Raw genomic sequence first — 250,767 nt, 5'->3', positions numbered from 1 at the left:
GGCGAGGAATTAACAAGTTCGTCGCCCAAAGTGACTTTGGGCGACGAACTTGTTAATTCCTCGCCTAAAGTCACTTTGGGCGACGAATTTATTTTCGTCGCCCAAAGTCGTTGACTTTAGGGCACCGTTTTATCCCGCCATAATTTCAGACTTTGGGCGACGCACTGTTCGTCGCTTAAAGCTATATTTCGTCGCCCAAAGTTGAATTTTTTTATGAACCATAGTCGTTCATACGTTCGAGCTCCAATACCAAACTTCTAGATCTCCAATTGACCTAATATTTTAGAGGAATGATCTTTGAGTGACAAACTAATAAATGAACGGTTCAGATCGTTAAAAACACAATCGACATATAAAGTTCTACATATAAATCAGTGATTTTTGCATTTGAAGACTAAAATTATATCAACTCTTTCGTTAAAACCTTGTAGCTTCAATAATTGTGAAATAATTGTGAAGACCACAACGTGATTATCACAATCAGAGCCATTCTTCATATATGTTCACACTCAAAGATCAACCCTGGAAAAAATCGGCTCAATCGGAGTTCATCTACCCGTTCGATTATTATTATAAGAATCAAGATCGTTCTTACATCCTAAATGCTAAACCTAACTTCTACATCTCCAATTGAGTTAATTTTTTGCATGGATGATCTTTGAGTGAGGCACTAAGGAATGATCGGTTCGGATCGTTAAAAACACAATACAAAAGTGATCTTCTACATACAAATACACTTAAAAAGTATAATTATATTAACTTTTGGGTAGAAATTTTGGTGATTCAACAATTTGTGAAGACTACAATGTGATTTTAACGATCGGAACCGTTCATTCTATTCGTTTATACTGGAAGATCATCCCTGCAAAAAATCGGCTAAATCGGAATTCATCTCATACTTCGATTCGTATTACAAAATTTACAATCGTTCATAAGTTCAACCACCGTTACCTAACTTCTACATCTCCGATTGAGCTAATTTTTTGCATAGATGATCCTTAAGTGAGGCACTAAGGAATGATCGGTTCGGATCGTTAAAAACACAATACAAAAGTGATCTTCTACATACAAATACACTTAAAGAGTATAATTATATTAACTTTTGGGTAGAAATTTTGGTGATTCAACAATTTGTGAAGACTACAATGTGATTTTAACGATCGGAACCGTTCATTCTATTCGTTTATACTGGAAGATCATCCCTGCAAAAAATCGGCTAAATCGGAATTCATCTCATACTTCGATTCGTATTACAAAATTTACAATCGTTCATAAGTTCAACCACCGTTACCTAACTTCTACATCTCTGATTGAGCTAATTTTTTGCATAGATGATCCTTAAGTGAGGCACTAAGGAATGATCGGTTCGGATCGTTAAAAACACAATACAAAAGTGATCTTCTACATACAAATACACTTGAAGAGTATAATTATATTAACTTTTGGGTAGAAATTTTGGTGATTCAACAATTTGTGAAGACTACAATGTGATTTTAACGATCGGAACCGTTCATTCTATTCGTTTATACTGGAAGATCATCCCTGCAAAAAATCGGCTAAATCGGAATTCATCTTATACTTCGATTCGTATTAGAAAATTTACAATCGTTCATAAGTTCAACCACCGTTACCTAACTTCTACATCTCCGATTGAGCTAATTTTTTGCATGGATGATCCTTAAGTGGGGAATTAAAAAATGAATGGTTATGATCTTTGGAAATACAATCGTATAGTATGCTATTACATATATAAAATTGTAAACAAAAAAATATTCTTACTTTGGGCGAGGAACTACAAATTTCGTCGCCCAAAGTGATCTTGGCGAGGAACCTAAAATTTCGTCGCCCAAACTAACTTTGGGCGACGAATTGTGAGATTCCTCGCCCAAACCATTATTACAAAACAGGATGATCCTTTGGGTGACGAACATATTCCTCGCCCAAACTATGTATGGGCGACGAACATAATTTCGTCACCCAAAGTGTCTTTGGGCGACGAAATGTATATTCCTCGCCCAAACATAGTTTGGGCGAGGAAATTTTTTGTCACCCAAAGTAAGTTTGGGCGACAAATTTTCGTGTTCCTCGCCCAAAGGCACTTTGGGCGACGAACATATATATTCCTCGCCCAATGTATTTCCCAATTAAGTGTTTGTTGTTAATGTTTAGGCGACGAAATGGGTTCGTCGCCCAAAGTTACCTTGGGCGAGGAACTTGTGGTTCGTCGCCCAAAGTAACTTTGGGCGACGAACATGTTCGTCGCCCAAACCTTTATGATTTTGAGCGACAAATTTTCTTGTTCGTCGCCCTAAATTTCTTTGGGCGACGAATATATGTTCGTCGCCCAAAGTTTGGTCGCCCAAATATATTTTTCTTGTAGTGATAGGAGACTGGTTATAGTGTGAACACCACACTGTATGCAATCCATATTTAGTAGCTCAAAATCTGTACTATAGAGATGAAAAAGGTAAACTCATTAAATGTGGTGTCTGTACGTAGCATTTCCCCACATACAGACCATGATCGATCATCAAGCTAGTAAACAAAAGGCCTCCAACAATCACTTATTAGAGCTTAATTAATTAGCCATCCCATGATATATGTACTTTTGCATATACTGTTTATATGGGGTCAAAGGAAGCTAGCCCAACTGTACAAGTACACACTAGTACATGTACAGCATGCGCGATGCCAAGTACTTAATTAATTAAATGCCTCCTTTTAATTAAAATCCAGAAGAATTCAATTCTCTCTCTCTCTCTCTCTCTCTCTCTCTCTCTCTCTGCCCTAGCTAGCAGTGTAGAAATCCAATAAAGATGATATTTTATACAGCTGTAGTTATTTTGGCATGTCAATTAGCAGAGCATGCAGAGAAGTAGTGTATAGTACTACTGTACTGTATTTTGTAGCTGAGCTTAGCTAATATATAGCTAGCTAGGGTGTGCCTGCTGCGTGGTGAAGCTTGCACAGTTTCATTGTCGCAACAAATTAAAATCCGTACTGATAGAGTGTGTAAGTAAATATATAAGCCATAGATCCACTGGTTTCCATGCCTGTGAGTCTGTGACACCTCTAGGCATATATGTTGCAGAGAAGACATGAAGGTAAATTAATTAATATCCATTTCTTGTTTGCTTATGCACCCCCACTGCCACGTGTACTATTCACTTATACCCTTAAAATGGTATACATTTCTAGCCTCTTCTTGCCTTCATTTCCAGGTTCCATAGCTACCCACTACTCCTACCATATATGCATCAAACACCCAAAATATCATATAAACACCTCTTTCTTTCTTATTATATGATCTCTTAATTTCTTTTCCTACCTTATGTTTTTTTTTTTTTCTCTTTTAATTTTTCCAGTTTTCTGAAATCGTTGATTTCAAAAAATTAGTACATGCAATTGTTGAGAAAAACTATAAAATCAGAATCATACAAAACACGCAATATTTACATTAGTTTGTCTAATTTGCTACATAAATTCAAATATAAAAAGTTTGGATAATATTTTATATTTGTGACACTATTAAACCATTTTAGTTTAGTTTTCATATAACATAAGAGAATAGTCATAACTATTGCAGCCCATGACTCGAATGATGTTGTGAAATTGTGTCCCTAATATGTAATGACCCACGCCCCCCAGACACCAAGCTGAAGATACAGTAAATATTTTGACGAGTTATTTATACTTACATTCCTGAAGTTTATTGTCTTTTCATATACATTTTTTGGGGTTTCAAAAATTATACAATCATTTCATGAAGTTTTAAAAATGTTTCACATAATTACCTACAGTGAGACGAAAAATGATGAGAATGTATGCAAAAAAGCATGCTAAGGGGTGTAATGGCCTGATAAGATTACTCAATATGTAAAGTTCAACCTCAATACAAATATTTTCTTTTTTGTTTGTTTATTATTTTCTTTTGCAGGGGTTATGTGTAACAATTTTGAAATTTCAGAGGGTATATATGTAATTTTTAAAATCTTAAGAAGTGTATGTGAAAAGACGATAAATCTCATAAAATGAAATTGTAAATAACTCATATTTTGACAGTGCATGCTCTTTTCAAATTGTGTCCCTAGCTAATGACCCACGTCCCTTCAATAGTTCAAACAGTCACTTAATTCGATTTGTTGGCCAGCCATTATACCTTTGCCTCCACAGTCCAAGATTATTGTATTGTAGATATACACATGGGCTACCATTGTTCCTCCTCTTGCTGGCTAAAATTCAAACTCGACCAAATTCCCTGCCCAACATCCAAAGAGGTTTGCATGTGGGGTTTGGAGGATTAATGCTTTCCTTGTCTGTCCCTTCACAAAACATTCATAGCAAAAAGGCCAACCAATCCCCATAAATACATTACAACACCTTTTCCCAATTAACGTTTCAAAATCCTACAGATTTTGACTCACAACAAAACATGTGCCAACCTCCATCAAAAGATGACTTGATGAGGTTAGTTTTGATTTGGCTTGTTTCTCACCACTTTGGACTCCTACAAGAACAAGACTGTCAAGACCCATATGGACCATTCATCAAAGGAAGCAAAATACCCATCACTCACATGCACCACCAAGTCTCATGTCAGTTAAGGACATTGAAATTGTGTCTACAGAACAGAAAAACAAAAATGCAGTGTACTTGCTGATATTAGATTGATTTACTTTTAGATTTTGGGACCCAATTATGGGCACATCTGCTCAAAGTTTCTTGAACAGTAATTGTACATAGAATGATAGAAGTCAAAAAATAATTATAATTCATTGGTATGGCACCACAAACTTTTGAAACAGAAAGACTTGATTGGTCCCAAGAAATTACAAAAGCAAAATTCCCCGGAGAGGCACCATCATTTATAATTTTCTGTATCAATAAATCATTTGTATACTTATTTTGAAAGCCAGTAGATAATAAGAAACAAGGTACAAGCTGCAATGACTGCAGACAGAATAAGTGTGTCTCTTGATCGCCGCCTTCTAATCGAACCTGCAAAAAGTGAATAGAAAATGAATATAAAGTCGCATCAGAAAATGAAAACAAAAATCAATATAGATTGATCGTTTCATAAAGTACCAAGTAGGCCACGGATAATAGGGAACTTGTCACTGAGAACCTTCACTTTCCCTTGAACATCTCCAAACATCGCTCTTTGAGAGCCCAAGACTGCCCTTGTTGTTTGAGCCTGACTAATCACCTCATCTATCTGCACAGATATGAACATATGGATCAAAGAAGATTTTACTATGACTTAAAATAAACTAAATTTCCCAAAATCAACTTTTAAATGGGGCATAATCTGTGTCCAATATTTACCAAATTGAAATATTTAAATCAGAGTGCAATGAACCAGCACATTATGGAGTGCTGCAAGTATTTTGAGCTGTGTGGCTTTGATGCAAGTATCACACCAAACCTGGGGAAGCTTAAAGCATATTTTTACAGAACTTGGTGCATATATATCATCTTTGCATTTTTTCTTACAAGGGAATCAAGGGATACGGCCTGGGCTCAAACCCAGGATCAATCCTGGGAAGTAAAGTGGAATAACCATAGGGACCATTGCAATTTTCTATATTGATCCATAGCATGGATGTGTGTGTGTGTGTGTGTGTGTGAGAGAGAGAGAGAGAGAGAGAGAGAGAGAGAGAGAGAGAGAGCTTGCATTTCAATGCATCTATTCACATATAATTATGGCCAACACATGAATAATTACATGTGTATAGTTTTACCCTTTCTTTATTCAAACAGTTTTACCTCTATAATAAATGTATGACCTAACACGAGTTATATTAAAACCAAACTTCCACCTCCTTAAGTGTATTAAGAGGACCTACAGCAGTTGATAACTAGTCAGAATATCATAATTCCTAAAACGAAATTAGTTGGATGAGAAAGTTCATCTAATTGACTACTGAACCATGGGGTCTGTTTTTCTTGTGGCCTGAAACCATGTGGTCTAATATGTAATACTTCATTCAAGTTATTACAGAACTAATCCAGTAAATGGCTACAATCACAGATGCCTCCTCTTTGTAAGCTTCAAAGCATCTAACAGTGATTGTTCTCTACGACTTCGAATCTTTGATATACAATTATTTGGAAGTGGAAACCAATTGAGCATATAAAGAGCTGGAAAAAGGTTAGGGAAAGTTCTATTTTGCTTTATATGTACGTGAAACAATCAATTCCAAAGTTCTAAAAGGTGCAACCCTAGCACACACAACTCCAATCATGAAAGGGAAAAAAATCAACATAAATCAAATCCTAAAGCTGCAAGCCCCAGAACTCCAATCATGAACTAACTTTAGTAAAATGCAGGGAGGTGGGCAACTACGTACAAATATAGGGAACATAAAAAATAAAATAAAAAAGGCACAAGAAGATATTCCACATAGTTCAAATATATTCTACTCCTAATCCCATATATATTCCACACCAAATAAGAAGGTACTGCTTAAAAAACAACAAATCACTCACAATACAGAACCACCCACCCAAAAGTGCAAAACACTTTGCCACCTATGTCAGAATCACTCAGCTCAGACCAAATAAAACTAAAATTAGGTGTTGAAGGATTGTTGAACTACCTTACTAGTACATAAATCATATGCTGAGCCACAGCCAGTGAAGCTGTTTACTATTCCAACTACTGGGGCCAAATTGCTCCACCTAGTCCCATATCCACTACCTGAGGAATTGATCTTCCTTCATATGATTTATCCATCTTTTCTTTTTATATTTTGAAAAGTCATGATTTAACCATCTTAAACACATTTTCTCATCATTCTAAACCTGTACTACCTTTCACTCCTAACTGGTGAACTTGTTTTATTAGTGACTTTTGTACTGCCCCTCAAACACTTCAACATCCACATTTGTTACTTTAAATTAAAGTAGAATTTGTGTGAAGCTGTAAAGTCTCTTGTGTACTAAGGACCTAAAAATGCAACCAGTCTTCAGAATGGTTTGGGAGGACTTATGGGATGGAAGAGAGTTAACCCCCATTGTGTAGCCCATAGACCTGAATAAGCCTCCAATGAACCCAAATATAAAAAAAGAAAGAAAGAAAGAAAATGTTCCGTGAAAAATGCAAAATGAGAAATTTCTGGTCCATCACCTGACATGTGATGATAACCCAATAGCACTAAAACTTACATGAGATACACTTCCATGGATGGCAGCTCTCTCCCGTAGTATCTGCATTCTTGGTGACATACTCCCAGATGCCTGCATGAAGACAGGTAAAACAAGCCTGGTTTTAGAAAGAAGAGCATACAAAATTCAAGACACAAGAAGAACAAGAAAAACAATTATAATGAATTATGTAATTACATGGTAATTCAGAGTGTGAACCATGCTCACCTTGTACTCACTGATATCATCCCTGACTGAAGTCAGAAGCTCCGCATGTTCCTTCATGGAATTTATGTTCCCCTTGATTCGTCTAAACTCCTAAAGAGACATGCACCATTTGCACAATGAAAAAAATTTCAATCATCATTTATTTTTTAAAGTGGAAAACGCTTATTACAGTGGTCAATAGATTAAAGTGTACATAGTAAGCATTCTTGGAAAATCTTAACAGTAAAATGCAACAGCCTATTCTAAGAAAAACCATTAGAACCTGACCTGATAATATACATATAGTTAAGAAAGCAAAACAAAACACATAAGATAGCTCGTATTCTGCTATAAATAAAAAATGTTATATACGCTTCTTAAACAACTCAGCATCTTTTACAAGTAGTGGGAGACAGAAAGCTGCTTTGAGTTGCATCTTAGTCATGGGGGGAGAGGGGAGGGGGCACGATTCTCTTGAGCATCAAATCTTCATTACTGTGCTTTCTAGACCACAAGATTATTGTCCCACAATGGTAGCAAAAATGACTTCATACATTAATGCCACATGCCCTAGAAAAAGGAATCCAATTGTGATGAGAAAATCCAGAAAAAGCAGGTTATTCAATCCTCAACTCCTCATCAAGACTGCCAATTTATCAAACCTAGTTTAGCTTAAAGTTAAACTTAAGAGTTAATACTCAATCAAAGCCCAACCCTCAAGAACATTACCTTTGAGCCAGAATTCCATATATATGACATCATTATGCTTGTATATCTAGCATCAGTTCACCGCAAACCCCTCCCCCACCCTTTCCAAACCCCATAAATCAGATGGGTTAGTGGTCTGATGTGTACAATGAGAATTTCACTCATAGTTGCAAATGGAGCCAGCTCAACTCACAGACTACTTACCCAGTCCAAAAATAAGATTTGCTTTAGATGTCTATAATTGGGTCTGGGTGAAGCTTAAGACTAGATTTCACACCTATGATAATATTTAGGACAAGCCTAAGATACCTGTGGCTGTACCAAAAACATGGATTGAGAAGGGATGCTTTAATGAAGCACCTTGCTCCAATTAAAATGATATTGGTAGAGGAGTTACACTATCCATGTCAAATCAGATTCAGGATGGAAACTCCAACCCATCTCTGCATCAAGTAGCATATCAATCCACCAGTTCACAGGTTATATTATTTTTCTTTTTTAATAATCAAATATGAAGCTCCTGTAAGGTTGGGGACCATAGATGATATCATTTTAGAATATGGTGATAGTTAACACTAGTCTTTTCAGTTTTCTGATCTTCTGTGCTTAAGGAGTTGAGTGAGTTTGGAACTTTGGACATATATACTTATTCCCATCTTGATCAAATTCGTGTAGTATAATATAACAATTGTAAACTATGTATGAACTATGTAAATCTGACTATAAGATGCAACAGAAGAAAAAAAGTACAATGAAATGGTAGAAATTCAAAAATTAAAAGAAAGGTAAACCTGGGTAAACTCATGAAGTATGTCTCTATGCCTTGCTAGCTTCTGAGTCACAGAAGTAGCTGGTGTTGCAGATGCAGCACAACGACTCATTGCATCATTTATATCCAATAGCTTCTCAAGCAAAGATTGGATTTCCATTTCCATGGACTTCCATGACCTGCTTGAAGCAACAGGTGGTGACCCAGATTCCACATAACCTGATTTCAAAAAGGATATTATCATAAAGGTAGACAGCCTGATCAATCTATTAAGCATTTAATGTTGAATTAGTCCTGTGGTAATAAGTAGGAGTTTCAACAAAAAACATTTAAAGATAGTGCCATATTATTTAGTAGAAGCTAAAAATTACAACATTGGAAGGCAACTCTAAGCGAAGAGGGTGTCTTGGTTTTGGCATCTGCCTGTATCATGCAGCAGTTACTTTCACATCATGCAATAACCAGGAAATTCAATTCTTTACTCGAGTATTAGTTTATTTACTTTTTCACAACCAGAATATTAGAGAGAGAGAGAGAGAGAATCTTTGAGAAAGATCTTATTTAACAAAACAGAAATTGTGAGCTCAGTAACAGAAATTAACACAATGCCAGAGATGGAAACTGCAACCTACATAAAAGGTTAACAATTCTTCGTATCAACCAACTAATACAATGCCTCTTACATATTAAAAAGAAAATAGATAACTATTTCTATTTGGTATTAAAAACCCCATTTGTCATATGATTAATTTATCGTCAACAACTATACTAAGAAACAGCATTAGCAACAAAAATACAACGCAATTTTAATTCTCAGAGTAAACAAAATCAAACAAATAAATGTGAAACTTCAAATAAAATCACAAAATCGTCTCAAAAGAATACAAATAGCAAAAGAGTTGAAACTAATCCTACATGAAAAATGGTCACCAAAAACCTCACCCTCTAAAATAATAAAATCTATAACAAAAGATCTCAGCTTGATGAAAAAGGAAACTAAATATCTTTCACTCTATCACTAAACCTCAAAATTAAGGAATTGATCACACTATTTTATCTCTTCTGCACAATAGCAAATAAAATTCATACAGTTTCCTCCCTTTCCTCCAAAATTTAGCAACTGGGTCACCCCCAATTTCTCCTCCTAGCACAATAAACAAGATTCACATCAACTCCACCTCTTCCTCATAAATTTTCATATGGAACCACAATTCACCAAACCTATCACAACCCACCAATCCTAGACCTACAACTTCCATAACTAGAATGCAATGCACAAAACACATTATCAAAGAAACCCAAAACATAGAATTAAGCAATTAAGCACTTTCATTGAAAAAACTAATAATTGTACTTGGAAAAAATTAAGGAAAAAAAATGAACCTCCTTGTGTGAACCTAGCACCGAGCTTAGCATACGAAGAGAGCTTCACATCAAGATCTCCCTCGATCTTCCGAGCCTCTCTCCTCAGCTCCTCCCACCCGGACTCCTGCAACTCCAGATTCGAATCCGTCATTTGGATCTCTCTCAATTTCGGATCCCTGGACCCGACCCTTTTAGCCTTTTTCTCTTCTGTGAGTGTTTCTGGATCCAACTGTGGGTATTGTTGCTTCAGTTATTTACAGTTAAAAACATTTTTTCAGATTTTGAGTTTAAATTCTCAGCGTGGGCTTTGTTCTTCTTCACTCTGCTTTGCAATTCTCCTTCTTTTTCTTACCAGAGAGATGAAGGGTCAGGATCGGATCCGGGTCGTCTATGTTGTCGACTCAGCAGTGGGCCCCACTACAGTGATGATATGGGGTCCGCGGTCTATGGATTGGGGAAACGTGGTAGTTGGTCAACGGTTGGTTTTGGTACCAACGTTAATGGGCTGAACGTTGGGCTAGTTTAACCATGGGCTGATTCGTAGTTTCTCTTGGGCCTCAAAATGAATTGGGCTTGAGAAGTGAAGTTCAAGGAGAGTTTGGGTTTGGTACGAGTACCACTCAGCCCAAACCAACATGCTGGATGACCTTCTTCCTTAGACCATAAAAAAGAACTCAATTTTTTCCTTTTTCATGTCTCATGTTATGATAAAGTAATATTCTTCTGTCAGATGATCTGATTATTTATATTATCTATATTGTCAAATTATCAATCATGAATATTGAGGATCTCAAATCATATCTAAATATGTGATTCTACTTAAGCAAGGGTAAGGACACTAAGAAAATGAATTAGGAATAAAATAGGTTAAAAATTCGATTCTCTCTGGTATTACTAAAAAAATTAATGATTATTTGATCTAGTTTTAGCAGTTAGTCTCCTCTTTATCGAGAATAGGTCACGAGTTTAAATCTTATGAATACCAATTATTGATAACCAAAAAACATATTAAAAACTATTCATGTGAAACGGGTATGTAATAGACTAGTAATATATGCATTTTCTTAAGTTATGTTCAGATTTGGGGTTGGAGGGCTTCTAGTATGAGTTGGTGGGCCAACTTAATTTTTCTAGTATAAATTACACGATAGAAACATGTCAAGACAAAAATTTCTCGGCCTAAGCAACTTCCTAGGACTTGTTTTTTTTTTTTTTTTCCTTTTCTTTGACTAGGACAAAAAAAGTACAACTCCAAGATTGAAATTGTACCTTTGTCCAATTTAGTGGAATTATCTAGGCCTAGTGGCTCATTCACAAAGAGCAATTCAATGTATTGGAGTTTGTGATTAAGCAAATATCATTACGCATTACATCAATCTATATATCAAAGCTAGGATAAGATCATGTGGAGTTGAAAAGTCTATATCTTGACAAAACGTACACCAGGGACTAATGAGTCTTCTAGAGAGAGCTTGACAATAATCAAATCTCTGAAGGCCAAAAAGCCAAAACTAGCTCGTTCATTGAATTCAATCGTACGCTATGGAATAAAATAATAGCATCATATATGTGCCAAAACAGACTTGGATTAAAGAATTGTCTTAGTATATATATATATATAGTCTCTCTAATCTCAAAATATGATACATATATGCAGAAGAGCACGTAGGCTTTAGGAACTTTCCCACGAGATCTTTGCATGATTAAATTTAAAGGGAGACAGCAGGTCAGCAGCTGTTGTCTATCATATCGAGAGAAATGTCTTTTCTTTGTATTTCATCTCTTCTTTCGTTTATTTCGTAAGTAACTAGTATCTTGATCGGAACTGTTTATTTTTAAAATTTATTTTTGTAAAAAAAAATTAATTAAATTAAAAATTATTTAGTTATTTAATAGTTATTAAATAAATAAATTATTTTTATAACAATTAGTTTATTATTTATTTATTTTATATCAGTTAACTGATTAAATGGTTTTCAATTTATTAATTTATTTGCAATAATAAATTTTAAAACATTAAAAATAAATAAATAATTTTGATCATAACACTACATTGTAAAATAAAATAACAAGAAACATAAAATAAAAGACAATTAGCATTCCCTAATATCAATATATGTTACACAAAATCATAGAAAAAGATACGTCAAGTGAATTTGTTAACGGGTTAAGAGAGTCTTGTATGGGCATGCCCCATCCAAGATTTAGTCCTTGTTAACTACACCAAAAAACGACAAGTGAACTTTTGAGATCCATGATTTCTTTATATATTAATAAGATAGGCAACCTGCAAAATTGCAAATTGTATAATTTTGCATTCAACTTAGACTAAGATTTATCTGCTATATACAAAATTAGTTGTCTAACTTGTCTTGTCTAGCTCATACACACTAGAGTGACTAGACACAGAAAATTGGTGCAGCAGTTTGTCCTTCATAGAATTATTGGTGCAGCAGTTTGTCCTTCATAGAATTAATTACTATAAATAAATGATATTGTAAGTAATAGGAAACATAGGGCCGGCCATGGCAGGCCTCAAAAGTACTGTCCGTACAAACATCGACAACAAAACAGACTCCATATAACAACCTATTATTCTATTATAAGAAAGAGTGACAAAGTGAAAAAGTGGCAAGTGCTTTCGTTGTTAAGAACAAGAAGCATTCGTATCTTGATACATGTATTAAACCTATTCGGAGTTATTAGAGCGGATCCATTTTTGGGGAATATAATTCGAAGTAATAACAAGAATATATCATATTCCTTTTGTTTTTTTTTTTTTAATTCCAGTTATTTCTCTTCATAAACAAATTACTTTAAAGTCTTTAAGAAAAAAAAAAAAAAAAAAAGTAGTAGGATGTGATCCATCGATCCACCGATTTGGAGGTCTATAGGTCTCAAGCCACCCATGGTGGTCTGGTGAGGGGTTAGAAAAAGAAAAAAAGAAGAAAAGAGAGAAAGGGAGGGAATCAGAAAGAGAAAGAGAGGAAGGTCGCCGAAGACACTGTCGGTGGATGTAGGGTGGGTTGGTTAGCTGGGTCGGGTGGAGGTGGAGGTGGAGGTGGGGATGGGTGGGTGTTGAGTTTTTGACTCTCATTAAGGGTAAAAAAGGAAAATTGTAAAACAATTTGAAGAGGGTAGTCAAGAAAGTAGTTTTTTTTTTTTCTCTGAAGTCAATAAAGTAATTTAAATAGGGTTTTTTTTAACATTTTACCCACCTGAACTTTGGGTTCAATTTTACTTCACCACCTAAAAAAAAAAGTGTCAATTTACCACTTGAATTAAAAATTTGTTACAATATACCACCTCTAGCTAATTTTGTTTAAACTTTTGGTAAAAATAAGAGTATTTTAGTCTTTTTCAAGTTTCTTTTGTTTTAAAAATTGGTTTTTTTTACACTTTACCTGTTTTGACACAATAAAAAACTGACTTGAAAAAACCAAAACACCTTTATTTTTTACAAAAATTTAGGCAAAATGAGCCAGAGGTGATACATTGCAACAAATTTTTAATTTAGGTGATAAATTGACACAATTTTTTTGTAGATAGTGAAGTGAGATTGAGCTCAAAATTTAGGTAAGTAAAGTGTAATAAAGCCTTTAGATAGATCTGAATAAAAGCACTTCAATAAGAGTATCTACATTCATTAATTTCCTAAACCTTCCTCCAAATTTAAATTTGAAAAAAAATGATATAAAACAGAACTCCAACCATTCCCTAAAATCTCCCCAAATTTGAGATTTCCTTAAAATTTTCTCCAAATCAATTTAAATGGATGGGGCTCCTGATCAAACTTTCCATAAACCTCCAATAGTCAAATTTTAGACTAGATTCTCAAAAAATATATATATATAGAGGAAAAATTTCAACTTTAGCATTAAAGAGTCTTTCTCCAAATCTAACTTATTCTCAAATTGAAGAAAAAATATAGAAAAATGACTGGAGATGCTCCTATAGTTTTGCCACTGATGATCATAAGATATTACATACTGAAATTTGATCATCTAATTATGCTCCTATAGTTTTGTCTTGTCCCGATTAGTTTTTTGACATATATCTTTTTTTTTTTTTTTTTTTTTTTTTGAGGAAGGATCAAACTTAAGTGCAGAGTGGGCAATTTTACAACCGTTCCAATTGGACTACCCAACAACTACATATATCAAATTGGTTTGTCATAGACAAATTGTAATATTTCTTTTTGGCTTATTCGTGCAAATCAATACCTCTTGAAAGTATCTTTCATTCTCACTTTGCCCCTTTAAATTTTAATCTTTTCACTTTGTCCTCCAAACTTTACAAACTCTATATTTCGTTAAGTCTGTCAACTGCTCCGTTAAAAAATCCGACGTGTTGCTAACGTGGATAAGCAACACGTTAGTTTTTTTTTACGGAATCATTGACGAACTTGACGGAATATGACTTATTAAAAGAGTTTGTAAAATTCGGGGGACAAAATGAGAATGAAAATTAATTTTAAAGGACATTTGTGCTAATAAACCTTTCTTTTTTGACAAAAAAGGATAATGTTTTTGATCGATCAAAAAACGTCCCAAACAGAAAACAGTGCAAAAAAGTAAGAATGATCGATAGGCTTTCAAATTGTATAATCTTTTACATTCAATAATTTCAATTCCATCTGCTAACAAATTGTCTTCTCCAATCTCTATCATACATATTAGACATAGATAGAGAACAATAGCGACAACAAAACAATTGCGTCTGCAGTTAGAACCCTACTTTGTCTTTCATACAATTAACAACTTAATTAATATTATGACGAGGTAATACGTACCAAACCGGCCGGGCGTGCACCCTGCATGGCAGGCGCAAAATATAAATATTGTAGGTACAAACCCATAATAAAGACACCAAAACAAATCGATAGGGACACCCTATTAAACAAATTTAGTTTTACGGTATATATTACTCGAGTTTATTTTATATATAGAAAAAATTTAAGTAAATTACTCTAAAATCTATTTTATCGTCTTTAATGATAAACAAATTCATCTAAAAGTTAGAATGATAAATAGATTTATTTTGTACAAATAAAGCCTACATTATGTTTTGTTTCATATTTTTTGCGCCGAGCAGTCAGTGATTGTTTTTTTTAATGGGCAAATTGCCACTGTCACACAGTGACCATCATTGCCATTGTCTGACAGTGTCAATTTATAAGGTATTTGTGCAATATAAATAACTACTGTCATACAGTAATAATGATTGTCACTGTCAGACAGTGACATTTTCGAGTGAAACTGTCTAGCGCTCGGCTCATTAAAGTAGATCGGTTTGTCACTGTGTTTTTTTAGGTAGGCCAGCCGATCAAGATATTTTTCATTTTAGACTTTAGAAAAAAAAAACCTAAAAAATTTATCTTTCACAGTTGTATATAAAGGTTATATAAGGTTTTTTTACCCAAAAAAAAAAGGTTATATTAGGTTTTACTCTTATATACACGTTATATACATGTTCAAGTTTATTTTAAAAAATTTCCCAAAAATAAATTAAAGTTGACAATAACTTGGAACTAAATTCCTCTAGAAGGCAGGTTAGCTGACCCAGCTTAAAGACGAAACCAAAATTTAAAACCCAAAGTCATGACCCATGCAGATTCTATGTAAATATTTTATTTTTTCAATTTTTTTATTCAGTAATGTTACACTTATCATATTTTTGTACCATAATTTCATATTATTTTACATGGCATTCATATATTGAACACTAAAAATTAAAAAATAAAATCTAAAAAAGAAAAAGGAAATACTCTTCCAGTAAAATAATGACACATCAGGTAAAATACAAATATGAGAGAAAAAATGTGGGATAACTAACATTATTGTTTTTTATTTCCTTTTAGAAAGGGACGGGTGGAAGGGGCATATCTACTCAGCTGGGGACCTTTCGCCCTTTCGGTTTCGGGTGGGTTTTTCTATTTTCTAACGGCCCGGCCCACCGCTCCATCAAAGCCACCCACCCTTTCAGGCGTCTTGTTTCTAACAAGTGGCAAGGCGGGGCCCGCCCTCTTCTGAAGAAGTCAAATCAGTAAACGTGATGGCGGGTCTCGTTGAATTTGAGAAGGCAAAGCAGCACACGTTGTATACGATAAGGTACACTTACGTACGGTACGTTCTGACAAGGTCAGCTTCGTGCTTTGCGTCGTACGTCTAGACTACTTCCAACGACATATTTCGCAATACAGTGAAAAAATGTTTTTGGAAATTGGGATTACCTTACGAAAGAATTCTATAAAATGAGTTACCATTATAATAAGTTAATATTTTATTTTTCTTCAATGTAATTAAAAATTCTTCTTTTTTATTTGTTAAACTGTATTTTTTTGTTCTTTATCTTAAATCTTAAAACACATTAGGTCATTGTACGTTTAATTTTCTTTTTCTTTTATAAATGTTTTTAATTTCCTCCATATAATGTCATTATAATTTTATGACAATTCTAAATTTTATCAGTTAATTCCATAAAATTTACATTTTAATTCGAGCAATTGGTCTACACCAATTATTATAGACACCAAAATTTTTGAATCAAAACTTGTGTTTTTTTAGAGTAGAAAGAAGTTATGTTAAAACTATTTATTTGTTCATAAATGAAGTCCTTTAAATTTTATTTTTCAGCACTATTGGAAATTTTAAATTTGAATTCTAAATAATGTGATAATATTTGATACACCTATATTTGGTTCTACTTTGAGCTCATTTATTTACCACAAATAGAATACTGAAACATACACTGCCACATCATTTTGTGTCTATATTTGAAATACCAATTCAAAATCCTTAGCATTACTCTTATTTATTTTGACAACAAATCATTTATCGCATCATTTGGTTACTAAAATACGAGAAAAGTTTTAATATCAATTGTTATTTAATACATTAACTACTTGTACCAAAGAACAGATTTACTACTACATCATGTCTTCAGACTTCAATTAATGTGAGAAAACTCTCTAGCTCTACAATTTGATAGGAATTTGTTGTTTTCCCCTCTTAAGTGGTCCAAATTAAGGGTTGTAGTAGTTCTGTTTATTAATATAATATGTGACTTTTTTATAAGAAAAAAAAATCTCTTTATAATAAGTGTGCATAATTTGTATGTTGTTGTATTATAATTGGTAAAATTTTCATATAATAAGTGTATATATTCATTATTTTTATTTTATTACACAACCCGGTAGGAATCCTATTGAGAGAGATAACTTTACAATTATAAACAACGGTGATATGTAAATTTTTCACCATTGAGAGATTTTTTTTTTTTTGGCCATGCACCAAAGAGATTTATTTAAGTATGTGGTTGCATTGATGTTGCTGAATTTATTGGTGGGTGAATTTATTGGTAGAAAATGAAAACACCTGATGGACCATAATGGTGGGATACAGCATAATAAATTGAGGAGGAGCCCTCAGTCGACCTCTACCCCAAGGTACTCTAAACTCTAACAAAGACTCAGACAGTAAGACTAGCTTTAGGTCTTTGTCCTTTTCCTAGAGGGTACCATTTTCCCGAGGTGCACTACGTGTCCAATCCAACACTTCTCGATACCAACGTGTTCAATTGGGAGTTGGGATTTTGTTCTTATCTAAATTGAACGCTGTATACAGACCCTTGCTTACGTTTTTGGTAATATACTAATATTAGGTTATGACCCTTCCCTAGGTTGACTCGTATACACAGGTATATATAAACAAATATGTAATCTAGGTATAGTTAGCAAATGAGCGATGCTAAGCAAATTCTCATTAGCGCATCATTAGGGAGAGTTGCAAATAAGCAAGTTAAATGTGTACTTTACTAATCTATATGCCATTTTGTTATCCTTAACTATGTTTTATTACTCAAATAAATTCAATATGTTTGTTTTCAAAGCCTATATGTAGACAAAATAAAGGGTCGATGAGTTTAACTAATTAAATATTGGGGTGAGCTTCAAATACAACTTACTTTTTCATTGGCAAAATACAAATGTCGGTGCCTTGGTTCAAATTGCTACATAATATTAATGTTGCTACTTCCCTTGAATGAGGTTGTATCCCACGTGGCTTCTCAAAATAACTTTTAACATGTTGTTTGCTACTTTCGTTGCAGGTGCTCTAGCTTACTAATACTAATGATTATTATTTGACATTATAAACTTATACAAATTTGTATATCATAGCAGTGTTTCATTGTTTTATATGTTGATAATAAACAAAATATAAGCTAATTAATTTATACCAAGTATAATATAAACACATGTACATCATTTAAAATTTGATAAACAAATTTATGATCCTTAAAATTATTCTTAACTAATTTGATTATATGACAATTAATGTATTCTTGTTACGTTAATTAATAAATCAATTGTCACATCATATAGTCAATTAATATATTTTTAAATGACAAGTAAATTTCATCCTTTACATTGCTTGACTTTCAATTCGAACCTATATATATACCTCAAATCAAAAGGCCAAAAAAAGAGTAATTTTTAAAATCTTAAAAATTGTTGTCTCTCTAACATTACTCATGATTCTTAGTTAATATGTTACATAGTCTCAATCTAGATCCTCTCCTTGTTGAACTATTTTTGGTTTTTAATACAAGCAATTCATTAAAAATTCAAAAAAATATAAAGTAAGCGATTTTAAAGTCTATTTTACACCCAATGTTTAAAAAGTCCACTTAATAGTTAATGATAAATAAACACTTATTTTAAAAAAAGAATGCACTCAAATTGATCAACAAAGAAATGAGGCACTAAATGCACATGAGACGTTGTACAATGCTATTCGATGATAACTTTTCAACGATGAATATGACAAGAGTTGATGTGACTCCATAAGGATAATTTTTTTAATTTTATAAATTTTTGTCATATTATGTAAAAAAATGACGTACTATAATTATCATGCTTATGCTTTTTTATAATTATTGTTGCACAATAAATATAGCAATTGCTCAACATTGCCCACATTGTAAAACACGAAAAAAAATTGCAGCGGGCGCTAGTCTATTTGCCTAGCTCGTTTTTCCATTAGTATAGGTTGAATTATCACCGATTTTTTGAAATTTGATTGAATTATCATTGTATATTTCATTTTGAGGTTTAAAAAAATAAACCAAAAAAATATCATTCTATTCTAAACAAAATGATAACCCTTAATAAATCATTAGGATTTCAAATTCAAAATAATTACTCAAGACAAACACAAGATTCCACGGCGTTGTATGAAAAAATGAAAACAAAAAAGATTCCATGTAAGACATGGCATTCACCAAGTGTGGAACCGTCCTTTTTACACGCACATATTCTAATCACAATCTCCGTGCAGCTTTCGCCGCATCCTCTTCTCATAATCTCATCTTGACCCTTCTTTAGTCTGACTTCTGACTTCCTTCTCATCTATTTAAAAACGACTCTGTCTTCCTACATTCGCGTACCGACCGTTTCCAAACACACCTCCACCACTTGCTCTCCTCTTTCCTCCAATTTTGACTTAGAAAAAAAAAAAATTTGGGTTCTCTCCCTATATATATAATCCCTCTACTCATCTCCCAAAGACTCTTATTCACCACCCAACACCACCACCACCACCACCCAAGACCACCACTTCAACCACCACCACCACCACCAAAAACTACCACTACCATAAACCACTACCATAAACCACCACTTCAACCCACAGCTCAAGAGTTGAAGACCCAAGAGCATTACAGCAATAATAGCATTTGGGTATTTCTTCTTTTTGATGAAATACCATTACTGTCCACCTTGGAGTACAAATCTTGAACATGTGCAACATACCCACTTCTCTCTCTGAAGTCTGCCTCACCCTCTTCCGTCTCATCATGTCCGAGGCAGATCCTTGGCCATTTTCTTGAACCACCACCAAACCCACAGCTCAAATCTCTAACAAAACCCTCCAAACCCATCTGCCAATTTTCTCAAAAAATGAGAAAGATGCGGGGATTCAAGCTCGGAAAACGCCTTTTCCGGGTCACCAGATGGTTCTTTTCCCGGAAAACCCGGACCCGAGCCGGGTACTACCGGCTCAACCCGCCATCCTCCCCAGCATGCAAGTACACCCCCATCACAAAGCTACTCACCTGGGGTCGCCGGCTGACGAGTGGAGCAAAATCCCTGTGCTGCAGCAAATCCGGGTCGGGTTACGTGCAAGTGGGTCAGGACCCGATTCTGAACAAACCCGTGACCGTGCCAAAGGGACACCTGGCGGTCTACGTGGGCCAAAACGACGGCGACTTTCACCGGGTCTTGGTGCCCGTGATGTACTTCAACCACCCCCTTTTCGGGCAGCTACTGAGAGAGGCGGAGCAAGAATACGGGTTTCAACACCAGGGTGGGATCACCATACCGTGTCCGATCTCGGACTTTGAGAACGTCCAGACCCGGATCGCCGCCGGGTCGGGTCACCCACGCAGGCTGACCTGGAAGCGCCACTCATAAGGTGGAAAATGTCAAAATGATGATGACGATAAAAATTCCGATTGATAGCGATGTCTACAAATTTTTGTTTAGTTTTAGTGGTCTCACTTTTTTTTCATTTTACTTTACCTTTTTTTTTTTTTTGTCTTTTTGATACATGGTGTAATAGCTTTTTAGATGTATATAATATCAGAAGAATTTATGCATGATTTTTCTCCTGTTTTTTCTTTTTTTGCTAGTGATGCTTTTCTTGTGGTTGATAATGATGAGGAGGTAGATAATGACAGTGATAATTTTGGTTTCGGATGTGAATGCTTGTAATAGATGAGGTTGGCAACTTGGCAAAGACTTTGTGTGGGCTTTTTTTTTTTTTTTTTCTTTTCTTTTTTGGGTTTTCATTGGAGGGATTATAATTTGATTTGATTGTTGGCTTTATTAATAGAAACGTAAGTGGGTAGGAGAGTGAGATGGTGATTGATAGATCGATTTCTTTGGAAATGTATTGCTCATTGTCAATTGTTATTGATTTCAGGAATTGAGTGTGCAATGAAAGATTTTAATTTGGGTAGATTGGTTGAAAGTCATGAATTATCAACTTCCATAGTCCTGTGTGACTAGGACGAATTCGATTCAAACTCATCTGAATTCAACTTCCATAGTCCGGTAGATTAGTTGAAAGTCATGGATTATCAACTTCCGAAATTCAATTCGAATCATCTTACTTTAAGTTTGAAAGAGTACTTGAACATATAAGTTAAGAAATTACTGGCCTAATCAAAATCAGGTTTGAGTTTAGGTTGGGTTAGAATTTGGTGCTTTTTCATTAGCTTGATTGGCAAATGCTAGAGAATCCAATCTTTCCTAAAAAAAGATTTTCTCTTCTTTTTGTTGTTGCCCTTTTAAGATTTTCAATGTCCTACTCATGGTGGTGGTGGCAATACTAGTGGAGAATCTGAGGTTAGATCAATTGATGTAGGCATCTTGCCACCTCCATAACTCCACCATAAATTGGACCTTTATTCCTCTGCTATATGGTCAATGCATTTATACTTTGCTAGCCTTTTAATATTATCAATTTCCTGTGCCACATAAATAAAGGTCCCAAGAGGGCTAGTTGAATTTTAATGTTGATCTGAATCCCATTTATTGTGCATGAGTGACTGATGGAGAATTTGCTGGAGGAATGGCATGGTGCATGGTCTCTGTACGTGGGTTTGTTGTGGTGGTGTGATTGCGGTATATGACTCTAATTAAGCTCCATTGAATATTGGTGTGAGATTTAGGCTATGTTTGGAGCAAATAGGGGAAAGAAAGTGGAGGAGAGGTTGTGAAAGGAAAATAGAATAATAGCTAGTTTTGTCTCTTTTTGTTTGGAAAGAGAGAATATATATATGGAATGAAAATTAATGGAATCAATTAATGTAAGGAAAAATTGTTCAACATGCAAATTTACAAAGAATTAATTACTGTAGAATACATGACAAACATTTTATTTAACCTCTACTACATCTATTGTTCAAATTTAACAATAAGGAGACTTTTGTAAGTATTTGTCACATAGCGGATGGTCATACCATTCATGTTCAATCCATTCACGTGCCATGTTGCCTTGTTGTCTTTGGGTGGAAAATTTATTAGCTGCCTTTGACTTCAAACATACAATAGTTAATAATTTAATAATAAAGAATGTTGAATTAATGTCTTTCTCTCCCTCATTTCTGAAATTTATCTTCTCTTTCATCACTCTCTTTCTCTCTCCCCAAGCACTATCTCTGTGTTCTCTCTTGCTCTCCCTTGCTGCAACTTTCTTCAACGTCGTGTGTGTGCATCCGCCCATGGATGGCGACGAGAGGAGCACCCCTGAGTTCCTCTCTTTTCCCTCTTCATCCCTGTGAGCTCGGAACACCCAGCAACCCCCAGACTCGATCGGAGCCCTGATGTTGACTCTGATCCCAGCCTTGTTGCAACGTTGCCGAAGAACAAGCCAAGTTCCTCACTATAACAACGCCTAAAAAGTTATTGGGGAAGCCAACTCCACCCTCGTGCCTTCTTTATCAATAGTAGGTTCTTGATTATTTTTGTTTAGTTCAGTTTCTGAAACTGCAAGTGAATTGAAACTGCATAAACTGCAAGTGAACTGAAACTGCAGAAACTGTAAATGAACTGAAACTGCAGTTTATTGGAGTTGTAAACTTACAGTTGCAGTTACTAACTGCAAGTGAAACTGCAGTTTATTGGAGTTGCGGACTTGCAGTTTCAGTTTCCGTTCTTTTGGTGATGCGTTGATGCTGATATTTTGGAAGGTGTCTGCATGCTATGTTTTTGTTATGTCTATTTTTTTCAAAACAATGTGCGAGGTAGATGGGGTTTTTGTGGCGCAAGGATCTAGTGGTGGTGTGGTGTCTGCAAATGAAGAATGAGTTTGTGGTAGTTGGCTCGCAAAGGAAGAATGAAGTTTTAGGTGGTTTTGATTAATAAAATTAAATGCCAAAACCTGTATATTAACGGACTCAATTTACAATGTTGCACTTGTAATTTAATGATTTAATAAAGGGCAACAGGTTATTTTAAGTGAATTCATATCTTATTAAATGCTGGTTGGAGACATTTATTTATTTAAATATAGGTCTACTTTCAATCTTATTTACTGTAGAATAAATACTGGTATATTATTTAGTAAATAGATGAGATTGTTATGAGGGATGATTGTCTTTTGAATTTGATTGTCATTGTTGTCATAATAAAGTTTATCTTTTTAAATATATGAAAATTTAATTCAAACGTGACGATATTTGATATTTTAAACTTCGTAATATGTAGATGATCCAAGTTTGATAATCCGATTATCAACAAATAGAAAATTTAATGCCCATATATGTAAATATGTAATTGGATTTGCAAGCTCACCAGTCCTTCCTAGCTCGTGATTTTCTTTTGACAAGATAAAATCATTGCTATATATATATATATAAATATAATGCGTTACAAATTACCTACCTCCAAAAATTATGGATGATTTGTTTTCGCAACATCTCTGCAATGCTATTTACATGGCCAACATTATCCGACAACCTATAACTCTCCTTGCTCGTTCTCTAACAAAACTGTCGCAAGCTTGATTAGAAATCAACCACAAAAGAAAACGGCAAAATAACCCGAAAACCAAAAAACGGTTATATTAGTTAAAATGGAAATAGTAGTACTTTTAACATATCATAATCCCTAAGAGAAAGAGACAGAGACAAAGACAAGGCAAAAGAAAATATTGATCAATGCCTACATTGCAGAGATCATCCACTTCATTTAGGAGGCAAGGCTCTTCTGGTCGCATTTGGGAGGATAGGCTTCAAATACTCGACCACAAACCCGAGCCGGAGGTGGTCTTTTCCGGTGGCAGAACGAGTGTTGAAGATGAAGGGTTTCATCCAAATCTTCACCAGAAATTTCATCAAGAGAAACATAAGGGTTTTGGTCCTTCACTCTCCCAATCACATTCATTTTCGCCTTCTAGGCATGAACACAAGGTGGTGCAAAGGTGCTCTCTTTCTAGCTTCTTTGGGCGATGTATGGGTCCTCCTCCTACTGCAACCTAATTACTAGCTGCCAATAAATCTTACTTTCATATGTACCTTATGATCATCATCATGGTGCAATTCGATCTTTAGCTTTTATCTCTTTCATTCTTCTTTCTAGCTATTATATGTTTCCAATTGCATTTATATGTATGTGATATCAAATTTTCAAATGCATTTATTTCTACATGACAATTGCATAATGAGTTACTGGCACAATTTATATTAATGGAAATTACTGATAATTTGAGATAAATGATTCCAAAAAGGTTTTGTTATTCAACTTCCAAAACAACCTATCAAAATAACCTTTGTCAAAAATCATTAGATTTTTTTTTTGCAATTTTCTTTTTATTTGGAGTGAAAATGTGAAGTTTCATTGACAAGAGAAGGTTACAAAATCCAGTCCAGAAACAAAATCTAGATGCATTAGCTTCTCTTAGCATCCTTTATATTCACAATGACAATATATACATATGAAACAATTTGATTCTGCTTTGAATTTCGTTAAACCAAAGTATTGGTTATTAGGAATCAAGTTTATACTATTTATAAGCCAATCTAGCACCTCCAACTAATAAGACAAGCCACCAGCATGCTACATGCATATAAGGTTTACAAGCTTGATCCGAAGCAAGTTAACACAAAAAAACCGAATAACTCAATCAAGTTGGATTGCCTATCATGGGTTGGTTTGTGCAATTAAATGACCAAACCTAAACGAAAGTCGATATAACTTATGTATTCTCATGTTTATTTTGTCTATGTCTATGGACTCGTTTGACACTGCTTTTCGGAGAGAGGTAAAATCACTTCTAAATGAGTAAAAGCACTTATGTGTGAAAAAAATATTGTTTGGCAAAATATTTAAAAGTGCTTTGAGTCCATTAAAAAAGCACTTGGAGTGGTTTTGGTGAAACCCTTTTTTCCTAGAAGTGCTGCCACTCAAAAACACGGAAAGCACTCGGGATGTTTTAATGACAATTTTGAACTTCCTATATTGTCCTTATTTTTAATTCTAAAGGCCCAAATAACCCTTATATTATCTTAAACAGCAAATACTAGTCTCTCGTTTCTCGTTTCTCTCCGAGTTTATTGCCACCGACGTCGAAACAGCTCTGAAAAATGGGAGTTTGATGTATTTCGTCAGGGCAAAAATTAATGATGAGAAAGTCCTTTGGTCGTTTCGGTTTTCTGCCTAATTTATTCGATTGTTTTCCAGTTCGTTCAAATATCTTTACAGTTCAAATTCACCTTTAATTGAAGTCCGGGTAACCAAACCCAAAATCTTTGGGGTTATCCACTCCCAAAAGACAATTTGCTCATGCGTAAGATGTGATTTCAGCTTTAATTTCATCTCAGTGTTCAATATTTGAAGCTAAGCTTGAAATATGAGTGCAGAGTTTGCGTGATCGGCCTCTGTAGTTTATCGATCCAACATTGATATGATGAGGTGATTTGGGCAATAGGTCATTTGGGTATAATATATAGTTTCTGCATATGCAGACTGGAAGGCCAATTTGCAAATGCCTTCTTAGCTTTTGTGCTTCTGATCTAAACAATTCATGCATTATTTTAATAAAAAAGTTGTGTTATGACTTATGCATCAGCTCTTTTTTTCCTATTTGATTTTGCATCTGCCTTCTAATATGCTTTATAAATATATGTATGATTTTAAGTAGCATCTTACGTTTGTATCTTAAAATTTTTTGTTTCATACATTGTCTATTTTTTTTTATTGAAATATTTTCTAGTGTTCAATTTCTATTTCTTAAACATTTTATTATGTAGATAATAAAAGGTTAATAAACTAAAAAAAAAAAAAACTTTTTCTTTAAGTAGCCAAATGCCGTCAAAAGTACTTATCTATAGCGTAAAAGTACTTTTATGTTGACAACCAAACGAAAAATGCTTCCATGTAAAAGCGCTACTAATAAGAAGTGCTATTGATAAAAGCGCTTCTTAAGAAGCACTGTGAAACGGGCCCTATATTTCCTACTTAATAAAGTTTATGTCTACTTTTAAAAAGAAATAAAAAAAGTATAACAAAAATAAATTTGAAGGAACAACACTAATGTAATGAGGAAACAACAATCATCCTAATTTTGTTTTTGACACCGGTGATGACATACTTGCACTCACTAATTTTTACATAATTATTCAGATATTATAGTTTTCTTCCTATATGTATTAATTAAAACAAAAAAAATTAGTATACTCCAATATCCCAAATGAAATAAGTGAAATATGTGATGCATAATTAACATGTTGCTGGACAATAACAAACCATTTGATTATATAGGAACAGTTCATAATTTGATACAAATTCTAATTCACATGAGGTATTATTGAAAAAAATGGGTAATAGATGTGTTGAAATTCAGTCATTAGGGGGATAAGAGTCAATGCAAAACATGTCCAAGTACTAAATTGCGTGCAAAGTAGCGATTGTTTCTGCATTTATTTTCGGTGATTCATTAATTAAAGTTTTCTTTTTTCTTTCAATTAATGATCAAAGCTGAAAAGTTTGTCATAATAAAGATTTGTGCTTTCTGTTTATATTCCAGTCAATTGAAGAATTTGGCGAAAAGTACGAAGGCAATCAAGGCAACAATGCCAACAAAGAACAAACTAGAAAAAAGAAGACCCTATTTGGCATGTTTTTGATACGTGCATTATGGGGCAACTTTAGATGTAAAAGCATATGTAACTATATAACAAGTAATTCAAGTTCATCATGTAAAAATATTATCTTGAAAAGATAATAGCATTAGCAAGAAATTTATGAGTAACTTTAACAACTTGGAATGATCATCTAATGATCAACGCACTACATGGCCTGCATGGATGAAAAAGGAGAGCTACCAGATTGAATTCAATGGTTGAATAAGTGGATGAATGAAAGAATTTACAGGGCTTCAGTTAACTACCTCCAAATCCTAAACAAAAATAAATGGATAACCATGATAGTATAGGACTCTTAATCTGTAGTAAAGGTCAAAATAAGACGATTTAAACAACATAAAAGGAAAAAATAAATAAATTATTGAAATAGGTCTGTGTTGCTCATATTCTATAGGTGTAAATGTGTCTATCCTGCCATAGCAATAGAAGTCATTGTTTGGATTTGGCATCCTCCAATTCTTCCCTGACTTTGTGGGATGTGGAAAACATCAAAGCACGCATGTTGGCAATCTCTACCAGTGAATCGAGTGCAGTTTCAAATGAGAGTTGGGCAGCCCGTAGCTTTGGGGAGACCAAAGCACCGAACACCGCCAGTGATTTAGACCGCTCCTTGTGAACTTGATGTTGATGATCAGCTTCTGCTTCAGCTATAACTGGAGGTGGAACTCCATCCTTATCCTTTCGTTGTCGTATTTGTGGTCTCACAGCTTGAGGTGAAGCACCATTGTCATTGTCAGAGGATGCCCATTTGTGCAATATAAAACGATGAGTTTGTCCTACTCCTGCTCCTGGATTGGATTGCTGGGTTACTTGCACAATTGTAGAGGCAGAGTGGGATTTCAGGTCCAACACAGCACTGCTAATGCGTGATGCACCCATCGAATGTCGAGCACTCGCTAATTGCAGCCATCCCTGTTTGTATGTTTGTGTTATTCTTATTTCTTGTTAGTGTTACATTATAACTAAAACGAACACAGTTAAAAGTACCATACAATCTAATTTAATTTTACCTGCCTAAGTGTCCAAGATAATGAATCCAATAGGGTTAAATACCCATCCATCGAATCCAGAAACTGCAACGCATTATCATTGAATCTAGGAATTGCAATGCCATCTCTTCCTTCTTCTTTGTCTTCTTTTTCTTCTTTTTCTTCCTTTTCTTCTTTATCTTCTTTTGCTTCTTCTTGTTCGTGTTCTTTCTCTTTCAAGCTCTGTGATTTAAGATCTTCTTGTGCTTCCATTGAGAATTCAAGACTGAGAATTTCAGATTCAGCAGCTCTGCACATTTAGGTCTTTTTAGTCAGAGAGGTATTACTAAATATAATTCATCACTGTGCTTCATTTCTTCTTCTTTTTTTCCCCCCCTAATAATACCTTTCCAGTTAAAGGACAAAGCAAACTAAGGAACACGAAAAACCACAGACTAAACAGAAAAGAAACTGAAAAAGCCAACGAGTGCTGCAAAACACACACACACACATTAAGCAGCAATGAAATAAACAAGACAATTTATGCATTCTGAAACCACATTGACAACTTGTTGGAAACAGATCATAATATCAGACAAAACAAGGCAGGGTCTTGTAACAAGAAACACTGAATAGAAGTAAATAATATTTTCTGTACATGGTAATCCACACATAACAAGAGCTAAATTCTTCCACATATATAACAAGGCTGGGGTGAGCTAAATAAAACCTTCACAACAGTTCATTTGGGGGACCTATAATCTCCTTTCTTCTTTCAACTACAGTCAAAAGGCATTCAGATGCTTCTATATGCACCCCAATGACCATGAATTTCTTAGAGAATAACATTAAAAGTATTATAGTGAATAAAGGAATAGAAACCCAAAATCTGAAAACGCTCAGAAGACAAAACCAATGCTTAAAGTCTGTGTCTCCTACCCAAAATTGAAAATTTGTTAGAACATAACATAGGGAATCAATAAGCTCAAGCAGATAGAACCCAAGGAAAAACTACATAAAATGCACACAGAAGCAAATTAACAAACACATCCAAGACATGCCCAATAAAGGCCGGTTTACACGGATTGTTTTCTTCACCAATTTCTTTAAATTAAGAAAGAAAATAATTACCCAGTAAACCAACCAATTCATCTTAATAGAAATTGGAAAAGAAAAGACATTCATGTATCCGGTGTTAACATGGAAACAAGATATCCAAATCTGAACCAATTCATATCATCCAAACAGTAAAAAAAGACAAAAAAAACTGATTTAAAAATGTAAAAAATGAATTGGGTTGCTGACCTGAGGAGAGGTGGAGCCACAGAGGAGAGACGATGGGTGAGTGTGGGCTGGGCTACGTGAGCTTTCGCGTGTCAGGGTGAAGGGTGAAAAAGATCCAGTCTTACAGAGATGGTGAGTTTGGGAGGGACAGAATGAGGACGGGGACAAACTTGTAACTTTGTAACAAGACTACAAGACTGATAGTAGTCCGACCAAAAAATAATTAAAAGTCTATTTTCTAGACCAAAAAAAAAAAAAAACGAAGCATAATATATAAAATACGGTTCAAACTTATGTTTAACATTTTATATAACAAGGCTCTAAAACGTTTTAGAAGAAAACACATCCAACAAATAAATAATAGCCTAAAATTTCTTTTAAAGTATAAATAAAATAATTTTGATAAAAATAACGTGTCACTATCTTGTTTCACGAAAACCACTTACCCAATTCATTAATTTTTGTGTTTTAATTGTGATTTCACCAATAATTTCATATGTATTCATGTCGTAAATAATTTTGTCAGGTCTACTATTTTGCCTTGGTGTCTATATACTATATAGTATTCACTAACTTGAAAAAATATGTTTACTATTCTGCTTTGGCCATACTTGGAATGGTTCATTTCTTTTTGTTATGATATATTATTCTTGTAAAAACGCTGAGTACTTGGTCGTATTTGTGATTGTCGCTGTTATTTTTTTTTTTGTTCAACAAAAGAAATTACATTTAATAGTATTCACATTAATTTTTTAATACTCATATCACAAAGGCAAGTAAGAGACAAGTAGCAATGAGGTCTTTTAGACATTGGATGAGAACACTGCTAAGTGCTAACTGATTTCCAATTGACATCAATTACAGGATGTACTATTCCATGTTGCAATAAATACCAACAAAGTAATTTAAAATTGGTAAGACTTTTGAATTCAACTGGCTTCTTCAAGGCTCCAAATTAACTTTTTAATCTTGGGTGACTTGATTCTCTATGTGTATCCATTTGACATCATTAATTTCTTGGAGGCAACGGAGGAAGTTTTGCTCAACTGATTTAAGCATGTTCCCTGTTGAAATATCAGAAATGGAGAACTAGATTTGATCAGCCACAAAACATTTGCTCAGCACATGCATACACAAAACATATCTCATGGCCACTTGACATTATCTTGCCTTTCAAGCCATTAAAATGTGTCCAAATGTTCAATGTGGTCACCAAGAAAAACCGATATCTAAATTTAACATCAGATTCAACATTTGCTTTGCATATCCAAGTGGTTTGTGGGCTCATCCAAAACCAAAGGCCTCCTGCTTGCTGAGTCCCTCTTGGTCCGGATGAAGGCGAAGAAGGTACTGAACCAGGTTCTCCTCCATTGTCAAGAGGTCCACAAAGTGCTGTGAATATTACCTATCCTCAATTTCTGACTCCTCCCCACTTCACCCTTTGTAGGAGCCAAATCACCAGCAACAAGGTTGAGCAGAGTGGACTTCCCAGCTCCATTTGGTCCAACAATGGCCACACGAGTCCCCATATCATTACTCACATCAACATCAGAAAGATTGAAATCTTCCCTGTTTGTATAACTCAAGCTCACTCCGATTAGTTGCAAGAGTGGAGGTGTAACTTGTAAGCTCAGTAGGCTCAGGAAACTTTGGACCCTATTTGGCATATTTGTGCATTCATTATGGGTGTTTGTTTAGATGTAAATGCATGTAAACTAGAAGGAATTAATTCAATTTCATTATGTAAAATGTAATTCTATTTAAAACTCCAAATTTAATTAAGTCCACCAATTTTTTTAGTAGGATGAGCCTTTTAATTTTTAATTTTTAATTTTTAATTTTTTGAAATTTCAAAATATCTATAGGAAAAAGAACCACCTGGTCATGGCATTTACAAAGGCAACTGGTAGTCTGATGCAATACAAAGGATATAAAGCCATCTTAACTCTCAAGGGCATGACCATTGACCAGTATCAAAAGCTGTCTGCATGCTCATCTTTACGACCATCTATTCTAGGACAAAGTGGAATTCTTAGGCAGATGCTATTACTATGAACAAACACACCGGTAGGCCCATGAACAACAAATGCGAATGGCCGGGCCTTTTTCTTAATAGCAAAGGGTCCACATGAGAATTCAAGAAACGACCAAAAAGCATCTAATCTCTCACTCTCACAGTCTCACACCCCATCACCACCACCACCACCAAGCCACAAAACAAAAACAAAACAAACTAAGCAAAGTGATACCGCATTGAAAAAACAGGAGAAACAGAACAAAAAAAAAATGGTCATGAGCAGCCTTCAGTTACACTCTACCCACAAAACAATCTTAGCCCTGAGAATCTCTTCTCTTTTCTTTGTCTTTTGTTCACTAATTAGTAGCCATGGCTACCCAATCAAAGCCCATATCTTCATCTATGCAGGCTGCTCTCAAGAAAAGTACCAACCAAACTCACCCTTTGAAGCCAACCTCAACACCTTCCTCACATCAGTTGTCAGCTCATCAGCTCAAGTCTCTTACAACAGCTTTGCTCTTGGAAATGGAACCTCATCATCCACAACCCCAGAAGGCACTATTTATGGTCTCTACCAGTGCAGAGGAGACCTGAAGCCTTTTGACTGCTCAAAATGCATAGAGAGCGCTGTGAACCAAATCTCTCTGGTCTGTCCCTACTCTTATGGGGCCTCCCTGCAGCTGCAGGGTTGCCTTATAAGATATGAGCATGTTGATTTCTTGGGAAGGCTTGATACAGGTCTGAGGTACAAGAAATGCAGTAAGAGTGTGAATGAGGATGTTGAGTTCTTTAGGCGCAGAGATGATGTGCTTGCTGACTTGCAAGGGACCAGTGGTTTCAGGGTCAGTAGCTCTGGTTTGGTTGAAGGGTTTGCGCAGTGTTTGGGGGATTTGAGCCCAAACGACTGCTCTGCTTGCATTGCTGATGCTGTGGGGAAGTTGAAGAGTTTGTGTGGGTCTGCAGCTGCGGTTGATGTGTTCTTGGGGCAGTGTTATGCCAGGTACTGGGCCTCTGGCTACTATGATGTCTCAGGTTAGCAATTCATACTCATCTTAATTTCGTCTGCTCTCAAAAATTTTCTAATGCAGAACGAGAATGTCTCATACTAGTAATAGTAAAAGAAGAACTATAGTGTATTAATTAACACAAAGCAAAAACTTATTTTTTGGGTCTACTAGTACTTTATCATAAATGAAGGCCATTCATTTTGTCATAGAAAGAAAGAATTCTTCTCTAATAATGTCTTTAAGTAAAGATTTGTTGTTTAATTAATTGTTAAATCAGATATAAATGGTTGAGATGTCTATGGAAATCTCTTTCTTGTTTAAAACTATTAAAAGATAACTTTGTTACCTATATTTGCAAAAGTAAGATCGATAGTTCTAGGGGAGACAAATTCTGTTCAATTAAAATAACATATTGACCACTTTAATTCTTGAAAGAGAAAAGAGTAAAATTCATTAAACCCAAGGTCAATAAAGTAAAGACCAAAGCATTGAGGGGTAGTAGTACTTTAGCTTCTTGCTTTTAAGAACCTCCATTCTTTGAGAAATTCTACAGTACTTAAGAATATTTTTCTTTTGATCAAAAAGAATATTTCCCTATTCCTTTTGTTAGTCATGCTTGGTTACTTGGCTAATATTGTTTGATGGATTGATCAAAAGGTGTTGCTCAATTATTTAGTATTCAAGTAGGTGAAGTCCATTGATTCCACACTCCATTGTTTCAAAATGTTGGCGCAATGTTATATTCGAATAAGTGCATTAATGATTCCCCTTAAAGCTCATATCCATTTTGTAAGATAGAAGAAGGTAAACTATAGAGATCGATTGTATTTACCTCTATACCTCTATATTCAATGTTAAAGTTCGAATTCCCTCATTCTCTTTGGTTTTGTAATGAAAACAAAATATCAGAAAAAAGATGATTTGAATTCAGAACCTTAAATGTAGAAATAAATGCTCTTAACCACTAAAATTACAAGCCTCCACAAGAAAAAAGTAAGCTTTATTCTGGAAACAGGCATGCAACTTTTTAGCAAACATATATGAGAGAGATCTTTGATCATTTAGTCGTCATTAACCATGAAAATTCTTAACTACCACAATCAAAATTCAGTGGTTAACATTCAAATTTGGTTGAATGAAATAACAGTGACTGTAAACTTCTCATCACAATAGATATACTTGTTCCTAATTTGAAAACTTTTGATTATATTAACAAAAAGAAAAGATAAGAAATAAAAAAAGTACTAGCTAGCTAGCTTGGAATTAAGCACTCTTATATGGTGGTGATGGCAACCTTGCATAGTCTCCCATCAAATCTTTGTGTATCATGCAGATCATATATATAGTACTAATTCCCCTCACTTTTGCTTTTTGTGTTTGTATAGATTCCTCTAACGAAGACGAAGTGGGAAAGACAGTGGCCATTATTGTTGGGGTAGTAGCAGGTCTAGCCATTCTTATTGTTCTTCTCTCAGTTTGCAGAAAAACCATGGGTATCCTCCCTCCACTCCTAGTAATTACATTATATATGTATATATCCAATAATGTTCTTTTGTCAAGATATGTGGTATGTTACTCACCAAACTGTCAATTTGATATTATAAATTAACATGCGAGAGTTCACATAATTAATTATTTAGATTGACAGTTCAATAAAGTAACATTTCAGACTATCTGACAACATAACATTTTTCTATTACATCATGAATCTGTTATTGATGAAATGATAATATTAATCGTGTATACAGGTTAAAGGGATGGAGAGATCTCTTTGGTTTCTTTAAAGATATGGAGGATAGTAATCATGATGGAATTAACGTTGGCTTTAATATTCTTTGTGGAAGCTCTGCTTTCTACTTTTTGTCTATTTTAATACCATATGGGTTTTGCACAAAAGAAGGTGGTGGTGTTATCCTCTAGCATAAAGTGGCACTCTAATCTCCATCAACTTCAAAAGGGCTGCTGATTCTCCCTTACCTTCTTGCTGTCCATTAAAACCCCTCCTTTTTATCAATTTATTTTAGTTTAGGCACTTTTATTTGCTAAACCCATCTCTTTGCTTTTCCTTTTTGTGGCCTAAGTTATCTATATATATGTCTCTTCATGTATCCTTTTCTTTCTTTTTTTTTTTTCTTTTTTTTTTCTTTTTTGACAAACCACATATATAGTCAAGACTCATGTTAGGACTTCCAATTAGTGGTTTACTTTTTGCCCCCCAAACAATGTTTTACTTGTTAGTGTTTTCCTTTTGGGGTGCCTCAGCATCTATTCCAACCTCGTTTAGCAAGAACAACAAATTTATGCTCGTAATGTCTACTACCAGCGACGAATGAGATATAAAAGTTTCACAGGCCATAATTAAAAACTAATAACTTGCTCAGACATAATCTGTGTGTTATAAAAATGAGTTGAATCGGTTAAACATGAAGTTACTAGTGTGAGAAAAAATTTAGATGTTTTTTTTTTCTCAGTTTTTTAGCCATAATTATCCATGTCTATTAGTTGACAAAGTGTATCCTCTTGTAGTAGGCACTACCTTTTCTTCAGTAGTAATAGAAATAATAATTTCTCTAAATTGAAATGTAAGTTACAGAATGTGAGGGAGCGTTATATTGCGGAATGTGAATGAGAGCACTCACATTTCGCATGCTTTCCTTCACTTCTCTTGAAAAACCCAACCCAATTTTATTCTTATTTGGCAGGCCCGTATAGACATGGCTTACAGAGCCGCTAAAAGGCCAATTGACAGTTAATGGGCTTTTATTCAAAATAAAAGAAAGCTCTCTATTTGCATTCAAAGAGTAGTCTCACATCGTATGCTCACAAGGAAGCTTTCATTTAACTTCTTAAATAAATGCACATAGAAGATTCAGTCATCGAATATGCAACGTGAACAAGTCATCGGAGGTGAGGAGGTGAGGAGGTGGCTAGCTGGCGGTGCTGCCGGCAGGGGGAGAGAGAAGGAAAGAAGGCACCGTCGTAGGCGAGCTGGCTAGTTGGCCCGGCGGCAGTGCCGCTGGTGGTGCAGAGAGAAGGAGAGACAGAGGTGGAAAGGAGAGAAGGGGAGAAGGGGAGAAGGAGCAAATGTGAAAAAAAATTTGAATTTTGGTATGTATATGAAGGTATAATTGTCCTTTCACAAGGAAAAGGGTTATAAAAGTTTGTTTTGGGAGAGGAGGGTTATAAATGTTTTTTGGGCATTAAAAAGGGTTATTTGATCAATTTTCCCTAAAATTTTGCTCTATGTTTCATACTCAATATTTTATTCTTTAATTTTTTTTTTTTGTTGAAACATAGTGTATATATTGAAAATTTGAAACTCAAAGAGGTTACAGATCTTTTCACAAAAAAAAAGAGGTTACAAATCAGCCTGAAAATGAGACTACAATTATGATGGAACCTCACCAACTGAAGACATACATTTAGAGCACGATAGCGCAAATTGAGCCACATTGTGAGCAACAAAATTATAAGAATAATGAACATAGACACACCTAGCTGTTGAAAACAAAGCCCAAACCCCCCTTCGTTTCTTCTATTAGGAGGTGACATCCGACTCCAAAATGACAGAATCATGCCCCGCATCCAACACACAATTGTTTTAGCCACTCAAGTGGATTAAGAAAACAAATTCATGCACTTCAACGTATTCGTTTATAAGAAATTCTCATATAATATGCTCCCAAATTCATGCCAAAGATTATAGAAGATGTAATTGAATATGATCTTCTTAAATATGAGCATCTAATAAAAAAATAAAAAAATAAGGATTAATTACCTAATTCTAATAATTTTTTAGAATACCAGCACCATAATCAAAATAATTATTCAACTAGGTCAAATAGGGTTCTTTTCCTATACTCTCTGAAAATTTGGCCAATGTTGCTTGCTTTCCTTTATATCAGCCTTCTTGTTCTGATTCTAGTACCATAAACATCCCGTACAAATTTTTTATTATAGCCTAAAAACTAGTTTCCTCCTATTCCAGTGTTTTAGTTTCATGATTTACTTTCTGTTTTTTTAAATGTGTACTGGCGATTCTTAGTTGATTTCTATCTTATTTCTAGAAAGTAATATATCTACTTACATATATTTCTTTCCTATTCTATTTCAGTGTTGGAGTGAGAACCCTAGATATCAGTTAGTTCTATCAATATTATAAGGAGTATCATTCCTACAATTTATTTTTTTTCCTGCCTAGCTTTTTCATGGCCTTGTTAGGAAAATGAAGTTGAAGTTGAGGATATAAATTTCTTCAATGAGAGCAGTAATATGATATTATATCTTTGTTGGCTTGGACTTTATCTTTTGATGAATGATCGACGGATATAGTTCATGAAATGGTTAAATGAATTAGTGAGGAGTGTGTTGAGTGTGTTTGATTGTTTGAAGTTATTATGGCAGGAACATCGTCCAAAATCCATACGAATTTAGTTACATTAAGAAAGGGAAATACTTGGTTGGTGTTCAAACCAAATGACCCAAAATCGTTTCATGAAGCTTCCTCTTTCTGACAGCATTAAATTTCTTCAGTGATGCTTCTCATAGTTTCTTTTAATTTCTTCCAATATCTTAAGTAGATAGCTTATTCATATCAACTTGATAAAATTTTCTTTACATTGATAGTGTTTTTTGAAAGCACTTACATTGGTAATTTTTATGGTAGCTCATTGAGACACAAATTTATATTTGATTATCATAAGTTAGAAAAATAAGTTTATTATGACCAACTTATCATGTAAAAGTTATTACCGATCACTCTTTGTTCTTTACAAAATCACATTTAAAGTGTTCAAAAATATTGCACAATTTTGTGGACTTATTAATTAGCACATATAATTGATATGACATAGTTCACATCCAAATTTATTTGTTCATCTTTATTAATTATATACATCTATTTTGTAACACACTTTTAATAGTTTTATTTAAAAAAATAATATTTTTAGATTTTAAAAAAATTTCACCAAATTTCGTAAGAGCAACCTATAAAAACATATATAATATTAATATTGATTATATGCTTAAAGATAAGTAGAAAAATTTATTGAGCCAATTGACCCCCCTTTAGCCTAACTCATATGAATCTATTGCAATTATAAAATTTCACATTGGGGTGTAGCCCAGTTGAAAGGACCAATGAATTACTCCCCCTGCACCAATATGTCACGTTTATTAAATTCATATACATTTTTTGAATGGATAGAAGAGACCTCAAAATGATCAATCTGAGATTAAACAAATCTTTCCAAATTTGTACTATATTTATCAACTTCATTGTTAATATATCATAATGGCTAGTATGAGGAACAAAATATAAAGGACAAGTGAGGGACAACACATCCAAGGGTTGGATTTGAACCCTCACTTGTGGATATGTTGTCCCTCACTTGTCCCTCATAGTAGCTGAACTAGTCAACATATTCTAAAAACAAAAAATCTTCAATATCATTAACAATCAAATAAGGCTATAGGGGTCGGCTGAAGCCACTGCCCCTAGGGCCCCACCATGTCTTTGCCATTGCCTCCCTTAACCTTACCCTCACTAGCCAAAATTTGGACTAAGAGGGGGCGCCTCTCCCAAAACCTGCTCTTAGAGCCAGGCATGTCGTTGGTGTTACGAGAGGGGGTCACTGGAGAAATCGCCAGCTGGCCTTGAGGTGGACGGGTTGCATGAGAGTATATTGGGGGTAGAATGATCATATAGCAAAAGTTTGGGAGCCAAAACTTTTGCTAATTGAGAGGTAAAATAGTCATGTCACACTTTTCTAATAATGGGCTTTCACTGACTTTCACTATGACACACAATTACCCATTTTTGTTTTCTAATAAGCCCAACCGCACAGCTATGACTATATGTTTTTACAACTTACTTCATTATTTTGAATGCACAATTGTTTTTCTTCAGATATTCACAACAATAAAAATCATTTTTACATAATTAGAATTACTTTCACAAACAAAAAATTAAGAGAATTAACTTGTTCTTAAGGTAATTAATCATCAAGTATCTCCAACAAGAGTAAACATTTTTTTATAAAATGAGCAAAACAGATCAGCTTTTACCATTGAAAAAAAATATATAATTATTCACTTGGATTAACACATGCTACACAATAAACTATTTCATATTTTATGCCAAAAATAATTATTTAGAAAATATATGTCATACTATATTAACAAAAATAATAGAAAAATCAAAAAGAAAAATCAATTAATTAGAGGTGGGGGGGGGCCTGTGTCCCCCCTATGTGGCTCCGCTAGTTATGCTTCCAAAGGCCTCATACCATTATTACCAACTGCCTGAAGGAAAGAACACAAGAAAATGAAAAATTATTATGTTAGTTTTTTTTTTTTTTTTTTTTTTTTTTTTTTTTTTTGTGGCAAAGAAAATCAAAACATAAGCCACAATTAAACTACCTTAGATATTGCTGCCAAAGCAGAAAAAGCTGCATCACTTACAGCATGAATTTGATCATTGAGGCACTAGAAAACAACATGTAACAACAATTATTAAATTGACCAATCACAACATGGTAAAATAAGAAAACAACAATTATTAGATTGGATGAACAATCTCTTCAAAAACTGACCAATCTAAATTCCAAAATCATTCAAACCCCTCAAAAGAACAATCCAAATCACATTCAGAACAGAATTTCAACCCTCATGCTCAAAATCGACAACTTCATAATCTTGTTTCTGTTGTGTCATATATGGCAGCATTGAGCACATAAAAATCACATGACAAAAAAATTACAAATAGAAATTAAAAAAAAAAAAAAAAAAAACTCAGCATAAAAAGCAAGTGAAAAACAAAAACATATCAGATATTTAGGCAAGGATGCACTGACCTCCATAAAGATAGGAACATAATCCTTGTGTAACTTTAGAAAAACAGCGTGGTTACTTGTTTCAATACAAAAAGTCACCCAGTCCAAAGTTGATGAACGCACAAGAGGTACTTCATGTTTTACTGCTCTCCTAACATCTGCAATAAAAAGCATTCACAAAGCTTTAACCACAACCACTGCCTACTGATAGTAAGGTACAAATCATAACAGAAAGAGTTTATGTCCACACATGAACAAAAAATTCAGACAATAATCAATATCAAGAAGCTAAATGAAACAGGCAATACAAAATAAAAAATAAAAAACTACTCAGTGAAATGATGCATAAGTTACTGGGTAAAATATAAAACCTGCCTTCCGACAATGACGACAAGATTTAAGCAACCAACTGTATGCATTACTTGAAGAGTTTGAGTAAGCACCTCAATTCATAGTTGGCTTTTTCCGATGTTCTAGAATACGCTTCTCATTCTCATTTGGCTCTTTAAATCTTTCCTATAAAAATATAACAAAAAATAGTCAAACAATGAACTGTAGAACTTCTAGTAGGCAGGGTAGATAATATACTTTTAAAACATACTAAACTAAGCACACAGTGAAAATAAATTATATTACAGTTGAAAAATTGAGATTTTAAAATTTGTCATACAATTCTCAGAAACAAATTATATTAGTATATGCTCCTTCCTTTCCTACAGAAAAAGTAAACAAACTTACTAGTAAACCTGGCAATAGAAAACGTGACCTCCCAGAAAAATGAGCTCTTAAACCCTTGGCAAGATTTCCAATAGCTTGGACCGCTTCAAGGGCAGCAGTTATGCTCCCATTTCTAACTTGCTGCGGGAAAAAGATATTACATTGCATTGACAAAGGACAAAGTTGAGGTTGGAAGATGAAATAGTTGATTAAACAAAACAAAACATAAATAAATACCATCTTTAAAATCTGACAGATTTCTTCAAAGTCACCAGGGGCTATTCTTTTAGTTGAAGCCAACTCAGTAAGCTTGGAAACAGCCAACCTTCTGTCTGGCCACGATTCAGATTTCTAGAACACAGTGGCAACATTAACAGCAATAAGCAGCATGCAAGACAACATATATAACTCAAACGGCTATATACAACCGGATAGGGAGATAACACTGATCACTAGTTCCCAGAATCCAGACTTCTTGAGAGGAGTCAATATATCAACAGGATCAACGAGCTCATAATCATCTATCTCCTGAGGAGCTGAAAATCAAGATACACTCAGAATAAGTATGAGAAAATGTGTAAAAATAAAAATAAATAATGGCACCGCAATGTCTAAAGGCCTAACATGTAAATTTCCTTTCTCCCACCACAGCAAAGATCTACTGAAATATCATTTTCCAAAAAGAAAAAGCGTAAAATCTCAACAGTCAATCACATACCATCAGCTGTAGATTCCTTAGAAGGACCATGCCCAACAACTTCAGAAACAGTTTCCCTTTCTAGTTCCTTGTCTTGTTCGGATCTAATAAATAGAAACAAAACAAATTTAAGATATAGCCACAGAGATGTGTGCTGACTTCAGTTTTTAACACATTTAACAACGGGGATTCACCTGATTTTGCGAGATGGCCTGGCCGTCCCTGTAACATTGGCAAGCTCAGCCTCCAACTCTTCTTTCTTCAAGGAAAAAGAGGAAAACAAAATTATTATTTTTCCCATAATAGTGTAAAAGATTTACACGCAACATACAAAAATACTTATCATACCATTGTATCTGTAATCTTTACAAACAAGATTGATTTTACATGGTCTTTTCCTATCCAACGGCAAAGCTCAAGAACAAGTCTTTTGGAAGATGCTAGAACATCTTTATCCTGATGGTCAAATAGTTCAGGAAGCATCTCCAGAATCCTTTTTGAAGTAACAATGGTTGCGCCAAATTCACTATTACAGCAGGTAATAACATATACCAGTTAAATAAAGCATGGAAAAAAAATTGTCAAATAGCTACACAAAAGAAATCTGTATGGGAAAACCTTAAGGCCTGAGACATAACATCAATTGCAGGGATAACAGCTTTGGAAACTTGGGCTTTTATGGCCATCTCCATGGAATCCTACAATAAACCACAACTTATGTAAGGGTCCAAGAAAATTCTTGATCAAATCACAGCAAAGCAAAATATGATTATCCTTCACTGTTTAGCTACACAACCTCCATACATGTCTATCTTCGAGTTCCTTCACCCTTACCCCACATGTTTTCATTTGCTCTAGACACTAAAGAAACAACCGACTGATTCCAGTATATAGATGCCTGACTTGATTTTCCGAACACCGGCTCCAACCCAATACGACTCTTTCACTCTCTCTCTCTCTTCCTTTCTCCAAATAATAATGTTACTACGACTACTAATACTACATTATATCAGCACTCACTTGCAATGATGCAATCTCTCATAGTATATGAAACATGAGACTTAAACTAGCAATGCAGCATGTTACTATTCAAACAAACCAAAAGGCATAACATACCAAAAATGCATCCACTTCACCGAGTTCAACCCAAAGCTTAAGGGCTCGCTGAGCCTTCTTCTTTGGGATACCAGTGAGGCATTTCGCCACAATGGTATTGCAGATTTCACTGGCAAATCTCCCGGCATCGGTGGCATCGGCGGCTCCTAAATAAGCAATGAGTGCATCAAGCGCACTGTCTCGCACCGTGACCTTGCCATCCATCAGAAAAATACTAAACAATGGACCTACCAAAACAACCAAACAAAAAAATTGCAAGCAACCAAAATGCGAAGCTAAATCATTCATGCAGAATTGGAAACTGAATGTGCACTCGTACCAAATCGACGAAGACGATGGTCTTTGGGATCGGTGATGGAGTTGCAAAGGGCGGCCAACTCGATGTTGGCCTCTATCCTCACCTTTCGGCTCTTGTGGAAAAGCCGATCAACCCACGCTTTCTTCGCCTCCGCTTCCGACATTTTACAAGAAAATCCCAAAATCTTGAGAAGAGAGAGAGATTTTAACGAGGAGTGTTGGGCAAGAAAGAGAGAGCGACTCAGCACTTCAGTGTTCACAAGATCACAACAGATACTACTATAAAGCCCGCACATCAAATAAATTATGGGCTGGATCTACTTTATAGCGATTTGGGCTTTGCTTGTGCTTTAGGGACTCAAGTCCAGCGGGTTGGAGGTCAAAGCTAAGCCCAACCCGTAAAAGATTTTTGAATTCGGTTTGGGTTATCGGGTTGAACCCACAAACTTTACTTGCCAATCTAATTTTTTTTGCTTTTTATCAATTCCATACATCCTCCCACGAAGAAAAAACAGATGTCAGTGGAGCAAGTGGTCATTGGCAACATATATACGAAAAAAAACAGTAAAATCTTATAAAATCTAAATCAATTATATTATTGTTATTAACCATCAGCGTCTATGAGATTTGAATTCAATACTTAATTCGAAAAACGATACACCACGTGTCTCTACTAAACTAAATGATCATTAACACATTCAACTCTAACTTTGTAGAAGAAAATTATGAATTCAAATTTCATAGACGTCAATTATTAATAATAATAATAATAATAATAAAAGTTGAGTTGAATCAATTTAAGGTGTGCACATACTATCTCTCAACAGTGTGTCAACATACAATGCATATGAAGGTGTAAAGGCTTGACGATAATTAATATTTAGGCAATTGACAACTGTTAATTGTGGTAAGGTGGTACATTGTGATTGGTCAAATTATTTATGATATTGGTTACGATCGAATTAGTTATGATCAATTTATAACTCCTCCAATTAAGGTAATCATTAAAGCATTTCCAATCATTTTCGATACATCTTTTGTAGACTGCGGGGCATGTGGTCGGATTCGGAGTCGATCAGTCGGGTGATGATGGTGGGGGGGTGGGACAGGTGTCGGCATCGGAGGAGAGGTCATGGAAGCTAATGGAGGAGGAAGAAGAAGACATTGGGGATGGGGAGGTGAGTGGTGGGTTTGGTCATAGCTGGGTGGTGGTGGTGGTGGTGTGGGTTTGGGTTTGGGTATATGGCATTGTGTGTGTTTTTGCAGGTTTGGCTTCTTTGCAGCAGAGGAGAGGAAGAGTGAGAGAGTGAAAGGGTTATGAAAGTAACAATTTCAAAGTGGGGTTATGAAAGTGGGTCATATAGTTCAATTTTCCAATTATTAAGGACTTGTGTTGTCTAAATGATCTAGCTGGCCATAGAAATCCTCCCTAGTCCCTAGGCTCTTCCAACTCCCTCTCTTCCTGTCCCAACGCCAATTCTGCACTTCTATTGTGATTTTTTGTTTGGCCATTTGCACTTCTATTGTGATTGTCAGCTCCTAGCTAGTGTAAAAAAATGGTAACTAATCAACCATATGGCTACACTTTGTACCCTGTAATCATGTAAGTTAATATTTGTTCGTCATTGCAAATGTTGACAATGTGGACTTCAGTTAAAAAAACAGGTTTGGCACTATAGCTTAATTTTAGGCATTTCCATGTTTAAAAATTTCTACTTTTTATGCATGCCAGTGTGCATTCGTAAGCATTTCCCTGTAGTATTCTCTTAAGTATAATTAGAAATGTAAGAACTGTTAGATAACATTAGTTATATTTGTAACTCCTATTGTAAATAGGTTACGTGAGCCTTAGGCCTTTGGGCTTTACTTGTATGTGTATAAATACTATTATGTTTAATGAGAAGATCATCAAATTCCACAAAACTCACATGGTATCAGAGCCCTAGTTTTTTTTTTTTTTTTTTTTCGCCCCCCCTTCCTCCTGCGGCACCCTAGGTTCTCTCCACCATGTCGACCGCTGCTCCCGCTCCTTCCTCTCTACCTAGTCCGAACGTGGCTCACTTCTTTCGCCTCACCGACTCGAATTATCTTTTATAGGTGAGTCTTATGCGCCCTTTTCACCTATGTGACAAGTTAGCCTGAATGTTTGCTTTCTGTTGATTTCTGATTAATTTGGGTCAGTAAATACACAAATTTGTTGTAGTGCGTTCTGGTGATACCACATTGGTTGTACTATGTCCAGTTCAATTCAAATTTTTTCTTTTTACCCTCTTCCCTTGCTCAAGGACAAACACAGATTTATCATATTGTGTGCTTCCAGACAAACCTCTACATGTTTAAGTAACTTGTCAATGAAAGAAGATTGATATGCTTTTGGTTTGTCCTTGTGCAGTTAACACTTAACATGGCAATCCAATCTAGGGCAACGTCCAAGACAATCAGTGCCTTAAGGTGGTGAGACTTTCTGGGTTCGTTGGGTCTGTTATCGATACCGAGCTTGCCATGTACTTGATCAAGAATGCCATTGTGCTTGAAAAGATTATCTTTGATCTTGAAAAGAATATTACAGTCGAGGAAGAATTGGGGCCATTGTGCCTTGAGGGGGAGAAATGTTGTCTCCCTACTATTCCAAACTACATTGTGCAGACTGTGCATCTTCATTGCTAGGGGATTCGCTTCCTACTTAGCTTTCCCAAACAAACATTTGGGGAAACATTTTTTCTTTGAATTGTTTTTAGAACAATAAAATACTGCTCTCACCTGAAGCTAACTACATTAGAAATTTCAACTTCATTTTCTAAACAAGGCCATGAAGAGGGCAGGAAAAAAAAAATGAAAAAAGATGTCATACATCTAGCAGAGGGCCAAGACCTTGGCAATGATCCAATAAAACCAAAAAAAAAAAAAAAAAGACTCCGTATGAATAGAAAGCCAACTGTAACTGCAGCTAGGCAAACCCGAAAGGAAAGGAGATCAATTAACCAGAGCAAGGAAACACCAACTGCACCAGCAATCTGAAACGAATAATTAGCAAAGCCAAAACAGAACACCAACTGCAACGGCAAAACTAAATCCCAACACTGCTGCAAGTCCAATCCAACTTCATAAAAGTTGGGACTTGCTCAAGCCTCTCATGGTATATATTAAGAAACAATTGACCAAAATAATAAGAGAAACAAACAATTAAGTCCGCAGCAAATAAATAAGAAGCAATTCACAGTGCTCCCTGTCTATGATACACACAATTGACAAAAATAAATAATAAAAACAAACAATTAAGTCAGCAGCAAATTGAATTGCACTGCTGAACTAGCTGCTAGTTCCTCCAGGACCTCCACAAAATGGGCAGATCATGGGACGTGGGCAGGATGCTGTGGTAGTCTAGGAACTGGTGTCGGCCACCATGGGAGCACAAATGGAAAGATCGTAAAGAAGTGATCTACGGCACGAATTTTACTCTCTCCTGCGGCAGCTAACTTTGACCACTCCCTTGTACGAATGTTGCACTTGATAAAATCTCCTTGAATATGTAGATACAAGATATCCTCATTGCTCAGGTCAAAACCTAATAGCTCAACTATGAATTTATGATCAACATCATAATCCAGAAGCATATTTTCGTCCAGTGAATATGTCCTCATCTCTTTCACACAAAATTTGCCAGCTCCATGGACGACCATATTTTCATCATCATGATCTTGTAATTCTTCTTTCAACTCCCAAACAAATAGAGTGAACAATCCGTGTGAGATTTTGTAGTCACACATCCGCACACAACCACCGCACACACCAAGACAAAAAATTAAGAAATCTTCTTTTTCTGTAGTTACAGCTAGGTCATCAACAATACGACATTTATAAAAATCAAGAACATCATCACCATTACTACTAATAGTACTACTAGTGTTGTGAATCATCATGAACGGATCCAACCCAATCATTCGGCCATGCAGATCAGCTGACCAATACAACATTCCATTGTAAGCAAAGCTTTGGTGAAGCATAGGACCATCAATCCTGTATGAGGATGATACAAATGACTCTCTCCATTCACCAGTCTCAAAAGAAAACAACTGCACGCGTACCACACGTAATTGGTTGGAACAACACTCATAAAATTGATCGTGAGCAACAATTCTCAAAACCATGCACCTAAAGTCAGAATTAACCTGGACCACATTATACAATCCCTTTCGATCATCGTAGGGACCACAGTAGGGATGATTGCAAATGAGTCCCACTTTTACTGAATCTTCCCATTGAGTAGGGGGTGGGGGCGGAAGAGCAACCCATTGCATGGTGTACGGATTGCAGATGTAGTAATCACGTTTTGAGTCCTTGCTTCGACAACACAAAACTAAGTCATTATACGTGGCTACCACAACGGGCTCTTCTTTCAAACCATGGAAACTCATGAGTCTTTTGAACAGTGGAGACAAAATTCCAGGAAGGATTTCCTCCCCTCTGCTGGTTATCAGAGTGCGTATTATCGGCATCTGCTTATCCATTTGGAAACGCACAAAGCGGCCAATGAAATAAGGATTGGAGATGAGAGTGCACCAACTCTTGTTCACAAGCTTACATTGAAAAGCTGATTTGTTGCAAGGAAGTCGACAAAGGATTTCAACCAATAGAAAGTCAGGGAGATCATCAATGTTGATAGTATTCATCAATGCTGATGATGTTTTAGATTTTTTTAAGTGATGAATATGATCAGAGGACGGTGCTTCAAGGGACAACTTGGATCTACTCCTTTTTTTTGGTGCAGTATCACCTCTCATCGCAGCATATGCTTCAAGTGATGACTTGGATGTACTCCTTTTTTTGGTAGCAGTATCACCTCTCATGACGGCAGATGTTTTTAATCTTGTTAAGTGATCATGAATAAGATCAGAGGACGGTGCTTCAAGGGACAACTTGGATCTACTCCTTCGTTTGGTAGCAGTATCACCTCTCATGACAGCAGATGTTTTTGATCTTGTTAAGTGACCATGATCAGAGGACGGTGCTTCAAGGGACAACTTGGATCTACTCCTTTGTTTGGTAGCAGTATCACCTCTCATGACAGCAGATGTTTTTGATCTTGTTAAGTGACCATGATCAGAGGACGGTGCTTCAAGGGACGCCTTGGATCTACTCCTTTTTTTGGTAGCAGTATCACCTCTCATAGTGGCAGAAACGTGGACAGAACTAACTTATATCTAGGCTTCTTTCTCTCTAAACAAAGAACAGAAGATACGTAAGTCTACATATATATATATATATATAGAAAAATATGAAACTAGCAGACTGAAATAGGAAACCTACTTGAAGTAGGAAACTATTTACTAGGCTAGAATCAGAAAATTTATAGGATGTTTATCGTACCTGGAATCAAGCAACATTGGCCAAATTTTCAGAGAAAGTCTTATATTTTCAACAAATTTAGCAGAAAATAGGAAGCACTCAACCGATCCCAACTCATACATAACAAAAACAACCTGAGCAATCCATGAATACAAAAAAAAAAATGGCGACTACCTCAAAAATCCAGATAGAACGGAAGCAACATTGGTCAAATTCTCACACAGAAAGTTCCAATTTTTCAACAAACTTGGTTGAAAGTTCCAATTTTTCAACAAACTTAGCAGAAAGTTTCAATTTTTCAACAAATTTAACAGAAAGTTCCAATATTTTTCAACAAACTTAGCAGAAAATATGAAGCATCAATCCGATCCCAATTCATACATAACAAAATCAACCTGAAAAACAGAGTGACAAACCCACAAACAGTAGAGGAAGAAGACGGCAAGAACTAGAAGAACCGATTTGACGACTACGATCTTTTATGGGACTGTGCGATCCAGGTGAGAGAATTTGAAGGATTAATATTCCGATCTCTCTCAGCTGAAACCCTAGCCTCTCGTGCGATACCTAACTTTTCTCTCGTCGGATTCGATTTCCGGCTACGGTGGTCATCTCCGGCCACTCATCGCCGGCAAAAGTCATTTTCAGGTCTCACTCCTCTCTCTCTATCTCTGTCTCTCTCTCAATCTGAAGGGTGAAATTGACATGGTTTTGGATGGGAGAGAGATGGGTTTGGGCAGCGACATTGACTTCTTCTTCTTGTAGCTTTTGTTTAATTCTCTCTGATACATCTATTCTTCCATTGCTGCTATATGATTCATCTTCTCACTCTCAGTTTCGGGGCTTTAGTTGTGAGCTAGTACAGCTACGAAACTCTCAATCTGTTACTGCTGCTAATCATGGAATTTGGTTCTGAGTTTTTAATATATGTGTTTGTTTGAGTTTTTTTGTTGCATATTACTAAGATTCTGTATTTTTTATTGAGATAAACCTGATTTGCTTGAGGTTTATATATTTTTTTTATGTAAGTTTTCATGTATATAGCTTGTTTATTTGAAATTAGTCTAATTTAATTGTTTATGGGCTAGTTTAAATAAGTGGTGTATATTTGATTAATTAGCTTTAATGCATATGCGTATTGTATGGCTGGGGAGTTGTGGATCATTTTCATGACTGGGAAGTGGGAAAAAAGAAAGTGTGGTTCTGGAGAATTGAGTTTAAGTACTGAGATGGAGGAAAAATCTGACTTTACTACTGAGATAGGATTCAAAGAATTTAATAGCTTTAAATTGAGATGATTTATTGTACAATATAAAGTCTAAATTCATAATTAGCTCAAATCCACAAATTCATTTTCTTTTATGAAATAAGTAGAAGCATATGTTTAGGACATAGTAACTGCAGCAATATATATAGGGTGCTACTATTTGCACACCCTTTTTTTTCTTTTTGCACACCCTTTCACTCTTTTTTTCTCCTACACACCCCACACATTCATCTCAAATTCAAAATCTCTCAACACACACCTAACCCATTACCAAAATACCCTCATTTCATTACACACCCACACACCCCCATTTTTCTCTTTCTCACTCTCTCTCCTTCCCTCTCTCTCTTTCTCTGTCAACACACAACCGCGCACCACCAGCTTCCCCACCACCCTGCTCGCAGCAGCACCACCGGACCTTCCTCGCGCGCAGCATCCTCGCAGCACTACCACCGCGCGCAGTACCACCTTGCTCGCACCACCACCGCGCGCAGCACCAACCCCGCGCGCAGCACCACCTTCCTCGCACCACCACCGCGCGCAGCACCACCTTCTGCACCTTTCTCTCTCTCCTCCCTGCTGCTCTGCCCGACAGCTTTGCCCAACTCATTTCTCTCTCTCCTTCGCGCCCGACAACTCTGCCCAGCTTGCACGACCATGCTGCAGTGCCAGCCAAGAGGATGAGCTTCGCAGGCCGTTCGGCAGTCATCCGTCGAAACCAGCGGGTTCGTTCGGCAGCCATCCGTCGAATCCGGTGGGTTCGTTCGGCAGTCATCTGCCAAAGCCGTTAGTTTCGTTCGGTGGCTGTCTACCGAACCAATCGCAGCAACAGAGAAAAGGAGGGAAGAGAGAAGGGAGGGAGAGAGAGAGAGAGAGAGAGAGAGAGAGAGAGAGAGAGAGAGAGGGAGGAGCCGAGGAGGAGTTGCCGGGCTGGTTGTGGTGGCTGTTTTGGGGGTGCTGTGGTGATGGTGCATGCGGAGAGAGAGGAAGATGGTGGTTAGTGGTGGCTCGGGTGGTACTGCGCGCGGTGGTGGTGCGAGAAAGATGGTGATCGGGCGAGTGGAGAGGAGAAAGGGAGGTGCCGAGGAGGGCTGCCGGGCTTGGAAGGAAAAAAAAAAACAGAGGAGGGGTCTGAACGAGAGAAAAAAAAAAAGAGGGAAACAGGGAGGGGAGGGGCTGTTTAGTCCTCTTTTTTTTGGGGTATTTTTTTTTTCAATAGAAGTGTGCAAAAAGAAAAAAAAGGGTGTGCAAATAGCAGCACCCTATATATATTATGCCTTTATACATTTTTATTGTAATTTGACTTGGTCCAGTCATCTTTTATTGGTGCGCTTAGAAAGACTGAAAATGTTTTTTTATTTTCCTTTGCTTTTGTTTAGAGAAGCTATAAAACATGTCTGTCTAGCATGTTGAACTGGATGCAGTTTATGTCTCATTGGTGTTAGCTTTTAGAATAGCCCCTACACTTAGACAAACACAACATTATCGTTGGTCAACTCCATTTTCTGCTTCTTTTTTGTTGTTGGCTGAAGTTTCTCTCTCTCTCTCTCTCTCTCTCTCTCTCTCTCTCTCTCTCAACTCTCATGCATCAATTTTAGGATTAAAGTGAAATGGAGTTAACATAATTGAGTGAACATAAAATTGTAGCTTAGTTAACATAAATGAGTGAAATGGAGTTAACTCTCTGTCCCATTCTTTTGCTGCACAACAAGAAAGCAAGCTAAGCTTAATTAAGAGTTCAATTATTTAGGATATTTTGTAATAGCTGACCATTTTATAGTAGATTTTGGATATTTTATTGTAATGATCGATTGAATATTTCTTTGTATTGGCTATGAAGATATTTAATTATGTACAACAATTAAGGAACAATTTTTACTGCTATATATGAGTTGGTTGCTTGTAGTTGCTAGCTAGCTACTTGCAAGAACATATATTCACTACAAATTGAATATTAAGGTTGGGGCTTTCCACTACAAATCGAATTAAAATTGTAGAAGTGCTTGTGACTGATTTTGATGTATCTATAGTTGATCTTTTTCTTGCTTCAGATACTGCAGGAGATAAAATGGAGTATGTATTGCAACTTATCTGATGAAGAATGAGTTGCATATTTGAGTAGTATTTGAATGACTAGATTGGTGGATACTAATTTTGGTACTATTATTTTGGTATGGTGGCTAAACTCATTGCATGACCAATGTGTTGAATATTTGAGTAGTATATATTTGAATTACTATATTTGGTAGATATTAATTTTGGTACATTATTATTTTGGAAAAATGTTAGCAAAAGGACTATAACTATACCTCTATTTTCAGTTGAGAATCTCGTTTTCACTTTGCTTCAATTAAGGACTATTATTTTTCAAGTGTTTCAATCAAGGATATTCCGTCAATTCTGTCAAAACTTCCTTTAAAATTGATCACGTGAGGGTCACGTGACCAATTTATAAGGGCAAAATAGTCTTTTCTCATAAAAAAATAAAACTAAATAAATTTAAACAAATTTAAAAACAAAAAAGAAATTCCCTCCATCTCCCACCTTCGCCACCCCCTGCACCATGTCCCCGCCCCCTCCTCCCCCTATACCATCGTCATCCCTCCCCCCTCCCTCACCCGTCCCAGCCCTGGCCCCATCCAGCTCAACCACCCCAACCCAGCCCCGGCCCCGTCACAAAACCCAGTCAAACCAGCCCGGAGTAGCGAGTACTCCACACGTCTCCAGTTCCGAGTGCTGGAGCTCTCGGTCGGAGTCTCCCTGGACCGATTGCCGTCGTCCAAGGCCCAGGAGGAGCTGGCGGTCTCCAACTCCCTCATGGCCGCATTCAAGCGGTCGCAGGTGAACCAGCGTAGGCACCCGGAGAGCTTCCACTTGCAGTAGATTTACAACCAGCAACAAACAGTGTTGCTTTTGAAGGTCGAGCTCAAGAACTTCATTTTGTCGATTTTGGACGACCCGATTGTGAGTCGGATCTTCGGGGAAGCCGGGTTTCAGAGCCGTGATATAAAGTTCGCGGTTGTTCACCCCTTGGTGACGCAAGCATCGGCTCGGTTTCCACGGACCCGATGCCTGCCCATTTTCTTGTGCAATTTAACGAATTCGGACCCTGCTCGTCCGGGTTTCAGCTTCCCCTTTTCTGGATTCGAAGATAGGGACGAGAATTGTAGACAAATCGGCGACGTTTTGTCCAGAAAGAGCGTTGAAAAAGGGATTTCCGAGTTTGTTGTCAATGGTGGAAGTGAAAAGAAGATGGGTATCAAGCTTAAGGAGGTGGGTCACATGGTTGAGCATTGCTCTGGAGCTGGTGTTATTGTCAACTTGGGTGAATTGAAGGCTTTAGTGGGTGAGGGTGTGGTGGACGGGGCTAGGGCTGGGTTTGACTGGGTTTTGCGACGGGGCCGGGGTTGGGTTGGGGTGGTGGAGCTGGATGGGGCCAGGGCTGGGACGGGTGGGGGAAGGGGAGGGATGGCGATGGTATAGGGGGAGGAGGGGGCGGGGACATGGTGCAGGGGGTGGCGAAGGTGGGAGATGGAGGGAATTTCTTTTTTGTTTTTAAATTTGTTTAAATTTATTTAGTTTTATTTTTTTATGAGAAAAGACTATTTTGCCCTTATAAATTGGTCACGTGACCCTCACGTGATCAATTTTAACGGAAGTTTTGACAGAATTGACGGAATATCCTTGATTGAAGCACTTAAAAAATAATAGTCCTTAATTGAAGCAAAGTAAAAACGGGATCCTCAACTGAAAATAGGGGTATAGTTATAGTCCTTTTGCTAACATTTTCCCTTATTATTTTGCTATGGTGATGAACTTTTTGTATTGAAAAAAATAATTTCCTTTGAAGTTGAGAAAAAAAAATTGTTATTTTATTTTATATATTATTATTTTGTTAAATTTTATTATTCAAAAATGTGAAAAGAAAAATTGGTTACTTTTTTAAAAAACAAGACTAAAATAGCATTACTTAGCTAATCTTGTGTTTTAGTTTTGTGCACCACCAAACATGGCATTGTATTAGATTTATTCTTTCTAATCCAATGCAATCCAAGGATGAGTATCTTTTCCAATCCAATTATGTGCGCCAAACGTGGCCTTTATTTTTTTCACTTTTCGAAATTTCTTATTGGTTTTCTCACCAACTAAACAGGTACAAAAGACTGAATCAATGAAATGAAAATTCGAGCTCACCCTCAATTGCTCAGATGGATCTCTTTGAATCCAATCGTTTCTCAGATGGATCACCATTCGGAAAAGAAGAGATTGCCGAGATGAGAGATCGTCGAGAGAGGAAGAGATCACCGAGAGGAGATCGTCGAGAGAGAAAAGAGATTGTCGACTGTTGAGAGAGGAAGAGATCGACAAGTTGAACCAACAAACCTATTAGTTGACAAAGTGTATCCTCTTGTAATAGGCACTACCTTTTCTTCAGTAGTAATAGAAATAATAATTTCTCTAGAGCGAAACGTAAGTTACGGAATGTGAGGGAGCGTTACATTGCGAAATGTTTCTTCAGTGAGTGTTCGCAAGGCACTCACATTTCGCAAGAATGTTTTCTGTCACTTTTCTTGAGAAACCCAACCCAATTTTATTCCTAATAGGCAGGCCCGTATAGACATGGCTTACAGAGCCGCTAAAGGGTCCAATTGACAGTTAATGTACTTTTATTCAAAAATAAAAGAAAGCCCTCTATTTGCATTCAAAGAGTAGTCTCACATCTTATTCTCACAAGGAAGCTTTCATTGAACTTCTTAAATAAATGCACACAAAGAAGATTCAGTCATCGAATATGCAGTGTGAACAAGTATATGTATATATACTTGTCATCATGAAGTCATCTGAGTTTGCAACTTATTCAAACAGTTTGACAAATCGTATTAGTATGGGTTGATAATATATATATATATATCTTCTGTAATATTTAATTAATTTAATTAAACTTATCTTGCTGAACAAGATTTTCAAATTATGAGTTCTTATTAGCAATTCACAAAGAATGACGATTGACGATAAATGAACGCCGACCATTTAATTATTTTCATTTTTTTTTTTCTGGGCAACAAGATTTTTTTTGTTTGTTTAATGATAAACTAATTAATTTTTCTTGGGTCTTGCTTTGTTTCATCTGAAAGAATGTTTTCTAACAAGTACAAATTCTTTTATAGAAACTTGCATAATGAAAAATTATGCTATTATAAAATTGTTTTTGAAAACTGAATGGCATGTATATAATTTTATTTTTTTTTCTTACAAACTTAATTACATAGAAAACGACAAACGATTGCATGCCTAATTATGTTTTAAGCAACAATCAATTAATTTTTCTTCCAATAAATTAAAAACTAGTCAATTAATTACAAGCCAGAGGTGAAAGGCACATTAGTGGCTGGCAACCAAGAATCACCCGCAATGAAGTTACCAACAGTGAATTTGGAAGCCTCGGAGGCACTGGTAATGACATGGTAACCTTCCCATGTAACCCTATTTGCAGTGGATGAACCAGGTCCTGTGTTTGAATACTCACCATAATACAAAGTCTTCAAAGCAAAGTCACCACTCCATTCCAACCAACCAGCCGGGTTAATTAAGCTATCAAGGTAGGTCTTCATAAACACTGTTCGAGAATACTCCTTCCATGGCCTTCCTAAGTATGTTTTAGTTGAACTTTTATAATCCGAATCGGCTGTGACCTTAGAATTGTGAATGGAAATTCCTGTGTTCTGGTTCGGGTCAGACCGGCCCTGGGCCGTGACAGTAGTGGTAGGGTGATAGCGGACATAAATGTTACAATTTTGGAGAACCACTGCAGCATTGCCAAAAATAAAGTCTACAGTTCCATGGATGTCACACTCCCTATAGAATTGCCTGTCAGAGTGCACATAGAGGGTGTCTTGATACCCCTCAAACCCACATTTGTAAAACACAGATAAGTCTGAACCGGACCGGAGTGCCACAGCTTGATTGTTTGATGAACCGGCAGTGTTTTGGAACGTGATGTCTTGGCCAATAAACCCATCTCCAACCACAGCTGAAATGAATCAAACAAATCAAAATTATCCTCATTTTTAGTTGTATAATCTGATACATATATACCGTATCAAATAGATTGAACGATTCATAAAGAATATTGAACCCATCAAAATTTAAGTATTCAAAATATATTTGTTAATATATGTGTCCAAACTCCAAACTATAAAATTTTCCTCCATAGCTAGAGTTCGGTTGTATAAGTTGACAATCAACAACATTAATTATATATGTCACATGTACTTTGAGGCATTAATTGCTCATGACTTTCTAAATCTTTGACTAATATGCAAACAAAGGAAAAGAAAAAATCTTTTCTAGCACAAATGTATCTATAAATCAATGGATACCAGACCCACAAACAATTTTGCTAAAATTTTTTTTTGTTTTGTTTTGTTTTTGTTTTTGACAACTGCTAAAGTTAAATATGATATCGTGGCCAACTTGAGGACCACAAATTTTAGTTAGGACCAATAATAGTAGGTATTACGATAATTAATTATTAACCTCCATAAAGCTTTGTTGTCCACTTTAATAGAAAGAGGCTTTTTATATTAATTAATATATCTTACAACATGACGACTTTGATGGTAATGCATATGAAATTTGTATAACAATTCCACATAAGTTATCTCAGCCTTCTAAATCAATATGTATACAATAGTTTTCAATTTATAAAAATTAATATTTGTAGCAAAATCCATTTTTCATAACAAGAATTAGTTAATCTAGCAGCACACAATTTCTCAGAGTAGGCCAGCTCTGAGAACCCTAACTAGTAGTAGTTAATTCCCTGTTTTAAAATTATTTAACGAATATTGGCTACCTTTGGAGCCAAACTACACCACCCAATTAAGTTTGTTTAGTAGATAAAGACAGTTTGGTTCCATCAAATACATGTCGAAACAACAGTTAAAATTAACAGTGGAAATTAAAGTGGTGATGATCTTGTCATTATCCGGATGACATTGAAGGTCATTTTCTTCACCAGTGAAAGTCAAGAGATTACCTCTAGTCCATAAACTCATTGGCTAAGGAACCCAAGCTAAGCATGTCAAATGCTACCTTTTTTTAATTTATCATCAGTAATTTTTAATATTAAAACACCAACTCTTATTAAAATTTTTAATACAACCTTATGTGAAACAAATTAAACATAACAATTTAATTCTTATTATAAATAAATAAGTTTCAGACTATGCTCATTTATATATACATTTGAACAAATGAGATACTTTAGCAGGGATATCTTTGCTTAATTAAATGCATCATTCTGGATTTATGTTTTAAAGTTAATTGAATTGGGAGGCAAGTTTAAATTAATTATGCAGATATATATGAAAACAATATAGAAATTGAAAATATATATATATATACATATATTTTATCAAGGAAAAAAAGCATATACATATATATATATATAAGAGAGATATATAAATAATTAGCCACATTTAATATTATTCTCTTAAACTAGAACATAAATAATTGTTTGTAGTGTTGAGAAATCATATTTGTAGGTACAATACCATCAACTTATCATTTTGTGTATGATATGTTCAATTGAGGAGTGATCCACTTATTGAAGCGAGACTCATATAAGCGAGTCAATTTCACACAGTTGGGTCCTACTTCTATTTGAAAGATGATGTTTATGCAACATATATATAATTTCATGAGGAGCTAATTTATAACTTACCAACTGTAGCTGAATTAAAGGTTGTAGAACCCCCTCCAACACTTTTGCTTCCTGTGATAATAGTCTTCCCTATACCATCTCCCACCAACATAATATTTTTCAACTTTATCTCAACATTTTCCTTGTATGTTCCTCCCTTCACATATATCACATACCTCCCACTGCCTGTTCGCTTGGACGACACTGCGTTTATTGCCTCCTTTATGGTCTTGTAAGCCCCAGACCCATCTTGGGCCACCACAAGATCAGCCTTAGGAGAAGAGGACTGCAAGAGCTTCCTATCTCCGGGCCTGACCCAACTTGGGAACCCATCTTTGTAAGGCTGCTGAGAGTTGTTATATGGTGCTTTGTTAATGGCCAAAGCGTTGCTAATCAAATTAGAAACATTGTTTAACATCAAAGGCAAGAGAAACTCCGAAACCCCAAGCTCCACAAGCCCTTCTTTGCATGTCTCAAGGTTTGTGAGGGCTGTGCTGAGCCATGTTTGTGTGTCATCTTGGGTGTACTTGGTGCTAGGGTTCATGGTTTTGTTGAGCTTTTGGATTGTGTAGTCATAGAGTTCAAGGCAATCAGCCCATGCAACCTTTTCATGATCATTATGAAAATTTGAGCCAAGTGAAAATAATTTAGTTTGAGCAAGCATGGTACGGTCTAGGGCTAATTGGGTTGATATCTTGAAGAATTGGGACTTCTCTTTGATGGGGATTTGATTTGGGTTGTGGCTTAGAAGATCCTCACATGGGTTTGGGTTTGGGGTTTGGCTACACCATGTTTTGACATCATTAAGAGAGTAACCAAATATGCTTGGAAAGAGACAAAAGACTAAAGAAAGTGTTAAATAAAATCGAAGTGCCATTTTCACTAATGGCTTGTTTTAGGAGATGTGGATAAAATGGGCTATTGGCCGGGATAGCGCGCTGGCTAGTGATTATGAGTTTGTAACTTTGTATGGTGTTCATATATGGCCTAACTTGGGTTCTTTATATAGAAGCAATGGGGTTATTGATATAAGCATGGTTGCAAGACATGCACACACAACTTTCATATTGTTTTTCTTTTCCATACTTAGATATTTAATTCCTTACATGTTTGTTTATGTCATGATAGAATTTGAATGATGAATTAATATTATAATATTAATGTAAGAATTGGTAAGGTATATGATATTGGGTAGTATCATGACATGTTATAAGGGCACAATATAGATAGCTAATGCCGAATGTAGTTGGGGACAACACTAATTTGTGTGATATATATATATATATATGTGGGAATAAAATCTAAAGAATTAAAGTCTTAATTACCGACCTCAAATTGCTCGATCATCTCATTCATTTTCTTTTAATTATCACACCCACTATTTAGAGCGATAGCGGTACCTCATGAGAGTGGTGGCACTGGCCTGTGAGAGTATATATATATTTCTCGTCGAAAATGTAAAATTTTATTTATATTTCAAAATATAATATTTTGGATATTTTTATTCACAAATTGGATATTCTAATTTTTATATAGTAATATATTAAACTCCGTAAAAACGTTACTCAAATTTTAATTAATTTCTTATCTTAATTATTAAAATATTTATAGCACCCATGAGGCCATGATTCATGCAATATTGCCAATAATGAGGAAATGAGGGTGAAATCTCATGGGCTGAGTTTTAAATCTAACGACAAGTTCAACAGGAAAAAGCTGGCCTGTCTATGTAGCCAATTAATTCTTTACTGCTTATTTGGGAGGGGTAAGAGTGTAAGACACATTTTATGTCCCCAGATGTACCACTTTTTCCTTATTAATATTTTTTTTTTTGGTACCAAAGGTCATTAAAAATTAAAAAAAGAAATTAAGAAGAAAACACTTCTTTTTAAGACTTTGATTGACAAAGATTGAGCATCGACCAAAGCATGCCGTTTCAGATTAGGTGTAGGCAGCGTCTCACAGTTTTGATTGGATTAGTTATCTGTGGGTCGTATTAGATGGATATGAAATTATTCATATTCTTTTCAGACAGTTAAAAATTAATTAATTAAGTGGCCAAAATTTTTTTTTTTAATTAATTAATTAATTAAGCAAATGACCATTACATGCCTCACGTATTCATAGTACTTGTATGTGGAAAAGTCCTCTTTACATTTTTTTACTTCTTGCTATATATTCAACTTTTGTCAAATAATACGAGTACTTCAAGTCTGGGAATTATGTCTGTCTGCTATCAGCGGCAAACTACTCTCGTTAAGGAAAAATTATAGGATATAACCGATATACCGTTACGTAGTATAATTAATTCAATGTGTAAGGGTATTACTGCATGATGTGTTTATATTAGTAGGATATAGTATTAATAACATCCACTTATGTTATAACAAATAGACTTGTTATACCACGTGTCAATATAGTGGTTATAGAGAATAATTTTTCCTCATTGAGTTTCACGAGAACTTTGTAGTTTTAGTGGTTAAAAATAAATAAGTGAATTGATGACTCAAATTTGCCTTTAAGAGTTGTATTTAATATAATATGAAGCACGCGTATAAAAATATAAATATCATTAATTCCTTCAAGAGTTGTATTATTATCCGTTACATAAAAGTTTTATTTTTCATCGACATATATAGACAATAGGAGCTCCATAACGAAGTTCATATATATGTATTATATATAATTGACATATGTATATTATATTATATATATTTCACCTCGTATTTGACTGCATGTGAACTTGAAGATGAAAGAATGTCAGCATTAATGATGGCTTAGTTAAGTCAAAATTTCTTGAGAAATTTTAATTAATAACCCCTTTAAATATTTCATAAACTATTTTGATCCCCTAAGAGTTAATTACACTTACACTCCTTAAGGTTTATCATCTTTTTACATATACTACATGTGGTTTCAAAAATTACACACACACCCTGAGGTTTCAAAACTATTGCATATAACCTCCTACAAGAGAAAAAAATAAATAAACAAAAAAGAAAATATTTGTATTGAGGTTAGACCTTACACCTTGAGTAATTTTATTAGGCCATTTCACCCCTTAGTATGTATTTTTGCATAATTTCTCATCATTTTTCGTCTTGCTATAGGGAGTTATATGCAACAGTTTTGAAACTTTAGGGGGTGTATGTGTAATTGTTGAAACTCCAGGGGGTGTATGTGAAAAGACGATAAACCTCAGAAGGTGTAAGTGTAATTAACTCATCCCCTAGCCCCAAATTTTACTTTTATGACACTTTTACATTTTTTTCAGACCAAAATACCCTTATACAAATATCATGTGGCAACCAAACAGTCCACATGTTGACCATATGGTGAGTCAAGTTACTGTAGCAGCCAAACCTTCCTCCATCTTCTTCTTGCAGCAACCATGGAGAGCGACCTCTATCATCGACCAACGCTTATCATCTATTTTCTCTATCTCTCTCCCCTTCTCTCTTAAATCAAATTTGGAAAAAGAAAAAAAAATTAGAAAACCTAGATTTGAGTTTTTCTCTAAATGGGTTGAGATGGAAGGGGAGAGAAAGAGAGAAAGAGAAACAAAGATGAGATGTTGGTAAGGGAAGTGGAGGATGGTGGTGGGCACTGGCCAGCGACCCATCATCTTCTCTCCCAACCTAAATATGAAAAAAACAAAAAACAAAATTTAAAAACCCAGATCTGGTGGAATGTGCTATAGCCAAATCTGGTGGAATTTGTGGTCGCCACATGGTGGAATGTACTATAGCCATGTGGCGACTACAAATTCAACCATATATGAAAATTTTATGGGTTTTGATGGGTCTGATCTCTCAAAGAATCAACCATTTTATGAGTTTTTTTTGTGGGTTTTGCTAGACGACGTGACTTTTTTTCATTGGATTTTGTTGGGTTTGCTACTGCATCTGCTGAATTTGTTGCATCTACTAGGTTTACTGCATCTGTTGGGTTTACTACAGCGGCTAGGGATGAGGGCGCCAACAGCTAGGCCGGTGAGTGGCGCGGCGACAATGGGGCAGTGGTTGGCTGGGGAGGGAGGGAGGGAGGGAGGGGAGGGGCAGTGGTTGGCTGGGAAGGGAGGGGATGAGCAGTGGTTAGCTGGCGAAGAAAAAAAAGGTTTTATATGGAGAGTATTATGAATATTTCATAGAGAAAAGGGTCATAAAAATAAAATTTGGAGCTATAGGGAATCAAAATAGTTTAGGGAGTATTAAAATGGGTTATTGAATAAAATTTCTCAAACTTCTTTACCATTTTCCTTGGATAAGTAATAATTATAGTTAGTGGCCAAAAAAAAAAAGTAATAATTATAGTTAAAACATGATTATAGACCTGCAAATATTTCAATTGGCTAGGTTGACGTACCGTTTCTATACTGGATAACCCTAGGTTCTAGAACATAGCTAGAGGATAACTCTAATATATATAGAGGGCTGTTATTTGCACACCCTCTTTTTTCTTTTTGCACACCCTCTTTTTTCTTATTAAAAAAAAATAGAACAAAAAAAAAAAAGACTATACAGCCCCCTTCTTTTCCCTCTCTTTTTTCTCTCGTTCACACCTCTTTCCCTTGTTTTTTTTTTCTTCTTCTTCTTCTCCAACCCTCCCTCAGCCACCCCCTCACCCGACCCACCCCTCCCTCCCTCCCCTTCCGGCCTCCCCCCTCCACCCAACCCACCTAGCCCCTCAGCCCTTGCACCACCAAATCAGCCCCTGCACCGACCCCCCCAGCCCCTGCACCACCAAAACAGCCACCACCACCACCTTCTTCTTCTCCCTACCTAAGCCAAAACAGCCACCACCACTACCACATTCTTCTCTCTCTCTCTCTCTCTCTTCTCGCCCAAGCAAATAGCCAAAAAAAAAAAAGGGTGGCAGGTGGTTCGGCAGACCAATGCCGAACCCGTCGGTTTCGTTCGACAGGTAACCGCCGAACAAACCTGGTTCGTTCGGTGGGTACCTGCCGAACGAAACTGACGGGTTCGGCACTGGTCTGCCGAACCTGCAATTTTTTTTTTTTTTTTTGTTTTAAGTTGGTGTTGCGGGGGAGGATGAGGTGCTGCGAGGAGGAGAGAGAAATACGAGGGTCGGTGCTGCGGGGAAGAGAGAGAGAGATGGAGGTGGTCGGGTGAGGGAAGGAGAGTGGGAGGGAGGTGGTCGGTGAGGGAGGGGAAGGGAGGGAGGTTGTCGGAGTGGGTGAGGGAGGGGGAGGGGCTGGGATGGCAGAGGCTGAGGAAGGGGCTGGGCTGGTTTCAACATTTTTTTTTTTATTCTTTGTTTTTTTTTTGGGTGGGGTGTGTAGTGTTTGGATTAGGTGGGTGTGTAGTGAGAAATTTTGGTGAAATTAATGAGGTTGGAGTATTTTGGTAATGGGAGGGGTGTATAAAAGAGAAATTTTAAATTTTAGAAGATGGTAGGAGGTGTGTAAGAGAAAAATGTGTGCAAAAAGAAAAAAAAGGGTGTACAAATAAGGCCTCTCTATATATAATGTAGGGGCCTACCTGATCAGAATTATTACTTTTATTTTTGGGGTCCTATATATATCAATCTGCCATTGTTTATATATGTAGTACACAATTATAATATGTAGGTTATGTTTCCACGCAACTGCAAGCCTATAACTACAAATTAAGCAGGCGGATATATATAAGTTTAATTGGGTGTTTTTAGTGCATGCATGGACCAAGTACTCAAGGCTCATCTTGGTCTTGTTGAACACAAGTTGGTCATTGATATATATATATAAGGTGCTAGTCATGCATGATATATACATGAGGATATATTTTTCCATTTTCTCAGTAATCTAATTAATTAAATTGTTTAATAAATAACATTACATACTAATGTTATTTTAATTTTCCAATTAATTAATATTTGGTTCGGTTTTGTTGGACTTGGGCAAACAATTCCTTAAATGCAATTAAGTATATATTAAAAGCATTGAATACCATGGAGAAGAAATTAATTGCCAATACATTCATATTTCATAATGTCGAGGCATGACATGCACCTAGCTAGCTATGCCATATACGAATTGATTTTAGCGATTTAGTCAAAATATGCAAAGTCGTAATTCATTAATGTGCTATATATCTAGCTAGCTATTAACACAAGCAATAGTTTCGATATTTGGAATCTGAATCTTCTACCTGATTAGGATTATCGGACTATTCATTAGACAAATAATCTTAATTATTTAAGAGAATTTCGTAGTTAAAATTGCTCTAGATCTTTAACTTCGCTTTTCTTAACATTGAAACCGCGAGGAAACAGAGTTCCATTTCAAACACAAATACTTCTCGTTCATTTTTGTGATTATTGGGAAGAAAATGAGATTAAACAAGTGTGATTTATTAACAAAATTTTAAATTAAAAAAAGTAGGCCATCAACTTGAAAGTCAAGTACTTCCGCCCTTAAGAAAAGACTTGAAGATCAAGTGTGTCTTTGTTTATGGTTATTAGTTTCATAGAGCGACAAACAAAGAAAAGGATTTAAATTAACGTAATCATTTGTTTAATTTAAACATAATTAAGCATTTCCAAATAGGAACTGTGCTTCGTTAAAGAAGAATTGTTTTGGCTGCCGTGGAAAACTAACACCATTGACTACATGATATGATCTAATTAATTTGAAGATGATCACATTCATATCTTAAAAAGGGAATTATTGTATTGCGCGCAAGCTATAATTCTCTAATAGCAATTGTATTCGTGTCTATCCAGTTAGTGTACTTGGTCTGTTGAATACCTTATATATCTACACTTGTATAATAAGATATTATTCCTAGCTATTTAATTGGTAATAATAGTCATTTTCTGGAAAAATGTCATCAATTTTTTTTATTTCAACTTGACCACAAACTTAATGTCATTTTTCCATGAAATAAGAATTAATGTCCTTTTCTTATATATGATGACGTGATTTCAATGAAAATAAAAAAATTAAAAGGAAAACTTGACTGCCCTACTATGTGGTATAATCGGAATCATACATTTGGTTTTATTTGTTACGTGTTCAGAATTAATGGTTCCAATTTCTATGAGTATTGCTTGAGAGGAGGACAATTCCATATTATATATAATCATCATCCCTAATAGCCACTATACATATAACGAATTGACACATGAAAATAGCCTAGCATAAGGCTACAAATTGTCAAGCACAAGAGGTAAATAACTAGCTAGAAATGCTTTTTTGTTGGGCAGTTGTCAATCTGATATATTATGTGAAAAGTGAAAATTTCTACAATACTAGCTTGCAACATGTTCTTATGCACTCGCATAAATATGGTTCTTCACAGATTCAGATGGTGTAATATATCCACCACTATTGTGCTTATATATGCATTATGTTGAATTAAGAATTCATTTAATCAATACTTGACAAAAACAAATTATATGAGCCAGTTTTGTACGTATAACCCCTCTCATAATATATGTATGCCAATTCCATCATTCCAAACCAATCAACCATATAGCAACATTGGCTCCCACATACATGTTCTTAGAGAAGATTAATTACCGCTTGTTAATTAGTAAAGTAATATATATGCCTAGCTTAAAAGGACGCTATTATTGAAAGATTATTACATATATGATTGAGAGAGAGATCGATCATCGTCATCACTGCCATCATATATCGAGGTCGACGTTTGACATGCTTCAAAGTCTAGAGACATGCGCATATATGATTGCTTTTGATCATTCAAAACTAGGGCCCCTCACCGGCCCATAATGGGTGGGTAGCAAAAAAAATTAGGTCCCAAACAATGGAATGTAAGATCGATCACCAATAACTTTGTTGACTTTGACTATAAAAAATCACAATGAGACATAATTTTATGGTTGATTTAATCCTTGTGATGAAGTTTCTTCCTTCACACGTTTGTTTGGACAGATCATAGAACTAATTAATTTTTTATAGGCCTTACGATCATAAATAAATTGAATGACCTGTGATATATACAGAGACATACAGTCCAATATTCCTGTTGGGATTAAATATTAAATATAGAGTGATTTGGATTTTAATCCGTTTGATTTATATTTTATAGAGTCTAACACCATCAATATTTTTTTAATAAATAAAACCCAAATTTAAAAACCTAGTCCACATAGGATATCAATTAGACATCAGAGTCCCATTATTTACCAATTGTGCTATTTTCCAATTTTACGTTTCGGTATGTACTATAGTTTTACCTCTCAATCAGATTCCATAAATTTAGGGATTCATTTATTAGTGTCTGAAAGTAAACCTCTTTCTATGGCGTTATTAATTAACAGAACATTTACTCTGTGTCTTAAAAGTCTTATTAAGAATGATAATTAGGTGCCTTGATTATTTTCGTTTGGGCATTACAAACGGATAGTGTAGGTGATTTGGGAAGTTCAACGTTACTGCATGTCTACCACAAACTTGATGCACCATAATCACAATTGAATATTCAAATTCACAGGAGCACCAAAAAAGTAATATATCTCAGGTATGCAGCACCATAATCATTGGTTTGTGATACCTTGCTTTGAATCAACTATAATGTTTGGTGTGGTTTTCATAAACTTCATGACAACAATTACAAGACTTACAGTCCTTATTATATTCATCTGTTTATGTGTTTTTAATAATTATTTTATTTCTGGTTCTTTGTATTTTTGTTGGCCCCTAGCTAGTAGTTGTTCGAGGTTTAATTTGCCTAAATTGATATGTATGATTTTTAAAACTTTTGATTTAGGACCCATTAGCTATCCTTTAGTCCTTAGTACCTACAGCAGTCGTGTTGAGGCTAGGTTTATTCACTTTTTGAGTTTGTTAAATATTTGACTTCATCAATCACTTTTGGCTATATATATATATATTTAGAACCTACAATTTGTTTAGTTCTTTATTTCAAATTATTTTAGGTTCCTTATTTTAAATTTGGGTGTAGGTGCTTTTATAAATTAAGTAGATGTATGTGCTTTTATCAAGTGGATGCATGTAGGTGCTTTGACATTGTAGGTTCCTAGCTTATTTCAAATTTGGTTGTAGGTGCTTTGTTAGAAAATCAGTGTAGGTTCTTTATATATTTCAAATTTGGTTTAATTATAAAATTGGATGATATATATAAAAACCTAAAACAATCAAATATGGAAAGGCCAATGAGAAGGGATTTGGAGGAAACAAAACAAGAGAACTTCATGCTTGAAATCAGTCCAACGCATCCAAGGAATTGAATAACGAGCAGTAAAGGACCCAAAATTGATGAAGCAAAACAGCCATTACAAAAAAGTTAAAGTCAAACACTATATAACACTGCCAAACATGATGAAAGGGCAAAAAAGTCATTAATAAAATCTTAAATTTGTAAAATGCTGACTGGAAAATTTAAATATGGAAAATGGATGAGTTAGCGGCTAGTCAAAGGGGTTAATCCTTGAGCAAAAAAAGACATGGGTTTTTTTTTTGGCCAAAAAAGACATGGGTTTAAGTTAGAAAATAATAAGTTTGGAATTTTGGAATTATCTATTAAATATATGATTCCCACTGTACAGGATTCATCATTGGTGATAGGAAGAAACCTGGAATTTTAAATGGTCTGGACTGGACTGGAATTATAGGACATATTTTGAGGTTTAAAATAGGTTAGCTAGGCTAAACGAAAAAAAGAAAATTAAGGTTGGGCTGCGCTACAGGCCTACAGCTACAGCCCATATAGCCCCCAAAATAGTTCCATCACTAATTAGTGATGGAGAGGCACATAGTCGATAGTTGATTAGCCCTTCAAAGTTCGAACTCCTCTACTCCTCTTTCATTTCTCAATTGAATAAAATTCGAATAATGAGTTTGAGTCCTTTAGCTCAAGTTGTGAAAGAGACTGGAAAAACGAGACACAATTATAATAGGTCAATACTTTTTGATTTATGAGTCCAAGACATTTTGAATTATATGAAATTTCACACATAACATGCAAAAGGTACGTGTAGGGGTTTTATCTTAAACGAGGATCTTGATGTTTCTAGTAATGGACCCTATCCACTTAATTATACAATGTAGATTACTGTGTTATTTTTCTGATGTGAATAGCATTTCACATCCATATATATATATGCATGTTTTGAACATCAAGCACCGAGCAACACAATTCTAGTTTCTAACAATAATTAAATATACCAATATTCGCCTAAAATAAAATTATCCCAAGGCCTATTACAAGCCAATTTCTTTTTTGATCTGCCAACTGTTTACTATATTATTTTTTCTGTGTGCCAATTACTTTTATGTTGGTTTAAACTATGCATGGAAATGCATAGAAGCTAGGTTGCCTTTTATTAATTTGCATACGACAAGTGTTAATCATGTATACAGAAACTTGTACAAATATCTATTATATATTAATTTACATATATACAGAAACATGATGATGTTCAAGCGGTATCCAAAATGGAGATGAGCTAGAAACGGCGATGGAGCCTCTAGTAATTGCCAATTAATGTTCACACTCGGACAGCGTGTATTCATAATTATACATAGAAGAAAACAAGCCATGCAAGCTAGCATAGGTTGCATGCAAGTAGATACAAACAAATATTATGTATTCATAATTAGAGCGTTACTTTTGGTGGTAGTAATGGCACGTACCTCTTCTCTTAGCTTGCCAAATCAACCACTACTCACTTGTTTCCTTAACACGTTGTTTCAGCTCTCCTCTCTCTCCAACACGAGTCAAAATTTCCCAAGAGGATGATCGATCAATATCTCAACCAGGAGATTGACCAAAACCCGAATCTATATATGATTGAAGGTATGGTTTTTGTATAGTACGTGATTGTAGCACAAGGAAAATGCCAGTACCCGATCTCTCGGTAATCATTTATGCCTGTGTGAATGATGATGGTTAATATAAATCGTAAAAGTAAATAGAGGCTGAAGTCATTTTCTTTTTATTAATAAATAAGAAAATGATAATCAAACTCTAAGTTTAGAGATAGAACACTCTACCACGTGGTACGACGCTATGACATTACATACGCTAAACTATAAACGCCCACATGATATATGCATATTTGTGATGATTGTCTAATTTGCTTCACATGCAATCAAATGAGAAATATATTAATAAAGGTATATAGCAATTATATATTTCACTTTCACATTTTATAGAAAAGTTAGACCTATCCTAATTAATCTTGAAATTTCACATGTGACTAAGCTAGCTAGACTATATATACTTGTCTTTATGAAATCGGCTTACAACGAAAGGATGACTAATAATTTATATATCCACAACTAAAATCCCATATATATCTAGTCCTAGCATGCACACGAAACATATATTGCTTGATTATTTTCATGATAATTAACTCATAAATTAATTATAACTAGCTGGGTTCAAGTTTTATTAGCTAGGGAAAAAAATCAATTAAGAACAATCACGCATAAAACGATTTTGAAATAAGAAAGTACCTTTTCTAAATTTTCAAGCTTGCAAGCCTCTCTATTTTCACAAGTGTCGCCAAATAAGCACCGTTTCATTTCTCTTCATGAGATCACCACCTCAATCCTCACATTGCATATATAGATGAAGTACCGTAACTCACTTCACAAACTCCACCTCAGCCCATGACACTTGGCCACAATTGTCCATGTGTTGCCTTCCTCACCCCTCTATAAATTAACACATAACCATCCGGTGGTGCAACACATATGCATTAAGCTCAAGAATAATATTATTATATTATTAAGCAAAAATGTCATCCACTTGTGTCACCACCACCACCATCTTCCTCCTTCTATTAGCCATGGCTGCCTCCACCTCTTGCCTCCAAAATCCAAACCCAATTCAGCTTGCCCTAGACAGTGTTCTTCAGGCCACAAATTGGGTCCAAACCTCCATGGAACTACATAGGTTGGGCAGTACTAGTACTGAATTATCTTCTAATGATTCAAATCATGCTAGTGTGGCTCTCACAGACTGCGCCAAACTGTATGATGAGAGTGTGCCCAGACTCAATGTATTGCTATCCAGTGAAAATTATACCCATGAGGACGCCCGGACGTGGCTCAGTGGCGTGCTTGCCAACCATAGGAGCTGCTTGGATGGCTTGGAGGAGAAGGGGGTTGTTAAGACTGAACACCCTCATGTGGTGGCACAAAATTTGACCCTGGTGCTTGGTGAAGCTCTTGCTTTGTATGGGAATAAGGGCGTCAACAAGGGAATGAGTAAGTAGCAAACATATATGATTAACTAGCTATATCTTGGACTACAAATGGGATTATATATGTATAATTTACTTTATTCTATTTCTAAAATTGATTTGACTTATCAAATTTAATTTGTTTATTTTTTGGAGAGTGTTATTTGTTGAGAGAAATATCCTATATAAAAAATGTGAGGCCTTGCATAATGACTTATAAGGGTTTGAGCTACTCATTCCATTGTCAATTGATTTTGAAATGTATACCTAGATTTCTTCATGATATCAGAACAGACTATTCACGTGTTTTGTTAAATAGCCACACGTGTTCCCACATCACCCAATATGAATTGTCCATGTATTAGGCTTGAGTACGTGACGCCACACGTGTCCTCCACATGTTGAGAGAGATCTTATATCGAAAATGTGAGGCCGCATAGTGGCTTATAAGGGTTTGAGCTACTTCTTCTAATTGATTTTGGGATAAATGCCTAAATTTTTTTTATTATTCACGTTCTTTGTATATTAATTTAAAAAATTCAGTATATTAATTTCAACAATTAGTATACGCGCAAATAGGACTCTCTTATCTTTTTACTTGGAAACTGTGGCACTATATATAGCTAACTTGAAAATGGAATAATTAATTAAGCTTAGCATGCATATATCTTTTTCATGTTCTTATTAAATATCGCGTTTTTCAATATCCTAATATCCTATAATAGTTGTTCAATGCATGTCATGTACGTATTAGAGAAATGATGAAATATTGCACCTCTTTATTTCTTTTCAAAGACTAGCAAAGAACACAAATCCAATCAACATGTTTATTACACCTCTTTATGTCCTGTTCTATTGATCAACATGTCAAATCATTAGGATTTGGATTTTAATTATGAAATGTTTCAAATTACCGTAGATCGATGCTCACAAATCTAATCATATCTGTAATTCGTTGCCACGTGAAATATCATTATATAAGATATATCCATATCAAGAAATTCTTGCGTTACTAAAAACTCACAAATACAAGATGGCCAGGTTAACATTGTTATTTATGTTGATTTTTGTCTTAATATCCAAAAATCTAAAAATTCCTTTATATTATACATATAAATTTATTCTTAGTTAACAATTTCAGTCGGGCTCAATTCACAAAGCTAAAATTGAAGAGCAAGTTGGGGTGGTCCATCACAGACTTCAAATGTTGTATGATAGGGTGGCTTAGACCTAGGCACCTGGCCATGTCCAAGTGACTCAACCCTCTGCAACCCTCTTGGTTTTTGAGCCACTAAATAGGGTGCTTTTATTATTATATTTCAGGACTGTTAAATTTTTTTAATACCAATTTATGATGTTGTAGGAGTAGAACCAAGGCCAAGGGGACAACAATCCAACCCCAAGCAAATTAATGGAGGGATGTTAGTGTCATGGAGTCCAGCAACCTCTAGGGCTGACTTTGTGGTGGCCAAAGATGGTTCAGGCACTCACACAACAATTAATGATGCATTGGCTGTACTTGCTAAAATGGGTCACAGTCGACCCCGAAGAGTTATAATCTATGTGAAAGCTGGTGTGTACTGTGAGAAGGTGGATATTCGTGACAATATGAAGAATTTGATGTTTGTTGGTGATGGCATGGACAAAACTATAGTCACCGGTAGCTGCAACGTCCCCGACGGTGCTACCACCTTGCGCTCAGCCACATTTGGTAAGTTTATTAGTCAGAAATCAACAAAATCTTTTGTTTATATATGTTTTGACCGATTAATTACAATTTGCATCATCCAAGTTTTCAAAGCTATACAATGTACACCTTAAAATTAGATTTGTGTTTCAATTTAATTATATCATTCGTTAGTTTGACTATGTTAGACTGTAATCATTATTTACTTATATGAAAAATATAGAACCCACATTTTTTCTTACACGGCATGTAATGAGGAGTTCATCCTTATTCACAATTTTTTGTTAATGATGTTTTTAGAAAATTAAATACTCATTTCTCACCCAAATTTTCCATACATGCCATTGATTTCACATGGCACATACCCCCAACAGAAACCAGGGTGAATGCATTAGTTGCCCCATTAGAAAATTTAAGTCTCATAATTTACGAATGTCTCTCAACAATCAGTCATGCACAATCAAACTAATAGAGAGTGAAAATTGAAAATAGTCTTAATATTAGGGTCGGGTCTACATTGTGTTGAATGTTATGAAACGAAATAAAAATTGACCCAAATTTAGAGAGTATGTGTAAAGTATAATTAACTCTTATAATATTATATTTGTGTTTAAAATAACGTTTAGGAATTGTTATGTCCAAAATAACCTCGTTTGTGGTCCAAAATGATATGTACCTAATTTGGACATAAACCAATATCCACAAAAGAAGAGTAGTCTCTTTTTTGCTGTAAATGATACCGAAGTTTTTCTCCTATGAATTTGGGAGATAAGATGCATAGAATTGAACTAGCAATTTTTAATGGAACTTTGCCTTTATTAGACACACAAAATTAATTACAAAATTAAGAAAAATTAACTGGATCGAGTTCGATCAAGTAGTGAATGTACAGTGTACTAAATAGAAACACTAGAATGAAAAGTGAAAATACCGAAAATATATATGTCTATGAATATCTCAGTTAGAAATCTGGCATTCACAGGTGTCTCCGGCGATGGCTTCTGGGCAAGGGACATGACGTTCGAGAACACAGCCGGACCCCAAAAGCACCAGGCGGTGGCGCTGCGGGTCAGCTCCGACCTCTCAGTCTTCTACCGCTACAGCATCAAAGCCTACCAAGACACCCTCTACGTCCACTCCCTCCGCCAGTTCTACCGCGACTGCCACGTGTACGGCACCGTCGACTTCATCTTCGGGGACGCCTCCGCCGTGTTCCAGAACTGCGACATCTTCATCCGGCGGCCCATGAGCCACCAGGCCAACATGATCACGGCGCAGGGCCGCGACCATGCAGAGGAGAACACGGGGATAGCAATCCACGGGTGCCGGGTCAGACCGGCACCCGAGTTTGCGGGGGTAAAAGGGTCTTTTAGAAGTTACTTGGGGAGGCCGTGGAAGAAGTATTCGAGGACGGTGGTTATGAAGACGGAGTTGGACGGGTTGGTGGACCCAGAAGGGTGGACGGAGTGGAGCGGGAGCTTTGCGCTTTCGACGTTGTTTTATGGGGAGTATATGAATGTGGGGGTGGGGGCTGCGACGGAGAGGAGGGTGAGGTGGCCGGGGTTTCATGTGCTGAGCGCGGAGAAGGTTGGGTCTTTTACGGTGGGTCGTTTTATTCAAGGGGAGGGTTGGATTTCAGAGACTGGTGTGCCGTTTTGGCCTGGAGCATGAATCAGGATTGTGTAGGAGGAGCTAGCTTTCTCACTATGTGATTTGATGTTACAAAATATTGGTAATAATAGATGGCTACAATATGATCGAATATTGGACGCGACTAATTGTAAGAAAATTTGTGTACCTTTATTATCAACGCTCGATCAATAAACTTACAAGTCAATTACAACCGAAATATGGTATTGGTAGTCATATCATTTCTTATGAATAAAATGGCATGGCACTATTTGCACTTGGCAACAAAAAAAAAAAAATTATTTGTACTCCAACAAACTGACAAAGAGTGTAAAAGAGGAGTGGGAATAAGGTTTCCAGCTCAAAGGTCCACGTTGAATGTGAATTTTTCTAAACGTTTTAAAACAAACACCTTTTGTTGTTTTGATTAGTTTTGAAGATTGTGAAGTTGTTATAAGTTGTATGTAGATTTTAGTTTTCTATAATTTTAGTAACTGTGATACAATTGGTTGACTATTCTACATTCACCTAACTATAATTGGGTGAAGGTCAATCTTTCTTTTGAAATTTTTGTAAATTGTTTATGATTTAATTATTGAATATATAAGATTTCACTTTTGTTTTTTTTATCTTTTTTTATATTTGTAAGGCAGAGAATGATCGTTGAAATTTATACAAGTTGCTTCTTTTTCTTAGTTATAATTGTGATCGAGTGAGTCCACTAATAGCCCTCGAACTAGTAAAAAGCCTTTCATTATATTTTTCTTTGTTGAATTTGAAAAAACAATTCTCATGTTTGACACGTTTCTAGATCCTATATTCCTATGAATGCACAATTCTTTGCTTGCAAGTTATAACTTATAACTTATAACTATTTATTTCCTCTTATAAACGTAAAAGAAAAAACTATATATGTGGCTGTAATAATACATGATATTAAAGTCAGATAGAAAAACTACAATATCAGCCAAGCCGCCAAGGAGAAGTAGAAGATTTGACCAAAAACTACAACACCAATTTCCGTTTTTTCTTTTTTCCGAAATAAAAAGTAAAAGAAAAAGTAATAAACGTATAAATTCCGAAATCTCCAACTTATTTCCCTCTCAACTCAAAAACCCCAGCCCCTTCCCAAGACACAGTCCTTCTCTCTCAGTTGAGTCTGACACTGATTATCCAAGCAATTGACCTCTTCGGCAATCACATAAGAACTCAATCTTCAAGTTATTGCTGTAAACATCGAATGTGATTATGGCCGGTGGTTCAGATGTCGCCGAACCAGCTAGTAGCCTATTGTGTGCTCGGTGTGCCAAACCTGCTCATCTTCAGTATGTAAATTTTCCACTTTCAATATTTCAATTTTAGTCAGTCACTTTTATACTCTGCTAATTGCCCTTTTGAAAAAATAAAAAATTTCTGTACTTTTTATCTGGGTTCTAAGACTTATAGCAAATTGTGCTCGGAAAAAGTGAATATGTGGTTTACAATATTGGGAAATTTTTTTTTGGGGTGGAGACTCCCCATTTCAGTTAATAAAGAATAAAAAAGTTTTGATCTTGACATAGTTGGCTGTTCAAGAGTTAAAAGATGTGGGGTACTAATTTTTTTGAATTAACTTTGATTATTATTTGCAGGTGTCCCAAATGTGTGGAACTGAAGCTTCCTCGTGAAGCTGCTGCTTTCTGGTTTGTAACAACTTCCTTCTTTGTATTACTACTAATTTCTATTGCCATACAATTTTAGCCATCCTATTTCTATTGCCATACTTCTTTCAAGTGTTTAACTTCATTCAATGATTTATTCGTTTCTTTTATTGGTGAAAATTGGCATTTATTAACAGCACTCAGGATTGTTTCAAGGCTTCATGGAGCTCCCATAAATCAGTGCATCAAAAGGCCAAGCCAGCCGATGGGATGGGTACTCCGGGTGGTGAAGGTTGGCTATATTGCTTGAAGAAAGGACAGGCTCGAACTCCAAAGATTCCCTATTTTGATTGGACTGGGTACATTTCTCTTGTTTTGTCTGTCTTTTCTTTCATGTTAATTGTTGTTAGATATTGTGCTTGGTGGTTCTGTTGCTTGGCATTATTTGTTTTATAATTGGAAATTTATGTATCATGGCTTTTTTATCGGATAGGTTATTGCTAGCTGATAATAATTGATGGAACAACTATATGAATATGTGACAAGTATTGATCAGTTTCCCGAGTTTTAACACATTTCAATGTCTTATACATGTGTATTTCAATGTCTTGTACATCTGTATTTCTGGGCTAGTTGTCAGAAACACATGACAATGTGAAATGGATAGATGGGAAGCACGGAGGTCTGTGATAGAAAATCTGAAATTCAGAGGCGGTTTTAACTATAATTTTCCGGATCTCTTTTGAAGCATGAATTACCCTTTTTATGTTACTTGTTGAAACTGTTATTGATTCTTCTATTGTGCAGGACACTGAGGCCGTATCCTATATCTAGTAAGCTTGTGGTACCTGCTCACATTGAACTGCCTGATTGGGCAGCTGATGTAAGTTAGAATCCTTTCAATGTATTTCTGATGTCCACTTTCAGTAGATACAGGGCTACATCTTTTGCTGATTTAAATGAAAGTTGAATGCTCCATTTTGTTGTTATTTCTACTTGCCATTATAGTTTTGACCTTTTTTCCTCTAAAAAAAAAATTCAGGGAATCCCAAAAATTGAGCCCAATAGTGATCTGCAGCAAGTTGTTGAGGTAAGCGCATACTTGAAAACCTCATAATTCATATTTGAGTATAGATTGACATGATACCAAGTTGGACTTTATCCTTTCTAGATTTTATTTTTCCTTTCTACTATATTCTTTTTTCTTATTTTCTAATTATCATGATATATTCATGTTGAAGATCAAGACTCCAGAACAAATTGAGAGAATGCGAGAAACCTGTCTAGTAAGTTCCAATTGCCTTTTTTTTTTTTTTTTTTCTTTTTTCTCTCCCTTCATTTTGTTCTCATGAACCAGTGTTATCTTGTTATGTCATTTTCTTTATAACTTGCTGCCATATTGTTTCACTTTATCGTTGTATGCCTTTAACAATGCAAAAATGGTTAATGGTATGCTCTATAGTCTATACTGGTTTACTCTTTCAAGAAGAATTTTATCTGTTCAAAGTATTTAATAATCTTGCTATTACAGGGAACTTTGTGTTCTTAAATTTTTTCCCGTCATCTTTTGGATGGAAGGGTTTTCTGTTGGTAAAACTGAAATATTTCATTGTAAAAGAATGTTAATAACTTTTAAAAAGAGGTGGAATAATGAAGATTAACAATGACCAACAAAGAAGACAAGACTGAAGCAATATATACTCTTTTTCATTGCACAGACATCCATTTTACTGTCCTTGTTTCAGTTTGTTTGAGGTGTCTCTGCGGTTGTTTATGTTTTTTAGATGGAAACATTTCAATGTTTTTTTCCCTGAATGTTTACTGATATTCTGATGTTCTTGTCATAATTGTATTGTCAGATTGCAAGAAAGGTTTTGGATGCAGCTGCTTGTGTAATACGACCTGGTATCACAACTGATGAAATTGATCAGGTGGTCCATGATGCTACTATTGCTGCTGGTATAGAATGAGCCTTCCACTTTGCTTAACATGCTAACAAATATGTTTCCTTGTTTATTGTTGTAGCTGTTCAAACTTTATACGCTTTAACCAGACCTCACTAATGTGGCAATTTTATATTTTTGTTTCAATTTTTGTTTTGTATTTTTTTATATTTATTTATATAGTGGCCATGTTTTATGCATACATGGCTGTAAGCTTATGATGTGCATGTTTATCATTGTCCAAAATAGATAATGGTTGGTGTGATGATGTTTGGCTTTTAACTCACTGCAGGTGGATATCCATCATCTCTCAATTATCACTTTTTCCCCAAGTCTTGCTGCACGTAGGTACTTTTTTGTGTACATTTTCTATGAGTTTTCTTGAGATTGTATGGTATTGATCAAGTATTTGTGCTCTGCTTTGTCTCTTCATTTCAGGTCAGTCAATGAAGTAATTTGCCATGGGATTCCTGATGCCAGGTTTGTGTTGTACCTATTTATTTGAAATTTTTTTCTTTGATGTTTGGCTTTTGTGTTTCATCTCTCTGTCTCTCTCTGAGATACTGTTTGCATAGTTTGGCATTTTTTAAAAGATTATAATTGTGAGCCCCTTAGTTTTAGCAGCATTGCAACCTCTTTTATGTTGCATCTAAATGAAACTTTTGCTGCAGGAAATTAGAGGATGGCGATATTGTCAATGTTGATGTGACTGTGTATTATAAAGGTGTCCATGGTAATAAGTGTTCTACACATTTAACATGTAGTTCAAATTCTGAACCAGTTCTATGCTTGACCAACCGTTAACTCATAATGCAGGTGATCTCAATGAAACATACTTTGTGGGAAATGTTGATGAAGAGTCTCGAAAGCTAGTTCAATGTACTTATGAGTGTTTGGAGAAAGCAATATCTATTGGTATGTGTACAATGTATAATATAGGTTTGACCCTGATTAGGAGACTGTACTCTAGTATAATTTCAATTGTCTGGGGACTTAAAGCATAAAAGGAAAAAAATTATTCTTGATTGGTTTTTTGTCAAGTGCAGTAAAACCTGGGATGCGATTTCGTGAAGTCGGTGAAGTCATTAATCGGCATGCTACAATGTCAGGATTATCTGTGGTAAATTTGCAACTTGAGTCTAGAATGGTGCAGCACTTTAAATTTTAAGGAATGAGACAGACTTTAGTAATTTTGTATTGCACCAACAGGTGAAATCATATTGCGGTCATGGTATTGGGGAGCTCTTTCATTGTGCACCAAATATTCCCCATTATGCAAGTACGCTCAATTAAGAAGCTTCTATATATATGAATCATATAATTTCTGGCTTGCCCTTTTAATGCATTGCATGCCTTCACCCAAGCAGGAAATAAAGCAGTTGGTGTGATGAAAGCTGGACAGACTTTTACAATTGAACCAATGATCAATGCAGGTATTTCTTAAAAGTTTGTTTTATGAGCATATGAGTGAACAGTTTCTTCATTTGCTAGCTACATCTTTATAAAATAAAATAAACATCAATAGGCGTTTGGCGTGACCGGATGTGGCCTGATGGATGGACACTTGTTACAGCAGATGGCAAGTGCAGTGCTCAGTTTGAGCACACACTTCTGGTAACTGCAGTTCCTTTAATTATGTTTTATGCCTTACATGTTTTCAACTTCTGTAACTGTCATTGCATTTAGTGTTCAAATTCCCTGGAATGAACTGTGTTTATTGAATTTAACATTTCTTCTTCTGCTCCTGGAAACTGTTTGTGAGATTTGCCCTCTGGGTTTTGAGTCAGCTTAAGCATTAAAGAACATGAATAAATCTTCTAATTCAATGTAATAAAGATGGATAGAGCAGCATGCCAACACACACGCACAATACTCCTCCATAGTAACACATGAATAGTATTTGGTGTCTGTGCTGAATGCATCTTGTTTTCCTAAATATGTAGGTGACAGAGACTGGAGTTGAAGTTCTTACAGCACGGTTGCCTTCATCACCCAATGTGTTCCCATGGCTCAATGCATAATCACTGAATCATGGTTTAATGAAAGCGGTAAACTGACATTAGGGTTGCCATTCATGGTAATCATACATCTGTAACAGAAAAATTAAAAAAAATAAGAACTTGTATGAAATAGTCAATTTTGTTGCCTCCTTTGTTGGGTGAGGTATGTGTTTGTAACTTATTGGGTGATAATTAGTCAATTTTGAGTTTTGGTTTAAGGCATGATTATTCGTTAGATTGATTCAGAAGAGCGACTTGAATTATTGTTAAACCCTGTGATCAATTTAGTAGAAACTATTGTCTATGACAGACAAACTTCGATGCCAAACAGCTTTTTAACAGAATTCTGAGATGAATCGCCATTTGACTATGAATTCTACTTATTTCTTTCTTGGTCTTTTCGAATCCCATAAATCACCCATGACCACTCCATGGATAATATCTAATCGAATCCTATCTGGATAATATCTAATATTTTTTTGGAAAGAATTTGGTAACTAGGGCATGCAATCATGAAAATAAGAGATCCCCATTCCTATATAATTGCCGCGAAAGGATAGATTCACATTTCTAGCAATAGGTTATATCTGAGCTACCTTCAATGCAGGTACAATGACTCTGTCACATCTCCTGTACTGTTGAACCCAAAGCATGTCAGTAGATAGCATATTCTCTCTGGACCTTCCATTCTGGTCTTCACTTTCTACCACTTGAAGATACTCTAACAATGCTGTGAGCGATGCCTTCCTCAAAAAATCTTGCAACCCACCAATAGAGATAACTAACCCAGATAGCACTGATCTGCTAAAACAGCCAAATTGAAGCAATTGTACAAAACGAGGATATGAAAATGTTGGTACCTACAAGCAAGTACAGGATGGGCTCTCAGTCAAAGAACTTCAATTACTTACCAACACTACTATAGAAGTGATGATAATGCTCTCTTGTCAGATATCTCGCATGTTATGTGGCCATATTGTTAATTTGGACCACACATTTCAACAAGAATCCACCTAATCAATGGTCCAGATTTACAATCTGGCAACATAACTTGGCGAAAAAATTCTCATAGAATTGGCATGTGTATACTTACCGCCCACTTTAAATCAGCTTCATTAGGAACTATTTCTTCCAACTTTTTCCTGTGCGGTATATGTGGGACATAAGCTATCTTGTTGTACAAAATCCTCTGCAGAACCTTTGCAGCTGCTTCTCTCAGTCTATCCATCTTCTCCACAGCTTGCTTACATATTCCCCCAACGATACTGGTAGCAAGATTTGCATCAAACAGTGAATGCAACTGGTCACTGTCATCACTATTCTGTGACTCCAGTGCAGAATCAACTTGACCTGATGTTCCAGCGAGACCAACAGAATATCTCTTGCATAGAATATATGTACATCTCTCAAGGCCATCCATAGCAGCCTCACGCACCCAAGAACCCACATCACCTCTGTTATCAACAGAATAGTCATCCAGAGCTCTCAATAAAGTCATCATTATTTCGCCCTTGATGAGAAGAAACAAAGGCATGTCATCCTCCACGGAATGGATACCAGAATATTCTTGCTTCCGAGTTAATGCTTCACAAACTGACACAAGTCCTTTGACAGCATTGACTCGTGCTTCGGCATCTCTATTATCAGGGTTATCCTGCACATGGGAATTATCCAATTAGGAGATCATCATTGATATTCTTCCCCGAAATAGAAGAAACACGATGAGATTTAAAACTTATTTTGCACCTCAATTGCACAAGAGCTACAAAGCTTCAGAAGCACATCCTTCCACCTATTGGCAAAAAGTTCACATGGCAAAACACCTATTGCCAATGCTGATCCTCTTCTTACAGCCACATTTGGATCAGTCAAGAGTGCCAGGTACTTTGATGTTATATCACCAGTACCTCCAACATCTGCAGCAACTAAATATGCTTGCACAAAGTTCTTCAGAGCTTTAACCGCAGCTTCCTGCATATAGTATTGAAAAATTGATTCACCAATTCAGACATCACAAAGAAATTAAATAAGAAAATAGCTAGAATACCTCACATTAAGACATAACCACCTGAATTTGAGAATTAGGATGCCTCAAATTCTCATTAAGAGTATCAAGCAAACTGCGTTTAATCTTTTCTGGTAATGACACAGAAGATATAGATATACATTCGATGAAGCGGGAAACAGCTACACGCATAATTTCTCCACCTTTTCCACGATAAAGGCGCGCGCGCTTTCTCAATAGCCGGTACAACACCAGAAACACGCTTTTGTTTATCTGTAAAGAACAAGTTTAAACAAATTGTAATGGTTTATGCAATCAAAATATCAATCCCCCAAAACCAGCCCCCACAAAAAAAAAAACCCTGTACTAGTTACCTTCTTTGAATTGGAAACCCAAGAAAAATAAAATATATTTTACTTTGATAAAAAGCAAAGAATGGGATTTCAAACTGGATAAGAAAACACTTAGGGGAAAAGGCGTATAAACACTAACAACCTAAGGCATCAAGTTTAGACTACTCTTTGTGAGCTTTTATAAGGGTTAGAGTACCAACCAGCGGAAGGAACATAATGACATTGATGTAGTGCTAAAACAAGTTCCCCAGCCGCCAGTGTCGCTCCATGTCGCATGCACAAATCAGATGAGAGAGTACAAGGAATTATTTTCTCCAAAGCATAGTTTGCAAAATATTCAGGATCATATTTAACAAGAGCAGAAAGGGCCTCGGCAGCAAGTTTTCTCAAGCCTTTATCCTGATGACATCAACATTGAGTAACTACATATCTCTAAATAGCCAGAATATTAAACTTGGGATAACATGCTACAGTAACAAAAATATTGATGGTGAATAATGAAATCCATAGGAATGTGGGCAAAAACATATCATAACCTCTGTCCTACTCAAAGTAAATTGTGATGGTGAATAATGAAATCCATAGGAATGTGGGCAAAAACATATCATAACCTCTGTCCTACTCAAAGTAAATTGTGTATATCGACAGACTTTATTGGTCTACCAACCATTTTCGGTTTTTTTTCCTTTCTTGTTTTTGGTCACAACTAGTCACTCTTTACAGGTCCTTGGAATCAGTACTCACAGACGTTTATTTTGCATGAATTATTCAGTACAGAACACACCACTAGTAGAAAACTAAAATAACAACAAAAAGAGAAAGCTTTGAGAGCCAACTCACTATTGAGTTAACAACTGTTCTGCCAAAAACAATCATCCGCCGAACGTTTCCTGGTTGTTCGGTGGCTGTCTGCCGAACGAAGCTAACCGTTTCGGCGGACCAGTTCCGAATGGCTGTGACAGGGAGGTGTGCTGCGGGGGAAGAAAGAGAAAGAGAGAGGGAGGAGGGTGGTGCGGGGAGGGTGCGGGAGGGAAAGAGGTGGTCGGGTGAGGGGGGGAGGGGCTGGGTGGGTCGGGTGAAACGGGGGGAGGGAGTGAGGTGGTGCTGCTGCATGCGGGGAGGAGAGAGAGGGATCGAGGAGGGTGGCCGGTGCTGCATGCGGGGAGGAGAGAGAAGGATGAGGGTGGTGCTGCATGCGGGGAGGATAGAGAGGGAGGGGGAGAAAGGGAAGTAGTCTGGTGATGGGGGAGGGGCTGGGTGGGTCCGGTGAAAGGGGGGAGAGAGGGAGGTGGTCCGGTGAGGGAGGGGGAGGGAGGAAGGTGTGGGTCGGGTAGAGGTGGTGTGGTGTGTGTGTGTGTTTTTTTTGTCTAAGTTGATAGGTGTGTAAAGGCTGTCCTTTAATGTGTTTTTCTTTTATATTAATTAAGAAATTTCATAAATTAAATTATAAGGGTGTAAAATAAAAAAAAGAGTGTGCAAATAAAGCTCTTTAAATATATGATTCCCACCGTACATGATTCATCATCGGTGATTGGAAGAAATCTGGAATTTTAAATGGTCTGGACTGGACTGGAATACTGGATGTACATATATAGGAGATATTTTGAGGTTGAAAATAGACTAGCTAGGCAGCCTAGGCTAAACGAAAAAAAGAAAATAAATTAGTTAGGTTGGGCTACTCTACAGGCCTACAGCTACAGCCCATATAGCCCCCAAAATTAGTGATGAAGAGGCACATAGTTGATAGTTGATTAGCCCTTCAAACTCCTCTACTCCTCTTTCATTTCCCAATTGAATAAAATTCGAATAATGAGTTTGAGTCCTTTAGCTCAAGTTGTAAAAGAGACTGGAAAAACGAGACACAATTATAATAGGTCAAGAGTCTCAAGACTATGTACTTTTTTCTTTTTGATTTATGAGTCCAAGACATTTTGAATTATATGAAATTTGACACATAACATGCAAAAGGTGTAGGGGTTTTATCTTAAACGAGGATCTTGATGTTTCTAGTAATGGACCCTATCCACTTAATTATACAATGTAGATTACTGTGTTATTTTTCTGACTGATGTGAATTGCATTTCACATCCATATATATATATATGCATGTTTTGTACATCAAGCACCGAGCAACACAATTCTAACAATAATTAAATATACCAATATTCGCCTAAAATAAAATTATCCCAAGGCCCATTACAAGCCAATTTCTTTTTTGATCTGCCAACTGTTTACTATATTATCTGTGCCCCAACTTTTATGTTGGTTTAAACTATGCATGGAAATGCATAGAAGCTAGGTTGCCTTTTATTAATTTGCATACGACAAGTGTTAATCATGTATACAGAAACTTGTACAAATATCTATTATATATTAATTTACATATATACAGAAACATGATGATGTTCAAGCTTTATCCAAAATGGAGATGAGAAACGGCTATGGAGCCTCTAGTAATTGCCAATTAATGTTCACACTCGGACAGCGTGTATTCATAATTATACATAGAAGAAAACAAGCCATGCAAGCTAGCATAGGTTGCATGCAAGTAGATACAAACAAATATTATGTATTCATAATTAACTAGAGCGTTACTTTTGGTGGTAGTAATGGCACGTACCTCTTCTCTTAGCTTGCCAAATCAACCACTACTCACTTGTTTCCTTAACACGTTGTTTCAGCTCTGCTCACTCTCCAACACAAGTCAAAATTTCCCAAGAGGATGATCGATCAATATCTCAAGAAAGAGATTGACCACAAGTCATATATATGTATATATGATTGAACGTATATATGGTTTTTGTATAGTGATTGTAGCACAAGGAAAATGCCAGTACTCCATCTCTCGGTAATCATTTATGCCTGTGTGAATGATGATGGTTAATATAAATCGTAACAGTAAATAGAGGCTGAAATCATTTTCTTTTTATTAATAAAAAAGAAAATGAAAATCAAACTCTAAGTTTAGAGATAGAACACCCTACTACGCTATGACATTACATACGCTAAACTATATATAAACGCCCACATAATATATGCATATGCGTGATGATTGTCTAATTTGCTTCACATGCAATCAAATGAGAAATATATTAATAAAGGTATACTATAGCAATTATATATTTCACTTTCCCATTTTCATAGAAAAGTTAGTTCTATCCTAATTAATTAATCTTGAAATTTCACATGTGACTATAAGTAAGCTAGACTATACTTGTCTTTATGAAATCGTCTTACAACGAAAGGATGACTAAGAATTTATATACCCTCAACTAAAATCCCATATCTAGTCCTAGCATGCACACAAAACATATATTGCTTGATTATTTTCATGATAATTAACTCACAAATTAATTATAACTAGCTGGGTTCAAGTTTTATTAGCTAGTGAAAAAAATCAATTAAGAACAATCACGCATAAAACGATTTTGAAATAAGAAAGTACCTTTTCTAAATTTTCAAGCTTGCAAGCCTCTCCATTTTCACAAGTGTCGCCAAATAAGCACCGTTTCATTTCTCTTCATGAGATCACCACCTGAATCCTCACATTGCATATATAGATGATCGAAGTACCGTAACTCACTTCCCAAACTCCACCTCAGCCCATGACACTTGGCCACAATTGTCCATGTGTTGCCTTCCTCATCCCTCTATAAATTAACACAACCATCCGGTGGTGCAACACATATGCATTAAGCTCAAGAATAATATTATTATAATATAAAGCAAAAATGTCATCCACTTGTGTCACCACCACCACCATCTTCCTCCTTCTATTAGCCATGGCTGCCTCCACCTCTTACCTCCAAAATCCAAACCCAATTCAGCTTGCCCTAGACAGTGTTCTTCAGGCCAAAAATTGGGTCCAAACCTCCATGGAACTACATAGGTTGGGCAGTACTAGTACTGAATTATCTTCTAATGATTCAAATTATGCTAGTGTGGCTCTCACAGACTGCGCCAAACTGTATGATGAGAGTGTGCTGAGGCTCAATGTATTGCTGTCCGGTGAAAATTATACCCGTGAGGACGCCCGGACGTGGCTCAGTGGCGTGCTTGCCAACCATAGGAGCTGCTTGGATGGCTTGGAGGAGAAGGGGGTTGTTAAGACTGAACACCTTCATGTGGTGGCACAAAATTTGACCCTGGTGCTTGGTGAAGCTCTTGCTTTGTATAGGAATAAGGGCGTCAACAAGGGAATGAGTAAGTAGCAAACATATATGATTAACTAGCTATATCTTGGACTACAAATGGGATTATATATGTATAATTTATTTTATTCTATTTCTAAAATTGATTTGAATTATCAAATTTAATTTGCTTATTTTTTGGAGAGTGTTATTTGTTGAGAGAAATATCCTATATCGAAAATGTGAGGTCTTGCACAGTAGTTTATAAGGGTTTGAGCTACTCCTTCTATTGTCAATTGGTTTTGAAATGTATACCTAGATTTCTTCATAATATCATAGCAGACTATTCACGTGTTTTGTCAAATATTCACACGTGTTCCTATATCATCCAATATGAATTGTCCACATATTAGACTAGAGTGACACCACACGTGCCCCCTACGTGTTGAGAGAAAGATCTTATATCGAAAATGTGAGGCCACATAGTGACTTATAAGAATTTGGGCTACTTCTTCTATAATTGATTTTAGAATGAATGCCTAATTTTTTTTATTATTCGCGTTCTTTGTATATTAATTTAAAAAATTCAGTATATTAATTTCAACAATTAGTATACGCGCAAATAGCACTCTCTTATCTTTTTACTTGGAAACTGTGGCACTATAGCTAACTTGAAAATGGAATAATTAATTAAGCTTAGCATGCATATATCTTTTTCATGTTCTTATTAAATATCGCGTATTTCAATATCCTATAATAGTTGTTCAATGCATGTCATGTACGTATTAGAGAAATGATGAAATATTGCACCTCTTTATTTCTTTTCAAAGACTAGAAAAGAACACAAATCCAATCAACATGTTTATTACACCTCTTTATGTCATGTTCTATTGATCAACATGTCAAATCATTAAGATTTGAATTTTAATTATGAAATGTTTTAAATTATCCGTAAATCGATTTTTACAAATCTAATCATATATAGAATTCGTTACCACGTGAAATATCATTATATAAGATATATTCATATCAAGAAATTCCTGCGTTACTAAAAGCTTACAAATACAAGATTGCCAGGGTAACATTGTTATTTATGTTGATTTTTGTCTTAATATCCAAAAATCTAAATATTCCTTTATATTATACATATAAATTTATTCCTATATGAAAACATAAAGTCTATGTTCTGAGTTAACAATTTCAGTCGGGCTCAATTCACAAAGCTAAAATTGAAGAGCAAGTTGGGGTGGTCCATCACAGACTTCAAATGTTGTATGATAGGGTGGCTTAGACCTATGCACCTGGCCATGTCCAAGTGACTCAACCCTCTGCAACCCTCTTGGTTTTTGAGCCACTAAACAGGGTGCTTTTATTATTATTTTTCAGGACTGTTAAATTTTTTTAATACCAATTTATGATGTTGTAGGAGTACTAGAACCAAGGCCAAGGGGACAACAATCCAACCCCAAGCAAATTAATGGAGGGATGTTAGTGTCATGGAGTCCAGCAACATCTAGAGCTGACTTTGTGGTGGCCAAAGATGGTTCAGGCACTCACACAACAATTAATGATGCATTGGCTGTACTTGCTAAAATGGGTCACAGTCGACCCCGAAGAGTTATAATCTATGTGAAAGCTGGTGTGTACAGTGAGAAGGTGGATATTCGTGACAATATGAAGAATTTGATGTTTGTTGGTGATGGCATGGACAAAACTATAGTCACCGGTAGCTGCAATGTCCCCGACGGTGCTACCACCTTGCGATCAGCCACATTTGGTAAGTTTATTAGTCAAAATCAACAAAATCTTTTGTTTATATATGTTTTGGCCGATTAATTACAATTTACATCATCCAAATTTTCAAAGTTATACAATGTACACCTTAAAGTTAGATTTGTGTTTCAATTTAATTATATCATTTGTTAGTTTGACTATGTTAGAGTGTAAGTATTATTTATTTATATGAAAAATATGGGACCCACATTTTTTCTTACATGGCATGTAACGAGGAGTTCATCCTTATTCACAATTTTTTGTGAATGATGTTTTCAGAAAATTAAATACTCATTTCCCACCCAAATTATCCATACATGCCATATATCGATTTCACATGACACATACCCCCAACAAAAACCAGGGTGAATGCATTAGTTGCCACATACAAAAATTTAAGTCTCATAATTTAGGAATGTCTCTCAACAATCAGTTGTGTACAAACAAACTAATGGAGAGCGAAAATTGAAAATAGTCTTAATCTTAGGGTCGAGTCTACATTGTGTTGAATGTTATGAAACGAAATAAAAATTGACCTAAATTTAGAGAGTACGTGTAAAGTATAATTAACTCTTATAATATTATATTTGTGTTTAAAATAACGTTTAGGAATTGTTATGTCCAAAATAACCTCGTTTGAGGTCCAGAATGATATGTACCTAATTTGGACATAAACCAATATCCCCACAAAAAAAAAATAGTCTCTTTTTGGCTGTAATGATACCGAAGTTTTTCTCCTATGAATTTGGGAGATAAATGCATAGAATTCAAGTAGCAATTTGTAATGGAACTTTGCCTTTATTAGACACACAAAATTAAGTGGATCGAGTTCAATCATGTAGTGAATGTACAATGTACTAAATAGAAACACTAGAATGAAAAGTGAAAATACCGAAAATATATGTCTATGAATATCTCAATTAGAAATCTGGCATTCACAGGTGTCTCCGGCGATGGCTTCTGGGCAAGGGACATGACGTTCGAGAACACAGCCGGACCCCAAAAGCACCAGGCGGTGGCGCTGCGGGTCAGCTCCGACCTCTCAGTCTTCTACCGCTGCACCATCAAAGCCTACCAAGACACCCTCTACGTCCACTCCCTCCGCCAGTTCTACCGCGACTGCCACGTGTACGGCACCGTCGACTTCATCTTCGGGGACGCCTCCGCCGTGTTCCAGAACTGCGACATCTTCATCCGGCGGCCCATGAGCCACCAGGCTAACATGATTACGGCGCAGGGCCGCGACCATGCAGAGGAGAACACAGGGATAGCAATCCACGGGTGCCGGGTCAGACCGGCACCCGAATTTGCAGGGGTAAAAGGGTCTTTTAGAAGTTACTTGGGGAGGCCGTGGAAGAAGTATTCGAGGACGGTGGTTATGAAGACGGAGTTGGACGGGTTGGTGGACCCAAAAGGGTGGATGGAGTGGAGCGGGAGCTTTGCGCTTTCGACGTTGTTTTATGGGGAGTATATGAATGTGGGGGTGGGGGCTGCGACGGAGAGGAGGGTGAGGTGGCCGGGGTTTCATGTGCTGAGCACGGAGGAGGTTGGGTCTTTTACGGTGGGTCGTTTTATTCAAGGGGAGGGTTGGATTTCAGATACTGGTGTGCCGTTTTGGACTGGAGCATGAATCAGGATTGTGTGATTTGATGTTACAAAATATTGGTAATAATAGATGGCTACAATATGATCGAATATTGGACGCGACTAATTGTAAGAAAATTTGTGTACCTTTATTATCAACTCTCGATCAATAAACTTACAAGTCAATTACAACCGAAATATGGTATTGGTAGTCATATCATTTCTTATGAATAAAATGGCATGGCACTATTTGCACTTGGCAAAAAAAAAATAAAAATATATTTGTACTCCAACAAACTGACAAAGAGTGTAAAAGAGAAGTGGGAATAAGGTTCCCAGCTCAAAGGTCCACGTTGAATGTGAATTTTTCTAAACGTTTTAAAACAAACACCTTTTGTTGTTTTGATTAGTTTTGAAGATTGTGAAGTTGTTATAAGTTGTACGTAGATTTTAGTTTTGTATAATTTTAATAACTGTGATACAATTGGTTGACTATTCTACATTCACCTAACTATAATTGGGTGAAGGTCAATCTTTCTTTTGAAGTTTTTGTAAACTGTTTATGATTTAATTGTTGAATATATAAGATTTCACTTTTGTTTTTTTATCTTTTTTTTATATTTGTAAGGCAGAGAATGATCGTTGAAATTTATACAAGTTGCTTCTTTTTCTTAGTTATAATTGTGATCGAGTGAGTCCACTAATAGCCCTCGAACTAGTAAAAAGCCTTTCATTATATTTTTCTTTGTTGAATTTGAAAAAACAATTCTCATGTTTGACACGTTTCTACATCCTATATTCCTATGAATGCACAATTCTTTGCTTACAAGTTATAACTTATAACTATTTATTTCCTCTTATAAACGTAAAAGAAAAAACTATATATGTGGCTGTAAATAATACATGATTTTAAAGTCAGATAGAAAAACTACAATATCAGCCATAGAAAATTAGAATTAAATACTAAATATCAATAGTTTTTTAGTAAAACAGCAAGACATTAATTTTTTTTAGTTTAGGTACTAATCTAGAGTAAAACATTTTGGATTAGGTCACAAATCAGTTTGTTATACAGTCGTGACTGTCGAACAGTTACAGTTGTAATTGTTGAACAGTCACAGTTGTGACTATTTAAAATTTACAAAAAATCAAAATTTTTAAGGTTTCATAATTTTGATTTAGGTTTGAGGGATAAAGTTCTATAACCCAAATACTAAACATTAAAGTTTAAACCTTGCAAATATTGAAAAAACAACAAATCAATAAAAAAGTTATGATTGTTAGACAGTCACAGTTCGATATAACCATATTTTTTAAAGTTGGTACCTAAATTAAAATTTAGTACTTAAAATGAAATGACATAAATATTTTAGTAGTTAAAATGAAAAAACATTATAATTTGTTACTAAAGCCAATCAACCTTATCAGCCAAGGAGAAGTAGAAGATTTGACCAAAAACAGAAAAACTACAACACCAATTTCCGTTTTTTCTTTTTTCCGAAATAAAAAGTAAAAGAAAAAGTAATAAACGTATAAATTCCGAAATCTCCAACTTATTTCCCTCTCAACTCAAAAAACCCTAGCCCCTTCCCAAGACACAGGCCTTCTCTCTCAGTTGAGTCTGACACTGATCATCCAAGCAATTGACCTCTCCGGCAATCACATAAGAACTCAATCTTCAAGTTATTGCTGTAAACATCGAATGTGATTATGGCCGGTGGTTCAGATGTCGCCGAACCAGCTAGTAGCCTATTGTGTGCTCGGTGTGCCAAACCTGCGCATCTTCAGTATGTAAATTTTCCACTTTCAATATTTCAATTTTAGTCAGTCACTTTTATACTGTGCTAATTGCCCTTTTGAAAAAATAAAAAATTTCTGTACTTTTTATCTGGGTTCTAATACTTATGGCAAATTGTGCTCGGAAAAAGTGAATATGTGGTTTACAATATTGGGAAATTTTTTTTTTGGGGTGGAGACTCCCCATTTCAGTTAATAAAGAATAAAAAAGTTTTGATCTTGACATAGTTGGCTCTTCAAGAGTTAAAAGATGTGGGGTACTAATTTTTTTGAATTAACTTTGATTATTATTTGCAGGTGTCCCAAATGTGTGGAACTGAAGCTTCCTCGTGAAGCTGCTGCTTTCTGGTTTGTAACAACTTTCTTCTTTGTATTACTACTAATTTCTATTTTAGCCATCCTATTTCTATTGCCATACTTCTTTCAAGTGTTTAACTTCATTCAATGATTTATTCGTTTCTTTTATTGGTGAAAATTGGCATTTATTAACAGCACTCAGGATTGTTTCAAGGCTTCATGGAGCTCCCATAAATCAGTGCATCAAAAGGCCAAGCCAGCCGATGGGATGGGTACTCCGGGTGGTGAAGGTTGGCTATATTGCTTGAAGAAAGGACAGGCTCGAACTCCAAAGATTCCCTATTTTGATTGGACTGGGTACATTTCTCTTGTTTTGTCTGTCTTTTCTTTCATGTTAATTGTTGTTAGATATTGTGCTTGATGGTTCTGTTGCTTGGCATTATTTGTTTTATAATTGGAAATTTATGTATCATGGCTTTTTTATCGGATAGGTTATTGCTAGCTGATAATAATTGATGGAACAACTATATGAATATGTGACAAGTATTGATCAGTTTCCCGAGTTTTAACACATTTCAATGTCTTATACATGTGTATTTCAATGTCTTGTACATCTGTATTTCTGGGCTAGTTGTCAGAAACACATGACAATGTGAAATGGATAGATGGGAAGCACGGAGGTCTGTGATAGAAAATCTGAAATTCAGAGGCGGTTTTAACTATAATTTTCCGGATCTCTTTTGAAGCATGAATTACCCTTTTTATGTTACTTGTTGAAACTGTTATTGATTCTTCTATTGTGCAGGACACTGAGGCCGTATCCTATATCTAGTAAGCTTGTGGTACCTGCTCACATTGAACTGCCTGATTGGGCAGCTGATGTAAGTTAGAATCCTTTCAATGTATTCCTGATGTCCAATTTCAGTAGATACAGGGCTACATCTTTTGCTGCTGTAAATGAAAGTTGAATGCTCCATTTTGTTGTTATTTCTACTTGCCATTATAGTTTTGACCTTTTTTCCTCTAAAAAAAAATTCAGGGAATCCCAAAAATTGAGCCCAATAGTGATCTGCAGCAAGTTGTTGAGGTAAGCGCATACTTGAAAACCTCATAATTCACATTTGAGTATAGATTGACATGATACCAAGTTAGACTTTATCCTTTCTAGATTTTATTTTTCCTTTCTACTATATTCTTTTTTCTTATTTTCTAATTATCATGATATATTCATGTTGAAGATCAAGACTCCAGAACAAATTGAGAGAATGCGAGAAACCTGTCTAGTAAGTTCCAATTGCCTTTTTTTTTTTTTTTCTTTTTTCTCTCCCTTTATTTTGTTCTCATGAACCAGTGTTATCTTGCTATGTCATTTTCTTTATAACTTGCTGCCATATTGTTTCACTTTATCGTTGTATGCCTTTAACAATGCAAAAATGGTTAATGGTATGCTCTATAGTCTATACTGGTTTGCTCTTTCAAGAAGAATTTTATCTGTTCAAAGTTTTTAATAATCTTGCTATTACATGGAACTTTATGTTCTTAAATTTTTTCCCGTCATCTTTTGGATGGAAGGGTTTTCTGTTGGTAAAACTGAAATATTTCATTGTAAAAGAATGTTAATAATTTTTAAAAAGAGGTGGAATAATGAAGATTAACAATGACCAACAAAGAAGACAAGACTGAAGCAATATATACTCTTTTTCATTGCACAGACATCCATTTGACTGTCCTTGTTTCAGTTTGTTTGAGGTGTCTCTGCGGTTGTTTATGTTTTTTAGATGGAAACATTTCAATGTTTTTTTCCCTGAATGTTTACTGATATTCTGATGTTCTTGTCATAATTGTATTGTCAGATTGCAAGAAAGGTTTTGGATGCAGCTGCTTGTGTAATACGACCTGGTATCACAACTGATGAAATTGATCAGGTGGTCCATGAGGCTACTATTGCTGCTGGTATAGAATGAGCCTTTCACTTTGCTTAACATGCTAACAAATATGTTTCCTTGTTTATTGTTGTAGCTGTTCAAACTTTATACGCTTTAACCAGACCTCACTAATGTGGCAATTTTATATTTTTTTTTCAATTTTTGTTTTGTATTTTTTTTATATTTATTTATATAGTGGCCATGTTTTATGCATACATGGCTGTAAGCTTATGATGTGCATGTTTATCATTGTCCAAAATAGATAATGGTTGGTGTGATGATGTTTGGCTTTTAACTCACTGCAGGTGGATATCCATCACCTCTCAATTATCACTTTTTCCCCAAGTCTTGCTGCACGTAGGTACTTTTTTATGTACATTTTCTATGAGTTTTCTTGAGATTGTATGGTATTGATCAAGTATTTGTGCTCTGCTTTGTCTCTTCATTTCAGGTCTGTCAATGAAGTAATTTGCCATGGGATTCCTGATGCCAGGTTTGTGTTGTACCTATTTATTTGAAATTTTTTTCTTTGATGTTTGGCTTTTGTGTTTCATCTCTCTGTCTCTCGTCTCTCTCTGAGATACTGTTTGCATAGTTTGGCATTTTTTAAAAGATTATAATTGTGAGCCCCTTAGTTTTAGCATTGCAACCTCTTTTATGTTGCATCTAAATGAAACTTTTGCTGCAGGAAATTAGAGGATGGCGATATTGTCAATGTTGATGTGACTGTGTATTATAAAGGTGTCCATGGTAATAAGTGTTCTACACATTTAACATGTAGTTCAAATTCTGAACCAGTTCTATGCTTGACCAACCGTTAACTCATAATGCAGGTGATCTCAATGAAACATACTTTGTGGGAAATGTTGATGAAGAGTCTCGAAAGCTAGTTCAATGTACTTATGAGTGTTTGGAGAAAGCAATATCTATTGGTATGTGTACAATGTATAATATGTGTTTGACCCTGATTAGGAGACTGTACTCTAGTATAATTTCAATTGTCTGGGGACTTAAAGCATAAAAGGAAAAAAATTATTCTTGATTGGTTTTTTGTCAAGTGCAGTAAAACCTGGGATGCGATTTCGTGAAGTCGGTGAAGTCATTAATCGGCATGCTACAATGTCAGGATTATCTGTGGTAAATTTGCAACTTGAGTCTAGAATGGTGCAGCACTTTAAATTTTAAGGAATGAGACAGACTTTAGTAATTTTGTATTGCACCAACAGGTGAAATCATATTGCGGTCATGGTATTGGGGAGCTCTTTCACTGTGCACCAAATATTCCCCATTATGCAAGTACGCTCAATTAAGAAGCTTCTATATATATGAATCATATAATTTCTGGCTTGCCCTTTTAATGCATTGCATGCCTTCACCCAAGCAGGAAATAAAGCAGTTGGTGTGATGAAAGCTGGACAGACTTTTTCAATTGAACCAATGATCAATGCAGGTATTTCTTAAAAGTTTGTTTTATGAGCATATGAGTGAACAGTTTCTTCATTTGCTAGCTACATCTTTATAAAATAAAATAAACATCAATAGGCGTTTGGCGTGACCGGATGTGGCCTGATGGATGGACTGCTGTTACAGCAGATGGCAAGCGCAGTGCTCAGTTTGAGCACACACTTCTGGTAACTGCAGTTCCTTTAATTATGTTTTATGCCTTACATGTTTTCAACTTCTGTAACTGTCATTGCATTTAGTGTTCAAATTCCCTGGAATGAACTGTGTTTATTGAATTTAACATTTCTTCTTCTGCTTATGGAAACTGTTTGTGAGATTTGCCCTCTGGGTTTTGAGTCAGCTTAAGCATATCAAAGAACATGAATAAATCTTCTAATTCAATGTAATAAAGATGGATAGAGCAGCATGCCCACACACACACACACACAATACTCCTCCATAGTAACACATGAATAGTATTTGGTGTCTGTGCTGAATGCATCTTGTTTTCCTAAATATGTAGGTGACAGAGACTGGAGTTGAAGTTCTTACAGCACGGTTGCCTTCATCACCCAATGTGTTCCCATGGCTCAATGCATAATCACCGAATCATGGTTTAATGAAAGTGGTAAACAGACATTAGGGTTGCCATTCATGGTAATCATACATCTGTAACAGAAAAATTAAAAAAAATAAGAACTTGTATGAATTAGTCAATTTTGTTGCCCCCTTTGTTGGGTGAGGTATGTGTTTGTAACTTATTGGGTGATAATTAGTCAATTTTGAGTTTTGGTTTAAGGCGTGTGATTATTTGTTAGATTGAGTCAGAAGAGCGACATGAGTTATTGTTAAACCCTGTGATCAATTTAGTAGAAACTATTGTCTATGACAGACAAACTTTGATGCCAAACAGCTTTTGTACAGAATTCTGAGATGAATCACCATTTGACTATGAATTCTACTTATTTCTTTCTTGGTCTTTTCGAATCCCATAAATCACCCATGACCACTCCATGGATAATATCTAATCGAATCCTATCTGGATCAATGTGATTATGAACTGGTCTTCAATGGCAGTGCTGAGGCTTAACTCTATGCTACCCCAACTTATTTTCTGTTTTGAACCTGTCTTCTGAGCCATTTTTTACTTTTACATAATGGCTCATCCAACACTGTCCAAATGTTCGTGTATAGTTGGGAAGAGGTCATTATCATTTTGGTTCTTAATGCTCCGTTAATTTAAAAGCCTTTTAACATACAGTTCAAGGATATAGAATTTCAAAAAAAATTAGAAAATTGATAAAAAGTGTAGAAACCCGCATTAGCTAAAGAAAATTCACATTGAAAAAAGCTTCAGAGAAAATCTCAGGTTTTAGCTCAGGTGCATCATCTCCCAGTGCATCTATTTACAAAGAACTGCTTACCAATTACCAAACTCCGTAATGATAAACAGCGCCAGACTGAACGAGAAAAGACAAGCTCTCATATGTTCATCCTCAACACATTAAAGATTTCTAGAGATTCCCGGACAAAATTTCAGCGCACACAAAGAAACTAAAGCAAACAATAAGGAGGGTGCACCCGTGCAAGGGGATTAACAAGCAGCGAACAGGGCATTAGTTTACACATTTAGAACCCAGATGACTCAACTAATGAGGAATATGATGCATTTTCATCCGTAGTTGTTGCCTTTCTGTTACCACCCTTGTTTGATACTCTGATACTAGTCATCCCAAGTATACCTGTGTCCAGACCAGCCATATCATACAACTCTAACCTTCGGAGCTTTGCTGCTTCGATGTCACCTTCCCAGCAGGTTTCTGAAATAATTTCAAGTGCTTTCTCGATCTTGTTCTCGGCCACAAGACCGCCATTTTGCAAGAGGACAAGGTACACTTGTTCAGCTGAAGCTTTCCTTATCTGGATTGAGGAAAGAAGAAAAAACTTTTAAGGAAATACAATTGCAACTGACCCGCTTTAGCTATACAATCCATTAGAGAGAACTCAGAACAAATGAATTATAAATGCATGCTTCATGGAAAGGAGGGAATGCAATTAGGAATGGGGTTTTAATTCATGAATGCTGAAACTTCATGGGCACCACAAACCTTAGGGTAGCGATGGCCAACAAAACTGAGAAGATGAGAGAAGGCCCGAGTGTTTACGGATTCCGAAACTGAAGCAATATATCCAAGTATTGCAATGCCTGCATATAGCTTGGAGAAGTCCTTTGACCCTTTTAATTCAACTTCCAGAGAATCCAAAACACCAGAACAGAAAACCAGCGCATGAGCCTGTAAATTGAAATTGAGATCCAAATATTCAGAACCTCGAGTGTATAAGGCGGGACTGACAGCAAATACATATATGGAACAGAAAACATGCACTTACTAAAGTTTCAATATGGTAAAGGGCTAACCTCCATATTCAAGAATATCTTTTTGCTGAAAAGAATCTCGATGGTCTGCAGAGCCAAAGAGATATCATCAAAATCAAGAAACTTGACCAAGCAAGGTAGAAAGAATATTGTACTAAAATTAAAGACTCGTGTGTTTTTTCCCAAGCATGCATGTGATCAATGTCTGAGCATAAACAAACATGAGAACTTGAAGAAAACAGAAAGGACAATGCTATATAGCCCAACTTTTTTTCCAAGTTACATGACATTCTTACACTGACTCTACAACAGGTGATTGTTTTTGATACACTGATGCGTTGTGCATACATGTGTGCCACATAGGTTGCGAAAAAAAAAGTTGGGATAAAAAGTATGTACAACCGTACAAGTGGCATTTCCCAAACAGAAATTAGGGAGCTTATCTAATTATATATATGGAAAAAAGTGCATGCTAAAAATGTAAATGCCAAATAATTTTTAACTATAATCTACAGTGATAATGGGCAAATAGGTTATGATCCGCCAAGGGAAAGAGAAACATTTATACATGGTTCTGGCATTTTCTCTCTGAGGCCAGCCAAAGTCTCAGGTAAGAAGAAACGAAAAGCATTAATTATTGAACTCTGCTTTTTATAATTTACAAAGATAACACATAAGCTCCAGGTGTAATGCTAATGCTGCATCAGACTTTATGGTTATCTTCTTAAGTTATGAACAACACCAATCAGTCATTATCCTTGCGTAAACAGTAAAGAATGAAGAAATCAAGAATAAGTCAAATAATAAACTAGTCTTGCAATTTTACTCTATTGAGTTACAGAAAAATTTGGTAACCTAATATTTTTTTGGAAAGAATTTGGTAACTAGGGCATGCAATCAAGAAAATGAGAGATCCTCATTCCTATATAATTGCTGCGAAAAGGATAGATTCACATTTCTAGCAATAGGTTATATCTGAGCTACCTTCAATGCAGGTACAATGACTCTGTCACATCTCCTGTACTGTTGGAGAACCCAAAGCATGTCAGTAGATAGCATATTCTCTCTGGACCTTCCATTATTCTGGTCTTCACTTTCTACCACTTGAAGATACTCTAACAATGCTGTGAGCGATGCCTTCCTCAAAAAATCTTGCAACCCACCAATAGAGATAACTAACCCAGATAGCACTGATCTGCTAAAACAGCCAAATTGAAGCAATTGTACAAAACGAGGATATGAAAATGTTGGTACCTACAAGCAAGTACAGGATGGGCTCTCAGTCAAAGAACTTCAATTACTTACCAACAATACTATAGAAGTGATGATAATGCTCTCTTGTCAGATATCTGGCATGTTAGTGGTCATATTGTTAATTTGGACAACACATTTCAACAAGAATCCACCTAATCAATGGTCCAGATTTACAATCTGGCAACATAACTTGGCGAAAAAATTCTCATAGAATTGGCATGTGTATACTTACCGCCCACTTTAAATCAGCTTCATTAGGAACTATTTCTTCCAACTTTTTCCTGTGCAGTATATGTGGAACATAAGCTATCTTGTTGTACAAAATCCTCTGTAGAACCTTTGCAGCTGCTTCTCTCAGTCTATCCATCTTCTCCACAGCTTGCTTACATATTCCCCCAACGATACTGGTAGCAAGATTTGCATCAAACAATGAATGCAACTGGTCACTGTCATCACTATTCTGTGACTCCAGTGCAGAATCAATTTGACCAGATGTTCCAGCGAGACCAACAGAATATCTCTTGCATAGAATATATGTACATCTCTCAAGGCCATCCATAGCAGCCTCACGCACCCAAGAACCCACATCACCTCTGTTATCAACAGAATAGTCATCCAGAGCTTTCAATAAAGTCATCATTATTTCGCCCTTGATGAGAAGAAACAAAGGCATGTCATCCTCCACGGAATGGATACCAGAATGTTCTTGCTTCCGAGTTAATGCTTCACAAACTGACACAAGTCCTTTGACAGCATTGACTCGTGCTTCGGCATCTCTATCATCAGGGTTATCCTGCACATGGGAATTATCCAATTAGGAGATCATCATTGATATTCTTCCCCGAAATAGAAGAAACACGATGAGATTTAAAACTTATTTTGCACCTCAATTGCACAAGAGCTACAAAGCTTCAGAAGCACATCCTTCCACCTATTGGCAAAAAGTTCACATGGCAAAACACCTATTGCCAATGCTGATCCTCTTCTTACAGCCACATTTGGATCAGTCAAGAGTGCCAGGTACTTTGATGTTATATCACCAGTACCTCTAACATCTGCAGCAACTAAATATGCTTGCACAAAGTTCTTCAGAGCTTTAACCGCAGCTTCCTGCATATAGTATTGAAAAATTGATTCATCAATTCAGACATCACAAAGAAATTAAATAAGAAAATAGCTAGAATACCTCACATTAAGAGATAACCACCTGAATATGAGAATTAGGATGCCTCAAATTCTCATTAAGAGTATCAAGCAAACTGCGTTTAATCTTTTCTGGTAATGACACAGAAGATATAGATATACATTCGATGAAGCGGGAAACAGCTGCACGCATAATTTCTCCACCTTTTCCACGATAAAGGCGTGCTTTCTCAATAGCCGGTACAACACCAGAAACACGCTTTTGTTTATCTGTAAAGAACAAGTTCAACAAAATTGTAATGGTTTATGCAATCAAAATATCAATCCCCCAAACCCGCCCCCCCCCCCCCCCCAAAAAAAAAAAAACCCTGTACTAGTTACCTTCTTTGAATTGGAAACCCAAGAAAAATAAAATATATTTTACTTTGATAAAAAGCAAAGAATGGGATTTCAAACTGGATAAGAAAACAGTTAGGGGAAAAGGCGTAAAACACTAACAATCTAAGGCATCAAGTTTAGACTACTCTTTGTGAGCTTTTATAAGGGTTAGAGTACCAACCAGCGGAAAGAACATAATGACATTGATGTAGTGCTAAAACAAGTTCCCCAGCTGCCAGTGTCGCTCCATGTCGCATGCACAAATCAGATGAGAGAGTACAAGGAATTATTTTCTCCAAAGCATAGTTTGCAAAATATTCAGGATCATATTTAACAAGAGCAGAAAGGGCCTCAGCAGCAAGTTCTCTCAAGCCTTTATCCTGATGACATCAACATTGAGTAACTACATATCTCTAAATTGCCAGAATATTAAACTTGTGATAACATGCTACAGTAACAAAAATATTGATGGTGAATAATGAAATCCATAGGAATGTGGGCAAAAATTACAAAAAACATATCATAATCTCTGTCCTACTCAAAGTAAATTGTGTATATCGACAGACTTTATTGGTCTACCAACAATTTTCGGTTTTTTTTCCTTTCTTGTTTTTGGTCACACAATCACAAACACAACTAGTCACTCTTTACAGGTCCTTGGAATCAGTACTCACAGACGTTTATTTTGCATGAATTATTCAGTACAGAACACACCACTAGTAGAAAACTAAAATAACAACAAAAAGAGAAAGCTTTGAGAGCCAACTCACCATTGACTTAACAACTGTTCTGCTAAAAATAATGGTCCCAAGGCCTCAAGACTCGTTTTGGACTAATGAAACCAACAATTTTATGGGCTGGTTTCATTTTTTATTTTCTCTAAGCTAGTCCATAACACGTCAAGTGCTATGAAGGGGTCACAGACAAGAACTATAGTAATATATAAACACATTTTCTAGTGAAAATTTGGTAGCTAAGATTCTATAGAAAATAATTTTGAAGTAACTCAGCAAAAGGGGTCAAATCCATACAGGCAGTTGAGAAAGAAGACATCAAAGGAATTCAAGTTAGAGCATACCCAGTGACAAATTTTGTTATACAGCAGCTCATCCACAAATGGATAAAGATAACTCTCATATTGAGCAATGGAGACAGCAACATGAACATAAGAGTTTACTCGTGAAGAAAGCGAAAAATAGTCTGCAGTATTCACTATGTCAATTCCATGTGGGTAATTACCCTGTCTTCCAACATTCTCCTGAAAAGCTGCAGCTGCTGCTCTTCTACAATTAACCTAAGCATCATAAAAAATAAAAAATAAGAGTAAACAAAACTAAAGCAAATGTTGTAGTTAATAATAGTTAGATAATACTAAAGGTAAAATTTTAGAACCTCACGGTCATAGCAGGCGACTGTTAGAAGGTGTGGTGCAAGCTGGTCCAATATATTTCTCATTTCTGTGTGATAATATGCACGGCCAAAAGCCCAACAAACGTAAGCTGCAGCGTCTCGTACATGAGATCCAACACTATGTGGGCCTCTTCGAATATCATAATGTAGTGCCTATTTAGAAGATTTACTCATCATCAGTAAATCATTAAATTCAAGAGAAATACATGAGTGAGAGAGAGATGCATTGTATAGATGACATTGGCAAGCGAAATTAAATTCAACTTTGACATAGATCATTAATCTTTCACTAAATGCTACAACATAGCAAAAGCAACATATTACAACAACCTACTGCAGAGTACATTTCACGTTCAATATTACCTAAAGTTCATGAAACCAAAGTAAATTTTAAATATGACACTGTACCCAGAAGTATATTTTCATGACAGCTTAAGCCTAGATCATAATATGACAGAATGGAAAAAGAAACTGAAGGAAAAGAGAAAAGGCATTCAAATTATATTGTAATTGAGGGGAAAAGTCCGTCAATGGATCAACCAGATATGACATACGCTTTGATATAGTTCAACAAAAGCATCAACTAATGTACACTTTAGATTTATAAGTGTATAAGAGAAATATGAATATTCAAAACAACCTTCACGACAACAGGTACAACTTTAGGAAGGCTAGCAGGTAAGAGCAACCCTCTACGTGCCAATTCAGCCAATGCTAAGCAACCTCCATGCCATGACCCATCACCCTGGAAGATATAAAATATCAGCACAACTTTTGAGCGTCAAAATTGGTACTATTACAACTAATGAAAGGACATGAAAATGCAAAGTGTTAAGGGTTAGTAACCCATGCAAATATAACTAAAAGATTTTCTAATGTGGCCATTTTAACTATTTTAATGGTAGGAGTGTGGAACAAGAAACTATATAAAGCAACGACACTATACCTCGCCTGGTGAAAACAGCTCCAAGACAGATGACAAGACCTCCTCTGAAAGAGCAGATGTAAGACGTGAAGTAATGCGACCAATGCCTTTTGCAGCAGACCAACGCACAACAGTGTCCTGCATGAACGTGCTATTAGTAACAAGTATCATATGAGCAATGGGAAAGATAAGTGTAGCAACAAAAAAAAAAAGCTAAAACAAGGATGAAACACTACCGAAGTAAGTTGCTCTCTGGTCCAACCTATATCCACACACATGAAACTCTCATTTATGCTTTGACAGGTGACTAAAACTTATGGCAGAAGCTGAAAGAAAGGCTTATGGAAATTGTGGGATCACAGCTCAAAAGGGAACAGGAGATGTGATGAATTTTTCATTCCTCAAGGACCACTAACTATTTTGAGCATTGCATTTCATGGATTAACCAAAACGGTAAGTGAAAAGGAAAATACCAGTGAACTAAATTACGCAACTATTCCTCAGCATTTATCACACCGTTCCTCATTTTCAAGATATTTAGAAGGTATTTATTTAACGGATGGCCAACAAGGAGGTATAAGAATCAGGCAAATGGCATTTGTTCTTTATATTTTTAAATTCCTCTGACTTTATAAAAGTATGTTTTCAACTTCATTGCAACATCAAATGCCTCATATACATAGCCAAATTATCTACATATGTGCAATCTGCACTTTCTAATTAGTTCTTTTTATCTCGCAAGTACAAATCATCCACATATGTGCAACCATTCATTAATTTCATCTGTATTATACTTATTAAGAATCAAATCACACTTATGAGGAGAATCCTTTTAGAGCTGTATGGCTTGGCTTCTCAATTGCACAAAAAACAGGTTGGTTAAAAAGCTAGATCAGAATTTCTGTAGATAACTAGAAATTTAAGATTGATAGTATCTCCAAAAGGTTAGTCGACCATATTACAAAGCCAGCAAGGTTCTAATCAAGGAAATCGGAATGAAAGATCAAGCAACTGATCTAGATGTAGACCAACTAAAACGAGAGAACCATCTAGAATTTTTTACAAAGGAGCTACTCACTTCAAAGTAATCAAGTTCATGACAGAATCTCACCCTTTAAACATACCGTATCTCTCAATCCAGTGAGTAACATCTCAATAATCTCTTCTACGATTTCTGGAACATCCATTTCATCATCTTGCGGGCTGCTTGACCTTGGTTCTGAGTTCAAGTCCTCAGAATTTAAAGCATAATTACATTGACCAGTTTTTCCAGATGCAGACAAAGAAATGTTCTCTCCCAATGAGCTTGTTTTTCCCTGCATCAAAAGTAAATAGTTAAGACCTGAAAAAGCAAAATGGAAAGAAGGTATATGGTTAAGGCAAGAGAGAAAGCCATCAGAGAAAAAAACACATTATGCATAACACATCTGGGCTTCTTTTCAATGGTCATTCATGCATTGTAGTCCTGAATTTTAATCAATGTAGGTAAGGAAAGAAACATAAATTTTTGATCATTTGTCAAATGCAAAGGTGCAGCCCCACTCCTAAGGACTCTAAAAAGCATACTGATGAACGAACGCCCAAAACATACTAAAAAGTGCAACAAACAAAATTGAAAAGAAAAATAAATTTAAGTATCTCAAACATTGATATTCAAAAACTTATCAAAAATCAAAATTTTAAGTTTGGAATCTGAAAAAGATAAGTAAGTTAGCATTTCTAACCACATAGCGCCATGAAGGTGAACGAGGAGGGAGGCAAGTAAGCCCAATCCTCTGGGTTAACTTCATCAGATACTTGCGAAGCAATGGACTCCGAGCTGCATTGCTAGACTTGACCAACAATGAGGTGTCATCCCAAACAATAGGAACCACATCAAGCAAGAGTTTCCGTCCACCAGCCTGTCTAAGGCAGATGGTACATAAGAGAATGAAATATCAAGATAATCAAGGCAGTATGAATGGAAACTAATTTAAAAAAATAGAGTTCTGCTGCGAGTAAATTTGGAGAATCCATAAAATATTCTCCATAACTTAACAACATGCAGTTACCTTAATATACAGAAAAATATCAATTGAAGTATTTGTATCAGAAGTTAAAGGAAATTTTAAGCCTCAAAGTGAATATGATTAAATATATTGGATTCCAAATCAAAACATGTCAAACAGCTTTGGATATGTAATATCCTTGGTGATTTCTTGTTATAATGAGCATAACTTTTTCACTTAAGGGTGAACTGTAATGAATTCATTTCCAAGGATTTTCCAAGACAGTTTTTTTAAACGTGACAGCCTGATTCATGAAGAACAACAATGCATTGGTGTGGTAGAATAAATGAAAAGAAAGAAAGTACTTTGCAATCCAGAATACAAATTCTGACTCCCAACTCAAAGTCAATCAATAAGCCACTACATTTATCATCATTGCCTCTCAAAGCATTACATAAAATTTCAAACATCCATGCATTAAAAATTACTAAATAAATTATGTAGCTCGTCTCCACACAACATGCAGATCAATATATTCATATGTGTTAAAAGTATTGCAGGGCTGCCGATTGTGTTTTCACACATCCCAATAATCCCATAAGACAAAAGGCCACTAGCTGCTACAGTCTACATGTTACAGAGAAAGAGCCCAATTGTTGATAATTGACAGCAAAAATTTCTAGATGAAGAAATTTTCAAGAGAGTTTCCTTAATTTGCTCCAATCTAAATTGGATAAGTTATTGGTAGGGAGTTTACCCCATAACTTCTTTTTTCTTTGAAAAGGAAAGAAAGAAAGAACGAATGAAATAAAGAACAATAGTTTGGGAAACCGAAAGCACCAAAGACAATATGACATATGTAATTCTCTCAAATTTCATTATACTTGCTAATTTATATTTGACTTTTTTCGGTAGGGTTACTCACAGTTATTGGTTCTTAAGATATCATCCTTTTAGAATAAATTAAGAGGGAACATTGCAAATTATGTTTGGCTTCAGGATAGTAAGAACTAAAAAGAAATAAAAGAAGACCTTGAAAACAGCAGCGAGTGCTTCTACAGCTCCAAGTAACCGAAAGTGATTCATGGCATCATCTGTGAGAGAAGATAGGACTTCATGTGTCCATTCAAAAAAGCTGAAGAAGAAATTATATAATTAATAGGTAAGAAAATCTTGAATTTAAGCAGAATATCTATGAAAGAAATTATGGCAGAAACATTTGCAAGAGCATGTGTGTGTGTGTGTAATGTACATGCACTTAATGTCAACTATTTTCATACGGAACTTACCATGTTCTAAGTCATTGGATGAAAATCTAACAGTTTAAATGACAACAGCTTTGAGCATGTAAGTAAATGGTATGCTTCCTATTAATCGTTGGATTCTCATTCTCATCCAACTGAGTGATAAGTTTTTCTATCAAATTACTTGACATTAAGTGTTTGAAGACTCCTCTATATATGACACACACACATATACTCATCATGTACAAAGTTATACGATATGGATGCAATAAGAATTAGCTGTAAAACCGATATCAATATTTGAAATGTGTCCTTCAAAACTTGTGAACAAATTTATTATTATGCAGAAACAAAACAAATATGTATAATATTTTAACTCATATTCTCTTGACCAAGATGATTAAATGCCTATAAATTCAAAGGGTGCAAGTTCACAGCAAGGACTCAACTTGAATTTTGATCAATCATTATCACATAAAACAGGCAATGTTAAAGTATGTAGTTGGTATTCAACAGTTTATGACGTATATGCATGATAAAAGAAACCTGGAAAAGGCCTTTGGCATGTCTGGACGTGTTAGAAGCTTAGAAAGCAGCAAAGCAGCTATAGTGCGCATGGGGCCCGCATTTGAAAGGTAATCCTTAGAGAACCCTATTATCCTCAATACCAGAGGAGCTGGCTCAAGCTTTCCATGATTGCTGTCATTTGCAATACTAGTATCAACAGTGGAGATATCAAAAGGAACCAACACGAGTATTGAAAGCCACAAGAGTATCACACATTTAGCCTCCATCTCTCCCGTACTTTCCTGCCGCAGTGATGACACTGAAGTTGTGTGATGGCACTTCTCCAAAAGAGACACAGCAAGCTCCAAGTCGGAAACTTGATGCGGGAAGAACCTGACAACAGCCTTGTATCCGCAAACTGTGACCAGAGAATAAATAATGATGCATATGGGCTTAATCACTTCAAGAATTTTGTCTGAAGCTACACCTAATTGAACTGTTTTAGAGCGGACAATAAACATCAGTGGGGAAACGATGCTTTCCAGGTAAGGTTCTACTAATTGACCCTGTTCTTGATACTTGTCCATCTGCATACAAAGAAAGCACAAATGTTTAGTTTAAAACAAAACTATTCTTGGAAACTAAACAATGAGTTGAAAAACAAACTTAGAAACCAACATGAATCAGTGTCAATCACAAACTCCATAACCATACCTAAGTCATATAATAATCACTAGATATGAGTTCCAAATGGGTCCAATGTCTCCAATCACAAAATCCTAGTCCTAAACCCATACATTCTAAAATCAAATGAAATTGGGTTTATCCCAGATATCCAAAAGCAACACCAATCCATCACGCAGTAACACCAAATGGGGTTTGATCACGAACCTCAATGAGTGAACTTAATTCATATCTTAGTCAGTTAAAATTGGCTCTAATCACAAAGTTGATAGAAAATGGGCCTTATCTTACAGTAATTCCAAATGGGTTTAGTGCAAAAAATTTAATCTTGAAAATGCAGTAAACATTAAGAGAGAGAGAGAGAGAGAGAGAGAGAGAGAGAGAGAGAGAGAGAGATTGAGTGTTACAATGGATCGGATCTTGTGAGGAGCAGAGGGATCAGAGACACGTCCATTGAAAACGATGTCGTCTAAGATGGACTTGACGAGCTTCCATTCTTGAAGGAAGTACTTCTGGAGCACTGCCTCCTTGGCACCGTGCTCGTCGTCTTCTTCTTCACCCACTGCTAACTCTTCTTTCTGCTTTGGGTTTTCTTCTGCTACGGCTGCCATTTTCTACAAAGAGAGATAGAAGGAGGTGGGGATGTAGGTGTTGGTGTTCAATTCCCGCCTTTGTTACTGAAAGACCGAGAGACAGAAGCTCTGTAATGTGTCTGTCTGTGTACATAAAATTTGGTTTTGTTTGCTAGACCAGTTTTATGGTCTGCCATCGAGTCATCATCCTTTTTAAGAATAGAGCAATTTTTTAGGGGATAATAATAGAGCAATTGATTGTTGAACTTGAAAGGAATGCTGGAATGGGAGGGTTAAAATATGTATGGAAAGATTATCCAAATGATAATTATGTTCTTTAGCTCTTAGGAATTTTTTTGTTTGTTTTGATAATTAGCTCTTAGGAATTTAATTTGCTAAATCCAGCGACTAGATAGTGAGTAGTCACCATGTTGCAACTCCAATTTGAATCACCTCCCCCAAAAAAAGAAAAATAAAAAAGAATGGGTAAATACGATCATGATGTATGGCGAGGCCACGAGAAGAAAAAGTATCACCTAGAATATTTAACTCTTTGCCAACATTTATGCTTTTTAGAAAGTTTTAGTTTTACACTTTTACTTTATAGCGTATGACAGTTCTTAAAGTTACATTTTTTTTTTTGCCATGAGTTCTTAAAGTTACTTAAAATGACACAATTGTGATTTTGAAAAATAAAGAGAAAAATGATAAAATTGAGAGAAAGGTAAAAAAAAAAAATAGAAAAATTTTAGCTACAGTACTTTAGCTTTACCCGTTGAATTAGTTCAAAATTGTTTGTTTTGTGTCATTTTACCCCTTTAACTTTCAATTGTGTCAAAGTGGTTCATTTGGTTAACTTAAATTTTGACTTTTATGCCACATTTTGTATCATTATGTAATCCTTAATTTTTTTTTTGTTTTTGTCAAAATGGCATATTTCATCAGTTGTCACATTTGTTGTCCAAAAATGATACGCTTGGTATTGTAAAGGTGGTTGATTTCTTGAAGAATCCAAATAAGAATATATTTCACAGAACTTCAAAATCCCAAAAGAGGTGCCTTTTGGTTGGACCACCTGTTACTTGGACGGAGGAGCTAGGCCACATTCTCCAGGTGGGGGAAGAGAAGAGAGCTAGGCCACATTCTCCAGCTGAGGGAGGTGGGGCTGACCGATGCTATGTGATAATTTTTGGACTAAAATGTTATATATTTGACATAAAATAAAAGTTAAGAGGGAAAAATGATACAAAACAAAATTCATATCTTGAATTGGCACAATTATCAAAGTTCATGTACCGTAGCCAGTAGCAGATTCAAATCCCTAACCCGGGAAATCATGGTGTAAAAGTTTAAACAAAAAAATTTGGAAGTTAGGGTTTGAAACTTACTTGAAATTATTTTTATTTCATTATTCGATAACAGTTATATAACCAAACGATTTTCAATTGAGTTAATTTTTTACATAAATGATCTAAAAAATGAATTATTTCGATCCTGAGCTTGTACTACCGAACAAGCATTTTGTGGAGAGGGGGGATTGGGTGTATATGAAGGTCACCTCAGAGGGTGACCCAAGTATTGTCCTATTTCTATTTACAACTAAGTTTTTTTTTTTTTTTTTTTTTTACTTTTTCAACAGCTATGAAGATCGAAAAAGTGGATGCCCTAATTAATACACCACTTCGTCTTTGTGGAAAATCTGAAAGTAAGCTGAATGTGCCTCAGAATGCATATGCCAGTTAAGAACGAAACATAGAAGGGGTAAGCTTGAGAAATTTTTTCTAAATTGTACAATTTTTAATGATTGGTGATCAAATTGGACTCAAACCGTCCAAGCATAAGATTCTTTTAATATATCATATGCTTAGACGGGTTGTTTCCAATTTGACCATTTATCATTGTAAATAGGTATAATTTGGAAAATTGTTCTCAGCTTAGTCCCGTCCATGTTTCATTGTGGATTGTCATTTGCATTTTCAAGGCATATGCCTATCTTTTGGGTTTTCCACCAGGAAGGGGAGGTACATATAGTTATAGATATATCAGTTACATATAAGTATATAACCAATACCTTAATTCCAGGTTACTCTCTCTCTCTCTCTCTTTCCTTTGAATATGAACATGCAGTACTTTGTATTTGGTGAGAGAAATTAATCTCATTAACTACAGCACTATTAACCTGAAAGAGCTTAGCATTTGTATGGATAGATGTGACGTATAATTATTCTCTACTTACTTTCTTTTGCCCAGATGAGTGAATAGATAAGATATTTTCTTACCTTGGTTTTATATGATGATTGAGAAATAGATGTGGAAAGAAACTCCGGATGTTATAGGTTTATTCTGATTGTTATACGAATCATCCAAGCCCAAAAATTGACTTTGGCTTTATATTTTTGGTTATGACTTACGAGAATAAGGTAGCAGATTTATTCTTCGGCCTTTAGAAATAACTTGTTCCGTATGTCATGCCTTAATCAGATTCACCTTCAAGGCTATTATGGTCATTAAATGGTCTCTCTCTGTATCAAATCTCTACTGATTATGCAGATATGCAATGTAAAAGCTCGTAAAAGCAGTATCAGACAGACAGAGACAGAGTTGTACAGTAGCAAGATAAGAGAGAATTAGCTTCCTCCTCATGAACTGTATGTAGAATGTCAGTAGTGAGAGAGGTGTGGGAGTTGAGATGCTTTTTTAAATGATAAACATACATGGATTGCTCAACCTCGTTGAGACTTGAGAGTGACATTTTCACAATAAACAGACAAACCCAAAAGGAAAAAAAAAAATGGCAGAACAGTTTTTATGATGAATATTTACATAGCAAAACCATATATTTAATGTAATGCCGAGTTTTGCAATCATATTGGTGTTGTTGGTGCCTTAAGAAAATATATTTCTGAGTTCCTGCTATTCAGCCCGGCTAGAGAGCCAAAGAGAAGCAGATAGATTATACTTCCATGGCCAGATTGCAATTCGGTGGAATGAATGAAAAACCAATTTGGTTAGAATCACTGTTTCACCCCCACCCTCTTTTCAAATCAATATATAATATTATTTAATGTCATAATTATGTGGTTCGCGCAGGCACAATCATGTAGTTGCTTTCTTGCAAGCAAACCGCTGCAAAGATGTTGGTAGCTCCACTTGCTCAACTGTTCTCTGCTTCTTTCTACCCACTTGTTCTTCCTCTTTCATTTCTTGCTCCAAGAAACGCCTCTTGGCATTTGCAATTATCTCCTTCTTCTTCATAGTCCTCTTACTTGGCTTATTCCTCCCCTTGGTTTTCTTCTTCGGGACAACAGCTTCAATCTCAGCCTCTTTCTCCTGCTTTGTTGGTTTCTCTTTCTTCCTCTCAGGCTTCAGTACTGTGCCAATCTCTGTGGGATCCCACATAATTGTCTCAGGCGGGAGCTTATCAAGTAGAGAGCGGACTTCCCTCTCTCTTCTTTGTTTAGAAGTTTCAAATGGATTTGCCACCCAGGAATCAAAGTTGGGTTCCCCAGAACCAGGAATCAGAATACTAGACCACCCCATGTCATGCCCTATGCCTAGAACATCTTCATAAGGCCGAAACAACAATTTCCGTATTTGGTTACCTTTAACCATTCGATGTGTCATATATGTCTCCTCCTCGTAGATCTGATTCCCAGACAAATCTCTCAGGATCCCTACAACCGGTCCATCTCCACGAGCAAGAAGACCCTGCTGACTGAAATCCAAAGTGTTTGCATGGCCCGGTAAAGTTTGGAGTGGCTCATCCTGAAGTTTCCTCAAGTCCCAAAGCTTAGTTTTCTTGTCTTTCCCAGCTGTGGCCATGAGATGGCCATTAGGGTGGAATGCCATTGCCGAGATGGGGCCCTTGTGACACAGATTCTGTAGAAGAGGACGAGAGCTTGTAGGCTTCCACATAGAAACTCTACCAAGTGAATGACCCAAAGCAACAACCTCATTGTACGGGTTCACCTGCATCACATCAGTAAGGCCTAAGCCAGGCCTGTAATTACCTACCATCTCACCCATTGTTACGTCCTGATAATGAAGCTGCCCAAATTTGTTTATTGATGCCAAGAGGAAGTGGTTTTTCAAAAATTGAAGCCTTAAAACTGCACCATGTTCCTACATAAAAAGAAGTATAACTTCAGTTCCATGTTGATGCATCGCAAACTAAATACTTAACTATTAAAAGATACTATCACAACAAACAACAACAACAAAACAAAACTATTGAAACAGACTAACAACAAGATCACAAGGAACTCTTCCACTTGTGAGAATATTAGAGCATACAATAGGAATAAGCTGAACATTTACATGATACATAGATCCTAGAAATTGAAAGCCTGAAGGACACTCAGGTAACTGACGTAAAATTCTGCCCCATATATAGATGTGTCATTTGGTACTGTTCAGTATGCTTTACCTGCCTAAGCATTTACCATAAAAACCAAAACAAAAACAAAACATAACAGAAACCATGTTTAATCTATTATATAAACTCATCAGAAGTGAAGAAATAATTTATTAGAGTAAACAGTAATGTGTTACTGAAGGTTGAACAAAGCCTTTAGAATACTTGCAGGTTAATCTAAAAGACAATCTATCTATCCCAAAGCCTTTAGAATACTTGCAGGTTAACCTAAAAGACAATCTATCTAATACAGTACGCTAACCTTTAAGCAGTGAAGTTCAGTGCCATCCCGGTTATATATATATGGATACCTGCCGGTAATGAAAATGGTTAGCCATACTCAATAAGATAAAACATCACACATAAGTAACATAACATCATTAAACATAGAGATTTAGGATAACTTAAAACAGATGATAAACTAACACAGAATATAAAATGAGATTGTTGCTTATAAAACCAACTCTATTCCTCCTACGAAGACAAAGGGCTAAGGCAATGTATATAAAATGGGAGCAAAATTGATCACCATGCAACCATCAGGAATAAGCAAAATGGGGTTGTGACTTGTGAGAGAAATTTATGACCCACTGGACCAACATGTCAGTTCAAAGTAGATTGAGCAGGTTGTAGTAACATCTGGAATTGTTATCCACTTTTCCAGAAAAACATGTAAATGGGGATAGTAATGTTTAGCAAAATCAGTCACATAAAAAAATTGCGCAATCTACCCGGTAAATTAAATGTCAAAAGATTGACAAAACAAAAAACAATAACTTAAATACTGCAAACGGTTTTATACTTTTTCTGGGCTGCAGCAAAGAAAAACTCATTGTGCAAGAACACCACATCACACACTGTTTCCCTAACCTGAAAATCAACAATTCACTAATCAGCCCAACGTTTCAGTCAAACCTTGAAGTGCAAATAAAACGATACTGCATCACTACTCAGTATCAAAACTATAGTTTGGCTATTTTATTTTGCATTCATACTGATAACATACCTGAAATTCTTTAATCAGACTCATATTCTTCATGTCTACAAGAACCAGATGGCCCTTGCGTCCACCGACTGCCATATACCGACCACTTGAGGTGAAATCCAATGTGTACGGACCAAGATCTGCAGATAAGAGTTAAGATTAGGAGATAAATATTAGAGAAATGTTAGGCAGGCTAGAAATGACCAGTGTAACTAATCTAATCTAGACATTTCACTGAATGATTTTAGCTCAAGCCTCAAAGGAATTGGATTTTTACAAAATACAAGTAGGCAAGGATTCTGCTTACATGACATAACAATAGAGGTTCAGGTAGTTGCATTTATAAATAAATTGGGGTACACTGAGGTGAATGAGACATCATAACAATCACCATAAAGAGAGTACAATAACATAAAAGGGTATTACCTGTATGATGTGGACCTAATGCATAAAACTATACGGAACAAATTGAGCGCAACTACAAAATAGTTCCAGATAAAATGGTGTTATTTATAAGGCCCCTATTGCAGATGATCCTTTACATATAAAATGGTACGACTTACACTAATGCACTAAAATTTTGGAGTGTAGCCCTAAAATAATTTTCTAAAATTGGCCAAATAAATAAATAAATCTCTGAAAGGCAATTAGCCCACATGATAGTTATGAAACCTATCATAAGATATACTCTTTTCTGATACACATGATACAATAATTTCTCCTTCATCTCTCAAGAACTGTACAGCATGAACCGGTTTTTAGACCTTACAATGAAATCTCTTACTTTCTTATATCTACTGTATGTGCAGGTTTTTCAATATCAGAGTCAACCCCCTTGAATCTTTATTTTAACTACAATCCAGCACCCAAAAAAGTCAAAGTTTGTATTCTGTTTTAGTACCTTTCACTTTCTTCTTTCCACCAAAATATCAATGGTCTTATCTGAAATCTTTGTAAATGGAGAGGTAAATTTCCAGTTTTCTTTTTAATTTCTTAGTCGAGAAAGGTCATCACAAAACTAATTTTTCTTAGGCCAGCTGAACCAGCATTGCATAACTGTTATGAGAAAGCCACACAACCAGCTATACAGGACATGCAACCTTTTAACTTCAATAAGGGAAACAATAAAGTTTCAATGAAACTGAATAAACAATATCAATCAGAAAGGGTAAAGTTTCAACCAGGTAGGACAATATCATATTGATTCCTTGAGCTTGAGATATCTACTTCACGAGCAATTGATTCTTGTTTGATCCTCCATGTCTTCTCCATGCCTTCAGCCTCCAAATAACCTCCCTTACTTGGAAGAAGCCACTGATAATTTGATCACAAATGAAAAATCATTCATATCTATTTTTCCTACATGTACTAAAAGAACAGGACAAGCAACTTATCATGTAGAATACCAGCTTGTATGACATTAAACTAAATCTAGTAAATCAGAGAAGATTACAATTCCCAAGGAAATAGATGACAAATAGATTTGACCAAGGAAATTAAGAGTATTAGACTACAAATAGATTACAATTCCCAAGGAAATAAACGATATTAGACTACAAATAGATTTGACCATAACTGAACCTATAAACGCTAATACAAAATCCAAGGCACTACTTAAGCATGATTGTGTAAGCGTTTTTTCCTTTAACTGTTCCAACAGACTGACATCAAACTAACAAAAATTCACCTTCTCAGCCTTGGCAGCAGCTTTTGCAGATTTTCCATATAATCTTTCTCTAAGAGCAAGTTGGCCCTTCAACTTTTTATCTTGCAAGCCCTGCAAACATTGGGAAAAAAAAAATGCAGTGAGAAGTAAACAAGTAAAAGTCTCATGAAAACTCAAACTCTCAATGCCATACCTCCAAATTAGCTTCGACGCCTCTAAGAAACTTCTTCACTCTCATATCTAACGCATCAAAGATCTTCTCCTGCAAATTAAGATATTACCCATTTATTTTATAATTTTGTAACAGAAAATCTTTACGCCCGTCTATGAAATTGAATAGAATCATGAGTGAAAGAAGATGTCGAGAGACTGCTAGACAAAGTATAATATGTTGATTTCCATATAACAGAATAAAATAAGAATCAATGCGTACCGGTTTGGTTGGAGGCACAATAGTGTCATCGTCTTGTTTCAGACCCATCTTTCTTAGTCCAGTTTTGTATCCTTAAAAATGCAAAATGCCCAGAAACTTAAGGTGTTATGCAATCCAACTACAATATTCAAATTTTTTTGTTCTAAGAAAATATAGTGAGCAAGCATAGACCTTTTTAGCCTGAAAACCCAAATCCTTTCTCGTGCCACACCTATGCACATCCCATACAAACTAACAAACCCTATTCAAATGTTTTTTTTTTTTTTTTTTTTCTTTTGGCCATTAAACCCATTGCATATGCTGAATGGCGAAGACTAGTTTAAAAAAATTAGAACAAGACTGATTTTGGGCACTAACATAAAGAAACCCACTAAAATATCTAGCTCTAAGTGAGCTAAAAAAAACCAACCGAAAAGGATAGTGAGCTTAGATTAGGTATTAATTATTGAACTGAGTTTGAAATAATCAAATTTTGAAACTTGTTAGAGCACCAAAAATAAACACGATACACATACAAAAATACAGAATGTGTTGGCAAAACATGTATACGAAAAAAACAGACAATTATACATAAATTACTTATGATAATAATAATACTCAAAATGTTTCGTAGAGACATAGTATCGAACAGTTGGTATGCAGCTTTGGAGCATTTTAAGATACAAACACAGTAGTGAATTATGGCTTACCTCTTTGGCAATAATTAGTGTTAGTTTTGTTGTTTTTGAGAGAGAGAGAGAGAGAGAGAGAGAGAGAGAGAGGGGGACACTCAGCCCTTTGATGCGTCGTCTAAGACTGGAAGAGAGGATTCCGGCAAAAGCTTTGAAATTTCCTGACGGAGAACAAAAAACGCTAAGGTTCTGGGTTTAGTATCAGACAAGAGTCACAAGACTAGTAGACGAGCAGAGGTTGGGCCCATAACTCGCACATCTAATTAAAAAATAGTTAAAGGGCAAAAATTACACGCAGGTATCTCAAGTATATACTCTTGCTCACTTGAGTACTCCAATTAAAAAAAGTAACTCAGAAATACCTTAACTACTAATTTTGTACACTCAAATACATCCGTCAACTATTCCATCAGAGAGGTCGTTAAGTGCCTACGTGGCACACTGACATATTCTTAGAAACATACCACGTAGACAAAAAAATAATAGAAAATGAAATAAATTTTAAAAATGAACTAATTATTTTAAAAAACTCAAAAAACAAAAAACAAAAAAAAAATAGAGTTGCAGGGGCTAGCTTGCAGCCTTCCTCCGAGACCCACCCAACCCAACCATCCACCCCTCCGACCCCAGCTACCCTGCTGCCGATCCACCCACCACGCCGCCGACCCACTCGGCCACCCACCCCCTCTCACTCCCCCCTTTCCTCTCTCTGCCTCACTCTCTCTCTCCTCGCCCCTCTCTCTCTCTCTCTCTCTCTCTCTCCCCTCCCCTATCCTCTCTCTCTGCCTCACTCTCTCTCCCCGAAACCTCAGCCCCGACCCGCATTGCCCCGAGCTCCACCTTCGTTCAGATCTAAGAGAGAGAGAGAGAGAGAGAAAGAGAGAGATAGAGAGATAGAGAGAGAGAAACATAGAGAGAGAGTGACATAAAGAGAAAGATGAAGCTGGTGGCCGGAGAGGGGAGGGAAGTGGGTGGGTCACTGGGGGAGGAGGGCTCAGGCTTGGGCTTGGGCTGGGGTTTCGGGGAGAGAGAGAGAGAGAGAGTTAGATAGAGAGAGAGAGGAGAGAGGCATGGAAAGAGAAGGGGTGGGTCGGCAGAGTTGTGGCTAGGGTCGGCGGCAAGGTGGCTGGGGTCAGAGGGGTGGGTGGCTGGGTTGGGTGGGTCTTGGAGGGAGCGGTGAAAGGCGGAGGGAGGCTGCACTAGCCCTTGCAACTCCATTTTATTTTTATTTTTATTTTTATTTTTTTTGAGTTTTTAATTTTTTTTGTTTTTTTTTTAATAATTAGTTCATTTTTTAAAATAATTAGTTCATTTTTTATTATTTTTTTGTCCACGTGGCATGTTTCTAAGGGTACATCAGTGTGCCACGTAGGCACTTAACGGTCTCCTCGACGGAATAGTTAACAGAGGTATTTGGGTGTGCAAAATCAGTAGTTAAGGTACCTCTGAGCAACTTTTTTTAATTGGAGTACTCAAGTGAACAAGGGTGTATACTTGAGGTACGTGCGTGCAATTTGCCCAAAAGTTAATTATAAAAATGTCTCATTTTTCAATTTAGTACCAAATATTCAAAAAATTGTACTAAGGTATCTCAACTAAGAATCCATATCAATAAGGTACATCTGTTAATCTGGCCATCTAAGGAGCTGTTATTTGATGATGTGGCAATGAGGTAGCATATGCGGATCCCACCATTTGGCTTCTAAAAATAGCCGATAGAAAAAAATAATAAAAACATATATAATCTTTGAAAATTATATAAAATTAAATATAAAAAAAAATAAATAAATAAATAAAAAGAAACAAAAAAACAAACCCAACAACCTACAAAATGAGTGAGAAAAAACCTAGCAACTACAGCCCCAAAGCTTCCAACCTCCCCGTCTCCGACCACCCTCCTCTCTTCCTCTTATCTCGGCTAATGGGAAGTTGTTTTCGCTCAATCGCAGCAGACACAAATCGTCACCGTAAAGGATAGCAGCGAGAAGAAGAGATTGTCGACCTAGCGCGTTATCAACAATGAAAGGATCTTGTTGTTTAGTTTCGAAAAGAATAAGAAGAAGAACAAAGTGGATAGGTGGGTAGGGAACTGGGGATTTGCACCTGCATGTGGAGTTCTTGCAAATTTTTTTATTCAATTTTTTTTGTGTGTATTTTGCATTATTTTACAGGTTTTATATGTTTTTTTTATTGTTTTTCGTTTAAGTGGATATTTTTAAATGGCAAGTGTTGGGGTTCGCAAGTGCCACCTCACTGCTATGTTATTAGATAACGGCATCTTTGACAGTTAGATTAACGAATGTATCTTACTGACAAATATTTGTAGTTGTGGTACCTTACTCGCATTTTTTGAACATTAGGTACTAAGTTGAAAAACGAGGTAATGTTGAGATATATTTTTGTAATTAACTCATTAAAAAAAAAGGCTGCTATATGCACACATTTTTTTTTTCTCACTACACACCTCTTTCTCACCTCACACCCTTTTTTTCTTTTTAATTTTATTGATTTTTCAATTCACACCTCTAAAATTCTCAATTTCAGTGAAACTGAATCGATTCAATTTCACTGACCGTAATTGTTTTTTATTGTAATTTTTTGCTTGTAATTGTTTTATGGTTGTAATTGTCTGTAATTGTAATTTTTTTTAATGTTATTTTTTTTAACTATAATTGTTTTGTATTGGAATTGTTTCTTTAGTGCATTTGTTTTTTATTGTGATTATTTTTTATTGTATTTTACTGTAATTTTTTTATTGCAATTGTAGGGCTTTGGGATAATTAAGTGGTTTTGGGAGAGTTATATGGTAGAGGGTTTTGGGATAGAGGGTTTTGGGAGAATTTTGGGATAGTTAGGGGATTTTGGGAGAGTTTTCAAATGGCTCGAGGTTTTGAGGGAGTTTTGAAATTACTAGGGGGTTTAAATTGAAGCACTAATAAATCAATTGTGTATGAAGTATAAAATTATATATATAATACGCACACCAACAAACTACCTATAATTCTAGGGAAAAAATTAAATTAGGCCACTAAGCTAATACATTTTGCACACCAATAACACACCTACAATGTACAAACCATCAAACCTTTTACTACGTACTACTTCAGAATGATCTTCTTTCAGTTTCTTACCCATGATATATGCTCATACAATTACTCATCAACTATTGATGTCTTTGTTCTTTTAAACTTCAGTTTAATGAGCATGACACAGCAACAACAATTGAGGTTGAAAATTTGTAAATATTCATGCAGAATTCATATAAACTATTAGAAATTTGTGTACAACTTACTTAATATTAATTAATGTGTCACTCAATAAATATTGGAATTATATTGCATATGGCTGTATTAATTATGGGCTACAGGAGGCTTTGTACTCAAATACATAAAATAAAACAATATAACATCACAAGCAATGGTGTAGTCTTGTAGAACTTTTTCAACAAAAATGCATTCTGTCACCACACTCTATATCATGCAAATCTCTATATTCATCTTTCTATATATGCCACTTGGTGAAGACTGAAGATTGAATTTGGACTTTGAACACATGGGTTAACCTGAAACCAAAGTAAAAGAGCTTTATTATATCTTATGAGTTGGCAGCAATCTAGGCAATGAATTGGGGTCGATCAGCTAGCTATTTGAAAACTCATTGTGTGCAGAGGTTATAACCTCCCTCTCACATGTCATGAAAGGGAGGTTTTATTGAGTTTCTTCAAAGATAATTTGTTTACTTACTGATTACAAACTTAATTTGTTTCTAACTTTAAAAATTAACATGTTGTGAATTATTTTAAGTATTATATAGTAGATAGTGAACCATAATGTGAGTTAAGAGGAGAATACCATATTTTGAGTCACATATCAATTTCATCTTGGCCTTTTCTCTTTTTCTTTGGGTAAAAATTTCATCTTACTCCTTTCAAGTTCAAAATATTTTAGAATTTTTTAAATTTTAAGGAAAAAAAAAAGTTTTTCCAATGCGTTTATGTAAATGGATTATTTTATGAAGAAATTAAGAGAGGTTGCAATCATGTGACTCATAATTAGTGTTGTATATCAACCAATTATTGATCTATGAAGACATAGAAGTCAACCTTATGAAATTAAATAGATCAACTTATGAATTCTTTTCTTTAAAAAAGAAAAATATATCGGATTTGTTAATTATTATTTTTTTTTTCTGGAAAGCACCCTCGAATGCAAACAGTAGCATACAATCATACATATTAGGAACAAATTAAACAGAATCTCCAAGACAAAGAAAAACTTGGTATTCACATCCCTTCATAGTTTGTATATTCATACATAATATATATATCAATATTAACAAGTAACACATCAAAGAACAAGATTAATTAATTAAACCATCCCACAAGAACAAAATGCATGTCCATCTTCAAAAGGCTAGCTAGCTAGCTAGCCTCTCAGGGCTTCTTGGCAGCTCTATACCTTGAAGCAAACCTGTGAAACAAAGCCAGAGCATTGCTAGTGACCTGTGCCACATTGAGCACCTTCCCTTTGATAGTGGCCTTCAATTTGCTCATGTTTGGCCCTGGAAACTGATCCACACAAGTGGTTGCATCTGTGAGAGCACTGCTCACCCAGGTCTCAACATTGCTTATGTGCCAAAACATGTCATCTCCCACAGTTTGTTGGTCCAATCTACGAAGCTCCTTAATGGACTCACTAAGTTGGTCCACACTATCATTGATCTGCTGCAAGCAATCTTGGACAACCTGGTAGTCCTTGCTGGCCTTGATGGCCTTCAGCTCCTTTGCCACTTTCAGTACATAAGCCCTTGCATACCGGGCCCGGTACAGGCTCACGGACAGGGCTACTTGGGCTAGTTGCTGTGGGCTTTGGATGGTCATGTTGGGTTTGATGTAGGTGGAGAGGCAGTGGACACATAGGGCTGGGTAGCGGGTGGTCTGGCACGAGGCCTCGATGTAGGCCCGAGCCCGGGAACGCCTGGCATGTCTGGCGGCATGTCTGGCAAAGGCTGGCTCAACACTGCTAGCAATGGAGAAGATGGAGAGGAGGATTAGCAGCAAGGGAAGGCTAAGTTTGGCCATTCTGGAATGGAATTGTCAAATGCAGAAATGGGTTTCAAGTTTGAACTTTGAGTCTGAGAGATGTCAAATTGTCAATGAGTATAAGATGCTTATATAGGGGTTGCTAATGAGTTATCAAATGGACACATGGTCAGCTTAACTTGCGCTTTAAGTGCATTAAGCACAAAAAACTTTGCATGTATTATTGTATTGGAATTTGGGTCTAGAAGAAATCCCAATAGAATAACTATTTTATTTGGGTAATTGCGATTTTGATCATTCAAATCAGATTGGATCAGCATTGTTTATGATTAAGCGATAAGTATCTGCCTACCATCTGGATTAGTTTTTGAGAGACAAACAAGAAGCTATAACTTTAAGGAATGCCCAGCTGGACCAACCTTTAATTGTGCAGTTGTGCTTACCCAACATTTGTAGCCCTTCATGGGATAGAACACGTGTTTATATATTCTGTTGGTCAAAGTTTCATGTAATTTACGTTTCATTATTCTACTTTTACACTGAATTTGATCATGCCTCTCAAACCATGAGCAAAGTGCCATTAATAAGAGTATATGGAAATTAATGCTAGACTTATCAGATGAATGAATGGAAATTTTGTCTTGTCAGACTATTTAAATTGTAATATGAACGATTGATCAAGTAAGCTCTCGTCTAAATGTGTAATTCAAATTAAAAGTATGGTAACATAATATGTTAGGATGTACGGCAAGAGAATATTACTTGATGAAATCGAAAGAAAATGAAATTATGTAAATATTCTCAATATTAAGTTAGTATAATAAAAGTTGTTTAGGGAACATAATCCTGACATTATGGTTATGAGATTCTAGAATAACACATTAAGGAAAACACTAATTATATATTATACAGTTTTGCAAGAGAAGTGGCGGTATCACACCAATGAGCAATCAATCACATGGGTTTAAGTGGTTTTTCAGAAAATCAATCAAAATGCACCTTTTCCCCTGTTACATTCTTGGAATATCTTGCATGCAATACATTGTGTGAAATTTTATATTGCTATTGTCTCTGTTTTACAGACAAACATAATTACTGCTAAAAACCTTCGATTGACAATTATTCCCTTATGTAAAACATACTTTCTTTTTCCTTTCACCAAACAATGAATGAGATGGCTATTATTGTTCCTAGACTGGCCCTATTTCCCATCAAGATGTCACATGCTAGACATTATAAAAGATATTGCATGCTTTGCGCATTGGATCATACTTTGTCCCCCACACACTCCCAAGTCCCAAGTCCCAACCAAGGAAAAAGGAAAACTAAGGCAGGGGTTATATTATAATCAAGATCTGATCAAAACCTGTTATCCAGCTTGAATAAGCAAGGTTGGACCGGAAAAGTTGTCCCTCTGCATTATTAGAAAATTCATTCTAACATGGAAAAATGCCTGGATGTGTAACAGAAACTAAACAAATCATCTTCTTTACATAACATTTTAATCTAGAAATGGCTAGCTGATCAATTTTGTAATCCTGATTGAGTTATGACCCAGGTTTTACCCTCATTTGCCTTGCCAAGTACTTGGTACATATCAAGGACTCAGAATCAAGCCATATCAGAAAGAAAATCTTAAAAATAAATACCAATCCATAATAAAAAAGAATCTGAATCTGAAGTGAGAGCCTATAAGTAAACTTTGATCTAAATGGCTACATCATATGCATCAGAAAAACCATACAATCAGAATTTATCCAATGACAATTCAGTTTTACAAGCCCTTCATTATCAATCACAAGTTTCATCTTTATTACATACTAACCTTAACCTAAATGAGGCACATACAGTCCATTAATCGGAAATATAACTATCACTCCAAATGCTGCATGACCATGAATATCATATTAAAAGGTTTCCAAACCAAATAGAATCCACACACAATATAATAAAGATTATTTTCAAGTAATCCATAAAAACTCATTTTCCTCATGGTTCTTTATACACTCAATTTCTAACAAGCAGTGACAACATATCTGCTTATCAGTTACTACACAAACACATGGGCCAGCACCAATAGAGAGCGGTAGAGAGAGAGAGAGAGAGAGAGAGAGAGAGAGAGAGAGAGAGAGAGAGAGAGAGAGACGGTTGAACAATTAATTAATAGTTCATTTCATCTTACAATTATACAAAGACAAAATCACAAACAACAACAATATATTGAGAAAAGCAACAGACTGTATAAAAACACACTGCGTACCCATATGGACATTGATTGTCACAAAGAACTAGCACGTCATTCAGCAACCTTCATGCCAGAGAGATAAACTCGACTTTGAATCAGGCTGCCTCCAACCCAAAAACCAGGCATGACCATGAGACCAACCTTAGGCTTTTGATCCCTTGCATCCATTATCAAATTCTTCACCACACTTTCCATATAAACCTCTGAGAACTCACTCCCCTTCTTAACCTGAAAGACCTCAACATGAGGATCAAAAGAATAAGCCAACCTATGCAAAAGCCATATTGACTTGGCCAGTTTTAGAAAAGCCTGGTAAAAGGGAGTCCTTGGATGCCCACCACCCATTACATAATTACGTTGATCTAAATTCCCAAAAAACGAAGTCTCCATCTTTGGGTGAACCACCACTAGGTACTTGCTCCTGCAAAATCTCCCAAAAATAGAATCGGGATTTTGGCCAAGCATGTCCAATGGATCCATGTCCCGTAGAGTGAGAAATTGGTGGAAAAAGCTATCCTTAGCGACCATAAGATTGTCTAATTTAATGGAGAAGTTTTCCTGCTGAAAGCCACTGAACATTCTTTGGCATATATGGGACTCAAATGCATACTTCTTGTGAGCTCTCTTTGCATAAACAACACTGGGCTCAATTGAGTTAGCAGCTGCATCAAGGTCCCACCCAGCCGCTTTCATCATGTTAATCAATGGTTTAGAAAAGTCATGAATAGCTTTAAATGCAGCTTCAACAACCGATGTAAAGAGATCAGGGGTTAGATCCACAGGTGGAAAACCATTTTCATCAGTGGAACCTTCTGATTCTTTTATAGACAATCCCCTAAGCTTTAGATTCTTTTCCAACTTTGCTTGCTTCTGTTTTGCCTCTTCAATATGCTGCTGAAGCTGAAGGATCTCAGAATCTTTATTCTGGATTTCAGACTGGAATTTCTTAACCATAACCCCATAGGTTTTCAGAAGGATTTGTTGTTCTTGAATCTCTGCAGCTAAGCGGGAGTCCTGTGGAGAAACACACACGGGGCTGGGATTGTTCTCCCTATAGAAGTGCTTAAGTTCAGAGAGGTTTTTTAGCTCAGAAATTACAAGCTTATCAGCAGCTTGAATTTTTTCAGGGTCATAGGGAGTATGAGCAGCTTGGAGCTGGATGTAAGCTGACTTCAGGGATGAGATGTTTGTAAAAACCTTAGATACCAGGGCTTCCACAGCTTCTAGATTCTGATTCATGGCCTCTTCCATGGGTTGTGGGTGAACCTTCTGGCTATTGTTCTCACGGAGTTGAGTATCTTTCGCTCCAGTGGGTAGCATAGCTACTTCCAAAAGGAGTGGTTAAATAGACTTTCTTCAGAAAAAACACCAACACTACAGAACCTGCAAACTTCAGCATAAGTGTTAATTGCATATGCTGAAATCAACAGGTCCAAGAATATGACAGCACTGATGCGTGTTTTACTCCAGCATACGTGTATATTAAAAATAATTATCCCATAAACGTTCATATAAACAAAGATTTAGTTATGGATATGGCTCAATAAGATTTATGTATGGATATAGCTCAAGAAAGATTAAGTTATGCATAAGGAGTTGAATTTGAACAATTTCTGACTATGTTCGGATTGCATTAACTGCCAGACCAATTGCATGAACATCTGTACACCTATATGTTTCTCTGATGACTCGGTAGACTGTTCCCGAAACATATTCCAAAAGCCATCTTCTTCCGGTCAATAACATCTGGTTTACTATAACTGTAACTGAAAAAAAAATTTAACCATGCAAGAATCCAAACCCAGACATCTGTCATAAACCCTTATGTTGTTACGTCAAAACATTTACCATGTTCTGATCTGTCTCCAAGAAAATCCGCAACGAATCAATACATCTTTGAAGATTAAACTTTTATTTTTCAGAATTTGGACACTTTTATGAAGCATTGGCATGCATCAGGTAGTATCCAAAAACAAATGATATCCAGAAACAACACTAAACGAATATTGCACCCCAGTAGAAGTACTCACACTACCTAGCAAGCAGTGCTTGTAGTATTCTGTCAAAGTACTTCTAATTAATCATTAATCAATTTTAATTTTTTTTTTTCTTTCCAGTAACTAACAGGACTATGAATACAGAATACGGGTTTACTTAGGTCAAATCATGACATGTTATATGACTAATGGCAAAATCACATATTTCATTCAGTTTAAACTTTCTTGCTTAAGTTCAAAGTTGTACAGTGATTATGCAAACCTATAACTTAGATATATAAACTAAATAAAATACAAATACCTACCTAGAAGTCTAGAACATTAGGAGCAAATTACAAGCAAGAGTCCTCAAAAAGTCACTTAAATTTACTGAAAAGATTCACAGTCTCATGAAATGGTTCATACCAACAAAAGCATTGTGCAAATATCAGTGACTCATGCCTAAACATTTAGAACACGGGATCAGACAATGAGCTCAAAACAAAAATGGTACTGATCAGATGAACAATTAAAATGGGGGGAGAAAAGAAAGAAACCCAAAACATATATTGCAAAAATGAGAAATGGGCATGAGCTGCTCACCTATTAGGAGCACATATCTGCCACAGGCAGCATCTGGCAAACATAATAATAATACCCTTCAACCTAAAACACAGTACAAAGTTTAAATTAACACCATTAATCATTCAGAGAGCATACAATACGTTGATATGCACTGATTTGTAGCTGATCGTCAGAACCAAAAACACTTACCCAACAAAGAGTCCTCTTTCAACCTCGACGGCGATCGCAAGCTTGAGGCCTCTGAAAGCCCTAACCCTAACAGTCAGATTAGGATGAACCTTAAATCTCTGCAAGCCTCAATTACTGTGACAGGTAGGTAGGTGTACGATCAGACTCTGCAACCCTAATTGAACTTGGGGTTCCAGCACTTAAGCATCAGATCGGTTACTCTAAAACGAAGTGTTGCATTAGGATATTTTCTTCGGCTGTTTCATATGGTCAAAAGTCAAATTACTACAAAAGTATAAAACCAATATAGAAAAATGACTTTTTTTTTTATTCTTTTGTCTTTTCTTTTTTCTTCCTTCTATTTTCATGGAGCAAAAGTAAAGTTTTAGTAATATATATATATATTTTTTATTTTTTTATCAACAATTAGAATCTAAGACCAATTTTCAATTTTCCATAAATTTCAGACTAATTAAATTTTTCGTTTGGCATTCTTAGAAACGCTTTAAGTAAAAACACTTGAAAGTATTTATTCAAAAAACATCGAATACTTTTATTCATTCTACCAAACATAATAAAAAATGCTTTTATTAATATAAAAATATTTTTGACAGTTTTAAAAATAGTGTCAAACGAACTCTAAGTATCATCTACTGATCTACTTAGACTAAATAATTATTGGTTAAAAAAAAAGTTAAAAATAGCATACCTTTCTTATATCATATTGGTACATTTTAGGAATTTTTCTAAAGCACAAAATGGAAAATAGCACTATTAAAAAACTGGCCAACTTTAATGAAAACATGTAAAAACAAAACACGTGCCTAAGCCTACTATGCAACAACACTAATAAACAAAAGCTACTTATAGTCATCGTTACAGTTGACAGTGGCTATATTTACTGTGCAACAACACTAATAAACAACTGACAATTAATTGGTCTTTCTTATAGACTTATAGTGACAATTATAGTCATCGAGTCCGTTAGGTGGCTCTATTTAGTGTGCAACAACACTAATAAAACAAAAGCTACTCATATTATATATAGGTTCTATTTTTTGCTTACATAAACATGTCAAAATAGTATAAAATTAACATAAAAGTATAAAACACAAAATATACACTTATAGAGTTACATTAATCCTTACCATATTCGTCGTTGCAAAATCACCGTCGAATATTCACAATCGGTGCAAACTTCTTGTCGAACAGAGGCAACCAACTGGATTTCATTTTTGGGTTAACCATATTGTTCTCCATTTTTTCAATGCAACTCCAAACGCTCCCATAATGGGCCTATCCAAAGGCCCAATTAACAAATAAACAATAAAACAATATATATTTATAAAAAAGGAAACGAAGAAAGTCAGTAACGTGAACGGCCATAGCTGAAGAAGCAAGAAAAGGCTCAAACTCTTCGCAGCAAATTCCTCATTCCAGCTCATTTTGCCGAGAGTCTCTAACTGTAAGAATAAGCTTATATTTTTCTTTCTTGCTCTAGGTTTTCTGTAATTTTTTGTTAATTTTTGGTCAAATATTACCCAATCAATCGTATTAGATGGAATACTTGCATTGTTTAATGCACCGTTATCTTCTGTGATAGCGAAAGCGCGAGTTAAACAGCAAAACCCAGTTTCCCATCTTACATGAATGTGCTCGTATGCCTGTTTTTGTGTGTTTCAGTTTGGAAGGGACTATATTTGTAACTATTAATTTCCCATAAGTATTCAAATCTCTGACTGAAATTAGTGGAAAAAATCAGCTCAGTTCCGTTGATGATTATCGATTAACTTCCAATTAAATGAAATGCTTGCTAATGATCAAAGTAGGCCATATTTAAACTTAAAAATAAAAAAGTTTGAACTTTTAGTGAACAAGGGTCACTGAAGTGCTCAAAGTTACTCTAGATGTTGTGTCAATAAAATTGGGCAACATGACTTGAATGTGCGAATTTTTGAAACTGTTGGGTCGTGTGCATCATTGTTTTCTAGGATTGTGATGTTGGTATGCAAAGAAACCAGTCATCTACGAGTTATCCATGAGGAGGGCAATACTTGTTTACCATACAACACATATAATCTTTTTTGTTTTATGTTTTTAATTTATTCCTCATATTTAGGATTACATTGTGAATTGTTGCTTGCAGGCTGCACATGGTAATGGCGACTGCAGTTGCATCGCCTAACTATCCAAGAAATGTTAAGCTTCCATCTTCCAAGTGTGTCAGGTCTGGAGTTATAGCTTTGGGTCTTTACACAATGCTTTACAAACCTACTAGTGCTTTTGGCCAGAAACTCAATTCTCGCTGCTGTTTCTTATACTTACCTCAACCTCTTCTAGTCAACAAGTTCAAGTAAGTCACCATGTGAATTGAGTGATAGGATCTTAATATGTTCAAAAGAAAGTGAGTACATGTTCTTGCAACATGATACCCGTTTTAAAATAAATTTCAAACTTGGGATTTCCTTTTTCCTTTTTTGGCATCTGAATGTCAAAAGCACCTAGTTTTGTGAAAGCTATCTATACAAAGTAATAGCTTCCCTCTATAATGAGCTGCACCAAAAGATATTGGTATTAGGAAAATCGACAAAATGAGTTTAAGGTACTGTTACTGAGATTTGCCTCTGCCTATAATTTGGGGTCTTGTTTTAAATTGTACAGGAGGATGGCATGGTCTATCAGAAGTAGTGTAGATAGCAATGGGTTGGACCCATCTCCAACAAATGGTGCTGCTGGCACGACACGATTAATCAGGGCTATCCAAGCTATTCGAACCAAGCTAGGTGCCAAAATTCGTGAGTTAAGAAGAGATTTTCCAATGAAAGTACTCTTCTTCTTAGTGGGTTTCTATTGTGCAACTGCTTATGCTACTGTTATTGGGCAAACAGGCGACTGGGACATTCTATCTGCGGCCTTTGCGGTGCTTATTGTGGAGGGGATTGGGGCACTCATGTATAAGGCTTCTGTTCCTTTATTGCAGAAGACGAGGAGCCTGATAACCATGTTTAATTATTGGAAAGCTGGGCTTTCAATGGGTCTCTTCTTGGATTCATTTAAATATGAAATCAATGACATTTTTGGAATCAGTAACCCCTTCAATTTCGAGCTAGATGTGTTTTCAATATTATTGTAACACATGGCTCTTTCAGATGCTGTTTACTGATATGTTTATTGTACAAGGATTCAGAAAATGTGATTGGTAAACATAGGTCAGGACCTGACTACAATGGCAATCGTAAACTCTTTCAGAGAAAAGAGGAGGTCAAAAGGGAAACATAGATCAGGAGCTGACTGCAATGCTGGTAAAAAGGGGCCTTATGACTTATGATTTAACGGAATATACTGGCTTCTGGAAAGATTGGAGCCAAGATGTGAGTGGTTTCTGATTATTGAAGTTATTTCAGTTGAGCTTATGTGAAGTCTGCTTCTTTTTTGTTCACACTTTGTACAAGTACAAGCATTGCTTGGCAGGGTTTTACTGGCTATAGGTATATTCTGTTAGAGGCACCAGGCCATCAAAAGCTAAGATAAGTAGGAATGAAGCAGAATGACAACTTTCTAAGTGGACCAAGCTATATGTGCCTCCCAGCTGATTACTTCAAACTCACGAATAATATCCTGTCAACTCATCTGGAAACACTGACAAGTCAGGCGTAAGATACTCTATGATGTTTAGTTTACCAAGGTTTGTTCTCACTTCTCAAGGTAGTTGTCCATAGTTTCTAAGCTGGTTACGAAGGAAGTACAGGTCAGAGGCCTGAAATAGATTTTCATAGTGTCTTTTCCATATAAAACTATGGACTATGTCCCTTGTGTACTTTGGATCTGTCTCTCTCAATTCCAGAAGCCTTGATAAAGCGTCTCCTTTCTTCATCTATCAATGATGCATATTATCAATGATTGTACAAGTCCTATGCAATTTAGAACAAGGACCTGGATCCTCTACCAGACATTTTCTATACCAGACTATAACAGGCTTTTCATACCAGACAAAGCAGATAGTTCTGGACTAGAAGTTATCTTACAGCTAAATCATCTAGTGAGTTACGAGCTTCTTTGATCTTGCTTCTGATTACTTTGTATTCAAATTCATCTACTTCTTGATGATACTGCTTCTCACCCAATGTTTTAGGTATGGTTTGATCTTCCAGAAGATATCAACGTTTTTGCCAGTACTACCCCATATAAAGGTCTGAAGGCTTGAAATAATAATCAGTTCCGGGTTCATGGAAAAGCATGAATTTATAATGATTTGATCATAATAGGGGATAACAAGGAATTGTCTAGTTTTGTGTCACTGTGCAACAAGAATTGTCTACATAGAGGGCCAAGGGGGAGGAGCTTTGTGTCTGTGCAACTGTTTCATAAGAAAGGTCCTATCCTCCATGAGAACGGCCTGGAGGATTAAAAATCTGAACCCGGCTACTAATGCCAATAGTTGGATATCCAGATTTAATATCCAACTGTTGTATACAAAATTGAGGCTCCATAAGGCTTAAAATTGGATATTAAATAGTTGAAATCTGAACCCGGCTACTAATGCCCAAGTCCATAAGGGTCCCTGAGATTTAAGGGCCTTCAGGCCTAAATTAGGCAATGTATACAAAATTGGCTACAAACTTGAAACGAGCCTCATTGTCTCTCAGCTTTCAAACTCTCAAAATTGAACCTTCAAACAAGCAGTAATTTGCAATAGTCAATTGCTGGACAAAGTGTGTACATAAAAAATAAAAAAAATGCTGGAAAAAGCTGACATCAGAGGCAATAGTATATTTGTATAAGCAACATGACACAAAACTCATCAAATATTTATAAATGGGATCTTTTTACGGAGTGAAAAAAATATAAATATAATCAAATCGTACTTACATCATAAACACCATGTGGGTAAAGCCATTGAATTGAATTTTCCAAAAATTTACAATGCTCAGCAGCTTTTAACTAATAGAGTAATAGGTACACAAAACTTGTCTACCAAACTAAAAACTAATTGGCAGGCAATTTTCTAGCATATACATCTATGACAATGAAGTTTGGCATAAGTCTTGGAAGGTTATCTAAGTATAATTACAACCCTGCAATCACGCATCAACACCAGGGCCAGGATATGCTGGTAGGCTCATAATCCGCTTGTCGAGGACTGGGCCTCCCACTGTGAAATGATATAGACTCTGGAAGTTTGATCCTTTCAGTCCAAGCAATTCATGCACTGCAAAACAACAACAAAAAGAAAACTTTTAACAAAACACAAAGATGCAGGAGATGACATCAGAATATTTCAATCCCACACAAGGATAGCAGGAATAGGAAGTTTATCCAACACTTTTTAGGATTGTTTTTGTTTAAATAAGTTTAATTATATGAATCCAAGACAATCTTTTGGGGTTGTTCTTTCTTTCATTTATCTTCTTTCTAATGTACGTATTTTTATGTATGAATTTAATTTTACACTTGATGGATGATCATAGTAGAGAATCTAACCAGTAGAGGTCAAGGATAACAAAACATGAAACCTCTAGACTTCTATGGCAATCAACAATTGTTTTACCTAGTTCAGTTTCTTTCCTGTGGTGGCTTTCCATATCACAGTTCACCACTTTCTCAATATTCCCATTAATTCCTGATGTCCATATTTTTTAAAAATCATTCTCACTTATTTCTATATTCTTTAGTACAGCAAATATCACGTGCGCTAAGTGCAATGTTGCAATGATCTACTCTATTGTACCATCTTTAAGAGTGGTTTCAGCATCCCTTCCATATTACAGCACGTAGCCTAAGTAACTGAAAATGCTATTACTTCTGTAGTGTATGACATTTCTATGATCTATGAAAAGTTATGCCTCCTGTTCCCATTTAGTATTTCCTTAGATTTACCATGTGGAGTGAGCCTACATAAAGGAACACATGGTCCCTCTGATATTTGGTCCTACCAATTGGTGTGTAAAAAGCTTAGACCTTAATGGAGGGGGACTCATCATGCACACATAATCAGATACATGATAATTACAAAAGTAGTTAACATCCTTCAGCCTTCAAGCGAAACAAGACTCACTTAACCCTTACAGGCTGCCAACATCATTTTTCTTTTGATGACTCTGATTTAACAAATGATGATACACAATGATCTTTTAATCAACACCATAGATTTTGACTCCTATTTGACATTCTTAAAGACTTGTCTTTATCACAAAACTTTCCTGAATTAATGTGGAAGTGCGTACTATATTTTTCGAACAGCTTGGATTTTCGATAATTCAGTACAGATGTGTAGTACACCATGTAATGTTCAATTGCTATAGGATTGGGAATCATTGGTTAAAAAGAAGGTGAGGGAAGAAGAGATCATACCAGGATCATCAAAATAGCAACCAATTCCTGTTGCAGAAATGCCAACCGCATGCGCTTCAAGGTACAACACCTGTCCAAGAACTCCAGTCTCCCAAAACAATCGAGGATACATCCACACATTTTTATCATGCAATACAGACTCAAAACAAGCCACCATACCAAGGCTGAAGCAACCCTGACTGGCAATTTCCTGCATGTAGATGCATTCTTTTAGCAAGAGTTGGGATATGTATATACACACACACATAAGGTAACCCTCACTCGCAATTCTGTTTTCAGTAAGAAACAAAATTGTTCTTCTAATTATAGGACCAAATTGGGGATTTAGAAATTAGTAGCCAAAGAAACACCTCGGGATTTGGGAATTTGGGTTTAGACATACATATTAATTCATTAGATAATTCTAGAATAATCTAAAATCTTTTATGACGCATACAGAAATGGTGTTTAATGTATGACTTGCAGGATATTTTAATGCAAAAATCACGTTATTTGGTATCTTGCTGGAAATAAGTTTGAAAATGTGGTGCAGTGCCTTCAAATGCAATAAAAAAATGTCTTCCTCCATATTTGTTAAAATAAAATAAAAATGAGATTTTTTTCTCATATGTAATGTTCTTTCAAAGTCTATATTTTCATGAATCTTGAGCATTGTTCAACATCTATCTTACCATCATATTCTTATACCATCCATTTTAAGCAATTCCACTAATATATAACATTCAAATGAAATAACATTTAAATTTTGACACACCTGATGGCACGAGAGCTTTTCTGCGAGAGCCCGACAATCAGTTCCTTCAAGTTCATACAGAGGAAGATCTTCCGGGCAACCCTCTGGTTTCACCCATTTAAAGCCGGACCTCATAGATTTCTTGAGCTCATCCAAATGATCTTCATTCCTCACCAAGAAATATAAACCCTGTGGCAATCCTGCCACTCTATGAACAAACAAGGCAGCATGGACCTGAGCATCCCATGAAAGAGCCCGAAATGGCAATGTCAACTGCCTCTTCTGCTTCTCTCCATTTTGAGAACCCGAAGGGAGACAATGTAGAAGAATTTGGTAAAATGTATTTCGATCCATTACCGTAACTGCATCCATATCAACCGCACTCCTACGCTTCCTAATGACTTCCCTAGCTGTAAAACCCTTATATAAAACTTCACTACAAATCCCACTACTCTGAAATGGATCAACCAAAAACCTATCACCTAAATTTCTCTGTTTTTTCGCGGCCTCTGCCGTTCTATAGATTATATCCCAACAAATGTGCTCTTTGCTAAGCAAATTTGGCTTTCCCTTCCACTCCAATTTTGAAAACTCTGATATTGCCAAGCTCAATTGCTCATAATTCACATCAAATTCACCAGCCCCATTAGGAAAAACCACTAGAACACAATCTGGGTGCTCAAATTCAATCTCGGGAAACCGCCCTTTAACAGGCCGAGACGGAATTTGAAACTTTGGGACCATGTCAAGCCCCATTAGCTTCTCCAAATCCTCATACCCCAACCCATCAAGAAGCTTCACGTCCCAACCAAGCACTGCCGCGGCCATAGCAACTGCGGCGATAGCGTGACCAACATCGTGATTGCAATACCGGAATGCACGCTCCCCATACTTCCAAGCCTCGCGCCAAAAAATCGAGGACAACCCAATGAGAAACGAGCCCTTGGGAAAGAAATTGGTGAAAACCCAAGATGGGATTTGAGCTCTAAGCTCCAAAGCATGCTCTTTCGGAGCGTAATGCGCTACGAAACCCGAATCGGACAAGGACTCTATTGGCGGAGCGATGATATAAGCCTCAGTAGGGTGTAAATTACCACTGCTGGGATTGACTCTAAGCGACCAGGTCGAAAACCCAGTACTTTTCCAAGCTGAAAGAGCTAGAGAATCGTAGAAGAACTGAGAAATGGTGGATTTGGAAATGGGTTTTGGAGGTGGGAGAGAGACGAACAGAGAGGAATACAGAGGATTTTCAGAAAAGTTCTGGTTTTGATTCTCTGTGGGGCAGTGTAGGAGAGGTAGGAGAGGGGCAGAGACGTACCTGCGAAATGGGTTGGGTTGGTTGGCCCAGTCGAGCCCGTGAGGGCCTCTGGCGTACCTGCTGAAGTGGTGCTTGGTCTGGTTGTGGTACTTGAGGACCTGCTGCTGCAAGAGCTCTTGGTCTTGTGAGTCTTGTGGTTCTTTGGTATTGGAAGTAGATGAAGGTGAAGGTGATGATGGAGAAGAGGAGGAAGAGAAGGACATGGCGGAGATTAAAATTTTGTTGGTGGTGATCGATGGAAGATGGTAGAAGCGTGGAGAGTTTAGAGGGAAAGAGGAGAACCTTGTTGGAGTCAGAGGTGGCATCTTCGATTTTTTTGCTTTCGCTTCTGTTTCTGAAAGAAAATGGTCCTAAGTTCTTGTTCTGGATTCTGGAATGGCTCAAACTATTGGGCCTGTTGGACCAAAAGCCCAATGTTTGGTCCGTATGCGCACAGTCTGAGCCCAATAAGGCCCAGAATCGGGTTGGGCTGTCATTGGGGTGCGTGATGCACCTTGCGGCGCATTTTAACAGGATGTACGGCACACGTCAGAAACATGCACCTTGAGGCGCGTGACACTAGTTTCAACCTTTTTGGGATTGTTTGTCTGTCTGACGTTATGATTGACATGTGACTCGGAAAATCACCATTTTCATGTCGTCATCAACCAATCTCCAGTTTTCGCTATGGGCACTACCTTCTCAAACAAAATAAGGTCCGTGCTTAAATTTTCTTTCTAATTTGTGCATCCTATCCTTTTTTCTTCCTATAAACAAAATGTTAAGAAAACCGATCATAACTAGTGAATGTGAACACCATTGTTGTAGGTCAGTTCTTCGGTTCTTCCCCTGTTCGATAGATAATACATAAGATATTAAGTTGACATAGTCCAAGACTCCAAACTAGTGTTATTCAAAAAGTTGTGTTTGACAAAGGACAGGTTTGTCTTTTTGACATGAAGGAGAGTGGCAATATCACTGACCAGTCATCATTCCTGCTCATTCAGTATTACAATACTTAATTTGGATTACGTTATCTAAATCCAGAAGGCACATCCCTCAAAGACACGAGCATACAAAAGCTTCATGCTTTCATTTCCTCAATAATTTTCACGCTCCACTCAACCCACTCACTCAGTCACTCTCCTTTCCACCTAGCCCTTCTCTCTCCCTCTCTCTCTCTCTCTCTCTCTGCTTCTTTCCATCACCTTCGACTATCCCCAAGGGACAACACACAACTCTGATTTCTTAACAATAAAACCATTACAACTCCACGGTCTTGTGAGAAATCAACTGTTCTGTAATTCACAGCAATGTCAATCATCGGACGAAGAGGAATCCACTACTTGCAGAAACTAAATGCTGCAAACGTCCCCACAGATTTGGTAGAAAAGGGTCAGAGCCGCGTCATAGATGCTTCTCTCACTCTTATTCGTGAGAGGGCCAAGCTTAAGGTATTTGCCATGTTGGGTATGAGTGATTTTTCGTTTCTGTATTGTATAAGTGGATGTTTGGGCTTGGAATCAGTATTTCTAAATTGGGTTCTTTTTGTTTTGTTCAGGGAGAGCTTGTGCGTGCTTTAGGAGGTGCTTTGGCATCGTCTTCTCTTCTCGGGGTTCCTTTAGGACATAACTCATCGTTTCTTCAAGGGCCTGCTTTTGCTCCTCCTCGTATTAGGGAGGCTATCTGGTGTGGTAGCACCAACTCAACAACTGAAGAAGGTATAAAATTTAGATGATAATCTAAATCTTTGCTTCTCAACAAGCAATATTTCATCAAGATAAGTCCGTTTTAAATTTAGCCCCCAACCCAACAAGTGTTGGTTGTCTCTTGAAATATAACATTGGTTTGCATTTAGCAGTTTATGTTATTTATGTAACCAAAGTATTATCATCTTTATACATATATGTACTTAGGTTGTTTAGTAATCATTGAATATTCATGAAAAAACTGAAATTTAGTGAATTGGAGAGATGTCAAGCTTGTTGTTTTGTTTTTCTTATATTTTAAAGCATTTGATGGTGTGTGTAGTCATCTTAACACGATGCTGGAAATGCAGGGAAAGAGCTAAATGATCCGCGGGTGCTAACTGATGTTGGTGATGTTCCTGTCCAAGAAATTCGAGATTGTGGAGTAGACGATGACAGATTGATGAATGTCATTAGTGAGTCAGTCAAGCTAGTGATGGAAGAGGTAGGTTACCATTTTTATAAATTTCCAGTTGAAAAACTAATAAAATTATTTATTTTAAGGAATAGAATTGCAATTCTAATCACTTATTCTGTTGGAAAAACTGTTGCAAGTTTGCAACTCTGTTGTTCTGTTCCCACAACTCTCCCATTTGTTCTGTAGGTAGAATTAGTCGGCGGCACTGGTTAAATTAGTTGGTAGACTTAAAGTCATGCCCTGTTCATTGAAAACTGGAGAAATTTCTCCTTTTTTACTTATTCACTTATTTGCAGGAAGGTGTACAATTATATCTCATCAGTTATGAACTTCTCTGTTTTGGTAGAGGTGAATACTATGCTCAACTAGCTTGATAACTCTGAAACTAGCTACCGTTTGCTTTAGGTTATTTTCCAAAAGTTTAATTTTTGAACCATCATCATTCCAAATTTTAATAGATCCCTATTTTCTTCTCCATTAGCAGTGTAACTTGATGTGCTTTATTTTATTATGCTGGACTGTGTTTGAGCAACAACAATTAGTCGAACTACAATATGTCCAATGTTCAGTTGATCATTAATGCAATTTCTCAAATAGGTTATATCATTGGATTACTTATCAAAAGAGAGAGAAAATTACTTGGTTAGTTGGTAAAGTTGTCAAACCTCAAAATTTCCCCTGTTTGTTGAGGTTTCCAACTGCTATGAATGTGGAAAACAGTTAGGAGTTACAATTTTGTAGGCAGATGCTCCTGAAAATTTGTGGGATGATGTTTCACTAGTGTCTACGTTACATAGGGGCTGTGAAAATTAGTGGAGAGGACCCTTGGTCATTTCTCTATGGCAAACGACTGATAGTACATCTTTTACTTGCATATGCAATCCCAACTTTTTATGCTTTCCTACTGGTGCATGAAATTTCATCAATGGATAAACATTACATCTGCGGAAGATTGACTTAATTTCTTAATAGTGTATTGAATTCAAACTCAGAGTGGTATACTATATTGTGGTACATTACATTGAAGTTTGAAAAACTTTTGGCAAGAACTTTGAGATATTCATGCCAGACAAAGAAGCATAGAAAAGTCGGTTGCTGTCTGTGGGAAACACAAAGTCCTGATCTTTTGAGTTATTTTGGATCTTCTATCCAACCTAATAGATATTTGGTTTAACTGGATTCTGGAAATTGATCCTGGATATGTTCTTGTTTGGACAATTTGTTTCTTGGAAACCTTCACAGATATTGAGAGTGCTCGCTCTTTAATATGAATGTTATCCTTATTTTGTGTGATATTTTCCATTCCAATGAATGTATGTATACACTGACCACCTTTTGGTTTTGGAAGATGCACCTTTTTTATGATGTCCATGCCCTTTCAGGATCCATTGCGCCCATTAGTGTTGGGTGGCGACCACTCAATTTCTTTTCCTGTTGTAAGAGCTGTCTCTGAGAAGCTTGGGGGACCTGTGGATGTTCTTCATCTTGATGCCCATCCTGATATCTATCACGCCTTTGAAGGTAATAAATATTCGCATGCATCTTCTTTTGCTCGAATAATGGAGGGCGGTTATGCTCGGCGGCTTTTGCAGGTAAATTCGTATCTGTAGTTACACTAGACTCACTACTTACATTCCACTAATTTAGAAAATGCTTACTGATTGAAATAATAGATTGACTAAAGGTGATTATTCACAATCTTATGATATCTTTTTTAGTTTCACCTAACCTGGCTATCTATGCGTACAATTGCTGATTCTCTCTAAAGCATCTCATAGGATTTTGACATCACCTGTGGGAAACTTTGTATACATTATCAGCTGATAGTTTTTGCCCTTTTCCCCTACTTTGTATATACACCTACTTGAGTTGATGTAGCTAAATTTAGAATCTTTGGTGGAGGAGGCAGAATGGCTCATGGAAAGTATTCAAATGAACATAGTCCCATGTGTTATGGATAGCTATGTTATATAGCATATAAGATTTCTTAAGCATTTTCTGGTTCGATGTTTCTAATTTTGGCATCAAGTATGGCTTAATCACCTTAAGTGACTTTCCAAGTTTAGTTATTGCATCCCTGGCTCTTAAGTACAACCTTTCAAATGAGGTTCACAGCAGTAGCATTTTTGTTGTTAGGACTCTGTCTAAAATATAGATGAAATTTAGTTCATACAAGTGTTCTGCCACTTTAACAAGTTTCATTCGATATGTCTATGTCATAATAAGACCTATCTATGCTAATTTTCTCATTTAACCAAATTTAGGTCTAATATGCTCTTGCATTCACAGATTAAGTTGAATGCCCTTTTTTAGTGGATATCCAGCATTTGCAGTTAACCTAATGAACTTGGTTGCTGACTTTTCAGGTTGGTATTAGATCAATTAACCATGAAGGGCGTGAACAAGCAAAAAGATTTGGTGTTGAGCAATATGAAATGCGAACCTTTTCGAGAGATCGTCACTTTTTGGAAAACCTGGTCAATCTCTATCTCTATCTCTTTTTCTCCCACCTCCCACCCACCCATGTGTGCCATGTGTTTACATGTATGAATGTATTTATTTATGAGCTTCTGTGTGTGTCTCAGTCTTTCTCTCTTTTGTTCCTTCCCACTAAACTATGCATATCCATGATTGTTTATGTGTCTTTATGTAGTTATGTAGATTTGTTGTTAGATATTTAAGGAATTCTATTCGGTGGAATCTTGTCTATGTTGTATATAAATTATGAAAGATATCAATGTGTTAAATACACATCCATTTAGGATGTGACAAACATATTTATGTAATTGATACAAGGCATGCAAAATTCTTGGTACTATACTGATAGTCAATAAATAGTACCATCTAAAGTGAAATCAACTCGTCTGATAATTTTTTTATAAAAGAAAGTCATGAAACCATATAGGTTAAGTGGGATAATTGCATACCATCCATAGTGAGGGTAATGCTAAGAAAATTTTCTTTGACAGAAACTAGGGGAAGGTGTGAAGGGTGTGTATATCTCTATAGATGTAGATTGCCTTGATCCTGCCTTTGCTCCCGGAGTGTCACACATTGAAGCAGGTGGTCTCTCCTTCCGTGATGTTCTCAACATACTCCACAACCTCCAAGGTGATGTTGTTGCTGCAGATGTTGTCGAATTCAACCCACAGCGTGACACTGTTGATGGGATGACTGCAATGGTAGCTGCCAAGCTCGTGAGAGAGTTGACTGCGAAGATATCAAAATGATAAAATGGTGTGCCTGCCTGCGGTGCACCTGGAGACCAAAGCTTCCAGCATAACACGGATTGTTTTTCTTCATTGCAGTTTCATTATAGAATATCTAAGGCACTAAAAATATAGATTGGTGCAGTATCTGGATGAAGAATTTATTTCCAGCATATATAATATTTCTGTGGGGACATTGCTGTGCTTAATCAGATATGAAAGGGCAGACAGGTATTTGTCAAGCTCAATGTTGCTTCTCTATGTTTAATAAAAATATATATACAGTTTGCACAATACGATTACTCAACAAGCAGTTAGAAGCTGATGGTAGATTTCACTGAATTTTCCAGTGGATCCTCTGTTTAATTGCCAACAGTAAGGAAGGACTCGGGAGGAATAAATGCAAAGAAATGGCCGGCGTTATCTAATTGGCATGCGCTTAATTGGTGTTCCTTCATTGGCTCGTATTATTAATTGGACCTGTATCCTCTGCCAGGCAAAATATACCAGACTGGTACCCAATTTTTAATCTCAGCCCTTGATTCAAGTTTGATGGCTGAGATCTTGCCATATCAAAAAAATCCTCTTTTTTCATAAAATAATATTGAAAGATGTAAAAAAAAAAAACAAACCACCATCAGCCCACCGTACCCACTGCACCACCCACTCCTCCGGCTTTCCCGACCACCCTCCCTAGTCCCTACCTCCTACCATTTTTTTCTCTATCTCTATTCTTTTCTCTCCCTCTGCACTCTCTTTCCTTCTCTCTCTCTCTCTTCCCTCCAGATCGGAGTCCTAAAGTCCGACGCAGAGGCGATGGTGCAGGTGGCTAGAGCTTCTTTCTTGTTGAATACATGGGTGAATACTATTTTTTTTATGGGAGATTCAAACTCATGACTTCGAATGTTGGAACAATTATTCTTAAATCACTAAAAATACAAGCCTCACAAATATTAATTAAAATATTGAAATGAGGAAATATGAACTTGTTGATGGCGTTGACTATTATGGTTCATTCCCTTGTCTAAAACCAGCAACTAAAATAGATGTTTAGTTACATGATCATATATCCTCTGAAGATTCAACTGCAAAAATGGCGAGACCCACCAGACTATACACTTTGTGTTCTCTACTAATGGCATCACTATTTGCTTATTCTGCATCTGTGCAGTTAAATGACCCTGGTACACTAATCTTGCTGCCCCTTTTTTTTAATTACAATGTTAATCAAAATCCAAGAAACTCATCCCAGACTTACAGAGATAGAGAAAAAAATGGTAGGAGGTAGGGACTAGGGAGGGTGGTCGGGAAAGCCGAAGGAGTGGGTGGTGCAGTGGGTACAGTGGGCTGATGGTGGTTTATTATTATTTTTTTTTTTTTTACATCTTTCAATATTATTTTATGAAAAAAGAGGATTTTTTTGATATGGCAAGATCTCAGCCATCAAACTTGAATAAGGGCTGAGATTAAAAATTAGGTATCAGTCTGGTATATTTTGCCTGGCAGAGGATCCAGTTCCTTATTAATTATATTATACTTGCGTGGACATCATTAATCTAGGACTTCCAAAGCTTATTAAGCTCTAAATCTCAAAACATAGATCACTTTGTCGATATTAGATTGCATACGTAGACTCAGACAAAATAGAAGACAATATATAACACAACTGCCCATACATGAATAATTGACATAAGGTTGTTACTTCCTCGAGTATTACAACTGTACTAGTTTTGGTGTTCCCACATAAGTGGGTTATACACCTCTATCAAAGAGAGAATACAAAACAAAACAGTATACCTGTATAAGTAATTTTATATATTAAAATGTGGAAAATATAGTGGGACCCACTAATGTTGACGGGACGGGGGCAGCAAATCTATTGAGAAGAGGGGCAAAAGTGGTGGATTTTGTCTTGCGCGGCGTTCAACCACGAGAAGTAGCAGTTTCCGGCAAAAGCAGAGCAGCAGCAGTAGCAGATTGCGGAGCAAGTCCAGCACTATCAGCAAGTTGGCCACCAGTGGCACCAGCAGCGACAGCAAGTGAGCCAGCAACAGTAAGAAGCACAAAATGTAGAGCAGAGGCTGCCAGGAGTGTGGAACCAGAAGCAATACGAGCGAAGCAACTGAGAGTGAACCAAACACCACCATTGCCTTGCAGCACCTGAGACTGAAGGCCAAACAATAAGCAAGCAAGCTAGACAGCACAACCATCATGGTGATAGGGTGTGTTTGGAAAATATCTGCGCCTGGATATCTCATCTGGACCAAGGTTAGTAGTGTGGGAATGATGAACACAAGAAGGTCATGGGATGTGGAAGGGGGCATTGTTTGTAGTACTACTGCAAAGTTCATCATCAACCGCAGATTGTTGATGAAAGGATTATCAAAATGATAAATCGGCATACTAGCTGTGTTGTTGCTTTAGATCCTTGAGAAATAAAAATGTTACTCTCTTCTCTCTTCTCTCTCTCTCTCTTCTCTCTTCTCTCTCTCTCTCTCTCTCTACAACTCCTCTTACAAAAACTGCTTTTTTTTTAGGTACACTTTCTCTTTGTGGTATTCCACCTCTTGCTTGTTTTTGCCTTAAGCAAGAGAAACTTAGATTTATAGAGGGCAGATTTCCCTGCCTTAACATCAAGCAAGAGAAACTTCCTAGAAAATTTCATTAGAGGATACTTATAGAGGGCAGATTTCCCAACCAGTTTTTGGCATCCACTAGCTAGTCTAAATGGCAAAACCTGAGTCAATCAACTCCTCTTTCTCTCTCTACTCTCTGTCTCTCTACTCTTGGTCTTCTATTCTCTACTAGTCTACTCTTTCTCTCTCTACTCTTTGTCTCTCTTTCTCTCTCTAACTCTCTTCTCTCTCTCTCTCTCTCTCTCTCTCTTCTCTCTTCTCTCTCTCTCTCTCGACAACTCCTCTTACAAAAACTGCTTTTTTTTTTAGGTACACTTTCTCTTTGTGGTATTCCACCTCTTGCTTGTTTTTGGTCCAAAGATGAAATTCTTAATGATAGTTGGTATTCACCGATTTTTGCAATAATAGCTTGTTCTACAGCAGGATTAACTGCATTTTATATGTTTCGTATCTATTTACTTGTTTTTGAAGGACATTTAAACGTTTATTTTCAAACTTACAGTGGCAAAAAAAATAGCTCCTTCTATTCAATGTCTCTATGGGGTAAAGATAAAGGAGGACCAAAAATTATTAAAACAAATTTTCGTTTATTAGATTTATTAACGATTAAAAACAATGAAAGGACTTATTTTTTAAACACATATCGAATTGATAGTAATGAAAAGTCTGAATAACTCCAATGTATATGAATATGAATTCCAATGTATTAACAACAAAACAGGAAAAATACTCTCTCCCTACTCCAGTACTCCTACTCTTTCTCTCTCTACTCTGTCTCCTACTCTTTCTCTCTCTCCCTACTCCTCTACTCTTTCTCTCCCACTCTTTCTCTCCCACTCTTTCTCTCCCACTCTCTCTACTATTTCTCTCTCTACAAAAGTCTATATGAATAACTCGTATTAACAACACAACAGCAAAAAGACATAAGTCTACGGTTTCCAACATCTTCAAATTTCCTTTTTGGTCGTCAATATATAGGACTGAGATACAAGTTACAACAGATAACAAAAATCTAATACATCTTGACTCATCTTCATCTTGTCAAATAAATAATATAATTGACATGATTTCCAACATATTAAACTATACAAATAAAAAAAAAATTTAAACTATACACATCAAAAAGCCTATATGAACTCCAACATATTAACAACACAACATTGATAAAAAAAAAAAAAAAAAAAATCAACGAAACAGTACGTACAACATGTGAACTGTAAAACTGTAAAAGTCAAGTAAATTAGCTAGCTAGTTCTAAAACAAGAACTTTTCATATGAACTATCACAAATCATTAAAGAGATAGAAGTAGTAAATTAATATAAAGAGTACCTTAATGAATGAGTTGAACAAAAATTTTCTAAACCGTAGATGCAATAAGAGAGATGATGTAGTAGCTTTATAGTGTTCTAAAATTGGGGAAAAATTTTTTTAAGGAGATAAATGTACGTTTAGAGGTTTTTTAATTTTGTGGTGAAATTTTTCTAAAATCATTTTTATTTTGTAATTTAATTGATGTTTTGTAGAATTTTAAAAAGGGTTATATTAGTATTTTTAAAAGCTTATGTTGCAAATGTATTATTAGATGCATTAAATAATTTAATTGACATAAAAATTCCATGTCGATCACCAATAATTAAGACACCAATAATTTGGGCACCCTACCATAGCATAGCCTAATACTTAATTTGGATTACGTTCTCACATATTTGGTACATATTTGGTTCTGCAGTAATTTCTTCAGTCTTACCGACCCCGCTAAGTGGTTTTCTCCCATAGTATAGAACATGCATGCAGTTGAAAATCTCGCACAAGCAGGTCACATGACAGAATGTAAAGCTCACATAATTAATAGAGTCGACCGTTGAAATAAAAGTCTAAAAAAATAACGCATCTCAACTTCCAAATGAATCCTTTGACTTTACCGTGTATTGGGGATCACGTACAAGTGTACAACACAAATTCAGTTCAAAAAGTAACATTTTAATATATATTTTGCTATTAAACTAGAAAGCTAGTCAGATAAAAAAATAAATCTAAAAGCCTTGTACCATCACACCCTCCGACTGCACATGGACACAGCCACTCACACAGGTTGGTTATAACCCATTCAACTTCCATTTGAGTCATATTCCCTTCCTACGTATATTTGACACATTTTAATTGTACAAATACATGAATTGATGCATTTTAATCATACAAATACGTGGTTTGGTATATTTTAATTGTACCACTAGATTTAGTTGTACCACTACATTTAGTTGTACCAATATGTAGGTCGGTACATCTTATTGTATCCATCCACTCGCATTACAGCCCTAGACCGCAGACTCCTCCTCCAGCCATTCCTCCTCCAAGACTCCTTCTCCCCATGGCCACCCACTCAAACCTCATCTCCATCCCCCTCCAAACCCACCACCTCTCCCACATTGAGAAATAATTAATAAAAGCATATCCCAGGGGCTAACAAAATCATAAATGTAATTAATAATTATTTTATACCTAATTCAATTTCTCTTACTATATTTATTGAAGATGAAATATAATAAAATTCACAAAATACAAATAAATGAAATAACCAATAGAAGGCTAACAAAATCATAAATGTAATTAATAATTATTTTATACCTAATTCAATTTCTCTTACTATATTTATTGAAGATGAAATATAATAAAATTCACAAAATACAAATAAATGAAATAACCAATAGAATAGAAAAACCTTAATAAATCAAGACTAGAATTGGATTCTATAGCCTTGAGATAAGATCGCCTCTCATAGGTTTTTCAAAGTTTGAATTGGCAAATGTCTTCCAAGACACATCGATCTTTCTCCTCACAGAAATAGCACTTCAATTCACAAGGAGCGGCAAACCAAAATATGTTTGAACTCTCACAAACCACTAATAATTCTAAATATGAAAGTACACTAGAACTCACTAACTTTCAGATAAAAAAAATTGAATGAATAAAATGAATGTGGGGCTTCACTATTTATACGCATGCGAGATACCTTTCCATTTTGAAAAGATATCTTTCCATGAAACAAGTCTTTCTTCAGGAAACATAATGGTTGAAGTATCTTTTGGTTGTAAACGAATACAACTCTTGGTTCGTGTCTTTCCAATTGATACAGTAGAATGTATATTGAAAAGCAACTATACATTTTGGTTAATTTGGAATAGGTGCAGCCAATTGAGTGAAAGTACACAACTTTTATCATTCTGCAACTTTCTAATTTTATATTATAAAATATATATATATATATTAATCAATTTGTTTGAATAAAACTAACACTTCAAAAGGTACCACTCAGTAGGAAACCGATTTTGCTTTCCAACATATAATATATAAAATTATATTACTTAGCCTTTTTAATTTCCATATAATTTTCTAACAGTTTCAAGAGCAACCGACTTCAATTAAACCAAGTCTTATATTCCTAAGAGGAATAAGACAACTTAACACTCCCATCATTGGATTAAACCAAACCCAGCCACGTACGTACCTTTGCCTTATTCCCTGCCAATTCCGCTTCATCCTGCATTCCTGCTTCGGGTGGTGATCTTTGCTTTCTAGGCGTAGGCACTCCTTCCACCCCCATTAGCCGTCACCATCCTCCCTTCAACCCAACTCTCTTTCTCTCTCTCTCCCTCACTTTCACGTGTTTGATTGAAATTCAACTTCAAATCTATGCCTAAATAACTCCTAATCAATTTTATCAATTGCACTCTTAATTATCTTAAATAATATTAGTTACCTTAAATTAATTAATTAACTTAAAAATTAGAAAAGAGCAAGTTAGAGATTGACAAAATCGAATTTTTGAAAAAAATAAAAAAAATCAGAAGTGCAAACTTATAATTAATATTCTTATGTGGCACTTGTAATTAACTAATCAACACCTTCATCTATGTCTAAAACATGTTTTTCCGAATGATCTAAGCTTAATTATCTCTATATTTTATGACAAAGTATGTAGAAATTCATTGGAAACTTCCAAGTGAGAATCAAACTCTTTCATAGCCTCTAGTTTTTTATTTTGATTTTCCATCAATGTAAAAAGTTATAGTTTAATTTTTAATTACTTTTACTTTTTATAGGTTTACAGGATTTAACTCTTAAATTTTAGACAAAAACTTAACTTTACCAGGAAAATTACTTGCCCTATTATAATTTTACTTCAAATAATACCTTAATTTAGGATACCAACCAAGTGCAATAAGATACATTTTGTAATGTTAGAGAAACCACATTTAAATCACATTAGCGCATGAGATTTACTTGTTACATCAATTATTGAGATCAATTAGCACATCAACTATTATATAATGTAAAAGTTGTTGGGTAGCCTAGTTGAAAGGGCCGTATAATTACCCACAATGCATCTAAATTCGATCCCCTCTCCTCCAATTCAAAAAAAAAAAAAAAAAAAAACTATTATATAATGTAGTCTAAAAATACGGGCCCTTTTAACATTATTGCCTCAGTTTATACCCCTTCCTGTTTCTCTAATGATATAAAGTTATACCTCTTGGCACATACAACACAATGCCAATTGTGGAGTGCAGTTAAAGCAGCTGATAGGAAGAAAAACCTGTCCAAATGACCATCATTCAGATTAAGAGGAACCCAAACTGGCTTCTATTCCTCGATGTGATCTCCTTCACCACTGTTAAAATCATGCTTGCAACATAACTGCCCATTGCTGATGAAGACATGGACAGACCAATCCCCAAGCTCTTCAACCCATCTGGTGTTTGTCAAGCAAAAAACGTCATTTGTGCAACATACACAAATGCTTCGAACACTCCAATTAACAAGCACATACTGTGGGAGTCTGCCAGAAAATACTCAAAAAACAAGTCTCTAATTCTCTGCTGTGTTGCTAGCATATTTTTGCCTTTACTTCTCAACAAAACCAGCAATTATCAATGCTAAAAGTACAACTGCAAGGCCAACTCCAACTCCAACTCTTTGTAGCTCACTTTGAGGCCGGCTTGGGCTCTCTTTTTGTTACTTTTTTTATTGGGGGGATCTTTAATTTCTCTCTTTTTTTGGATCTAGTATATATAACAAGTGAATGAATTATTTATTTAAGTGATTACACATTTAATCCGACAGTGATTATCCAATAAGTGCTCACAGTTGCTTAAAATTGTGTCTTAAGAGGACATTTCTGTTTATTTTATATTTCTTACAGTTTCTTTATTATTATTATTTAGAGTTTTGACCTTTTAACTTTTTAAGTCATTTTCCGAAGAGGTAAAATTGTTTTTAAAGAAATTGTTAGTCTGAGTGTCCATAGCAAATTCTAGTCTATAAAATTACCCAGAGCCCAATTACTTTAAAAGTTGAAGTTGAATGCTAAAAGGATGGAATTAGTTAGGCCCGACCCATATCTTCTTGGGCTCAACCTGCACAATCTTAGTCCGTGCATTAAAAAAAAGTAAAAACGTTTCTTTCTGGTACTGAAAGAAGCGTTTCGATGAATAAGAAATACGTTGTGTTCTTTGAAGCCCTGTCACTGACTCACTGTGTGCGCCATATTCTTCATCCCTCTCTGTGTCTCTGTACGGAATGGCACTCTCTCTCACATTTTGGCGCCTAAAACCTTCACTTTTACACATGCAAACCACTCTCAAAGCTCTACGACCCCTCAAACCAAAACTAAGTCCCATGTGCTCGCTCCCCATTTCTTCTTCTTCATTGAACTCTTTGAACTCCCACTTCCCCACATCGAAAAATTCCACCTTTTCAGAGCCCCAGAATCGAATTCCATGTCCTCAAGATGATCTTCTTGTTCTGGGCATCGAAACCAGCTGCGACGACACCGCAGCTGCTGTCGTATGTTATTGATTTTGCTTCTATATGTGCTTTTTCTGTACTGGGTATTTGCCAATTTTGTGTATTTCTGAACTGGGTTTTGGTTTTTTGTTGTGGGTTTTGTGAGTACAGGTGAAAGGCAATGGTGAAATTCTCAGCCAAGTTGTGTCTTCTCAGGTATGTATAATTTTTTTTGTTGGTTTTAGTTTTTGTAGTAGGACTATTTTCATGAAACTAGTTCATTACTTTATGGCCTCTATTCTGATAAGGACATCCTGACGTATAGTGAATTGGGCAAAATAGGACTTTTTGTTGGTTGCTCTTCATAGAACTACTTGTTAGAGACAAGTGTTTTGTGGAAGCAATATGGTCCTAGAGGCTAGAACTGTACAATGTACTGTGTTCTTTTAATTAGAACGAGGTACTGTATTATGTTTTTTTATTTGTTATTTACTTATACTGGATACCTTTGCCTAATTTTGAGCCTTGACCACATCAAGGCAGATTTGCTTGCTCAATATGGAGGTGTTGCTCCAAAAATGGCAGAAGAAGCACATTTGCAAGTGATTGATCAGGTATTATTTCTTCATTACTATAACCTTTGAATTTTGTATGGTGTTTCATATCTTGTTTTGATTTCTGGTACTTAGCCAGATTCTGATACTTCTGATGGTGTTCATAGACATCATTCTTTTATGTTGTTGTTTTGCAAAACTTGCTGTGTCATGATGGCTTACGTCATTCCATTTTATTGTTTGTAATATAGTCAAATGCTTCAAGTTTATTTTCTTTTGTTTCTTGATGATTTTAAAATGTATTAATGCTAACACAAACCTGAATTTGTTATTATTGATTGCAGGTTGTGCAAGAAGCGCTTGACAATGCTAATTTAACTGAGAGGGATTTGTCTGCAGTTGCTGTTACCATTGGTCCTGGTTTAAGCCTTTGTCTTCGTGGTAAATTGAGTAGTACCACTTTTTCGTTTCATACTTTCTTTTGTGGTGTATATTTATCTGGAAATTTTCTGCCAGTGGTGCCATATAGTTGGGTTGGTGCCCTGGCAACCTGGCCCCAATTTAGCAGCCAGGGGATGTCCTTGGGAAGAAAGTTGTTAATTTACGTATATCTTTTGGGCACAGATTCCTGTTCAAGCTACAGGGATTAGGGTCACATTTTCCTTTCGTATGCCATTTAACTGGCCTGAATTTTAACTTTAACTTACTGCGAAGGAGTATGTTAGCACTAACGTTTCATTCGACTGCTATGCAGTTGGTGTGCGGAAAGCTCGTAAAATTGCTGGTAGCTTTAACTTACCAATTATTGGCGTACATCACATGGAGGCGCATGCTCTTGTAGCCAGGTACACCAATGCCAACTATCCATCCAATGCAGAATGGGGTGCAAAAACACTTTTCTTTGGCTAGGCACATATAGTATTTTTAAATTACAGCTATATATTATTTTTATTTTGAAAAATCATGTATGTACTGTTGTATGCACTTAAAATAATGATGCGAGTTGCTTTTATGCATATGACATATTCATTTTCTTGTTCTAGGTTAACCGAGCGCGATTTGCAATTTCCTTTCCTGGCCCTGCTTATTTCAGGTAAGAGAGTGTACATCTTTTCTACATGAGATCTGTTCCTTTTGTGGCCCTGTGTTTTTTAATTTAAGTTGGAATGTAGTGATAGATACTCATAGGCTATTACATGTAGCATTTGCTGGCATTCAATTGTTGTAGTGTTCTTGTTCCTTTAAACAGTATAATCTGGTCTTCTGTCCTTCCGTTTAAAAGAATTGCAGAACAAGTTTGTCAAGTTTCAAGTTGCCACTATTACAAGAAAAAAAATCACCAAAAAATGTAAAATCTAATTTAGATGCCAACATTGCGAATTCTGTTAAAGTCCAGTTGTTCATCAGTTTAGAAAATAGAAATAAATGAAATGTTTTATGATTTCTTAGTACCACAGTTTGACAATTAATCTGGTGTCTTACACTCTTACTTTCATTGCTGTATTCTGGATGACATCTTTTAAAACTATGTCTAATTCTCAATTTGCTGCTTTGGAAAAATAGATGAGGCTTATGACTTCCCGGACAATCTGAAATTGTGGACTTAATTTAAGTTTTGATGTTGTATGTCATTGGATCTTATGGCCTCTGGGGTTGTCAACTTGTCCTTAATTGTTTAACACTCTTGTTGTCTGTCTTTAGGAGGACACAACCTACTCATTCTTGCTCGTGATCTTGGCCAATACATACAACTTGGGACCACAATAGATGATGCGATTGGTGAGGCATATGACAAGACTGCAAAATGGCTTGGTCTTGACCTGAGGAGAAGTGGTGGGCCAGCTATAGAAGTGCTTGCTCGAGAGGGTGATGCAGAATCAATCAAGTTCTCAGTAAGTTATTCTAAGGCATTTTTTCCCCAGTCTGGTTTTGCCTTTGGCTAAATATACATTGCCTTTCTACATAATTATATAATACATACCGAGATTTCTGTATCATGGAGTTGTATCTTTAAGTTTGGAACTCATTTGTTTTCTAATTCTAGATCCCAATGAAACAACACAAAGATTGCAACTTCTCGTATGCTGGTCTGAAGACTCAAGTGAGGCTGGCAATTGAATCTAGAAATATGTAGGTATAATATGTCTGAAGACTCAACTTCTCGTACACTCAATTTGCAACTTGCAACTTATGCTTTATTGTCTCATGAATTTACTTTATTCACACCTTCACAATGAAACAAATATAAAGATTGCACTTCTTATGCTAGCCTGAAGATTCAAGTGAGGCTGGCAATTGAATCCAGTGATATTTATGTAGATTGTGTAGAAATACACAATCATTTTTGGAAGCAGACTTCTGTTTTATGTTTCTTGTGAATTTTATCAAATTCGCACAATTCCTTTTCAATTATAGCGTATACTAAAAGATAAGGAAATCTAGCTATTTACAGATGGTGATCACGTAGCATATGGAACTGATAAAATTCAGTTAAATCACAACAAATAACTCTTGGTTGCTGCCAGTACTAATTTTATTGTTTTGTGCAGTGATTTTTGTCATCTTGCTTATCTATTTATGGTTCTCCTCATCTGTGCTGTGCAGTGATACCACAATTCCTATTTCTTCAGCAAGTAGCAAAGATAGAAGGTCTCGAGCTGATATTGCGGCCTCTTTTCAGGTTACTGGATTTCTTTTTACTTTATTCTTTATCCTATTTTGGCGTAATATTGCATTAGGTATTGACTTTTTTTCTTCTATTTCTTTTTTCACTTTAAGATTGTTTCTTATGCAGCGAGTTGCAGTGTTACATCTTGAGGAAAGGTGTGAGCGAGCAATTGAGTGGGCTTTGAAAATTGAACCTTCTGTAAAATATTTGGTGCGTGAACTGCAGTTCTCAATTTTGTATTCATCAACCCACCTCATGATTAGGGGCACCTCCTCTTTATGATTGTCTTCCTTAATGTAGCAGATCATGACATCCATCTTTATATTCTTCCTATGCAGGTTATATCTGGAGGTGTCGCATCAAATCAATATGTTCGAGCTCGGCTTGATCAGGTTGTCAGGAAAAACAACTTACAACTTGTGTGCCCTCCTCCCAGCCTTTGTACTGATAATGGTAATTCTTTTTATCTAGTTTATGATCAACTTGTGGATGATGTGAAATTCAATTGATAAAGAAAGGATACTAGCATGTTAACCGTTAGTAGCTGACATGACTTGATTCTGTGGAATTAAAAGCAATTTTACCCATAGTTGGTCATCACTGAAAAGATGTGGTAAAGACCTCTGCATGAAGACTGATGCATAGATTTTAACATGCTTGTCTTCTATACAGAGAATTTCCTTTTGGAAAGTTCCTATATTTATTGCTTGTCATACAAGGTGGTCGATGCCTGTAAATGGAGACTAATGCCTATATTTTAACCTGACCAGGTGTAATGGTGGCTTGGACTGGCATTGAGAACTTTTGTATGGGAAGATTTGATCCACCACCTGCTGCAGATGAACCTGAAGATATTGTGGTTTGTTTTGCTTTTCATTCAGTTTCTTAGTTTCATGTTTGTTTATTTAATCTGGATCTCTTTTTAATTGATTTTCATCTCTGTATCACTCTCCCTTCTTAAGATGTAATGCTGGCTAAGTATTCTTAACACCTTGCATTTGCCACAAAAATGTTTAAAAATACATTATAAATAGGAAGAAAAGAAAGCAAGCATTTCCTAGTATTGGCCCTTGTTACAAATAAACCATACAGATAGTGAAAATTTATGAAGATGAGTTAAGGCTTCATGTGTCACAACTCACAAGAAGATACTGTTTTGTCTCCCTTTATAATAACAGAGATATTTTCTTTGTGGACTTTAATGCCATCAATCCAATTGATTGTGAATCATTGGACTATAAACTATATTAAAGAGAGTACATCAGCTGTTAAATTGTTGACCCTCATAAGCATGTACCTGCATATTATGTGTTGGCTTACTATTTCTGCTTGATCGAATATTTGTATTAGTCTATTCTTATACTATTTTACCAGAGCCTTATTTATCTGTTCTTGATTTGTGAATCAGTTTGATTTGCGGCCAAGGTGGCCTTTGGGGGAGGAATATGCTGAGGGAAGAAGTGAAGCTCGCTCAATGAGAACGGCCCGCATTCATCCCTCTCTGACATCTCTGATCCAAGCATCTTTGCAACAGCAACCATAGCCGTGCATCTACTAAATGTCCAGCCACTTAATGCTGTTCCATGGTTGGGGAGCCATTCTGTGAGTCAAAATGATTTTTAGATGTTAGAATGGTTGGCTCAGAGTGAACCACCTTTCTATTGATGAACGGAAGATTGTCTGCAAGTCTGGCTCTGGCTAAAGACTGACTATTGACATCAAGCAAATGTTATGAGCATATTTTGAGAAAGCAGTGTGATGCACGTGATACCTTAAAATATGTTGCCAAAATGCTTGCAAGAACTTCATACTTTTCCCTTGTAATATATGTTACATCTGCACATTGGTTGTTTTAAATTATTTATTCTTATTCATTTTTGTATATCTCCCAACCATAAATGGAGTTTCACTTGTACAGGTGACCATTTTGCATGTCAGATTTATTTTGAAGAGTTATGCCTTCCATAAAGTTTTTGGTTGCATGAAGTTACTGACATCAGATTGACTTGCGGTCAATAACCATGCTTGAAATTGTTTTTATTAATAATTTCTATCAATTAAAAAATAGTTTTTTTTTTTTTTTTTTACTTTCTCATCCTTTTGGGTTAATGTACTTATCATTCTTCTCATACCTCTTCCCTATTTTAGTTAAAACCAATAAGACAAAAATAAGTTTTTATTATTTTAGTTAAAACCAATAAGACAAAAATAAGTTTTTATGTTATAAATGTATACTCTTATTGTCTCTATCTCTTTCGTCATATAATGAACAAAGTTATAAACGTATGAATGGATGCATCAATGATAGGTAAGTCTTTTTTCCCTTTTTGTAAATTTGTTGAATCCTAAGAAGAAAATAAAGGATGATATCCAAACTTACTTTCAATGAGCTATTGATTTATGCTTCATCGTTCAAACATAATGCAATGTTTGCTTTTTTAATCAAGGAAGAAGAATGTGAGACAGTGAGAGTCGAACATAAAAGTAAGTGTTTTTTACCACTGAACCTAAAAAAAAGCATTTAAAATACTCTAAAAAAGAAAATTTAAGAGAAAAGAACAATTATATATTTTCTTAGAAGAAAAAAGAAAAATATATGATTGATGGGCCGATGACCGCCAAAATTTCCCTCCACTTTCATTCCCTATTAATCAAAAAAACGCACCCAGTCTTGTTTGTCTAGATAATGGAAGTGGGAAGGTTACCAATCTCAGCATCACAGAGAGGCAAACTGATATCAGCAGGCTACACCACTCTCCTCTCGCTCTCTTCTCTCTCTCCCTCCGACCTTGCTCGAGGTAATCATCACCACCCATCTCTCTGCCCTGAAATTTATGTGATTTTCTCAGTTGGGTTTGTGTCAAATTGTATCTTATGGACGTAATCGCCAAATGTTCCATGTAAAATTATGAAAGAGAGAAAACATTGTTTTAAATGGAATGAATTGGTTGGTGGGTAATTCAATGATTCTTGCAAAATAGTACATGAAGGTCCTAAATCTTCCAAATAATAATTGAAGAATTTGAAAATGAAAAAAAAACCAGAAGGTATTTTTGTGATGTTGTTGGAACTCAGAAGTCAGAAGAGTTAACCCATGTGACCTGAGTTGCAAAATGAAGTATTATATTATGGTCGGCTGTTTTTGAATTTTGGGTACCTTTTAAAATAGTGTAATTTTGGATGGCACTGTATTTATGTAGATTTTTCTCTACAACGACATTATAGAACTTAATTTTGGCAACGACTTCTATGTTACATATTCTGATAGGTTTAGGTTATGTATGTCATTTTAAAGTTTTTTATGTTTTAATTTATTTCTTAAGGAAATCTGTATTGATTTTGATAACATTTGGAGATGTGATGATTGAATTTTAGCATTCTTTTTTGATCAACAGATCTAAAAATTCCGGAGAGTGAAGCTTTTGAAATCCTGAAGGTTGCATCACATGGTTGTAGTTTGGACCAACCAGAGAAAAACGATGCTCTGGTCAATGGTAAATATCTCGTTGACCTATATATAATATATATATATATATATAAGTATATAAAATCCTCCTCAAATTAAGTGTTTTTTCTTTTTCAATTTATGTGAAATGTCTTTATCCAGTTTCCCTCTTTACTGGCCTGGTGGCCTCACTAGGCTCATGAGAGCCAAATACAATGACCTAATCTGCATCATTAAGTACCCAGCTAAATTTAGGGGGCAAAAAAAGAAGAAGAAGAAGATGCTATATTTTTACTACTATGAACAAACCAATTAAAGAACAAACTAATATAAGATTGCAACTTCAAATCTTATTCTCATTCATTAATAAAGGAAGACAATGCAACACTATATATAGAGAAGAAAGAAGAAATCCTAAACTGGCTTACATAAAAACACCTAATAAAAACCAAAACTGGTGAGGACAGTTAATATAAATCCTAAACACATATGGACACCCAAACCGACACATACAGCTCTCACAACTACTATGAACCTAGGTCTCAAGGAAGAGTATACAGCAGTTAGAGAGTTAGTGGCTATATAAAGCTTCTAACTGGTAAACTATAAATACCTCTGGGATAATCCTAATGAAAGCCCCACCACAGACCCATAACACCATGATTTCCCATCACACACTATACAATAATGTGGTTCTGCATGCATGCTTTCCATATGATACAACATACAATATTGCACTTGTTAAATCTATGTCATTTGAAAGTTGCTTTTTCACCTAAGGTTGATAGCTTTTTTTAACCCTGACAATAAATGTAACCTACTTTTTCATTGAATTTCTACTTGCATACACCTTAACCCGCCATTTAGACATGTTTACTAGGTACTCGCTTCCTTTTTCATACCTTCATTAAGTCATATATTACTTTGATTGTATGTCATTTCTTCACCATTTTGTAATACTTTTCAAACTAGAGTTGCCTCTTCATTGGTTGTCATGCATTACCATTGATCACAACCACAGTAATCATAACTCTTGAGTGCATTTTTTATGTAACTATTTTATCTGTTAGAGTTGATTTACGTTTGATTCAGCAACCTCGATCATTATATTTATAGGACCAACTTTTTATTTTGTTACTTAATTTCGAAAGATTTGCTCAAGCTGTAAATTTATGTCACATCTTTTTATTTATTTTGGAAAGTAAAGTTCAAAAGCAACTTGTTTCCTGTCCCCTTGTAGGTGCACAAACTGCTTGGGAAATGCTCCATGAAGAGCAGTTGTTTCCACGCATCACTACCTCTTGTGCTGATCTAGATAACATCCTTGGTGGGGGAATTAATTGCAAAGAAGTTACTGAAATTGGTTAGTTATTCCTTTACCTTTTTCTTGGAGTAATGTGTATGGTATATGGCCATCCATTTGCATGCTTTTGTCTTCATTGTTAATAAACACGAAACTGTGGCAAGCTTTCAATTGGTCAGGAGATGATTTTTATTGGATTTCATTTTCTTAAAACATTTAGGTGGAGTACCGGGCATCGGTAAAACACAGCTGGGGTATGGGTTTTTCCATTCTAGTCTTTTCTCTCTGATCCTTTCATTTGTTTCCAAAGGCATTGAATGCATATTTTGCTTTGAAGGATTCAACTTGCAGTGAATGTACAAATTCCAGTTGATTATGGTGGCATAGGTGGAAAAGCAGTATATATCGGTCAGTGTGTTAACTTTTTTGCTGTCTTCATTTTGTGTTTGGAGAAGATTCCCAGTTGCATCTGGTGTTTAGAATACGGTGCTTGAATGATACTTTAGATACGGAAGGCAGCTTCATGGTGGAGCGGGCTCTGCAAATTGCTGAAGCTTCTGTAGTGGACATGTCAAATTATAGTGAGGTATTGCGGAAGGAATCTCGAGCTTGCCAAGTTGAAATTCAGCCTACTGACATCTTGGAAGACATATTTTATTTCCGCATCTGCAGTTATACAGAGCAAATTGCCCTGATAAATTACTTAGACAAATTCATCTTGGAGCATAAAGATGTAGGTATAGCATTTATATATTAATTTGGATTGTGCCTTAATGCATCTTACAGAATCATATTTGCATGGAAGTTACATTTTCATATGAGCATGTGTGTGTTTGTTTATTTTGTCGATAACTTGATGCATACTTTTATGCCTTGCTTCTGTATTATTTTTGTTATTTTTTTGGCTGATGTCTCACTCATTTGTGAACCGAATCTGGTTTTCTAATTATTTTTTTCCTTTAATGCACTACATATTTTCATCCCTGGACGTACTAATTTGTCTTCAAAAATTTTTTCAGGTTAAGATAGTTATTGTTGATAGTGTTACTTTTCACTTCCGCCAAGATTTTGAGGACTTGGCTCTGAGAACTCGATTACTTGGTGGAATGGCCTTAAAGTTGATGAACCTTACAAAAAAATATAATCTGGCAGTAAGCAGTGGTTTTCATTTCTTGAAAAGTATTCTAAACTAGTGAACTCATCATATATTTTGTGATGTTAGATAAGTTGATGTGATTTGAATGCAAAGGAACAGTCATAAGTTTCAAGATTTAATTTCTCGTTTTTTGTAATGAATGGGTCCATTGCAATATGCCAATATCACTTGACAGGTCTGTTAGCAAGATCTTGGACAGATTTTTTTTCTTTTTTTACAAGACATATATTACTATGCTCTTTCAATCACACTTCTTGGGGAGATCCTAATAATTTTCTTCTTAATGGACCTTTCTTGCTTTATTTACTTTACCTTTTTGGGTTCCAACGTTTGCTCTTTTGTTCTCTGTGGCAGGTTGTCATATTCAATCAAGTGACCACTAAGTATACAGAAGGTTCGTTCCAATTAAGTCTTGCATTGGGTAAGTTCTTTTTCAACTCTCATTTTTAATGGTCAATATATTACTTTCCGTAATCACTTGGCATCCTTGAGAGTCCTTGAGATTGTGCTTCATTGTGTCTAGGTGATAGCTGGTCACATTCGTGCACAAATCGAGTCATATTGTATTGGAATGGTGATGATCGGAATGCATACATAGACAAGTCACCTTCCCTACGATCAGCATCAGCCCCATTTTCTGTGACCAGTAAAGGGATTAGGAATTCTGCTTCAAACCATAAGCGAATCAAATTGATGTGAGATTTTAAATTGGATTGGATGAGATACAAACTTTGTGTATCATTTTTGTTTTTCCTTTCTGCTTTGAGTAGATGGGGTATTACTTCATTTACCTTCCAACCGTTATTAGAGATGAGAGAAGGGAAAAGAGAACTGCTTCATTTTCTTCTATGCATCACTTGTTTGTACAAATACATCATTGAGAATAGAACATGTAAAGTGAATGGTAGCCAGAATTACAAATGGAACAATGTGTCCTTCTATGAAACACTGAACTCTGGGTTGTATAACTTTTATTGTGCTGATGGAACACAGACAAATGCAGAATATTTTGATTAAAGTAATTGTACAGGTACCAAATAAAACTTCAAATTTTACATACCAATTAATGTAATAGAATCTTGAGAGAGCAGATGATATTGCTGAGCATTTTTTATTTATTTGTTCATATTTGGTTCCATTTTGAATCTCATTTAGTTTTAGCAACTAAAAAAGTGCCTGTATTAATTAATGTTAAAATATGTGGTATTCTTGTTTTGTTATGTGGGGGTAGGATGCATGTATGTGAGACTACACCATTTTGCTAAACTTAGAATGTCGAGAGAGGGATGATTGTCTCCCTCAATGTTGGTGCGTCTAGTGAAAATTATATATTATTAATATTGTATTATTACTAGTTGGATGCTCTGACTGAGCTGTAGTGTAGCATGCCTATTATATTTCAAAGTGCAGCTTTTGTTATAAGAACTACATTTATGCTCCCATTTGGTTATGCTTTTATATCGTGTTAAAGCAACTTTGTTGGGTTTGGTGGTGAAGTTGCTGCTTGACCATTTTGGTAGGAATTAGGTGGCAATCATACTTTGATCTGATGAGGTCACTTGAATGATCAGATACTACTGTTTAAGGAAGGTTGAATCGAACTCTAGTGCATGGTTTTTTTTTTTCTGGTTTTTTTTTTATTCAAATTAACTTGATTTTGATATCACCCAGACACCCACTATGGTTATACAGATGAAATTTGGTCTTTAAACTAATAATAATAGTAATCTCAATAATCTTGTTTGTATTACATTGGACTATATTTTATTGTATATATATCATATTCAACCAAAATTATACTGTATTAATAATCCATTGTACTACATAATTCTATTTGAACTCCAAAAAGAAAACACAAAAATTGCTCATTGCATCCACATTGTCATAAAGTTATTGAAAATTTCGTAGCTGATTCTCTTGCCAACATGAGCTTCAGGCTACCATTGGATCGGATTTACATATTTTAAGTTTTCCTCCTCTTTTTGTTACTGCTTTTTTGCATGAGTATCTGCTAGGCAAAATTAGCTTCAGGTCCATTCTGATGTAGTTTTTGTTGTGTTTTGAGTTGTTTACCATTCAAAAGAAAAAAGTTATTGAAATTATATATATTTTTTAAGGATAAAATTGGGTTGGCCAGCCATGATGCATATGTTGCCTATGGTAAACTTTCTTTATTTCCCTAAAAATAGTATATCCCCTTTAAAATCCCTCTATGGATATTTATGATAGAAGTGTCGGTTGAAAGTTTAAGTAGAATCACATGAGTTTTGGCCCAAAAAAAAAAAACCAGTAGAATCACATGAGTGGAGTAGCAGCTAAGTGTTCAATTTCTGTTTAGATCAGATGGATTATTCTTTTCCTTTTGGCTGCTATATACACGTGGAGAGACATTATATAATATAAGATATGTCAGCAAAAAAAGATAATATAACAAAAAGTTGCACTTGTCAAACATATGGTGCTGAAATAGTAGCAAATTTTGAACTATGGATGACTGAGGTTTTCAAGTTTGAACAACAAGGGGTTAATGTATCTTCCTAACCAACCTTTTACCTTTTTTGAACAAATCTTCAACCCAAAGGAAATATTATATTGTCATGGACTCATAGACCTCCTTCCACCAAACTCTTTCATATGTCTTACTCTTCAACAACCCACCAAAATTGATACAAACCTTCGATTGAGACTATTATTATGATTTATGGGCTACTTAAAGAAAGTTTTTTCTTTCTTAGAGTGAGATAACAATTTCATCCAATGATCCACTCTCATGCCTTATTTATTTATTTGACTTTCCATCACAAAGTTTATAATTTTGATTTTTAAAGTTAACTTTAGAGCAACTTACTCCTTATTTAATTGAGAATTGAAATAATGATCGATAATCATATTTCGATTGCCAACTTAACCACATCTTGATTGTAATTTAAATGAGTGATAATTCAATTTTTTCACCATCTAACTGAGTTAAAATTATAAACTTTCTCGCAAAAAAGTAATAAAAATAGACAAGGCATGAAAAATGATCATTCGATGAAAATCTCCATTCGAATATGGCGATGGTTTATATAATAAGCTTATTTCCATACTATTTTAGGTGGTAAGTCATGCAACAAATTTCATACATTAGAGTTTGTATTTTTCATTACTCCCAAGTACCACCCTCAAGTCCAATTATGTTCTTATTTCTTAACATAGTAAAAGGACTAATTTGTACCACCCAAGTAGCAGCCACCATCTGCTAAAATGGTACCAAACATCCAATCCAAGCAAAGATTAGCCTGAGGACAAACCAAGGTGGATCCATCACCAAAACAAAATTAATAGATAAATATATAAAGCAGAAAGTCAAAAAAGGAAAATGATTTTCCCAAAATAAAAACTTTGCTTTTTCACACCCCATCAAAAGCTAGAAAATATATTATAAACCCCCCCAAAAAAAAATTAACAAATATAGACTTAGAGAGTCATAATTTGATTACATTACAAAAAAAAATGGAAGGCAGAGCATTCCCCAACTCCTACCCTCAGTCAACGGCTGAGATTGGATCTGCATTGAATCTAACGGTCAGCTCCTTCCTCTACCTGTCTTCTTGTGTAGACGAGAAGCTCAAAGCCCAGCTCCTCCTATCCGATAAAATCAAAGAGCCTCAACAGTCTCACAGACTCTGAGTCTCTCACTCTCTCTCTCTCTCCTCTCTTCTTCAACTCTCAGCTCTCTCTGTCTCTCTCTGAGCCAAAACCCAGAGACCCAGCAATGACTTCATCTTCATCTGTGACTCTCTCCCAAGCCCTCTTGGCTCGGGCCATTTCTCACCATGGCCCGAACCCATCATCGGACCGAGTCTCTCTCTCATCAGCCATCACTCTGCCCACTTTTTCAGGCCTCAAATCCACTTCTTCATCATCGTCTTCAGCTTCTACGTCGTCCAAGCTGTCCCGGTTCCAGCGCCGCCGGGTCGGTTCTATCCGGCCGGTCCGGGCCACCGCTGTAGAGACTCTGGACAAGACCACAGAGAACTCTCTGGTCGAGAAGTCAGTCAACACGATCCGGTTCTTGGCCATTGACGCTGTTGAGAAAGCGAATTCGGGTCACCCGGGTTTGCCCATGGGCTGTGCTCCGATGGGTCATATTTTGTACGATGAGATCATGAGGTACAACCCCAAGAACCCCTACTGGTTCAACCGTGACCGGTTTGTCTTGTCTGCTGGACATGGGTGTATGTTGCAGTACGCTCTGCTTCACCTTGCTGGATATGACAGTATTCAGGTCGGTTTTTTGCTGGTTTAATTTTCTGGGTTTAATTTCTTTGTGTGTTTGAGTTGAAAATGGACTTGGGTTTTGCGTATTTTGATTGAATTGGTATTTGAATGGAGAATTAGGACACTGGTGGAAAAAAGCTTTGAACTTGGTTTTCTTATACACTTCTATTTTTTTGGGCTCTCTCTCTCTCTCTCTCTGCGCACAGACTAGTTTTGGTTCTGCATGTTTGTTTTGGGAAATTCATGTGTTTGAACATATGCATGTTCTTTCTGTTTTTGTGAAGACATGTTTAAACATACTTTATTCATTGATTGTTCTTAACCATATTTTCGATACGGGTACCTTTTCCATTGAAGCCTTAGCCGCATCCAGCCATCTCCACTTTTTTTTTTTTGGCATATAAGTTAGTGAATCATTATTGTTAGCTTTGCTAAAATAGTAAAATGTAATTGTTCCCGTATAATTTACGAAGATCGGTTATGAACTGATTATTTGGTTTTTGGATCAATGATTAGGAAGAAGACTTGAAGAGCTTCCGTCAATGGGGAAGCAAGACCCCTGGACACCCTGAGAACTTTGAGACACCTGGTGTTGAAGTCACAACTGGTTAGATTCTCTCTTCAATTTCTTCTTATTTAATTAACTACTTGTGAGCTTGAAGGTTAATTGATCACTCTTTTTCTTAGCTGGTATTCTTAAAATTATTTTCATTTGATTTGATGCAGGTCCTCTGGGGCAAGGCATTGGGAATGCTGTTGGGTTGGCCCTTGCTGAGAAGCACTTGGCTGCACGTTTCAACAAACCAGACAGTGAAATTGTTGACCACTACACGTATAACTACCTTATTGTTTGAACTTGTTTTTTACTTCCTCTGTCTTGATGTGAAATTTGTAATGCTTTGGTTTTGCTTAGCAGTATTGGTGTTGTTTCTCTGCAGATATGTTATATTGGGTGATGGTTGTCAAATGGAGGGTATTTCAAATGAAGTTGCTTCCCTCGCGGGGCATTGGGGACTTGGGAAGCTGATTGCCTTCTATGACGACAACCACATTTCCATTGATGGAGATACTGAGATTGCATTCACTGAGAGTGTTGATACCCGTTTTGAGGGTCTTGGGTGGCACGTTATCTGGGTGAAGAATGGAAACACCGGGTATGATGAGATTCGGGCTGCCATTAAGGAAGCAAAGGCCGTCACAGACAAGCCCACTTTGATAAAGGTGAGATATATGATGCTTTTTAGATTGTTGAATATAGTACACTTGGATGCGATGTCAAGGAAAACTATTTTTCTATGATCTATTATATTTGTCACTTATTTACTGGAAAAAAGTCATAATAAGACTGGTAATTTTTTAACTGCTCAACCAACTTTGTCATTAAAGTTTAGTAAGAGGTTATGTTGCATGAATTTTGGGATAATTTAAAAGGCCCATTTTTAGAGTTGAAAGGGACTTTGATTTATCCAAATATGCATTGTGGCATTCTCTGTAGAAAGTGTTTGTCAGAACGGGTCTTTGTTTTAAGGTTCATTTTGATCTGATATTAGTCAATGTCATGTTGACTGTTTGTATCTTCACAGGTGACAACAACCATTGGTTTTGGATCTCCAAACAAGGCAAATTCATACAGCGTACATGGTGCTGCACTGGGTGCCAAGGAAGTAGATGCTACCAGGAAGAACCTTGGATGGCCATATGAACCTTTCCATGTGCCAGAGGATGTAAAAAGGTAAATACTATCTTATTAAATGTCCATCTGTTTAATCAGTCTGCTTGCATTAATTACATCATCCTTTTTGGTTGGTTCTATCTTAGTCATTGGAGTCGCCATATCCCTGAGGGTTCTGTTCTTGAGGCTGAATGGAATGCAAAGTTTGCTGAATATGAGAAGAAGTACAAGGAGGAAGCTGCAGAGCTGAAGTCCATCATCAATGGTGAGCTACCTGCTGGTTGGGAAAAGGCTCTCCCGGTGAGTAAAGCTCCGTCTTTAATTGCTCTTTTTCTTACCTTTAAGAGCTTATTTGGTTATTTTATATGTGACTTATCTGTCAACAAGCACAAAAATGTTCGGGCAAGCATTCTGGCTGGCATCAATAGCATATTTTGGCTTATTTGGGTCCCCGCATTTGGTTTTTGTCGAGTTGGCCGTTGGGGTACAACCTTAACTGAGTATCAAAAATTGGCCAGGCCTGCTTTGCATGTTCTGAGATAAACCATATTGTATATTAATGTAGCTAGTTAGGATTGCATATAAAAGTCATCTTATAAGGTCTCCTGATTGCTCTTTTTGCAGACTTACACTCCAGAGAGCCCAGCTGATGCTACCCGGAATTTATCTCAGACAAACCTTAATGCCCTTGCGAAAGTTCTCCCTGGTCTTGTTGGTGGCAGTGCGGACCTTGCTTCATCCAACATGACTTTGTTGAAAAGTTTTGGAGACTTCCAGAAGGATACTCCAGAAGAACGCAATATTAGGTTTGGTGTTAGGGAGCATGGGATGGGAGCCATCTGCAATGGGATTGCCCTTCACAGCCCTGGATTGATTCCATACTGTGCCACTTTCTTTGTTTTCACTGACTACATGAGAGCTGCCATAAGGCTCTCTGCCTTGGCTGAGGCTGGAGTTATCTATGTTATGACCCACGATTCAATTGGGCTTGGGGAAGATGGACCAACCCATCAACCGATAGAGCACTTGGCAAGTTTCCGGGCAATGCCCAACATTTTGATGCTCCGCCCAGCTGATGGGAATGAGACTGCTGGGGCATACAGGGTTGCAGTACTTAACAGGAAGAGACCATCTATCCTTGCCCTTTCTCGGCAAAAGCTGCACAATCTTCCTGGAACTTCCATTGAGGGAGTCGAGAAGGGTGGCTATACTATATCAGACAACTCTTCAGGTAACAAGCCAGATGTTATTTTGATTGCAACTGGCTCTGAATTGGAAATTGCTGCCAAAGCTGGTGATGAACTCAGAAAGGAAGGGAAGGCTGTTAGAGTAGTCTCCTTTGTTTCTTGGGAACTCTTTGATGACCAATCAGATGAATATAAGGAAAGTGTTTTGCCAGCTGCGGTAACAGCAAGGGTTAGCATTGAGGCTGGATCAACATTTGGGTGGCACAAGATTATTGGAAGCAAAGGAAAGGCAATTGGAATTGATCGTTTTGGGGCAAGTGCACCAGCAGGAACAATATACAAGGAGTATGGCATTACTGCAGAGGCAGTTATTGCAGCAGCAAAAGAAGTTAGCTAGGTAACTTGTTTGAAAATTTGGTTTTGGTTGGAGATCAGGGTAAGAGGCGACATTCTAGTGATTTGTTTCATGTTATGGTCTCTTCTGTTTCAATAAAAATATTATTTTTCGTTTGCTGCTTATAATTCTTCAGTGAAGCAAAATAGATCAAAAGAGGGAGTAGGCTTTGAGAATGCTCATGTATTTTGTAACAACTCTTGGAACTGTCTTGAGTTTTGTAATGGTCTGTGGTTATTTAATGAGTTTCACTTTCTTCAATCATTTTCTACACTTCATTTGATGAAACTATGGGTTGTCTCTTTCGTTCCCTTGTCATAGAAATCAAACAATTTTGACCTGGTAGCCTAGATTTTTGCTGTCCTCATTAGTGGTGGTTTGCCTTCCCTTAGAAGTCATACCCCCACACTCCTGAATTTGTGAATCCTTTTGGTTTGCTATCTACTCGGCAGGAAAATTTAGTTAAATGGAAGGGTAGTTCTTAGCACAAAATTAAAGAAATGGATGGCTAAAAAGAATTGGATGGATGGTTAGAAAGAGGGTTTTTGTTCCCACCATGAAAGTGAATTTGTGTGTATTCTAAATTTCGGATATTTGGATTGGATATTGGTTTCAAGCCATTCAAAAATTGTAGGGTAATCCATATTGAGATGACCTTCCAAGTTGTGGCAGTTGCATATGTCTAGGAAATTTTGCATGTCATAGGATCCACAAGTGGGTGATGAAGTTTGTGGTTGTTGAAGCTCCTGACCTCAGACCTATCCAAATTGTCTTCTACCATTCCACCACCAAAACTTCACTGATACTGTATGCAAGCAGGGGATAGCAAAAGTTGCATCTAAACAGATATTGGTGTTTCCTTCACTCTAATACCTTTCACTGGAATTGACGGTTAAGTTTGGTGCCGGCAGTGGGACCCAGCATTACAACAATATTATAAGGTTGTTCAGAGAATTACAGCATATTCTTTTATCTCTTTGGGAGTTATGTGGCCTCTCAATTTTTTTTTTTTACAGTAAATTTGTGATACATGAATTCAAAAGTTAACTTCAACCAACACTTTTGGATGAGGTTTTGGGTCGTTAGACTAGTTACACAATCCCGACCTACTTCTACCTTCAACTTATTGAATGGAAGTCTTGGGGTTATATATTCCTCTCAATTTGGTGAGTTTGGAATATGCTCTTATGCATGGTATTTATGCTATATATATGTTCATCTTGACATTGACAAATGAAAAAGTACATTAGAGTAAAATGCACACACACACACACACACACACTGACACACATGCATGAGATTTGTCACCTAACTCTTGTATGTATCTAAGAGTTAGACCAAGTGTTGCTTTGCTAAAAAGAAAAATGATGAACAGGTCCCAATCATGTCACCATTGACACAATAAAGCTTTGACTAATTGCTGCAAAATCAATAGAGCACAAAAAGGAGGATATTCTCATGCTTAAAAAATTTGAGCTTCACTTTCACCTTTCAAAATTCGAAGGGCCAATGGCTCATGGTCGCATCAAATGCAAATAACATAGGCCATGGCCACATAAAAGGACCAGCATGAACGGACCCAAAATGACTCTGGGAAAAAGCCCATGTTTGTACATTCATATCAAATTTATGAAGAGTTTTACTATTTTTTTTTATATATAAATAAAAAAACTCAATGAAATTCAAATATCTACGGATACAAAGAAGGTCCAAATGAGGAGTCGATTCAAATTGAGGCTTTGGATGTAGAGATAAAATACTCACTATCATAGAAACTATAAGCCTTCGGTATTTTTTTATTTTATTTTATTTTTTACATATATATGGAGGGAGATAAATCTTAATTATTTCACATGAGCTGAAATCTACAATATTTTCAGAACTTAATTAGATTATATGGAAACCATTTCATATTAGAAAGTTAAGAAAAAACAAAAACATAATTAGCCTCTATAGCATATATACTTGTTGACTTAGTTTGTACAGGAGGTGAATTTCCCTAGAATATTGCTCATATGGTCTTGGCAAGACATTGAAGACAAGAGAAGTTGGATATATAAAGTGTCACAAAGTACATGGAGAAAAAGGTTCTATCGATTCGATGTGTAAGTCTTTATTTATTTATTTATTTTCAAACTATTTGCGAAAATAAAAAGCTCTTCTTTTTTTTAGACAAAATAAAAAATCTCTTTAAACTTATTTTAGCTAAAAAAAAATGTGCAAATATGTTGTTGGCAGAAATAAGTGCAGACTTACAATCCATCTTGTAAGCAACAGCCCATATCTAGTTCCTCCAATCTTAAAGCCCACTTACTTGGCTCTTCTTAATGCCGAGGAGACCAATTTGTGTGGTTTGGTTTGTATTTGTTTTTATTTTTTTATTAATGTTTGTGTTGTTGGAAAAATTATTGTAATAATTTATCGTGTTGTTGAAGTAATATGTTCTTAAGTACTGTTCTTGGAAGGACAAATTTGAAGCACAAATGAATGCTTATTGTACTAAATAATTGGATTTAGTATAATAAGTTAATAAGAATTTATAAATTCTATCTAAGATGATTATACATCATCTCTCACAATTGCTCAAAATCTACCCCTTATTTAAACAACTTTGATATGTTCCTAATGATAGGAATGTCATAAAATTTGTTTGAGCATCTTAATTCAATTGCTAAAGCAATTGTGAAATTTATAGATTTAGTCATAATGACCCTACCCTCGCTTCTATAGGAAGAATTTAATTCTTATCTTATTCTTTCTCTAAAGAGGAAGAAACAAATTATGAAAAAACAATCAAATAAAAGTGGGATATATAATATATTGATATAATGGCTACTTGGGTTCTACTATCTTCAGCAAGACATCTTATCGCATTTGTGGTTAAGGTTGCATTTTATCAAATTTTATTCTAGTTTAATTTATTAATAATTTCATTTTCAGAAATCAGATTTTATATCGTCTTTTTAATTAGAATTGCCAGGGTTTAAGTTAGCATGATCACTCAAATTTAGGTCATCATACTTAAATAGAATTTAGATCCAAAGCTCAACTCGATTAGGTCAAAATGAATTCAACCCAAATTTAACTCAATCATGCAAAATTTTATGAGCTTAAGTTGTCCAAATTGATTAGGTTCGACCCAAGTGTAGACTCAATCCATCAACCCAACTCACCCATAAAAAATAATGTCCCGGACCCTACTACAAGGGGTTTGGTGAGAGATAGTGACACTGCCATTTTGCCATTTCCGAGCAAAACGTGAGCAGCCCCTACCAACCCAACTAGTGCACAAATACTCCAAAAACCCCCTTAAAATATTTTTCTTTCCTTTAAAGATAGAGTACAACATTTTCCAGCACAACGTACAACCGTTTAAAGCACAAAAACAAGTACCTACCACTCTATTGCAATTCAAACTAACACCCCCAAAACTTTTGGAAAATTATAAAACTTTCCCCACATGGGTGTTTTGGAAAATGAAAATTCATCATTCCTCTTTCTGTGTTTTTCAAATTTCTGGTGTCAGAGTTGGTTGGTGACTAAATTGTAAGGTAAACCCTCTCACCTACGACCATTGCCACCAAAACCCCAACTTTCCATTCCGCCAAACACCCATTTTCAGAGAGCCCAAGTTTGACAACACTCTAGAGAGAGTTTTAGAGAGAGAGAGAGAGAGAGAGAGAGAGAGAGAGAGAGAGAGAGAGAGAGATGGCCCAAGTGAGCAAAATCTGTACCAATGGTGCTCAAAGCACCAATCTTTTGCCCAATGTTTCCAAACCCCAAATACCCAAATCCTTAAATTTACTCTCATTGAAGTCACAGTTTCTGGGTTCCTCGAACTCTTTGAGTTTGAAGCTGGAAAATGGGTTTGTGGGTAATTGTGCGGTTGGTAAAGTCAGGGGTGGTTCTCTTAGAGTTTCAGCTTCAGTTGCCACAGCAGAGAAGCCGTCAACAGTTCCAGAGATTGTGCTGCAACCTATCAAAGAAATCTCGGGCAACATAACGTTGCCGGGTTCCAAGTCATTGTCTAATCGGATTCTGCTTATTGCTGCCCTTTCTGAGGTATATAAAGATTGTGGCTTTGTAGCTGATTGTATTTGTAAATTTAATTTTGAAAAGTGTGATAAGTTTGCTTGGGATTGGAAAGCTTTGTTTGGTTGTTGAAAAGATGTGGAAAAGGAAATTGAAGAAATTTTTTTCTAGATTTTGATTATTGGGTTTTTCCAATTCTTTCACTTAGGATTTAGTTTTGAATTAAACTACAGATAAGAAAAGAACTATCTGGTTGATAAGGAGAATGACGAGAAGGATGGACAAAAATAAATTGTTTGTTTTGTACTTGGGGATATAAGTAATAAAATTGGAATGAGATCAGGAATGTTTCTGCGGGCTAATTAATTCTATTAGAATGTTGTTATATTTGGTTGATCAGAAAAATCTAGAAATCAAATTGATTGATTTTAGAGAGAATGAATTATATTGGTCCATAGAGGTGATTAACGATACTTCCTTTCACTTGGTACATGTTTTCAAGATTCTTTACATAGTCAAGCATCTGGTAGGTATAACTATTGTTTTTATGTTATGTTCAGGGAACAACTGTCGTAGACAACTTGTTGGATAGTGAGGATATTCACTATATGCTTGGTGCATTGAAAACCCTTGGGCTAAATGTGGAAGAGGACAAGGCAAACAAACGAGCGATTGTGGAGGGTTGCGGTGGTCAGTTTCCTTTGGGAAATGAATCAGGAGATGAAGTTCAACTTTTCCTTGGAAATGCTGGAACAGCAATGAGGCCATTGACTGCAGCAGTTACTGCTGCCGGTGGACATTCTAGGTTTGTCTGATTTGCATATTGAACTAGAAGTGTGATTCCTGCCTCAGTAAAAGGATTTTTTTTTTCTTTTCACTTTTTACAATTTACATTACAGAACTTTTTGCTGTTAAATGCTAACTGAGTAACCTTGAAATATGGTTTTGTAGTAATTCAATACAAACTAAATAGTATATTCTAAATAACCTTCCTATACTGTTCAATATGTTTCAGGTATGTACTTGATGGGGTGCCCCGAATGAGGGAGAGGCCAATTGGTGATCTGGTTGCTGGTTTGAAGCAGCTTGGTGCAGATGTTGATTGTTTTCTTGGAACAAACTGCCCCCCTGTCCGTGTAATTGGAAAGGGTGGCCTTCCAGGGGGAAAGGTGCGGTTTGCTTTATTTTTTACATTAATGGTTGTCATTTTTCATGTGATATACAATTTTGTGTTTGCCCATTATCCATTTGCTTTTGTAGGGAATAGAACCCATTGTGATTTCTGAAAATTGATGGTCTAGAAAAAACAAGAAAAGGGCATGATTTAGTCTTTTGTTAGATTTAACGTTAATTCTTTGCAGAAGTTATCACATCTCAATGAAAAATAAATAAACGAATCTTTTGCAATAGCTTCCTGCTTTTAAGAACATAAAACTGTTGCTTAGCTTGCATGCTAAAAGTCTTGATTCTTCTAGTAGATTTCCTTCCTAGTTTCTCGTGTCAACAGGAGTTTTGAACCAAGCCGTCTCCGCAATGGTAATGCCTGCAGTATTGAGGAACTTCATAATTTAACCCACAGTATGTCTTTTTTGCAGGTGAAGCTCTCTGGATCAATTAGTAGTCAGTACTTGACTGCTTTGCTTATGGCAGCACCTTTGGCTCTTGGAGATGTTGAAATTGAAATTATTGATAAACTGATTTCCATTCCTTATGTGGAGATGACTTTGAAGTTGATGGAACGCTTTGGGGTCACAGTGACACATAGTGATAGCTGGGATCGGTTTTTGGTCCAAGGAGGTCAAAAGTACAAGTACGTTTTATTCAACATATAGCTGTACCACTTTGTGAATATGGTTGAATTGAGTGTAATAAAATGAAAAAATCAATCAGGTCTCCTGGAAATGCTTTTGTCGAAGGTGATGCTTCAAGTGCTAGTTACTTCCTAGCTGGTGCTGCAGTCACGGGTGGGACTGTCACTGTTGAAGGCTGCGGGACAAGCAGTTTACAGGTATTTCCACAGACCAATGTATTGTGTTTAATGTTCCCACTTCCCAGTCTATGCATGATAAATTTTCAGATTGATGCCCAGTCTTTAATATTCTTAGGGTGAACTATTTGAAATTCATAATTGCAACATCCTCTTGGATATCCTTGAAAAACATTATGAATCACGTATAGAATATTCAAATAATCTTACATTGTTTTGGCTTTTATTAATCAAGGGAGACGTAAAATTTGCCGAAGTTCTTGAAAAGATGGGTGCTAAAGTTACCTGGACAGAGAATAGCGTCACTGTTACAGGACCTCAACAGCATTCTTCAGGAAGAAAGAACTTGAAAGCTGTTGATGTCAACATGAACAAAATGCCAGATGTTGCCATGACTCTTGCTGTAGTTGCTCTTTTTGCCGATGGTCCAACTGCCATAAGAGATGGTAAGTTGCAGCCGTTAGTTGTTGAATGGATTGTGCTTAACGTTATTGTTGTATGTGTCTAGTAAAGGAAAAGGGTGGGTGGAATCCATATAGGTCTTAGATTTGCATCCTTTGAAGAAAATAAGCAAATAAATTTGGAAAAAAAAAAACTTAGAGAAGAATAAATTAGATTCAAAACAGAACAAATAGAATAAAAAATATGTGGCAGTGATGGAAGCTATAGCATTTATATAGATCTAAGGTTCCAGTGGCATCTGTCCAACAGAAAAAAAGGTTCCCTTGGTACTTACTCTTTTTATTGTTTGCAAATAAATGAACAGTGAACTTATAGAGGTCCCCCATTTGGTGAGCCCTATGAATTATTAGCTTAGCATTTTTACTCTGTGGAGGATGAGGTATGCCTTTATGTTGCTGAAAATGGCAGTGAATGTAATGCAACTAGACTTTTAGAATCATGGAATTCCCATTTGTTTGGCCTTCCCCTTAACCTGGTACAAGCACACGAGCGCTGGAACTACTAGTGGTCATTATGTAGTGGGTTCACATCTCTCTTTCCTTAAAATTAAAAAACAAATCTCTTAGTTAATAAAAGAAAGTTGAGAAAAAGAAAAATTTATTTTTTTCATGTAGTTGTTAGAAGATGTGAGGATGACTTTTTCTCCAGGTTTAAGCCCTTGTTGATAGGTATATGATTGAAGTATTAATATTTTTGCTTATCTGAGTAAACTGCTCATGATTTTAAATTCTGCATGTTATCAAAAACTACATGGGAAAAAATTTCTCCCAAACACCAGCCTTGATATCTTGATTATTTTGTTCTCAGTGGCAAGCTGGAGAGTGAAGGAGACAGAAAGGATGATTGCCATTTGCACTGAACTCAGGAAGGTTAGTTTCTAGTGGCTTTCATCACACTTGATATTCCTACGCATTGTTACGTAAATCTTACATGTGCGGACGTAATATTTTCAGCTTGGAGCAACAGTTGAAGAAGGACCAGATTACTGCATAATCACACCACCAGAAAAATTAAATGTGACAGCAATCGACACATATGATGACCACAGAATGGCCATGGCTTTCTCTCTAGCTGCCTGCGGGGACGTTCCAGTTACCATCAAGGATCCTGGTTGTACCAGAAAAACATTCCCTGATTACTTTGAAGTCCTTGGGAATTTTACCAAGCATTGAACAGCTATTATAAGACACTTATCTGTAGAGAGCGAGAAAGAGAGGAGGGAGATTGATCATTCTTCTGCCTCTACAACCAAAGCAGAGCAGATGAAAGCCACCCTTTTTTATTCTCTTTATTGCCTTGTAATTTTTGGATGATTATATTTCCCAGTTGAGCTCATATTGTTTCTAAGATTGTGATCTTATTCTACTCAATAATAGTGAATTAGTGATTTGGTTCTTGGATCTGCAGACCCTTTTTTCTTTGCACCTCTCCATGGGGCAAAATTCCATCACATCAGTTTATCAAACATTGAAACTCTCTTAACTATTAGTCCACCTAAAACCACTTTTTTGTCCCTGCATAGGTTTCTACTTTCTAGCACCACCGCCCTGGATCCACTGTATCATGAGAATGGCCATGATTGCTATATACTTTATTAGTAAATTTCAAACTGTGTAGATTTAATCACGTGCCAATGTCCAGCTTCAATTAACTAGCAGAGCATGGAACATGATGCCATGTTATTAAATAAAGGACTACCAGTCTACCAATACGTGTTCCCCTGTCTTTTTTTGTATCAGACTCACATGGAGGTGGTGGTAGCTGAGTACAATTTAAATTTCCAATATTTATATATAAATAACAACCAATAAATCTTAAGGATCAAGTATTCAAGTGTACTTAACAATGCAGTATTCTTGGTTTCTGCTATATTACGATATATAATCAACTTGCTCTGGCTAATTGAGTATATTATGGAGGTGTTATTCTATAGAGAAGGATGTTTAAACTTCAAAGCTGCTTCTTTGAGGAAATCAAAAAGGAAAAATATTATTTTACCCAGCGGGAATGACCAAGAAAAAAGCCAGAAAAAAAGGGTTTGGAAAGCCCAAAATAGTTTTATCTTTATGGTCAAAGTTTCATATATGTATGGGAAGTCTATAGGGGTGCACCAGTTGATGTGTATATCATAAATGATGAGTGTGTTGTAGGGAACGTGGAGCACAGATATAGGTGTGATTTCTTCAGTACCACTCTTCATTTTGGGTTGAGTGGCACTGAGCTTTTGGATGAAGTAATGCAGTTTGGGCTTGTGATCCTTCAATAATCTCCACACCCACACACCCACACCCACCCACATGATACTAGCCTACCATAAATTGCAGTATAAGATACCAGTAAGAATTCTTGGAAAGATGCTTTTGCCTTCATTTCAAGTTTGTTTTGCATTACAAGTACTATTCACTAAATGTATGTGATTCCCCTCTCTCTCACATATGAGACCGTCTCCTATAGCATTAACTCAACTCACTCTCTCTCTCTCTCTCTCTCTCTCTCTCTCTCTCTCTCTCTCTCTCTCTCTCTCTCTCTCTCTCTAATTAAGAGATCAAGATGGCATACATATGAAAATGATCAACCTTGATAAAGATAAAAGGACCTCATGCCAGATCAATGCAATTGCATAAATAAAGTTGAACAATCACAAATATGCTTCTGATCGATTTGTAAGTTGAAAGTTCACCTACCCCAACATATTTACAAAATTTTTAAGAAAATGTAAAAGATACTTGGAAATACTAATTACAATCATTATGTGCTATATTTTCCAACATAATTATGAACAACTTATTCATCCAAGGAAAAGAAATAAAGCATTGATTATAATATTAGACAACTTTGTAGCCAATAAGGTATGCAGAATTGTGACCTTAATAATAACTTTCACTTATGAAAATATAGAATAATGAAGTGTTAGAGGCTTGTAATTGCCAGTATGTCAAATCAATTCATCTTACTTGTTGAATGTATGTACTCATTAAAGTGAAACAAGAATGTTCTTGTAAATGTTCTTTTGGTTTTCTTGTTATATATCTACATAGATAGTTTGGTTTGATCAATGGAAATAATGTGGTCTGATCATATATGGGTTATTATAACTACGGTGATTAAGAACATATCAGGTTTGTAACTTTAGTGATTAAGGCTTAGTTTGAGATTGCTGTGAAAAAAAACAACTGTGAAGTAAAGCAGCTGTGAAGTAAAGTCAGCTGTGAAGTAAAGCAGTTGAGTGTTTGGTAAATTATATTTTTTAAAAGTGTTGTGAGTACAAAAAACAGTATGAAGGTGTTTGGTAAATTGTAATGTAAAACTGCTATGGCTATTTATAATTACTAAAATGAGGGTATTATGGGTAAAATAAAATTTTCATTGTTGCTGTGATTCACTACAACTTTCAAAAGCACCTACAAACTTGCTTTCTATTTTTGTTGTGAGGAGTTGAGAATTGTGGGACAAAGCAATTTTTCATTTTTTTACCAAACACCAAAACTGCTATAAGTGATTGAGAATTGTCATCCACAACAGCTTTTGGGTCCTCCACAACAATCTCAACCGGGGCCTAAGAGTATTTATCACTACACTCGAGACAGGACGTTCAAAATTTTCCAATACCATTTAATCAAAATAAAAAATGTGACCCTACCACGTTATTATTAGTCACTATTATTTTGTTTATATAGAATTTGGATACTCCCTTAGTCCCTTTCTTAATTATTTGTGATTTCTAATTCAAGAAATTCACTAAAAATCTAAGAATTTTTTCATCCAAACTCACAAGTAGATTATAAACCTCAAAAACTAGCTTGTAGATTCTAATTAAAGAAATTAGGATTATAGAGGGGAAGTAAAATAAAAGCACTGTTCTATATATGGTGAGAAATCAAGGGGCATCACTGCATGATTAATTGCAGTAATGTAGTTTATTTAATTATTGTAATAAATAAACCCTAATCATCATCATCATCATTATATCATAAATCTCAATTTAATGAGAACTGCAATTCCCAATTCCCAATCCCCACATCTCTCACATGTTTCAATGGTGTAGTAGAAACTACAAACCCGTTGATAATTATAGCCTCTCAGAGTCAAAATCTCATATAAGCTAAAAAAGAGTCAAAATCTCATCCACACCATCTCCAACAAACCACATCCCCACACTCTCCTAATCCCAAACTTATTATAATTCCATCCTAAATATAGAGAACTCTCTCACACATAATATCCAAAAATAAAAATCCTAAAATAAATGGGGCAAAAATTTAGAGGTGCTCCCAACCAATCAAACTTTAGTCTTCTAGCTTGAAATTGGATAAACAAGGATTACTGCCTCGTTGCATTCCTTCATCCATAATCCATTACACAATCTTAATTTTTTTTTCTTTTTGATGAGTTAAACTTTGAATTTTTTTCCCCTTTCAAAGCAAAAATGAAGCCAAAGCTAGCTCTCTTTGCAGAAAGCTCCATGAAACTAACCCATTTAATTAAATTGTAGAGGTGTATGTCGTCTTGATCTCCATTACTCACTCTCCCATTTCATTAAATTATAGATTATAGACTTCTTTGATCTCCATTACTATCTGTGTGTGTGTCTCTCTCTCTAAACAGTGATTAATCAAAATCAAAGCTTTGAACTTTCTTTTTCACTCTCTCTGGGGAGACCTATAAACCCAAAAAAGAAGAGAAGCCATACCAACAACAACAACAACAACAACAACCCATCTCTCCAAGAAACCAGAAGATTCCCATTATCAATCAGAACATGAAAAAGAGCTGAAAGAGAAAACGAAAGCTAGGCACCAACCAAAACCCCTTCACTTTCCTTATCTTAACACCATCACCACCACCACCACCACCACAAGAAATTCAAGATACCCAGCTCCTCAAACCCTAAACCTGACTCAAATCCCAGAGCTCCTGGCCAAAACTTACCGAACCAAGACCTGGGTTTTTCACACATTTTCTCAAAGAGCTTAGAAAATGACCCAACTAATGCAAATGTCTCATCTTGACAACAGTCCTCCAACTCCAGGCAAGTTCAAGATGGACAAGTCTCCCTACATTCACAGGCTTCGTTGGCACGGCTCTCTTGCCAAGCTCACATTTTGGTCCTTCGTCTTCATGGGCTTGATCTTGATCTTCTTCTTTCGGTCGCCGTCGTCCAATTCTCTACCGTCCGATCCCTCCCGCCGTTCTCTCAGAACCTACAATTGGGGCGGACCCGCCTGGGAAAAACGGGTCCGGTCCTCGGCCCGGGTCCGGTCCAGAGACGGCATGTCGGTGCTCGTCACCGGGGCGGCCGGGTTCGTTGGGACTCACGTCTCCGCCGCGCTCAAACGCCGTGGCGATGGCGTGCTTGGCCTTGACTGTTTCAATGACTACTACGACCCTTCGTTGAAGAGAGCTCGGCAAGCGCTTTTGGAGCGCAGTGGGGTGTTCATTGTGGAAGGTGACATCAATGACGCTGCTTTGTTGAGTAAGCTTTTTGAGGTTGTGGCTTTCACCCATGTGATGCATTTGGCTGCTCAAGCTGGTGTCAGGTATGCTATGGAGAACCCTGGCTCATATGTGCATAGTAACATAGCTGGTCTTGTTAATCTTCTTGAAGTTTGTAAGAGTGCCAATCCACAACCTGCAATTGTTTGGGCTAGTTCTAGTTCTGTTTATGGACTTAATACTAAGGTACCCTTTTCGGAAAGAGACCGGACTGACCAGCCTGCTAGTCTATATGCTGCTACTAAGAAGGCTGGTGAAGAAATTGCACACACTTACAATCATATATATGGCCTTTCCCTTACTGGTTTGCGGTTCTTTACGGTTTATGGTCCTTGGGGAAGGCCTGATATGGCCTACTTCTTTTTCACGAGGGATATATTGAAGGGGAAGACTATTCCGATCTTTGAAGCAGCTAATCATGGCACAGTGGCAAGGGATTTTACCTACATTGATGATATTGTGAAGGGCTGCTTGGCGGCATTGGATACTGCAGAGAAGAGTACTGGGAGTGGGGGAAAGAAGAAGAGGCCTGCCCAATTGCGGGTTTTCAATTTGGGGAATACGTCGCCTGTGCCAGTTTCGGATCTTGTGACCATTTTGGAGAGGCTTTTGAAGGTGAAGGCTAAAAGAAATATAATGAAGTTGCCGCGCAATGGTGATGTTCAATTTACCCACGCAAATATCAGCTCGGCTCAGAGGGAACTTGGGTATAAGCCCACAACAGATCTGCAGACAGGGTTGAAGAAATTCGTTAGGTGGTACCTCACTTACTATTCTGGTGGGAAGAAAGCTGCTGGTTGACAAATTCTTTTGATTGTGCGGTAGATCCTTTGAATTCTTGTTCATTATAATTCTTATGATTGTTTTTAACATTTCTGTCATTGCCCCAAGTATCGTTTTCCATATATCTTATGATGTAATGCCATATGAGGAGGAACCTTGTGTCCAGTGAAGAAGTTTTTTGGTTGGGGGACATTGTTTTCTGAGCACTCCCATGCTGTATTACGAGGACCATCTCTTTCTTTTTTCTTGGAATGTAATTGTTGGAGCTTCGGCGTTGTAGAATTCATGACTGATAGAGCATATGCTAATTGGTGGACATGTATCATTGCCTTGCAATTCAATAAAATAGCACACGATAGTATGGTTTTTCCTTTTTACCACTATATGAACTGAATCACAGTTGATTTTGTGTAATGCCTTATTTGATTTTCATAAAATTCGTGTTGTATAATTGATGTCCATGAATTCCTTAGCTGCATTTTGTTATGGGTAATGTTGCAGCTGACTTTGACGCCCTGTACTCTAACCATTTAAAGCAGCTTAAGTATGTCATGTCACTCCACTGCGAAACTAACCCTGCATGCCTTTTTATTTTTGGTGGCTTAGAGTTGATGACGGATCAGTCTTGTGTGTTAAAGTTACACTTCTGTCTTCTTTTACTTCCTGGTTTATAGTCATTATTTGCACATGATATGCGGTGCTCAAATGATATATTCTGTCAGGCATTATCTTCTATGTTTGAATCTCAAGGAATAACTGAGAGTCAATTTCAAAAACTTGGTAAGTTATAGGTGGAATAACACTCATTGTTGTGGTTCTTTCTAGTTTCTACATAGAGGATTGTTTTACTGTATTCCCTTAAATGACATAGGAAGCCAAAGAACTTCTAAAATGTTACTCTGAGTTAGTGTATAGATCTCCCTAGCATTTTGTTTTTCTCCCCATTTTTGGGGTTCCTATTTACTTTTTGCCTTTGTTCTTTTAATCAAAGGCAATGACTATGGAAGAACTTCAAAAGGTGGAAAGTGAATAACTTTCCATTCAGAGTGCCCTCAGTTCACCACTAATGTAGTAATATCAAATTCTGGATACTCAATTTGATATGTGCACTTCCATCACAAAACGATAATTTTGACAGTCAAAAAATTATTTATATATTTTATCTTTGTTAAAACTTTACAGACTTTACCTATTTTACTTTTGCTTCTTCCTCTGACTTTGCAAGACCTTTTTTGTTTTGCATTGTATGCATGTTATCACTACCTGCGGTAATTTTGTCAACATTTTCTGAGCAACATTTCCTTATTTGTGCATTGGACTGTTTTGGAAATCTGTTTGTTGTCTTTGTTTAGTAAGTGAGTCACTATAAAGATGGTAATTACATAGTTCAAACACTAGGCTGGACTTTCCAGTGTGCAAGTATTTTATTTACCCTGCTAAAAAGACCAATGTATTTCAGTGTGCAAGTCTTTGGTAAGTGAAGATTTATAGGTTGCATAAGTAGTAGGCATGGCAGAAAAGAGTTGCTTTGCTCTTCGTTACAATTTCTTTATTTCCTATACTCAACTTCATGCTCTGCAAATTTTAGTTCCAAAAGGCAAGGAATGCCTTGGCTCTTTGTACTTAAATGCTTGGGAAGAATGCACTCTATAATGAAGAGTGCTCTTTGTAATAGTTTGTGTCTTAATGACTAGTAAGTTGCAGCTTGCAGGAACACTAAATCATTGAGATTATTTTGCTTTAGGCAGTTGCTTCAGCAAGTTTGAGAAATGTCAATTTTAGGCAGACGATGATATGCTCCAGGCAGAAAATGATGCTTCAGGAACATGAGGCCAGAGGATACACCATTCCCTCATAGGGGGTCAAGCCTGCTGATTTCTAAAGGTTGCCTTCCTTGTTGTCCCTGATGATTTGACATGTAGAATTGAACAAGTGGAAGGAGTTTTGTGCTCGTCTCTTTAACATGTTTTTTTTTTGTGTAGTTACTTCGTTTTGCCTCTTAGACGTTTATTGCATGTCATTTTGTGCTGTGGAGGGGGTCGCCCTCAATCTCATTAACAATTTGATTATTTGATGGCCTGAATTTTGGCTTCCCATTTGGACACTTCTCAAAACTGAGTTAGGTGCATGCCTACTTTAACTTTTCAGCAAGCCTTCATTTGGCTCCACATGGATTGCATTTGCTTGATATGACACGGTTGGATTTTGCTGTAAATAATTGATTGTTATGGGATCTATTGTGAGGTGTACAAAAATCAACGACGTATGTGAACGACTGATGCTAACATACATCTCGATGTTGTATAAATGTTTTTATAGCATGAAAATGCAATGTGATTAAGTGATTGTTATGGGATTCACTGTGAGGCATACAGACATAGTATTAGTTAAAATAGCATGAGGAGCATTTTCAGGTTGCCACCTGGCCTACTATCTGTTTGAACTCCTTTTGCACACCATGGCAGTTTGGCTTATGTACCAACTTGCAAATAACCATTTTTGTGTTTAGCCAAAATGATACCTTACTCTTTTACCCGCAAAGCAAATGATACCTTACTCTTCGCAGAGTTGTTCATTTTTCTTACAAACATTTCTTATTAGTCACAACCAGAGAGAGAGGTGTTCATCGATTTCAGGCTTATGTGCTTGCAAAGACTTCTGGTGTTAACGCGGACGCGCACACACCTTCTATCGTCTTTCGCTGTTCAATTGTCCCACATCGGAAATGAGCCAAAGAGTCCTCGCAATAATGCCTTGTAAAAGGAGACACCATCAAAGCTGCAAAAGCACGCAGCCGCGCGGTGAGCACAGAGCGAACTATTCTTTCGCCTTTTACTAAAGAATACCGTGTGCGCGCCGCACTCAGTGGCATACGCCAATTTTTATAGGGACTTCTCTTTTAAGAGAATCCCCACAAATCAGTCCTGAAATCTTTTGATCCATACAAGCCACATGGTAAAATTTGTATCTCTTTCATTAATTTAAATATACAGTTCAATTATTCATGAATCACACTCAGTGACTATGAGCTTATATACAGTTCTACAGCTAAACTGACTATTATATCTAAGCCAGCATTGACGGCTTTCCTGTGTTATGGTTCATTGTGAAGTTAGTTGTTGCTGAACTAGCTGAAGTAACATCTGGTTTAACAAGCCCTCAAGTGAGATCCTCATTAGATATGTCGTCCAATTTGTTAAACCCTCTAGTCTTGACAGCCAGAAACCCAAACTACCTAGCAATCAATCAGCCAATAAAGTTGTTGGAATCTGTGACTAGGCAATACGAGAAGCAATTATCCAACATTCCAAAGGTAACTGAGTGGGGAGTGGGGTGACGAGTAGAATCATCGATGCCAAACTCATATTCTTAAAAGTGGATGTGGGGGTGTACTTTTGCTACAAAGAAACACACCTCGATCTGCAGGCATTTTAGGTCCATGGTTTGGGGTTCTGAAGAAGTCCATAACCCAAGCTCTCGTGTACTATATGCCATTGCTGGCGAGCTGGTGCGCGCCAGCCAAACTCTGTTAGTGAGCTTGATCTTCTTTGCAACTCACGTAACGATTTCGCAGAAGTCTTTGCAAGCACATCTTAAAACGCCAGTCCCACATCGGAAAAAAGCAAAAGAGGGCTTTTGAGAAGGCATATAAAAGAAGAGATCTTCCACTTTATCTAATCACGCAGCCGTGCGGTGAGCACAAAGCGAACTATTCTTTCGCCTTTTACTAAAGAATACCGTGTGCGCACCGCATACAACGGCATACGCCAAATTTTTGAGGGAGTTCTCTTTAAGAGAAGCCCCATAATTCAGTTTTTAAATGTTCTCGTAAGAATGTTGTTCATGTGCCAGTGGACGTTGAGCTTAATGGGCTCTTTGGAGAGCCCAGAATAATTAATTCAGAAAGCAAGTTGGGGCCTGTTTAATATGGTGAGGCCCAGGACCCAGGTCCAGAGGGGGTGTGTTAATTGCCAACCCAAAGTTCCCAAAAGATGAAGACCAGCTCCAATAAGCCTCAATCCCAAGCCCAATAAAGAAAAGACTGAGATTTCAGCCCAAGTTGATGGCAAAACCACTGATCCATTGGCCATGTATGCCCCTAAACAAACCACCAGCACTTATGCTCCCATCATGTGCACTTCTATTGCCATCCAGTTTTTAAGGGACTTTAACTTACAATGGATATCGTTTGAGTTAATTAGCCACTATTAACTCTGGTGAGCTCTATTGAAAATGTCCAATCTTATTCAACCTGTTGTTTAGGAGAATTACTCTGAAATGGTAGAGTGCAATTTGGGAAATTGGTTGGGTGCTTTGAAGTCCAGTCCTGAATGTTAAGTTTTGTCTTTGACCAATTATTATTCCTTGCTGTAGTCGAATAATTCATGCTCTTTGGATTCAATGAAAAAGGAGAGAATGTATTGGATAATCAAATTTCACATAAGAAAGGAGCAGAAATAGAACCCAGTGAGAGCAATCATATGTTAGCAGGGAGTCCCACATCGGAAATGAGTGAAAGAGAGTGCTCGTGAGAAGGCGTATAAAAGGAGAGAACATCCACACTACCAAATCACGCAGCCGCGCGGTGAGCACAAAGCGAACTATTCTTTCGCCTTTTACTAAAGAATACCGTGTGCGCGCCGCATACAGTGGCATACGCCAATTTTTTCAGGGATTTTCTCTTTCGAGAGAAGCCCCACAATTAAGTTCCAAATGATCTTACTTGTTCTGATTAAGTTCAACCTATTATTACAACATTACTCTGAACTGGTAGTGTATTATTTGGGCAATCATTGAGCTATTTGAAGTCGAGCCCTGCATTCATATTATCTGCATGCAGAATACATATATTGGAGCCCCTCCATCTGAAATTTAGCTTTGACCAATTATTGTTCCCAAACAAAAAGAATATGCTCTTTCTGCTTGGGGAAGAAGAGGAATCTGAATTTTAGCTTTGACCAATGATTATTACAAAAGAAAAAGAACAGGCTCATTGAATTCAAGTAATGGGAGGGAATGTCAAAAGGGCAGTGGGGGTGGTAAAGGTTTTATGGGATCACTGTTGAGTGTAGAGGGCAATCTTCAGAATCCTTGTTGTTGCTCAAAAGAATCCAGCATAGGAAAGGGTCGAAATCATCCCAGTAAGAGAGCAGCTATAAAAATGCAAGACATGGTACGTTTTGAACCACGCAGCCATGCAGTGAGCACAGAGCAGCGCTGCATTTAGTGGCATACGCCAATTTTTCACCCTCCTTACAGAGCTCCTAAATTAGTTTCCGAATATTTTTGGTTCTTGTCTAACGTTATGGCAGCATGGTAGAAAAGAAAATCAGATAACTTCAGTAAAATGTTCTATACCAGCATTTAGATCACCGGATTATTTTTGGTTTGAGACTTGGCAAGAGCTCAAACCTTTTGTTTCCCAACAATTTCAAGGTTAATATCACATTCACAAAGAGCCCTGCCAAGTGGTTTTGGGCAGTATTTTCCAATTTATTGTCCAAGCCAATTTAATAAAAGCAGCCATATGCAGAAAGATGGATTTGCCAGAGGCCCAACCTGAAGTGGAGGTCCTTTAATTAACCATATTTATCCTCAACCTTGCTACAAAGTACTCTTCATCACTCAATTGAGTTTGACAAAACAAAAGACAAAACCAACCAGCATATGCATACATCGATTGCAACAACAAACCCAACCAAACAATACAGTTACACATATTAATAACGATTTATCCTCGAAAAGCCAAAATGGATCTATCATATATACCCTCACTCACAGTACAAGTTCCTCTTTCAATATGGATATATGTGGGGACAATATGCCAAAAGTTGAACCAATTGATTCTGCATAGCAAAGCTGAAGAAAAATACAGTTAATCTTGTTAAGACCTCTGGAGGAAAGGCAACCCTGTAAAACTACTTCTACAGCTCTATCTGACAACCCTTCTTCCTCTTTGCTTTTTAGTTCCTCTTTGTTGATCTTCCTGAAAGACAATTGTAGCATTGGAAGTCCTCTTGGTCTTATTCAACTTCCTTAGAGAATTAGACTGCTGGGGTGAATGAACAATCACCAATTTCTTCATATTCTGAGCATACTCGAGGATATACCTTGCAAACTCAATTCCATTAGACCCATCGGAAAGCTCTATGGTTACCTCCTTAAGCTGATTTATAGAAGGAAGGTTATGCAACTTCCAATATCCCATATTAAACCCAGAACACTGGATGGGAAACAAAGCAACAACCAAATCAATTGAAAATTTCCAAAAAACAAAAACTGAATATTTTGCCTAGTATAAAGAAAGTACAATATACAGAGAGAGAGAGAGAGAGAGAGAGAGAGAGAGAGAGAAGACTTTTACTTACATCAGTTTTAGGGTCAAGGAAGAGTGGGTCAGACTTTATCTCTAAAGTACTTAAATTAGGCATTACTCCAAAAATAGATACCATTTCAGGGACTAGGACGTCAAGCAAGCTCCCAATATGTATACACAAATAACTAACATTGTCTAATGGCGCTGGCATGGACCCTCCCTTAAACAGAGCCTGGAAGTTACAAGCACAAGACCCAAATAAGGAGGGGAACCCAAAAACACAACAAGACTGTAATAAAAACATTTATGCAATATTTACCAAAATCTAGTTGAACGATTAATCATCAACTAGTCAAAAGTTGAAGCCTATATTATGTTTATCAATTTACTTAATATGTCTCTAGAAGCACATATAAATATCAATTTTCATTCTAGATAGTGTGACCAATATTAATGTAATTAAAAGCAGTAAGTGCCATCACTATTCTGAAATTTAAGAAACATTCATTAACTGATTCAATATTGTCATGCCTGGAAAGATTATAATCTTAAAAAATACAAAAAATAAATAAAAAATCATCTTGAAGAGCAGTGTCTCTTTACCATGGTGGTCTCTTTGTTTAGAATAAGAACTTCAACCCTGCTTATACTGCAAAGAACCTCAAACACAATATTAAATTCATCTGCTTCAGGCCTCAGAAGAATTTCAGCTTTTTCTAAACACATTAATTTCCCCAAATTTTGGTGAGTCAACAAATTCCCTAACCATGTCAGATATTTGAGATTTGGGGCATATATTTTTAAAGATTTGTTGATAGGTGAATCAAATTCCCAGTCTATATACATCTCTTTGACTTGCTCACCTGAGATGTTAAGATTGCAGATATTATCACAGGGATCCTTAAAATAAAATGATTTCAAAGAGGAGCTTTCAATTGTCACATTTTTTATCCCACCAACAGTTTCAAGATGTAACTTCTTAATGCTTTTGCAGCACCGTGAGATCCATTTGAAAATCCCTTCATCTGATATAATAACATATACCAAATTCAAGTATTCGAGATTAGAGAAGGAATCGAGCGAGGGTGCTTTCAGAATCTTACCGCCCAGTCCCTTAAATAATAAAGACCTCAAAGATCCACAACCAAAAACACAAGACGGAAACAACAGTGGTTGTGTCCAATAAAATATATCACTGAAGTCAAGATGAAGGACTTCAACGTTACACCTTACAGCATGGCGGATCCACCTCTCCATTCGAAGTTTCTCATTTTGAATCCAGAAGCCAGAGCCAATTGTTTCTTCTGAAAGATCAGAATTCCAACAAATACGAAAGTGATGTATCTTATTAACCCCACGATCAATCAATAAGAAACTATCCAAATAACTCAACAACTGTAAACGCTTATTGCACGTGGATACATTCGCATAAGAAAATTCATCAAAATTCAAGGATGGAGATGACAGATAAAGTTGTTGGCATCTTTTGGACACACAACCGAAACGAGTGAGGTCTGTAATGGCAAGGAAGGAAAGAATGTGATGAGCAACAGGGTCAGGAAGATCATTAAACCTGTCAATCCTCATACTCTCAGTAGTGCTACAAGCTCTAATTCCCAGTACGTATTTACGCCTAGGGTCCATGAATGATAGGAAATTCTTCAGGATGATCCTCTACTAGCCCCAGGCAGCAGCAAATAACAAAAATGTTCCTACTAAGAAGAAACAATTTTTTTTTTTTTAATCAGAGTGCAAAAACAACAATACCCAGTACACTACAGAAGAAAAAGGGATTCAAGTTAATTACAAAATCACTTTGAAGAATCAATTTGATCACTTAATCTAGGCATTAGGCAACCAGTTAAAAAAAATATAACAAAAAAGGGCAGTTGCGATTGGGGTTTTAAAATCATACCTCAATGAGATGATGAGAGCTTGAGAGGCAGAAACCCAACAGTTTTTATGGTTCAGACTTGGAGATGAGAGGAACGGGACGGACGAAGAGAATAGAGGCTGAGGGCAGTGGCAAACCCAATATTTAACTAAAACCTTCCTCTGTGAATAAACAACGGGACTGCTGATTTAAGTGGTTTAATTTCACTTTTGTTCCATAGTTTGAGTTAGGATTTAGGGTTTAGGGTTTAGGGTTTAGGGTTTAGTTTTGTAATTTACAAATTATTATAATTCAAGGATAAGTAAACTTTAGCCTTATTATTATTATTATTATTATTAGAAATAATTAAGCTTGAGTCATTTAAAAAATAGTTTTTAGATAAAAACTAAGGTATTTTAAAATTTATAAAAAAATCTTTTTAATTCATAATAAAGTCCTTTAATTTATAAGAAATTTTTTTTAATTCATAATAAAGTCTTTTTAATTTATAAGAAAATTATTTAATTCATGATAAAGTCATCTCCTAATTTGAAGGATATTTCTCCTCCTAAGGTGTAGAGTGGGCTTTGTAGAAGCTGCATGTTACCCAAAATTCTGGAGTTAAAACCTAACATAAAGCCGTCAAAGAAAAAAAATAAAAGGACTTGATTAAAAACCCTAAATCACTACTGATCTTAATTTAAAAAAGACTCATAAAATAAACTGAACTGTAAATCTCTATTATTATTATTTTTTTTTTTTTTGTCTAAGATTTAAGTGGTTATTTAAGTACGCGCTTTGTAATCCAAAGACTTGATTATTGCAAACAGTGTGAGAGATCCCAAATGATTTGTTATTGTGTCATTTATTTATACACGGTCCACTTAAAATATCATTTATTTTGTAACAAGTAAAAGCATCGACATGTGTTACAAATTTAGATTTCAAATAATGCATCAATATTAGGGTTGCCCATCGTTCGGATCGAATCAGTAAATGGCCTTACCGATTCGATTACCAAAAATTTCGGTAATCTAGTTTTGATGTCGATTTCCGAATTGATTTTTTCGGATTTCGGCATTTTTCGGATCCTTCAGATTTCAGTATATTTTGGTATTTTCGAAATACCCACATATAGAGGCACATCAAAATTTCAAAACCCACACACAACAGAGGCACATCAAAACCCAGGATCAAAATACACAGAGGAACACCGAATCGAAGTAGAGCACGTGACTCGCCGCCGCTGCCGATGACGACTCCAGCCGGAACCTGGTGGTGTTGGAACGGGAACCTCATGGCGGAGCCGAATCCGCCGCCACCACTACTAACGACGCCATGGGCAAGATTGAGATCCAACGGCGAGGAATCCACCATCAGATCTGCAGGCTCTTGGCTGGAAGACTCCACCATGCTGCTCTGGCTCGGGATCTCGACGGCGTACCTCCCCCACGGTGGCGCTGGCTTTGGGTGGTGGCCTCGCCGGCATCCTTCGCCAGACGCGCTGGCGCCGGGCGCAGAGGAGAGAAGACGGTGAGAGAACATAGAAAAATAGAGAGTGAGGGTGACGGCTGGGAGAGAAAAATGAGGAAAAAGTCTGAAAATGAAGCTTTTATACTCATTAAACCCTAAGTCACAAAATTACAAAACTGCCATTCACTTCAAACGCCCATAACTCTCAATCCGTAACTCCGATGAATGTATGGTTCGAGTCTACGGACTCGTGAGTTCGAGACCTATCCAACGAGTCTAAGTTCAAAACCAAAAGTCCAATATAACAAAAAGTCAATTTTTGGTCAAACCTAATTTAAAACAAAAATTAAAATTAATCCAAAATCTTTTTATTTTTCAAATAAATTCTCCAAAATTTTCGAATAACCCCAAAATAAAATATTGTAAAAATACGAGATCTCACATTTTACTGTTTTGTTTAATGGGGTTTTGATTGGGGTTTGGGCAAATTGGGATTTGGTTGGGGCTTGGGTGATTAGGGTTTGGTTGGCAAATTGGGGTTTGGGAAAATTAAAAAAAAAAAACTAGTTTATATATAATTATACATACATAAATAATGATAGGTATTAAGATATTAACATAAATAATAGGGTTTAGATTGAGGTTTGGGAAAATAAAATAAAAACATTAGGATTAGGGTATTAACAATTTAAGCTTATAAGTTATAACTTTATATAACTACTAACTCTAGTTTCATGGAAAAAAAAAAAAAAAAAAAAAACTACTAACTAGTTTATAACTACTAAGACTATAATACTTTGTTATATGTTATATATGTTACATATATAATTATAGTATTATAAACTATGTAGTATATACTATCAAATATATAAACTATAGTCTTATAGTATTATAAACTATATACTATAAATTATATAAACTATATACTATCAAATATATAAACTATAGTCTTATAGTATTATAAACTATATATTATAAATTATATAAACTATATACTATCAAATATATAAATTATAGTCTTATAGTATTTGTTGAACAAAATTTGAAAATAGAGCAAATTACACTCAAGAATTTCACTCAAATTCATTCAAATAATTTCACTCAAATTCATTCAAATAATTTCACTCAAATAGAGCAAATTACAATTTAGTACCTCAACTTTACATGTTGTTTCAACTTAGTACCTCAACTTTGAAAATTTGCAAAAAAGTACCTCAACTTTCATTTTGTATCAACTTAGTACCCCAACTTTGAAAACTTGCAAAAAAGTACCTCAACTTTCATTTTGTGTCAAAATAGTACCTCCGTTAGTTTTTCTGTCAAAGTGGCAGGGGTATTTTCGTCTTTTACTTAAATTTTAAAAATAATAAATTTTTTTAATAAAAAAATTTCTTAAAATAAAAAAAAAATTTCATAAAATTAAAAAAAATTTAAGAAATTTTTTTATTGAAAAAATTATTATTTTTTAAATTTAATTTTACGAAAAAATTTCATAAAATTAAAAAAAAATTCATAAAATTTTTTTTATGAAATTTTTTTTATTTTAAGAAATTTTTTATTAAAAAAAATTATTATTTTTTAAATTTAAGGAAAAGACGAAAATACCCCTACCACTTTGACAGAAAAACTAACGGAGGTACTATTTTGACACAAAATGAAAGTTGAGGTACTTTTTTGCAAGTTTTCAAAGTTGGGGTACTAAGTTGATACAAAATGAAAGTTGAGGTACTTTTTTGCAAGTTTTCAAAGTTGTGGTACTAAATTGAAACAACATGTAAAGTTGAGGTACTAAATTGTAATTTGCTCATAATAATAATATTACCCAACATAATTTCACTCAAATTCATTTAAGTAATAAGGGTTTTATTATTTTGGGTACGACCCATTCAAGATGTAGTACATTTCTTAATTACAATCCCTTGAATTAAGAGAATACCCTTTGATTCCAATTGCAATGAAACTAACGGATCATCTTGTGAGTGTTTGGATTTTCAATTGGTGAAATACCTATTGAAACAGAATTTATTTCTGATTGCGGTTGCACCCGTATTTTAGGTTGCCTACGAACTCATTGCAGGATCAAACCATACGTAGTTCCAAAGTTTTAGGATTTAAATGGGTGGATGACCCACTCAAAAGATTTGTGTAATTTGGGTAGGGTTTAAAGCCCTTGGATTTGATTTGAAAAATTAATTCAAGGACTTTTGTGTGTAGAACTAATTTCTGAAGGATTTGGGTGGATTTGATTTAGTACGAAATTAATTCAAAGAAATTTGTATGAATTAATTCCTAAGGGAATTTGAAGAATTTTGTGAATGAGGTTGAGTGTGAATTTTGCTCACATTTCCTACGTACCCATGATGGGATCAAACCGGACATAGTTCGGTAAAAGAATTTGACTTGATTGGCTTTGTGCCATTTTTTGGAATTGAATTTGAGAATTAATTTTGATTTTGTACCGATTGAGAAATTTGGTTTTGTACCAATTTGAGAGTTTGAATTTGGGGTTTGGATTTGGTTTCGGTTTTGTACCGATTGAGAGAGTTGGTTTTGCACCAATTTGAGAGTGTTGGCTTTGTACCAATTTAAAAGTTTGAATTTGGGATTTGGAGGAAAATGTGCCTATTAATATTTTTGTATCATTTATTTGTTAAATGACACATTTTTTTATAATGGGCTAACATAAATTTGGTTACCTGCCCACTAATATCTTTGTATCAATTATTTTTTAATTGATACACTCTTGATTTATTAATTGGCAATGCATTTGAAAAAGGACCACCGGATTTGTGACCCCAGTACCGGTGATTTAATAATTGGCAATGTTGGAATAATATCTAATTTTGCTGGCAGCACAATTGCATTAACATGCAATTTTGATTAAGAGCAAACTGAAGACAAGCCCAAGAAAAGCTTCACGTGGGACCCCACTAATTTTCCTTAAGACTTTGTTTTCCCTTGCTTATTGAAGATAAGAATCCAACAAATTGATTTCTTCTTGTATCCTCGAGCTTGACTTTACTTCCACTTTGCTGCATGGTTAGAATTTAGGAACCATGATCTCTTTTGTGGTCATGTACTGGAAAACCCCATATCTTGAAAGAAACCTTTCTTTGCAAAAGACCAAATATGGAACTCCTTGCTGGCAGCGGGGAGTAAAGGGAAAAAAAACAACATTTTTAATTTGCTGCAACTTTAAAGCTTGATTGATGAGAGCTTTTATTTGATGAATCATGATCAGACCTCTTCCATTTTTTTTTATACCAAATTGATCACCCTTTTTATTTATTCAGTGGCTCGCCAAGTTTTTCTAATTTGCAAGGGGCCTGAATTTGTTTCCAACTGCAACTTTGTTTTCTTGGCTTTTTGCCATTACAGAGATGACAAACGTCATTTTTCCCTTGGCTTTTTGCCATTTCTTTGTTTTCCTTGTCTGATGCAAAGGATATATATCCCAGCCATGAGACTTGTTTTCTTTGTTGGCTAATGAATGATGGCAGAGAAGGCAGAGGAAGTGATTTCCTTTGTGGGGTTCAGCATAGAACCACCAATTTGAAAAATTAATTTTGTGGGGTTCAAATCAGAACCCCCATCTCTTGAAAGAGGATAGATTTATGGAGGGTTCTGTCTCTGAACCCCCATCTCTTGAGAGAGGATAGATTTATGGGTGGTTCAGACCAGAACCCCCATCTTGAGATGAAAGTGATTTATGGGGGGTTCTGACCTGAACCCCCATCTTAAAAGAAAGAACACCGCCAAGGGCTACTACCTTGAATTTGAACAGCAACGGTCTTGTTGCAGTAATTCTCTCTTCTCTCTGTAATTTCTCCTCTGCCCCTATTTTTCTGAATCTCTTATGCTCTATTTATAGAGTCCATGGGAAGTCCAAGTGATGAGATCAAATGGAGATGAGATAACTCTCTCCATTTAAATTTAAACTCATCAGATAAGAGATAATTAAGTTTTCAGATAAATTCACATTATCTTACTTTTCAATTTGTTTTCATTTGAAATTAATGTGGCACATGGTATATGGGGATCTTATCTCAACCTCAACCTTTGTATTTTTTTTGAATTTTTTTACGGTTCAACAGTATTATAAACTATATATTATATTATATACTATATATTATATTATATACTATAAATTATATAAGCTATAGTCTTATAGTATTATAAACTATATACTATTAAACTATAGTAACTACTAAGTACTAACTAATTTATTACTTTATAACTTTATATATAATTATATATATTATCAGGGCCCTTCCAATAAGGGATCCCTCATTTAGTGTTAAATGATGGATCACCCTGTGGGGCCCACAAGGGTCATTTTGTATTAATCCGAACCGTCTATTTTTTATAACTTCATTGATAGATCATGCTTGCAAAAAAACAGCTAAATCGGAAATCGTTTACTAGTTTAATTAAGCGGTCAAAATTTAAAACAAATGAATGAACAACAAGTTTCTTTATGAACACCTAAACTTTGACCGCTTAATCAAACGAGTAAATAATTTCTGATTTGGCTGATTTTTTGCATACATTATCTATCAATGGAGATGTAAAAAATAAACAGTTCGGATCAACACAAAATGACTCGTGTGAGCCCCACAGGGTGATCCCTCATTTAACACTAAATGAAGGATCCCTTATTAGAAGGGCCCTGATATATTATGTACATAAACAATGTTAGGTATATATAACATTATAGAGTAATTAATAAATAATAATAGACTTAGTGTATAGAGTTTAGTGTTTAGAAATTAGAATTGTATGCTTAATTGGGTTTTAAGCAAGGAGTTAAATTTCAAAATTTCGCCGAAATTTTTCGTTTTTTGAGGGTCCCAAAATTTTATACCATATCCGTTAATTTTCGTTAATTTTTCGGCGAAATTTCGAAGCTGTTTCACGTGCAATTTTGTAAAATGTCGGCGAAATTTTGCGACTGTCTCTGCCCTTCGGTCCTGCACATCACCTTGGCGCCGAGAAAGTCGTCTTCGATGGTCTGGTTGTTGGGGTCGAGCTTAAGGACGATCTCGTTGTGCTTTTTGCCGGTGACGAGGTGGGGGAGGAGGTGAGCGACGGTGCGAGGCTGGCTGAGGAAGGAGGGATGAGGCGAGCGGGCTGGCTGGGGAAGGAGGGATGAGGCGAGCGGGCTGGCTGGGGAAGGAGGGATGAGGCGAGCGGCAGGCGCAGGCGGCGCAAGGAGTGGGCCGATTTTGGTCGCGGGAGGTGGGCGCAGATCACTGGGCGTCTGGGCAAGGAGGGAGAAGGAAGGGAAGAGTGGAAGACCACTGGGCGTCAGGGCAGTTAAATGGAAGTAAGGCAATATTTACTGGTTTTCCAATTTTTGGTTTTTTTTTTTTTTTGTGTTAGTTGAGTTGCGATTGCCAGCTGCAAGTAAATCTTTATATGGGAAAATTCAGATATATCATATATGTTGGAAATATTATCTTATGGAAACTCCAGAAGGTGCAGCAGGAAAAAAATATTCACACCACTTATTTCAACTTTTGTCACAGAAAATTAACAAGTATGCTAGATCTTGTGGATTACCATCTTTGGAGGGACTGTAGCTGCTGAAACAAGATAGGCAATGGAAACAAAAGTTCTATGTTGAAATTGTATGATTACCTCAAAAAATTGTCAATTTGTGCTGTATGATTTACACAGATAAAGCAAGAGAAGAGTTCACATATCATTGTGTTATGGGCTTTTATGTGCAGTGCTGTAGAGAAAGTAGAATGGGCAAAAGTCTCACCTTCATTAAAATGGGTGAGATTAGGACAAAAATTATGTAGATTTGTTCTGATCAGTCGAGGAAGGTCACGGACTCACAGGGGAAGAAGAGGAAAAGGAAAAAAAAAAAGGAAAATGAAAAAAAAAAAAAAAAAAGAGAAAAGAAAAGAAAAAAAAGGAAAGAAAAAAAAAGAAGAGAAAAAAGGAAAGAAATTTTTTTTTTTTTTTTTTTTTAAGGTAGATTGAGATTTAGAGTCGCAATTGGAAAAAAAAAAAAAAAGGTTTGAGATTTTATTTGGGGTTTGATTTGGTCATTTTGGTGTTTCGTTTAGTTGTAACTTGTAAACATAAATTATGAAAAAGAAATTTATCCCCTTATCATGAAGTTTCATTTCCTTAATGTTTTGGTTTTCCAATTTTGATAATTTGTAAAATTGAAATTTTAAACAAACAGTTGTCGCCGCTGCTGCCATCGGATTGGTTCTATTTTAACCCAATTTGGATTAATTTAACTATTGAAGACCATTTCCAGGTCCCTTTGAGTAAACTTGCTACTTTCCGTTGCCACATTGGTGATTTATTCGTGTAACTTTATTATGTAACTATTAATTAGTGACCCATTTTTTTAACAGTATTTGTCTCCAGCGCGCATTATATTCACCTTATATCACATGAAACCTACTATATAATTTAGTTTCTTTAATGTTTTTTATCAATGTAGTAGATAATATGTTAAATAAGCATATGGTCAAATTTCATTCAAAATTTCCGTATTTTGATAATAATTTCCATCGTTTTTGTCTAATTTTGTCAAAATCGAAATTTTAATCGAAATTTCTTCGAAAATTTCCGTCGATCTTCGAAACCGAAATTTTACTCCTTGGTTTTAAGTTTTAACTTTTAATTATAGTGTATAAGATATTTAATAGAGTTTAGTGTATTTTTTTGGCCAAGTTAGTGTATTTAACTTTTAAGTTTTAAGTTTATGATATAAGGTAAAGTGTATAGATTATAGAGAATATAATATATAAGGTTAAGTATCTAAAACTATAAGTTATAACTAAAGTCTAAAACTATATACTAATTAGTAATTTTATTATATAGGGTATAAGTATAACTAAAATTATATATTAAAACATTATTATATAAGTAGTTTATACTTTATACTATATACTATATAAATATATAAAGTTAGTAAAGTTATAAACTATATGGTATTATAAACTACATACTATATAAACTATAAACTATATATATATTAAGCATATTAATGTAATAATACATATAAATATATATAACCATATACTAACCATATTAAATTATTAATGTAATAATATTACATATAAATATATATAACCATATACTAACCATATTAAATTATTAATGTAATAATATTACATATAAATATATATACAACTAAATTTCGATAATTGTTTCGAATTTTTTGGTATATATTTCAATTTTTTCGGTAATAATCGATTCGGTTGCTTTCGGTCATAATTTTCGATAATCGATCTGTTTACCAACTTTTTTCGGTTTTTACCAAAACCAAACTAACTTTTTCGGTAATTTTTTTGTTTCAAATTTTCGATTTTCGGCTTGTTAAAATCGATTTACCAAACCAAAAAATTTCGGTCGGTAGTCGGTCGGTTCGGTAAATACCAAACCAATGTACAGCCCTAGTCAATACACATGTTAGTGATTTACTTGTTATAAACTAAATAATACTTGGGCAGCTGATTGTGTAAGAACTAAGAAGACTAAGTCTCACTCCCAAATCAACATGTTCAATCTGGTCTAATCATAGACAAGATTCTCCTCAAGCGAACCAACCTATTCTCTATGCGGGACCTGCACGGTGGTTGGAACAGAGAAACATTGGGCGTTAATTCTAATGTGGCAGATAAAATCATATATCTGCACCGCCTAATCAATTACACCATCATCTGAGATTCAAAAATGAAATCCTAGCACTCCTCTAAATTTATTAATATCAGTTTCACTCCATGTGCAAAAGGGATTTTTCTCATATACAGTATATGATACATCCAAACTAAATGGTAGATGATGGTGTAAGGGTACATTATTTTTTGTAGAGTGTAGTTTTCCATCATTGAATGGTGGATGTATCATATATGAGGATGGCATTTGCTCCTGAATAAAGAAGTGGTATATTGGTAAGAACATTCATGTGCGTAGTGTTGTTCAATGAGAAGGTCCAAAAGGAGGCACCCTTGGTTTGGGTTTAGGAAAGAAGTCAAGTCAAATGAAGTTTCCATGTTTTCAGACTCTAATTTAGCAAAACACTGGATTGCTTTTTAGAGAAAAGGGGAAACACAAGAACATCATTTTTATGTTTGTTAAATTGTAGGCAGTGGCTGTCACTTGCCCATCTTTTTTCACACAGACCTGAAGGCTTGCTCTCTTTTTATCATATCTTTATATAAGAGCAAATTAAGCTGTTAAAAGGAAAAACAAAATTAAAAAAAAAAAAAAAAAAACCCAGAAAGCACACAATTGAGATGGTATTCCCAAGATGCTAAGTTTTTTACTCTTGTTTCTTTTTGGTATATTGAAGGTGAGACCGTGAGAGTGAAATTTTTTTTTTTTTTTGGCCATGAAATAGAGTGAAATTAAGTCCAATGAATGTCTCTAGATATATGGGTTTGCTGCATCATATTCTGTTTTCCTTCATGATAAAGAGGTACTTCTATTAATTTTGATTCGATCATCATATGGTTCTTTATTCTTTAGTTATACACATAAGAAAGGAACTCTTCTAGCAATGCAGATGTAAAGATATCCTTACATCATCAGTTCAAGTTTGAACATCAAAAGCACCAATTTGATTTTCCACTGATAAGAGAATTGCTAACTACGAGCAGCTATATAACATGCACTATAACAACACCATCAAAACCTTCAGTTAAGATCACCTTGTTGTCTGAAATGTAAAACTTCAATCCCTATGCAATGAAAAAAAACAAAGGACAGATATGGGCAGTGGGGGTGGTGGTGTGGTTTTATGGGCTCACTTTAGAGTTTAGAGGGCAATGCCTGTTGTTTGTCAAAAGAATCCCACATAGGAAAGCAGCGAAATCATGCTATACCAGTAGCATTCTACATTGATGAAAGCAGAGGATCATGACACAAAAATGACTTCAGAGCCAGGTCATTAGTTGTCTAAACCGAATTATTTTGGCTTGAGAGTTTGCAAGAGCTCTACTCTTTGTTGCCCAACAATTTCAAGTTCAATATCACATTCACAAAGAGCCCTGCCAAGTGGTTTTGCGCAGTATTTTCCAATTTATTCTTGAAGCCAATTTAATAAAGGCAGTCATATGCAGAAAAATGGACTTGCAAGACCTTTCATAATCAAGAAGACTTCCATTTATTTTGATTCGATCATCCCATATGGTTCATTCATTATACACTAAGAAAAGTACTCTTCTAGCAATGTAGATATAAAGATTATCAATACAACATCAGTTCAAGCTTGAATATGAAATGCAACAATTTGATTTCCACTGACTACGACCAGCTATGTAACATGTTGTAGTACAATAAAGGATAACTGCTGTAGCTCATTAAGCTTAAACAACCATCCAATGGTTCAAAAAGGAAGAGGGCAAAAGGAATGACACAGCCCCAGCTGATCCAGGTATTGGCTTAAAGGTATTGTCAAAATGGTATTGGCTTTCTATCGGGCCATGATTCTATTTTCTCAAAGTACTTGACTGGAACAACACCGTCAAAACCTTCGGTCAAGATCACCTTGTTATCTGAAATGTAAAACTTCAATCCCTCTGCAATGAAAACAAAATAGAAAGAAAATAAGCATAAGAATTCCTCTGTGTTGTAAAGAAAAAAAGGTGACGGGTTCATGACAAACTTAAAATGAACACTTTGAGCTTTAATAATGAGAAGTTTGCAAAAACCATACCTTCTAAAGCTTTTCTTAAATCAAGAAAGATCAAAACGTTAACATCCCGTCTCATACCTGATATAATACAAATCAAATCAATTATCGGCATAGGCTAAATAATGTTTGTTGTTCGTTGTTCGTTGTTCTTAAGCCGTATAATGTTATGGTTTTGGATTCAAATGACTAACTTATGTTTGTACATCTTCAAGAACATTAATACTGTAGCTCACTAAGTAGTAATTACCTTCCGAATGTATAAAGAAGCCAAGTACTAGCCCAGTAAACAATAATATAAGCCCAAAAGCTTCCAAGAAAACTGGAATTTAGAATAAATTGGTGACCTTATAGAATTGCTAAATTCCCTGCGGATGGATAAACAATGTGGAGTACTTGTCATCACAAACTCTAAAGGTTCACCTTGGGATTAGCTCCCTTGCTAATGCAAACTTCTGACAAACTCACTAAAGAGTTCCTCACTCATGAGAGAATTTGGGACAAATCCACATTTCAAATTGGCATACATATGCATTGACCTAAAGAAGGCGTATGCAAACAAAATATAGGTCTCTTCCACTAGAAAATTGTGGACCATATATCTTCTTCAAAATCTTGACCAGTGTGCACAGAAACATGCATAGATAATAGGAAAGTTATGACAATTGGGGTCCACAAGTGGCCCTCTCCACAAAAGTATTCATATTCAGCATGCATAGAAATACAAAGAGTCCGTCATCAACAGAAACAACTCTAATTGTAGTGTAAACATTTCCCCATACTCCTACCACATTCCTTTCCTTGTTTATCATTTTTCGACCATTTAGAGGAGCAGGTGTGGAATAGAAAAACCATTACGGACTACAGAAGCATTGGTGACTGACCAAAAGCAGGTTCATGAATAGAACAATCAATATGGATAGATAGAAATTATAGAATTCACCAAACACATTACCGCTAATCACTCCCCCATCTGCTGGCAAGCCACATGAGAAGTGAACATGCACTCTTTTCATGCACTTCAGACCAGACTCTAATATTGATTCCAAATTCTTCCTATAGGTCCCATGCACACACACTGCAATCAAGGAGACAGAAAAGGAAACAAAAATGTATAATTTCCATAGAAAAGACTTATGAATCTTTTTATTGTAGACACAGAGAGCTAAGAATACAAGAAGATTGCACAAGAAAAGAAAATAGGCAAAAAAAAAACCTGGAACTTCTTCAGATGAAAGAATTGGCTTTAATAATCTTTCAGATTCAACTACCTGACAATATGCATACATATGAAAAATTAATATAATGTTAGAGCCAACAAGTGTATATGGATGCTCAATCCAAAAATCCACATCACAAATAACTCGGAAAAAAATGTCATTCTTAGGCTAGCACATTAATAAGTTCAGAATACTGCAAACAAGAATAGGTGGATGCTCAATCAAAAAAATGCACATCACAAATAGATAGGAGAAAACAAAAAATCAAAAACACCATTCTTAGAGTTCAGAGCAAACAACATTACTGATATTCATGTCGAAGAACAAAACGTTGCAAAGGGAAAAAAATATCAGTATTACGCAATAGAAAAAAGAAAACTGGGGCATCTTAGAAACAAGCATTTTATAAGTCACTGCGTGACGATCTGAAACTAAAACTAAAGAGAGAATAACAAAAGGCATTAACTCTTAAGCGTGTTATGACAAAGTCTCTAGCTTCAACAATTTCCAAAGTCTTAAAGAAAAATCCATTTCTCTTGAGTCTCTGCCTGACCGTGCTTTCCCAAGATTTCGCAGAGAAAAACTACTATCATGCTTTCACATTATAACACAGAGAACAACTACCTAGATAGGTGACTAAAGCAGGAATCCAAGAAAACAGTTCAGAAAGTATTAACAAATGGTTTGGATCTCCGTAAAATGAGCTCAATAGTTTCAATTTCAAACAAATTTGCAAGATAAATGAGGATAAATTACCGTTGTTGTGTGGCCTTGGTTTGCACGTATTAAAAGTTCCCCATTTTCTTCCAAGAGGCTGAACCGCTGCTTATTATCCTTTCTAACAGCCTGAGAAGAAGCAGAAAATAATTTAAGGGCCTTCCTAAAAAGCGAACGACTATTAGAGACTACTCACTTCTAATAAATCAGTTGAGAACTAACCTCCTTGATCTCATCAACAGTATGTGATCTCAATGGAATATTAGCAAATGTCTTTAAGTTCAGCTTTAAAAGATCATCAACCTTCACATATCCATCACTCCTCATATTCAAATTCAACTCAGAAGCCATATGTCGCAATATGCGTGTCCTAAAAATGTAACAGAGAGGCTGAACTTTAAATAAACTGTGCCATTCAGCTGCATTGCACTAACCATATATATATCAATGTGAACGTTCCTTTCATACTTGAACTAAAATCAAAAATTACAAAAAGAAAGAAAATGACTAAGTGGGGATTGTAGTACTTACAATAACCTACCGAGAGCGTCAATCTTATCTTTGCTAGAGCCACCACCTCCACGGCCCCTCGATCTTTCTCTATCATTTTTCATATCCACATCTCTTCCTCTACCACCACTGCCCACAAAATACCCAATCACAGACTCTCAGTATTATTATATGTAAGCACACACCGCAATTTTCCTCTGAAAAAAAAAAATCTAAAAACAATGGTAACTAAGAATTCTGTTTGGTTGACTAGAAAATGCCCGAAATTACATTATCAAAAGGGGGGATTGTATATCTTAGTCGATACATGAGAAGAGCATTCCTTTTAAGATTAAAAGAATAATACAAAGCAACATAAGCTTCTTTCAGAGAAGGTCAAAAAAGAATACCTTCTGGTAGGACGAGCAAAAGATGCAAAAGAAGAGCTGCTGCTGCTGATGTTGTTATTGCAGTCCATGGAAACTAGGGAAGGAATGGGATTGGGATACCTGGGTAGGAGAAGAGAAGGGGATGATTGAGGTGCACGTGGAAGGAAAACACGGTAGTAGCGTAGAAGTCGAGTGTTGCTGTGGGAGACAGACGCCCACATGAGTCGGAAGTTTTACAAAGCCGAGATGACATAAGAGGGTGATGAGGAAAGGAGTAGCTGGTTGCGTGGCAATTCTATATCCAACCTAATAATCCGCCATTCCTCCCACGACAAACTCTCAGGTCTCACCGACGTTTAATGGGGTTCTAAATGGGTCTTTCAAATGTATTAGGATAATTTTATGAGCAAATTACAACAATGCTCCTTAAATTTTCTCCTTAGTATTATTTTGGTTCACATATTTGTTTTTTAAATTGTTTTTCACTTATGTATTAATTAAATTCATTCGTCAATTTTAGTCACGTATTAACTATTAAGTATGTTAGCACATTTTGCAAAATGTGATAACTCGTATTCTCTTTCTTTTCCCAAAATGATCTATGTGATTAGAACTAACGAAAAAAATATAGATGAAATTGATGAAATGTACTAAATAATACACTGGTAAAAGTCGGCAGACTATATAATTCAAAAAATAAATTTGTGAGTAAGGAAATTACAAAAATAGTCCACTTATTATTCGCTAAGTCTCGTTTTGGTCCACAAATTTTTTTAAGTTCTATATTGGTTCATGAATTGTCTTATGTGTTCCATTTTGGTCCAAAATTGACAATTTTGTCCCTCAAAGTTGACTCATTAATATAAAACTAAGGGGCAAAATTGTCTAATTTTGCCCTATTTGGACCAAAATGGAACATTTCAGACAATTCGTAGACCAATATGGCTCTTAAAAAATTTGTGGACTAAAACAAGACTTAGCGAATAATAAATGGATCATCTATGTAATTACTTCTTTCGTGGGTCAAAGTGATACTCGAGGTAATGTTCAAGGATTATTGCTATGATTCTCTCTAATTTTATATACAAGAATGTTAAATTTTAATGTTTCTTTCCAACAACATTATGGTTGCATTGTCACACAGCCATTCTTTATACACGTTTAGTGGCTAGAATTAAATTGGATATGTTAATGATAAAATCAATGTATATTACTTCTGACTTAGATAAATTAGGCATAAGGAGTTGATATCTCTATACTTCAATCCCCACAAAAATATTAGGATTAGGGGAGATAAATTTTAAATATCAACCAATTAAATTTTTTTCCTTCAAGTTAAAAACATCTTTCATATTCTTCCTTCAATACACATTGGTCTAATTAATATATCCGATCCAATCCTAAGCACCCAACAAAACCGATCAATATTCGATTACTATAGCTATATTCTTTTACTTTGTAGAAGCCGAAACCTCCAATTGACTCTTGCATCCTTAACTTTGTGGTTTGATATAGGTCTGGACTTATATTGGAACATCAATTTTATCCTGGTACATAAGGACCAAGGTACATGCATTCTTTGTTCTGCAGACTTGCTTTTGACTCATGAATCTTTGATACTAGGCCATGCTCTTCGATTGGTTTTGCTCAATTATAGAGCATGGTCCTCTTCAACCAAGAGAAAAAGAAGTTTGTCAAGAATAATGAGACTTCTGCAATCAAACATTAACTCTAGGGTCATTCTTGTGTGTTGGACATTTGGGTCATTCTTGAGTATTGGACATTTGGGATTGAGAAGTGGCCATGGACAAAAAAGTGGTAGTTCCACAATACTAGTCTCAATACCAGTTTGATATTGTAGAAATGTAGAAAGGTTCAATATGCAAAAGGATCTTCTCAATGAGAAAATGGAACAAAGTGATCTAAAGGTTCAAACGTATGCAAGTGGATCTGCATTGACATGCAGTTTTTTCGATAATATAATCTGATGTTCATCACTATGGTTTGGGAGGAAGTTGTGATGATGCTTGTGTGGTGGCATTGTACAGCCTTTTAGGTTTACTTCAAGGAAAGGTTTGTGGAAACATTCAAAATGCATTAAAAAGACATCTTAAATGAAATTGCAGATTTAGCATAACGGGGAAGTAGAAATAGCAGCTCCAAGAAACAAATCCACAAATAAATGATTTGAAAACTTAAATATAAAATATCCAGACGCACATCAACTACCAAGCAGTGTTCCACAATGAAGGTTTCATGAAGTTCCCAACTTGAAGCAAACTAAAGTAATTTAAAATAGATCCTGCTCTTTTAGAAGTACATTAAAGGGAGCACCCAAAACTGTTGCCAATCATATTCTACCTAAGCCACAAGAGTGCTGGCGGTGGTAGATTCGCTGCAAAAAGAGATGAAAGAAATAAGTACATCAGGTACTACTACAATGTTAACAAAAAAATAAGGTATAATTACAATTGAACAAGAAACAGTGTTCAGACATAAAAAGAAGCAGCTATGATCAGTGTGATGCAAATTAGTAATAAAGCAGTATTGGAAATAAAACAATTTCACATAGAGAACCACTTCAGCCTCACAATCAAATGCCACTCAACAACTAACATGCTTATGGAATTGGGTGGAAACCAAGCACTATTATTGGACATGATTAATATAGATTTTATTTCTGAGGGGAAAAAATTCTAGAGACGTAAAAATTTCTTGTGCAAAGAAAATTGATATTAGCTTCCCGCAAATAATGAGTTCTTCAGATTTTGAATGTCAGGGAAAAGGCAACATGATTCACTATATGCAATACAATACATAAATTGCTTAAAGGAAGAGCTAAGGCAGGTGTCTCTTCTCATAATAGAATGCATTATTTTAACTCCATGACTTGTATAATATTTGCATCAATCTTAGAGTACTAGTAAGATGATGACCAGTACAACCTACTAATAAACACGTTGCAACACAATCATCTCAATCATGTGCTTCAGTGTTTGAATGAAAAAACCATTTACGTGTCTTCACGTGGGCTAATGAAACCTATGCATATAGGCATGAAAAAGAAGTGAAAAATGGATCCAAAAAGAAAATGATACTTACTACTTCCAGACTGGTGGAAGCTTCTTTGTCTTCTTGTAGTAACGAGCAAGGCGATGGATCCTGCTCTCAACAAGAATCAGCCTAAATTTAGAATCCTTATCCTTCCTGTTCCTCTCCAAATGCTTCCTAATTGAGACTGCCTTCTTGATAAGGTGGTACAAATCCTCAGGGATTTCAGGAGCAAGACCTAACACACACCAAAAAAAAAGGATAAGAATTCATTTACTCATTTCTATCCAAATATAAAACACAATCTGGAAATAAAAATCAAGAAAATACAAACCATGAGCCTTCAGTATACGCAAAATCTTGCTACCAGTAACACTCTTCACCTGGGCAATTCCATGAGAATCACGAAGAATAACACCAATTTGGGAGGGGGTCAAACCCTTCTTAGCAAACTTGCAGATGTTCTCCTCAACCTAAAAGACAAAAACCAACTTTATAAACCATACAATGCACAAAATGCATATTTGAGTTTGAAATCCCTTGTCGTGAGAATCAATGCCCATGGAAACATCAGTACAAAGTGTGTGGCCATTCATTGTAGATAAAGAGACAAAACAGAACTGATTAAATGAAAATGAAACACAGAAAACACAATTGAAGTTTTGATTACTGTAAAACAGAAAAAACCACTGAACTACCCAATGTTAGAATTACAAAGAAAGAAACTAACTAGAACCACATGGCATTATCAGACTTTTGAGAACCAGAACTGAATGCTAATTAGAATATCACTAGTATAGACAACACACTAATCAGACTAGAGGTTTCCTCCAGTGTATCCCAGTATAGCAGCCCCATCTTTTCAAAGAGAAAAAAAATCAATTGAATACACGGATACTATATAGTTTGAAAAAAAAAAATGACAGAAGAATTTCAAAACCACGGTTTAATCACAACATTTCTCATTAATCAATCCATTTACTGAAGATTAAAAAGACCGAGAGATAAACTGAAATGGATCTCTCTGTGGTTGCTAAGTGATTAAAGAACTACCCATATAATGTAATAATAAGATCAGAAACATCTATTGCCATCTAAGACCAATTGCCTAAGAATATATTTTTTTCTCTCTTTTTCCTACAGCAATGGGGAGCAAAATTAATCCAAATAATCAAACTTTAGCTCATTTTCTCATCAACCAAAAAAATCATAACACAACCCAATTACTCAGTTAAGAATTAGAGAAAGAAATCTCACATCCTGAGTAGAGATCTTCAACCAGCTGGGAGGGGTCCTCTTGTACGGCAGAGCTGAAGCCGAAATACCCTTACTGGAAAAAAGCACAAAACAAGAACCAAAAACACATCAAGGTCAGACAAGTTCAACAGCTCGTGAAGAAATCTTCACGAAGCTAATCAAAGAGCTTGTTCAGAGAATGAGAAAAGAACGAACCCTCTACTGTGCATACGACCCATGGTGAAAGGCTTGTTGTGGACTCTGCGCCGCTCCTGGTTGCAAAAGCTTTGCCGCTCTCTGGTACTCGCCGAGAAACCCTAGCTCTCAACTAATAGAGAGAGTGAGATGGTGGCTAGGGTTTTTATGATTTTGGTTTATTGCAATCCAGTCCTTGGTTTTTGTTTATTTTGTGTGAGAACTACTAGGGCTACTTGTTGGGCTGCAAACTCTTTTATAGTTTTATTGCCCTTTATTAGTTTGGTCCTTGGGCCAATTTTCAATGGCTTAGGCCCAAGTCATAACGACTGGATTTTAATTGACCCCAAATAATCTAGTTGGATTTTTTTTGGGCCGGCACATCTTGTTGAATTGGTGTGTGAATCTAGTTTGTAGAGTCCCCTTCTTATTCAAACTTTGTACTAATGACATGTTTACTAATTCAAACTTTGTACTAATGACATGTTTACTAATCCGTAATCGAAATTCAATTCTTCTAAAATAAGGAGTTGGATTCCGATTCTTATGTTTACTAACCATATGAGAATAAAAACTCAAGTGAGACTCATATGATATAAGGAATTCAATTCCTTATTTTAGAGGAATTGAATTCTTGGATGAGAGGTGGTATTCTGATTCCTTATTTTGGAGGAATTCAATTCTTTATTTTTTTTCCATTATACCCTCACATTATTAACTAGCATATAAAATATTTTATTTAGAACAAGGGCATTTTAGTAATCAAATGCCCACATGATATCATTCATACTCTGATTTCAGATAGTTTAGTAAAAAACTTCAACGAGAATCTAATTTCTCCTCAATCTAATTCCTATAGCTAAGAATTAAATCTAACCTTAAATGGCGATTTTACACCTTAAAATAATCAATTACAGACTTACAAAAAAAATTGTATCATTACCGGTCTCGAAGATTAGGAACCAAAAATATACATTTGAATTTCGAATGTTTTGATCAAGAAATGAATTTAAGATTGACATTTTGTCCATCCATCCAATGTCATTTGAAGCAAAGCTCACAAATTTCTGGACGACAGTTGTAGCAAATTAGATCGTAGTGGTAGAGACAAAGCTATTTGTTTCCTAGCTTTTTCATTATTCTTGCGTTATATTTGTTATATTTAATTTATATATGAATGACTAACTAGTTTATTTTATGTAACCAACAAAAAAAACTAGTTATTATTCTAATGACATTCCCTTATAATATTTATTGGAATCTCCACTTCATATCAAAAGTAAAATATATATATATATATATGAATGCATTATTTTATTCTTGCAAATCATGTACAAGTCACATATATGTAAGCGAGGGTGACTTAACAATATTTTTAGTGTGGTTTAGGGATAATATTATTGATCAAAATATTTTGCTTAGGAAGAAATGACTCCAAATTAAGTTTTGTTTGAGGAATAATGACAAATTAAGCCAGAAGGGAAAAGTGCAAGACTGTAATAGTAGCTTCTGTTCATTCATGCTTATACAGTATGAAAAGGAGAGAGATCAGATATGCAAACACAAAGGCATATGCGACAAGTATTTGTCATGAAAAGTGAAGGGAATGATGTGTCTTGCTCTTACCTAACCTTATATCCTTTAACCTAAAGTAGTCGGTGCATAGAAAGTTTGAAGTGAACGTTGTCTTGTTCATGCAGGTTGTGGAGGAGAATCAAACCCTTCTCTGCTATTAATTATTCTCCTGGTAAATTTGTGAGAAATAGAGAGAAGTTAGAAATTAAAGGTCAAGAGGAAATTTAAAAGAGGTGAAAATGAGGAAAAGTTGTTTTCTCGCACAATGTGCATTGATTTGAACTATAAATTATGTGAATGTTTAATTTATGTGTGATGTTAGATTCATAATTTGATAACATAAAATATTATATACAAATATTGCTCAATAAAAAAAGAAGTTTTGAGCAATTTTTCATGCACCAATTTTCAATTATGATTGGAAATCACAAGTTGTTCCTAATGGTGGTACGTAGTAGGTGGACTACACCCAATTATAAGCATATATAAGTAATTTATTTATTTGTTTATTTTTTCGTTATGTTTTCTTTCATAGAATTGAGAACTTTTAGGTAAGGCTACAAAGTAGCTAGATGGCCTAGGAACCTTATCACGAGAGCTGATCTAATAATATATGTCACATTATGCATGAAATTACAAAAAACTATATTTGTTGTGAAAAGCTAGCTGCTTGCAAAAAATCAGTAGTTTCTTAAAACCCACATTTTATAGCATAGTGCCAATTAAGTACAACATGACATATGTCCAACAAATTGAAGGGTAATCAATCACAGTGAGCCCCCACAAAATCTGTCCTATTCTATTTTCCATGGCCATCAATCTCACAGGCTCTGCAAAATGCAAAAAGCCTTACCCTTGGAGATAAAAAGACAATGAAACATACCTTTCAAGTTTACATGATGGAGTTCGGTTTTACCTAATTTCAGTACAAACGTGAAAAAAGGGGTTCACATGAGGCTAAAGAATGGGTCCATATGAACCATAGATGATAGATGGTAGACCATGCATAAATCAAGAGGATTGACAATGCTTCAAATACTCAAGGTGAGATTTTTATTCTCAACACATCCTTTCACTGTGATTAAATTAAGCCAATTAAACATGTAAAAATTAATTGTGAGAATGTGGAGCCAACCCTGAACGTTGAGCTATGCTGGACAGCCTGGACCTTGAGTCTGAGAGAATAGAGACTTGACATGGGCCAAGTGGGTTATGAAATGAACTAGCTAAGATAGTACTTGCATTTTTGACAGGGACATTGCCACAGACCCTCATATCAATTATTAAGAACTGGATTACTCAGTCTGAACGACATTGATTTCCATCACTCTGGCTAAGGACTGGTGAAATCCACTCGGATTTTGTTCAAATAAAAAAAAAACAAAAGAAAAAGAGTTCATAAAATTCCAAATACATCAGCATCGGCTCATTAGGAGCAACATATATCTTACAGCTCAAAGGTTTTGGAATTTGACCTATAAATAGTGTATCTGGGGTTGGATATGGTGGAAATTAATATTGAGATTGAGGGGTTCAAAGTACACAATAAAAATGTGGGACTCATAGTTTCATCTTCTTCATTCTCCCCAAACTTTAGGCTTTCTTTTAACCAAACAAAGAAAGTATAAAATAAAAATCATTTAAGTCCAATTTAGTATGTTATGTCACTAGACTATTCACACAATGATTTGGTGATTTCTTATCTAGCCTCTTACTTTTAAATCTTATTAGGCTCTGATACCAATTTGTTGTGTAAAAGTTTTAACTCTTAAATGTTGTTTGAACCTTGATGCAAATTTGTTTTGCGAAAGCCGGTTGATGAGTCCGACCATGCAGTTTTACAGTTCTATATTAATTACACATCTCACATGTCAATTTCAACTCAATTTAGCTATCCACTTGCCAAACACTATGAATTTTCATCATAAGACCTCGAAATCAGTGTGTGTGATTCCCTTTTTTACACTGATGAATGACTCTTTACTTAATTCATACACATAAATACTAATCTAAGCACCTTCTTCACACATAACATGACCAATATTGTTATGAAAAGACGGCGTTGGCTAGATAGACTTTTAATAGATTCAAGTAGAACAAATACAATCTTCCAATCTCACCTTACAAATACATATACATTATGGACATTTTTCATTGTATGTATGAATTAATGTTTGATTTATCTATAGTGAAAGACCATAAAAAACATGCATATTTGTAAAATAAGGTCAGAGGAGGTACTCCTTTGGGAGAAGGAGTCAAGCATTGTTGATTCAAGTATATCCGTGACAAACAACTCACATGTCTTGGAATAAATGATAGAGACAGGGGAGCATGGTGCACCAGCTTGACATTTCTTCTTCACCTCACTGCCTTCCCAATTGAAAAGAGGCACTAAAGAATCCAACTTCTGCCCTCCTTGTTTGTGCCATCTTCTACCTTTTTAGGCTTTTTTTCCCTTCCCATCCTTTGCATTCAAGTGGTCTCGCTAAAGCCCCTTTATGGTCCATTTCGAAAGGATGACATCCTTTTTTTATTTTGTTTTAATTTCCCTTTCAAAAATGGATTTATCTCATTCACAAATTCACTATTATTGTTATTAATTACTACTTCCACTAACTACAGTTGTTTTCATAATGTTTATTTGTGGATTAAGTTATGGTAGCATTGCAATAAAAATTTTGCTCCTCAAGTATATCTTGCTGCTTTTGCAAGAGTGATCAAATAGATTATCAGCACTCTAGCTGTTTATATATAATCTGACTTTTATAGTTTAGAAACAGTTGTAGAGAAATTAGTAGTAGAAAATCATATCATAGCAAAATTCTCATATAAGTATAAAATCTTTACATCTTAAGAGAAGACTCTTTGCAACCATTGTATAGAAAAGATCAATTATATCCCCATTACATTATAATTTTCTTAAGAGTATTCCACATCAGAAATGTAAAACTTTGCATAATTAAATATGAGGTATGGGGTCTTTCCACCCATTGCTACTTTGCTAGTTTCTTTTAAATTGGATACTTCATTTTTTCCATAGTTTTAAAATTTATTATCGTAATATACAACTCTCCACTTCTAGTTGGTTATCTATCTTATATGCTTCTTTTATTTTTCTACTTGCTATAATTTCCACTTGAAATGCATTTCATCTTTCCAGTTCCTTTTTTTTTTGTCCAAAGATGCTTTCATTAAAAGGCCAAGTCAGAAGAACAGAATACAAACATGGCAACCTCCAACTAGAATCAACAGAGAGACTAGCAATCAGAAGGAAAACCAAAAGGACATACAAGCTAGAGAACCTAACTAACAGAAATTCTTTATACTTACAAGAGAATTGTTTTAGAAAAATAATAGAAATTTGAGGCTAATCTTGTTTTGAAATAGGATAAAAAAATTTACTGGTAAGAGGGAATATTGCACCCAATATTATAAATGTTGGATCAATTATCAAATTTTTGAGAACATTTATATATGTATGATAATTTTTGACATGTCTCTTTTAAGGAGAGCTCATTCCTAAACAATTGTAATTAATTGTAGGACCCATTACTTTTAAATTTTCATATGCTTAGCTGAACTTACAAAAGAATTATATAAAGTATAAAGTATAAAGCACTCAAAATACATATGCACGCAGCTGGAAAATCATTCACTCTCAAGCACTGAAGAGTGAAGAGTGTGTGACAGTGTGACTCTGTCAACACCTGCTCAGTCCACTAGGATTCGAATCCTCTCAGTCTCTCACTTTCAAACCAAACCTCACTCTTCAGTCTCAACTCTCAACTCAAAACCTAAAAAAAAAAAAAAAAAAAAACTCACTCACTCTCCCTCGAACTTCAAAAATCCCACATTTTCCCACGCACTCAAAACAAAAATGAAGAAAAGTTCAGCACTTTCCTAGTTTCCTAGCCACTTTCTTCCATTTTCCCTCAAACCAAACACAACACCTGCTATCTACTCAGACATTATGCAGTGTGTAGACCACCTATTTTACTTCAAAACCTCAAAAACCCAACACAACCCAGAAAGCAGAAACTAAAAAAAATCCATACTTTCCCACCCACCCACAAAAATTCTCACACTTCCCCTCCCATTTTCCTCCACCTTCCCTCAAACCAAACATGCATCACCATCTCTCCATTCTCCTCCTCCTCCTCCTTCTTCTCTCCCCCTATCTCTCACTCTCCTCACTCACTGAGCTCCCTGCTCTCATGGCCATGAAGGCCTCTCTGGACCCACAAAACCAGTTCTTGACCTCATGGACTTCTCACTCAGACCCATGTAGCAATGGTGCTTTTGAAGGCGTGGCTTGCAATGAGCAAGGCCTTGTGACCAACATCTCTCTGCAAGGGAAGGGTCTCTGGGGCCAAATACCCCCAGCTGTGGGTGCCCTGAAGAGCCTGACGGGTCTGTACCTGCATTTCAATGCTTTGAGTGGGAAAATACCAAAGGAGATTGCTAGTCTGAACCAGCTCAGTGACTTGTACCTCAATGTGAACAATCTATCTGGACGAATTCCTCGTGAGATTGGTGACATGCCGAATCTTCAAGGTGGGCCTTTGATTTTTGTTTAATATCTTCAATCTTGTGCTTGTTTGAGATAGAATGGTCATTTTATTTTTTATTTTTTAAATGTGTTGGAATTCTTGTTCTACCTTTTTCTTTAAAAATAAATTTACTTTTTACTAAGTGAATTTAGATGCAGTGAAAAGCTTTCTTCTTTAATATCGCATATGGGGAAAAGTGGGTGCATTGAAAGCTTTAGTCCAGTTTGGGACTTGAAAGCTTTACTAAATGAATTACTTTAGTCCAGCTTTCTGGGTCTTTGGAACTTGAAAGCTTTAGTCTTGTTGTATTAAATTTTCCTCTTTCTTTTTTTTCCCAATTCATATTTCTTGTTTTCTCTACTGGTTTAGGTTTGATCTGGTTTGACATTTGCATTTACCGGGTCAATTCTGAGTTCAACTTTCTAGAAAATCTGGAGGCAGTGAAAAGCTTAATTTTACTTTTTCCCATTTTTTTCAGATGGACTTTCTTCTCCTGGAAAGTTAGAAATATTAAATGGAATGAAAGGTTTCCCTAACTTTAATTTTTTTTATTTTATTCAAGAAATGAACTTAAAACCGTTTTGATAATCTAGCTGAAAAAGGAGGGAGGAAAGGAAATAGTTTAATACAGAACAGGAAGAATTTACAAAAACCTCTCCGAATAAATGAATTGCTTTGTCCAATGAATCATTAGGTTTTCAAAAACGGTTCCTCCAGTTTGAAACTTTGAATAGCATCAACTTTTCAGGGTTATTTGTAGAAGTGTAGAACTCATTGATTAAACATATTAGTTCAATCTGAGTTTTCTTTGTTTGTACTTTGTACTTTGCAGTTTTGCAGCTGTGTTACAATAAGTTGACTGGGAACATACCTACACAACTGGGACATCTTAAAAGGCTAAGTGTTCTTGCACTGCAATACAATCAGTTAACTGGGGCAATCCCTGCAAGTTTGGGTGAGTTGGGGACGTTAACAAGGTTGGATTTGAGCTTTAATAGCTTATTTGGTCCAATTCCTGCAAGATTAGCTCATGCTCCTATGCTAGAAGTCCTTGACATTCGCAACAATATTCTCTCAGGCAATGTCCCTCCAGGTAATATAGTCTCAGGCTCTCAGCAACTTAAAAACTAGTGCTGTTATTTTCTTTCCTTTCCTTATTCTCTCTTAAGAATTTTGATATGACCTTTTGCGTTTGTGGATGGAAATGCAGCTCTAAAGAGACTTAGTGGAGGATTCCAATACGAAAACAACCCGAGCTTATGTGGGGTTGGGTTTTCTGGCTTAAAAGTTTGCACAACTACTCGGAACCCAAGCATGCCAGAACCATATGAACCTGGTAACCTTTCTGCAAAAGATCTTCCTGGCTCACCTACTGCAGAAGGTCTCCCTGAGCCAGCAAATTTACAGTCCCATTGCATTCAAACCCGCTGTTCAGGATCATCAAAATCCCCACAAATTGGTATAGTTTTTGGGGTGATTGGAGTTATTGTTGCTTTCACAGTAGCTGGGCTCTTCACTTTCTCATGGTATCGTCGCCGGAAACAGAAAATTGGGAGTACTTTTGACACTTTGGATAGCAGGCTTAGTACCGACCAGGCAAAGGAAGTTTACAAGAAGAGCGTGTCTCTTCTCATAAGTCTGGAGTATTCTAATGGATGGGACCCATTGGCTAAAGGTAGCGGTGGGTACTCTCAAGAAGTTCTTGAGAGTTTTATGTTCAATTTAGAAGAAGTGGAGCGTGCAACTCAGAGCTTTTCAGAAGTCAATCTGTTACGGAAGAGCAATTTTTCTGCCATCTACAAGGGGATCCTAAGAGATGGATCAGTTGTTGTTATAAACTGCATTGGCAAGACAAGCTGTAAGTCTGATGAAGCTGAATTTTTGAAGGGATTGAAGATATTGACCTCATTAAAACATGAAAATCTTGTTAGGTTGAGAGGCTTTTGCTGTTCCAAAGGCAGGGGAGAGTGGTTTCTTATCTATGATTTTGTCCCAAATGAAAGTCTGTTACAGTTTCTTGACATTAAGGATGGCAGTAGGGAGGTTCTTGAATGGTCAACCAGAGTAACTATAATCAATGGCATTGCTAAAGGTCAGTGTATCTCCTCTTGCTCAATAAAAGTTACTGTCATTGTTTTTTTTTTTTCTTTTTCTTGTTTGTTCTTCTTATACTTTTGAGCTATCAACACTACTATACAAGAAATTGAAAAGGGGTTGATGGACACTGAGAAAAGTTACTTTATAAAGTTAAAAATCAGAAGACTAATTTCACTTCATGGTCTGGCAACAAAAAAAATACACACTGAAAGATCACCAAAGTACTGGAATTATTGACTTTTCTACTGGCTACCCGTTACTGAAAGTAATTATTATTCCCTTCTATTACTTGCTGTGTACTGAATATATTATTCCCTTCTATTGCTTGGTGTATACTGAATATTTGACATACCTTTGGAGACAGGAATTGGGTATTTGCATGGAAATATAGGCAACAAACCGGCCATAGTTCACCAGAGTATATCAGCAGAGAAGGTGCTTATTGACGCCCACTATAACCCCTTACTCTCAGATTCGGGCTTGCACAAACTCCTTGCAGATGATATTATCTTCTCCATGCTCAAAGCCAGTGCTGCCATGGGATACCTGGCTCCTGAGTACACGACCACTGGTCGCTTCACTGGAAAGAGTGATGTTTATGCATTTGGCATGCTTGTATTTCAAATCCTTTCTGGAAAACGTAAAATCACCCAGGTGACTCGCCAAGGGGCCGAGGCAGGCAGATTTGAAGATTTTATTGATGCCAACCTTGAGGGAAAGTTTTCAGAATCAGAGGCAACTAAACTTGGAAGGATTGCTCTTCTTTGCACCCAGGAGTCTCCCAATCACAGGCCATCCATAGAAAATGTGGTGAAAGAACTAAGTGGGTTTGTCTGCACTTGATTTTCTTATGGAGGTATTGCCTCCATCAAATAACTAGAGGTTTAGGTGAAGCAATTAACTGCTGACTAATGCTGAGGTTGTGTTCTTCTCACTATTGTGTCCTTTTCTTGATGACCGAAGGTTTCGTGAATGGTATGTATGTATGCATGTACTGGTTTGTTGTAAACTTGTAATATATGACAGCGGATCATAAGTGATTTTGATGGGAGGATTCATCCTCTGATTATTTGTCTTTGTTACACGTAAGCCATGTAGAGAGTTCAATTAGCAAGATAATTATTTGTAGTTTCCATGCATAACTTAGATATCGAAGCTATTGTGTTTGAATGTCATTGGCTTGCTATTGCATGTAAACTATGATCTTCCTTAGTTCCTTGCCGAACTATACTTAATGCAAAATTGTAAATGGAAGCAAACTGTACTTCCCAAGGTTTGCATGTTACCTTTGATCTTTATAAGCTGCCATTGTTGGAGTTTGTAATAATTAGGGGAAAGGGAAAGCAGTCAGTCCACAGCAGCACTAATCAAGCATGTTGCAGCCCAACTTGTAAAATGGAAACTGTTTAAGGATCAGAATTCAGAACTGGCTGGCTAGGAAATGGACAAAATGGTTACAGGATACAAAGCAATAAAAGCATCCCCAATTGGTTTATTTGGTAGTGCATGTAAACCAGGGTGATAATAGGCTTATGTATTGTAGCATATCAGAACTATTATGCATCTAAGAGCTAGACTGTGATACACATAGGTCCAAATCCATTGCTTTTGCCAAAGATGCCTGTGAATGCTTCTTGTCGTTTTTTAATTACCTGCCTGTTTCTGTTCCTTATCGTTTTCCTTGGAGAAAATGGTACAGAAAGATATATAATAAAATGATTATTGAAATGGCTGGCTCTCCAATCATCCAAAAATGAGGGACTCTTGGGTTTTTGCTCATTTTCGCAGAGATTGAGATTGAGCTGCAGTAAAAGTAAAAATTGCTCCAACATAGAACAACACTACTAAACATCTCCACGGTAGCTCATGCCACATCATATTCAGATAAAAATACAATGGTGTGATGCAGTAGGGAGACAGTCTTCCATTGAGCATGCCCTACACAATGAGGTGAGACACATAACACATGGGACACGCCTTATTGTAAAAGGATTCCCTATAGGGCATACGGCATACCTCTAAGAATTAGTGTGCAGTGTAGGCCCTTTTATTAAAGAAAAGGCTTGAGACATGAGCTGATCACATTTTAAAATTTTGAAGTTGGGAAGTAAGAGCACTTCTAGAGACCCAAATTTGTGTACAACATTTGTATTCTAAATAACGTGGCAATATTTATTGGTTTACAAATAATTTACTTTGAGGCTCATTTATTTACTGATACATTATTTGAGATTCAAATTTAGTACACAAATTATGAAAACACAGGTGGGCTAAGCAGGGAAGATTGTATAATTTGAATCTGGGCTGGTAAATCGAACGGGTTTAAAGAATAAATAAGGCTGGTCTTACCAGATGAACATATTCATACTTCAGCCTCTTAAAAATTGGGCCAGATAATATAGGCCTGGAAGAGTTGCTTGGCCCACCCATCCTAAACCCAATCTGTAATAGAGACCACACGAAGCAGTTGGAATGAAAACTCTTAAAATTCTGATTGACATTGACATGGTCGATCAATCTGAATTTTTCAATTAATTTCTCTAGATCGTGTTTAAGATTTGGCTGATGATCAGGTGAGTACATGCGCGCCTTAGATAATACCAAACCAAATAGAAAAATGGATTTGATCCTTTTGGGGTTGTTATCATCCTTTGACTTAATTTCATTTATGAGGTAAGTGATGGCAACATCTCTTTTTCCAATTTTACTTATATTCATTTATTCTTTGTTTGTCGTTTGTTGTGATGATGAGCAAAGTTGTAGCTTTGGAATATTCTATCTCTTGTTGCTCTAGTTATTATTGATTGATATATATATATGAGGAGTGCTCTAAATCTAACTAGTTAGCAAGTTAATACTAAACTAACCATGTCTTTGAGCCCATCACATAACTAATTTCATAATCCGAACCATTAATTATTTAGGTCATACTTTAAAGATCATCATTACAAAAAAATTAATTAAATCAGAAATCATTTAGTCATCTAATTAAGATCAAATAAATAGACGATCAATATTTTCGATAAAAGCATTTAAATAGCTGTTGTTATAATCAAATGGCTAAATGGCTTCCGATTTTATAGATTTTTTACATGGATAATTTTTGAAATATGGCCTAAAAAATAGACGGTTCAGATTTTGAGTTTACATTATGTAGTGAGCACAATAGGGTGGTTAGCTTTGTATTAACTTACTAACCAGTTAGTTTTAGAGCATTGATATATATATATATATATATATATATTGTAAAAAGGCTATGCATATATATATTGGTGTGAGATGAGGGAATTAATCTTATTCAACTATAGTGATATAGTATGTTAGCTGGATATATATATCATTGGCCCTATTAGGGGGAGATAGATTGAAATTTAGAAGATGGGTTGGAGATAGAGGATGAGACTTTTGACCCTTATGTATTTAGTGTTTTGGGTCCGTGTTTCTAGCTCCGAGTCTAGAATTTGCATGCATGCGGGATTTGGAAGTCCTACACTCCAGTCGATTTTAGAAATGAAATTTAACTAATTTGCGTGTATTTCCACCTTCGAGAATGCTCATACGTGAATCAAACATCAAAATGATCCAAATATAAAAATGATTCCGTTTTATTTATTTCAACTCTTGGATAAAACACCACTTAAAATATACATAATTCAATTCGCAAAGAAAAATAGAACATCAGCACAAGGCCATTAACTAGCTAGAGAAGAACTTCCCACTAACAGAAATGACATGTTAGCACTCTAACATGGTGTCACAAGACTCACAACTCATCCAAACACATTTTTAGGAGCCAAAAACATTAATTAATATTGGTATTTGAATTCCCTGAAGCCCATACTTTTAACTTGTTTTCTATAAATAAGATTAAAAATCAAACAAATTTAAACGACTATAGAAAAAACATAACAGGAGATCTAGATCCTTACATACTGACAAGCCATGTCAATTTCACTTGCAAGAATCAAAACCCTAATTAATTAACTATCCACTCACTCTTGAACTTTTTACTCAAATGGTACGTAATATATATAGCATTGCACGCATGCATTAGTTCAAAGATGGTTTAATACATCGGGTATGCATAAAAATATCTGATTTCCAATTAAATATTATTTTATACGCCTAATGCATTAGACCGGAGACGTAACAAAAGCATATAGAACTCATTTTTTTGGTGATATTTACAGTAGCACATGCCTCCACAGTCCACACCTGCAATTTAATTTTAATTAGACCTTTAAATTAGTTTTTTTTTTTTTTTGGGTCAAAGACCTTTAAATTAGTTGACTAAGAGGTACCTTTAAATTAGTTGACTACTTCAAAAACCCTTGCTACAAATCTCATCAACTCATGACGTACTATGTTGACATTTCAGTTCAGGGCCGCCTAGCTAGAACTAGCCTAGAAGTACCCAGACCAGATATAGTACATCATGACCGTACACTTCAAATGGTGCAATGTCTACTTGACTTAAAATTAGTAACGTACCATACTACCATCTTATCATTTACATCACCAAATTAGTTAAATATCAATATCCTCCTTTCTTAACTTAACGCTAAATATGTTGGTTATTAATAATACTCTTACCAATTAGTAGATATTTATATAGCAACTTGAGGTTGCTTATGCAACTTGCCTTGTCATTTATATATTAATAAACCGTACTTGATGCGACAAATCTAAAATAATTAAGGCTTAGTACGTCATGCTATGAGCCTATGATTATACTAGTTAGAGTTCTGCTATACACTAATGACTAATCATCAGATATATATGTTCATCTTATAACGTGACACTTTTTTATATCTTTTAGACTAGTTTCTTAAGGCGCGTGCCAATTGACTTTTTCATTATCGAAATTATCATTTATTTTGTATTATTAATTTTAATCATTTCTTTATTGGCAACTTGTTTTTGAAAAAATGTGGAATGCTGGCAGTTTTATAACTCTCCACTCTCTCTAATTCTAATCTCATGTAATGACAAATTGACAATATGAGATGGTGGGGAGTTTTTGTTTACTTTATTAATTATGTTTTATTGTTTAATTTTACATCTTTACCCTCATTTTATTAGGTTGTTTTTTTTTAATAAAAGATATTTATGGCAATTCAACCAAAAGTGGCTTATAGATTTATAATAGTAGAGATAATAATATAAAAAATAATGAGCTCTTAGAAATACTATTTATTTATAATAAATAAGATATTAATATGTATACTAGCTAACACATTATTTGATAAACAAATTTAAGGAATAACGATTGAATATGCTATACTAATAAATGTTTAATTTTGTGTATGCCTAGACTTTTTTTTTTTTTTGTGAAAAAAAAATGGTACTTGACTATGATTAACGAAATATGATGAATTGGAAGACTTTGTTCTACTTCAACATACTTTGATACAGTGAACCATTAATGGGATTTGTGTATGCATGTTGAAGATATAACAAGCGAACGTCATTATCTAATGATTTAGACATGAAAGAATACTGACTTAGAACTAATAGGATATTATTTTGTTTTTTTGTCTGAAATATCTATTAATTAATTAAATGCTATTGCTTACTGGTAAATTAATTATCTTAACGTACTATTGTCATCACTACCATAAGTGATGGCAAACACTATAATTTTATTACAAACCCAAACAAAATAAAACATTACAATTTGTGTTTGTGAACCTTGATATAGCTAAGAATTACTTGTACTTTATTAACTGCTGAATACATTTTTTCTTTCTGTTTTCTGGCCAAGCTGAAAAATGGAGAAAAATACCACTAAATGTGGAATTCACTTACCTAAATAAAATTTATATGAATTTCATACATTTTTCGAAGATGAATTTCATATAAATTTATTTAGGTAAGTGAATTCCACATTTAGTGGTATTTTTCTCCAATAATATTAGAGAGATCCTAAATTTAAATCTCTAATTTTTAAATACAATAATAATAATGAATTCCGTATAGTGAACGATAAGATGATCAATGTGATCAATAAGTAATTATGATATATATATAGTATTTTGAATATTTGAACTTAAATTCTTTAGATATATATAAATATATATGACACAATAGCGCTATAAAGTTAACTAATTAGTAAGATATGCAATGCTAACCACCATTTTAGACTCTTTATACAATGGATCTCATAATCCGAAGCATTCATTTTTTAGGTCCCCATTCAAATATCACCCTTATAAAAAATCAACTAAGTTGAAAATCATTGAATCAACTTTTAATAAGCTAATCGTGCTCAATAAAATAGACGAACACAATTATTTCGATAAACATTGAAATGATTATGATAATAATTCAATGGCTAAATAATTTCCAATTTGAATGACTTTTTGTAAGGATGATCTTTGAATGAAGATCTAAAAGATGAACTGTTTGAATAATGAAATCAAGTTGTGTAGTAAACCCAAAATAGTGGTTAGCGCATATTATCATACTAATTAATCCTACAACGTTTTTTATATATGGTATACCTATATGTATATATAGTTTTCACCTTTAAAGATAAGCGCTTTAAAACTAACCAGTTAGTAAGATAATACGATGCTAACTAGTTAGTAAGATAATATAATGAATTCCGTATAGTGAACGATAAGATGATCAATGTGATCAATAAGTAATTATGATATATATATAGTATTTTGAATATTTGAACTTAAATTCTTTAGATATATATAAATATATATGACACAATAGCGCTATAAAGTTAACTAATTAGTAAGATATGCAATGCTAACCACCATTTTGGACTCTTTATACAATGGATCTCATAATCCGAAGCATTCATTTTTTAGGTCCCCATTCAAATATCACCCTTATAAAAAATCAACTAAGTTGAAAATCATTGAATCAACTTTTAATAAGCTAATCGTGCTCAATAAAATAGACGAACACAATTATTTCGATAAACATTGAAATGATTATGATAATAATTCAATGGCTAAATAATTTCCAATTTGAATGACTTTTTGTAAGGATGATCTTTGAATGAAGATCTAAAAGATGAACTGTTTGAATAATGAAATCAAGTTGTGTAGTAAACCCAAAATAGTGGTTAGCGCATATTATCATACTAATTAATCCTACAACGTTTTTTTATATATGGTATACCTATATGTATATATAGTTTTCACCTTTAAAGATAAGCGCTTTAAAACTAACTAGTTAGTAAGATAATACGATGCTAACTAGTTAGTAAGATAATATGACGTTAACCACCTTTTTGGGTCCACTATACAATGTGATCTCATAATCTGAACCGTTTATTTTTTAGATACTTATTCAACGATCAACTCTGCAAAAAATATACTAAATCAGAAATTGTTTAATCAAACTATTATTAAGGTAATTGTGCTCAAAAAAATTGGCGAACAAACTTTTTCGATAAAACATTAAAATAATTGTGTTAACAATTAAATGGATAAATAATTATGATTTAGTTTATTTTTTGCAAAATTGATTTATGAATGAATTTCTAAAAAATGAACTATTAGTATTATAAGATCACATTGTATAGTGGATAAACCTATAGATTATTATTATGTTTTTGGTCGAAAGCCTATAGATTAATTAATTTGATAAAGGATGCTTGAAAATAAGGTGGAAATAAACTTGCACATTAGTATAGCTGCAGCTGTAGAAATGTCGGCATTCAAATTGGTGGGCTTAATTAGTCAATTTGCAGCTTGAGCTTGTTTATTCGTTTCGATCACTAGCTACTATCTACCAATTATAGTATAAATTACTGAGCTTTCATGAATAAGTCCATGGTTGATTTAAAAAATGCATATAATTTATCCTTTATTGGAAACATCAACGTACGTACGGTACTTACTTTGACAGCGCTTGTGGACAAAATCTAAGAAAATTTTTATCCTTAGTTGTTGCAAGTTGCTACGTACTAATTAATATTTGCTTGCTTAAAAAGTAATATTATTTAGGGAGAGGGTGCGTGTTTTAATTTTTTATTTTATAAATTTAAAAAATGACAAAAATGTAATTGGTTGTTATATTGAGAAAACAGTTTTTTAAAAATACAAAATAGAATTTTTAGTTTACAGTGTAAATTCAGAAAACGACTAAATGATGTTTTCAATGAATTTAGAAAACATAGAGAACACAGATACAAATAAAAAAAATTACAACTGAAAAAAAAAAATGAAAAAACATGTGATTTGCACCTCCTCTCCACCTAGCCAGACCCACCTCCGACGGCAACCCTACTCTCCGTCGCTGCCCACTTCACCTATCTCTCTTTATCTTTTCTCTATTCCTCTATTTTTTTTTCTCTCTCTACCCATTTCTAAAAATATATATTTTGTAATCCCTCTATGGTTTTCAATTCTCGCTTTAATAAACGGATCAAGACTCCCCGTAACATCCATGACAGGAAGTTCACGAGCCTTAACAACTCTTACATAGAGAAAATACATTTGTTCAATTAGATCATATGTGCATGCAGTCTTGTCTCCATTAATAATAAGGCCACCAACAACTCTTCCACCTCCAAGGTAGTCGCGCCGACCGAGGTGAGTTGGGTTTTATGAAACTTTTTTTTTTTTAATTATATATTTTTTGAAGTTGGTTAATACTAATTTATAATTAATATCTTTTGTGAATATAATTATTTGGTTGTAATAATTGGTTAATATCAAATGTGTTTTCATTATTTTTGTTTTATATAATTTTTTTTCAATTACGCTACCAGACATCTTCTCATATGTTGAGAATGCAAAATTTAATTTGTCACTTTTATTTTACAATACAGTTTTTAGAAAATTGTTCTGTAAAACGTTACCAGACGGTCCCTTAGAATTTAGTCCATTTTATGAGGTTTTTTTTAGACTAAGATTGGTAGTTTTTAATCAAGTTCTTTTATTTTTCTTCTTTGACGGCTTTATGTTAGATTTTAATTCCGAAATTTTGGGCTCACTCACCCTAGAAGGGTAAATACCCTTCAAATCGGAGGAGAACTTTATTATGAAATAAAATAAATTTTTTTATAAATTAAAAGGACTTTATTATGAATTTAAAAAAATATATAAATTAAAATACTTTATTATGAATTAAAAAGATTTTTTTATAAATTTTCAAACACCCCGATCTTCATTTAAAAATTGTTTTTCTAAAGAATCCAAGCCTAATTATCTCTATTGTTTATGCCGCCCAAAGCAATCTAGTCGTAGTTGAATTTGTTTATTAATCTTTTTTTAACCTTATCTTGGTTTCTTTTTGAGATATCTATTTAGCCTAACTAATTTATAGTTAAGAGTTGTCTCCAAGTGTGTTATTTTTGGTTTATACATTTAAATTCTAAATAAATATTATGTACATACAATTTTAAGTGTGACGTGATAGTGGGAATATGCTTGACTTGTAGTTCAATAATTGAATTAAACCATATATTAATTTTTAAATTTCTTCACGAATCATTCTCGACCATAAATTAAAAATATTAATTATTTGTTTACTATAATCAATTTTTTAGTAATATAGATTTTGGGAGAATTTTAAATTTGTTGTCATATATTGGAAAATTATAACTTTGTATAAGTGCTAATAAAGGTTTTGGACCTCTCCTCATATTGTCAATTAATTTAGATTAAGTGCTCCATTTGTCATCAAATTTCATTATATTTTTATTAATTTTAAGAGAATGAACAAAAAAAATAATGTGTTTGGTAATGTTTTACAAAACGGTTTTTCATTTTACAAATTCAAAAAATGACAAAAATGCGTTTGGTTGCCGTATTGAGAAAACAGTTTTTTAAAAACACAAAATATAATTTCTAGTTTACAGTGTAAATTTAGAAAACAACTAAATGATGTTTTCAGTGAATTTATAAAATATAGAGAACATAGATACAAATAAAAAAAAAATTTACAACTGAAAAAAAAAAATGAAAAAACATGTGATCTGCACCTCCTCCCCACCTAGCCAGACCCACCTCCGGTGGCAGCCTTACCCCCTGTCGCTGCCCACCTCACCCATATCTCTTCATCTCTCTTTTATTCCTCTATTTATTTATCTATTTATCTATTTCTCTTTCTCTACCCATCTCTCAAAATATATACTTTGTAATCCCTCTATAGTTTCCAATTCTTGTTTTAATAAACGGATCAAGACTTCCCGTAATATCCATGACATGAAGCTCACGAGCCTTAACAACCATTACATAGAGAAAATACATTTGTTCAACTAGATCATATATAGGTGCTTGCAATGTTGTCTCCATTAATAATACGGTCACCAACAACTCTTCCACCTTTAAGGTAGTCGCGCCGGCCGAGGTGGGTTGGATTTTATGAAACTTTTTTTTTAATTATATATTTTATGAAATTGATTAATAATAATTTGTAATTAATATCTTTTGTGAATATAATTATTTGGTTATAATAATTGGTTAATATCAAATGTGTTTTCATTATTTTTGTTTTATATAGTTGTTTTTCAATTATGTTACCATGCCTTCTCATATTTTGAGAATGTAAAATTTAATTTGCTATTTTTATTTTATAATATAATTTTTAAAAAATTATTTTGTAAAACGTTAACATACGGTAGATATTTGGGTCAGTAAACTGCGTTGCGGTCTGCCATACTTTTTCTAAAATGTGGATGTCTCACATGCTCACACTTGAACCTCTCCAAATATTATATACTTGATATAATTAAGAGTCATACGCAATATACCGTACAATTGTCAATTTATGAGTACATGCAGCAGAGGAGAAATTAAAGATAATTAATCCCCTGAAACTGCCAAGTTGATGCCAAACTGATATCATCAATGAATTAATTAAAATTTCCCTTTTGGCCTATTTAAGAGATCGATATAGTCATATAGGCACGTCCAGATGACCTGTATTTATATCTTCTTATTTAATGCCAACTCTACGTACATGTTCTAACTCTGTGCCCAAATGTCAACGCCATCTTATTTTGTGTACCAAACCACGTATATACCTTTCTAGCTAGCGAGTAGCGACAATTCTCTCTCTCTCTCTCTCTCTAGCTCTCTCTCTCAACCCCATTTAAAAGCAAAAAAATCTAGCTAACATTGCCCACAGTCCCATTCCATATATCAATATCCTCCCAGTTGAGAGAGGAAGAAAGAGAGAGAGAGAGTATGAAGCTCACTTGGTCTCCAGAAACTGCTTCAAAAGCTTACATAGATACTGTGAAAACAGTAAGTACAATCTGATCGATCACCAAGAGCCTTTGGTAATTATTAATTTCCAAGCTTATATATTTTATAAGTTGTTATTTAATATTTTTATTTGCATACGCAGTGTGAGAAATTTAGATCAGAATCCGGTGTTGCTGAGCTGCTCTCTGCCATGGCGGCCGGCTGGAACGTGAAGCTGATCGTTGAAGCCTGGTCCTACGGCGGTCCAATAGCCACAAGCCTTGGCCTCGCCATTGCTGCCCGCCATACGTGCGGAAGACACGTGTGCATAGTCCCGGACGAAAGGTCAAAGTTGGAATACCTAAAGGCCATGCGAAACTCTGGCGTGTCGCCGGTGCCGGAGGTGGTGGTGGGAGAGGCCGAGACGGCGGCGGCGGATTTGGTAGGTGTTGATTTTTTGGTGGTGGACTGCAGGCTGAGGGACTTTTCTAGGGTTTTTGGGAGGGCGCAGGTGAGCCCTAGAGGGGCGGTTTTTGCATGCAAAAATGCATGGCAAGGGAGAAACATTTCTGGGTTCAGGTGGCTTGGTGTGGTTGAGAGGGGGACACGTGTCGTGAGGTCAGTATTTTTGCCAGTTGGGATGGGGTTGGATATTGCTCATATAGGGGGTGCTGGTGGTGGTGGTGGTGGTGGTAGGGGTGGAAGTAGTAGTTGTGTACTAGGGCCAAAGAAGGGTCCTAGCCGTTGGATCAAGCATATAGATCACCGATCAGGAGAGGAGCACTTATTTCGGGGATGAGTATATATTCTATCATGACTTTATTATCAGAGGGTCTTTAATTTTGAGACGGGGTTTTGGAAGCACTGCTAGCTTCGTCTATTAGTCTGAAATAGAATGTCAAAATGTTAAATGCTTGAAAAATAATTAAATAATCTTCAAGCAGCTTAGCAATTTAATTTGATTCTCAACACTAGCTGTTATATATTGAGATCCCGATGAAGATAATTTTGAGAGAGAGAGAGTTTGTGTATGTATATGTTGATGTTGTACATGCTCTTGTTATATATTGAAGTCATATGTACATGTTAAATATCCTTCATATATTCAAGTCTCCCAAATTTGTACGTATTAGCTTTGTTAGTTTCGATCCTTAATTAATTTGTCAAAAAAAAGTGAAAAAGAAAAGAAAAACTTGAAATTTACGTGAAAAGAAGAAGAAGAATGATGACATATAATGTATAGGGAATTAATGAATTCGTTTCAAAATTATTTTGTTTTTCGAACTTAATTAATTGATTTTTTTTTTTTCATATAAATCACATAAATCTTTAATTTGAGGCATATAATGTTGATTGAATATATTTTATCATTTTTTTGTATTAATCTAAACCATTTGACCTGAGATATCATATAGCACGGATTTGTAAACTTTGCAAATTTGTGGATGAAACCAAAGCTTATTCATTAGCTCAAAAGGATTTCAGGGTTTTGAAACCAAGGAATTGAGTCAAAACTAGCCAAAATTACTTTGGCCCACAATTTTGCTGAAATCCCCATTAATCACCCATTTACCTTAGATGTTGTTAATTTGGGGTTGGTTTATTTTCTCTATTTAATTATCTGGGCCAAATCTTATGATCGGATGGACCAATATTATGGTATGTTTTGTAATCTGCCATACATGCACCTTGGGCCTATATGGTTAATTTGTCTTCCTTTTGGTTTTAGGCTTCTGATGAAAGTTTCTTTTGACAGAAATAAAAAATTCACCCCTCCAGTATTTCTATTTTCTATTTTCCCTTTCAAAATGTTTTCTAGTCTCTCTTCTTGGATTTCCTTAGAATTGGTCCTGAGTGCTTATTTGTAAAATTTACGAGGGAGAGCTTGAGGAGTTAAATTTTGTTAATTTTTTTAAAAAAAGGGGTACAAAGGGGGTTTATTTATGATTTGGATGCACTGGTTTATATACTGTAGACTGTGCCCCTCAGTTTTTTTTTTAAAGAAAACTTGCATGAATAAACTTATAGATTATAAATCATTGATACATAAATATACAAATCTATATAACATATTAATCAATTTACTACAGTGACTGGTCAAAGCTATATTAACTAAATCAGTTACTGCTAACCCCAAATGCATGCACATTTCGATCACATAAATAATTTATAATTTATGCGGAATGCCGCGCGAGTAAGTTTTTCAGTTTCCTATATATATATGACCTTCTAATTTTGTCTCATCAATTTTGCATGCTATATAGTAAGTCACTAAAAGTTGGTGGGGGATTTGATTGAGTTGCAACCAGAATTCACGATCATGTATATTCTCTTTTTAGCATCTTATATAATAACATTTCATCAATAACAATATATTGTTCTCGATCAAACAACCCTTAGTAGTTCCATGGCAATAAGAATATGTTACTATTTGGTCTTATTATATTATGTTTTTGAGGTATTGGAGCAAATTACAAATTTTAAAGTTTATTTTTTATTTGATTTTACTTTCCTTAGTTATCTTATTGCTCACAATGGTTAACAAAAAATATGAAACCACAATAAAAAATAACCATCAAAATACAATTCATTGGATTCCCTCATCTTTATAATCCAAAGTATGCATGCTTAAAGATACTTTCATCATTATCGTAGTCAGTATTTGAGTCTTGATTGGTATATTTGTTGGAAACTTATAATCATTCTAGTGTCCTGTAACTTAAATCTCTTTAGAATTACAAGTTTATTGAGAGAAACAAGACATTTGACAAACAAAGAGTTCATTGGGCAATTAATTGACTAAGAAGGTGTTTGGTGATGAGTTACAAGGACTTTTGACCAACAAAATTAAAATTTTGTAAAGATGCCTGACATATTATATATATGTTTGTCGACTAAAATCTTGTCGGTGTAATCAATTAACTCTGGTTACATTGACAAATTAAATTTTCAATATATATATGATTATTTAAATAACTTTTCTCTCTGCCAGTTCTGTGACAAATGAAATAATTTTTCTCTTTGCCATTGGTAGTCATCAAAGAACAACATTATATATCCGGATCAGTTCAAACAAACTTAAATCAAAATAATTAAAGTACGTACGCGGATCTACATAAGAAAAGGAATTTGGGACTAGCCAATACTAGAAGCATGATGCAATCAGTAAACATACTTCAGTTGATTTCAAAGCCTAAAAGGCAACACGAGCATCTATTGTTTCTCATCTTTCTTTATGTATTGCAGGTTAAAGTGTTCAACCCTTGGAGCCAGACAACAAGAGAGATAAAATCTCTTGTGAATTTCTACGCCCGACGTGGATTGCCTGTCTTTGACCAGCTCAATGGATTAGTCTTGTGCGCGAAAACTGGCCCAAGACACCCTTGGTTACCAAAAAAATCAATTCTATTTCTTCAAAGCAAACAATGAAATTAAGGGTGACAAATTTTGACATGACACGATAATATGATTTAAACCCGACACGAAGTTAGCGGGTTTGAGTTGACCATTTCTTGACATGAACACGAATGTGTTATGACCTGCTAAACACGAATAATAAACGGGCTGGTCCGTTAGTGTTAAGCAATGTAACACGATTGTGACACACTAAACACGTTTAACTAGTATTATAAAAAGAAAATGAATACATTTTCTCATTTTCTAATATGTATTCTATGACCTATTGTAGAGTTCTGACTTATTTGTATATGGTTTTATTATATTCCAATTTTGTTTTAATTTTGTTATATGTCTAAGAATAATGCTATACTTACCACATTTCTTATACCACATTCTTATACCATCTCACGTGTCATTACTTTATTGAACATAGTTTTTCTTTTTCTTTTTGGGTTTTTATTTTTATTTTTTAATATCCAATGTATGAATGCTATGTAAGTTGCCACATAAGGTGGTATGAAATTATGGTATAAAAATGTGGTATATCTAGCACTACTGTATATCTAACTAATGCTCTTAGAAGTCTTATATAAGATAAGAAGCTATTTTTGGTTTTATATGTAAATGACAGTTGGTTTTACAAAAAAAAAAAACACAAGTTATATAAGAAACATGTTTTATAGATCAAGTTGTTCTTATTGTGCATGGCCAAAAAAAAAAAAGTTGTTCTTATTGTGGGCTGTTGTTATTTAAGCCCATGCTGGCTCACAAGGGATAATCCCAAAATAGCCCACTTCAGGGTGCTAACAAACGGGCCTTTAAATAAAGATGTTGGGGCCCACCATACCTTCTCTCTATTCGTAGGGTTTCTCAGCCGGCAAGAGGCAAAGCCAGAGTAACCAGGAACGACACTGAGAGACGACTAGCCCGTCACCATGGGTCGCATGCACAGTAGAGGGTTCGTTCTTTTCTTCTTCTTCTTCTCTGAACCAGCTCTGTAACAAGCTCGAGCAATTGATTTGTCTGACCTTGATGTCTTTTTGGTGCTGTTTTCCAGTAAGGGTATATCGGCTTCTGCTCTGCCGTACAAGAGGACCCCTCCGAGCTGGTTGAAGATCTCTACTCAGGATGTGAGAAACCCTGACTCTAATTCTTAACTCAGTAATTGGGTTGTGCTATGATTTGCTTGCTTTCTGTGAAAATCAACTACATTTTTAATTTTTAGCTCAAACTTAGCGAGCTTTATAAGTTTCTTTATCCATCTTTTCAGTGAATGAATTGTGTGATGAGAAATGTACCGAGAGGGGAAGAAAAAAAAAAAAAGGAGCTTTTGATATATTTATTTCATCTTTCTCAAAAAATATACAGGATTTATTAAGACTCATATTCATTGGGTTTTTCTCTCACTATCTTTTTAGAGCTATAGGGTGCCATATGAAGTAACAGATTCTTTGAATTTAATTTGGTTACATATTTCCTTGCTATGTGCACCAAATTAAACCTGGAGTCTGAATTGTTGTGTCTATACTGTGTTATATACTAGTATTATTCTAACTAGAATCAAGTTTTTGTACTAACAAGTCTGTTAATGCCTTGTGATTGTACTTAGTATCTTTGTAATTGAAACATTGGAAAACCTGTTCCTTTTCTTTTCTTCTAGTTCAGTGGTTTTTGGTATTTTACACTGATCAGAACTTCAAGTATGTCTTCTGTGTCCCATTTTCATTTAATCAATTTTGTTATTTCTTTATATTTAGTAATTTACATTAGTGGCCATACATTAGTGGCAAAGGCATTACCTATTCCCCTCAAAACTTTATTGAATGAATGAAAGTTTGTTTGGTTGTTATTACTACTGCTTTTCCCAGGGGAATCGACTCTTACTGCTAAAGAATTAAAACTCAAGGTTCCATTTTGTGCATTATAGTTATCAAGTTGGTTTTTGTCTTTAAGGTTGAGGAGAACATCTGCAAGTTTGCCAAGAAGGGTCTGACACCATCTCAAATTGGTGTGATTCTACGAGATTCTCATGGGATTGCTCAAGTGAAGAGTGTTACAGGAAGCAAGATATTGCGTATACTGAAGGCTCATGGTGCGTCTTTTCTTGATTTTGTTTTCTATAGTGTTTTATATTTCCAGAAAAATTGAGTAAATGATTTATTTATTTTTCTGTGGGGTTAGGTCTTGCTCCTGAAATACCTGAGGATCTGTACCACCTCATCAAGAAAGCCGTCTCAATTAGGAAGCATTTGGAGAGGAACAGGAAAGACAAGGATTCTAAATTTAGGCTGATTCTGGTTGAGAGCAGGATCCATCGCCTAGCTCGTTACTACAAGAAGACAAAGAAGCTTCCACCAGTGTGGAAATAGTAAGCATCTTGTTCTTTTCGGATTTGTTTTTTATTCTACATTTGAATATTCAGGTTCCACTAGCCTCAGTTGAAGACATGTAATGGAATTTTTCACTCTAACATTGAGAGTTGCATGGAGTTTATTAGTTTGTAGTACTTGTCATAATCCTACTAGTACCCAAAGATCAATGCAAATATTATACAGTTCATAGAACTAAAATAAAGGACTCTATTTGAGAATAAATGCTGCCTTAGCTCCTCCAAAAAAATTTATGATTCTACTGCATACAGTGAATGATGTTGCCTTTCGCCTTACATTCAAAATCTGAAGAACTTATTGTATGTGGGAAACAAATATTCAAATTTCAACATGCTGTATAAGGCATTTATACATTTCTAGAAATTATTCCTCTCAGAATGAAATCTATGTAAACTATGTCAGTAGTGTTTGGTTTTCCCCCAATTCCATAAACATGCTAGTTATAGACTGGCATCTGTATAGTATGACTGCAGCGGTTCTCTATGTTAAACTGTATTTTTCCACGAGTGCTTTATTGTTAATTTGCATCATTTGCATCTGCTGCTTGCTCAATTGAAATTGTCTCATATTTTTTATGTCAACATTGTAGTAGTAGTACCTGACATGCTTATTTCTTTGATCTCTTTTTGCAGTGAATCCACCACCGCCAGCACCCTTGTGGCTTAGATATGATCTTTCCCATCCCATTAGAATAGCAGGACTTGTTTTCAGTTTGTTATTTTCTTTTGCTTGTTTCAAGTTGGGAACTTCATGAAAAACTTCATGGTGAAACTCCTTGGTAGTAGATTTTCTTTTGAATATTTAACTGTTCACATAATTTATTTGTGTGGATTATTATTATTTTCTATTAATTTATGGAAGGGTTATTTCTAGAACTCATTATGCTAAATCCTTAGTTTCACTTGAGAGGTTGCAGACTTTTTAATGCTCCCACACCTTTTTTATAAAACGGCTAAACAAATTCATCAATGATTATTGGAGGAAAGTTAGATGTTATACCCTTTCCTTGAAGAAACCAAAAGGTTCTGCTCAAGGAGATATAGCGGGTTCTCTTTTGTATGTTGCATGTTACATAATCAAATTGGTCAAGAGCTTCAGCTCAAGTGGCATTGCGAGGGGTGGGTACAAATTCAAAATGAAACAAGCTAAAACTGATTTGCCACCTTAGCTACTAGAACTCCAAACACACGCATGTTGCGATCGCATAACTGATGCAGATTGTTTGGAAGTCTTTTGGGCACCTAACTAAAGCAAAGTGTTTTGTCAAAAAATAATAAAAACTAAATCATAATGTGAGCATGATCGTCTAATTTTGTCTCATACATCTCACATGCTACCTCCTAAGTCATGGATTCGTCCCAACTTACAAGTTGGTGAGACGTGATTGAGATATAGACCATAATGCATGATCATGTGTCGTCCACCTTTCAACATCGATCTTAATAGCATTTCCTCACTTCAGGAATCGAACCAACCTTGCAAGTTGGTGTGAGGAGGTCGGATTATGGGGGTTTGCTGGTCTTAGAGATTTTTATTTTAGTTTTTCTAATTTGACGGAATTAGGCACTGTGAGACACACATAATAGTTCATATTACTGTTCATGGGGTTAAGTGTCATAAAATATTTTTAAGTGGGCAATGTGCAAAACCAGTCATACTTTAGGGGTTTATTTTTGTAATTATCCCTTTCTTTCAAATGAAACTTTGTATTAGCATACACCTGTTTACACCTGATATTGTACTCGGCAGGCTGGAAACCCTAACTCTCTTTTTTCTCTTTATATCAGCTTCAAGCCGCAGCGCCTCCTCAGTCCCACCTTCACTTCTTCCACCTTGGTCGTCTTCTTCTATTTTCCATTTTCCAACAGAACCCATCACCTCTTCTCTCTCGCCGTTAGGTATGTTCTGTTTCTTTTTGTTTTGTTCCATTGCACACATTGCAGATGTTCTTTTTAGATAGTGTTGCTATTGGGTTTGTTTCAGCTGCTGTTTTTTGGGTTCTTTTTAGTTCTAATTTCTTGTTGGGTTTATTTCAGACTTTGACTTGCTGCTTTTTGGGTTCATTTTAGTTCGAATTAATTGTTGGTGATTTTAGATTGAGTTTGAAATCAAAATGTGGAACCTGACTGTTTTCAACTTATGAAATTTAATGCACAGTGATGTAATTATGTGGTTTTACAAGCAAATAATTGATTGTTGGACTTCATTCTCTATACATGCAGCTGGAACTTAGGCTTGTGGAAGAGGGTTCATATACTTATGTTGCTTATCCTTCATGGACATTTGATTCAGCCCCTTAGTTGCCTTGGCTTTGTGCCTCTGGCACTGGGATGCTTATAATGTTTCTAATAGTTTTCAAGCTACAAAATTTCTGATAGTTTTCAAGATATGTTGGTTTTGGTCTAATATTGATGATTTCATTCTTTTTAATTGAATTTGAATTAACTTTTGATTGTTATGCTTGTGGTTGCTTGGTTTGTGTTTATGATTTATGCTTGGGTTTTTTTGGACTTCAAATATCTGTACATTATAATTGCTATGAATTCAACTGACTTGCAATTCTGAAAGTCAAGAAGATATACATTTTAATAATACAAAAATCTAACAAGAAATTGAAAATTGAAGATAAATTCAGATCAAGTTATACAACCCCTAGACAAATAAAACAAAACTCTAAAAGAAAACATAAGTTGTTGCATGTGCATACTTGTCAAATTAAGCAAATCTGCAAAAGAATCCCAAATTGTTTAAAAAAAGATAGAAAAAAAAAACCAATTACGAAATCAATCCAATCCAAACCTTTAATTTTGTTGGCGTGAATTGGATTTGTGGTCCAATTCTGTTTTGATGGATGGAAAAAAGGAAAACCGATTACAATGTGAATCGATGCGATATTAATTATACTTGTGAATGGATGTAATCTGAGGTCATAAATGCTTGTGTTTGTAACTTTGTATGTAAATTTAGATATATAAAGTATGTGAGAGGTGATACTGAATCTCATGTGTTAATATGCTACGTATTTTGATTTTCATATATACACAGATGTATGCAAATGACATATTTCTCCAGTGAATTTTAGTCATAGTTTTGATTTATGTGTGGGTTGCAGAGATAATCAACAATGAGTCGAGGAACTGCAGCTGGTCCCAAGGGGAAGAAGAAGGGTGTGACTTTTACCATTGATTGTGCAAAGCCTGTGGAAGACAAAATCATGGACATTGCATCCCTGGAGAAGTTTCTCCAGGAGAGGATCAAGGTTGGAGGCAAGGCTGGTGCGCTCGGTGACAGTGTCAGTGTGACCCGTGAGAAGAGCAAGATCACTGTCACCTCTGACAGTAACTTCTCTAAGAGGTAATTTGGTTGCTTTTTATTATTGGTGTGCTTGTATTAATGGGGGTTTTTTTGGTATGGAATGCCTGTGGCTTAAATTAGCAATTGGTGTGATACTTACTGAATTTTGTTTAGTTCTGATTCTGCTTAAAAAGCTTTATAAATGAAATCTAGCATCTTTTCATGTAGCATCATTTTGGGGACTTGACAACTTGGCTATGATATCTATGCTGCTCTTAACTGTCACTCTTACAGATATAAAAGGAAATTAATCTATATTAGTCATACCAGGGTTAAAGTTTCATTAAGTTGTTTTCCTTTATCTTACTTTTGTATTTATTTTTTGATACTTCCAAGCAGTGAAGAAGATTGTTATAACTACTTTCAACAAAAAAAAAAAGGTTGTTATAACTATTGTATTTGTTTGCCCTTACTTTTTATAGTGGCCTGATTTACATGGAGTTATTTTATGTTGAAAATACTGAACCAGTAAATAAGTTTTGATAGAAAACACTCTATTGCTGGCTCTGTACATCTGCTAGTTGTCTGATTGTGACTCATTTGATGTTCCGACACTTGTGAAATTAAAGTTAGCATGAGGGTTTTGGTGTTGTTTTGCCATCACCTTCTTATCTACATTTTGCCCACAGCCTGGGGCCTAATTTTTAGTTTTTCTATATGCAAGTTTAACTGCAGTTATATTCATCCTTTCTTCCTCAACTTTATCATCACTTCAGGTTGTTTTGAGCAAGTACATTTTGAGTGTTTGTGCAGTTTTACAAGTATTTCTGTTGTTTATGTGGTTCAGATATCTGAAGTACTTGACAAAGAAGTATCTAAAGAAACACAATGTCCGAGATTGGCTCCGAGTGATTGCTTCCAACAAGGATAGAAATGTCTATGAACTGAGATATTTCAACATTGCTGAGAATGAAGGGGAGGAGGAAGACTGAGACTCCGGGTCAAACCTTGTAGTTGGAAAGTACTTCTTTTGATTAGTTAAAATCAAACTTTTTTTCAATTTTGGTTTTTTATTTAACGATTATGAAATCGCTATATTTGGTTCAAAATGTAGGGGACGTGTGTTTTAATTAATCATGATTAATGAATGGATTGTGTTTTATTCACGAATTTTCAGGACACTGATTGCTTTATTGTCTTATGTTGCCCATGTAATTTGATAATTTATTAGGATTTAATTAAACATGATAAATAAATGGATTAAGTTCTATCCTCAATTTTGGGGGCAGTCAGTGCTGTCCCTTATTGTTTTGCCCACGTAATTTGATAATTTATGAGATCATGAATTCGCTCTATTAGCTGTTTGCGTCCATTACATTGCTGAACATCATAATCTCAAAGGCAGAGTGCATCGGAGAATGCTTCAATGGGATTGATCACCGTACCCAAAAAAGAATGCCTTACAATTCAACGCACACGCCCACACATAGTGAATCGGCATTGATGATTGTTACATCTGGCAATGCACCATGTAGTTTTACATTTTTCAGTATTTATGCAAACGTCTGTGTGTAAATACTTAAGATTTTTGTTAAGTTTTGTTTTATAAACGAGATATTTAACATATCGGATTAATATCAAATCATGTATCATAGGTTAAGTTATGGTTCAATGTGTAAATACTTAATATTTTTATAAATTTTTGTTTAATAAACAAGTTATTTAACATATCGGATTAATATCAAATCATGTATCATAGGTTAAGTTATGGTTGATTACTTGATTGATGCACTATTCAAATCCAAATCCAAGATGATATGCCATCACAAAACTCAATTTGCCACCCCTAACTCAGTTAGGCCAACTGTATGCATGTTGTGATCACATAATTTATGCAGATAGTAAAAATCTTTTGATTTGCTTAACTACATCATATTGTGAGCATGATCTGCTAATTTCTTCTCATCCATCTCACATGCTACAGTTCACAAGCTGGTGGGATTTGATTGAGCTATGTAACTAGAATAGTAGAATGTATGATCATGTCTTATCCATCTTTCGGCATTTTAAAACCAGTTCCTCATCTATGAATTTGTCACATGGCGTTACTATTTTGTGTTTTTAAGATATTGGAGTAAACTAAAAAAAAGATATAAGAATTGTATATGAACTAAGGTACTTAAAAGTTCTGCAGAACCATTGTATGTACCATGGTGGAGCAAATTATGGTCATACAGCAGGAGGTCCTTATCTTACCACATCATATGATTATGATGTGCCATTGGATGAATACGGTGAATATATGATTAACATAAATTAAACTCACTTTTAATTTCTATATAATTTTGGTAAATAATATTTAATTATTATATGTATTATGGATATCTATAGGGAACTATAATTAACCTCAACGAAACTGGTGAAAACTGAGGTTTTGTCATTCTAGTTATCTAAGAATCTTGCTCACTTGTTTAATAGTTGATTTATTTATTAAAATGAATATTGTTATGTAATTTTGGTTGTTAATTTAATTATGAAATATTACTATATATATATATATTTTTTTTTGTTCAAAATATAGGAGACCAAGATTTTAAGAAGTAAATTTAAATGTCCATTTTACATCCTCTAATGTTCAATTAACTCACTTAATGTTTCCAAATGTTAAAAAAGTCAACATAATGATAAATAAATTTACATTAAAAAAAGAAGCTCGACTTAAAAAAATGTACACATGAGACGTTGTATAGCGCCGATAATTTCTGTTCGACAAGAACTCGACATAAATAGTTCATGTTTGATAAGAATTTTGCAACGATAAATACAACAAGGGTGAATGTGACTATAATATTGAATTTTTGTGTTTTATGTTGGTTTATGAATTTTTGACATGTTCATAAGAAAACGAAATGTATATTTATAAGTATTGTGATTCATGGTTACATCTTTTTTTTATTTTATTTTTAAGTTTCTGAGCATAGTTCATGTCCAAAATGAACTATATAATATAGTTTCCGTTGAATAGTGGCCACATTAAAAAAAAAATGTTTTCATTAATGTGAACCGGCTTATCAATGATTTTTTTATAGTAAGCAAGGTTATTATATATTTTTCATTTTGGGTTAAAAAAACACTCCATTTTTAGGAGCAAACATTATTAATTAGAAAACAAAATAAACTACACAATATTGGCCTAAGAATTCTTATAATATTATCAATCATAAAAAGTTACTCAAACTCACATACTGGTTTTAAGATGAGTTCGTTTTCAAAAAGAGGTTTTACGTGGGGTCTTGGGGAGCTTGTTGTTTAGGAAACAAGTAACGCACTAACGCCACATAGTAATTACATATTACTGGAATTTCTTTGACTAGTTAGTGTAGGACTCAACAACATAGTTAGAATGATTGATCTCTTGGTGATTTCATGTCCTTGATTTTATGTGATTGGGTAATAATAATTCTTAAAAAAAAAAAAAAAGCATACTCCAACTTTTTCACAAGCTAGCACACTATTTCAAATCTAAACGTTATAGGGATACAAAACTATACTGATTTTGACGTCATACTTACACATATTGCTCTAATCTTAAATGAGATTTTTGCTGATTTGACATGTCTTCGACATTCATGAGGGATCATTCTGTAAAAAGTGTATGAGAAACCAAATGGAAAATGAAAAACTTGTTACATATTCCACCATTAAACAGAATTTTTTTTAAAGCAAAATAGAACATAATTATGCTAATTTTAATGTCAAATTAAAAACGAAAGAGAAATAACAATCAAGTATCCATGCAAAACCAGAAACCGGATTCCTTTTCTTTTAATGTCAACAAAGAAACTAGAACTAATAATTATTAGACTTTCAACCTCTCCATTTGAAACATAGACATAGATGACTAGATGTCCTCCCCATACAACTCTTTGAAACAATTGGGCAGAATGTGCCAACTACTATTTCCTCTTCCCGATCTTCATACATTGACATGATGAATCCTGCTTTACTCTATATTGATTCGGACAACCTTTTTGGTTCTCCCATCAGAAGTAGTCCTGGTTGCATTGTCTGATCCCATTCCTCTGGCACTTTGCACTTGTGCTGAAGATGGAAGCAGCCCAGCTCTCCAAGATGCCTTCCCCCTTTGTTCACTGCCGCTGGAACCTATTTGTCATGTCATCACAACTTGAAACTCAGCCAAGCATTTATTAAAATCAAAAGGCATAGACTGGATTCTGAACCATGATATGCCATGATGTACAGACTATCGGGTAGAGATAAGAAAGTTTGGTTTGATATCCCATGGCATTTGCTACATTGGCATGCCATATTCTTTCATATTTTTACATCTCACATTGCACAATCTTCCACATTTGTCACTAAACAGAACATAAGAATAATACACTATGCACACACATGCACTGATGCACTACCATTTTTCTATCACCAATCCATAAAACCAATTCCCAAACTTTAACTAATTATTAATTGTAGCACACACCATTCTCTTTTACTGTTTTACACGGTTACACCACATTGCTCAATCACACCCGATATTACGATGCATAATGCTCAATGACTGGCTGATGTTAAGATCAGGATTCACATACACATTTACTCAAAACTTTTCACTTAAAAAAATTAACTAGGATCCTAAGGAAATCCTGGTTAATGCATGACCTTTGATATTGTGATATGGAAAGCATCTAAGCATAAACTAATAAATAAAGACACCCAAAAAGAACAAGAAAACGAGAGGGGGGGGGGGGGGGGCCGGGGAGGAGGGGGGAAGAAGTGCTTACCAGCATTCCCATGCATACCAAATTCCTCTCTCCAGCCAGGCAAGTGCCCTTTAACATTGCCATTCCATGCTTCCTCAAAACCAGAAAGCTCATCTGGAAAAAGCATAGATACCATCACTTATACCGTTCATACATGTGACATAATGCCTATTAACTAATCATGATAGGCTGCAGGTACAAACCTTCACTCAAATTGTGCAATGTTTGCAACATGTCCACCTTTCCATCTGAGTTAAGCTTTCTTGTAACAGAATGACCCTACATAAGCAATGTGGCTATATTAAGATTTTCTTTCTGTCCTTTCATGATGTATATCCACAAGAGATGGGAAAAGAAAAGGCTACAAACTGATCTATGCAATACTAACAAAACCACAAGGAGGGAACAGATTGATAAAGGCCACAAATTTGTAACATTAACAAAACAACATGGGCTCAACTGAATGACTATATGACGAAACAATTACATACAACCCAGTCACAAAAAAAAACATGGGCTGCACAACCAAAAGAAATTTTACCTTATCATGAATTCCTCTAGAGATCCTATGTGTTGCTTGACCAGTTGTCCTATCTGCTTCTTTGGCCTCCTCAAGCACCACCTGTTTTACAATCACAAAGTTAAAGCAGGAACTGGGCCATTAACATATCAAACCCAGAAACCGTTACTTACGCCATCACTTCCTGCCCTTCTGGTTCTTGTAGAAGTGTAATATGCTCCATCTACACCACCATATGTGACTCTGCTAGTCTGAACAGAGAAACTACGACCCTGGGGTTGTGCGCCTTCTACCTTGTTGCGATCATTTCTGTAGCTCACATTCTTACTTTTCCTCTCTGCAAGATTAAACACAACCATTATTGTCATAAAGGCAACTTAAATTACAAGCTAGAACATAGACATGCGCCTTTCTAAGTAACCCAGAGATAAAAGTTCAATTACCATCAACAACATCATCTGGATGCTCAACAGATGGTTCTTTGCTTGAAACAGATTGCTTTTTACTGTCATCTCTCCCATCCCCAGTAACTTTCTCTTCCTCTCCCTCATCATCAGAACTCAGCTCTTCCACTAATATTCCTTTATCACTATGCTTCGTATCACTAGAAGCAGTACTTGGACCAAACATGCTACCAAGTGGGCGACTGAAGAAGGGGTCATCAAATGGATCCCTTTTATCAAGAAGGCTAGGCAACATACTTCTATGGGATCCAAAGCCCTGGAAACCATCTAACAAGTCACCTGAACGAAAGAAACCATCTCTACCTTCTCTTTCCCTCTGCATACTTTTTGTGTTTACCCCCCTGGAAACAGCAAAACCCAGTACAAAAAACTTATTTATCCTTCATGTTTATTAGCCACATTAAAAAAGTAAACGACCAACGAATTAAGCCCAAACAGAATAAAACCATAAAATCTATGATTCAAAACTGTAACATTAAAGTCTAAGGTTTGAAACTGTATTTCCTCTACCTTCTTTATGATTGGTTGATAAAACAAAAAAATGAAATCCTAATCCTAGAAATCAAGAGAAATTCCTAAACAATAATTAAAGAAAATCATACACGATTAGCAACCAGGTCAGCTTAAATCCACTTATATTCACGCAAAAAATAATTAAGTATTATCAAACTCTGCATTTACAATCATCTAAAATCAAACATCGAATATAACAAGACCATTTTCAGCATATAAACTACTATTTCTTTATGATTTGTTTGGACGCTGCGAAAAGAAAGGAAAATATCAAAAGCCTTGAGCTTTATGCGGTCATAATTTGAACTGAAAACTCGTCGAAATGGAAATTAAAACTTTCGCAGCAAGCAAATTCAGTATATTTGTATTCCCCAAAAGAAATTTTATGATTACCAGAAAACAGAATTTTACAGACACATAAACAGAGAAATTAAACATTCGTTAAGGTCGGCGATTAAGGTCTGATTGGATGCCGAGAAAATGCGAGAAATTTAGGTGATTTTGTTCTTACCTGATAGAAGGAATTGAAACGACGGTTTGAGAGAGTGAAAGAGAATGAAGGAGAAAATTCCAGAATGGCCTCAAGCGGTTCTGTTCAGTTGGCAGGCTTTATATACTTGTACATTTGGAAGAGAGAACGCGCGCCAGAGTGACACGTGTCGACCACCTAGATGGTGAAACCATTCTGGAATGGTCCAAGAAATTCTGGAGGCAACTATGGCTGTATAGTTGAAAGGTAAATGGACCATCCATCTGAGCTAAAAGAAGAGAGTTTTCATTCCTTTTCACATTTCTGTATGGTAGCTAGCATTTTTGACTTTCTTTTATTATTCTATGATAAAATTCGAAATATAATTCTATGATAAAATTCGTTCATTGTTTTTAATCACATTTAAATATATCTCTGCAAAAAATTTATGGAATCGAATGGTTTTAATCATGAGATCATAAAAAGAGAAGGTCCAAGATAAACATAAAAAAGAGAATGTAGAAAAGAGAAGATAGCTAACATTCTGCATGTTAAAAATAAAAATGTATAGATGAGTAATTTTTTTCTTTGGAGGAGAAATTTTTTTTTTATAATATTTGACAAGGGAGATTTAAAGTTTGCATCTTTTTGAAAGAAGAAAGAGTAATAATATTAGACGAATAATTAATTAATCATTTAAATAATTATTTTTTTCAATAAATGAAACCTGGTTTTGTTTTTGTTTTTGGTCCCAAATCAGTGGCAACAGTTTAGATCATGATAGATGTGTTGATCCCATATTACTTCAATCCTAATTTTATCAATCAGAAAATGGAAGCAAATGCGAATTACCAAATTCAAAGTCCAACCACATTTCTAACATACACAAATTAATGCATTACAACCTTTCCTAGAAGCAGCTAAATTATCTGAACTCCTCTTCTAAAACCTCCAATGTCCTTGTCTGGCCTTTATCTTCCTCTCTTGAAGCTTCCAATGCCCTTCCCTTAACTTAGATGATGACCCAATTGAATGTATCAAAGGAACATATCTTCATCCTCGTCCTCATCTAGCTCCTCTTCTTCATCTTGCTCAGCATTTTCATGGTCATGAGACGTGCTTATTGAATTATCTTCTTCACTCGAACCACTATCAAAGAGTCTCTTTCCCTTTATGTTCCGCCTATTGCGCGGACACCCCCTGCTGCGCTTTAAAGAGGCCCCATCTTTTTCATTCTTCACATACTTGTCACGCAAGCTATCCACAAACATGTGATAATGGTGCCAGCCACTGGGGTTTTCATCCGTATTTACATTCTCCACTCGTTTTTGGACATCCTTCATGATGTCCAGAACATCAGCTCTAGGCAGCTTGGTTACAAAATGGAGCACAGCACCTTCCAGAAAAGACAAGTTCTTTGGAGCATCTACTAAAGCATATTCAATGCCATTGTTAACAATTTTTGAAATGTCTGATTTGTGCTTCTTCTTGTTCTTGGCTCTGGCAGCACCAACAAGCATCCCAGAAAGCCGAGCAGCCAGTTCTTCAAATTCTGCAAAACGCTTGCTTGCTAAGGATTCATCACCACTTGTTCTAGAAAGTTCATCCGTATGCCGATGGTAGGCCTTTTTCAAAGCTTCCAAGAAAAATTGGGGAAGATCTTCATCTTTCATATTAATTAGAACGGTAATCAGAAGCCCAACAATCAGTGCTATACTTGTGCCATGCATCACATATTGTGAAATAATCTCTGGACCAAGATACTCCTTACAAACTGTATCAATAGTAACCAACCGTGCAGCACAAGTCATCAGTGCATTTTTGTGTGTCTCTTTGAAATACTCTTGGTTGTTTGCGTTTTCATCATCTTCCGTTTCATCTGAAATATTGAGCTGTTGCAGACAGAGTTTCCAAAACTTTTGAAGAATGGACGCATCTGGACTATATCCCAACGTTTCCAGCTTTGTTGAACAAAAATTTTCCTTTCTGAACATAAACCACAAGTCTGAAAGTAGAATACAAACCCAGGAAGCTAGCAGCTGATTGCCATGAGTACTACCCCCCAGTGCTCCTGGGTTGTCAAGGAAGTACTCTAGTTTCTCTAACAAAGAATTACGTTCCGCTAATAGAAAAGGCACATATGTTTCAGAGGCAAGCACACTATAAATTACTGAATGCACAGACCATGACAAATGCATATGCATGTTGAGAAGTAGAAAACTGACAACCTGCATTCGACACTCCTCATCATCGTCGTCATCCCTGCTTGTATAGGTCTTGAGAGTTGAGGCAATATCTTCAAACAAGCTTTCGTTAGACACAGGTCTTGACAATTGAAGCTCATACAACCTTTTCAAATTTACAAGAAGAGAATATTCATCGCCGCCATCATCTGCCACTTCTTTCATTGCAGATTTAAGCTTAGCAATAAGCTCATCCTGAAGTTCCTTAAATTTGTGACGAGCAAAATCCTTTAGCTCCCCATGACTCTCTGTGGAACAAAGGCTGATGGCATGTATGCAAGATCTCAGCGCTTCCTTCTCACCATGCTTAAAAAATGCCTCTTTGATGAGTTGAAGGGCATTTTTGAAATTCTGCTCCTGCCTCTTCAGGGAATATAGCTCAAGATTCATATACAATATGATTTGAATCAGTGATACTACTTTTGCTTTGTCAGCCATGAACTTACGTAGAAGTAACGGGTAGTTGTTCATCATTGCAAGAGTTATATCTTGTCTGTTGTGTTCAAATACTTCTTTTTGAGCCTTACTGTAGTATGGCTTTTGATCATCAATCTCAGGAACAATCCTCTCTCCTACAGCCTTTTTGATAGAAGCAGAAAGAAGTAGTACCAAGTTTGTTGCATCCTCATCAGTAAGCTCCCCAACCAATGTATTCTCATCGAAGAGCATGGAGATAATACACTTCCAGTCCTTCATGGCCTTCATGTGCTCCCAAACATCATCAATGACATAGAAGATTAAAATTGGATCTGTGGAGAACTCTCTTAGAATTCGCAATATTCTGTCAAGATGGACAGAAAAATTGTTGCCATCACCTTGAGAAATCAAGTGTTCATATACTAATCCCCCTATAGCGTGCCTAATCTCCGCTGGCTCATCAATAAGCAAATCATATAAAGGACTCAAGTCATCATCTGGTACAAGCTGATGTCTTAGGAGCTGTTTAACAAGGCCAATGGCGCTTACAGCCACAGAAACATCAATGTCATCAGTAAGACCAATCATCCGACTCAAAAATTTCTGAGTGAATAGACCAAGAGTTGGCACATTATCATCAACCTCATACAGATTTTGCAATGCATGGACCGAAGCTTTTCTTACACCGGCGCTTTCGTCATTCAACATCAGTCCAAGAGCCTTCTCCAAGTATTTATTCTGCAAGAACATTGATGGGTAGGACAACATCCATACGCCTAGTGACTCAATGCAAGACATCCGAATATCTGGATCAATGTCTCGGTAGCGATGCCTAAACAAACCTTGAAATATCTTGAGCATCATCTGCTGTAAAACAGTAATCTTTTCATGAGTCACTGAGAACCTCTTGTCCAACCACTCCATCCGAGGCCCCTCGGTTCTTTTCTTCTTTTCACCATCTAGTTGTCTACGAGTAGTTTCTCGCTGAGCACCAAGTGTGTTAGCAGCAGCTATGAATGATGTGACGAGTTGGAGACCCATCAATGTAGCAGCACGACGATACACTCTTGGAGGAGTGTGTGACAAGGCAATTATATAATTCATGCACTTGTCGAACAAAATCCGATCAAACAATGGTCCATGTTGACACTTGCGAACCAAATGATCCAACAACAATTGAAGATTATCTTTCAAGTATTTAGACTCCTTGTTTGTCCAATAATCTTCAACTTCCCCTTTTCTAGCAAGCTTAACTAGATCATCCACGACACCATCGACATGTGTTTCGGTTTCAGTCTCATCCAGCAACTCTTCTTCTTTGATGTGATACTTGGCGCCACATGCCTCGAACAACATTGTCAAGAGTTCAACCATGGCAGGTTTTGGATCCTTTTCATATCGCTCAACCCAAAGCTTGACTGCACGAGGAATAAGTAGTTTTCCATTGCCCTTGATAGCCTTGATCAAGGTGAGATCAGCTGCGAGTTTTAGTGGCATGGCAGAAGTGCCAGGGCGACCTCGTTTAGCTTTTGGACGCGTTTCTTCCATTCTGCAACCACAAGAGTTTGCCCTAATTTTTAGAGGGGGAGAGATGGGAGGGAAAAGAAGGTAGCGCAGCAGCAAGAGTAGTATTAGAGGATCCCAAATTTGAAAAAATTATTTTATATAATCTTAACATAATATAGTAGACATTATTAATATAGAATTCATCCACTTATACTATAATATGCGAATTTGTTACTCCGTGACATTGTTACAATATATAAAATAAGTTTTCCCAAATTAGTATATACCAAACACTATTACAAGCATTTTTTACTATTTGAAAGGTTTTTTAGACCTTGTAAAAACACTTCTTATGTTTGAAAAGAAGAAGAAAACATTTGTGATTGCTCATTAACAAGACAAAAATGTTGGTGTGTCAGATAGAGAAGCATGAATTCAATGTGAAATTAGATATTTCATGGATGCATATAGAGCATGCATTACACAGTTTACACTTGATTGGCAGGCCACAGAGATTGATTCAATTCTGTATTTCCAATGATGGGTACAACAAGCCTAAAGGAACATAATCATGCTTGATGCCATTGCCACCACATGAAAGAGTTTCACTTCCCTATTTTACAGTTCCCAATTTTCCCAAGACATATAAAACATAAACAAATCAGTCAGTCAAGCCATTCCCACTACTCTTCAAGACTGCAACTCATAAACCGCTCTTCTTGATCTGCCTCCTGGTAATGCCTTCTCTCTCACTCACTCTAATTGTTATGCTTACAAGAAGGTGCCCATGGGAAGGAAAAATTATGATCCTGAATTAGTTGCAAGCCCTTTGATGAGTTATGACTACAAGGGAACTTTGTGTGGAGTGAGTCCCATATCTATTGTTACAAGGAAAATTTCCGTATCACTACATGTCGAACATATGGTACTTAGAACTCTTGGGAGTCAAATTCAGGCTTAGACGGATACTCAAGGCCCTGAAGCGCTGGTATCCGTCGCAAATCTTCTTCTGAATAAGCAGGGATGAACCAGTATCGCTTGTCTGTCCCAAACACCTGATACAAATAACAGAAATTTTAAGAGTAATTCCATAAGACACACAGTCGATTAAAGACTGGTGAAGAGAAGCACACACTCAGGTCCATCATAAGCATACTACCCACATCATATTTACAGAAATAACGGGACATCCAAGAAAATGATGAACCACAAGGTAAGTGATATACAAATCCTCTTTCAATATTAAAATACAGTCCTACAACTAGTATGCATATTCAAAGCTTAAAGACCCTGAAATCTCACTTGTTCCAAAATGTACTGCTTCAACCAGATTGCATTAACAAAACTGGAATAGATCAATTGACCAATTTGCAGCATGCGCAATTTTTTTAAAATCTAGACAAGAATTTCTTGTCCAAGCATCAAGGTCAGGTCAAGTCTCCCAATCAGAAATATTGACCCAAGTTGCCCAAATATTATAGACCGTAACAAGATAGACTAGATTCTAGAACCTCTTTTCTGGTGAGATGTGATAGATGCTTCAAAATTTTAGCAGCAATGGAGGCCATAAGTCAACACTTTAAGGCGCACCTACCCAGAAATTAGGTTTGCTTGTATTTTTTTTTTAAGAAGGTTTGCTTGTGTTTGAATGATTTAAGTTGTTGATTTATTATACTTGGACATGCAGAGAAGACCCTCGTACTCTGAGGTTTCCAAACATTGCCATTGAACATCAAAACATTCATTGTTCTTAACGTAAATGCTAATTTACTGGCATTGTGTGTTCAAAACAATTAGAACTTACTGTCAGAATGCAGAATGTTTGTTAAATTTAAAAGATATTGTGCTAACCTGTTCAAAATTCTTTTTCCGACCAAGGTCATAGCGCCATTTAGGAGTGGTTTTCTTCTCATATGCCTGATCACAAACAATAATCCTATCAGCATCTAATTCCAAACTGCAACTCCTTTCCCCTTGGGGAAGGGTATTGTACCAATTTCAAACAGAAGCCGCAAGACTGTTGCTTATATGTTGGTATGTCTGTAAGTCTAATCCGTGATTTACTAATACATGCAATTAAGATTTGCCACATCACTAGTGGCCTAACCACTGAAAACAAAAGCTACAAATGTAACAGTGGACACATGCCAATCTAAGAACCTTCAGTAAAATGTGATACTGCAATTCAAGGAAAGCCACTCACTCATACAACAGAGGCCTTTGCATGGAGCCCATACTACCATACCATATGTCTAATCTTTCTATAAGAGCCTTCATTCTTTTGAAACCGTTAAGATATAAGCATAAGGCGATCCCCAGTTAAATGGTAGTATGCAAAAACCAGAAATAATGTTAATGGATCGAAGCAAAAGGCATTACCTCAATAGTAGTGGTATTTGCAGTGACCAAAGATATATGCATGATCAGAAACCCCAAAACACTTAACGCAAATGCAAGATTCAAGACTGTAAATGAAGCAACAATGGTCATTAGCAAAATAGATATGCAACCACCTAGATAGGTAAGAAAATAGGTAAAATTAGGTAATACCAAAAGCAAGAAAGGTCGTCGCAAGGGTCCCAGGTGATCCAGGTATTTCTCCATCACTAAAGAATGAAATAAAATGTGGCAGCAAGGATAAAGTTACATGAGTTGTCTCCAGAAATGTGTAGAACTGCATTGGGATACAACAAAAGAATGAAATCAGTCAAAATAGATAAAATAATTTACTTGTGTATTCATAACCTATAAATCATAATTCCCAATAATAAATCATTTGGGTGCATGATAAGAACAAAATAAGTATAGCAACAAGCACTTCTCCATCATAAATAAAACTTATCATCAAGTTGATAAAATATGGACCCACAAACACGGTTAAGAAAAAAAAGGAATTGCCAAGCTATTTATGGAACAGCACTATGATATAACCACTGCCAATACCAGACCAGACTGAGAACAATAACGTACTGATACTAGGAGCGACTGCATTCTTGAAAAACACCATACTTTAAACTTAAAACTTAAAACTCATGACTTTCTACGTACTGAACCTAGCTTAAAGATTTTTAACAGCATCAAACTCTCATACGTAAGTAACTCCACACAAACTATAATGCTCCCTACTTTATTAAATTACAGATTTGTATATCAAGTATTAGCATTGACATAACTCACATCATAAGCTGCTATGTAGAGATTTTTATTTAATATAATTGCCATATTGGTATAATATAAGTTAAATGAAAAAGGTAAACATACAGGTGAGCCTTATAATGTGTGTGTATTGACCTTTGAAACAATCAAATTCATAAAGAAGTAAGAATTTGGTCAAAGTCCCAGCCCATACCCACAAAATTATTTTCTGCATCTCTTCAAATGTTCTTCTATTTATCAAATTTTGCAACCATCGGCTTGGCATACTGTCCAGGACCATTTTTCTAATGCTAGCAAAAGTTCATTACAAAAGCTTATGTGGTACATACATGACTGTGACAAAGATACACAGGCATATATGTGGCCTATGTGTTTTCACCTATCAACGTGCCAATGATTGTTGCACATCAGAATTTAAGCTTAATATTTGTTGAACAAAATAAAATAGAACATATTTCAGAGTCCTTTAAATACAACAAAAACTATCCCCAACACCTTTAACTTCTTATCAGCATAAATTTTTTTCAAATGCTCACAACAAGGCACACAATTCTAATGAAGGTATCCTTATCACTACCAGGATGATTATCACTACTCATACTCATGTAATGTCAGAGAATAAAATTAAAAGGTGACTCGAATAGTCTGCAGAAGCACATCTATGCTACCAACTCTTGCATTGTATTTAGCTACATAGCCTACATGCCGAGAAAAATGATAATTGACTCATCAAATCAATATTCACAGGCAAGAGTATGAAGAAAACAGAAGTTAAGCACATTAGAACAAAAAAAATGAAAATGAGAATGAAACCTTAGTAGTTGGAATAAGGTCAACTCAAACAAAAAATAAATTTTCCTGTTTAAAGGTCTTTCAGCTTAGGCAGTAAAACAGACTTACCAAGAAAAGAAGAAAATATTTGTAATTTAAGGCCCCGACACAATTAACAACCCATACACAATGGTGATCCATTTTCAGCACACACCGCCCACCTGAGACAAAGAAATCCATGCAACATTATGCTCTGATTTTAAACAAACAAAAGAGCAGAAAAAACAAAATATTGCTAAAAGATACTATGAAGAAAGTTCTCAAAATGTGACTCACAAACTGAGCAGTGATGGCAACGAGGTGGTTTCAGCTGGTTGCACTTTCGGCAATACCGGATTCTTTGATTGGATGGGTCAGGCTGCAAACCACTGAATTCCAATCCATTCAACGGCTCAGCCTCCCCTCTTTCTTCATCAATAGCAGGCCTCCAGTTAGGAGGCACACTACCCGGATCCGTCAAAACAACAGAAAAGTAACTCCATAATAGCATCATCAACTGCACAATTATAACAAATTTTCCACTTTTAGCTTTAGTTTCTCCTTCACACTTGATCAGACACCAATTTTTGACATCTCTGAGCTAAGAATACACAAATAAATTATCCAATTTACCACACCAAATCCTTGATTCAGTCTCAACTAACAGAAATCAAAAGGGAAAAAGAAAAAGCAGTTAGACTAGAAGAAACTTTGCAAAAAGACGGCAGAAATGAAATTCTCATAATAATCAAGAGAGCTAAAAAATTTCTAGAAACCACTGCAAAAGAGCCTCCAAGTAATTTCAGACTTCCAGAATAAGTTCAACATCTACCCAAAAAAACAAAAAACAATACCTGATTGTAGAATATATTGGAAAAATGGCAGATTTTTGTAATTTACTGTAAGATGCAAAATTCTCATGTACCAAAACGAAAAGCACAGATTCTAAAACCCAACAACTCTAAAAAGAAAACCCATCAACCCCACACAAAAATCATTTACAAAACTCAAAATATGATAGCTTTTCGAAGGTTACCAGGCAATGGAACAAGATCAATACGACAAGAGCAATGACAGAGTCAAGGCCACCGTCGTACAAAGCCGGGCCATAATTAGTCAAAACGACAGTGTAATAGGTGACACCCACGACCCCAAGAACCAAGAGGATCATGACCGAGCCCAGACCGCGCAGAGCTGTGCAGAACTTGAACACGTTCCAAGCCATAGCAGCTCCAGATCTATGCATAATATTGCTCAAAAAAACAGAACCCACATCAAGAAAAAATCCCCCTTTTTCTTTGTTTTTGATTTCTCGAAGCTGAGTGTGATCTGGGGTTTGTGATTTTCAGCTGGGTTGGTTTGGAAGTCCGAGCTCACAGAAGCTGTAAAAACAGAGTGGGAAACAGTGTTTTGAAAAACGGAGAAAGTATGTATTTTTCTCTCTTTTTTTGTTTTCTATGCTTTCAGCTGTTTTATATGTTTTGGAAGCGAAATTTATGGATTTCAGGGTTTATAGGGGATTCCAGGTTGTGTGAGGAATTGGAATCGATGTTGTTGGAGACAAGATGAGGTTTGAGAAAACCAAGAAGAAAATAAAGACTTTTTTTTTCTTAATTTTTTTCTTTAAATATGAGCTGGAGACTGGAGTTGATGATTTTTAATGTAGGTTTTTAAGAAAATGATTTAATGTAAAAAAGTTAGGAAAAGTTTTTTTTTTTGAGAATTTTCTATTACAAAGTTAGGCTAACTTGCAAGTTATTCTAAATTTCTAACAACTACTTTGCATTTATTGAAGAGAAAACTAGTTTTGTATTTTGAGGAAGGTTCATTTGGTCATAATCCATAAGTCTAGAAGGTGGTGGACTGATGGTCATGGTCATTGTTCTCTATTATTATTATTATATTTATATAAGATAGAGAATTGTACTTTTGGAATTGACCATGCCACCATGATTTATTTGGAAATTTCTGTGTAATTGTTTTTCTAAGATTTATGAATATTGTCTGATAAATTTTTTTGATAAATAATGCCAATCTCTTTTTAAAGTAATAGATTTAATAAAGAATAACAGAAAAGTGTGAAATTTGAGAATCTATGTGATGCTATAATGTGCATGGAACTTGAGATTAAGGTAAGGATGATGATGATATTAACCTCTTTAATCTGAATATATTTAATTCTATAAATAGAATATATTTTTGCAATGTATTTAGTTAATAATGAATAGATCAATTTTAGAAGGAATGGAAATAAGTTCTTACAAAAGAAACTAAACTAGCATATTATGTTCTTATATATGAAAACCTCATGAAAATTCTATATAATTAAAATGAGAATTCAAGAAAAGTACTAATTATAATATATAATAGGAAAATATTTTTAAAATAGACTTAAACTTTAACCTTTGTATCAATTCAGAATATGAATTATGCACTGTAACATAATTCTAAATAAGGTCAGTTAGCTGAATAGCTGTAAGCCAATAAAAAGCTGTAAGCCAATAAAAAGCTGTAAGCCAATAAGGCTTTAAATATCAATTAAATCCATTAATCCAGGCATAGTGATCAGAGAAGAGGGAGGGCCTTTATGGCTGGGGCCCAAGGCCCACCCATGATCCAAAAGTTAGTCCAGTAGGCAATCAGCCCAGCCCATTGGCCGCCCCAACAGTGAGTTTGATTCCCACAGTGTTTGTATTGGCCTTGGTGTGGTCACAAATGTTGAATGAGCTTCTGTCCGCTCTTGTGTCTTGTCTTGTTATATTAGACAATTTTGTGAAAAGAATAATTCATATAAAAAAATGTATCACTTTCTTAGTAATGGGTTAGACAACATTGTTTATATCTCGCCCCAAAATTGTATTTAAGGGCTGCCTCAAGACCTCAAGTGAATGCACATTTGTGTGAGATAGAGAAATCAGAAATGGAGGAGCATAAGGGTCCAGTTTGTGTAACAGGTGAAACTGGATTCGTTGGCTCATGGCTGGTTAAGAGGCTTCTCCAACATGGTTACACTGTTCGAGCTACTGTTAGACCTGACCCAGGTACGATTTCTTACATTGTTAACTCATTTTTCTAATGGATTTCGTGGTTATAAATTTTTTGGTTACCTAACATAGCATCATAGTTCTATTTAATTTGATCGTGAGGCTTTGGGTTCAACTATTTATCTCCACTTATTCGTTAATCTGCAGAGCGAGTATCTTTTCACCTATATAAGGAAATATTATGTGAATATCCTTATTAGTTTGATATATATTATTAACAATTAATTCATTAAATGCAACTTTTTGGAGTTTAGTGATGGTATAATAACATCCACAATGTTTGGTATTGGCCAGACTGCAAGAGAGACATCAGCTTCCTCACAAGCCTGCCAAGAGCATCAGAGAAGCTCCACATCTTCAATTCTGATCTTAACCAACCTGACAGTTTCAGTGCAGCAATTGAAGGGTGCATTGGGGTCTTACATGTTGCTCACCCAATGACTCACAGTGACCCTGATGAAGAATCAGCAACGAAAACATCTGTACAAGGCACCCTAGGCATTTTGAAAGCATGCCTGAATTCCAAGACTGTGAAGAGGGTTGTGTACACTTCTAGTGCATCAACTGTGGCATATAGTGGCGGCAGCCAGGACATAGTGGATGAGAGTACATGGAGTGATATTGAATTTCATAGGGGTCTCAAATTATTTGGGACCTCATATGTGGCTGCCAAGACCAAGACAGAGCAAGCAGCTCTGGAATTTGCTGAAAAAAGTGGATTGGAAGTTGTGACTTTGATCCCTCCATTGGTTGTTGGTCCATTTATCTGCAAGAGTCTCCCTAGCTCAGTGTACTTGGTCCTAGCCCTGATTTTAGGTATGTATTGAGGGTTTAGTTTGACATTAAATATAAATAAATGACTTGTTTTCTAACAATTTAAATATTTAGAATTCAATAATTGTCTAACATAATATTAGAAAACTCTTATTCTAAGTCTTTCTCGTTCAAAATCTCGAAACTTCATCTCGACCCACTTATTTGTTAATGTACAACTGAACCTGTATTATATATTAGTATTTGTATCTCTTTCCGCATTTAAGATGAGGCTGCTTGTGTTAGACTATAGTTTGATATATATTGTTGACACATTTCTTAACAATTTAAAATTTGTAGAGATCGATTTAGTGATTCTAACATTAATTGATTACCATGTTTTCTGAATGCAATTAAGCTTGTTTTCTCAAAACAGGGCCAGATACCAATATGTTTTCATGTACATATTTTTTGCTGTATGCAGGATATGAAGATCACTATAAATACCTTATCAGCCCAAATATGGTACACGTAGATGATTTGGTTAGTGCCAACATCTTTCTCTTTGAAAATCCTAATGCAAAAGGAAGGTACATTTGTTCATCAACCAAGATATCCATAGATGAAATGTCCCAATTTCTTTCAGCAAAATACCCTGATTTTCGCATACCCACAACTGAGTGAGTAATTCCATTTCCACATGTTCTATTAATCACTCATTTTTATCTCAGATTATAGCAATTAATTAAACTATCTGTACGTGTTTGAACCTTTTTTTTTTAATCTTCTCTTGACCTACAGTTCTTTGAAGGGCATTGAAGGTTACAAAATTTGTGGCTTATCATCACAGAAGCTCCTGAATTCTGGGTTCGAGTTTAAGCATGGGCTTGATGACATGTTTGATGGAGCAATTCAATCTTGCAGAGAAAGGGGTCTTCTTTAAATCAGATTAATTTGAAAATTGGCGCGACCATTTGATTTGGAATAATTAAGATGAATATATAGATCCTGATCTCTCTTGAAAATCTAGTATTTTTGGGGTTATGATAACGTTCCTCCATTAAACAAGTAAAGGTATCTAATTATAGGATATATCGGTTATATATTATAATTTTTTCAATATAAATGGGTCTCATTTTTACTTAGAGAGATAATACACATGTGATGTCAAAATTTGTTCTCCCTAACATTATTGGTGCCTACAGTTATATATGTGTGTGTATGTGACATTATGATCCATTATTAAGATGGAATGATTTGAAAGCATGAATTGGACTATCACATCAAGGTTATAATGAGAAAGTAAATTATTATGCATTCAATCGTTGATGTGTTAATTAATAATTCATCGCAATGATAGAGCAGTTTTGCTCACCTCTTTTAACTCAGGTGTATGCTCACCTCCCATCTAAAATACTGCCACGTGTTTAAAAAACTAACCATGAGTTAACTATTGTATTTAATTATTTATGATGTTATAATGATGAGAGAGAAAAATAATTTGACAACTCCTTTCTTATTTTATTCTTATCTTTTATTACTCAACTTTTTTTTATCACCCGTTAATTTCTCTTTTCTCTTTTATTTAATTATTTCTAATAATTTTTACTTCTTTTGTTTTTTTGCTCTTCTCCAGTACGCCTATAGTATTCAAAAAATTACATTCATTTTTTTGGGTCTTCTTATGTATACACATTTATCTATTTTTTTAATTAATTAAAAAATAAAAATATTCTAACAACACATTTGCAATTCGAACAAAAAACTCATTTGCAAAGTTTAATCTAAAATGTTGGCCAAACAAAAATCTAAAACAACTCATTTACATACATAGAAAATCCAATAAAAAAGTTACATGAGTTAAAAAAAAAAAAAAAATTATGTCGTTGCAACTATTCTTCTCTCTTCAAATGCTGCAACACCTTGGATTGACCTAAGAATTTGTTTGATCTGAAAAGGTCATATATGAGACAAGAAAGAAAAATTCTTAGGCAAAAAAAAAAAGTGTTGTTGGATTATTTTTTTTAATTAATTAAAAAAGTAGATAAAAGGTATATACATGAGAAGACCCAAAAAAATTGGATGTGGTTTTTTGGGTACTGGAGGCATACTAGAAAAGAGCAAACAAAAAAAAAGCAAAAATTATTAAATGCATGTGGTTTTTTAGATACTAGAGGCGTACTTGAGAAGAGCAAAAAAACAAAAGAAGCAAAAATTATT

The 250,767-nt window shown here is 35.6% G+C and overlaps 32 protein-coding genes, 4 non-coding genes and 3 pseudogenes across 51 annotated transcripts; 21 read left to right on the top strand and 18 right to left on the bottom strand.

Moving 5' to 3' along the window:
• Window positions 1-4,750: 4,750 nt before the first annotated feature.
• On the bottom strand, window positions 4,751-10,519 carry GOS12 (golgi snare 12). The gene is made up of 6 exons (XM_086236792.1): window positions 10,214-10,519; window positions 8,853-9,049; window positions 7,375-7,464; window positions 7,168-7,239; window positions 5,086-5,215; window positions 4,751-4,998 (listed from the first exon to the last, which is right to left on the bottom strand). Exons 1-6 carry the CDS (start codon window positions 10,344-10,346, stop codon window positions 4,901-4,903), a joined length of 720 nt encoding a protein of 239 aa, XP_086092918.1. The 5' UTR covers window positions 10,347-10,519; the 3' UTR covers window positions 4,751-4,900.
• Window positions 10,520-19,682: 9,163 nt separating this feature from the next.
• On the top strand, window positions 19,683-20,851 carry LOC147290832 (SAUR-like auxin-responsive protein family). Its single transcript, XM_086236501.1, has one exon. It carries the CDS (start codon window positions 20,154-20,156, stop codon window positions 20,664-20,666), a length of 513 nt encoding a protein of 170 aa, XP_086092627.1. The 5' UTR covers window positions 19,683-20,153; the 3' UTR covers window positions 20,667-20,851.
• Window positions 20,852-27,063: 6,212 nt separating this feature from the next.
• On the bottom strand, window positions 27,064-29,314 carry LOC147290830 (coiled-coil protein). The gene is made up of 3 exons (XM_086236774.1): window positions 29,176-29,314; window positions 27,913-28,180; window positions 27,064-27,814 (listed from the first exon to the last, which is right to left on the bottom strand). Exons 2-3 carry the CDS (start codon window positions 28,141-28,143, stop codon window positions 27,332-27,334), a joined length of 714 nt encoding a protein of 237 aa, XP_086092900.1. The 5' UTR covers window positions 28,144-28,180; window positions 29,176-29,314; the 3' UTR covers window positions 27,064-27,331.
• On the bottom strand, window positions 27,279-27,355 carry LOC147290831 (small nucleolar RNA snoR8a). Its single transcript, XR_015121591.1, has one exon. It is a non-coding gene; the product is annotated as a small nucleolar RNA snoR8a (small nucleolar RNA).
• A 2,045-nt stretch (window positions 29,315-31,359) lies between the features above and the next one.
• Window positions 31,360-34,245, top strand: PDLP8 (plasmodesmata-located protein 8). 2 transcript variants are annotated; one of them, XR_015121188.1, is made up of 4 exons: window positions 31,360-32,203; window positions 32,836-32,982; window positions 33,564-33,671; window positions 33,927-34,245. XR_015121188.1 is itself a non-coding variant. In XM_086236773.1 (3 exons), the coding sequence occupies exons 1-3, from the start codon at window positions 31,441-31,443 to the stop codon at window positions 33,929-33,931; spliced, it is 876 nt and encodes a 291-aa protein (XP_086092899.1). In that variant the 5' UTR covers window positions 31,360-31,440; the 3' UTR covers window positions 33,932-34,245. The 2 variants fall into 2 exon arrangements, 1 of the variants encoding a protein (XP_086092899.1); XM_086236773.1 differs by lacking the exon at window positions 32,836-32,982.
• A 4,787-nt stretch (window positions 34,246-39,032) lies between these two features.
• Window positions 39,033-42,002, bottom strand: LOC147290828 (protein MOR1-like). Its single transcript, XM_086235836.1, has 11 exons — window positions 41,861-42,002; window positions 41,542-41,768; window positions 41,044-41,123; window positions 40,774-40,951; window positions 40,620-40,684; window positions 40,447-40,529; window positions 40,182-40,264; window positions 39,966-40,079; window positions 39,750-39,869; window positions 39,387-39,527; window positions 39,033-39,169 (listed from the first exon to the last, which is right to left on the bottom strand). Exons 1-10 carry the CDS (start codon window positions 42,000-42,002, stop codon window positions 39,456-39,458), a joined length of 1,164 nt encoding a protein of 387 aa, XP_086091962.1. The 3' UTR covers window positions 39,033-39,169; window positions 39,387-39,455.
• A 2,904-nt stretch (window positions 42,003-44,906) lies between these two features.
• LOC147290827 (uncharacterized) lies at window positions 44,907-48,114 on the bottom strand. Of its 2 annotated transcripts, none has more exons than XM_086237290.1 (2): window positions 47,580-48,114; window positions 44,907-47,055 (listed from the first exon to the last, which is right to left on the bottom strand). In XM_086237290.1, the coding sequence occupies exon 2, from the start codon at window positions 47,004-47,006 to the stop codon at window positions 45,189-45,191; it is 1,818 nt and encodes a 605-aa protein (XP_086093416.1). In that variant the 5' UTR covers window positions 47,007-47,055; window positions 47,580-48,114; the 3' UTR covers window positions 44,907-45,188. The 2 variants fall into 2 exon arrangements, with proteins under 2 accessions (XP_086093416.1, XP_086093417.1); XM_086237291.1 differs by having other exon boundaries at window positions 47,605-48,114.
• A 5,694-nt stretch (window positions 48,115-53,808) lies between these two features.
• Window positions 53,809-57,033, bottom strand: LOC147290826 (Plant invertase/pectin methylesterase inhibitor superfamily). Its single transcript, XM_086238844.1, has 2 exons — window positions 56,178-57,033; window positions 53,809-54,482 (listed from the first exon to the last, which is right to left on the bottom strand). The coding sequence occupies exons 1-2, from the start codon at window positions 57,031-57,033 to the stop codon at window positions 53,809-53,811; spliced, it is 1,530 nt and encodes a 509-aa protein (XP_086094970.1).
• Window positions 57,034-67,886: 10,853 nt separating this feature from the next.
• On the top strand, window positions 67,887-71,691 carry LOC147290825 (putative pectinesterase/pectinesterase inhibitor 36 pseudogene; annotated as a pseudogene).
• A 1,066-nt stretch (window positions 71,692-72,757) lies between these two features.
• On the top strand, window positions 72,758-77,552 carry LOC147290824 (methionine aminopeptidase 1A-like). Of its 2 annotated transcripts, none has more exons than XM_086238852.1 (16): window positions 72,758-72,974; window positions 73,281-73,331; window positions 73,487-73,648; window positions 74,097-74,172; window positions 74,332-74,379; window positions 74,531-74,575; window positions 75,149-75,248; window positions 75,525-75,576; window positions 75,671-75,712; window positions 75,904-75,965; window positions 76,049-76,147; window positions 76,279-76,352; window positions 76,442-76,511; window positions 76,600-76,665; window positions 76,758-76,846; window positions 77,176-77,552. In XM_086238852.1, exons 1-16 carry the CDS (start codon window positions 72,898-72,900, stop codon window positions 77,251-77,253), a joined length of 1,191 nt encoding a protein of 396 aa, XP_086094978.1. In that variant the 5' UTR covers window positions 72,758-72,897; the 3' UTR covers window positions 77,254-77,552. The 2 variants fall into 2 exon arrangements, with proteins under 2 accessions (XP_086094978.1, XP_086094979.1); XM_086238853.1 differs by having other exon boundaries at window positions 72,973-72,978.
• Window positions 77,553-77,735: 183 nt separating this feature from the next.
• LOC147290823 (tubulin-folding cofactor D-like) lies at window positions 77,736-80,828 on the bottom strand. The gene is made up of 6 exons (XM_086238845.1): window positions 80,431-80,828; window positions 79,791-79,989; window positions 79,301-79,510; window positions 78,979-79,203; window positions 78,326-78,886; window positions 77,736-78,092 (listed from the first exon to the last, which is right to left on the bottom strand). The coding sequence occupies exons 2-6, from the start codon at window positions 79,803-79,805 to the stop codon at window positions 77,814-77,816; spliced, it is 1,290 nt and encodes a 429-aa protein (XP_086094971.1). The 5' UTR covers window positions 79,806-79,989; window positions 80,431-80,828; the 3' UTR covers window positions 77,736-77,813.
• Window positions 80,829-83,321: 2,493 nt separating this feature from the next.
• Window positions 83,322-87,123, top strand: LOC147290822 (putative pectinesterase/pectinesterase inhibitor 36). Its single transcript, XM_086235835.1, has 3 exons — window positions 83,322-83,793; window positions 85,156-85,497; window positions 86,435-87,123. Exons 1-3 carry the CDS (start codon window positions 83,322-83,324, stop codon window positions 87,121-87,123), a joined length of 1,503 nt encoding a protein of 500 aa, XP_086091961.1.
• A 1,519-nt stretch (window positions 87,124-88,642) lies between these two features.
• On the top strand, window positions 88,643-93,449 carry LOC147290821 (methionine aminopeptidase 1A-like). Of its 2 annotated transcripts, none has more exons than XM_086238850.1 (16): window positions 88,643-88,864; window positions 89,172-89,222; window positions 89,367-89,528; window positions 89,977-90,052; window positions 90,211-90,258; window positions 90,410-90,454; window positions 91,025-91,124; window positions 91,402-91,453; window positions 91,548-91,589; window positions 91,785-91,846; window positions 91,930-92,028; window positions 92,160-92,233; window positions 92,323-92,392; window positions 92,481-92,546; window positions 92,639-92,727; window positions 93,063-93,449. In XM_086238850.1, exons 1-16 carry the CDS (start codon window positions 88,788-88,790, stop codon window positions 93,138-93,140), a joined length of 1,191 nt encoding a protein of 396 aa, XP_086094976.1. In that variant the 5' UTR covers window positions 88,643-88,787; the 3' UTR covers window positions 93,141-93,449. The 2 variants fall into 2 exon arrangements, with proteins under 2 accessions (XP_086094976.1, XP_086094977.1); XM_086238851.1 differs by having other exon boundaries at window positions 88,650-88,868.
• A 411-nt stretch (window positions 93,450-93,860) lies between these two features.
• TTN1 (ARM repeat superfamily protein) lies at window positions 93,861-105,164 on the bottom strand. Of its 4 annotated transcripts, none has more exons than XM_086238839.1 (17): window positions 104,857-105,164; window positions 103,805-104,352; window positions 103,047-103,149; window positions 101,751-101,927; window positions 101,151-101,342; window positions 100,048-100,164; window positions 99,742-99,846; window positions 99,084-99,254; window positions 98,770-98,985; window positions 97,873-98,071; window positions 97,378-97,583; window positions 97,056-97,280; window positions 96,403-96,963; window positions 95,901-96,170; window positions 94,959-95,003; window positions 94,648-94,833; window positions 93,861-94,459 (listed from the first exon to the last, which is right to left on the bottom strand). In XM_086238839.1, the coding sequence occupies exons 1-17, from the start codon at window positions 105,058-105,060 to the stop codon at window positions 94,169-94,171; spliced, it is 3,816 nt and encodes a 1,271-aa protein (XP_086094965.1). In that variant the 5' UTR covers window positions 105,061-105,164; the 3' UTR covers window positions 93,861-94,168. The 4 variants fall into 4 exon arrangements, with proteins under 4 accessions (XP_086094965.1, XP_086094967.1, XP_086094966.1 ...); XM_086238841.1 differs by lacking the exon at window positions 104,857-105,164 and having other exon boundaries at window positions 103,805-103,957; window positions 104,040-104,163; XM_086238840.1 differs by lacking the exon at window positions 93,861-94,459 and having other exon boundaries at window positions 94,705-94,833; window positions 94,931-95,003.
• A 2,660-nt stretch (window positions 105,165-107,824) lies between these two features.
• Window positions 107,825-113,391, bottom strand: LOC147290819 (putative U3 small nucleolar RNA-associated protein 7). Its single transcript, XM_086238843.1, has 9 exons — window positions 113,209-113,391; window positions 112,520-112,590; window positions 112,280-112,348; window positions 112,108-112,197; window positions 111,602-111,734; window positions 110,442-110,560; window positions 110,238-110,305; window positions 109,698-109,746; window positions 107,825-109,143 (listed from the first exon to the last, which is right to left on the bottom strand). Exons 2-9 carry the CDS (start codon window positions 112,565-112,567, stop codon window positions 108,118-108,120), a joined length of 1,602 nt encoding a protein of 533 aa, XP_086094969.1. The 5' UTR covers window positions 112,568-112,590; window positions 113,209-113,391; the 3' UTR covers window positions 107,825-108,117.
• A 4,231-nt stretch (window positions 113,392-117,622) lies between these two features.
• On the bottom strand, window positions 117,623-118,270 carry LOC147290818 (pectinesterase inhibitor 9 pseudogene; annotated as a pseudogene).
• Window positions 118,271-120,364: 2,094 nt separating this feature from the next.
• LOC147290817 (myosin-4 protein (DUF641)) lies at window positions 120,365-123,441 on the bottom strand. 3 transcript variants are annotated; one of them, XM_086238849.1, is made up of 3 exons: window positions 123,227-123,441; window positions 123,056-123,118; window positions 120,365-121,798 (listed from the first exon to the last, which is right to left on the bottom strand). In XM_086238849.1, the coding sequence occupies exon 3, from the start codon at window positions 121,794-121,796 to the stop codon at window positions 120,528-120,530; it is 1,269 nt and encodes a 422-aa protein (XP_086094975.1). In that variant the 5' UTR covers window positions 121,797-121,798; window positions 123,056-123,118; window positions 123,227-123,441; the 3' UTR covers window positions 120,365-120,527. The 3 variants fall into 3 exon arrangements, with proteins under 3 accessions (XP_086094975.1, XP_086094974.1, XP_086094973.1); XM_086238848.1 differs by having other exon boundaries at window positions 120,365-121,866; window positions 123,227-123,440; XM_086238847.1 differs by having other exon boundaries at window positions 120,365-121,859; window positions 123,227-123,440.
• Window positions 123,442-124,588: 1,147 nt separating this feature from the next.
• LOC147290816 (YCF20-like protein (DUF565)) lies at window positions 124,589-127,373 on the top strand. Of its 4 annotated transcripts, none has more exons than XM_086237809.1 (5): window positions 124,589-124,670; window positions 125,352-125,558; window positions 125,867-126,000; window positions 126,094-127,244; window positions 127,338-127,373. In XM_086237809.1, exons 2-4 carry the CDS (start codon window positions 125,359-125,361, stop codon window positions 126,336-126,338), a joined length of 579 nt encoding a protein of 192 aa, XP_086093935.1. In that variant the 5' UTR covers window positions 124,589-124,670; window positions 125,352-125,358; the 3' UTR covers window positions 126,339-127,244; window positions 127,338-127,373. The 4 variants fall into 4 exon arrangements, with proteins under 4 accessions (XP_086093935.1, XP_086093934.1, XP_086093932.1 ...); XM_086237808.1 differs by having other exon boundaries at window positions 125,867-126,576; window positions 126,677-127,244; XM_086237806.1 differs by having other exon boundaries at window positions 125,867-127,244.
• A 716-nt stretch (window positions 127,374-128,089) lies between these two features.
• On the bottom strand, window positions 128,090-131,919 carry LOC147290815 (nitroreductase family protein). The gene is made up of 3 exons (XM_086237027.1): window positions 130,311-131,919; window positions 129,557-129,746; window positions 128,090-128,414 (listed from the first exon to the last, which is right to left on the bottom strand). The coding sequence occupies exons 1-3, from the start codon at window positions 131,910-131,912 to the stop codon at window positions 128,287-128,289; spliced, it is 1,920 nt and encodes a 639-aa protein (XP_086093153.1). The 5' UTR covers window positions 131,913-131,919; the 3' UTR covers window positions 128,090-128,286.
• A 697-nt stretch (window positions 131,920-132,616) lies between these two features.
• Window positions 132,617-137,255, top strand: LOC147290814 (arginase 1, mitochondrial). Its single transcript, XM_086235749.1, has 6 exons — window positions 132,617-133,040; window positions 133,148-133,307; window positions 133,646-133,779; window positions 135,135-135,344; window positions 136,119-136,229; window positions 136,722-137,255. Exons 1-6 carry the CDS (start codon window positions 132,900-132,902, stop codon window positions 136,980-136,982), a joined length of 1,017 nt encoding a protein of 338 aa, XP_086091875.1. The 5' UTR covers window positions 132,617-132,899; the 3' UTR covers window positions 136,983-137,255.
• A 7,854-nt stretch (window positions 137,256-145,109) lies between these two features.
• GCP1 (glycoprotease 1) lies at window positions 145,110-150,519 on the top strand. Its single transcript, XM_086237118.1, has 13 exons — window positions 145,110-145,442; window positions 145,554-145,598; window positions 145,922-145,996; window positions 146,281-146,377; window positions 146,691-146,781; window positions 146,980-147,029; window positions 147,638-147,828; window positions 147,981-148,066; window positions 148,541-148,616; window positions 148,731-148,814; window positions 148,943-149,057; window positions 149,375-149,463; window positions 150,013-150,519. The coding sequence occupies exons 1-13, from the start codon at window positions 145,176-145,178 to the stop codon at window positions 150,145-150,147; spliced, it is 1,401 nt and encodes a 466-aa protein (XP_086093244.1). The 5' UTR covers window positions 145,110-145,175; the 3' UTR covers window positions 150,148-150,519.
• A 747-nt stretch (window positions 150,520-151,266) lies between these two features.
• RAD51C (RAS associated with diabetes protein 51C) lies at window positions 151,267-155,563 on the top strand. Of its 2 annotated transcripts, none has more exons than XM_086237828.1 (9): window positions 151,267-151,402; window positions 152,000-152,098; window positions 153,290-153,412; window positions 153,573-153,606; window positions 153,690-153,760; window positions 153,859-153,938; window positions 154,372-154,503; window positions 154,863-154,929; window positions 155,032-155,563. In XM_086237828.1, the coding sequence occupies exons 1-9, from the start codon at window positions 151,291-151,293 to the stop codon at window positions 155,205-155,207; spliced, it is 894 nt and encodes a 297-aa protein (XP_086093954.1). In that variant the 5' UTR covers window positions 151,267-151,290; the 3' UTR covers window positions 155,208-155,563. The 2 variants fall into 2 exon arrangements, with proteins under 2 accessions (XP_086093954.1, XP_086093953.1); XM_086237827.1 differs by having other exon boundaries at window positions 153,859-154,085.
• Window positions 155,564-158,144: 2,581 nt separating this feature from the next.
• LOC147290811 (transketolase, chloroplastic) lies at window positions 158,145-162,288 on the top strand. The gene is made up of 7 exons (XM_086235311.1): window positions 158,145-158,778; window positions 159,288-159,378; window positions 159,498-159,603; window positions 159,710-159,992; window positions 160,355-160,503; window positions 160,590-160,743; window positions 161,068-162,288. The coding sequence occupies exons 1-7, from the start codon at window positions 158,266-158,268 to the stop codon at window positions 162,025-162,027; spliced, it is 2,256 nt and encodes a 751-aa protein (XP_086091437.1). The 5' UTR covers window positions 158,145-158,265; the 3' UTR covers window positions 162,028-162,288.
• Window positions 162,289-165,540: 3,252 nt separating this feature from the next.
• On the top strand, window positions 165,541-169,905 carry LOC147290810 (RNA 3'-terminal phosphate cyclase/enolpyruvate transferase, alpha/beta). Its single transcript, XM_086238081.1, has 8 exons — window positions 165,541-166,086; window positions 166,617-166,861; window positions 167,072-167,225; window positions 167,652-167,866; window positions 167,947-168,064; window positions 168,279-168,489; window positions 169,313-169,374; window positions 169,459-169,905. The coding sequence occupies exons 1-8, from the start codon at window positions 165,733-165,735 to the stop codon at window positions 169,675-169,677; spliced, it is 1,578 nt and encodes a 525-aa protein (XP_086094207.1). The 5' UTR covers window positions 165,541-165,732; the 3' UTR covers window positions 169,678-169,905.
• A 2,964-nt stretch (window positions 169,906-172,869) lies between these two features.
• On the top strand, window positions 172,870-175,164 carry LOC147290809 (UDP-glucuronate 4-epimerase 3). Its single transcript, XM_086238053.1, has one exon. It carries the CDS (start codon window positions 173,483-173,485, stop codon window positions 174,797-174,799), a length of 1,317 nt encoding a protein of 438 aa, XP_086094179.1. The 5' UTR covers window positions 172,870-173,482; the 3' UTR covers window positions 174,800-175,164.
• Window positions 175,165-177,573: 2,409 nt separating this feature from the next.
• On the top strand, window positions 177,574-177,690 carry LOC147290808 (U5 spliceosomal RNA). Its single transcript, XR_015121561.1, has one exon. It is a non-coding gene; the product is annotated as a U5 spliceosomal RNA (small nuclear RNA).
• Window positions 177,691-178,465: 775 nt separating this feature from the next.
• LOC147290807 (U5 spliceosomal RNA) lies at window positions 178,466-178,583 on the top strand. The gene has a single exon (XR_015121562.1). It is a non-coding gene; the product is annotated as a U5 spliceosomal RNA (small nuclear RNA).
• A 774-nt stretch (window positions 178,584-179,357) lies between these two features.
• Window positions 179,358-179,476, top strand: LOC147290806 (U5 spliceosomal RNA). Its single transcript, XR_015121563.1, has one exon. It is a non-coding gene; the product is annotated as a U5 spliceosomal RNA (small nuclear RNA).
• A 753-nt stretch (window positions 179,477-180,229) lies between these two features.
• On the bottom strand, window positions 180,230-183,146 carry LOC147290805 (putative F-box/FBD/LRR-repeat protein At4g03220). Of its 2 annotated transcripts, none has more exons than XM_086237964.1 (4): window positions 183,013-183,146; window positions 181,701-182,812; window positions 181,150-181,329; window positions 180,230-181,004 (listed from the first exon to the last, which is right to left on the bottom strand). In XM_086237964.1, the coding sequence occupies exons 2-4, from the start codon at window positions 182,739-182,741 to the stop codon at window positions 180,714-180,716; spliced, it is 1,512 nt and encodes a 503-aa protein (XP_086094090.1). In that variant the 5' UTR covers window positions 182,742-182,812; window positions 183,013-183,146; the 3' UTR covers window positions 180,230-180,713. The 2 variants fall into 2 exon arrangements, with proteins under 2 accessions (XP_086094090.1, XP_086094091.1); XM_086237965.1 differs by having other exon boundaries at window positions 181,701-182,809; window positions 183,013-183,140.
• Window positions 183,147-193,561: 10,415 nt separating this feature from the next.
• On the bottom strand, window positions 193,562-197,271 carry EMB1067 (RNA 2'-phosphotransferase, Tpt1 / KptA family). Its single transcript, XM_086237114.1, has 8 exons — window positions 196,944-197,271; window positions 196,576-196,683; window positions 196,267-196,414; window positions 196,084-196,173; window positions 195,324-195,378; window positions 195,063-195,185; window positions 194,132-194,188; window positions 193,562-193,994 (listed from the first exon to the last, which is right to left on the bottom strand). Exons 1-8 carry the CDS (start codon window positions 197,141-197,143, stop codon window positions 193,870-193,872), a joined length of 906 nt encoding a protein of 301 aa, XP_086093240.1. The 5' UTR covers window positions 197,144-197,271; the 3' UTR covers window positions 193,562-193,869.
• Window positions 197,272-199,101: 1,830 nt separating this feature from the next.
• On the bottom strand, window positions 199,102-201,578 carry LOC147290803 (small ribosomal subunit protein uS15). The gene is made up of 5 exons (XM_086235417.1): window positions 201,426-201,578; window positions 201,231-201,303; window positions 200,308-200,446; window positions 200,025-200,211; window positions 199,102-199,317 (listed from the first exon to the last, which is right to left on the bottom strand). The coding sequence occupies exons 1-5, from the start codon at window positions 201,446-201,448 to the stop codon at window positions 199,284-199,286; spliced, it is 456 nt and encodes a 151-aa protein (XP_086091543.1). The 5' UTR covers window positions 201,449-201,578; the 3' UTR covers window positions 199,102-199,283.
• Window positions 201,579-206,805: 5,227 nt separating this feature from the next.
• LOC147290802 (Leucine-rich repeat protein kinase family protein) lies at window positions 206,806-210,930 on the top strand. The gene is made up of 4 exons (XM_086235488.1): window positions 206,806-207,536; window positions 208,365-208,625; window positions 208,743-209,624; window positions 209,994-210,930. Exons 1-4 carry the CDS (start codon window positions 207,107-207,109, stop codon window positions 210,470-210,472), a joined length of 2,052 nt encoding a protein of 683 aa, XP_086091614.1. The 5' UTR covers window positions 206,806-207,106; the 3' UTR covers window positions 210,473-210,930.
• A 9,858-nt stretch (window positions 210,931-220,788) lies between these two features.
• Window positions 220,789-221,587, top strand: LOC147290801 (ankyrin repeat/KH domain protein (DUF1442)). Its single transcript, XM_086235834.1, has 2 exons — window positions 220,789-220,848; window positions 220,952-221,587. The coding sequence occupies exons 1-2, from the start codon at window positions 220,789-220,791 to the stop codon at window positions 221,585-221,587; spliced, it is 696 nt and encodes a 231-aa protein (XP_086091960.1).
• Window positions 221,588-225,003: 3,416 nt separating this feature from the next.
• On the top strand, window positions 225,004-227,456 carry RPS13A (ribosomal protein S13A). The gene is made up of 5 exons (XM_086235746.1): window positions 225,004-225,145; window positions 225,245-225,317; window positions 226,141-226,279; window positions 226,369-226,555; window positions 227,210-227,456. The coding sequence occupies exons 1-5, from the start codon at window positions 225,123-225,125 to the stop codon at window positions 227,241-227,243; spliced, it is 456 nt and encodes a 151-aa protein (XP_086091872.1). The 5' UTR covers window positions 225,004-225,122; the 3' UTR covers window positions 227,244-227,456.
• Window positions 227,457-228,314: 858 nt separating this feature from the next.
• LOC147290799 (large ribosomal subunit protein eL22y) lies at window positions 228,315-231,041 on the top strand. The gene is made up of 3 exons (XM_086235673.1): window positions 228,315-228,475; window positions 229,690-229,931; window positions 230,719-231,041. Exons 2-3 carry the CDS (start codon window positions 229,702-229,704, stop codon window positions 230,861-230,863), a joined length of 375 nt encoding a protein of 124 aa, XP_086091799.1. The 5' UTR covers window positions 228,315-228,475; window positions 229,690-229,701; the 3' UTR covers window positions 230,864-231,041.
• Window positions 231,042-233,649: 2,608 nt separating this feature from the next.
• On the bottom strand, window positions 233,650-236,867 carry LOC147290798 (myeloid leukemia factor). Its single transcript, XM_086237726.1, has 7 exons — window positions 236,661-236,867; window positions 235,616-235,977; window positions 235,346-235,509; window positions 235,194-235,274; window positions 234,856-234,931; window positions 234,674-234,766; window positions 233,650-234,035 (listed from the first exon to the last, which is right to left on the bottom strand). The coding sequence occupies exons 2-7, from the start codon at window positions 235,956-235,958 to the stop codon at window positions 233,875-233,877; spliced, it is 918 nt and encodes a 305-aa protein (XP_086093852.1). The 5' UTR covers window positions 235,959-235,977; window positions 236,661-236,867; the 3' UTR covers window positions 233,650-233,874.
• Window positions 236,868-237,517: 650 nt separating this feature from the next.
• Window positions 237,518-240,826, bottom strand: LOC147290797 (sister-chromatid cohesion protein 3 pseudogene; annotated as a pseudogene).
• A 384-nt stretch (window positions 240,827-241,210) lies between these two features.
• Window positions 241,211-246,493, bottom strand: LOC147290796 (putative protein S-acyltransferase 14). Its single transcript, XM_086235570.1, has 7 exons — window positions 245,787-246,493; window positions 245,048-245,267; window positions 244,841-244,932; window positions 243,335-243,458; window positions 243,164-243,249; window positions 242,636-242,701; window positions 241,211-241,839 (listed from the first exon to the last, which is right to left on the bottom strand). The coding sequence occupies exons 1-7, from the start codon at window positions 245,994-245,996 to the stop codon at window positions 241,714-241,716; spliced, it is 924 nt and encodes a 307-aa protein (XP_086091696.1). The 5' UTR covers window positions 245,997-246,493; the 3' UTR covers window positions 241,211-241,713.
• Window positions 246,494-247,670: 1,177 nt separating this feature from the next.
• On the top strand, window positions 247,671-249,490 carry LOC147290795 (vestitone reductase-like). 2 transcript variants are annotated; one of them, XM_086238289.1, is made up of 4 exons: window positions 247,671-247,791; window positions 248,089-248,610; window positions 249,041-249,227; window positions 249,349-249,490. In XM_086238289.1, the coding sequence occupies exons 1-4, from the start codon at window positions 247,671-247,673 to the stop codon at window positions 249,488-249,490; spliced, it is 972 nt and encodes a 323-aa protein (XP_086094415.1). The 2 variants fall into 2 exon arrangements, with proteins under 2 accessions (XP_086094415.1, XP_086094414.1); XM_086238288.1 differs by having other exon boundaries at window positions 249,032-249,227.
• Window positions 249,491-250,767: the final 1,277 nt, after the last annotated feature.

The sequence above is a fragment of the Dryas octopetala genome, chromosome 3 (assembly GCF_963921425.1).
Source record: "Dryas octopetala chromosome 3, drDryOcto1.1, whole genome shotgun sequence".
Lineage (NCBI taxonomy): Eukaryota > Viridiplantae > Streptophyta > Magnoliopsida > Rosales > Rosaceae > Dryas > Dryas octopetala.
The sequence above is the reverse complement of the archived record's forward strand: the minus strand, read 5'-3'. Positions and strand labels throughout refer to the sequence as shown.

What these genes read in the sequence shown, in the direction of transcription:
- GOS12 (XM_086236792.1), bottom strand. Translation starts at nt 10,346, where the DNA reads ATGACGGATTCGAATCTGGAGTTGCAGGAGTCCGGGTGGGAGGAGCTG. An exon ending in TACTTCATGAGTTTACCCAG is followed by an intron (nt 7,465 to 8,852) that starts GTTTACCTTTCT and finishes ATGTCTCTTTAG; the next exon opens with GAGTTTAGACGAATCAAGGG. An exon ending in TATTATCCGTGGCCTACTTG is followed by an intron (nt 4,999 to 5,085) that starts GTACTTTATGAA and finishes CACTTTTTGCAG; the next exon opens with GTTCGATTAGAAGGCGGCGA.
- LOC147290832 (XM_086236501.1), top strand. Translation starts at nt 20,154, where the DNA reads ATGAGAAAGATGCGGGGATTCAAGCTCGGAAAACGCCTTTTCCGGGTC.
- LOC147290830 (XM_086236774.1), bottom strand. Translation starts at nt 28,143, where the DNA reads ATGGAAGCACAAGAAGATCTTAAATCACAGAGCTTGAAAGAGAAAGAA. An exon ending in TATCTTGGACACTTAGGCAG is followed by an intron (nt 27,815 to 27,912) that starts GTAAAATTAAAT and finishes ACATACAAACAG; the next exon opens with GGATGGCTGCAATTAGCGAG.
- PDLP8 (XM_086236773.1), top strand. Translation starts at nt 31,441, where the DNA reads ATGGTCATGAGCAGCCTTCAGTTACACTCTACCCACAAAACAATCTTA. An exon ending in TGGCTACTATGATGTCTCAG is followed by an intron (nt 32,204 to 33,563) that starts GTTAGCAATTCA and finishes GTGTTTGTATAG; the next exon opens with ATTCCTCTAACGAAGACGAA.
- LOC147290828 (XM_086235836.1), bottom strand. Translation starts at nt 42,002, where the DNA reads ATGTCGGAAGCGGAGGCGAAGAAAGCGTGGGTTGATCGGCTTTTCCAC. An exon ending in GTGAAGTGGATGCATTTTTG is followed by an intron (nt 41,124 to 41,541) that starts GTATGTTATGCC and finishes GGTTTATTGTAG; the next exon opens with GATTCCATGGAGATGGCCAT. An exon ending in TTCTATTGCCAGGTTTACTA is followed by an intron (nt 39,528 to 39,749) that starts GTAAGTTTGTTT and finishes ATATTTTTATAG; the next exon opens with GAAAGATTTAAAGAGCCAAA.
- LOC147290827 (XM_086237290.1), bottom strand. Translation starts at nt 47,006, where the DNA reads ATGAGAGGTGATACTGCTACCAAAAAAAGGAGTAGATCCAAGGCGTCC.
- LOC147290826 (XM_086238844.1), bottom strand. Translation starts at nt 57,033, where the DNA reads ATGGCACTTCGATTTTATTTAACACTTTCTTTAGTCTTTTGTCTCTTT. An exon ending in CTTTAATTCAGCTACAGTTG is followed by an intron (nt 54,483 to 56,177) that starts GTAAGTTATAAA and finishes GATTCATTTCAG; the next exon opens with CTGTGGTTGGAGATGGGTTT.
- LOC147290824 (XM_086238852.1), top strand. Translation starts at nt 72,898, where the DNA reads ATGGCCGGTGGTTCAGATGTCGCCGAACCAGCTAGTAGCCTATTGTGT. An exon ending in GTATTATAAAGGTGTCCATG is followed by an intron (nt 75,966 to 76,048) that starts GTAATAAGTGTT and finishes CTCATAATGCAG; the next exon opens with GTGATCTCAATGAAACATAC. An exon ending in AGTTTGAGCACACACTTCTG is followed by an intron (nt 76,847 to 77,175) that starts GTAACTGCAGTT and finishes CTAAATATGTAG; the next exon opens with GTGACAGAGACTGGAGTTGA.
- LOC147290823 (XM_086238845.1), bottom strand. An exon ending in GTAGCTCTTGTGCAATTGAG is followed by an intron (nt 78,887 to 78,978) that starts GTGCAAAATAAG and finishes TCCCATGTGCAG; the next exon opens with GATAACCCTGATAATAGAGA. An exon ending in AAGCTGATTTAAAGTGGGCG is followed by an intron (nt 78,093 to 78,325) that starts GTAAGTATACAC and finishes ACTTGCTTGTAG; the next exon opens with GTACCAACATTTTCATATCC.
- LOC147290822 (XM_086235835.1), top strand. Translation starts at nt 83,322, where the DNA reads ATGTCATCCACTTGTGTCACCACCACCACCATCTTCCTCCTTCTATTA. An exon ending in GGGCGTCAACAAGGGAATGA is followed by an intron (nt 83,794 to 85,155) that starts GTAAGTAGCAAA and finishes TAGGAGTACTAG; the next exon opens with AACCAAGGCCAAGGGGACAA. An exon ending in CTTGCGATCAGCCACATTTG is followed by an intron (nt 85,498 to 86,434) that starts GTAAGTTTATTA and finishes TGGCATTCACAG; the next exon opens with GTGTCTCCGGCGATGGCTTC.
- LOC147290821 (XM_086238850.1), top strand. Translation starts at nt 88,788, where the DNA reads ATGGCCGGTGGTTCAGATGTCGCCGAACCAGCTAGTAGCCTATTGTGT. An exon ending in ATCTGCAGCAAGTTGTTGAG is followed by an intron (nt 90,259 to 90,409) that starts GTAAGCGCATAC and finishes TTCATGTTGAAG; the next exon opens with ATCAAGACTCCAGAACAAAT. An exon ending in GTATTATAAAGGTGTCCATG is followed by an intron (nt 91,847 to 91,929) that starts GTAATAAGTGTT and finishes CTCATAATGCAG; the next exon opens with GTGATCTCAATGAAACATAC.
- TTN1 (XM_086238839.1), bottom strand. Translation starts at nt 105,060, where the DNA reads ATGGCAGCCGTAGCAGAAGAAAACCCAAAGCAGAAAGAAGAGTTAGCA. An exon ending in CTCACAAGATCCGATCCATT is followed by an intron (nt 104,353 to 104,856) that starts GTAACACTCAAT and finishes CTTTGTATGCAG; the next exon opens with ATGGACAAGTATCAAGAACA. An exon ending in AGATATTCTTGAATATGGAG is followed by an intron (nt 94,834 to 94,958) that starts GTTAGCCCTTTA and finishes TTCAATTTACAG; the next exon opens with GCTCATGCGCTGGTTTTCTG.
- LOC147290819 (XM_086238843.1), bottom strand. Translation starts at nt 112,567, where the DNA reads ATGGGTCTGAAACAAGACGATGACACTATTGTGCCTCCAACCAAACCG. An exon ending in CTGCTGCCAAGGCTGAGAAG is followed by an intron (nt 111,735 to 112,107) that starts GTGAATTTTTGT and finishes TCAAATTATCAG; the next exon opens with TGGCTTCTTCCAAGTAAGGG. An exon ending in ATATGATATTGTCCTACCTG is followed by an intron (nt 110,561 to 111,601) that starts GTTGAAACTTTA and finishes TCTTATCTGCAG; the next exon opens with ATCTTGGTCCGTACACATTG.
- LOC147290817 (XM_086238849.1), bottom strand. Translation starts at nt 121,796, where the DNA reads ATGCTACCCACTGGAGCGAAAGATACTCAACTCCGTGAGAACAATAGC.
- LOC147290816 (XM_086237808.1), top strand. Translation starts at nt 125,359, where the DNA reads ATGGTAATGGCGACTGCAGTTGCATCGCCTAACTATCCAAGAAATGTT. An exon ending in CTTCTAGTCAACAAGTTCAA is followed by an intron (nt 125,559 to 125,866) that starts GTAAGTCACCAT and finishes TAAATTGTACAG; the next exon opens with GAGGATGGCATGGTCTATCA.
- LOC147290815 (XM_086237027.1), bottom strand. Translation starts at nt 131,912, where the DNA reads ATGCCACCTCTGACTCCAACAAGGTTCTCCTCTTTCCCTCTAAACTCT. An exon ending in AAAAGCTCTCGTGCCATCAG is followed by an intron (nt 129,747 to 130,310) that starts GTGTGTCAAAAT and finishes ATCTACATGCAG; the next exon opens with GAAATTGCCAGTCAGGGTTG. An exon ending in TTGCTATTTTGATGATCCTG is followed by an intron (nt 128,415 to 129,556) that starts GTATGATCTCTT and finishes GTTGTTTTGCAG; the next exon opens with TGCATGAATTGCTTGGACTG.
- LOC147290814 (XM_086235749.1), top strand. Translation starts at nt 132,900, where the DNA reads ATGTCAATCATCGGACGAAGAGGAATCCACTACTTGCAGAAACTAAAT. An exon ending in GTGAGAGGGCCAAGCTTAAG is followed by an intron (nt 133,041 to 133,147) that starts GTATTTGCCATG and finishes TGTTTTGTTCAG; the next exon opens with GGAGAGCTTGTGCGTGCTTT. An exon ending in CAACTCAACAACTGAAGAAG is followed by an intron (nt 133,308 to 133,645) that starts GTATAAAATTTA and finishes CTGGAAATGCAG; the next exon opens with GGAAAGAGCTAAATGATCCG.
- GCP1 (XM_086237118.1), top strand. Translation starts at nt 145,176, where the DNA reads ATGGCACTCTCTCTCACATTTTGGCGCCTAAAACCTTCACTTTTACAC. An exon ending in ACGACACCGCAGCTGCTGTC is followed by an intron (nt 145,443 to 145,553) that starts GTATGTTATTGA and finishes TTGTGAGTACAG; the next exon opens with GTGAAAGGCAATGGTGAAAT. An exon ending in CAGCCTTTGTACTGATAATG is followed by an intron (nt 149,058 to 149,374) that starts GTAATTCTTTTT and finishes TAACCTGACCAG; the next exon opens with GTGTAATGGTGGCTTGGACT.
- RAD51C (XM_086237827.1), top strand. Translation starts at nt 151,291, where the DNA reads ATGGAAGTGGGAAGGTTACCAATCTCAGCATCACAGAGAGGCAAACTG. An exon ending in AAACGATGCTCTGGTCAATG is followed by an intron (nt 152,099 to 153,289) that starts GTAAATATCTCG and finishes GTCCCCTTGTAG; the next exon opens with GTGCACAAACTGCTTGGGAA. An exon ending in TGGAAAAGCAGTATATATCG is followed by an intron (nt 153,761 to 153,858) that starts GTCAGTGTGTTA and finishes ATGATACTTTAG; the next exon opens with ATACGGAAGGCAGCTTCATG.
- LOC147290811 (XM_086235311.1), top strand. Translation starts at nt 158,266, where the DNA reads ATGACTTCATCTTCATCTGTGACTCTCTCCCAAGCCCTCTTGGCTCGG. An exon ending in CTGGATATGACAGTATTCAG is followed by an intron (nt 158,779 to 159,287) that starts GTCGGTTTTTTG and finishes ATCAATGATTAG; the next exon opens with GAAGAAGACTTGAAGAGCTT. An exon ending in GTGCCAGAGGATGTAAAAAG is followed by an intron (nt 160,504 to 160,589) that starts GTAAATACTATC and finishes GTTCTATCTTAG; the next exon opens with TCATTGGAGTCGCCATATCC.
- LOC147290810 (XM_086238081.1), top strand. Translation starts at nt 165,733, where the DNA reads ATGGCCCAAGTGAGCAAAATCTGTACCAATGGTGCTCAAAGCACCAAT. An exon ending in GTGGCCTTCCAGGGGGAAAG is followed by an intron (nt 167,226 to 167,651) that starts GTGCGGTTTGCT and finishes TCTTTTTTGCAG; the next exon opens with GTGAAGCTCTCTGGATCAAT. An exon ending in CAAGGAGGTCAAAAGTACAA is followed by an intron (nt 167,867 to 167,946) that starts GTACGTTTTATT and finishes AAAATCAATCAG; the next exon opens with GTCTCCTGGAAATGCTTTTG.
- LOC147290809 (XM_086238053.1), top strand. Translation starts at nt 173,483, where the DNA reads ATGACCCAACTAATGCAAATGTCTCATCTTGACAACAGTCCTCCAACT.
- LOC147290805 (XM_086237964.1), bottom strand. Translation starts at nt 182,741, where the DNA reads ATGGACCCTAGGCGTAAATACGTACTGGGAATTAGAGCTTGTAGCACT. An exon ending in TAAACAAAGAGACCACCATG is followed by an intron (nt 181,330 to 181,700) that starts GTAAAGAGACAC and finishes TGTAACTTCCAG; the next exon opens with GCTCTGTTTAAGGGAGGGTC. An exon ending in TCCTTGACCCTAAAACTGAT is followed by an intron (nt 181,005 to 181,149) that starts GTAAGTAAAAGT and finishes TTTCCCATCCAG; the next exon opens with TGTTCTGGGTTTAATATGGG.
- EMB1067 (XM_086237114.1), bottom strand. Translation starts at nt 197,143, where the DNA reads ATGTGGGCGTCTGTCTCCCACAGCAACACTCGACTTCTACGCTACTAC. An exon ending in TTCATCTGAAGAAGTTCCAG is followed by an intron (nt 195,186 to 195,323) that starts GTTTTTTTTTTG and finishes CCTTGATTGCAG; the next exon opens with TGTGTGTGCATGGGACCTAT. An exon ending in TTTAAGAAAAGCTTTAGAAG is followed by an intron (nt 193,995 to 194,131) that starts GTATGGTTTTTG and finishes TTTTCATTGCAG; the next exon opens with AGGGATTGAAGTTTTACATT.
- LOC147290803 (XM_086235417.1), bottom strand. Translation starts at nt 201,448, where the DNA reads ATGGGTCGTATGCACAGTAGAGG. An exon ending in TGAAGATCTCTACTCAGGAT is followed by an intron (nt 200,447 to 201,230) that starts GTGAGATTTCTT and finishes TTTGTCTTTTAG; the next exon opens with GTTGAGGAGAACATCTGCAA. An exon ending in CTTCCACCAGTCTGGAAGTA is followed by an intron (nt 199,318 to 200,024) that starts GTAAGTATCATT and finishes CTCTTTTTGCAG; the next exon opens with CGAATCTACCACCGCCAGCA.
- LOC147290802 (XM_086235488.1), top strand. Translation starts at nt 207,107, where the DNA reads ATGCATCACCATCTCTCCATTCTCCTCCTCCTCCTCCTTCTTCTCTCC. An exon ending in CTCAGGCAATGTCCCTCCAG is followed by an intron (nt 208,626 to 208,742) that starts GTAATATAGTCT and finishes ATGGAAATGCAG; the next exon opens with CTCTAAAGAGACTTAGTGGA. An exon ending in AATCAATGGCATTGCTAAAG is followed by an intron (nt 209,625 to 209,993) that starts GTCAGTGTATCT and finishes CTTTGGAGACAG; the next exon opens with GAATTGGGTATTTGCATGGA.
- LOC147290801 (XM_086235834.1), top strand. Translation starts at nt 220,789, where the DNA reads ATGAAGCTCACTTGGTCTCCAGAAACTGCTTCAAAAGCTTACATAGAT. An exon ending in ACATAGATACTGTGAAAACA is followed by an intron (nt 220,849 to 220,951) that starts GTAAGTACAATC and finishes TTGCATACGCAG; the next exon opens with TGTGAGAAATTTAGATCAGA.
- RPS13A (XM_086235746.1), top strand. Translation starts at nt 225,123, where the DNA reads ATGGGTCGCATGCACAGTAGAGG. An exon ending in GGTCGCATGCACAGTAGAGG is followed by an intron (nt 225,146 to 225,244) that starts GTTCGTTCTTTT and finishes GCTGTTTTCCAG; the next exon opens with TAAGGGTATATCGGCTTCTG. An exon ending in CTTCCACCAGTGTGGAAATA is followed by an intron (nt 226,556 to 227,209) that starts GTAAGCATCTTG and finishes CTCTTTTTGCAG; the next exon opens with TGAATCCACCACCGCCAGCA.
- LOC147290799 (XM_086235673.1), top strand. Translation starts at nt 229,702, where the DNA reads ATGAGTCGAGGAACTGCAGCTGGTCCCAAGGGGAAGAAGAAGGGTGTG. An exon ending in GACAGTAACTTCTCTAAGAG is followed by an intron (nt 229,932 to 230,718) that starts GTAATTTGGTTG and finishes TATGTGGTTCAG; the next exon opens with ATATCTGAAGTACTTGACAA.
- LOC147290798 (XM_086237726.1), bottom strand. Translation starts at nt 235,958, where the DNA reads ATGCAGAGGGAAAGAGAAGGTAGAGATGGTTTCTTTCGTTCAGGTGAC. An exon ending in CTAGAGGAATTCATGATAAG is followed by an intron (nt 234,932 to 235,193) that starts GTAAAATTTCTT and finishes TTGCTTATGTAG; the next exon opens with GGTCATTCTGTTACAAGAAA. An exon ending in TGGTATGCATGGGAATGCTG is followed by an intron (nt 234,036 to 234,673) that starts GTAAGCACTTCT and finishes CATGACAAATAG; the next exon opens with GTTCCAGCGGCAGTGAACAA.
- LOC147290796 (XM_086235570.1), bottom strand. Translation starts at nt 245,996, where the DNA reads ATGCATAGATCTGGAGCTGCTATGGCTTGGAACGTGTTCAAGTTCTGC. An exon ending in AATATTTTCTTCTTTTCTTG is followed by an intron (nt 243,459 to 244,840) that starts GTAAGTCTGTTT and finishes ATCCCAATGCAG; the next exon opens with TTCTACACATTTCTGGAGAC. An exon ending in CAAATACCACTACTATTGAG is followed by an intron (nt 242,702 to 243,163) that starts GTAATGCCTTTT and finishes GTTTGTGATCAG; the next exon opens with GCATATGAGAAGAAAACCAC.
- LOC147290795 (XM_086238288.1), top strand. Translation starts at nt 247,671, where the DNA reads ATGGAGGAGCATAAGGGTCCAGTTTGTGTAACAGGTGAAACTGGATTC. An exon ending in TACTGTTAGACCTGACCCAG is followed by an intron (nt 247,792 to 248,088) that starts GTACGATTTCTT and finishes GGTATTGGCCAG; the next exon opens with ACTGCAAGAGAGACATCAGC. An exon ending in GGTCCTAGCCCTGATTTTAG is followed by an intron (nt 248,611 to 249,031) that starts GTATGTATTGAG and finishes TGCTGTATGCAG; the next exon opens with GATATGAAGATCACTATAAA.